This window comes from Peromyscus leucopus, chromosome 20 (genome assembly GCF_004664715.2).
Source record: "Peromyscus leucopus breed LL Stock chromosome 20, UCI_PerLeu_2.1, whole genome shotgun sequence".
Lineage (NCBI taxonomy): Eukaryota > Metazoa > Chordata > Mammalia > Rodentia > Cricetidae > Peromyscus > Peromyscus leucopus.
The window spans coordinates 22,247,162-22,535,519 of record NC_051080.1 but is presented as its reverse complement, the minus strand read 5'-3'; the positions used below and the strand labels follow the sequence as shown (position 1 = coordinate 22,535,519).

The window sequence follows — 288,358 nt, the reverse complement described above, 5'->3', positions numbered from 1 at the left end:
AGGTTTCTCTGTGTAGCTTTGGAGCCTGTCCTGGAACTCATACTGTAGTCCAGGCTGGCCTTGAACTCACAGAGATCCACCTGCCTCTGCCTCCTGAGTGTTGGGATTAAAGGCATGCGCCACCATCGCCCAGCTTATGAGAGTACTGTTGTAAAGACTGCTCTAAAGGACATTCTTTCTAGTTGTCATCTTTGACCTTTTAGAGTCTGAATTGGAAACATACTTTCTGAAACCAGTGCAAATTCCAAAGCAAGCTTCTCACAGTGTCACGGGTTAACCACTCATGATCTGCTTCCCCCTACTTCTGCTCTCTGTCAGCAAAAGCAGCAGACAAGCTTCTGAAAGCAGACCGCACACTTCAAACATCCTTGAATCTCAATCCAGGTGTCTCCCTCCATGCTGATTTTGCTGTGATGCAATCCTCCACATATTCCATTACCGGAAATCAGCAGAGGCCTCAGCAGCCACTGCCATCTGAGGCATCTCTGGCCACACAAAGGGTAGATAAACAGGTTTGGCATGAATCCCTCCCAATTATGAAGTTCTCATGAATTACTAACAAGAGTGAATTGATCATCCTCTGATACTTGATTTCCACTCACTGTTATTGTATACCTGCAACACTGAATGCAATTTTGTTCTGCCCTAAGAGAGATTTGGGAGCCTCTTTTATTATTGCCCAGAAACATGTGCCACTCATCATGCTATTAAATGACAAATGAGACATTTTTTGCTCTTAATTACTGCAAGAGCAGGCATCATGTAGCTCAAAAGCAATACAACAGTTGAAATTTTCCCTGTAACATATCACCTCACTCTTAAATTTAGAAGAACTTCCTGGCATGAGTCTCGGGTTAGAAATATTTTTTAAATGATTTCAGAAGCCATTTCAGAAATGTTGAAATGATGCTTATAATATAATAACACCTGGGTCATGAGTCATTATCCCAGGAAAGTTTGCTGACCAATTATTCTATGCCCCACACTGTGTTAGGTCTTGAAGATAAGAGACAAACTCTTGCATAGTAGAGTATATTCCTATAGTTTATCCATTCAATGTTGATAGAGGTGTGACTAGGAAGGATTTCCAACCCAAAACATTTCTCTACTCCAGTGCTCAGCACTTATCTCACATATTTGCATTCAAATACTATGAAGGGCACACATAGAAGCATCTATTTGAAATAAAAAGCTCTAAGAGATATAATATGTAGAAGGCAAACAAAAACTATATAACCATAAAATAAATATAAGATAATTTAAGTACAATGGAGTCCATCACTGTGGAGTAAGCAGCACATTGTTGGGGAACAACATTTGGATCGAAGGTTGTGCGTTTAAGTCTTATCTCAACATTAGACAAAGTCCATGAACTTGGGGGGCCTGAGATCTTTCTTTACAAAAAGGCAATGATACATACTATGCTATTTCCAGGAATTTTTTAAGATATTAATACCATAAAAATATAATTTTACATCATAATAAATGCTCTAAAAGAGAAAATTCACCTGATGGTATAACTGAAAGTGACTACTTCCATTAACATGCTCAGGAGGTGTAAGAGAGCCCTCAAGGAAAAGGAGATGGCACAGCCTAGTTTATGTGCCCTTCTCTTTACCATTCCTTTAAAAGGTCTGATTTTTGTGCTGTGAAAGACAGCATTCCATAGGTATAATTAATATATGGAACACAGAACTCCAGACTTTTGCTATGAGCTCTCAAGAAAGCCAGAGGATCAAACCTATTAGTTTACATTGTACAAGCCATATGAAGTTTAAAGATAAAGTTTAAATTATTTCAAATAAAAAATTGAAATACAGAAGGAGAAAAATCACACACGGGCGACTGTGCAGGTTATTCAACCATTGAAAACTAAAGGTGAGGCCTCAACATTTTTTTCTTCCTTCCAAAAATCTCACTGTTTCTCTATCTTAAGTAAATATAAATAGGAAATGTTAAGCAAGGTCATTTCAAATTCAGTGATAATTACTAAGCTACTTGACACACTATAACTTCTTGGTCAGAGTTGTGTACATGTGTGAAAACAATATACAAAATTAAGACTGAGGGGATAGTGTTTCCATATCTTATTATAAGTATTTAAGTAACTAATAATTTAGAACCCATCCAGTAACTCTTAAAGGAATGTCATCTGGTAGCTGATTGGCTCTGTTGCTAAAATCTTCTTGAAGAAAAGAGGCAATGGCCTGTCACTAATGTAACTCCCATTAGTTAGGCTAATGTAGTTTTTATCCTAACATTTCTCTATAGGTATGTAAAGGGAGAGGAACATGAAAAAGCCCAAGAGTTAAATTGCATGATCATCCCTGATGGATAAGAAAGGTGATAGTGGGAGAATGCAATCTAATTACCAAGAAGGGCCTGGGACTCAACCAATTGCAGCTAAACCAAGGAGAAAATCTACATTAAAGATCATTTTTTGCCCATGTAATTTTGAGCCAGATAAAAGAAGTGCTTAAAAATAGAGGCTTTCATTAAAAATTCCAAGGGATGCAAGATTCAGGGCAGATTAAAGTGATTTGTTATGTGGGAAATGAGCAAGAAGCTGTTGGTTTGTAGCTGATTCTGCACAGTGCCAACAGAGATGGAAATATCCTGGAAGAGACAGGGTCCCCAGAGCTTCTTGGGCCAATTAGCTCCTGTGCTTTCGTTAGAGGTCTTCTCTCTCCTCTAAGTCCATACACATCACAAACAGATGGTCCCCTATGGGTGTTTGGAGCTCTCCTGACCCCAGCATAGGCTTCCCTCTTAATGACTCTGACCCCTTTGTCTGGCCACTGCCTGCCACTTTCTATATAAGAAAGACAGCACCATCGACCTACGAGGAGCATAGAGCTAGAGGGTTATCAAGCAAGGAAGACACCAGTAGCTAACCAAAACTGATTGATTACTTGCATGGCAAACAGAGTCACCTACTTGAGACTGTAGTGTCTTTTTCCTACCACAAGGCCTCCTTTAACCGGAGTGATGCCATCAAACTTTCTGCCTCATCTCACAGCTTCTTCCGCTCTCTGTCTGCTGTTTATCTTCTAACAGTTAGAACTAGGTTGCTAGGGCATAGATAACATTCTAGTATGCCTTTACCTGAAAATCCAAATGGTCTCTGACTAAACACAGGGAAAAATCTTATTCTCAACCTACTGCATAAATTCCAGCCACACTGGATACCCTTGTTGAAAGTGCCAGGTTCTTCCCCAGGCTGGAGCAGTTGCTACAGTGGAAGGTGCTGTCCCTGAATCATCCAGTAGAGCTCTGTTTTTAACATGATCTTCAAATCAGGATGCCTTTCTGGTCACCCACTGTTGCCCCCATCTGTACACATTTTCCTTTCTTTCCATTTGCTTTTGCTAGAGCACTTGGAGTCATTTGAAACAGTCCTGTTCATCTGCATATTATTTGCTACTTCATTTGCTCTGCATCCTCCCTCTCCCTCTTCCAGAAGCAATAGTATTCTGTAGAGCAAGAGTTGACCTGAGTAGCAGTCCAGTCATCCTTATTCCACATCTAGTATCCTCCTATGAGTGAGTACATACCATGTTTGTTTTTCTGAGTCTGGGTTACTTCACTCAGGATGATTTTTTCTAGATCCATCCATTTGCCTGCAAACTTCAGGATGTCATTGTTTTTCTCTGCTGAGTAGTATTCCATTGTGTGTATGTACCACATTTTATTTATCCATTCTTCAGCCTCCAGCATGAGCCTCCTGAGTGCTGGGATTGCAAGTGTTTACCTCCATACCCATGTTGTATTTCTTTGGAGAAAGGTAGGTGGGAGTCCTTTACCCACTTTAAAATTAGATTGTTTGCTGTTTGTGTTGTTGAGTTTGGGGTGTTCTTTATATATGCTGGATATCAATCAATTCTTTATCAAATAGATGATATTCAAAGGAAAAAAAAAGAGTTGTCCTGAATCCCAGTGCCTGAATGCTGCCCAAAGCCCAAACTGAAAGCTTTCACTGTGGAGCCCACTTTGCCCTGCATCTTCACTGTAACCAGCTTTTTCTGGTCATCCTTATCTTCCCACAAAGCAGGTCTACATGCTACCCCGTGAAGATACCCTGACTGCCTGTGCTTCTGGAGAAGAGACTGCAAAAGTCTGGGTAGGCTTTTATCTCTGACATACTGCTTGGCGAACTAAAGGGAGAGAAGAGAAAAAGTGAGTGTTGGCCTTCTCCTCTGCACTCTGGTACCACTGAAACCCCATAACATGGGCCCCCAAAAAGCTTTGAGGATGCTATTGTTGTTCTCATCACTATCATTGTTGTTCTTATCACTATCATTGTTGTTTCTAATATTAACACTACTACTAATAATAATAAGGTTGAGTAGAATGATCCAATGGAGAAAGAAAGAAATATACAAGGCATATCCTCCTGGACCACAAATGCCTCTGCTGAGTTATTTAAAGCCTCTGTCCTAAAAGGTACAGTCTTTTACCATATGGGAGCCCAAGAGGTTTGTGGGCAAGATCACAAACACAACAGTCCCTAGCTACAGCCAGCTACTAAAATGTAACAAATGGTTCTCCAGTCTCAGTCCTTGCTGAACTCTCTGCAGCAGAGAGCCCATGCTTCTTCAACTCCCTTCTGAGGTAGAATTCACTTTCACATTCATTTCTTCTGATGATGGTCCAAGGGTTCATCAATGACCTCCCCCAGTTTCCTGGAGAATATTGCTCTCACAAGACCTGCTTTATAAGAATGACTCATGCTTTCTTGCTTATCTCTTCTGACACTGTAAGTTTAGATGTAATAATAATAATAATAATAATAATAATAACAATAACAACAACAACAACAAATATCTAAAATGTGACTCAGGAACCAATGACATTCACTTGGTGGTTCTCTAGGTAGGATGCTGCCTGGTCTCTGGACCTAAATCAGTAGAATTTTAAAATTGTAAAGAACACTGAAAATTCCCCCAAGCCCAGTATTTTCCAATGTGTACTGAACTGCAAGATGCTACTAAGTTGGACAAGATGAAGAAATGATGATACAATCGATGAGAAGGAGTTTGTGCTTTACAAAGTTGATCAGTTTCCCTTGGAGGACTTCCCATAGTATTCAAGCTATCTTAGCAGCTGCCTAAAACCAGTATTGAATGATAACTGATCAGGGTACCTAATATATCACATCTGCTCATCCAATTATCCAGGAAACACTTTTCTCTTGGACCTCCTCACTGGATTAGTTTTCCATGGGACACCAACCTTAGATATGCTTGTCTAGTAGGACTTGACACAAATTAAGTAACTGATAAGAACGGGGATTAAGCTGGATATGGTAAACTTTCTAGAGAATGCTCTAGCTGAAATTCTGTGGAATGTTAGATTATAATAGAAAAAAAATGCTAAAGTTAAGAGGCTGTGGTGATGGTTCATGTGGATTGTCAACTTCCCTGGATCTAGAGTCAGCTAGGAGATAAGCCTTTGAAAATGCATATAAGGGAGTTTCTAGATTGGGTTAACCTAGGTAGGAAGACCCACTACAAATATGGGAGACCTCATTCCCTGGGGTGGAGTCCTGGACTAAAAGGAAGTTATCTGGTTGACTGCCAACATCCTTCCTGCCCACTACTTCCTGACATTGGGTACAATGTGACCAGCAGCCTCAGATTCCTGCTGTCCTCCCTCTCCTGTCCTGATGGACTTCCCCCCTTGAACTGTGAGCTGGAGTAAGTGTCTGTAAGTTGCTTCTTGTTAGATATTTTTTCAGAGCAAGAGTCGAAGTAACTAACACACATGAGCATGGACGACAATAGCATGGAAGCCTTGGGAAGGGTTGTCAAATATCCCCAAGGAGACCCAATAACTGCCTAACTTAGTAGCTGCCTAAAACCAGCAGGGGACTGATAGTGAGGGGTAATACACACATCAAATTGTGGCAGGAAGGGGAGTAGGTCCAAAGCTGCTGCTTTTACTGCGCTTTGTATCGACTACCATGTGCTGTGCCTTTCCAGCGTCTCCTGGGAGAAAATGTTTCTGTTTCACTGTCTTCCATTAAGGTTTGCAAAAATAGACTGTTTTGTAAAAAAAAAAAAAATTAATTTTATCTTGTTCGCACACCAGAAACTGTGGGCTATAATTGATTTATTCATTTGTCTTACATTTATTGGACATCTCTTAGGTACAAGTATGCTAAAACTTGGCACCCCAAGTATAAACAGACTCAATAGACCCTCCTTAAGGATGTCATTATATGGGATTCTGACTATTGGCTCAGACTGGATCTGCCACCCTGATTGTGCCCACATCTCCTTTTTTAAAATTAAAGTTTTGTTTTTCCTTCTGTGTTCCATTGTATGTCTGAGTATGGATTTGCACGTGTGAGTGCAGTGACTTTCGAGCCCAGAAGGTGTCAGATTCTGTGGAGCTAGAATTACCTGTGCTTATGGGCAGTTGGATGTGAGTGCTGAGAACTGAACGCAGGTCCTGTGGCAGAGAAACACTCACTCTTAATCTCTGAGCCATTTCTCAGGTCCTCTGAGTTTTCTCCTCTAGCTGTCTTCTTGGGAAAGACAGAGATTGTTATATCAGTAGCTCAGAACTTTATTCTCTGGTACATTCACCCTGTCGGGGCAACATGTGTAGTATTTGTATACAGAGTAAATGTCTCAGAGTGTCCACAGCCCAGGCCCTGTCTCCATAGAATTCTTCTGAACAAAGAGTAATAGTTAACTTCCAGCTGCATAGAGGTACTTGCCATGGACAATACAGAAAAGGAAAAGAAGCAAGCATTTCAAACAGTAAAAATTCTCCTGCTATGTACCACTTGGAGCCAAATATCTCTGAACCTAGAGGCTACTGATCTACCTGATATTTCTCTCTAGGTTTTAATTAAACTGCTGACATTTACAGAACATTTGACATTATATGTTTTAACATGTGTGTTCAGTCATCATAATTGCTTAGTGATAGACACACTTATCAGTACAATTATTATCACTAGTGGCTGCTTTCCTAGTATTAGTGTTGACATTAGCTTTATAAATGATAGAAAAATCACCACGAAGTCGAGTAATCTGGTAGTCCCAGAATAGAGCTGTGTATGCTTAAACCTTGATATCCTTGATGTGCCTCAAGTTCAAATTCACTTATATGTGGATTTGGATGACACATTTTATGGTCACTCTGTTACCTTTTAAGATCATACTGTTATTAGACATGATTCAAATGATGCTAAAGGAGACTATGAAGGACATCTAAGGTCACATCTTGATAAATGTATAAGCTCAGAGAAGGACGCAGGGCTATTTCTAAATGTCATTGACGTTCAACCATTACAGCAATACCAGTCCCTCTGGGAGAATGAATAAGTCAACAAATAGCAAGGTGTTTTATAAAGTGTAACACAGTATGCATTGTTTGGGCAATGTACTGTTATTAATAGTTCACCTTGTCCTTTATGAGGTCTGGGTCAACCAGTAAGTCACATAGGCTGAGAAGCCACAGTGAAGCTAATTAGAAAAGTAGATATTTTTCTTGTTAATATACAAAAAGAAAATGAAAATCTTTCAAGAAAGAAGATCCATGAAACTCAAGGAGTCCGTGAAAATCCTGAATGTCATGGAGTCTGCCTTAGAAAGAGGAACCAGAAGGAAGTGTGTGTGTGTTCCAGTGAGAAGAACAATACTTCTGTTCATGAGATGTGATAGAAGGTGGCATATGGCACTTGGAGGAAGAGAGTTGTAGCCTCTGTCCTAATGAAAGATAATCCCCCGCCAGGGTCAACAAATCTCCCCAGGTAGATACTTTCATCACAGGAGCATTAATAATCTCCCAGACTGAACAAGGGTCAGAGAGTAGTAGAGCTGGTTGACATCTCCTCTTTCACAAACATTTTGCCATATTGTTGACTGAAGTTGAAATAGGAAAGAGGAAATGATGAGGACTACACCCTGACTGCTAGCCAGGTGCTTTCACCTGAAAAGCATTTGTGAAGCTTCTTTGTTTCTAGATAGATAGAGAGTTGGGCAAAAAGATATGCAAGATTGCTACATTCACTATGTAGAGGGGGTAGTTAGTTAGAAATATGCAACTAAAATTAAGCACACTAAATCAACACGCTTTCTATCTTGTTAAGAAAAAAGATTATTATGGGAAAGAAAGAAAAAAAAAAGAAAACCAGTGAGGAGAACACAGAATCCTGAGAAGGGAATGAATTATTAAATTCAATGTCACACTAGATTATTAAGAAGGTAACATCTGAGCAGAGACTGGGAAAAGGTGGGAAGATGATAAGAGGATACCAGGAAGGAGGAACAGCCAGTGGAAAGGGCCTACAGAGGATAAATAAGAAATAAGAAATAGATAATAAAGGCAAGGGAAAGAGCAGATGGATGAAATCAGAGAGGATATGGATGTCATTCCACACAGGGACACTGGTCTTTCTGAAGCTTTGGCATTTATCGAGAGTGAAATGGAGGGTGACTTACAACTGAGCAATGTTGTATCTAACCCAATGCTTTGAAGGGTCACATGTGGATGCACAGTATTGGAAGACTGCTGTAACCACAATGGTCATAGACTACAGTAGCTTGGAACAGGATGTCAAAGTGGAGCCCATAAGAATGCTTGGGTTGGGATTATATTTTGAATGACAACGCAAGGTTTCTACATGTTTTTAATGTCAAATATGAAAAGAAGAGAAAATACAGAAATGCCTCAAGAGGTATGGGTTTGAACAGCAGGAAGGATAGCATAACCATCCATTCACAAAAGTAGGGATCAGAAATTTCACATTACATCTGGTTTGAGATTGTTATCTGTTCAAGTAATGCATCACAAGGGTAACTGTACATGTAAGCCTAATGTCTGATGAAAGTGCCTGAGATGTATTTCACTTACATCTCCTCACAATCCAGCAAGGTAGGCAGTATTCCCTCTGGTTTATTCCAAAGTGGTTGAGACTTACTCATGATCACATAATTTATGAAAAGATCAGACAGAATTTTACATTTATGTCTGAAAGTAAATTCTTCAAGAGAAATTGGTTCCCACCCATTTTCTCTTCCCTTGTTTCTGTTAGAACTGTCTATCTGATTCAGTTTGTACCAGAGGTAGTTAGATTAGACTGCAAAGGCTGCAGACATCTTGGTTAGGCATGAAGATGGAAGATGTACTCCAAGTTGGTGGGATCCTAGAAAAATGGAATTAGAGAACCAGTTGAAAAGGTGGGGGAGTTGATAAAAGAAGATACTGAGAGTTGGTCATCAAAGACACAAGATAGTTCTCAACTTTAGCCTGCCCATGCTGCATTTTAATTTCAAGTAGATTTAGTAATATATGTTCTCCAAAGTGTGTGCATTGAGCAAAATATACCAGGCAGAAGAGAATTCCAATGATATATCAGAAAAAAATGCAAATCTTTCATAAACTGTTGCAGTTTGAGCTCTTAAGGACTAATATCTTCTGAATTTAATCTTTACAATTCCATCATCCTATAGATTATCTAGCACAAAGAACATAAAGATGGACATGTAGATGAACAGGTGGCTATATTGCAGGAATTTAGCTCTAAGGACCCCTGAGAGGGACATTCTGGAAACAGAAAAATAGTCTAAGTGAAATTAAGTACACTGCATTCTAACTTCAATACAAAGGGTAGCAGATTTCTATGGGCATCTATTTGCATATCTTGACAGGCCAATTTACATATATTTATATGTCCAATTCAAAGAGACTTAACTATCAGTATTCAAGTTACTATGCATATTGGGTTTTCCTTTTCTTCTTTCTCTATTTCTCCTCATGTTTTACTGTTTCTTCTTTATACTTAAGTATGCATATTTTATTCAAGTTTCCCATACTTTGGTAGTTTCTTTCAGGGAACTATTTATTTTGAATGAGATTTTATGGGTGTGTGTATATGTATAATAAAAGTTCTGAATTTTTTGTTAATCAAGGTAACTATGTCATTACATTTTTTAGCATAACAACATTTCTTAAGATATCCTACTTTTTAAGTCCAAAATTCTATATCTCATCAAGGACCCTGATCCAGGCTTTATGAATCAACTAAATAATGTGTCACGGGGCATCATGCCTTCATAAATCCCTGCTTATCCTTTAATATAATGAAAAGTTTTGTGTTCCAATATTATGCTCAAAGATTGATAGACATTCACTGCACATCTATCATCTCTAGCAAAATACTGGAAGACACAAGATGATAGAAGATGCGGTGTCCCTGCAGAAATGTTAAATGGGCTGACTGCAGAGGATTGGTGGAGATGCAGAAGTTGAAATCATTTCCAGAACAGAGTAGAGGAAGCAACTGGGAAATTGCACCAGAAAAATTCTAACAATTGTCCAAATCAATGGTCCCTAGAAACAGCTCCCAAAGAATAATAACAAATGATGGGTTGTTTTCTGTGTTCCTCTCCGGAGCTCATTTAATATCAAACTGCACTCCCTTTCTAGAGGATTTACAATGGTCAAATAAAAAACCATATCATTTCCCAAGCAAACACCACCTGCAAGAAGATTCCCTCATAGTAGAATGTGCCTTATCCTCTGGGAACAGAAATTGTATGCATTATCCCCAATCCCAGAAATCAGTGGTGTATAAATCCACTTAAAGAGATGCTATTCAAAAAGCACACAGTGTATGCCCACTATACACTTACAGTGTATAAAGGAGGAGGTAGGTAATAGATCTATCTACTCAGCAAGTAGCTTAACACTTACTGGTTGTGTACTATAAGCCAGTCAAAGTTAGAAAAACATTAAAGACTGGAGAAATATGTATATAAATATGTATATTAAAACAGTTTAACATTACTCTGTCCCAGGCTCTGTGCTAGGTATCTGGGAAGACAGTCATTTTAATATAATATTCACTTTGCCCTTTTGCACCAGTGTGATGGTTCGAATGTGAAATAACCCCCAAAGATTCACATTTTTTATTATTGATCACCACCTGATGGTGCTATTTATGGAGATTTTGAAACCTTTTGGACCTGGGTCCCAACTGGCAGATGTAAGTCATAGGGTATAGGTAACTCAGGTTCAGCCTCTTTTCTGTTTCCATCAATGAAATGAACCAGACACCACATGTTCTAGCTGCCACAGCCACAGGCTGCTTCTTCCTGATGCTATGCTTCCCCTGATGTGTTACATCCCTGGCCTGGAATCAAAATAAATTCTTCCTCCTTTGAGTTGCTTCTGTCTGTCATATGGATGAGAAAAGGTACCCAGTACAACTAGGAAAGAATGGAAGTTCTAGGTCTAGGCAAGTTGAGTCTCAAAGATAAGCTCTCTCCATGATCTCTAGCTGCACATTCTTGAAGGCTCTTGTGATGCACCCTGGTGCTTGGAGTAACATAAGGAATGAGGAGCCCACCTAGGAAGTCCTTAAAGGAGCTAGGCTAGAAGCAGTGGTGAGGTTCTCTCATTGCAAAACCCCAGGGGGAGCCATTTACCTGGCAGTGCAGAAGGTAGTGTTTTGTTTTTGTTTGTTTTTTTTTTTTTTTTTTTTTTTTTTTTTTTTTTTTTTTTTTGGTTTTTTTCAAGACAGGGTTTCTCTGTGTAGCTTTGTGCCTTTCCTGGAACTCACTTGGTAGCCCAGGCTGGCCTCTGTGAATTAAAAAACTGTCAACAATTTCCAGAATTTAAAATCCTGAATCATGACAGGACACTAGTGAATTCAGGTGTTTCTGTACGTGGCTGCTCTCACCCATGTGAGGTTGCTGTTGACTTGTGTACATCTACTTCACAAATGGTCTGTCAGATACACTAAGCCTATAGCTGAAGATGATGCCCCCACTGCGAGAACCTCAGGTGACTGCCCAGGCAGCTGCTGTTTCTGTCAACTCACAAATTTTTTGAAGTTGCTTGCATGCACTTCCTGTTTTATTTTTGTTAGCTAATATTATTCCCTTCTTGGGTCTCTGAGGGAGTTGAAGATTAGTTAGTTATGGTTGAAGATTAGTTAGTTACAGTTGAAAATTAATTAGGATAGAAAGTGCATTAGATACATCTTGGATTTACCAAAATAGGATAGATAATGGAATTATTTTCTCTGATTTGTCAAATACCTGTTTAGGTATTTATTACTTGTATATATTGTATATAGTTATTGTACTTTTGTATATAGTTTTTCTTTTGTTAGTTATAACCTTTTGCTTTTTTTCTTTTTATTAAAATAGAAAAGGGAAATGTGGTGGTAATCTAATTGTACTGAAATATTATTTTGATTGTATGTTAATAAATAAAGTTGTCTCAGGGTCAGAGCTATTAGAGCCATAGCAAGAGTGTGGCGGTGGTGGCACACGCCTTTAATCCCATAGATATCTGTGTGTTCAGGGTCAGAGCTATTAGAGCCATAGCAAGAGTGTGGCGATGGTGGCACACGCCTTTAATCCATAAGATCTCTGTGGTTCAGGGATACAGCAGCATTGGAGACATATGCCTTTAGACCTAGGCTGTACATTCAGACAGTGACGAGCAGTCATGGTTTGGTTTACAACCAATGAGAAGCAGAAAACATACTATAAAAAAACAAGCCGACAGGAAGTAGGTCTCTTTCGCGAAGCTGACAGCAGAAGGGTGAGATTTATCTGAGCTCTGCCTCTGACTTTCTCTTTTACATTGTTTCTGTGTTTCTTATTTAATAAGACGGTTGGTTACATCTACAACTCACAGAGATCTGCCTGCCTCTGCCTCTCGAGTGCTGGGATTAAAGGCACCCAGCCGCAGAAGGTAGTTTTTACTACCTGTCTTTATCTTTATCTTTTTTTTTCTCAGTTTCAATTAAAGAAATAGAGGATTTGGAAGGAGATGGACAGGGAAACAGACAAAAACACAGACAGATAGGGTGGTAGATAAATATATGAAGGCATGGTGCTCCCACATACAACTCTAAGACTTGGTAGAATGAAGCATGATTGTCATGCAATCATTACCAAGGTATGTCTACAGAGACTCTGTCTCAACAGCAGCCACAAAAATGTGTGTGTGTGTGTGTGTGTGTGTGTGTGTGTGTGTGTGTGTGTGTGTTCAAAGTTCCAATTTATGAAACAACTCATGCAACAAAACCAGGTCTTTAACAAAGGAATATGTGTCTCCAAAGCTCAAAACTACATTATTTTAGTGTGCATAGAGTAGGAATATTTGGGGCAGTATCATATACACCTATTACCTTGGTTTTAGTGTTGATATCATAGGTGTTTGCAAATGTCTAAACTCAGAAGCCGCATGCATTAAATATATAGTTCTTTGCATATGTATTATGCATTAATAAACCTATCACAAAAAACCCCACGAGGCTCACAATTAGTCCTCCCCTCAAGTAGAACCTCTACTATTCATTTAAGTACATTTTATTACAAATTTAGGAAAGTATTAACACCCATGTTTTCATTTAGGAAAAAATGAAGCCCAGGGAAATGTATACTCCATTTCTACTGATGCAATGAGTGAACTAGAGAGTAGGAAGGTAGCTCCACACTTTGCCGTCATCTGGCCAACAGCTGAGCTGACCATTATGGCTCCTGTATAACTCTGAAACACCCAGTAAGAACATCTATCAGGAGAATACGCACACATGCAGGGTATAGCCCTGAAAGCAAGAGAGGTATTGTGAAATTAGTATCAGTGTGTGAAGTCTTTACCCAAATGAGGCTAAATGTCCCTTTGGCTTTCATATACGGGCATCTAGGCTCCATTCTTGAAAATTAACTCTGCTATTCTTGTGCCCCTCTCAGTATTCAATCAGAAAATTTATTCATTGAGAGAGGTTGGATATTAGAGACAACAAGAGAAAGAGGAGGTTAGAACCAACAAAATCTGCATAACATGGGATGGTCAGATCCTCTCCTGGTCAGTTTCTTGGGAAGTTAGTTCATCCCTGAGGTGACTAAGTTTGCTGAATGATGTTGGGAAATTCAATTAACCATTTTGAGAATTACTGTCCTCACCTGTCAAATGGGATAATTACCTACATTTGAGTGTTAGCTGCTCAAAAATTGAATTACACAAAATAAATAAGATGGGATCATACAGGATTCACTGGAAATCCACTGTTTTCACTCTCTACATCCCTACTCACAAGACTTTGGATGGAAGAACAGGACATGATTAAGGAGAAAATGGTATTTCGGACTTAAAAAAAAAAGTTAGTGAAAAATCATAGGCAATGTCCTGTGTATTTCTGATCTGCATCTAAATAAGACATCAAATCCAGGAAGTGGAGAAGTTGATCTATGGGTATTCCTGTACCTTTGAGAATGTGGAATCTGGCCAGAAGCTCAACTGAGCCAAAAACCAGCCCCTTGCAGACTCTTAAATATTTTCCCAATCCCTGATTTATTGAGCATCTTGGACTCCCCTGCTCCCTTTCCTCCTCCTCCAACATCTCCCTGTCTAATACTAGTTTTTCTACTCAGTGGTCTCACCTGCTCCTCTGCTATCCTCTCAAATTTAAGGAGGCCTTTCAAAAGAAATTTTTACCAGTAATACTTTAGCAATGATTAAACATCATCAGTATTAGTAGAACTAGTATTAGTAGTTGTACCAATCATTACTACAATTGTTGCTGTTTGAGAACATAAGAAGTTATCTCCGGGACCAAACCAGGCCAAATCTGCCTTCAAATCCTGGCTCTTCGACATGGTTTGAGATGCAGATTTATCCACCTATATGCCCTTTTGTTACAACAGTTAAAAGCAAAACCTATGTCTCAGTGTCCCTGTGAGATTTAAGTGAACCAATCTATGTTAAATCCTTCAAAATACTTTCTAGAAAATTCTAATTCCTACGTTTCTTAATTCATGTAAATTAGAAGTATTGTTAAGAGTCAGAAACATAAGAGGTCCTTTTTTTTTTTGTGCTATCTTTAAGCTTCCCTTTATTAACTTTAAAACAGTGATATTTGATGACTACCTTGGAAGTTATATTAGCAATTTATGTGAAATATGCATAAAATGGGGTCTGATACTTAACAGGCTTTCAATAAATTGTCCTTTTTATTTAAAGTCTGAAGGTTTTGTACTTTGATAATCTTCTGAACCTACAGTGCCAATATCACATTCAAAATTAATCTCAGATTCTTGTTTCCTCTTTTTCCTTTCCTTTTCTTTTGTAACTCCTCACACTGAAATCAGTAATTTCATTCTACTGACTGCCCCTCATTTAAAAGTTATTGGACTCAAGGTGGCCAGAGTGATTTTAATCCTCACCTGTTATAGCAGAGAAAGTAGACTATTGTTGCAAATGTGGTTGGTATCCAGTTGATTTTGATTTTGCTTCTTCTAGTGAAAGTGAGTACATCAGGGCTGATATCTAAAGACCTGTGACAAGCTTTGTGGCCAGCTACATGTATTCCATCCCACTGTGACACACTGTACTCTACGAAATTTTCACAACTCCGAAATAGATGGTATTATTACTGAATATAGTTTAATGAGAATTAAATGAGATAACTCATTTAATACAACTTGTGTAGTGTTTGGCACAATAACATTGTGAATTATTATGATGACAATAAGAGAATAATGGTGGTGGTGGTGGTGGTGGTGGTGGTGGTGGTGGTGGTGGTGGAGGTAGTGGTGGTGGTGGTGGTGGTGGAGGTAGTGGTGGTGGTGGTGGTGATGGTAGTGGTGATGGGTTTTGCTTGGAGACTACAACCATCAAACAGTGAAGACTGGAGAGATCACTCAGGTGATCTCTCACAGAGGTCCTGTGTTCAATTGCCAACACCCTCATGGTGCCTCACAAGCATCTGGAACTCCAGCTCCAGGGGATTCAGTGCCTTTTTCTGGTCTCGTAGGCACCAGACACACATGATATGCACATATTTACATGTCAGCAAAACACTCACAGATATAAAAATAAAAAATGAATAAAAAAAATTTAAGTGAAGTCTACTTTACCCTTTAGACACCTGAGAAGACCTTTTGGCAATCTGCCATTTTTTTAAAATGCATATTGATGTATAAGTCTGATTCCTACTGAAAAATGAGAGAATTCCTCAATACAACTTTCACAAGGTACAGTTTAAAATAACCTTGCCAGTCAGGCACCAGAAAGGCTGCCTGGAGAATTCGGATCTTCCACTCACAAAACAGGGCCTTCATCTGGGGCCAGGATGGGTGCTACCAGCAGTGACAAGGACCACTTGGACAGTTTTTTATTTCCCAGGACCACCAAAGAAAACAATCACAACATGGATGCCTTAAGACCACAGAAATTATTTTTTTCTAGACCTAGAGACTGGAAACATTACCTCAAACTGTGGGCAGAGGTACCTGCTCTATTCTGGATCATCTAAACTAATATACGCAAAGACTTCCAAATAAAATCACAGCCTGAAAGTCTGTGAATTAGAGGAATACAATTGAATTCTGTCCAGCAGCTCAAAGTCCAGGCCCCAGAGTCACATAGCTTAGCTGGATATCACTTAGCAGTCTCAGACTTAGCTTTAGCTTCTGAAGAGAGAAAGCAGGCAAAACAAGGAACCTGCTGAATTATCTGACAAGCTCAGAAGTTAATGACAAGGTTCGAAGGTTGTCCAAGCCTTTTGCTTACTTAAACACTCATATTCAGAGCTGCTCTATGAGGTGACATAATTCTTCCCATTTCTGAAATAATCTGAGTGAGGAGGTAAGAAAAGCTTAAGTCATTCTAACAAAGGTCTTCTGTGAGATTCTAAGGTACTTGAACAGTCTTGTTTTTTATGAAAGAAAAAATCCTTAATAGACCTAGGAATTAGCCAATGATGTGAACCACTTTCGTTGTCATAGCTAGAGTACATTTCCCCATCTGATATCCCTCATATCTCAGAGTCAACCAAAGGGCTCCTGTCCATCTCTAGTGCACAGTGCTTAAGCACCCTCACTACTCTAACCCTTCTGTAGCCAGGCATTGAGAAAATACAATGTCAAAACAATTTTAGTGTTGGGGAGAGTCACTTTCAGTAGCAATCTCAGAACGGAGGCACTGAAACCAAATATCCTGATCTGATTTGTGAAGCCCATGTGATGGCAGATCTGAGCCACAGGGAGAAAGCTGTTGATTGCTAATTTGGATTCCAAAGCACTAACCAGATTGGTGTCCTAGATGATGGTCTTGTGCAGACACCCATAGCTGTTGAGTACTCATGGATATAGCAGCCCTGTCATGTACAGGGGACATTATTCATAGTAGTTCTCTCAGTCTTCTGGCATTTTTCATTGTTCTGTCCTTTCTTCCATAATATTTCAGGAGAGTTGAGTGTAGATGTGTAACAGATGTCCCAACTATGGACACTTGATAGTCGCTTATTCTTAACACTTTGGGCAATTGTGGTTATCTGAAGTAACCTCCCTCTGCTGCAAATAGAAACTTTTTTTGATGCCAGTTGAGAGCTACACTAGCCTATGGATATAAAGATAAGTACTTATAATGAAGCTGGATAGTCTATCCATTTAGCACAATGAGAGTAGTAAAGTCTCTTCCAGGGTCTATCACCTACTCAACCACTAGTTCTTAGCTAAGCGTAAAATACCAGCAATGAGTTCTCTCCTATTTAGTGGTCCTTACTACAATCAGACATCAGTTGGTTACCCCCAAGATACTAGTGTCACTATTGCATCATTGAGCATATATCACCAGAACAGTAGTTGTTTTAGTTGACAGAATTTACAGCTGGATAAGACTATTGATAACTTTTTTTTCCCATCAGGCAAATTTCAAGGCACCTGTCACGCTATGAGAACAAATCTTCAGCGATGGCTTCCAGGTCTGTGCCATCTTGATTCTTCCAAGTCCTGTGACTGAAGTGTATGATGTCTTCAGCAACAGAATCTTACCCTCAAGTACTTTAAGGTAACCAAGAGCAATGGCAAATACCTATATTAGTTAGCATTAATCTCTTGGATCACAGAGTATGCAAAATAAAATCTATATCAAGTTAAATGTAATTATAAAATTCTGTGTATGCTGTTTGCCCACAGGACTTCTCAATTTCAGTCCTACTGATATTTGAATTCAGAAACTTTTTAGTCAAGTGATTTCTTGTGCATGATAGGATGCTTATGTAATATCTCTGGACTCTACCTGGAGAACACTAATAGATAGTCCTCTCTTCTTCTGTGTGAAATCAGAAATCATACCACATATTGCCAAATGTTCCATGAGAAACACTAGAAGCAAGTTATTTAGGTTCTTGGTGTCACCATTAGCCAAAAAGCAGATAATAACAATATGTTTCCTCTACAATGACAATGCAGATTTATGAACTCATACATTCATGGTAGAAAAGATCCTGGCTGACAGCAAGTGGTCAAAGCATCGGAACAACTGGTGTCATATCAGTAGCAGTGGTGAGAAGAGTAAGATTAGACAAAGCATGCTTTATTTGTGTCTTCTAATAGTAGCACATTTGCAGCCTATGTCCAAAGCAGCAAATTGCATTTTGTCTGAAGGGCAAAATGAATTTATTTTGTTTTTTTTGTTTTTGTTTTTTGAGGCAGAGTTTCTTTGTGTAGTCCTGGCTGTCCAGGAACTCACTCTGTAGATCAAGCTGGCCTCAAACTTACAGAGATCCACCTGTCTCTGCCTCCTGAGTGCTGGTATTAAAGGCATGTGCTACCACCACCCATCATGAAAATGAATATCTTTATTCATCAGATATTAAATAAGTTCTCACTTTGTATCAAGAATGCCGTTCAATTCTGAAAATAAATTAACAAACTTTTCTAATAAGGGTGTGTCACTGGTAATAAATATTGAAACCAACAAAGTAAAATGCAAGGGCAGGTGAGGAGAGAGGAGAGTAGCAGAAAGATAATAAAACGCGGAAAGACAAAGAGGTATGTCATCAGACAGATCATCGAACAAAAGGGAAGAGGGAAAAATAAGCAAAAGACACAACAAAGGACTACATGAGGAAAAGGCAGACATCATTGTCCAGGCTATCGTAGAGGCCTCCAGGTCATGACACAGCAGGCCAGCTAACCCAACTGCCGGCTTCAAAATGTCCACATTTCCCAAAGAAAATAACACACCCTTTGAAGTGCACAGCTGAGTTTTCGTACGAAAACAATTCTATTGCTCAATTAGGAAATAATCATCTGGTAATCAGCACTCACTCTGAGCTTTGGGAAAGGGACAGGGAAGATGGGAGGGTGGAACTGAGACCTCTGCCAAGCAGACATTTGACCTATTATGCCACAGGCAAGTGTGTGAACTTGTAAAAACTGTCTAGTAACATAACTAACTCTGCACCACACCACATGCACATGACGGACACACATGCATGGGGACGTGCACGCGCGTGAGCACACGTACACACGTACACACACACACACACACACTGCCTGGCCTAGAATACAGATGAATTTTTAACAAGCCAATGGTAGAGAAAGCACATAATTGTGAAAGGAAACCTTTCCCTGGGCTTCTTGTTTCCATACAGAGGGACATCTTTCAGTGTTACTCTAGTCTCTGTTCCAGTTCCCTGATTCCTTCATGGCAACTAGGACAGCTTATATATGAGCTCAGGAAAGAACAGTGTGTGTCCAACTTTAGCAGCTTTCTTTCTTCTTTTTCACTATCTGCCCACCAATGAAAACATGTAAGTTAAGTGGAGACAAGTCCTGTGACATGCATCCCGGATGGCAAAATTCCTTAATTTATTTGCCATTCCTACTTACTGGGTCTTCTCAAATCCCAGTGTGAGCCTGCTGACCCTCAGCAGAAATTATACCCTCCTTTTTCTCAGCAAACAAAAATCATTACAAGTTAAAATAGAGCATGGTTTCATACTGGAAAATCTCTTGAAATTATTGAGTACAACCTCTATCAGCACACATTGGATAAAAAAAAATATGGAGACCTAATAAAAGTAAGTTCACAGAGGTGATGGTGATGATATTGATACTTAAAATCCTGGGACAATTACTGTATTTTAGATTCTAATTTATTTTAACTACAGTATTACTACATAATGTGTGAAAAGATGGGTTCTATTAATATGCTCAATATATAATGAAAGTGAAGCAAAGAGAGTCAATATAAAGATCATTCACTTTAAAATTGACTAGGTCAAGATTCAAATCCATGCATTCTGGACTCAAATTGTTCATGACCCTTTTCATAATCCCTTATCTGTATAACAAGCAAGCAGATTGTGGTCAATGTCAGAATAAAATCAAATTCTCTTAGAACATCAAGGATTCTAAATAATGGGAACATGAAATTAAGACCATATAAAAAGGTCTTGAATGAGTATAGCCATAAAAAAATAAATTGGGTACATAAGACAAGAATGATGTAAATAAAAGAATAGACACACAGAATTCCCACAAATAAAAAAAAATGAAAAGAGAAAATCCCAACAGGGGAGTAAAACATAAAATAGCTACAACTAATGCTTTAGAAAAGAAATGATGGAATAAGTTTGAGAAAAATATCTATGAAAACAGAGAGAACAAGAGAAGCAAGAACAAAAGGAATGTGAGGCTCCAACAGGGGTCAAGATGTGTCTATTCATAATTTCATAAGGAGAGAACACAAAGAATAGAGACACACAAGGTGGGGTGATGTCTAAGAATGGATGGTGAGGCTTCTTTTTGTTTTGTTTTGTTTTGTTTTTTCCGTTTTTTGTTTTGTTTTGTTTTGTTTTGTTTTCAAGACAGGGTTTCTCTGTGTAGCTTTGTGCCTTTCTTGGGACTCACTTGGTAGCCCAGGCTGACCTCGAACTCACAGAGATCCGCCTGCCTCTGCCTCCCGAGTGCTGGGATTAAAGGCATGCACCACCACCGCCCAGCAAGGCTTCTTAGTATAATCACCATTTTAATTTACTGCTACACTTATTCAATGTATGGAAATCCAAATATGAACCTCCTTACCAAAGGTTTCCAGGTTCAGTTTACAATAACCCTTAGTTCAAAACAAATCCTAAAGAAGAATGCATCTCATGTTACACACTGAAAAATGTCCTGAGATTGCTCAGAGAAAAATGAAAAATAACTGAAAAAGAGTGCCTCAACATATCATCCTAAAAAATATCCCATTAAAAGCATTGAACAAGAGCAAGGATGACTATATGCATAGCAATGAGTTTATAAGCAGGATAAATAAGAGCAGATCTGAATCTAGGCACCTTAGTGAAAAATGCAGAGAATTAAAGGAAAAAAGCAGTCATAGAGGGAGCGTAATGAATATATTTCAGACCAGTATTAAATTCTTGACAGAGATATTAAAAATTAATGTACCATAAAGTAGTGTTTCATCAGAACATAGATAAGAAAAAAGATGTCAATCTAGAATTTTATACCCACTTAAACTGTCAATGAAGAGATGATAAAATAGACATGATAAGTTAAAATTTGAGAGATTTAGCCCTTGAGAGATCTTCATCAACAAGTCAGTAAAGAATGTACCTCATGAATAAGTTTAGGTAACTCAGAAGGAAGATGCATGCCACAAAGAAGAATAGTCAATTTTTAAATGGATAAGCTTGATATAAACCCAAGCAGTTAAGTTAATCAGGCAACAGTGACTTTTATCAATTTATACTTAGCACAATGGAAAGACAATGTTCTAAATTATCTATCAACAATGGATTGATTAGTAAATGAGTGGGAGAATTAAATAATTATAAATTTATTGTCTCAATCCAAAAAGAGAGGGAAAGATGCTGATTATCAACAGCCATGCTGAAGTGTACTAAAAACATGGAAATAGTCAGGAAAAAAAAAAGCAATGTCATAAGGGTTGCACTTAAACTTTTCCAACAGAAATCAAAACATTTCCTGACCAGGAAAAGACTCAAAGCACAGAAAGCCATGTCTTAGCAAAGACCAACAGGCATCAAGATGTGTTTTTGTAAACCACAGAGGCTCCAAATGGGGTCACATAAAAAGTCAGAAAAGAGTGCTGTTGAGATTCAGTGTACAGCCCGCTGCACTCCTGATAACTCCTTAGAATTGTCTTTGTTTTGAAGCCTTGGGAAAAACTCTTAAAACCTAAGCATTCTGAAAAGTTATTTCCTCATTCATTCAGTGTTGGCTTACCTTTGGACGGCTCTTCAAGTTCCCCCCAACTCAATATGAGATCTTCTCCATGAATGTCCCTGAAAGAAACGACTAAGACCAACTGGAGAGATATGCAGAAGTTTCTCACCATCTCAACTGAGAAGCAGGCAAACACTATGTCCTCTTGTTTCATTGGCCAGAGTTGGTCACATGATTGCTTCTAAATGAAATGATACAGGGAAGTCTAGTCAGCTAATGATGGGAAAAGAAAAGGAATCAGAAAAATGGTAGGCACCAATAATAATGTGAACTTCACCTCATTCATTGTGAAGAGTTTAAGGTGTCACTTTTTAAAATATCAAGCTAAATTGATAGAAGATGTTTCATGTCAAAAGTAAACAATCTTAGGGACTTTATCCACACCTGCTCCATCCTTACATGGGGATCTGAAGGATTACTCCAACCCATAAAAATCCTTTACAATGTTCAAGACTTTGTTCACAAAGCATTGTAATACATTCTGTTACTTGACACCATGTACTTATTTATTGTGCACCTATCATATGAGAGATATAATAAACAAAGGGAGAGTTTAGAATAGAAGATACTGGTAATTCACAGATGTTTAATGAGCTCTTTGGGATTCCCCCAAATAAGAAACAAGTACAATAACTCTGGTTTCTTTTAACAACTTCAGAACTTTCATCAAGAGACAATATTTTCACTTTTATGGAGTCACTACTAAACACTATCCATGCAGATTAATAATCAGTGATGAAAGATATTGCATAACTGAAATCAACTTCAGGAGAAAGTCATGGGAGAAGAGGCAAGAGAAAGAACCAGATGAGATAGATCATTATAAAGCATTTTAAGGGCATTGACTGCTGCTGCTAGAGAAAGAGGTAATCATAGCTGTATTTTGAATGTGAGAGAGATGAGACCTTCTTAATTCTTTGAAGTTGGACTATCCCTAATGTGGGCAGGGAAAAGAATTGAGAAACTTGGCAAAGTTCTTAGAATTAGCAGTGGCGTGACCCAAAATACCTTAAGAGTAGATGGTGAGTATTATTCAACTTTGGATATGTTTGAAGGAAATTTTAAGAGATTTTTATGGGCAACTTGTGTAATGTAAGAGAGAGCAAGGATGTTGGGAAATTACATGGATATAGGTAGTGAAGAATATGAACAGAGCAGTTTAGAGTTAAAAAAAGAGATGTGAATGAGTGAGTGTCACAAAGATGGGTAACTATCAGTGTCTCAAGATCCATGTCAATTACTGTTCACTAGATGAGTAAACAGTAGCCTTTTCCAGTAAATACCTACCCCAAAAAAATAATAAAACTTGAGAGAATTCTGTCCTGGCTTTAGTGAGACTGAACTATAGAAAGCTGAAGCTTATTTGGGTCTATCCCGGATTTCTTGCTCTCCGGTAGAGATTTTTTTTTTTTTTTTTTTTTTTTTTTTTTTTTTGTCCTACATCCCACTTCCCCATGTGTTGGAGGGAAACAATGTTCATCATGAAAGATGCCTCTGTTTCTAGATCTGGAAAGAAACAATAAAAAAGCAAAACTTATAACACCCCTTGCTCAGAATCCATCTCTCTCCCTTTTTAACAAACCCTCATACAAACTTCCTGCTATAAGCTCTTTGCAAATGAAGATTAACTTACATTACTGCTACTACTGATGGTGATTTAAGAGGACAATGATTCAAATGAATTGCCTTGGAAATGGATCCAATAATGTGCCAAGTTTTAAGATCTGTCTTGAATCAGCATGGTTGATATGATTTATTTACATATAAGATCATGCTGGTGCGTACTTCAGGGGAAGAATAGTATCACAATAACAGTAATAGTCAACATTCTTAATGGTGCAATTTTGAATGCAGAATTTCACCAAACCACTTATTGATCCAATGAGACATCCATTTTATTTATTTCCCTTTTGACAAACAAGGAAACATGGGCATAAGAACAGAAGATGTTTGCTTGCCCAAGAGCACACAGCTAACACATGACACTAACCTGGCTCCAGAACACACAGAATGTTTGGCTCCTTTCTGACTTTCTGTACAATATTTATTATCTGAAGTTACCACAACAGTGTATTGTCATCCATGCAATCATGGATAGCAATAAAGCAACTTCATCCTGAAAAGGAAAAGTGTATGTGATCACTGGTGTTGAAGAAATATCTACAGGGTGGACACTAGGAAGTGGTTTTCATCTGTTGATGGCATAATGAAGATCTATTAGTTGAAAGCATCCTAATGTTGTTTTGCCCTCCACCCTCCACCACCAGTGCTGTTACCCAGAGAAACACAGTGTTCACTTCTCAAGTCTGCACAGGGTGCATTCACGTAGCTGTCAGGGTTGAGATATACACAGGAAATCTGGTTTTAAAATTCTTTGTGTGCCCAAAGTACACCCTACAGAGTGTCTGTACATGCCTGGAGTCAACAAGAGGCTACAAACAAAGGTCATGAGATCCTTTAGGTGCTTCAGAAGCAGTATCTCAAATAACAGAGCAAAACCAGTATTTGCAGCCATGAAGAATCTTCATTCTTCCTTAAATATAAAGTCAAAAGCTCTAAGCATTCTAAGGGCTTGACTTTTAAACAGAAAATATATTTTAAAATCATTTTTCTGCCACTAATGCTGTATAAGATTTCTTCGGTGGGCCATGAGTTTCTTTCACAGTATTTAAAACTCTTAGTCTGATAAAGGACACGAGTTTAGTCTGAATTCTTTGTGTCTCAACATCACAGAGACATCTACATAGAAAAGACAGCCCTGACACAGCCTGGACTCCTGGTCAGACTATGCCTATAAGCACATTTGCTTGTCTCCCACCTGGAATCATCTTAAAGTTTATATTTTATACTGAATTTCATTTCTTTTTTTTTCTTCCTCCCTTCCTTCCTCTATTCCTCCCTCCTTCCCTCCCTCCCTCTCCCCCATCTCTTTCTTTCTTTCTAAGTCATCAGATTTTGCTAAAGTCAGTCCTTTTCATTTCTGATAAACTAATGTCTCCTAAATTTCCCTTTACCCTAGGGGATGTGGACAATCACCAACTCTAACCAAATTAGAGTCATGAGCTAATGCTCACATACATAAGAGTGTTCTTCCTCATCCTCTTCTCTGTCATGAGAATTCCTGTCTAAACTTCAAGCTCCTGCTCAGATATCACTTCCTTATAGTGTATTTCATGATTGCCTTAGGCAGTCTCAGTGTGGATCTCACTTTCACTACAGATCTTGTGGATGTCTGATGCTTCATGTCTTTGTATCCCTCCATCAATACTATGAACTCATAGGAGAACTCTGGTTCAACTTGCTTAACATTTCCTAATACATAGAAAATTTTAGAAATAAATTTGGGTTCAGAGATACAAGAATATGCACCTATAGTAAGATGGCCCTCCCAACCACCACTTGCCTAGAATTTTCTATTTGAACATATTTAATACTACCATTCAAAATCAGGAAGATGATGGCAGGAGGGTATAAGACCTCAATCAGGAGGAACATGTTTTGTTTTGTCTTCATCTCTATTCAACAACACACTGGATAGCATTGATAATAGAGTGTTCACATTTCAAACTTGCAGAGAGTAAATTTTAAATATTCTCATGACAAAACATATTCATTATTTGAGGTAACTGACAGCTATGCTAACTAGCTTGGTTTCATTGTCCCACAGTGTATTTATAAATCATAACATCACTTTGTGTCCCAATATGCAAAATATAATTAATAATAGAATACATTTGAGACTTGCTAAGACAATAAATTCTAAATGACTTCATAGCAAAATATATCCAACATTAGAGGTGACAGATATGTTAACTAACTTCTTTCTTTATTATACATTAAATTCATAAATCATAATGTCATTTTTGTTCCATACACTTATACGATTAAAGATTGCCAACTTCAATAAAAATAAATAAAATGTTACAACCATCAGAATAAATAATAGCAATTACAAGGGAAGCAGGCTGAAATCAGATTGAGAATAATATGGAAACGAGAAAAATCAATGTAGACATGCAATAGGCTTGCCATTAAAAAGAGTAATTAAATTAGATTAATTTCATTACTTAAAATGCAAAGATTAATTGTGAAAGTAACTTTGAAAACAACTTAAGAGCTTGTTTGTGTGAGAAATAAAAATGTCATAACAATAGCTCTCAGAACACAACACAGGGCCCCAAAAGATTTGTGTGGAACTCAGTCCATGGGAACATCTTCAGAGGTTACTTTGTTTTGGTCTTTTAGTTTATACACTTCTTAACTCACCTGTCAACTGCTCTACCCAGTTGAGCATTACAAAACTCTAGTGGCTGTGTCTTCATTGGCTCCAGCCAGTGTTACAGCTGAAAGGCTGAAACAGGAAACATTTCTTTACTCACAGTTCTAAAAGTTGAGAACTTTGAGGTCAAGACAGATGCAATGTCTTTGGAGGTCCATTTTTCTGGTTCTGACAATAGAAGAGAATTAAACTCCTTGGGATCTGCTTTATAAGGGCACTAATCCCTCCCTTCAGGGCTCCACACTCCTATCTCATCATCTCCCAGAGAGTACTCCTCCAAATACTACCTATCACTCTGGGGCTTTCAACATATGGATTTAGAGAAGAAACAAAGACCGCATAGCACAGTGGGAAAATATTCGTTTCTTAAATTCTTTATAAAAATAAATGATCACAGAGGGCAATCACTATGGGATTCAAATGAAGAAACAAGGAAAAGGGTGAACATGGGATTGGACGATTCAGCTCCCTCCATCTGCGCAATGCAAGAAACAATGTTCCTCCTGTTTATGTCTGTTATTCTATCTCCCCTTTAAATTGACTAAATAAATAAATAAATAAATAAATAAATAAATAAATGACTACTTTTGAATAAGGTGAAAACAATTAGGTAAAGTAAAATGATATGTTGGTTCTGGGTCTTTTTTCTAAATGTTTTGTTTTAAAGTATAAAAAACGATTATTGGTTCTATTATCTAGTTTTAAATGAGTGCTTATGAAATTCCTAATATTATATCCTAGCGAACTTTAATTCTGATAAAACCCCAGCACAAAATTTTCAGTCTTTACTCCACTCTGTAAATGCCTTTACCCATAAGGGCTAGTCCTATACCTAGCCATCATACCAGCAGAAACCCTAAACTTATCACAATCCCACTGTGGTCTGAATGTTTACAGACTCTGGTCTGAGATCCAGGGTCTATTCCTCTACCCTTTTCATATCAAACACATTAAAGATCAAATGAAACTGATATCTTAGGGAGCCTTGCTCTGATTTTGTTCTTCTTCCAGTCTGTTGTAATTTCCTAGGTATGGATTGTTTCAAAGTGCTTGCCTCAAAGGTTATCTGGTGACACAAGAGAAGTAGACAATAGCCAGAGTGGTCCAAATATTAAAATGTGCATTCTACACACAGCTCTCTAAATGATGCCATTCAGTAAACAAGCACAGTAGCATATAGTAGTGTGAGAGGACCAATGAGTTGTGTGATAGAAGGGCCACCACACTGCATAGTTGGACCCGTCTGACTTTATTTTCACTGCACATTTTATACCATACATGAATTCTCATGCTATAGCCTCCCTCTAAATTGCCTGTCTCTGTCACCCACTGTCTAGTGACCATAGTTTTTTTCCCTTAATATTTATTTATTTTTAGTTTTAAAATATTTTTAATTTAAAAAAATAAAATATGATTACATCATTTCCCTTCTTCCATTTCTAGACAAGGACCACTATAGAAAAATGAAACCAATCAAAGTGCAGAATTGACAAACCCAGTTCCAATAGATACATCTACAAAGCACTTCTGCACCGAAGGGTCAGGGAACATCACAGAAGAGGGGGCAAAAAGATGGTAAGAGCCAGTGGATGAAAGAGTTTGCTATGTGATTTTGTTGCCCAGTAATATCAGAAGCTATACCCACAAAGTCTCATCAGCTTGAATGCTCAAATGTGAACTGAACAAGGACAATGCTATGGGAAAAGCTCACGAGGCCTCAACCCTATACAAAGAACTACAAGCAACTGAGAAAAGCTGAGAGTGGAAGAAGTAGTCTTCCCTGGGGAAGGTTACACCAATTGGTTTTCCAGGGCCAAATGGTGAGTCCTGAAAACATACGTATAAGTAAGATCATATGGACTAAGCAGGTTATATTTAGGAGTATGTCTATATAAACATATATCCATGAAAAAACAATTAGTGGGGAAAAAAAAGCCATAGATTTGAAGGAGACTAGGAAGGGGCATATCAGAGGGTTTGAGAAGAGAAAAGGTTGAGGAGAAATGGTATACTTAAATTATATATATATATATAATTATGTCATTTTCCCTCTTACCTTTCCTCCTTCCAACCTTCCTTATGTATCCCCCTTTGCTCTTTCTCTCAAAGTCATTGTCTCTATTTCTTTAACAACAGTTACACACACACACACACACACACACACACACATATATATATATATATATATATATATATATATATATATATATCCTAGTTTTAGTTGCAAATATATTCCTAACTGTATAAACACAACCTACTCAAGAGTTTCTACACTAAATGTCCTATGGTGCTAGGGTTGTAAACTGCCTCTTGAGTTCTTTGACTGAAGCCCAGAGACATTTGACTTATTTTGCTACTCGTTCTCAATGATTTGGAATTGACTTTTACACTCTTCAGTCACTAGTCATATTCTTGATATGAATGCATAGTAGCAAATATCATGAGCTTCCCTGCAAACATATGTTTGATGATTCAGGTACAGTACAAGTGTGGCTGAGAACTGTCCACCCATGGGGGTGCTAAGCCTGAATGTAATCACCTTCCTTTGTCCAGGCTGTCCACTCCACCAAATGCCCAGATAGGAGACAGAGTAAACATCCTCCAGAACTTCAGGATGTGGCTATCAAATGGTTACTTCAGACTCATTTTGCTAGAATGCCAACATACAATGGACTCATTGTGCTGTTGGAAATGACCAATGGATCATCTGGATGACTTGGGTAATGGCCCTGATGTTCACAAAAGATTCTCTTCCATTTCATATGAGTACAAATAAAAATTAATCTGATACACAAATAGGTATCACTCTTTGCCTAATCTTGACAGAAAGTGGTCATATATTAAAGTTGTGATCCAAGTCATAGTGGCCAAGAGATCTGGCCTTGTGATCTCCAACATTTACACTCCAAGCTCAGCTACAAAGGAAAGAGATAGCATTCATTGTTCTAATCTTTCCTTGTATTTGTTTGCTCCAAGGAGGTACCATACAGGATCCTGAGAAGTTGATCCCAGTGGGGGAAATTTTTAAATGGAAAGCAAGTAAATCTGAGTAAAGACAAGAATAAATTATAGAGCATGCTGTATTGAACAATACCTGCCTCTTAAGTCTCCTTCAATACTGATGCATCCCTCTTCCCAGTTCCTGGGGGTACTTCACAGTGGAAGCAGATATTGCCAGCTTGCCTTGCTCTCTAGAAATTGCCTTCAGCCAGACAGATGTACCATGACAAAGACTACATAACTTCATAGACAGCCTATATCCAATAACTAGTATATGCAGAAAACTCGGGCTTCTTGCTTCAGATAGAGACAACTCTAAAGAATCATCCTGTCTGTAGTGCTTGCACACTGTGGACTAAGTTCCCTGTATTTACTGGGTGAACTTCCTCATCTGTTGAATCCTGCCTTTCCTCACATTCTTACAATGTATTGTCACACAAACTCCAACACATATTATCAGATGTGTTTCTAGGAAACCAGGTAAGATCCATCTATCTATATTATGTCTGTTCATTTCTTCAGCAATTTCAGTATTGAAATTATATTTTTCTTTATTATCCAACTCTTCCTTACAATTATTTGCCCAGTATATGAATTCACTGTGAGCTGTGGGGTTATATCTATCTATTCACCACCATAAGCATTTTTCTCTACTTATTAGGTATATGACACTGTTTATTCCTTCATAACTCTTCAGAAATTCAAATATCCCCCTTAGAGAGAATAGAATTGATTTTTGCTTGGTTATACAACATAAGATATTCTTGCACTCTCTCTAGATCATTCTTTGGGAGTCAAATGACCCTATCACAGGGGTCACCTAAGACCATTGGAAAATGTAGATATTTATATTATGATTCCACAACAGTATCAAAATTGCAATAATGAAGTATAAATGAAAATAATCTTATGGTTGGGGGTCACCACAACGTGAAGACTCATATAAAAGGGTTGCAACATTAGGATGGTTGAGAACAACTGTCCTAGATGAAGGTTCTGGCTTAGGTGAGTGGTCTATGAAGTGTGTCTGCTACAACCTTTGGTAACTGTTGTTGTCCTCTGCTGGATCAAAATTGTGGCTGAGCAGAATCCTCCCACATACTGTTCTTGCTATTCTTCTGAAATATCTTAAGGCCTGGGACTCTGATGCTCACAGCAATTAGCAAATAAAAATATTAGGTACCTCACTAAATTTCAATTTTAGGTAAACAAATAAGATTTAAAGATGGATATTCATCTTATACTGCATAGAATTCCTTGCAATCTTTGGAAACATGAAGTGAAAATTACTCTTCATTTATACCAAATTCAAACTTAACTGGGTATTCTGCATTTTAATTAAATTCTTTTTTTTACTATTTTTGAAATTGTAATATAATTATATCATTTCTCCCTTAACATGAAATATGTATAAAATATTTTAGAACATTCACCATAATGTTCACATTTCTGGATTTGAAGACAAATCATTAAAAAACAGCACTCCTCTGCTTATCAGTTGTACAGATACAATCTAGTTGTTTAAATTTGCTCAGCTCTTAGGTCCTTAATGTATAAAATGGGAAGCATCTGGACATACCTAGATCCCTGGTCTTGAGAAGGATCAGACATGGTGACAGGACTGGAGAAGTAGGTGAGCGTTAAAGCACTCACATAGTATGCAGGAGATTTGATTTTATCCTGGTGTTCACTTTCCAGTACCATGGGAAGCACTTCATGCAATGTAAATACACAGAGTACCTAAGCTGACCAGGAAGAATCAGCTAGACACTATAGCTTTGGTCCGATGGCTACACACATTTTGAAAGCTTTTGATTTATGTCATCAAAATGCTCTTTAAAAGTCTACAGCCAATTTCCCTCTAGTGGATGTAAAAGTCTGCATACTCTCCAAAACCAATGCCAGATTTTATTAACTCTTTTCAGCAATTAACATGGTAGTGATTTTATCAAGTACGCTTGATAAAATCCAACATTCATGGTCTAAACTTCCAAGGGAGTGCTATCTTGAAAAAATAATGACTCTATTATTAAGAACTGAAAATCTAGACTGCTTCACAGAGTAAAATCATTCTGATCCAGCAAAGTTTACTCATCAAATGTGCTACTTCCTCCTCATACTCCAGCAAAGGTCAAGGTTAAATTACCCTACTTTTTGTCACCCTTTAAAGTGAGCTGACTCCTTGAAGATTAGCTCGTGAGAATTGTACTGAAATGGAGGTAGAAGTAGTTCATATGCTGAGAGGAAGGCTGTTCTGCAGAATCCCTTCCATCAACCATCTCAAAGCCTTTAAGAAAGTCAATAAACTTCTCTGAGGCTCCACCAACCATGAAATTCAGACTGGTCATCCCTCAGGCTGGCCGGTCTCAGACAATCTCTGAATCTACAGTTTGAGGTTTAATTACTCTTATAAGAATTCAACTAAGTCATGTGTCACATCGGCTTGTGTTTTATGCAGTCCAATGTTTTACCAGAAGTGAGTAGCAGGAGTGCCTTTTAGAATGTTTTGTTCCCTCATTCCTTCATGTATTATTTATCCTCCTCAAATTTTTAGTAGACAGTAAAAAATAACTGACAGAAGTCATTATGAAAAAATAATTGGGACAATAAAGCAGGTGCCAAGACTCATAAAGAAACCAACAGTGTTGCTAAACAAAATTATTACAGCATAATGGTCTATGTGACAGAAAAAATAGTGTGATGAACTGGGATAGTTGTTCATCTTAAAATGCAACCCCCCAAAAAACATAGCTATTTGTGGGGCGGGGGGGGGGGCAGAAATGGTATATTTCCATTTTTTCCTCAGTACAAAACTCAAAAGTGTACATTTAAAATGACACTGCGACATCATTGGATTGGCATACACCTATGTTATAGCAAATGTCAAGGTTCACAACATCTCTATGACATCCTGACTGTCTCAGGATGTTCACTCAACTGAACATGATATAAATGTAGCACGTGGCCCCACCAAAGAATGTTGAAGTTGCTTTACATTTTCAGTATATACCGCCTTTGGGGGCATCGATCTGGTGAGCCTATGCCTGTTGAGCAATTGTGACATGGTTACTTGAGATTGACCCCAGGGTACAATATGCAATAAATGCCAGAGAAAGTCATTTCTAATTATGACTCTGTGTGTGTGTGTGTGTGTGTGTGTGTGTGTGCGCGCGCGTGCGTGTTACTGAGGATTGAAGCAAATCCTTGAGCACAGTAGGCAAGCCCTCTACCACTGAGCTCTATGTCTTGTCCCCTTTATTCATTTTTTTTTATTCTAAGAAGTGTTCTTAATCAGTTTCCTAGGTCAGTTTTGAATTTGTACATCTCCAGTTTCACCTTTCAGAGTAGCTAGTATTTCAGACCTGCCCCACTAGGCATGATTTAAATTACAAATTTTATATTAATTATAGTGTTAATACTTTTTTACTGTTCTGTGCTAATATGTTACTAAAATTTATTTCACATAAATCATTTTCATTTTAAAATATGGCTACTATAAATTAAAATTACATTTGTGACTTCTTTTTACAGCTCATAGTCAATAAGAAGAGTAGAGAATGTTGTGGGTCATATTTTAATAGTATAACCATTGCACAAAACAATTTCACTAAGACACTGTGTTCAGACTTCAAGGTTCTGAGTCATCTGGCCTGTTAAAAACAGTCATTCCACTTGTCTTTATAATGATAATAATCCGTTATTTAGAGACCAGAAAAAGACTGCACTAATATAGGATAAGCCTGAACTCTATCCCTTTTATCTGCTACACTTCATTCTCTCATTGTGTTCCATTTCAACCTCTTAGACCTGATTATTGAAAAGCTGATGAAGAATTCACTTGAACACCATCCATACCAACTAATTCAGCCTCCACTATAATCTTACGATGAAGTTACTATTGTAACTATATTTTTTGAGTATAAATTGTAGAAGCAAAGAACTTGCCAAAGGTGGAGTAGTTATGAAAGCTAAAAGATGTGATTTGAACTTACTTGTTTAGCTCATGAATCCATGCACGAAGGTCTGTGGCAAATCGCCTTCCAAATATTTGTGTTTCTGCCCATAGACCTGGGCTTCTCTCAACCTTGATCAGAGAAATATCTTTTTGAGGTGGATGGCAGTCATTGCAGAGATGCATAACTCATCAGGTGCTGAGAATGAGAGACTGGGTGCTCAGCCTTAAACACAACATCTAAACAGAGCCACCACCAAGGTGCAGAGAAAAGCCTGGAAGTAGAGGCAGAAAGAATGAAAGAGCTGATAGATAGGGAGGAGTGTTATGAGGTGCTGTCTTCTGGACATGACAGTCTGTCACACTCAGGAACTGGCACCAGTCATGGTTGCATGCACAAGATCAAACCATCTAAAACTCTGGCATAGATAAGGTAGATGATCTGCAGGCCCCACCCTTGACTGAGGAGCTATTGGCAGTGGATAATCACAGAAAGAAGAAGAATCATTTTATTTTTAGGGAGTAGTCACTGAGTGGTTTCCCATGCTACAGTAATTGCTCCATATCTATGCACCAGGCATCATGAACTGAACTTAGTGAATTATATTTTAAAGATATGGATTTATGAGGGGGAGTGTGGGGAAGTATAAGGAGGAAGTTACAGAGGGAAATGAGGGGTATATAATGATCATATTGAGTTGTACATGCCAACAAATTTTTCAAAGAAAACATTTTTACATCTTGTGACACCTGGATCAGTACTGGTGAGCAATGCTAGAGCATTATTGGCATCCCTTGTTATGTGCTGTAGGGAAGCACATTGTCATGGAGAATTACAAAACAATAACACACATGGCCAAATGTCAGCCTGTATTTATTGTCAACATACACCAACAATTGTGAATTATGTCAATGAACTAATACATCATTCCCTAAATTTAGCACTTCAAGTTCTCAATAATTGATTTGACTATCATTGGATTTTATGAATGTGTACATGGGCTTCAAATTTGTGTATTCCTTTTGTCTATTAATAAAATAAGAAGTAATTTGGAGATATCTCAGTTCTAAAATAGATGCCTGTTGTAGGTAGATCTAGCTGCACAAAGCGATTCTGACAATAAGTTTATAATCACTGGGAACCATTCAAACTTATCTTGAATGCAGCTGGAGGTTTTTTTCCCACCCTCTGTGGTAGTACTCAGTCCTACATTCAACCAATGGATAAAAAATCCAAAAAACAATGATATCACATTTCTGGCAAAGATAGCACTTGAGGTACTTCAATATGTCCCCCTAGGTGACCAGGAAGTATGAGTGTTTACTTTTATTTAGTTGAATTATTTATTTTTATTATAATTTTCCTTTACTCTTGAGGACTTCATATACATATTTATTGAAATATGATCATACCCACCCTCCATTTCCCTCCTTTAACTCCCCCAACATGGATCCCTCCCAACTTTATGCCCTTCCTTTTATAACCCAATAAGTCCAACGTGCATAGATATCCTAAATGAGACATCATCATCATCATCAACACTAGCCTACCACCAAAGTTCAAGGAACATCAAGAAAAAGGATGTAAAAAGAGTATAAGAGCATGAGGATGGGGAGGAAGGTTGTGAAATGCTGTCTTCAGAACATCACCTAGCATTGTACTCATGAAATAACAGCAGCTGTGGTTACCTTACAAGACCAGCACAAGATCAAGCCAGGCAACACAGAGGAGGTGCTGTCCAGGTGCCATCCCTCACTGGGCATCTATTGGCAGCTGATAACCACAGTGGAGAGGGAGAATCATTCCTTTTTGAGGGTGTTCTTTCTGATAGATTTCCCTGCAGCAGTGTATATGACTATTTTTGTTCAGAGTTTCAAACAATGAACACTGTGGACTGTAAAGTGGAGTATTTTTATTTGGCGAGTTCACATTTCAGTTCACCCACGGAACATGCTATTCCGTTTCATGATTATTGCTCTAGATACTGCTCTACAGAGCAAAGGGGCACTGAGACCAGATCTGCTTTGGCTGATTCAAGTACCCACTGTGCTAGATTTGCCACTTGACTGATTTTCTAGGGACAAGCAGTCTCTCTCCCTGATCTAAAAACACTCCGTTTTATGACCAGATCAACTCTCTCATTCTATGTATTTATGAATCAGCTTGGAGAGCCTGTAATCCTTCTGCAAAATGAAACAGAGAGAAAGTGAAGAAATTCGTCTCTGCCAGGACCCCACAACTATGGTCTTCATTTTATTCTGATTGCGTCCCTGAGCCTTCCTGAACACATTTCTCAGAGTAAGGTCAGCAGGTCACTGTGACAGGTAAATTCTTCTTTCTGTCTGAAAGGAAGCCTAGCACCCTCCCAGCTTCATTTCTAAACAAACTCTTGTAGTTTCCCCCAAATGCACCATGGTCTTCAGTTCTGTGATGTGTGTCTGCTCTTCTTTCTGACCAAAGAAACAACCCACTTTCTCAGTCTTTGACATACTTCATCTTCTAGAAGAACCCCACCTCATTCCTTAGGTGCCACCTCACACACAAATGAGAGGTCTTTTAACTACTCTTACTCCAATCTCCACATGACCTGTCTGAACATCTGCTTCCCTTTATCCTGCCCTAAAAGCATCTTAGAAAAGCTCAAGAATTACTTTCTCTGCCTTGTTTATGTAACTAAGAGCCTAAGAATAAGGTCTATTTTTTCCAATATGATCTCAATAAACATTTAATAACAAATCTATTAATGACATCTATTCTCTGATGGTTTAAAGTGGAGCCTCCAAGAAAGCCATCCTTCAATTATAAAAGTAGACTAGGATTGTAATTGGCTATTGCAGTAGCTCTTTTATCCCAAGACTCACATGACCTGAAAATTATGGATGATGTATATGCTTCCTTGATTTTTCTTAATAATATATCAGCTCATGCTTTCTCAGGTCACATACTTTCTTGAGACTTAGTGAAGTGCTGTTCCTACCAGTCAAATGCCCCCACCCATGTAAGAATAATTCTCCCATTCCCTCTCCCACAATCTTAGTAATATATTATGTACTTACTGGGGTTTCCAGGATTATATAATTCAACAACTAATAAGTGTGGTCTTTGTAGCAGTTAATCTTCATTGTCAACTTGGAGACACACCTTTTGGCATGTCTGTGAGGGTATTTACAAGGATTTTTAACGGAGAGAGAAAAACCCATCCCTGATTGTACAGGAACTGGGATCCTAGGCTGAGTAATACAGGCAAAGGGGGAAAGGAACTGGGTACCCACATTCATCTTTCTCTGCTTCCTGACCGTGGACATAGTGTGGCCAGCTGCTTCCCATTCTCAATGCTGTGCCTTGCACATTCTTTAACTGTGAGCCAAAATAAATTCTTCCTTCCTCGGATTATTTTTAAAAGTATTTTGTCTTAAACAAGGAGAAAACTAATACAAGTGATATATTTATAGCAGCCAACATCATCTGAGTTTTCTCATTTGGATAAAAGGAGAATTATTGCTCTTTCTGAGTAATTGTGGCTATTGGGTAAAGTGCAAGTACAGAAAGCAAGAGATGGGTTATTTATATTTTCCATGAAGGCTGAAAAAACTCCACCTTGTGGTTCTCTCTTTCCCTCTTTACAGAGAAAGACAGCAACCCTCTTTACTCTCCAGATTGTTGTGTAAGTCGATAAGGCTTTTCTGTTAAAATAACCTGCAAATCACCTATTACAAGGGTCCTTATTATCCCCACAATAGAAAATGATAAAGAAATTATTTTGGCATTGTATAGTATTGTGTAAAAACGTTTTTATTGTGGTAGAAAAATAGATATAGTAGTTGCTTTAGTAACATTATTAGTAGAGAAAAGCTCACTAAATTTTCTTTGTAAAACTTAATTATGAGAAAAGATTAATTTTACTGTGGAAAACATTAAATGCTAAACCCATGGGAAACGTCTAAACAAAATCCCATTAAAAATTCTAATAGGCAACCTGAACTTGCTTCTGATAAAAAACTTTTCCTTGATGGTGAATTTTATGCTTGAATTGGCCACACACAATTCCTGATTGATAATTTTTAATTAAGTTTTTTTTTTAAGTTCTTGGAATAGCAACAACTAAAAATTGTCTTTCTATGGGTAGGTGATCCTAAAAAGCTAAAATAAAAAAATGCAATATCTGCAATGAAACTTAGAGAAGATCCAGCTGGAGATCCTTCACTGGAGAAAGTAGTGAAGAAATGAACACTTTCCTTGTGATGGTGTGAATGGTCTTCAAATGCCACCAGATGATTTCATACACAGTGCTTCAAGACCAGGAAGCTCTCCTCTGGACATACAAGGATTATTAAGATGATTAACCTCTGCAGTTAGTTCAGAGCCCATTAACTGCAAATACAACAGAAATAGCAAATACTTCTGACGATCGAACTCTAGGCTGCCCCTGGGGTATACCTTGCAGACCACACAGGAGCAGCCACCCTGTTCTCCATCACTCAGAGGGTTCTTAGAACAGTAACTTATATTTTTCATCTACTTGAGTCTGGTCCACAAAAGGCAGGACAGAGTTCCATGACTGCTCCTAGTTCACATTTCACAGTAGAACCCAAAGAGCCAGATGTGCTTGATTCTGACTATAGCCTGAGTTGCCTTATTTGACCTCAACCACCAGGTTCCATCCTTTGCCAAGACACCTAGGAGTCATCAAGCCAGTGGCCTTGGGATCCTGCTCTCTCCATAAAGCCCCGATGGATAACACAGATGTCTCAGTAATCCCCTCATTCAAAATATGTACCAGAGGATTTGAGCTCTGTTCCATAGATGGGAATACTGCCTGCTTCTATAAATTCATCCCTGTACTAGTCAAAAGCTTATGCCTCTGGAGATCACAGGCCCTAGTCTGGAATCTATTTTGTCATTTTGCTAGATGGTCTTGGTGTCAAACAGTTTTCTAAATAGTGATGCTTATTTCCATAGACCTAGAGTGCTCTCAGCTGTGGTCAGAGAAACACCTCTATAGAGTAGGCAGCAGTCAGTGCAGAGGTTCATAACTGGTCGAAGTGCTAAGACTAAATGACTACGAGTGTTCATCCCTAAATGACACATCATTCTGCACTCCTCACCAAGGCTCAAGGAACTTCAAACAAGAGGAAATAGAAAGTAAAAGCCAAGATAGGTAGGAGTGTTGTAAAATTCTGTCTTCTGGACAGGAAATGGATATTGCACTCATTAACTCACAATGGCTGTGGTTACCTGCAAAAAAAAAATCATGTTAGCCAAAACTCCAGCATGGATGGGGAGGAGCTCAGGGCCCCAGCCCAAACTGCGGAGCCATTAATAGATGATAGCTGCTGGGAGGGGAACCATTCTTTTCAGGACATGTGGCTGCTGGTAGGTGTCCCATGCTCCATGCTCCGGTGGGTGGCCCTGCAACCATGCACATATGAGTGGCACTAGCTGGACTTAATGGGTTCTTTTATTTTAAAAATGAGGAGCGTATGAAGTTGGGAGCAGAGATGGAGGGAGAAATGGGGGCATATATGATCATATTTTATTACATGCATACATGAAATCTTCAAAGAATAATTTTTTTAACTGTGGACTGTAAACGTATGACTTAGAAGACTTTCTTATGTACAGTACAGAGAAAAGCAAAGAGTATGTGTACATAAGAGATATACAACCCAGGATAAGCACATGGGGAAGTGGGTGGCATAATCACAATGCCCTTGAACCTGAGTTCCTTCTGCCTCAGGCCTTAGTGCTGAGATAACAGGTGACAGCCCTCTGCCTGTCTGGTAAACAGGTCCATCTACAGCAACCTTGTCTGCTGCACAATAGAATGTACCTCTGTCCTCTGAGAACTTGTCTAAGCAGGGTGGAGATTTTAACTAATATAGACAAATCTGAGCTTTAACTTTAAAAGTGAACATGAGTCAAAAGAGCACTCTATATGTAGGCTGAAAACAATGACTCAGGGTGCAATTTTATCCAAGTAACAGCCCATAGACAGGTTAACAGTAATAAAGCTGGTTCTCATTCCATAGCTCTCACCAGGTAATAAAGAGTTCTGCCTCATGCAGTCACTAGTTCTTGTTTGGTTGCATAATTATCAAATAAAAGTCATGATTCATTATAAATCCCATCAATAAGTGGTTAAATATTTATTTGAGTGGAAGAAACATCCTCTTTCTTCTATTTCCAGAAAAAAAAAAATGTTTGCTGACACATACACTAAATACATCTTCCCTAACCCTCTGTTAATTCCCAGTGCCCCTCAGGCTCAGTTAAGATTTATTTATATTATCTCTAATGTGAAAATGAACTCCAACCTTAGGTATTTCAATTAATCTACTCATCTTAAGTATTCTGTGAGTTCAGGGTATTCCAAAGAAGACTTAAGGTCATTTGCTAAGGACCTCAATTATTTTTACCATTATTCCTTCCAATCGTTTCCATGAACCTCCAAATGTATCTCTCCTTTAATGCACAGCTTGTTTAAAAATCTTAAAAACACCCAAGTGGTTAACACACACGGTAAATTGAGAATCATCAACATTGTTCATGACAGTCTTTTCTCAGAAATTCCAGTTGGCTTGTTGTTTCATTCGAACAATGAGATGAACAAGTAAAGGAACAACTGAATAATTTGAAGAGCCTCTACTTTCCCTGATGTCTCTATCCAGGCACTAGTCAAGAACTTCCTTTCTTTCCTACCAATGAACCTACAGACACACTTCAAGGGTCCCCTAGATAGCTCCACAACTGCCACACCCAAGGGCCCTACTGAGCTCTAAGAAGCCAGATTGCTTTATACCCACATTTCATAAATGACAGGTAGGATTACCTCTTCAGATGGGAGAATGATAAAAATCATGAGGTAGTCAGACTTAGGGAGGGGACCCAGAGGGCAACCATTGCAATAATTTTTCATAGTTCTGCAGTTCTACAGCCAGAAGGGAGTTCCTGTTTCTTATCCCCTTCTAAAAAAGCACCCTGTCTAGAGGCTATCCATGAGGATGGGGAGTTAAATTCCAGAAATGGATCCCCTTTGGTGAACAGACTTGAAACTGCATCTCTAGATGTTCATGATGAAAATGAATTATATCTGTTCCCCAGTTCTATCCCGTCACCTAAGTCTAAATCATTGAAGACCTAAAAAGGAAAAGCCATTTTCTTCTGATAAAGAAAGTTCTAGTCAGAGTGGAAAGAGAGCTAACATTCCATTTGGGTTCCTCAGTCACCTGTCCAAGGGACTACCCCTCTGGAAAGAAGGGGTATGCTAAAGAGAAAGAAGGAATAATTTTTCTCCCTTTAATAAAATAATGTGCTTTTCCTTTACAGAATTCCTGCCCCGGGTTCAGCAAGTTACAGAGCTGTATTGTGCAGTGTTATACATCTCCCTACCTTTCTCTATTGCTCAAACTAGCATAACTTTTCCTTTTCTTTTTTTTACCTCTTTTCTAAGCATATTTTTCTTAACACCTGGGGCTTCACTTTTCTCTAAAGTTTTGCTTCCTTCCATGTGACTGCTTGTCTGCCATGTGGCTGACCTCAGTGCTAGTTTAACTCGAACAGAATGGTTTGTTTTGTTTTGTTTTTTTCCTTCTCTTTTCTATTCTCCTCCTTTGGGCAACTGCCATGATTTACATATTGCCTACCCTGGGTTTTCTTTTCAACTCAAAAGTTGTCCTGGAGCTGAGAGAGAAAGAGAAAGAGAAAAAGAGAGACAGAGAGAGAGACAGAGCAAAGGAGGGAGGGAGGGAGGGAGAGAAGGAGAGAGAGAGGGAGGGAGGGAGAAAAGAAAAAGAAATACTGTAGAGCACTCCTGTAATCCCTGTACTTGGAAAGTAGATTTTGAGTTTGAGGCCAGTTTGGACTACATTATAAGATCCTAACTAAAGAAAAAAAACATAAAATAAATAAATATTATTAAAGAAACCTGTATGCTTTACCACACCCAGCAAAGCCCACTCTTGTCTATACAGTGAGGTTACCTGCTTTCTCAGGAGGTAACATCTGCACTGTGGACAGATTTGTGTACTCTTCTGGTGACTAAATAAACTTGGGGCACTGAGAATCTCCTTTGCTCAGTAATGGATGATATATCATGAGATTTAGGGCAGTTCAGCTTTAATTTGCAGGGTGTCTAAAATCTGTCAGTATTTTCCTTTCATGTGTCTGAGAGGATTTGGTTAAAGGATTCTCAGAGGCCCATTGTCTGACTGGACAGAAAATCTTCATCTTCTAATGCATCTGAGGAGAAAGCTCACTGGGGTTAAGAGCACAAAGGTCTGCACATGCAAATTCTTCCTCTTCTTACACACACACACACACACACACACACACACAGAGAGAGAGAGAGAAAGAGAGAGAGAGAGAGAGAGAGAGAGAGAGAGAGAGAGAGAGAGAGACTCATACACAGGCATGCACACACTTTTCTATAATAATTTCAGAAAATCTGACAGTGCTGAAAATCCTGTTAGACATCATTTTAACTCACCAGAAGCAGGGGTTGGTGGGGACAGCCTAGTGCTCTACCATCCAGTTATGTACAAAAGTTCTTGATGCCCACCTACAGTAAAATATAGGCTCTATCAATAGATAGGCAGAGGTATGAAACCTAGTTTCCACACCATAGTTAATGACATGATGTCTAAAACAATAGCAGTAACAACTTACAAATAGTGAGCAGTGATGTGCACACAGTATTCTCTCTCTCTCTCTCTCTCTCTCTCTCTCTCTCTCTCTCTCTCTCTCACACACACACACACACACACACACACACACACACACACACACACAATTTGCTGACAATTATGAATGAGCACTCTTACTCTGTCTGTAGATAAGGATGCAGAACAAGGACTTTAGTGACAAGTCAAGTCCCAGATGGACATCCTGAACATCATATGAAGAGTCATAAGCAGTAAGCAGTAGTTCTCAACCTTCCTAATGCTGCTACCCTTTAATAAAGTGCCTCATATTGTGGGGACCCCCAAGCATAAAATTATTTCATTGCTACTTCATAACTGTAATTTTGCTGCTGCTATGAATCGTAATGTAAATATCTGATATGCAGGATATCTGATAAGCAACACCCAAAGGGCCACAGCCCACAGGTTGAGAACTGTTACTCATAAGCAAAGTAAATGAGAACAGATCTGTGACGAATTGTCTAAACAGAAGAAAATTTCCCAGAAATACTATAAGCTTTCAGAGACAAGAACCATGTTGCAGTTTGCTGAGTGTTCTCTGATATACAGTAGTTAATAAACATTTTGTATATGAGGTAAATATCAAACCACACGATCCCTAGCTATGCCTCAGTGTCTGCATGGGGTACCCTGGAGCCATGCCACCAGAGCAAAGATGGCATTCACAGTCCTGATCCAGCATGCCAGTCAGTCCCTTTCTCTCTTGTGGAAATGGGACACCGGAATGGAAAGCCCAGTAGATTACAAAAGCCTTCAAGCTGAGTTCTATTAATGAGTGTGTTCTGGAGAGCAGTTGGTAACCCCAGCTGTTAGAATTCTTAGTCAACCTGGTTTTCTAGCCTTCTGTGATTCACTGTTCATCTCTTCCTTTTGCTTTATAAGTTACATGATTTTCTACCCTCCCTACTTCCTATTGCCTTGAATTTTGCAATCTTTTTCTACACTTTGCAGCCATATAAACTTACCTTCTTAAAAATCAGTCTCAGAAGATGTGAAGGACTGAGTGGTTGTACCCTGCTGAAACTCACAAGTGGAAGGCCTAATTAATATCATGGCCAAGGTGGTGGTAGTTGAATATGGTGCCTTGTGCAGACAAATAAGCCATGATAGTGAAACCCTCATGTACAGGATAAATGTCTTCATAAGAAGTATTTAAGAGGTCAAAGCAAGCCATCCACAATCAGGAAGAAGATTCCAACCAAAAGGCAAGCCATATTGCTACCCTGACATCCACAAATAGGAGAAATCCATGTTTGTTGTTTGACAAGTGTCTTGGAGAGCACAAAGTTTTTTTATTAGAATAGGTAGGGCAAAAGATGAGAAGAGTAATGACTTGCATGTAGCTGGTGGCTGGGTCCTCAAACTGAGAGAGTGTGAGCATCCTCTGAAGCTTGTCTCACCAAACTGCAGCCAGTAAATTGATGTAAACAAAGTTGAAACCAAGTACCCACTATTCATAGAGCAGCCATCTACTGTCTCTGTGTCATAACGCAATGGCAGAGATGTGAGAGGTGGCTGAGACCACATGGCTATCATTATCCATTCTTATAGAGGACTTTTTGACAAGCCCTATTTAAAGATTTGCTTTTTAACAAAGAAATACCCTTGATCCCCACAAAGATAAAAGTTATGCAGCTCTCCAGAACACCCTGGGGCTCCCAGAGAACAAGTACCCCACACCGTCGAAAGTGTCCTCTTCAAGATCATGGGGTCTGCAGTGCCTCCTGAAAGACAATGTGGCCAGATGTTCAAATGCAAACGTTATCAAGGCACCCAAAGCTCTGAGTGAACTAGATACCAGGTCCTTCCTGCCACTTGTTGTGCCCACTGTGTAGGTGATCCCTGGAGCCTTTGATCACATTGTTGCCTCTGTCTGGAAGTCTACCCCAACCTTCTCTACCTAGCTGGTATTTCCGTAAACCTCAATTCCACTCAGGCCTCACTTGCTCTGGGACACTCAACTGACAACCACGCCCTCGACTCAGCAGTTCTTATCACTTTGTTCATTTCCAGACATGACTCTTCTCCAGACACGTGATCTCTTTTTGTGACTAGCTTCTCATTCAGTGTTCTTTTTCTACACACACACACACACACACACACACACACACACGCGCGCACATAAACACACATGTGCGCACACACATGCACATGCATACAATTTTTCCCTTGATTGCTGCAAAGACCAATTAAGACAGGACCATGATGGTTGAAAAAAAGAACTATGCTGAGGATATAGTGGAACAGGAGAGAATTTAAATAAAGAAAAATAAATAAATAAATAAATAAATAAATGAAGAAAGTGTTGAAACTAAGTTCAACACACAGCTAGGCTAGAACAGGGCCCATGCCCCTAGACTCCTAAAGTCCTTTCTTCCACAACTTGCAGAATGTGTCCTGATCTAAATGTCCCACAGTAGGTCGTGATTTAAGACTGCCTTTTTCCAAAGAGGGAGAAGATCTTTCTGTTCCCCTGCTGGGGACACAAGTTGACATTATTATGCAAACTGCCCTGCAGAACTCTGCATCCCAGGACAAGCAGGAATTGGTTTCACCTTGGCAGAAACAAAGGATCTGTCTAAAGTGTTTAAATGATCTTTCTTAATAACAAGAGAGAAAGACAGACTAGTGGAAGTTAGGAAGGGTTGTGGAAGGCTGGAAAGGATGAAGGGAGCGGAGGGGAGGGGAGGGGGAGGGGAGGGGGGGGAGGGGAAGGGGAAGGAAGGGGAGGGGAGGGGAGGGAGGGGAGGGGAGGGGAGGGGAGGGGAAGAAGGGAAGGGAAGGGAAGGGAAGGGAAGGGAAGGGGAAGGGAAGGGAAGGAAGGGAAGGGAAGGGAAGGGAAGGGAGGGGGGGGAGGGAGGGGAAGGGAAGGGAAGGGAAGGGAAGGGACAAAAGGGATTATCCTTTTTTAAAAAATGGCATGGGAGAGAATCCAGCATAGTAGTCACACTGTGGCTCACTATTAATAAAAAGTGAATACCTACCTGTGCCAAGGACTTCACATTGTCTCATTTGTATCTCAGATGCATTTGGAGAGGTGTGACATTATCTCAATTTGCCAAAGATAACAGTGAAGTGGATAGAAGTCAGGCAACAAGGCCAATGCCACAAGGCTGTCAAACAGAACAGTCAGGATTCAAAATTGCTTCAGAACTGTGTTTTATAGTCGTTCGGTGAGACAGGGATCCAGGGCTGGCTTCTAGCTCATGGTGTGATTATGAAACATTTGTTGAACCACTCTGTGCCTCAATTTACCACACCTATGAAATGAAAGGGCATCAGTCCTTAAGATCCTTTCCTTTTATAGGTCAGTGGCTCCATTAGGGCCTCCACATACTGTATTTTTTAGAACAGGACTTTGTTAATTGTAACACAATCCATTATAGCATTTATCACTAAAGGCTAAAGAATGGTGCTAAGATACAGCATTTTTAAAAACCACCTTGATTTTTAATTTTATGCTATTCAAAAAAGCAATTTTTTTTCCTGAAAATAAATAGCTTATCACATGTTATGCTTGGAAATAGAAAAAGAAAACTCCAAGTGCTGTATGCTGAGAAACACACTCATGAAACATTCAAAGAGTAACTCCACTGAAGAGGTTTTCCACTGCGAGTAATTCATGTCTGTATGTTCTAGAAACTGTTATCTCTTGTACAACCAAAGGGCTTTCATTGTTTCATTTCATAGAACACTGCCGGCAACTGTCTCCAGCAGCTAACTTAATTCTTCCAGTTTTAATTTGAAAGTTTTCCTTAAATCCTTTCAGTTGATATCAGCACAGGGTTCTTTATACACCCCTTTGGCGATCACTAGGCACATTTGCGGTTTTTTTCCATTTGAGAAACTATGACAAAGAAGCTGCTTATATTAGAACCCACAGTGAAGGGGTCAACCCACCACAGGGATGCTAGATTTTTTGCTTGATTCTAAGGCTGTAAATGCACAGATGGCCTATCACCAAATTCTGTCTGGGAGCCCTCAGTTTCACCAGGAACCGAAGCCAAACGTGTCTGCTTTGTTTATGATAACCTCTTTCCGGGTGCCATGGCCATCATGTCTGAACACTATTTATTACAATCCTCTCTGAGTTTGTTAGGAGTACACTCAAATCTAATTAATCAGCCTGACTAATAGTGTGCACAGTTGTTAAAGAGTAACCATGGGCTTAACGAAGACAAAGGGCACCAGATGTCCCCTTTGATCCTTGACTCGGACTAGTTCTTCTCATCTCTCTGGGGATACTGACTGGCCTGACTCCTCCCCATTGCCAACTAGCTTCCTGGTATCCCTTTTCTTGGCAAACACACACGTAAACTTGAAATTCTTTTGCGGTTTGGGGTAGAATTTCTGATTCATTTCAGTGAACCACTGTGAGCTGGTAAGTCTTGGTCTCCTCATCTATAAGGCAGGGATAGAGACATCCACCTTGCAGGACTATTGGACTCATTATATAAAGGATTTTCGAGTGCCAGGCTCACACTGAGAAACTGCAGGTGATCTTCCTTTCCTGACTTTCACCTTTTTTAGTGTGTGTGTGTGTGTGTGTGTGTGTGTGTGTGTGTGTGTGTCTGTGTCTGTGTCTGTGTCTGTGTTCCCAGTTTTCCTGCTCCTTACCCTTCCCTTTGAAAACCCAGGTCTTATCAGACTTAGCAGATGGAAGGCTTTCTGGCTGTCTAGTGAGGTAGGCAATTAAAAAAAATATGCAGGACACAAGAATAGTTTGCAAAGTTACAAAGTGGTACAAGTTTTTCTTGTTCATTTTGCAACAAGATCATCTTTTTCTAAACATATTTACTAGGGATGAATACAGAATAAACTAGGATATATATAGGAGGCCAAGAGAAAAGCAAGCCCACAGCCTTTCTATTTTGATGGCTCCCTACTTTACAAGTTGTATTGACTACCAGCACTGGGAACTGGAAACAGCTCACTACAGTACTTGGGAAATGTATATTGAACAAGCACACTCTTAACTGAAATATAAATTAAGTCTAAAAGATGTTTTACTTTTCATGCAGTTTTGGGATTTTTATTCATTTTGTTTAATTTTTTAACACACATTAGCTGCTACCTGGAAATCAGTTTCCTGTTTCTGCCCCAAAGCATAGCCTCAAAAGGATTTCTCACATTGTGATGGTTGAGTGTGCAGGTGTAGAACAGTTACAGCAACCAGGTGTCCCACTCTCTCCAGCTTCCCTTGCAGTTTTCCATGGTCAAGTGATCTGATTGCAGCCAATGACATGGAAATGAAGTCTGCCAAGAGGGTGATGTGGAGCAAAGCCTTCGTTCTTCTAGCAAGCAAGAGCAGCTAACAAGCTGGGCAGTGGTAGTGCACACCTTTAATCCCAGTATTCGAGAGGCAGAGGCAGACAGATCTCTGTGAGTTCAAGGCCAGCCTTGTCTACAGAGGGAGTTCCAGGACAGCCAGGGATGTTACACAGAGAAACCCTGTCTCTGGGAGAGAGAGAGAGAAAAAAAAAAAAAAGAGCAGCTAACGAAGACTGAGGGCAGTCATCATAGCCACCAAGAGTTCAGAAGATTTTCTAACCAAGCACCTTTGAGATTCTGACTTACACAGCTTGAAATGGACTACTTTGAGAAACATAACCCATGATCTACTTAAGCTAGTTATTTGGATATATTCTAACTTGTAACCCAAAACTGTAGTGCCCTCCTGACCTTTGGAGAAAAGTTGAGAACAATTCTCCTACAAGTCAGACTTGAGTGGAGGAATTATTTTGGGTGCATGCAAATATATTCCAAGTAGCTTCCTGCGGATCCTACAAGGAGGAAATGAGTGTGCAAGAAAATGCTAGCACTAAGTCCAGTATAGTAAATGTTCCCAATGCATGATCTTTCTTTGGGAAAGTTCACTTAATGATAGAGGTAACCCAGTAAGGACCTAACAGAACAGCCCTGAGGTGCAGCTTTGATATTTCCTTCTTCCAAGGTTTGCTCTGCTCAAGTTCTTGATATGTAAACCTTTTTCTCTTACTGCTGTCATTTACCTACCTCAGAGTCAGCAGTCAGTTAGTTAGCACTTATCAGCCATCCCTGGTCCATACATTCATTCATTCCAAACTAAGCTTCTGTTACTGGTAAGCAATGTGGGGAGAGAAGCTAATAAAGAACAGTCCTTGCCTTCCCACCTCCCCTTCCATAGCCAAACAAGATGAAAATAAAGAAACCAACAGGACAATAGATCATTGCTGATGATGCAATATGATAAACAAGGAATAAACAAAGATTGTTTGAGGGGAAGTTTTGAGAGCAAGTGTCTGAAGGGAGATGGTCAAGGGTCAGTTCTCTGTTGGAGGTATGACTTCTTAGTGAGACCCAGTTGGGGCAGCTAAGGTACATGCAAGAAAACTCTCCAGTTAGAAGATGCAATGTATGGATGAAGAGCAGTTAAGTCCTCTTGTCCTTCACTTAATAGCCATTAATAGATATCATTGCCTATTCATCATTCAAAGTCTAGGGTAAATACCTTCTCCATAACTCCATGGTATGCCTCTATCTGTCATTCAGTTAATTAATGCATACCCATTTACTAATGAATTCATTGATTAGCTGCACGAAGTACAAAACAGGAATGACTTTAGAATTTAGAAGTGATCACATTTGCATACTATCCCTACTAGTCACTCATTACTATATTAAAATGAAAAATTTGCTGGGAGCACACAAGATTTCTTCTTCCTCTATAAAATGAGTAAAACCTAAAAAAGAAGTTTTCTTGACATTCTTATTACCACATAACTGAGAGTTGTTTTAGGTGCTGCCTATGGTTTTGTTTTTGCTTGAAGATTATAGCCCAATGAGGCAGTCAGTGTATTTGTTACCTATTAACTACATAACAAATGACCCCAAATTTAGGGGCTTAAACAATCCATACTTATGATCATACTGTGAAGATCAGTGCATGCAAACTCGGTTAAAATTTTCTTATGAGGCCAAAGTCAAAGTAATAGCTGTAGCCAGACTGATCCTGTTGCCTTAATGGGGCAGAAAAATTCACTTGTGGGATAATTTGATCAAATGCTCGAGGGAATACTAGTGTTTTTGGTTTGTTTTTGTTTATTTGTTTGTTTGTTTGTTTGTTGCTAGCTGTGGATATGAGGCCTCAGTTTCTCACCACATGAATTTCTCTGGAAGGCTGTGTGAGTATCCAACATGATGACTGGCTCACCCAAGTTTGAACACTTCAAGAAAGCAATGTTTTGTGACAACCTTGGAAGTAACACACTGTTGCTCTTTATTACCTTTGTAGACTAATTCTAATACATCATTGAGGGGGAATTGAAAGATCACACACAAAAGTGGGGAATCACTGGGATCGTCTTGGAATCAGACTGCCATAAACAGTCAAAGGCAGAGATAACTGAGGGTATAAAGATGTCTCTGGTGCTAGTTGAACCCCAGTTCCAATACTTTTCTTGTCCTAGCTCTCATGTTCACTAGGACGATCCTGGATTTGAGGAAAGCATATGACACAGTGTTGACCAATGAGCTGTTTATTAAAGTCTACTAGAGGTTTTTGAAAGTATTTTTTAAATAGTTTTGTTCCTAACCCTGATTTATATTTCTATATGATGAGAGGAAAGATGAATGCTTAAAAAATTGGACTCATTCTAAGAGGAGGGCCATCATTTCTGTCAGCACAAAATGCTTGATGCAATCGACTTCCTCAACCAAACTAGCTACTAGCCACTCCTTGTATCCATCCTCCTTTCTGTCTGTCTAAAAAAAAAATCTATTTGTTTAAGGCACTTTTATTAATGGCCTTTCCCATTATTTGTAGGCAAAGTGGCTATAATTTATAAAGGCATCTCATTCAGACATGGGAAGTCACGGAAAGTTTGTTGGAGAAAGGGATGTCTGTGCTAACAACAGAAGAGTATATACGAAGAGGGACAAGAGGAAACAAGATGAATCTATCTTGAGAACTGAATGAAGCTGAGGCCAAGAATAAAATGGGCAGTAATGAGAGATGGGGCTGGAAGGAAAAATCAATTCCCAGTTTTAAGATCTATCTTCCACTTTGACAACTAAACTAGGTCTTTGTCATGTCTTAAGCAAGAGAGTGGCATGAGAAGCTGTAGGGAGAAGGAGCCTTGAACTTTAAGATATATAAAATTTCAGTTTTGCAGACTGCGGGGTGAGAACTAGGAACTGCTCAACAATGTGCTTGTGGCTGGCAGCATCATACTGCATACTTAAAAACTGTCGGGAAGGTGAATTTTATGTTATGTGCTATTTTCCCACTGTTAAAAAAAAAGGTGGTGTGATCATATTTTTAATTTAGAATAATCACAAGCACTAGAGGAAGGAGGCAGACTACAGCTAGAAACATGTTAAAAGTCTCTTTGAAATTATCTAAGTGAGAGAGGACAGTAGCCAAAAATAAGAAACAGCAGGACAGCTAGAGGGAACAGAAGACACTTGAGAAACCATTCTGCTAGCAGCCAACAGGTCCCGTCTGGTAGATGCCTGGGAGAGGTTAGCTGGTCAGCTGAGCATTTTCTGGATAGACTCCCCATGCCAAAGCTTCCTTTGCATGTCCTTTGGTTTTCAAAAAGACCTGTAAAACTGTTATCTTTGCACCATATTCTCAGAGTTTGAAAACAGTTTAACAGCTTTCCCAGGGTCATAAAGATAAAGTTCCCACAGGACATTGGTCTTCTAGGGGACAAAGCTGACTCACTTCACCAAATAGTGGCTTTGGTTAAATTCAAATTCCAGTTAGGATCCCAGGGCTAAAGGCCTCCTAAACATTTCTTTTATAGTAACTCACCTTAGAAAATCTACTTTATTTTATGCCCAAGACACATAGCTATGTGCATTGGCCTGTACATGGTTCTTGCTATGCAAATCTGTTTCATTCATAATTGGGTAATGAAAGTCCAAACATTAAACAAATCTACTTTGTGTTAAATCAAACCTCATGGTGTATGGACTTGGAAAAATATAACATTGGGAGTTTGAGAAAATATTTTTTTTCTAGAATTTTGTCACATTATCTGGAAGTTATTCACTTCGGAGGAAGAATATGTACATTAAAAGTTGCCCACATACATCATAGAAGTCTAGACACCCTTATTTTTTCTATTTTACTTATAAATTCTATATCAGTTTGACCCAGGAAGTTGACTGAATAATCAACCCCTTAAGCGGTTTGAACCTTGCTCTGTGAAAAACAATTCTGATCTAGGAAGATTGCATACATTCTGTAAACATGAAAAGCATTCCGAGAACTCACCTCTGCAAGGCCTCTTCCTTTCTTTTATGGAAGCAACCTGTCAATCACTTCCAGAAAGGAGGAGCAAAAGTCAAAAGTAGTGTTTTCATCATTCTGCCTTCTGTTTCCCAAATCTTAATCTGAAAACAGAAAGGTTTTACAGGGGCATGAAGTAATGAGATACACAGAAGCATAGGACTTGCCAGGAATGAGATAATCTTGAAAAATAAGGACTATTCCTAGTCTGAAAGCAGGGATTCTTAAATTTACCAGGCAGGAGAAGACAGTGTGAGGGTCCTAAATAATGGCCTCTTTGGAAGGGCAATGTGCTATGTCAGCAGATGAGACCAAAGGTAAGTTTGCAAAAATGTCACAGGGTGGCATCCTTTGCCTAACAGTCATGTTGTCAAATTGCCTTCTGGATATTTGTTTCTATCTGTAGACCAGAGCTGCTTTCAACCTTGTTCAGAAGAGACTCTTTTTGCAGTGGGCAGCAGTAAATAGAGAGTGGCATGGCTATCACACTCATGATGTCACAGCAGCTGAGGTTACCGGTACAGGATTATTTAAGCCAGTCAGATTTCCAGCATGTGTTGGGGAAGAACTTGTACAGCTCTGCCTCCCACTGAGGAAATGATTGTAGTTGATAGCTGCTGGGGGAGGGGAAACCATCGTTCTTTGTGTGTTGGTGGGTATCCCATGCTTCAGTAGATGGCCTCACACCATGAACATGTGGGCAGCACTAATTCTTAGTGGGTTGGACTTACTTGATTTGTTGAGGGACCTGGAGGAGCTTGAGGGAGAAAGAGAGGTAGGAGACATGTTCATATCTCCTTGGATATGTGCATTTTTTATAGAAAGCAGTGCAAAGTGTTATTGCACCTACAGGGTAGGACTATGTAGGATGACAAAAGGTCCCAGTGGTGACCTTTATGAATAAATTGCCAATGACCCAGAGGGCAAGTACCACGTATGCCTATCACACACACACACACACACACACACACACACACACACACACACACACACACACACCATCACACACACACACCATCACACACACACACACCATCACACACACACACCATCACACACACACACACCATCACACACACACACACACACACACACACACACACACACACACACACACTCATACACACACACCTGAGAACTACCTGAAAGCATTTCCTTGGGAGTAAGAAACTATAGATGGGAAATCCATGAAAATCATGGAGTAAGTATCTGACCCACTCAGAAGAAATAGAAATAAAAAAATATGACATTTTTGAAAGGTAAAGCAGGATGTGTCCTACACACAAAATAAATCTGCACATAGGCAAAAAAAATGCCAATTCATATCAATATAGTTGCATTATTATATATAAAATGTGAGAGTAAATATTTTACATGAACCCAAAAGGTTCCGAGGGGGGAATTTCAAGAACTTTGCACAAGATCTGTATAATGACACCAGTCCACATGACAAAGTTGATGGCAGAAATTTCATAAGGCCTCACCCCTAGATGAAGAGTTACAGGCAATCGATGGTTGCTGAGAGAGGGAGAATTGTTTTTCTCTGAGAATAAAACCCCTGATAAGTTATCCAATCCCAAATGATGAACCCTAAACACACATATTTACATATAAGGAATACTAAATAGACTCAGTACATTGTACAAATGTGTGTGTGCAAGGTGTGCAGTGTGTTTTATGTATGTTATATACACACACACACACAAATATATAACAACATAAAAGTGATAATATAGTAATATATAACAATAATAACAAAAAGATCATGAATTTGAGGGATGAGGAAATGGGAGGAATTGGAGTAGGTAGAAATGATGTAAATAGAGTATTTATATATAAAATTCTCAGTATGTGTGTGTGTATATATATACATATATATGTATGTGTTCATATATATATATACATATGTATAACATAACAATTGGATTGATATTTCAAAAAAGGGAAAATAAACTTCTTTGTTCCCTCCCTGTGTCTGTATAGTTTGTCCCTAAGACTTCCTAAATGTGTCAAATTTTAAAGTTGTAGAGCATCAGCAAAGATTGGATTAACTATTATTTTTCTGTTTTCCACTATTACTTGACCTAGATTCTTTTTTATTTTGTTTAAATAGATATTTTTCATATAATATATTCTGATTATCATTCTCCCTCCCATTAAGCCTCCTAGTTTCTTTCTATCTCCATCTTCCAAGCTAGAACCATACCCTTTTTATCTTTTATTAGAAAACAAACAGAAATCTAAGAAACAATGATAAAAATAAAGATAAATCAAAAACAAATCATAATAGGACAAAACAACCAAACAAGAAAAAGAGCCAAAGAAAATCACAAGAAATACATATGGATATAGAAATAAACACACATGTTCACATACACAAGAATCCCAAAAACTCAAAACCAGAAGTCATAATATAATGAAAAGGACCTGTAAGGCAACAAAGAAAAAATAATGCCTTTTCTTAACATTATGAGACAAAGAAGCTCCAAAGATGCCATTGATTTTGTTTTCTGTTGGCCATCTACTGCGGGCATGGGGCCTATCCTTAAGAGTGGCTTGTTTGCCCAGTGAGACTCCCATGGAGAAAACTAATTTTTCATCTGCAAGTGGCTATCAATTAGAGATAGTTTCTGGGTTAGGGATGGGTGTATGTGTGAACTTTGTAGCTGAATTGCTTTGGTAGTGTATAGAGTAGCTTCCTTGTAGCTGGATTGCTTTGGTAGTGTATAGAGTACCTTCTTGTACCATGAATACTAGTCTATAGGGATGAAGGCTCTAGGTAGGCAGCAGCTCAACAACAATAGGACATTACTGTTGGTTTGTGAAGAGTCACCAATATCCTTGGCAAAAGCCTAGGTTGTTTGCCAGTTCCCGTAGGCCCCCTTTGGCCAAAAGCGTGCTTAGATGTAGCCCATTCCCAGTACTGGAGCTTCATTTGGTGATAAGAGTTGTCTAGCTGAGGCTCTGTCTCCCTCATTATTTCACAATTTCATTTAGACTACCTTCATATATGTATATATTATTGGAAGTTTTTACTGTATTAGGTTTCCATACAAATCCTCAAATGGCCCTTAGTTTTAGCTGTCCCTCCTGCATTCCCTCCCTTGACCCTGTCTTCCCTCCCCGTCTCTGTTTCTTAACTGTGTGTACACGTTCATGTAGAATGAAGTATTAAATGGTCTTATTAAAGGAAAAAAAACCTGGAGCCAAATATCAGGGTTAAAACCTGAGCAATTAGAGGAATAGGAAAAACCACAGCTAACCTCACCTCACCTCTCCAACTCCACAGCTTCCAAAGAGAGCTACTTCCTGTATACTTGCACCTACATGCTTTTCTCTTCTGCCAACTCATTTCCTCTTTCTGCCTAGCTACATCACTTCCTCTTCCTGCCCAGTTCTGTCACTTCCTGTCTGTTTGTACAGACCTTCAGACCCTTATGGTTAGTGCTGGGATTAAAGGTATGTACCACCACACCTGGCTCTGTTCCCAGTGTGGCCTTGAATTCACAGAGATCCAGAAGGATCTATGTCTCCCAAGTGATAGGATTAAAGGCATGTGCTACCACTGCCTGACTTCTATGTTTACTACCACGGCTGGCTTTTTCCTCTGATCCTCAGATAAACTTTACTGGGGGACACATATAAAATATCGCCACAGGTGCATGTGTGTGTTCTTGTAATCTCAGCAACAATGTCACCATGAAATGACAGTTACATCACCCTCTGGATAAACCACAGATCATCTTTCAGGAAGCAGAAAATGTTTAAGTCTGTCTCCCTTGGAGGCCCCTGTCTGATACTTACCTGACTATACTGTGAGCTCTGCCTTTCCTGTCTCAGAATAGTTTTCATACTGATGAGACACTTTTCTCCTTGCATGCACCAAAATCTAATTTAAAACTAATTCTTGTTAAGACCCGAAGTGTATACAGATACTTTATTTCCTCTTATGTCTTTTAAGACAGAGAAAACGCAGAAGGAAAGCTGATGCTTTATTCTTCTTCTGTATGCCATGCTACATTCCAGATGGAATGGGGGTGCAAATTTTGCAATGCAGACCTTTCCATGGTGAGCTCTTGACACTAGCTTCTCCTGGAGTTCTGTCAGAGTGGAGATATTGTTGGTGTCTCCTTACAGCAGCTTTCCAGGGGAGGCAGACATGTCATTTTCCTTCAGGGACTTCTGACTTGGGAAGCTGCCCTGTCACAAACACCATCCTTTAGAAACAGGATCTCTCTGGTTGAACTCAGTCCAACTTTTCTTTTACATGTAAATATTTAATGTCTTCAGTAAGGGCCAGGCTTTCTGTGGGCATTTGACACAGGGAATAGGTCTTCTAGAATCTAAACCTATATGTGAATATAAACAAGCTGAGAAGTCAGAGGTACTTCTGGAGGAGAAAGCCAATTTCCTTTCTTAAATATAGCTACTGTAAATGTAGTCAGTGGCAGGCATCAACATCACAAAACAAATGTTATTTTCCAAAGATGCAAAAGAATATTTTCTCACCATTAAACCACCCCAGTGAAATAAAATAGACTAAGTCGATTGTTTGGGCTAAATCCAATACATGAAAATCTGGTTTTTCACAATTACAACATTAGTGTGGATATATGCCTTGAAGTAAGCCAAAATTAATAAGCCTTTCATCTATCTAGACAAAACTATGTTCTGCTACATTGATTTGCCATTTGAACTTATCTAACTAATTTCTCCACATCTAAAAACCTGATGAATTCCTTAATTTGCCTTGGAAAAGCAACTTACATTTTATATTTTCGCTTTTATCAGTTCTGCTTAAATTAGTCATTATTGATTATCATATAATATCACTATGATTATAATAACAGAAGTTTCATTAATATGTGCATGTGAGGTTTAGACCATCCAAATGTAACCAACCATGACCTCCTGGGAAAGTTACTTGACCACAAGAAGTCTCAGTGTCTACTCAGTAAAATGGGAACTCTAAAAACAGACTCACAGAATTTTTGGGAATGGTTAAGTGAGTATTTACAAATGACTTGAGGAAACTGGAAAAATCGTTGCTGTCCTTGCTATTATCTCTAAGCCAATGAATATGGAGACAGGGAAGATCTAGCCACCTTTCAAGGCGATCGGCTGTCTCTCCAGGAGAAGCAATAGAAATGTAGATACAGGAATGAAATGGAGGATCTCTAGTTTCTCTAGGAGGAGCTATACCAGTGTTCCCAAAGCAGACTATCAGATGATGTAGGAGGACATCACTCATAGTCTCTAGGGCTATGTTATAAAAGGCCTTATGCAGAGATGCCACTGCTCAGGATTTGAAGAATGGGCTACATAGTTATTTTAGGGGAGAAAGGTGAGGGGGCAGTCCAAAAAAGGGAAATAGTCATTATATACAAAAATAAATTTAAAATCTCAAAACACTGTCCTGGCTCACAGTAGAGACTGCCCTAGTAAATATTTAGGGAATAAACGACAGCATACTCAAAGTCCCACAATGGCTTGGAATGTCTTGTTTCAAGAAATAAATCACTTGGTGGTTGGCATATTACAAAACAAGTATACTATTTGTGTGCAACCAAAGCTCTCATTCAAGAAAAGAATGCTTCGAGGGTTGAACAGCCCCATGTCATCCCAGCAAGAAAAGTCACATTTGGATCCTCTTGTGCTGTCTGCTTTCTCACCTGTGATAGCACCCTTACAAGAAGGAAAAGGTCAATTCCTGGGCAGTTGTGATGTTTTCTTGCAGTTGCCTTTGCTCCAACCTCTGACTTCATGAAATTCTTAGAGTTTCTCCCTGCAGCAAGCTATGCTCATTCATCAACCTGAGTCATATTATCTGATTGGGCCCAGTCTCCCCCTCTTCTGCCTGCCTCCTTTTGCTGCTGAATAAATCATCCTGGGAAATGTCCAGGTCGGAGGATGATTTTTACAGGAAAGTTCCATCTGCCTTCAACCCCTCATTGATCCAGGCTGAATTCTCAGGCTTCAAGGAGAAACTGAAGAGGAGTCCTTTTCAGTCTCTCCTGCTAAGATGCCCATTTGCACAAGTGACTTGGACCAATGCCCTCAAGAAGGGAAAGCAACAATCCCACCTCTAAGACCAGACCGAACTTTAATAAAATTCTTCACTTTTATTCCCTCTCCCTCCCCCTCCTTCAAATCAAAAGAGTTCCCACCTCAGAATTCCAGAAGGTCCAGGAAAGCCTGAGTCCAAGAATCTGAAAAGGAGAAGCAAACTGTTCGGACTGATTTCTAGGTTGGTTTCCTTAAGGTCTAGATAACAACAAGACCATTTTCTGAGATGCTTTACCCTTAACTTCTAGCTTCCCAGGGTCGGGGAGCCACTCTGGGAGATCCTTACAGTTAACAAATTAATAGACCCACAAGATGAAGTTAAAACAGAATCAGCTTTCCTTTCTGTTTAAAATTCAACATTAAATTGAGTTCTCTCTTGAGCAATTTTTTTTTTCCAGTTAGTGCACCGAATTCCAGAAATGTGGGACTTAGGAGCGGGGCTGCCTGAGAAGACTTTTCCCCTGTTCTTTCTGGATGCAAGGCAGGTGACCTGCAAGGCTTGGAAAGGAGAGTCAAACACACATACGTTTCTGGGGCACAGCCGCTACAAATAACCCTGAGAATGGTTAGGGGGGTTGGGAGGAGGGCGCTCTGACACCGCAGGGAAAGCTGTTTTTGCTTAGGACAGAAAGGAGCTGGGAGTTTGTCTCCGTTAGAGGAAGGCAAAACGCCATCTCCTGTGGGGAAACGGTGTCTAGGGGATAGCTTGGCCAGGTCATTTAGGCTTTCATGGGACGCCACAGGGGTTGGGGAGGTTGCGAAAGCTCCCAGAGCCTGACGTCATTAGCCATCAGCTGACTGTATTCAGGACCGGGGCTTTACTGGCTGCAGCCGCAGTCGCGGTGGAAGAGGTGATGGCCATCGAGACTTCCACCACCTGCAGCCGGGTTCCAGATTGGCACTGCTACTTGGCCCCTGCGCTGCCGGTACCCAAGGACCCCGCTGAACTGAGCGCTAGTGCAGGCAGGGACCAATGCGCGGCAACATGGGTTTTGCCTGCGACCCTCAGGGTGCCTGGGCAGGCGGGAATCCTGAGCTCTGGGTGGCCACATGAAAAGCCTTTCCAGGGGTTCTTCTTCGCACCTCTCCTGTAAGCCCTAACACTAACAAATTTAGTGTCCTAAACGTGTACACCACGCCCCCATCTTAATGCCCTATGCCTCTTCCCTCCAGACCAGTGGAGTAGAGAATAGTAGGAGGCGGCCCACCTCTATAATTGCAGCTTCTTCGGAGCATTTTGGTTTTAACCTGAAAGTTGACATTAAACACACAGAGAGACACACACACTCGCATGCACGCACGCACACACATACCACATCACTCTCGTGTGAGGAGGGCGGAAATGAGCCCCTCTACTGCGTGTCTCTGGTCTCTAGGAGTTTGTGGGCAAAGCGGCCTACGATCCTGGCTCTGCACCTGCCAAGGACAGGAGCCAGTGCTTAAAAAAGAACCGCGGAGGAACCAGCGGGCGCGGCCAGCTGGAGCGCTCCACCGCCAAGCGCAGCCAGGCCCGGGGCGGCCGCCTGCGCCCTCCCGACCCTCTAGTGCGGGCCTTCAAGACCTGGGGCATCCTGTGCGGATGTGGGTGCCGCCGTGTCCCAGCCCCCACACCTCTCATCCTCCTCCCCATTCCGGGGGCGTGGTTTGGCGCGGGGGCGGGTTTAAGTCGCCACGGGTGTCTGACCGCTCTGACAGGTCTCCTAATTCCTCCCAGGCTCAGGTCCCGCTACGTGGTTCAGAGCGCCTGAGTGGCATCGCGCTTCCCTGGATCCGAAGACGTTTCATGGACTTTCACTCTGCCTGGAGCCTCTCTTCTCGCCCAAATCTTTCGCCTGCCGCCTCAGCCGCCAAGGCTCGGTTCTCAGGTTCAGGAATCGGCGCCAGTGGCTTCTCTTCATACTCAGCTGTTGGCTTTGCAGCCCTCCCCACTTGTTCTTTCCCCACAGCTCCCCCCCTCCTCCCCAGGTCCGGGCAGGCCCAATGAACTCCAAAGAGCGAAGTGAAGGGGATGGGAATTGTGTGCTGCGACCCCTCAGAATCGCTGCTAGCAGCGGTGACCTTGTCCTGTAGCGGAGGCTGGGACCCTGGGGCTAGCGCCCCGCCACCATCCTCCTTGAGGAATGCATCGTTCCAGAACCCGCGCTGTCAGTATTCCCTCTGGAAGTGGAGACAACCAGGAAGGAACCGAAGAGAGAGCTTCAGCACACCTCCAAATTAACTGTTTGGTGACTTGTGAGCGCTGAGGCTACCACCTCTCTCCTGCCCTCCCGCGGGGCTGCCACCTCACCATCACCCACACCTCCTGCCTCATTGCGCCCGCCTCCAGCTCCGCCCCGGCTCCCCATGCCGGCGCAATGGAGTTATCCGAAGGGCGATGATTGCAGCCCACAACAGCTAACTTAGCACCCACCCTAGCTATCGGTCACCCTTGGCCAGCCCTTCTGCAGCCGCCGAGACGTGGGCGTCCAGAGCCCAGTGCCGCAGCCAGGACCCGCCCGACGCGCAGCAGAAGCGCGGCGGCGCCGAGGCGCCTCTTGGACAGCGAAGACTGCGCCAAGACGCTGAGCCTAAAACCAGCCAAGAAGCTGGAGCGCAGAAAGGGGACTGCTTGGCTCAGAGCGCTGAGAATTTCGCAGACAAATAGCCACCACTGTCACTGCGTACCCAAGCTGCGCTGATTGGCGGGAAGGTGGCTCGCCAGCACTGAAGGGTCTGCTGCCATCTACCAGGAGTCTCTTGCTCCCAGGAGCACTATGACCTGACCTGTGGGGGCCCTGCTCAGGGCTCCTGCAATCGAGCAGCCTAGGGAAGAAGGGATCGCTGCCCAGAGGGCCTTTGGGTCTTTAGGAACCCCCACCTCCAACTGCTACCACCAGTTTCTGCGCCTCCCTCCCTGCGGACCCGAGCCATGGAGCTCTCGGATGTACACTGCCTTAGCGGCAGCGAGGAACTCTACACCATCCACCCGACGCCCCCGGCCGGCGACGGCGGGAGCGGCTCCCGGCCGCAGCGGCTGCTGTGGCAGACGGCGGTGCGGCACATCACCGAGCAGCGCTTCATCCACGGGCACCGGGGCGGCGGCAGCGCGGGCTCCCGCAAAGCCTCGAACCCTGCGGGCAGCGGACCCAACAACCACGCGCCGCAGCTGTCTGGGGATTCGGCGCTGCCCCTCTATTCCCTGGGCCCCGGAGAACGAGCGCATAACACCGGCAGCACCAAAGTCTTCCCTGAACGCAGCGGGAGCGGCAGTGCCAGTGGCAGCGGGGGCGGGGGCGACCTGGGCTTCCTGCACCTTGACTGTGCCCCGAGTAACTCGGATTTCTTCCTCAATGGGGGCTACAGCTACCGAGGGGTCATTTTCCCTACCCTACGCAACTCCTTCAAGTCTCGGGATCTGGAGCGCCTCTACCAACGCTATTTCCTGGGCCAGAGGCGCAAATCCGAGGTAGTTATGAATGTGCTGGATGTATTAACCAAACTCACCCTCTTGGTCCTCCACTTGAGCCTGGCCTCGGCCCCCATGGACCCACTCAAGGGCATCCTTCTGGGCTTTTTCACCGGCATCGAGGTGGTGATCTGCGCCCTCGTGGTGGTCAGGAAGGACACCACCTCACACACCTACCTGCAATACAGCGGAGTGGTCACTTGGGTAGCTATGACCACCCAGATTCTGGCAGCGGGCCTGGGCTATGGGCTTCTGGGAGACGGCATAGGCTACGTGCTCTTTACACTCTTCGCCACCTACAGCATGCTTCCGCTGCCACTCACCTGGGCCATCCTGGCGGGCCTGAGCACATCGCTGCTGCAAGTCACCCTTCAAGTGCTCATACCCAGGCTAGCAGTCTTTTCCATCAACCAGGTAACTCCTGCTTGCCTTGCTCTTCCCGCTCCACCCCGCTGAGTTGTTTAGAAATAACTTCTAGAGAGCTAGGGTCGCCTCACTCTGTTGTGAGTCTGCTCCCCTAGCTAACTTAGGCTTTGGGCATCCTTCTGTTGCATAGGGGCGGCGGGGGGCGGGGGGGGGAGTGGCTCAAGCCTCAGGACAATTGGAACTACAAGGCGGCTAACTTCACTCTTCTACTAACTACTAACTTTACTCTTCCAGTCTGGTTCTCCTCTAACAGCAACTGGGAAAATCTTTTTGCCTCACACACCGACACCCAAAGTCCACAGGCGCTGGAGCAGGAGAGAGAAAGGGTGGAACACCTAGGTTTAAAAGGTAGCGCTTTGCTTGACTCACAGCAGGTTCCTTCAGAGACTCTTCAGGCTTGGGTTTCTGCGCATGGATTCAAGCTTTGTTAATCATGAAATTGCTGAGCTGGATGCCCTCCGATAGGTCCCCTCCCCCCATCCTTCACAATCCTATGACAGGGTTTTTATTTGGGAAATTTTAGTGGCCTTGGGGACTCTACTGTGGTTTCCATCTCTTATTACAGTGCCCAGACCCAGCCCTCGGAATAAATAAATAACTAGGTCTCAGAAATTGAAGGATGGCAGGCTACTGGCAAAGAATGGGAGTTTTTATTAATTGAAAGGGACGTTTGAACGTCGATGACTTTAATAAAATACTTAGATGGAGTCTCCAACTCTGTCACTCTCCTTTCTTCCCCGTGTGTCTTCCTCTTCCTCATTAAATATGGATGTGCTTAGGTGAACAAAGTTCGTGTTGTCTGTGCCTGGGAAGGTAGACAAAGAGCCTATTCTGTAAATCCACTAAAACCAATTGATAATTAATGACCTGACACTTTGTTTAACAAATATCTGGCTTTTAGCAGGGAAAGTGAGCATGGGGGCTTCTCCCTTGCTGAGGGAAACAGCAACAGACTCGATTTAGGAAGAAAGCAACTGGGAGGTGCTTGGCTAGGGGTCATTTTGTATGAATTTGTCCTGTCCTCAACATCTCTGCTTACTCTTGCCGTATTGGACACTAAAACTCCTCTGGCCAAGTATGAACAGATAGTTCTTACAATGGACATCCCTACTAGAAATGACTGGTGGTTTGTAGATCACTGGCACCATTGCCTTCTGGGGTTTGACTGGATTTAGGGTCTTTTCTCTTTCATGGACGATTCGTGTCTTGTTTGCTCAGGTTGCTTATCTGGTTAGCTGCTTTGACAGTGTTTTATGATGTGTGTCTTGCAGAAAAATCAAATATATATATATTTCATGTGGCTGCAGATATCAGGCATGAAACAAGGAGAGAAGAGCCTTGCTGAGAGTGGAGTAGCTGAACTTTGCTGCAATGTAGGCAGTGTTGAATATACTCTCAAAACATCCCAAATCTTTGCTATCCAATGCATAGTAAAGTTTCAGCTGTAGTCAGACACGGACATTGTACGCAGACATTGGAACCCCTTGCATTTAACCCCACTTTCTTCCAAACACTCCCGTTCTTCTCTTCATGTTATTTACTATGTTGAAATGTCAGCAAAGCATTTCTTTTTCTCTTTTGCCCCTCCCCACTGCATCCTCATCTTTCTCCGGCTTCTCTCCTCTTTTTGTGAAAACGTAACTCAGCCTGAGTTGTTTTCCCCACCAACCATAGATAGCTGATATATACAGAAAATCTCATTTACAACCCACTGCCTTTGCACAGTAGCCTTTCTTGGTGCACATTACTGAAAGACCTCATCAAATATGCCAGGGTAGTATTTAGAAAAACACACCCTAAGTGTCAAATTATGAATATCTTTGAAGTTCTAAGTATAGACATGTTTTTCTTGCCAAGTGAATCCAGCAAGCAAATTCTGGCTCCATATTTGTTTGATGCTCTACTCAAATACTACCAGATGGGGAAAGATTAAAAATAACCTCAATGTCTTCCCACTCCCATCCTATGATAAACAGTTCTCCACTGTGAAAATCAAGGCCAACTGTATGTAAATGAAATCCATTCACCTTTCTGTTTGGGGCAGGTTATCTGTTTAATAGGGTTTCATAGGCCGAGTAACCTTTCATCAGACTGAAGATACCTGGATCATAGTGTTCTTCAGCTGGGGGGTGGCGGGGGAGTTTACAAGTTCCTTTAAACGTTTGCCTTTGGCGCCCCCTAGGGGTACAAGCTTCCTAGATCATGCAGGTGAAGTGGAGGTTTTATCTCTTTTCCAAATCCTGATTCATTCATTCATTCATTCATTCATTCATTCATTCAATTATAAATACTGGTTGGTTTTATTTGTTTAGTACATACAGCACACTTAAAACTCTCTGGGCAACAATGGTGAGATCCTAAGTCCTCACCACAGCCTATCCCATCCCCCAGTGGCTGTGTCTCTTTCCAATCATAGTTCCTCTTCTGCTCTTCTCCAGATCCTAAATTCTCCATCCTTCTGTCTTCCTAATATCTCAAGAACTCCCATACTTCCGAGTCTTCACATATGTATTATGATTCAGTTTTCCCAAATCTTCATATAACTGGCACATTCTCTTTGTCCAAACTGTCACAGGTCACTCTTGCTGATGCAGGACTTTATCAATGCTTTGTCATAAATAACATTACCTTAGTTTCTGCACAACAATCACAATGTTTGAAATTATCTCATCATTTTGTTATGCTTGTTGTGTTTCTTCTTGAAATCCCAATGCTCTTGAGGACCCACACACACTGAAAGGGCAAGAGAGTGCCCTTTGTATTGACTATTTTATCCCTAGCACTCAAACAATTACCAGGCACAGAGTAGGCACCTAACAAATTCACCACACAAACAGGATTATTCATCACCTGATTATAAGATATTCAACTTCACAAATTCTCCGTTGATGAAAGAATCCTCCACTGATGCACATCTATACACACATGTATACACAATTAAGTTAAATAAGCATTTACCCCTGAATACAGGAGAAATCAAACCACAAACCATGGCATTTGCACAATATTCTACTTAGAACTAAGAGCCTTTATTGGTGTTATTATACCTGAAAATGGTATATAGGCAACAATGTCCTTTGTTTTTCTTTCAAAGAAGAAAGATCAGAGTTTTGGAAACAAAGGGGAACCTCCTGAGGCTGGGGAGTGGTAAGGGCAGACTTAAAATTTGTGTTCCAATGCTAACCATTCAGCAAGAGTAAGGTGGGCTCCTTTCGCTAGTCAAGAGAGTAATAGAATATATACTACCTCAATGAGCATTTAATGAAAAAGCCATAAGGGAATTAAGAGAGGGAAAATGCCAGAATGGCATATATTCTTTGAAATGAGTTTATCATTCTGCTCAGCTGGATACCAATCTGTCAACTGAAGGCCATAAACCCTTTGAATATCATCTCTACATTAATCTTAATTCCTTTTAAGAGGATGGCTCAGGTTCAACTTAATATTCTCAAGACTCATGGGATTAAAAGGAGAAAATAGTGTCAACAACACCTAGTCAGCTATTTCGCCTCACTGAAAATGCCATTTTCAAAAGTAATAAACAAGCCAGTGATTGCCTTCTTAATCCAAGCCATGAGTATCTGCTGCTACTTTTTCCACCCCTAAGGAATCAAATCTGTGTCTTAAAAGGGCATCTCCCTTACTTCTAATCCCACAGACCCTCTGTATGAGGTGAAAATGCCCCTTATGAATCTATCACAGCTCTTTTCCCACTGTGGATGTGAGATTTAACCTTAAAAGACCCACTCAAGAGAGGATTCTCCTCAGCATAGAAATGGTTTGTATTCTTTCTACTCAGTTAAACTAAATCACTACCTGCCCCAAACACCACACACACACACACACACACACACACACACACACACACACACCACAAGTGATTATTGTTGGGAAGGTATAAATAATTGCCTAAATTGCCTACATATTTTCACACACCACAAGTGATTATTGTTGGGAAGGTATAAATAATTGCCTAAATTGCCTACATATTTTCTGGGTCCAGTAACATTGAAAACAATAAGAAACCTTCTTAAGGTGCAAAGCCCAACTGGAACTGGTCTTTTTATTTCACCCCTACAAAGTTCATTTGCAGGGAGCCTGGGAGCTGCCCTTAAGCCACCAATTTAATTTATGTCAGCTTTACATATGGAAGACAAATCAGCAATACTAGGGGTCCCTTTCCCAAATTCTCTAGGAAGTTGATACTTTGCCCATCTTAAACCAATTTTTTATACTGTCAATTCAATTCATTAATCAGAAAATGCATTGCAAGATGACATTGTATGCATAAATATTAACAATAAGGCTCCATTTGGTAGATTTTTTTATAGGCCAGATACCTTCTAAGCACCATAGCTATGATTACCATTTTATTCTGTTTTAATTCCTAGTGACAATAAGAAGAGTTACCTCACATTTGAAATTCATCTTGTTCTCATTCTTCAGCTCATTAGAGACAGGATGATACAAATCATTTAGTTATTGGAAAACTGAGAGCAATATTATTAAACCAAAAGATGACTGCATTGTGCTTTTTTTAGGAGGGGAGACTCTAAAATGTTACAGTCAGTGAGTAATTAGTCACCTATGCCTCTTGGTGAAGCAGATAAGCAGACGTGTAGAGTGGAAGTGAGTTTTGCAAGATAACTCTGAGTAAATGCAGACAGGTATGCAAATCCGGGTTAATCCAGGTTCAAGGTCATGCTGTCAGATAGGAATTTCTTTCCTGTCGTAGACACAGCTCATCAAACAGCAGAGGCTACAGCCAGACAAATACTAATTAAGTCATGATCCTTGAGCTTGACAAATAATGAGGAGCAGCAGTTAGGCTGCTGCTTGCTCTATCAGTAATCCTGTAGGACAGAATGCTATTGTAGTAGGAAGATAGGGTGTGTGACCTAAGCAGCTGAGGTCTAGGACTGGGCTTTAAATATGCATTTCTGGTCACTTCAGTGAGGGATTGACCTCAGAGTAAAAACAAAGCAGGGATAATGGAGTTACAGCCTCTCCTCATTTATACAATTTAAACACAAGTGCATTTATACATCTCTGTCGAAGAAGAGGCCTTTTTGTATCTAACTCAAATCTAATAAAGGGATTCTGTGACTTCTTAATGTACAATAAATGGCAAGTGATTTCAATCAGCACTAACTTGGTGAACACCTCAGAACACAGAACTACCCATTAAAATGGTTAAGACAGGGCTCTGACTTAATTCACCTCCCTAGTTGCTGTGTGCAGTTTCTAAACCCTGAGTACCCCTACTTCTGTACATTGTTTCAAAATGTTCACACGGGCTTAAAATAAAAACTGCAATCTGAAGAGGAAAAAAAAAAACAATTTTCAAAAGCATATTTGAATGTCAGCCTTCCCAAGAGGTGCCTCTGGATGCTAGGGAATGGAGATATTACTCTTCCTGCTTGGAAAAAAAATGCATGTCTGCCCTTTATGTCCTTTCTTTTCTCTCTCTTCATTTCCACTTTACATTGTTGTTTTGCCTTTTATTTATTTGTTTGATTTGTATTTTTGCTTGTCTGCAATGTTGGAGAATGGTTTTTGTAAAGGATGTTTTTAGTGATACCCAAATGATCAATTACGTCTCGTTAGCCCTGGTCTGTGGGCATCTTTGCCTGCGACTCACAAATAGATTTTGGTGTCTGCCTATGAAGAGAGAACTGTAAACTGATTGTGTGGTGTGTGCTGTGCAAGATTACATGACGAAGTTGTTTCCCTTCATATCCCGTTGTATCACCTGACTGGCATGGGTGGGCCAGAACACGATGGAAATGAAACAGGGGGAAGGGAGAAACTTGGATTCTGAAGCAGGAGCTTCAGACTAAGTAGGACGGATGCATTAGTCATATTTACACTTTGATGACTGATGGCATTTAAAAGCTTACTAAAATGAAGTGAAACCAAGCATAAGAGGAAAAGATTAAGCAACACACACACACACACACACACACACACACACGTAATCAGAGGATACTACTACAATCATCTGTGACATTTCACTGTTGTCTAAATATTTCTTAGGATGCTAATTTATTCACATCACAAGTTGATCCGTTTGAGTCCATCCTGCATGTATTTGTTTCCAGGACACAGATGACAGTTGCAATATTCATCTCGAGCCTTTTCTCTCACCAACAAATGGGCACAATAATACTGTTTCTCTGAGAGACCAATAGGCCCAAAATATGCAGTTGGGCAATACATCAACACTTGACATATTGTTTCTGAAGTACATTCTTTTTTCAGAACTGAAGAACTTAAGAGTCTCGAGTCTAGCAACACTTTGGAAATTGGGGAACATCTGTGACACATAGGTTTTCACCTCAGTCAGCCAGATAATGGTTTATATAAATAATATCTTCCTCAGGATAAGTACAGGAACGCTGCTTTTGTCGGCCTCCCACAGCAGGGGAAGCCAGTGTAATTGGCCCTGAGCTTCCCTGGGAAATGTAATTGGATTTACACACTCAAATTATATCATGTGAGTTTTGTTTATGAAGGGTATTTTAGGAAGCCAGGTCACTTGAGCAGGCTTGAGAGGCCAGCTTTTCTCACTGCAAGGTTTTTCAGTCAGCTCTGTGGGGTAGTAGAAGAATGCAGAGTGGATTAATTAACCATGGGGATGCTGGGTGTTCTGTGGAAGGCTCCAGCCACATCCTAGTCAGAATAAAAGCCATTTTCCTAGCAAATGTTTCCATGGGACTATCTTTTCAACCAATGAGTTGAGTTTGTGACCTGCTGTCAAATAGACCTACGATGGCTTGTTTCATCAATATCTCTGTACTGGGCTTTAAATGAATGCTTGAAATGTGAATTTCTTTATCTGAATTATATATAATTTCAATATACACAAGACGTGAAATATCTATTAGATACTGGGTTATCACATTTGCTCTGTTTCCTGAAACATATGCATAAACTTCGGTGTTACAAATTGTAAAATGCCTATGAAACACAAGGCTCTCCCAGATCAGGAAATAATGTTAAGGTCTATGGTGAGGGCATAAACAAGATGTGAAAAGAAATTTAAATTACATTAATGGGGCTTCCTTCTAAGTGAGTGAATTTTTAAACTGCTGTTTATATTTAAAGTACATAACATGTAAAAATTTTATCTGAGAACAAAACCCATAACCACTTCATTTTGTAAAAATCACATCCTTGTCTTGTACCAGCTGATTTTCCAATTGACTGGAATAAACAATTTCAGAACCTTTTCTTCATTTGTGCGTGCGTGCGTGCATGCGTGTGTGTGTGTGTGTGTGTGTGTATGTGTGTGTGTGTGTGTGTGTGTGTGTGTATGTCCATGTGTTTGCCTATATGATAACATAACAAATGCATTGAAGTTGCTTATAAAATGGACTACTAAGGAATAGTCAGTACATAATCACAACATATGTATTTTCAACTTAGAACATAAAAAACATAGCTCCCAAATTTTAACAAAACAGGACCAGAAAAACATATAGGAAAAACACTGCTGGCATATTTGAGGACAGAAGGAATGTCAGAGGAATATGGTGATTGCCCTCAAATACCTGGGTTCTTCCATGGCAGTGAGGTTGGCTGTTCTGTGTATGTCTCATATCAGCTATTAAAGAGGTTGAGCCTCCTTAATCTAGGAATCTGTTTTTTTTTTTTTTTTTTTAAATGTTGAACTCTCTGACAGGAAGACTCATCAAGAGAAAGCTGTACCTACCGATGGGAGCTGTCCTTAAGGAAGTTCTATTATAGGAGGCCCTTTCCTCAAGGTCAATTGAAAGACACTTTATTTACACTTACAAGTAACCAAGGTTACTTTGCATTCAGGAAAAGGGGCAAAGCGGCCCTATCTGAATCTGCTTTCCTTTAGAGCACTCCTCTGGGACCCGTGCCTAACAAAGCATAAACTTGTTTATATTTTAGGGACCAAATTTGTGACACATGACTACTACATCAGCAAGAAATGATGAAAAATAGATTAGAGTTTGCTGCCTCTCAAAAAACAGCATTAGGTTTGAATCAAGAAGAATGGGAAATGGATATTTAGTAGGTAAATTGTGTATTAAGCATTTGTTTGCATCCTAATAGGTTCTAGGTCCTGGAGCTCTGCTGGGTACCAAACTGACGAGGTTATGTTTGCTTTAATGGATCTGATACTTGATTGGATTTGGACAGGGAGTTTGTGAATCCAAGGAAGAGGTGGGGGAGTTTGTCCCTGATGTTCAAAGCAAAGGGTTCGGCAATTTTTTTTAAGTTTTTAATCTTTTTTTATTAAAAAAAATATTCATTTTACATACCAACCACAGATCTCCATCTCAACCCTCCTCCTGCTCCCCTGCCATGGGAGGACAGCAAAGCCTGGTACATTCAGTTGAGGCAAGACCAAGCCCCTCCCCCAGCATCAAGGGTGAACAAGATGTCCAACCATAGGTAATGGAATACAGAAAACCAGCTCATGCACCTGAGATAGATCCTGATCACACTGCCAGGAGCCCCTCAAACAGACCCCAGGTTTTGGCTTCTTTTGACTCCAGCTCTCTCAATCATGAAACCTTTCTTACAGGAACTAGCAAAGGAAAGTTCAAACTCTAGAAAAAAAAGAGGTAGCTCTTCCTTTTTCTTTCTTCTTCTTCTTTTGTTTTTTGTTTGTTTGTTTGTTTTGTTTTGAGACACAGTTTCTCTGTGTAACTGCCCTGGCAGTCCTAGAGCTTGCTTTGTAGACCAGGCTGGCCTTGAACTCACCAAGATCCACCTGCCTCTGCCTCCCGAGTACTGGAATTAAAGGCATGTGCCACCATGCCCTGCATTAACTCTTCCTTCTTGCTGAAATCCATGCAAAAGGCCACAGGGAGGACTGAGGCTAGTTACATCAGAATCACCTTATCTATCACAAGCTAAAGTCCTCCTAAGTCTGGTAACCAGGAAGCAGGAGGAAGAATCTAGCCAGTGTCAGGTAGAATCAGGAAGGTCTGCAGTTCCGGAGGCTCTGGTTACTCTGTTCATTTGACCTCCCAGTGACAACTGAGGTACTCCTTGGAGAACCCAGATAATCTCCCCCACACAAAGGAGGACAGACAGTAGCTTCAACGAGGCTCAAGTTTCTCTCTTGGAACATTGCTATGCCCTGAATTTTCACCTATCACAACAAAGCCATCACCTGGAATGTGACCACCAGACTGCCACATCCTTGAGGACAACCAATGGGTCATATTATCTTTGTGTCGCTAGCCCCTGGCATAGCACATGACACAAAGACAGCTCTCAATGTCGTCCTTTTAAATTAATGGAATGAATGACTGTGGCCTATCTCCTTCCTTTTAATCATCTGCTCCCAGTTCTCACACAGACACCAACAGGGCATGAGAAGCCAGTGACAGAATCAGTTCCTCTATGCAGTGCATCAGAAATTGCCCTCTGATGTGCTCTGTCCAACAAGCCAAAGCTGTTTTCACTAGTCATATGCTAAATAAGTTATTATATAATGTAAGGAAAAATTCAAAGCATTATCCAGATCTTCTCATTAAAATAAAAGTTATAGAACTAAGTTACTTGTGGGCACTTGTCTATCTCTGAAAGTTTCTTTAACATCTTTTGCTTTTCCCTTCCCTTTCACCCCTCCAAGTCTTCCCACCTATACAGCTCCTTGTTCTCTACAATTACCTCATTACTAAACCAGCATAATCCTTAACCACATTCTAAATATTTGTCCTTCTACCTATAGATAAGTATCATCTACACCCTTCATCAAGGAAACTTCTCTTTGCAGCAGAGGGAGACCGCACAGAGAACCACAACCAGTCAAATGCAGCTGTGGAGCCTAGCTCCAATGGATGGTACAAAGCATGTCCACCCGTAAGACTCAGGGAACATGGTGGCAGAGGGGGCAGAAAGATTGTAAGAGGCAGAAGGACAAAGAGTTTGCTGTTAGATTGCATCTCATAGGAATGTCAGAAGTGACACCCATAAAGTCTCACCAACATGACTCCCTGAAAGTTGTGAATGGGCCACATCCATCCATTCAAAGTAGAGTCCAAATACTAAGTGAGAGGCTGCCCTCTCCTTTGTCTTCTGTTCTTTAGTATTCTGGCTCTGGGATCCACATCAGTTTGTTGGTTCATGGACATTCCCAATCTCTTCCTTGGATTGGCACCCCAACAGTAGTAGCCTTTCTGGCTCATGTTCACTATGTGTGCATACTGAGAAGCATTGTTCCCCTCTTTTACCCTGAGTTCTGGTATTCAACAAGCAAGGGGTGGGTGCTCTGCCTTACTCTTTTTTTTGTTTGTTTGTTTTGTTTGTTTTTCGAGACAGGGTTTCTTTGTGTAGCTTTGTGCCTTTCCTGGAACTCACTTAGTAGACCAGGCTGGCCTCGAACTCACAGAGATCTGCCTGCCTCTGCCTCCTGAGTGCTGGGATTAAAGGCGTGCGCCGCCGCCGCCGCCGCCGCCGCCGCCGCCGCCGCCGCCGCCACCACCACCACCACCACCCGGCCTGCCTTACTCTTAAGGGGAGGGCATTGAACAAAGCAAGCCCTTCCCTGAACATGAAAAGTACTCAGCTTCTTTTTTCCCCTTCCTTTAGCTTCAATTCTGTCATGTACAAATCAGGTCTCACATTCACTGAACCAGTTTGAGTGTAAACTGCCAACAGACAAACTAAAGCCATGTATCCAATGATATTAGTTAAAAAAAATCTTCAGAAAGTCCCCCCAAAATGTTTATAAGAAATTATTCTGTTTCATTCCATGAAGTACTATCTTATGTGGTTCACTTCTCTACTGCCCACTAGACACTAAGTCAATGAGAGCAAGCTCAAAGTTAAAATTCCCCATGTTCTTTGGTGAGCCTTCCTGGCCCAGTGGTGGGTACCCCATCCCTGAGGACAGGCTCATGTCTCCAAGTGGTGAGCAGTTAGTGAGTACAAAGCCTTCTTGCCCCTTCTATTTATGAGGTATAGACATTGTCCTTGTCTCCTACAAAGTACATAATGACATTACATAAGCTTTCAGGGTCTGCCCAAGTCATTTCAGCCAGAGAGGAACTGCACCAATGGACAGTTAGATATATCTTTGAAAGTATGTAAGTACATTTCTTTAAAAACACAGAAACCACAAATTCTCAACCTATTTTTGCTCTGGATTTTTCTCAGTGACTTTGGACAAAGAAAAGGCTTTGCCTTCTAGCAGCCAAAATTTCCATCATGCCTAAAAGGTTTTGTATAGAGTGGATATCAAGGGATCCTCAGAGCTAAGATCAGTGCTATATCATACCCTCTCTTCCCATATGCTCTGCCTCCTTTATGTCACTCCTGATCTCCACATCTGTCTTGACAGCTGGGCTGTAAGTGTCATAGAGTCAAGGTGGCACCTGAATCACTGACAAGTCTCTATGGCCTTTATCTAATGTTTTCTCTAGTGTCTTCAGAACTCAATCTTTATTTTACTTCTTTGGGAACAAGTGCTTGAGCTGTCGTATCAGCACTGATCTTCAGAGCAAGCTGGCTAAGAAAACTAGCCATATCAGTGAGCTCTGAGTTGAGTGATAGGACCTTTCTTGCCTCAAAGAATAAAGAATATTCTTGACATCTGTCTGGGGTCTCCACATAAACATGTATACATATCACACATACCTACACTGTGAAATAATTACCAAATTTTTACATAGTACACAAAATTTTTATTTCCCTGAGTTATAATGAGCATGAATAAGGGGATTTTTATGCCGTCTTGGTTTATTTGATTCCTTAAACCAGACAATGACAGTTCTTACAAAAGATACAACTCAATGTCTTTGACCTTGAGCTTCTAAGAAAGTCATTCATAAGAAATGGTTGAACAAACACTGAGAGAGAAAAAAAAAACTTACAATATGGTTTATAGTATTTAATTCTACCAGTGGTTGAGCTGCATTAACACTGCTTGTTGTAAGACCATGTGTCATTTCAGTCACTGAATTTCTTTTGAAGCGATGACTGTGATATTTAATTGGCAGAAAATTGTTTCTTTTGAATATCTAATTAATGACTCTGTGGCACTTGTCAGGATTGCCTAGCTGGCTTTTTTCAAAATGTGTGTTAGCTGTGATCAACAAGTCTTTTTATGTCAACATTACTCAACAATGATTGATCTGCCATTTACTGAGCCTGAATATCGATATCTTGGTAGTGTGGTTTCTGTAGAGTTTTATTTGTCTGTAGCCCCCAGGAAACAGACAAAGTAGCCTTAAGGAACCTACTTCATTTTGCGATAGCTTAGTCATTTCACCTATAACCAGATGAAAATTAGATTCCTCTTGCCAATGTCTCTTTTTATAAATGAATAAGAAAGGCTTGGAACCTAATAAACAAAAAGGGCCAAGAGCTGAGTGATGATATTACTCCTTTAACAAAACGAGTTTGGTGTGCCATATAGCAGCAGACTGCTTTGCTGAGGGGTTGGTATAAACTCTGCCAAACATGGAACAATAGTTCATAGGATAAATCCATCTGTTAATCACTTGAGTGGTGGATGAAAGAAACAGAATTGCTGTGCCATCCCTAACCACCAATGGCATGATTGGTGCACACTGGAAGCATGGGTTATATACCTCATGGTGGGAAGATCAACACTGAACATCAAGCAACATGTTCATCACTTCCTCTCATACACAAAAATATCATTCATGAGGACTTCTCCCTTGCCATGTATCTAGAACGTTCTTACTAAAAAAGGGAAATTATTTTGTTCTCAGTTAGTGCTGATGTGTCTTCCTAGGCATCCACACATAGACTCCCTTCCTTATGCAAAGCATTTCTGACTACAAATTTCTATTTAATATGCTTCACAAAAGATCTGGCTAGTCATCAGCTTAAGGTTGGGTTTAAAGCACAGTGAAAAAAAATCAGATAATAAAACTTGTTTCATCAGGCCTTTCTCATGTACATGGATATATGCCAAACTGCAGATCCATCCCAATATCAAACAAACCTACATACAGCAGAGTAATATATTCTCAATAAAACTAGAGGGAAGCCCATATGAAAGAAATAGTTACTACCAATAAATGGTATGAACAAAAGAAGATTTAGAATTGCAGCAGATTTCCTAGCAAACTAAATCAAACACTAAGCTGATTCAAGTGATACTACAATGCCGTATGAAGGAAGGAAGGTAGGTCCTGCCACCACATTCCTTGCCATCTGACATCTTCTGGTCCATGACCCACCAAGGCATCACCAAGTTCCTATTTTGTAACATTTGAGAACCATTTCTTAAGAACATTCCTTCCAGATATTTCCCATTAAAGACGTATCTTCATTGTTCTTAAAAGTGGAGGAAAGTAGAACACACTCACATTTGACAATCACTTCTCACTGCTGCTGTTGCTATTGGTTGGTATGCAGCAAAATGAAAAATGGTTCTTTTTGATTCTGAGTACCCATGAGATATTAGTTACTTTCGGTTGCTGCAATAAAACACCATGAGTAAAAGTGGCTTATAGAAGAAAGAGTGCATTTTGATTTGTGGTTCTAAAGGTAGAGTCCATACTAGAAAGGAAGGCATGACAGCAGGTAGCTGGAATAAGAAGCTAAAAGATCACATATCTATCTATACACAGAAAATATACGGAGAGAGGAAACTGGAAGTGGGGTGAGACTATAAACTGTGACCTGAAAGTTCCCTAAGGTCCCCCCCCCCCAAACAGCCAGTGACTATCATAGACAATGAAGAAAGATGGAGGTCATGCGGATGAAAACAGATGACAAAGAAACATGAGTCTTAGGAAACAAATTATACCTTTAGGCCATTATATGAATCATATACTAAAGATTCCTACTTTTTGTTTTGTTCAAGTACACATGAGTGTATACGTGAATGTTTGGGACAAAGTTATGCCTAACAACGGATTCACTATGTGACATAGGCTGCCCTGGAACTCATTATCCTTTGGCTTTAGTCTTCTAAATCCTGGGATTTCCAGTGTGTACCATCATGGTCAACTAGGAGTTTCTAACTGGTACAAATTATACTCACGCTTTATTTAGTTCATTTTAATTTAATTCTCCGTTACTAACATGTAAATATAATGTCTAATCGAAAATAGCTGCAATGTGTAATCACAGTGTATTCTCTGAATGATCATCAGCCAGTCCCTGAGATAAATTATGGCTTCTGTCATATTCTTGATTATCTGATGTCTAAGACAAATACAGTGAACAGCCATTTTCATGTTCCCAGTATTTAGGACTTTAAAAAAAAAAAAAACAGTGTATGTGAGATTTAGGAACCAGACAGAACCAGATCAGATGTTGCTTTATCTGATGTATAATTTATATCACTAGAAGAAGTGCAAGGCAACAGTAGTGGCTGGAGACAGGTGGGACTATTTCCCAGGGGAAGAAATGAATGCCTTCCTATTTATAAATCTTTGAACGCTCACCAGGCTTTGTGAGATTAAAAACTCATCCCTGGAGGTACTCAGCAGAAGCCAGATGCTCCTGGCCGGGGATTTGGTGCAAAGGAGGATGATTTGAACAAAATAATTTTAAAACAACCTTTACAATTTGAAGCTCAGGGTTCTGGGACTCTTATAGGATTTGCGAATAATTGGTTAGGTGTACAGTAATCAGAATGTAAAGAGAAGTCCAAGATACACCCTGCAACCCAGAGAGATGGTATATGTTATATCAGGCTGTTTCCTCAAACTTGTTACTCTGGGCTTGACTTCACGAGCCCAATATTTTCTGTTCTACTCATGCAGCATGCCAAGCCAGAGCTTCAAGAGTATCCCCAACACATCTCCTCTTCTGTCTCTGTGGTTAGTCTGCTGTACCTGCGGACTTCTTCTGTTTAACTTGATCTCTGTTCCTTCTGCTCTGGTGAAAAACAAACAAAAAACATTGAATCATAGTAAATTCCCTGTACCTACTCTTTCCCCCTTACAATTTACCATGCACAACACTGGATCTTTCCCTGTTACAATGTGTTAGGGTACATAGTAAACGCCACTGGCTTTCTCATTGTTCCTACACCCAAGAGCTTTCCTGGGTTTCACATCTCATGTCTGACTCTGGCTCAGATGGTGCCATCCTTCACCATGCTCTTATTCCTCAACCACAATGTTTCATTCAGATCATCAGAAACACTCATGCTTTCTTTTGCTCCTCAGCTGCCTGAGTTCCCAAGGAGAGAAGTTTCTCAGGGAGGTCTTCTCTTATGTCACAGCTTGATAGTACTTTTAAAACTTCTTTTTCCCCCTTAGAAACTCCTTCCTCCATGTCATCCTCTATTTCATTTCCCCCTCTCTTATCATTTTATTTCCTTTTCTTCTAACCCCTTACCTTTCTCCTCTTCTTCTTGCTGCTGTTGCTACTACTGCTTATTCATCCTGCTTCAGTGTCCTCATCCTACTTCTTTCTCCTTCTTCTCCTCTCATTTTCTCTCCTATTCTCCCTCCTTCCTGTCCCTTCTCCCTCACTCCCCGAATTCTCTCTTTCTCCTATTTCCTCCCTGTTATGTCTGATTTTGCTATCATATAGTAAGTACAATGAACACAGTGTGTGGGATTTATTTACTCATTAGAATATTATCAGTATTCCATGCTTGGTAATTATTTAGGAATAAATGAATAAGAACGCCAAAGGCTATTGTTCAGTAATGATTGTGTGTGTGTGTGTGTGTGTGTGTGTGTGTGTGTGTGTGTGTGTGTGTGTTTGTGTATGTGAAACTTTCATATGTATCTCAAGCTGGTCTTAAACTCTAATTGTTCTGCTGGGGATAAAAGTGTGGTCCATGACACAGGGCTGGCTGAAGAATTTCAATGTCCAGGAAATTAAAGTAAATCTAGGTTGGATCAGGGTTCAGGTAGTGCTTCTACCAAGTTTCTAGTGTTTCTTTTTGTTCAAATGCTAGGGAAGGTTAAAATTTGCAGATGAAACATTTTCAGTACCAACAGCTCATGAGAATTGCACCAAAATAGGATGACCTCATGAATCTGCCAAACTGTAACTCCAAGAATCCCACACAAAATTATTGTGCCAGGGTTATACACTTCTTTTAATAGCTCATGTCCTATAACAGTACTTGTGGTTTCCATCTTTAAATAGATGGCATCATTTAAGAAGTAAACAAGCATCTATCCTATCAAACATAATTACTCTTGTTTTATTGCTTTTATGTCTGATGCTGGTTCTCAGTAAGATTGATATAGAAAAATAAGAGTACAACATTTTGTGTCTTCACGAAGAAGAATTTGATGCTAATACAAGATTAGTCTTTGTAGACAGAAAAATGAGTCACCAGAGTTTCTGTAGTATTTGAGACAGAAGACATGTCAATTGAGGCTGAGACCCCTACAAAATACTTCACCTCAGAGTAGTTAGTAAAGATAGTATTTAGAACTACTTAAAAACTGCTACAAAGATAGATCTCCATTACTAGAGAAATAATACTCTTGTATTCATAATTTAATTATATTTTAATCTTCAGGAAATTGCCCTCCTACACTTCACCCCAAATAGAAAAAGAAGATTTGGCAAAATGAATGATAACACATAGTCTATTATCAGTTTGGTTGTGTTTGGATCATGACAAGAAAACACATTGACCTAGCAAGATATCCAGCCTCCATAAGCCTCAGTAAAATGGGGGAAAGTATAATGTGTGTTTTATTTTTTTTTAAAAAAAAATGTGAGAATAAACAGAGTTGATGCAGGAAATTCCCCCAAACAGTTTCTAACCCAGGAAGGCTACTCGACTTTATTCAACTTGCAATGGAAGCTTCTGATGGTATGAACTTTGGCTCTAATTTATTGACAGACTTCCAATTCTAAGAATAATTCCCAGCACACAGATACTCAGTGGATTTTTATTGAGTGAGTAAATAGAACCACTAGGGAGGTTAGAATGACTAGCCACTGAAAAGTTGACATTGGACTCTGGGCAAAGTACTAGCAAGGAGCCTAATTAGTGAAAATGTATGCATTTGATACCTTTAAATCATATGGCCAAGTCTTCAACTGAAAGCTGGAAGAGTGTGTTGACACATCAACCTTCTAAGAAGCTCAGGACATTTTACTAAAAGGGTTTTTTCACCTTTCTTTTAAGAAATACTTCTCTTTCTTTGCACGTTCTTTTTGACCTTTCAAAATATTAATAGCTGAAGGAGACAGTGCTGGAATTACATTGAGTCACTATTTTGATTAAACATTGAAGTAGAACATATATTTCAGAGCCCACTTCTCCCCCTAGGACCAACATTTACGCTGTATGAGCCACTCATTTAGAGCACTCAGGCCCACAAACCACATCTCTGACATTTATAATGCAACGGGCACTTTTCACATACAAGGTGCTATATATAAGGAAAGTTACTAGCCTTAATATTATTCACCAAACAAGGAAACAAAGTTCTGGAAAGAGGAGTGTGTGTGTGTGTGTGTGTGTGTGTGTGTGTGTGTGTGTGTGTGTGTGAGAGAGAGAGAGAGAGACAGAGACAGAGACAGAGACAGAGAGAGAGAGAGAGACAGAGAGAGAGAGACAGAGAGAGACAGAGAGACAGAGACAGAGACAGAGGACAAAATTGGGTGTCATTCCTTGGGTACTGATCATTTTTGTTGTTGGGACAGGTCTCTCACTGGCCTGAAACTCACTTACCAAGTAAGCTAGACTAGCTAACCATCAAGCCCCTGGGATCTGTCTGTCTCTACCTCCCCAGAACTGTGACTAAGGGAGCATACCATCATGCCTCACTTTTTCTAGATGTGAGATCTAGTGATTGAATCTGGGTCTTTGAACTTGTAAGACAAGCACTTTCCTAAATGAACTACCTTCTTCAGCTTGCTGGGAGGTTTCTAATGAACCCAGAAACAGTTTCCGGCTACAATTCTACATTCTTCATATCCTAGTATGGTTTCTATCTTCTTACACAGCAAACTTTATGTTCAGCATTTTATCAACTCTGAGGAACAAAGAATTTGCTATGGGGTTAAAACAGGAAAACTCATGGAGGTCCCTAGGATGACTGTGGCTTATAAATTTCAGTTTTACTCAATTATTGAAAAAAAATAGCCAAATGAATGGAAACACATGAACTATGAAGCAAAGGCTGAGGGGCCCCCAGCTGGATCAGGCCCTCTGCATAGGTGTGACAGTTGATTGGCTTGATCAGTTTGGGAGGCAACTAGGCAGTGGGACCAAGTCCTGAGCTCATTGCATGAATTGGCTGTTTGAAACCTGGAGCTTATGCAGGGACACTTGGCTCAGTCTGGGAAGAAGTGACTGGACCTGCCTGGACTGAGTCTACCAGGTTGATCGCAGTCCTCGGGGGAGGATAATCGCCCTGGAGGAGGTGGGAGTGGGAGGTGGGCTGGGGGTAAGGGAAGGGGGTGGGAGGGGGAAGAATAGGGGAACCCATGGCTGAATTCATGTAGAACTGAATGGTATTGTAAAATAAAATTTTTTTAAAAAAATGTAATAAAAAAAAGAAAAAGAAAAAAAAACAGGAAAACCACCAATGCACAAATGGCTGGCTCTCCTGGGCACATATATGGTAGCTTTGGTGTTACCCTTGCATACACCAGCATGTATAAGGGGAGTGCTCACCACTGGCTTTCCAGCTTTTCTTATATCCAGTAATAAAAAGCAGGCTATGAAAGCATTATTCCCTGTGCATAAATTCAAAAGTCGTGGCCTGGTGAGAGAGCTCCACAGGTGAAGGTACCTGCTGTTTAGCTTGATAGCCTGAGTTTGATTCCTGAATCCACATGATGGAAAGAAAAAACACAAGTTATACACACACACACTACAATAATAAATGAATGGATGAGTAAGCAGATGTCAAAATTTTAATTCAAAAGCCAAAGCATTTGTCTGGAGAAAAAGATCTCAGAGTGGGGGCCAGGAACCTCACTCGGAGTGGTTCTAATCACCTGGTGCAGATTCCTGCCTGTTCTGCCTTTAGAAGAACAGATGTTCCAAGCTGGAGAGAATTCTTAAGGTCACCCAAGCCTGTCTTAATCAAAGCAGGTGTCTTGGTCCTAATATCCTAGATGGGCCTGGAGTACTTGTCTTTTGTCCTTAGAGACTTTGGAAGGAAGTCTAGAGGAAGCCCACCTGCTACTCTGTATTTTGCCAGTCCTAGCACATGGACCAATGGCTTTCCGAGACACACCTCATAAACTGAATGAACTCCTCTGCTCTAATAGTACTGAGGTTCTCTGTTTTGTACAGACAGAAGTGAGTGTTTCCAAAGTGGTCCATGGAATCCTTCCCTATGCTGTATCCTCTTTGCCCAGCTCATCGTATTGTCTCCATCATTGATGTGCTCCAGCCTCCTCTCCAAGAAATCCTTAAACATTCCAGTTTGCTCTTACACAGGCTTACTTTCCCCTCTGCTCAAATCTCCCCCTACATAGATCCATGTGATTCCTTCAGCATCTTGAGAGTCATCCATCTGGTGGGTATGTCTACCTTTACATACTTATCTGTTACCTGTAACCTCTCCCCCATATGCATCCCTACCCAATCTTCTCTTTCTCTCCCTATTAACTTAGCCATTAACTTAGTCTGTTTTAAAATTAAGTATCTTCTACTTTTTTGGAAGGTAGGTACAGAACTCGGAAATTATGACCATGGTTCACTGTGCCTCCTACAGCAGTGCCTGGCACATAGCAGGTGAAGGGGAAATAGTGTTCTATTTATTGAGGGTTGAATAAAGACATGCATTTATGTGAACACTTGTCCTGACATTTTTTTCTCATAGTTAAATAGAAAAGCTTCCCAGCACATTTTCCCCAGTAAAGAGAAAGTGAAACCACTTTATTCTTTATTTTCTGTGTCCTCACAAGGAAGGGTGTAGTCTATTTCATTTGACTAGCATCCTTAGAGCCTAGAGTTCTGCCTACCCTCACTGAGTTTTACAGAGTACCATTTACAAATCCATTTCCCAAGTATGAAGATTTAAATGATGGTCCTGTTCCTTAATCAGTAGTGTGCGCCCACACGTGAGAGTGTGCCTAGGACATTGCAGATTTATGTCTGTCACTTTTTTTTTCTGATATAGTATTCTAATCTGTATAATGAATGCCACTGTCACAGTAGTTATGGGGTCCAGAAGAGTTATGGCACATAATCCCACATTGAAAGATCAGAGAGAAAGAAATGAACATGGAGAGCAGCAGCTAGCATGTCCTGAATGGTCATTATCTGTCAGGGTGCTAAGTAATTGCCTCACTTAATCACAAAAACCTGTGACTAAAGGACCAGTAGCATCTCTGTTAACATATGAAGAGCCTGAGCCTCAGAGAAGTGAAGTAGATTAAATCTTTCCACAGGAAAAAAAAGCCAGAGCTGGGATCCAAATCCCAGAAACAGACCTTTAACCAGCAGGTTAAGGTGGCAGGCACAGTGGGAGGACTTTTCCAGAGGTGGCTTTGTTTCACCCTGTGGCAATCCTGGAAGGCAGTCATTAATGACTCCACTATCTAAAAATTGGTAAAATAAGCATAGTTGTGTTAAGTGGCAAAATTTAGGTACAAATATAACATCAACATATTTATTTTAAATATTGTGAACAGGATGGTGTTTGGTATGAGTCATCATCAGCTGAAGACATTTTATGTTCCTAGCTTCCATTATATTTTTACTACTAAATGTGTCACAAGGTACATGGCTCAGCGTTATAGGCCAAGTCACTTTGCACTTACTCATAAGTGCTGTGCACTTAAATTTTGGAAGAACATTTTATTTGATTGGAACATTGAATGAGAATGACTAAACTTGAAAAGGCACAGATATGCTAAACCCTTGTTGCCAGACTTGCTAATGTTTAGTCCCTGCCATAAATGGGAGCCAGTGTTCATCCTTAGCTAGTATGTCCTTCTAAAGCCACTCTAATTTCTATATTCATCAGAAAGAGCTGGGAAATTACTCAGTCCCTCTCACCCTGTAAAACAAAACAGTTGAGGAATTTTGTAACATTCTTTCATATGATGTTAGCTTGTTTATAAGCCAAGATATTCAATATGAACCTAGGAAACTACCTTTTGACCTCTGTTAGGCAAATTTAATATTCCTTTGCAACAATAAGTACATTTCTTCTGTAAAGGAAAAGAGCAGATACTGTAGATGTCTACACAGAAGTCAAAATTTTCCTGACTTGTGAAATGTTCCAATCTTGGGTGCATAATGGAGTTTATCTGTTCTAGACAACAAATGCATTTTAAGTGAAAACAGAAACAAAAACGAACTTGAGTTTGGGATGGGTAAATCAGCATCTAAAGTGTTTGTGTATTGAGCATGAAGATTTGAGTTTGGTTCCCAGAACTCATGTGAAACTGATGGATGCAGTGGTGCATCCTTATAATCCCAATACTGATGATGTAGAGACAGGGGGGTGTCTGAGCATCACTCACTGCATAGCCAGGACAGCCTAATTTATGAGCTCCAGGCCAGTAAGAGACCCTGTATCAACAGAGGTGAACAGAATTCCTGGGGATGGTACCCAAGGTTGTCCTCTGACACACATGAACACACATGTGGACACACACATACACACACACACACACACACACACACACACACACCTATATTTTGAAAAGAAAGGAAAAACAATTGCTTGGTTAGTTGCTATTTTTAACTTAGTAGCTAATGATGAATCAAATGCTTCTTCAAAATCAATTACCCAATAAAAATTGCTATAGTAACCATTACATTACACCACAGACTCTTCATGCTAACACTAAAAACTTCCTCAGGAGCTGCTACCACCACCTCAGTGACAGGACCATCTGCTCCCCAGGGAGGAGGGAGAGACAAGGAAAAGGTACTTCTACCGTGCAAATCATTGTGAATGGGGTCCTGGGAAACAGATACCTCAAGAGGAAATTTCATTTCCTTTGGAACTCTGTTGTGGTTTTCTCCATGGTCTTGAGGTTCAGGACAAAATAATACATCACTCCCAAGGCCACAGATCTTTTCTCCTTCTTTTGCTTTTGTCCGTTCCTCTACCTGGAAGGACTGTTGTGTGGAGATTTTCTCCTTCTCCCTCTATGTCTTAGCTAAATGCTTCATCTACAGAGAGGTTTTCCCAAATATTTGACCTAAAAGTGGCACAAGACATTTCATGGAGAAGGGATCTTAGTTGTATTCTTTACCATTGGATTTTCTGCCTCAGTCTTACCCAGAAACTAACAAATACTTGTGAAATTAAGGAGGAAATAGAGAAAACTAGCTATGAGATAGCCATCATCATCCATAAGATGTTCTAAATGGAAAAACTAAATCTGTTCACTTAACAAGTCCTAGAGACTGACTAGATTAGAAAAAAATAAGAAACACATTTAGATTATACCAGGCTGTGTCTTCTGCGAATGAGATTCTGAAAGGAAAATGCACATACTTTAAATTTGTTAGGCTCAATACCTATGAAGGAGAAGAGAAAGCAGCAGGAAGAGATGTGTGGACATATCTAATTATAATACAATTTAAACAGACACCTGGATGCTGTAGGCAGTTTTGAGGCTAAGACAATCTTTTGGGATATTCTGAATTGGAGTTATGAACTTTTATATGTCAATTTTTTTCAATCCTGGAGCATGACTTTGGATGAGCTCTCTTCTTCTTCTTCTTCTTCTTCTTCTTCTTCTTCTTCTTCTTCTTCTTCTTCTTCTTCTTCTTCTTCTCCTCCTCTTCCTCCTCCTCCTCCTCCTCCTCTTCCTCTCTTTCTCCTCCTCCTTTTTCTTGCTTCTTTCTTCCTTCTCCCTCTGTGATCTTCAAAAGAAGTTGATATCTGAGAACTGTCTGACAGAAATAATCCTGATCATATATGCTTCGTTGCTGAAGGGAGATCTGTGGCTTATCACAGGATTCACCACAATCCACCCCTTTGCCACTATGATCCACTTCATATATATTCTATGAGTTTCTCCCCCACAGGATTAGTAGGCTGTTCTTCTCTGGTGAGGTTTACAAGAGGAAGATTAATGATACCAATTATTCTCATTACCACAACTGCTTCAGGAGCCAAATATTGTCTCTCTACTCCACTCTGACCTAACAACACCTCCCCGCCCTGTGAGCTCTTCTCAGTGGCTTACCTGGAAGTGTGATGGTGACTTAATCACAGTGGGGCAAACCTTCTGGTCACTGTGGCTTCTCATGCAAGCATCTTACACTTTCCAGGGCTATGACTTATTTTCCTATCACTTAGCTTGGAAGCATCCAACATGCTCAAGTAGTCATCATATTATGGTTAAGGGGAACTTTTGCTGTCTCAACTAGTAAAAATATTCTGTTTTGAGAACATGAAATTCTAAAGTTACAGAACCAATGTTTTCAGAAACTCCAAAGGAGTTAGGAAAAACCATGGCAAACAGAAGGTTTTCTTGCCCCTTTTTCTTGCTCCCCAAACTCACCCATTCCACCCACTGGGAAGATACAGAACCATGTAGAGGTCTTTGACGTAAAGTTTTTACTGTGTGTGGAGGAGGACCCCACTCTCAGAGAGTGATCACTGTGGCATGGCTTTCCTCTTGCACCTTTAGCAGAGTGCTCCTGAATCAGCATCTGGGCTGGAGTGAGTGACAGAACAGAGAAACCCTGAATCCATATGCTGTGCCTCCTTTCTGCTGTGTTTTATAAAGGTCTCTTAGTCTAACCCAACAATACTAAAGTTGCCTGTGGTTTTCTCCCAAACCATTCTCTTCTATACATTTTCCATACACTACACCAAAAAATATCCCAGACCTATACCACCACCTCCATGCTTAGATTAGTTACAATTAGCTTTAGATAAAGTACTCTCAGAGGGAGCCAACTCACATCCCCAGAAATCCCCTGTATGCCAGGAGCTATGAAGCCAGCAAATACAGGGGTTTCTTCAGTGCCCTGCCCATGACCTGTTCAGGATCCATCCAAGAGAGGAATAATACATACCAGTCTCAGTCTCATTGGGCCCTTTGCTCCCTCCTGCCCCATCCATAAAGCACTTTAGATGCAATGTCTGACAGCTCCTGGATAAAGAAGGAAGAGAATTGAATCAATGTCCACTTTGGTCTTCAAAACATATCCGATTTGCCTGACTACGAATATTTATAGACTTCATTTCCAAAGCAGGGTTGAAAATGTCCCTGTATCCACAAGACAAGGCTTCTCAGAAGAGGCGATCGATTGTTTTCTGACAGCAGCTACACAGGGGTCACTCATTCATTGTTTTATCCAACAAACACTTAATATGCACTGCTTATTGCTAAGTGCACTGCTAGGAGCTGTGTGCATCTATCAAAGGTTAGGGACACTAAAGGTGGTGGTTTTTCCAGTGGCTTCCTCTTCCCTCTCACTCCCACATTTTCTGTTAGTTACATGTATCATAATAGGACTTTCATACACACACACACACACACACACACACACACACACACACATACACACACACACTCACACACACACACCCTCTTTGAGTGAAACATACTCTACCTTGAAATTCATTGCTTCATTGGGGTTAGGTTTTAAAGTTATGAACTGAATCTAGTTTAAAGAAAATCTCTTAAATGCCCACAAAAATCAGTAAATGGTTGTATCCTGTTTCAACAAGTCCAGTATGCCCCCATAAAGCAGTTAGCTTATATTCAACTTTAAACAGAGTAGTGCACTGAGACAAGGGAGGTGAGCCCTCCATCCTTGGAGGCCACAGGCTGAGAAAGATTACTAGATCTTCATTTTCTCACTGTGATGAAAGCTTACAAGCAGGCAGCATTATTTGGGGTGCTTCATCTACATAACCCTTTTCTTTATTTCTCTTCCTGCCTCTCAATCCCAATTTTGTCATACATATTTATACATACATATATGTATATGTACATAAGTATACAAATATTCTTCAATATGTAGGTCAATTTTATATATAAATGCTAAATGCATATGTGTGGGAAAAAATCCACTGTGTTAAAATTTTCCACCTCATAGAACAAGGTCAAAGAAACAATCTTCTTTTGCATGTCCTATGCAAATATGACACAACTTGTCTGGACCTGAATCTTGGTTCTCCTTGAAAAATTATCTTCCTCTCCATGTTGCTGGTCTTTTATACCCTGCCAAAGTTCTTGCTTTTCCTTCCATTCTATATACTGCTCTTTGAAAACATTGTACCTCTATTTCTAGCTGTCCTAACTCATATTCACTATTCATGTTTGAGCTTAAACTCCACCCTATCCAGGAAGCCTTTCTGGACTCTGTAACCTCTGTGGACTCTACTGCTGTGCATTGTCTTTATAGAACTTCGTAGTTAGTACTTCCAGATCTAGAGTCTGAAACCTGAATGGATGATTTGCAATCCTGGCACTTCCACCTATATAGAGAGGTGTCCTGAGCTGGTGACTTAGTAAATTTTATCTTATTTTCCTTACCCACAAAAATGGGAATTATCATAACCAGACATTATATGCTTTGGACCATATAAGAATTATCACTGTCAAAACCATTCAGATTGAACAATATCTATGATGACTCTAACAACAACAATAGCACTCATTTCGTTGACTTCCTGTGAGAATTAAATGAGGAGATATGTATGCAATGGTTGTGGAAGATGTTCAGCAATATTAACTGTTCTCACAACATATATGGGTATCCGCCATGCATCTTTGCCATAATAGTCAACCTCTGTATGCTGATTTTATGTCCCATTGTCTGTCTTCCTCATAAGACTTGAGTTGCTAGAAGAGAGATATAAAATTTGTTCTGATGATGTTTGTGTAGCTAGGATGCAACTCAAGGAGTAGCTTTAAAGTCACATTTACACAAAGAAAATAACCCTGTATGGCAGGATCAGAATTATGGGAATGGGGACTGAGCTGATAGATTGTGGTATTGTATTCCTCCAAATATTGTGCATGCTAATAAACTTATCTGGGGTCAGAGACAGAGCAGCCACAATATTAAACATAAAGGATAGGCAGTGGTAGCACAGGCCTTTAATCCTAGCATTCCAGAGGCAGAAATCCATGTGTTCAAGGATACAGACAGGTATGGTGACTCATCACGCCTTTAATCACAGAAAGCAAGCCTTTACTCCCAGGGAGTGGTGGTAGAAAGCAGAAAGGTATATAAGGCGTGAGGACCAGAAACTAGAAGCATTTGGCCTAGTTAAGCATTTGGCTGGTTAAGCATTCAGGCTTTTGAGCAGCAATTCAGCTGAGACCCATTCTGGATGAGGACTCAGAGGCCTCCAGTCTGAGGAGATAAGACCAGCTGAGGATACGGCGAGGTGAGGTAGCTGTAGCTTGTTCTGTTTCTGATCTACCAGCATTGACCCCAATAACTGGCCTCAGGTTTGATTTTATTAATAAGAACTTTTAAGATTCATGCTACAATGCAACTCAAGGAGTAGCTTTAAAGTCACATTTACACAAAGGAAATAACCCTGTATGGCAGGATCAGAATTATGGGAATGGGAACTGAGCTGATAGATAGCTTAGTTGTAAAGTGCTTGTGCAGCAAACACTAGAATCTGAATTCAATTCTAAGGACCTACCTAAAAGGTCAGGCATCATAGCAACCTTGGTGCTGACTAGGTGAAGAGAGGCAGATCCCTGGATCTCAAAGGCCAGCCATTCTAGTTTAATCAGCTAACTCCAGGTGCGACTAAGAGACCCTCTTTCAAATAACAAGGTGGATGGCTCTTGAGAAATAATAGCTGAAATTGACCTCTGTCTCCTACATATAAACACATACACTCACACAAAACATACCACCAACACACATACAAAACACAACACACACTCCATGCACACACACACATACCAGACATCACAAGCCACACACATTACACCACACGGACATACAACTTACTACACACACACACAACACCCATCATAAACTATCCATGCACACATAGAAAACGCACATCACAACACACACACACACAGACACACACACACACACATACACCACACACTCCACATCATCACACCACACACATCACACCACATACTCCATACACACAACACTTATACACACCACACATCACAAACCATACACACATACATACACCGTACATCACAAATCACACACACACACACACATACATACACACACACACACACACACACACACACACCCCAAAATGAATGCTGAAATGTTTTAAATAGAATCACTATATTCTGGGTACAAAGTAATTTTGAAAACTGAGGTGTGTGCTGCCCATTGATCTGGTGATAACACACTGGGTATTGGTTATACTCTGCCAGTGGCTAGGCTGATGTGGAGGGTTTGCTAGTCTCCAGATATTGGTGTTTGGAGTCAACTGAATCTCTGTTGGAGGAAGGGAGGGCCATCTTGCACTATATAACATGTGTGGCAGTATTGCTGGCCTTCACCGCCACCAAATGCCAGCAGTACACCTCCCCCATCCCAGTTGTGATAACCAGAGCCATCTCCAGATACTACCCTGGTAGGAAAACAGCCCCTATTCTTCACCTTATAAATAGTGCTGAGCAGCTGAAAACCTGGCACTTGTGACAAAATCCATGCACACCATCCTGACATTGTTTATAAGGGCTCTGATTTCCTGTCTGAGTTGCTGTTATTCCTAATAGCCATTCAGGAACATGTGTTCTTTCTTAGCTGATACAGCCTAATCAATCAACCGAGTAAAGGTATTTCTGCAAGGAAAATGTCTTCTTTTCTGATGTGCACTTGTTATTATGTTCCTGCTGTTTCCTGGGCATGGCTTTTCATTTTAGATTTAATCTCTTTTAGACATGCTAAGTTTCTCTTCATCTTTTTGGTTTCATGCAAGGAATCTCATATATTTATTCTTTGTAAACAGGAGTCATGATATGTTCTAAATTATCAGTATAACAAGAAACTAAGATGCTATATTTAAGCAAAATGCCTCTGGAAAGATCCGTCATTTGGCCTTGGCATTTCTGGGGACATGATTGCAGTGTTTTGGGGGTGGTTAGTTCTGAAGTTTCACTATTTGACATCATGGGGACCTAAGCAGGGCTGATGAGAGAGAGACCCATTTGTTGTTATTACTTGTTTTGTCTTGAATTTTCTTCCTTATTTTCCAACACTGGCCCCAATACTTAGTGACGTAGAGAAATGATTTATCTATTACCAAGGGCTGTGGTAACATAAAAATGTGAACTTCTCAAAGAGCTCATGCTCCATAAGCAAATGGGAAAGCTGAAGGGCCATATTTATGAAACCCTTTTGGTTAACAAGGCCTTCTTTAGTAGGAGCAAATCTCTTGGTTGCCAGAGTGAAGGAACCTGGAAAACCTCCACTACCCAGAAATGTAATCTCTTGATAAGACATATGATTTGCCCTTAGGAAACAGCCTTTCTTACAGTGACGGGCATGCAGAGGTCACTTGTGCCTCTTCAGGGACCCTCTCACCAAATATCCCAGCTGCTCCTCCAGACAACTGTCAACACGAATTTTACTGACTGAACACTGCATGTCAAGTACAGGGACCCTGGCAGTGGCAGACAGCAGCCACTACCCTCAGAACCCACAGATGAGGCCCCCACACTGACAGAAACCCTGAGGCAATGTTAAGAGCATGCTATGCTCCAAAGCAGGCCAGCACAAGAATGGGGACTACCAGAGAAGAGTGTGTCAAGGTTTTGTTTTTTTTTTAACTACATATTGAGTCCTAGGAGGTGTGTGTGTGTGTGTGTGTGTGTGTGTGTGTGTGTGTGTGTGCGCGCGCGCGCGCGCGCGCGCGCGTACACATGCATGCTTGGTGAAAGTGCACAATTGAAGGAAAAAGAATCAAATGTCCAAAGGTCTGGAGATGTTAGAGAACTTGTAGTGTGTTGTCCAGGGTTCCATCAGGAAATAGACATTCAAAGGAGCAAATTGTGTGAGCTCAGGCAAAGATTAAGATAAGATTACAGGCACACAAGTCTTGATTACCCCTGAGCCATAAGGAAGCTGTTTCTGCTCTAGGAACTTGAAGAGGCAAGGGTGTGGGTGGTATTAGCAGATCTTGATGAGAATTGCAGCACTTTAGAAGAAGACAGTCATCACCCAAACTGTAAAATGAAATGCTTGCCTCCCTTCCCCTCCCCTTCCTTCTCCTTTCCCATCTTCCCTCCAACCCTACCTCTTGTCCAGATTTCCCTATCTCCCTCTTGGACTAGTCAGAACTCAGATGGAAGCTGAAGCTGAGGACACCTGACACATTCAACCCAGAGGCATCCGTTTGAGGATCATAGGATGGGACACAGAAAGGCAAATCATAGGAGAAGGTGAATAACCAGCAAACCGACCCAGCTACCTTCAGGCTACCCCAAGTAACTAGAAGCCAGAAAGTACACAAGGTAGGGAGAAAAGAATCAAAAAGAGGGGCTGGAAGCTGGAGAGGTGACTCAGTAGATAAAGAGGTTGCTGAGCAAAGATCTGAATTTGGATCCCCAGCAACCATGTACCAAAGCCAGGCTTGACAGCGAACACCTGGCTGAGGGGCAAAGACAGGGGGATGCAGGGGCCTCACAGCTAGTATCAATGAAATGGTGATCTCTAGGTACAGTAAGAAGCCTATATCAAAACATATAGTGGAAAGCAAAGGAGGAAGATGCCTAAAGTTGATCATTGGCCTCCACATGCACAGAAAAGCTCACCTGTCTACACACACACACACACACACACACACACACACAGAGAGAGAGAGAGAGAGAGAGAGAGAGAGAGAGAGAGACAGACAGACAGACACACAGACAGAGATAGAGAGCACAAATAAAGGATTGAGCTGGAGAGACAGTGTCATGTGCCCCAGCCCCAGAGCCCTTCCTAGTCTCCTCAGTGCCATGATGTGGAGGCAGCCTGTACTGCTTAGCGGCCCTAGTGGCTGCCTGTGGGATGTTAGCTATGTATCAAGCAAATGCTAAGCACTTTGTATGCAAGCTCTTCATTTCATCTTCATAGCCACTCATGAAGAATTAACACTTGCTGGCTGCTGGGTTCCAAACTAGAGTCATGTGCATTGTTTCATTTTATCCTCACAACAACTCATCTGTAAGTCACAGAGGTTCTCTCTCTCTCTCCCTCTCCCTCTCCCTCTCCCTCTCCCTCTCCCTCTCCCTCTCCCTCTCACTTGCTCACACTCTTGAAGAAACACCCCGATTCATAGGAATATAAGCTCCAGGAAAACTGAATCTTATTCTGTGTCCTCACATCAAGCCTGGTACATTGGTTATGGACAATTAGCCAGTGCTTGCATAGCTGAAATAGACTGTGATAATAAAATATAGATTAGATTCTGACACCCATCCTCTAAAAATTCTAAGCTATAGAACCACCCTGGCCAATGGAGAAAGAATAGCAAAGAGAACATGCATCTTCCTTCTTCCCTGTTCGTGTCCATCAGAATCTGTTTACCTCAGACCTTCTCTCAGAGAAACCACAAGCTTACCTTTAATTCCCTCAACCAAGGTAATTCATTCATTCATTCAATATACACATTTCAAAGTCTACAGCATTATTAGCCTTCAAGATGCAAGAGAGCACAATCTGGCTTTATTTTGTTCACTCACAGACAATCCTAGCATACTATCCACCCTGTAGCAGACACTCAATCAGTCCATGAGTAGGAATGAAAAGGAAGCCAGAGAAACACAAGCACAGTGCAAAGCCCTAGAGGCACAGAGGCTATCATACTTAGTGCAGAGCTAGTTACCAGCCTGTAGGACAGTGACATGGCTCTGTACAGATAGTGTCTAAGAGATGAGGAAGAAACAAAAGGTTGACCCAGTTGAATCTTGACATCCATGAAGTGAGTAGGTTCTTATGGAACAGAAAATGGCAGGAACTGTGAAGAGCTCATGCCAAGAAAATGGTGTGGTTTCAACAAGAATATGGGAGGGTGAGGGACAGGTGAGCTTGGTAGAAGTAAAAGGAGAAAGAATGAGATTTAATAGGTCACTAAAAGGAAGGTTCCAGATAACTTCTCTTCTATTCTTGCTCTAAATACATCATCTTTTATCTGACTACTTTGCTTAGCTGAACTGAACCTCATTTCTCCAAGGTGTACCAAATTAGATCCACTCTACCTCATTCCAGGAAACCTTCCCCTGATCTGTCCGTATTCAAGTTTCCTTCTTAACCATCGTATAGCCATCTTCATCAAACTGACCTTTGCCAGGCTAAGAAATATAGAAAATAATTAACTCTTAGTATCTTTAATTGCTTATTGCATCCCAGCTATTGGCCAGTTTCTTAGGAATTCCTACAGCAATACTCCTCAGAACCCAGGCAGACTCTGCTTCCTTTCCTCCCGTTCTTTTGCAACTCATTCCAAATAAGCTCTAGGGAATTTGAATCCAGCCACTCAGCTGAAGTAACAGTGTTACAGTTTCCAGTGACCTTGACATTGCTGAAGTCATAGTCAGCCTTTGGTTCTTACCACAGCTGGCCTGTTAGCAGCATTAAAAGTGGCCATCTATAGCCTTCCCCTCTTTGTGGCACTTTGGATCCCTGACCACTGAAAACTGATGGTTCAGTGAACTCTCAGTTCTTTACAAGCAGGCATTATAAATACCCTGTTCCCTCTCCCTGACCCATGAAACACACAAATGAACACACACACACACACACACACACACACACACACACACACACACCCTGACCCTTCAGCAAGAGAAAAGACCCAGACCCACCTTTTTCCTCTGCTGTCATTCCAGAGTGTTGGAGGTGCTGAGTGAGGGTCAGGGGTCAACACTTTTTTTTTTTTTTTTGCAAAGATCGCAGCAATAAATCAGTTATTATTTTAAGCTTTAACAAACACAGAATTACTTCCCCCTCTCCCTGGTATTTGTCTTTGGCTTCTCCTCCTCCCCTGCTTTTTCTTCCCCTTTCTCCTCAATTCTTTAAAAATATAAATGTCACTCTTAGGCTGCCAGCTTCACAGATCCTGATTTACTGTCCTGTGACAGTATGAGATTGGGATGTTGAGGCAAGCATAGGCAATTTGGTCATCCTAGTGCCACTTGCTAGGTCTGCTACCTTGAGCAATTATTTAACTTTCATGAGTCTTCCTTTTCTGTGACACAGATTGTCCATTAAAGTAGTATATGGAAATTTTAAAGTGCAATGTCTAGAACACATCTGGGTGTGTAGACAGTTTTCTTCGGACAGCCTGTCAAGAGGTTGGCAGGCATCTCTGAGATCTCAGCCTAGAGACACTCTTGGAACACTCAGCTGCTGCTAGGTTTACCTCTCTGAACAGATGACACAGATACTTATAACACACTAATGTTTTGATCTTGTAATTTGTACTATGGCTTATAAATATACTAAAAATTATTGGCTCCATTTTTCACCTGGTCTGTTTTTTAAAGGTTTATTCATTCCCTTTATTTCTTCTTTACCACTGGCCTTCCTATTTTTCAGCCTTTAACAATTTATTTCCCTTGACTATCATAGCTTTTCAAAATGTCATATTAAATAAAATCTACTATCCCCACTCTTTTAATCTATTCTTGAGTGTGTCTGTCTGTCTGCATTTATAGCTGTGTCTGTTTCTGTGATATCTTTGGAAAAGTCTACATCATTCCTCCTTTGTTATCTATCAGGATGTTATTCTTTGAACTCAAAATGTTGTTTTCTACGATCTTTCACTTCAGTCTCTTTCTTTATTGTTCTGGCACCTTTCAAACTTCATTATGTGCTATTTGTAATTCCTTATCCAAATCATAAAGTGCAGGTGGGAAGACTGGTCAGGTAGACAGCTGCATTGAGGGTCCACAACCCTAGCAGAGGATGCTGACAAGGACATTGTCCTCCCACCTGGGCTCTGCAGACTCCTGCAGATCCCCTTACACACTGACTCTCTCCTCTCTTTCTTCACAGACTCCTTAAAACATTTAGTCTTAGTCAAGACTGTTCCTCATGCTGTCTCCACTGATTTCCTCAAACATAAATGTGGCCATGCCAATTGCCTGCTCAAGGCCTATAGTGGGTCTCTATAATGGCATGAGAAACAAAGGGAACAATCATAAATGACTAGTGGTATCTCACTGGAAAAAGGCAATTCAAAACTACCAAGAGCATCTACCTCACTCCAGTAAGAGTGACTATGAACAAGAAGACAGATGGTGACAAATATGGGTGCAGATGTTGAGCATAGGGACCTCTTAAACACTGCTTGTGGCGATGTAAATTAGTCCAGCCACTATGGAAAACAGTGTGGAAACTTCTCAACAAATAAATGCAAGCAGAATTAGCAGGCAATCTAGAAATCCCAATAGTGCTTATCTATCAAGGGAGAGCAACTAAGCATGATAAAGAGGCATCTGTACTCGAATGTTTATTGCAGTGTTATTCACAATAGTCAAGATATAGAAACAAGCAAAGAGTCTCCTAATGGAACAATGGATACAGAAAAATGTAAACTATTTGCACAGTGTAAAGAAAGACTGAGGTCTTGTCATTTAGAGGGACATGAAATGAACTTGGAGGAAAGGTAGCTACCACATAATCTCACTCAAGCAGAATTTTTGAAAAACTTTATCTCAATAGTTCAGAGTAGAAGAGTAATATCACCAGAGGTTGGGAGCAAAGAAAAGAGAAAATATGGGGAGACAATAGCCCGTGGATGCAATGTTAGATAGAAGTAATTTCTGGCATTAAATTGCCTGGTAATGTAACCATAATTAATAATCATATATTATATGACTAAAAATATCTAGAAGGGAAAATTTTAAATATTCTTACCACAAAGAGATGATAAAGGTTCAAGGTAATAAATATGCTAATCACTCTAATTTGCTAATTGTGTATTTCGAAGCACGACATTGTGCATATAAATATATAATTATTCTGTATTTATAAAATATGACAATTTTAGGGCTAGAAAATGGCTCAGAGGGTTAAAGCTCTTGCTGTCAAGCATTACAACATAGATTTGAGTCCCAGCAGCCAACCGGTAGAAGGAGACAACTGATTCTTGCAAGTTGTCCTCTGACCACAAACACTCCATGGCATGCATTCACCTAGACACACACACACACACACACACACACACACATACACACACACATACACACACACACAAATATAATTTTTAAAAGAAAAAACTTACAATGATAATAATTATCTCCAACAGGAGTCAACATATGTTGAGCAATTACTGTGTTACAAGTTTTTTTGCTAATTGCTTTCTCCTGTTATCCAACAATATTCTAAAGAAAGTATTCCCATTATAGAGGCAAGAAAATGTGAAGGGCAGAAAAGTTAACTAACTATGCTAAATTCACATCATAAGTAAATAGCTTTATTGGGAACACAAATTCTTAAGCACTGGGCTAATGGGTTAAGCTATATGTTCACAGTATACAAATTACACTGTGTGTGTAGCATCTGCTCCGGTAGGAAGAGTAACCTTAAAATGGTGGCCATATGGTAACCAGTAGAGATAAATTTTTAAGACACACTGAATCCGATTCCAGAGTTGACTCTGTAGTCACCTTTCCACTCTTTTTCCTGGACAATAAGTACTGGACATAAACGTTCCTTGTAAAGTCACATAAATAGGGGAGAATTTAACAATTCTCAAGTTCAGAAGTAGTCTTACCCCATGGAAGAACATGTACAATGTATCATTTATCTAAAAATAAAATGGAAAAAAAAACTTCACAGACAATACTTTAGAAAAGCAAAGGACTTCATATTTCATTATATTTCAACATAGACATCTGTGTTGTGACAAGACTTCTCCTGAGGAGATTCACTACACAAGTATATTCACCCCAGATAGGAAGCTCATGACAGATAGAAGTATGGATACCACCAAAGCCCAACTTGGTGAACCGATGAGTTTTCTGGTGTTAGTGGGGAATGTGGGTGAGGGGTTACTTACAGGAATACAGGTAAGGAGTTACTTACAGGAACAGAAATAACTCAATGACAACTGTGTCACAAAAGCCCACCCCAACTGAGTGACAGACTACAAGCTGGGAGACTGGGACATGCTGCACAGCCTACAGGTGACTCAGTGGGTTGGAGAGTGTACTTTCTAAGTGACTCACTTGATCTAAACCTCTTATAGTCAGTTTAGCAGGTTTCTGCTTCATCCAAACAGCAGGTCTGGTCTCAGAGTCTTCTTTGCAGCCTAGCTCCTCTAAGAGAGACTCCCAGCAGCCTTTGCTATTTACTGTAGATGGAGTTTCTCTGTGTCTCATCAGCTGCTCCCAAATAACCACAAAAAGACTTAATGTAAATTATAAATACTCAGCCAATAGCTCAGGCTTGTTACTCGCTAACTCTTACATTTTAAATTAACCTACATTTCTTATCTATGCTCTGCCATGTGGCTTGATACCAATTCTCAGTACAACAAGTTTATCTCCTTCTCTCTGAGTCTACTCCCCATTCTGAGAGACTCCTCCTCTTCTTCCTCATGCACTCATTTTTCTGCCTAACCTCTACCTGTCTGGCTATTGGCCAGTCACCTTCTTTATTAACCCAATCACAGTGACACATATTCACACAGTGTAAAGAAATATTCCACAGTTTACTCTTGGGAGGGAAGGGGCCTAGTGAATCTGGCCAGTTTCAAGGACTTCCTGAAGGTATTGTAAGTTGTTTACCTTCTGGTTTAAGGAGCTTCCCAGCAGTATAGAATGTTTCAATCTTGAAAGAAACTGCTACACAACAATATGCAAAGTTATGGGTTGTATGGTATGGAGATGAAATGTTTCCTCCTGGCTCATGTGTTGAGGGCTTAGTGTCCAGATAATGTCATTACTTGAGATGCTATGGAAACTTTTGAGGGTGGAGCCTAGCCTTCGGAAGTCACTGGGAAATGAATTTGAAGATTATACCTTGCTTCCCAGTCCCTTCCAACCTCCTTGCTTCCCTCTGCCAAGTGAGCAGCCTCTAATTTTACACATTAGAGCCATAATGTTCTGTTTCACAATGGGTGAGAATCAATCGAGACAGACTGTGGGCTGGCATCTCCAAAATGATGAGCCCAAAGCAATCTGTCCTTCCTTTAAGTCATTTCCGTCAGCTATTTGCAACCAGAAAACTGACTGGCACACTGAGCATCTGCTCTCCACTAGGCATTTCTGCTTCTTAGAGGGAAATGTTCTCTCCTGTCATTCAAATGAGAAAGTTGAGGCTCAAAGGGACAAAGCAACTTGCCTAAGTTTACCTAGATGGCATATAGTAAAGCTTAAGGTTGTAAACCCAGATATGTATTCACAACACTTCAGCATCTGGCACAAACAGAGCTCTGAGTGGGAGCTGTTTCAATCACTTTGTCAGAATCCCTACCACAATCCACCCTAATCCCCATAGTCTGAACATCCCTGTGGAGTGTAGAGACTGTCCTTCATGCACCCCTACCCAGACTTCATGTTCCCCTTCTTCAGCACTGCCTCTGCCCGATGTATCTCTGGTAATCTTCCAGTGAGTGTCTCCATGAGGACCTGAGTCCATTAGCAGCAAGGCCTGGATGAGGGCATCTTTTCCCACAGTGATGTGTTGAAAGCAGGCTGTGGTTTACAAAGATTACAAGTCTAGGGCTGGAGAATCCAGGTGGTGACCATGGCTCCCAAATTTCCTGAGCTGTTTACCTACGAGGCAGTTGCTCTCGGAGCCTCGATTTACCTTTCAATGTAGATGATATGAGGCTCCTGGGGATGTTTTGGAGAGGAGGAGAAAAGATAAAAATGAAGCTTCTGGCAGGCACAGGGCTTAGTTCACCCTGAAATGCTGCAAGAACATCTGAAATGAAACATAGCTAATCCTCAGGCATGCTCACAGACCTTTCCCCCGCCTTCAATAGCTTATTTATAATTTCTTAGAGCCACTTGGATATCAGTTCTTTCTTCTGGACTGTACAGCATGAACCTCTCCCAGAGATCCTTCACATTTTTTTTTAACAGCCTTAAGAGTTGAGCCACAGGGCTAGTGTGGTAGTTCAGTTTGTATATGTTTGTATATGAGGAACTAAGTTTGATTTCCCCACACATGCCCATGAACACTCTCCCACACACACTTGCACACAAATACACACATGTACACATGCACACACACACAAGAATGGGTTATAAAAATGAGTACATGAATGGTCCAGTGTGACCTGAGGACACTGATCTCAGTGTGTTGATGGAGTGGACCTTGTCTATGTGAAGGCTGTAGGGGCCCTTGAGTGGGTGACAGAGCACCAGAGTGATAGGTTCAGGCTGTGTTCCTAATCACTAGGATTCAATCCTCACCTCTGCCACTCACTCCCTTCATTATCTCAGGTAAATGATTAAACCTTGAACCTCAACCCTGACATTTACCAAATGTTTGTCTTAGTGCTTGCCATATATGGGCTATAAGAAGAGCCACATACATTCTAACATACAGAGCATGTTGAATGGTTTCTAGCCTATAACTAGATCCAAAAAATGCTAGAGTGAGTGGTCCCACCTGGGTTCGCCTGAGTCTACACACCAATTATCTCTATTTCTCACTTAGCTATTTTGCAATGGTTAGTGGAGTATTGTCTAGTATTTATTTAGCTAAGAAATTGTCCCCTAGTCTCCTGACTGAACTCCAGCTCCACTGAATCTCCTTCAGGCCCTAGCCAGGTTTTTCTTGCATCCCTAAGTCAGGATTCCTGCAATGGCAAGACGGTTTAACTTTAGGCAAGCTACTTAGCCTTTCTGCACTTAAGTTCCTTCCTATGCCAAACAGAACCATTACTGAGATGAAACATATATGGAAAACACTTGGTAAAATGCTCTATATTTAACATGAACTTGAAGTGCGTTATATTAGCTATAATTAAGTCTTTTACTTACAGTTTGTGCAACATCCAGAATTTTAAGGAACATTTGTCCTAGTTTATCTCCTAAGGACAAATGATGGTACAAAATTCATAAAAGAAAATATTGGAAAACACCCCAAAGCAAGTTCATTAATACCAGTTTGCCACATGTCTTTCCATTACTCTATTTCTAAAGCTTTTAAGTAAAGCCAGCACTGGGGCCAAACTCAGCTATCACCTACTTTGAGCTATTCTTTTCACATACACAGAACACTTACATGGAATAGTTTCCAGTCTGCTGTGAATCAAGCAGGGCTCCAGCCTTAACAGCTCAGATGCAGACCCTGGAGATGTTCTGTGTACGGTGTCTATTGCAACGAAAATGCAGGGCACCAGCAAACACCACGTTTGAGGACAGCAGGCAGAGAAGCCTGAGAGACCCCTGGAGCTGTTCTTTCTCTTCCCCAACCCTAGAGGATGAGGTTGGAACGAGTACCCATTTAACACTGGACGTCAGTGGATCTTTCTGGAATGACAAATTTTTAAATCAAGTGGCGGAGATGATTCTGTGAGTGTCTTCTGAAAGGCCTACACTGTGGCTGCCACCCCAGGAAAGATGTGAGACACCCAGCTTCCTGGAGATTATTTCCAGTCCCTGTGGTTGGAAGAGTGAACTGGTCAAAGGGAGGAAGGGTTTCCATATTTGGATGAATTTATGGAGGGCTTTTTACATCAAAGTGACTGCTTTCCTATTTCCTATTTCCAACAAAACTAGACCCAAAAAGGTGGGCAACTGGTATCTTCTCATACAAGGGTATAAGATGTGATACATGCTTATAAAGCTTGGGTATGAGGGGCCCAGGGTTAAGACATGGAGCCTCAGTGGACACAGTCTCTACCCCCAGGGGATTCAGACTCTAGGAAGGCTGGTGAGCATATGAAAAGCAGACTAGAATTCTGTCAACCTAATTTTCAGTTAGTTCACAGGAAATAGATTCCAATTCTCTAACCTGCAAGGCCATGCCTGCAGATGGACACAGAAGCTTTCCAAATTAAGGGCCGAAACACCTATAGGAACTGCATCTTCAGTTCCCCAGGAGATTCCAAGCAGGGTAATTACCATGGTTGGTATCACCTTTTTCTCTTTCTGTTTTCTCATAATCCACAAAAAGACCTGTTTTTTTTTCTTTTGAAATATATAAAATATGTAGTCACATTTCAATAATCTGCAGTTATCCCCCATACTTACCCAATTCAAAGCCCCAAATCACTCCTCAATGAAGCTTTTGAAAGATACCTCTAGCTTGTCTCTCTGGCTCCATCATTCTACACAGCAATCTATTCCCAGGCATTGTGACCTTGAACATACAAAATAAGCCAAATCTCTCACTGGTCAGAACTCTCAGATGTTCCAACCCCTAGGAGAGAGAGGCCATTGGTATTAGCATGTCTATCCCCAGATGTTCTGTCATTTTATGATATTTCAGAGCTCACCTCAAAGAGTGTTCCCCAAGTTTCCCCTCTGATCCATCTACAGTGTACTAGATAATGGGATTCTGCTTCTCAGAGCCTTCAAAATTCTGTTCCTCCTTCTTAGAATGCTCTTCCCTAGCATCTCATCTTCATAATCAGCTTTTTACTTTTCCTTTGTTCAAATACCCCTTTATCTATCTATCTATCTATCTATCTATCTATCTATCTATCTATCTATTAACAGGGGGCAAATGCCTGCTATGATGTACATATGGAGGTCAGAGGACAACTTCTGGGAGATGGTTCTCTCCTTCCACCCTGTGATTCCTGGGGATCAAACTCAGGGTGTCAGGCTTGGATGCAAGTGCCTTTAACCCCTAAGCAATCTCACCAGCCCTCGAATGTTTCCTTATTGTAGAATGTTTCTAACTTCCTAGAAGTTAGCAACTCCATTATCCTCATCATGATGCTGTATTCTCTCTTTCTTTCTTTCTTTCTTTCTTTCTTTCTTTCTTTCTTTCTTTCTTTCTTTCTTTCTTCATTTCTTCCTTCCTTCCTTTCTTTCTTCCTTCCTTCCTTCCTTCCTTTCTTTATTTCTTCCTTTCTTTCTTTCTTTCTTTCTTTCTTTCTTTCTTTCTTTCTTTCTTTCTTTCTTCATTTCTTCCTTCCTTCCTTCCTTCCTTCCTTCCTTCCTTCCTTCCTTCCTTTCTTTCTTTCTTTCTTTCTTTCTTTCTTTCTTTCTTTCTTTCTTTCTTTCTTTCTTTCTTTCTTTCTTTTGTCATGACTAGCACTGTGACCACCATATGTTATTCTTTGGTTTTCTTGTTAACTGTGTCCTGCTTCTAGAATGGGCTGTATTCTCTTTGCACTAGTTTATAAAGCTATGTCAGACCTGAGCCATCACTGTGATTAAATTGAGGACCAGAGTTCAGATCCCCAGAGTCTACATAAATGTTAGGTAGATCTGGTAGCCCACCCCTGCAATTCCAGCACTTCAGAGACAGAGATAGAAGATGCCAGAAGCAGTTGGAGAGCAGAGCTAACCATATCCATATCAGCAAGCTCTTGGTTCGAGTGAGATACCCTGCTTCAATAAATAAGTGGAAAGATAACCCAAGTTCCCACACCTATACTAATGCAAGTGCATGTACCCACATGCATCCACACACATGCAAACAGGCATACATACACTAACCCATACCACACATTGATTCATGTGAGAAAAAGAAAAGGAAAACTTTTTCACTTTCATAGAACTTGCTCTGTAAATAATCTTGAATGGATACATTAATATAGGTTAGTAAAGTTTACAGATATCTAAGAATAAGATAAAATACTGATTCATGGTATTTCTTCAACATCTAATGCTTGGCATATTAGCTCTGAGTAAGAGGTGTTTTAAAGATACAGTAAGACAGAAGGGGCCCAGGTCAAACTGTGTAGGTGGACAGATCACAATACACAACAAACCCGGGAGAGTGCACAGAGACAGCACTAACATGGGCCACTCCTTGAAATCCCAAATGCTATTGCCACTATAAAGCAGCATTTACCTCATCATAGTAGCATAATAATAACTGAATGATTTAGATATTCTTAGATTCTTATTAGATAACATGAGATAGATTAGATTACTTGATAATAAAATTATTTATGAGATCAGTGATGTCCAGACACTGAGGGCCTGTGGAGGATGGCTTGCCTCTGGACTCTATTCTTCTCAGTGTGTGTTTTCCTTTACTAAACAATGTTTCTATCTATCTTATTTTCCCTGTCTAAAGTCTCATTTCACACTTAACCCAAACTTGTTGGCATTGATTTTGTCACATAAAAATACAGGACTATGTTGATCAATTTCCCCCCAGTCATTGACCATTTATTCTTCTAGAAATGTTTTTCCATTTTGACTTATGCACATAATATGCAAACCTGGCATAATTTTGCTCATGTATTTCTCTATCATGTACTTTAATTTTTCTATTAATTTTCATTTGAGTACCTCTTTTGGTACAATTTTAATTATTGTTACATAAAGGCATTTGTTACTGTTAGTCAATTCCCACTGCAGTCAGTCTTGTAGAAAAATGTATTTGATATTCATAAACTCTTTCATGAGAATTGCATATGCCATGTTTAGTGTAATATTTTTAAAACTGTAAAGCAAATTGAGTAGTATTTATATAGCTAGTGATAGCTTTCCTTTACTGAAATGGCTCATTCTGATCTTTCCTGCATTCACTCACTGTCTAACACATTTGCTATATTAACATTTGTTAGGAATATTGTTTGATGTCTTTACTTTATCACTGCAAGATCATCATCCACCCATATCTTGTAAATGATGATTAGTGGTACATAAGGAAGCTATTCATTAATTCATGGCCATTCATCAAATACTTAGCATATATGAAATGCAGAGCAATTTATAGACTCATTGTTGAACAGTTATCTACTGTGCAAGGCCATGGGTATCAGTCAAGCTGAGAAACGATCATGTCTGTATGTGTAGAAGTAAAAAATCCACTGTGGCTTATAAACATCAGACAAGCAAATAAGTATGTAACTATAATTAGTGATGAACACATAGGCTGCAAGAACCACAAATATCAGAGAAATCTGACTATGATAAAGTGGTTAGGGAACATCTCTGGGAAAACTACAATAAAAGTAGAAATGAGTGATAGAAGAAATCAGCAAGACAAGAAGTCTCATGAGAGGCACCCACAGGCAGAGGGAACAACTTTCAAAAGTCCCCCAAAGAAAAAAAACCTTAGGGAGTATCAGAATTCATGTAGATGCCAGGTAAGTATAGTGGCCTACCAATAAGCCCTTCACTGAGAACACAGACACGGTATCCAAGGCACAAGCTGGCCAGCCAGACTAGCCATATCAGGTAGCTGTGGCTTCAGGGGAAAGGCTATGCCTTGAAAGAATAATGTGGAGTGCGATCAAAGAAGATTCCTAATGTCAACTAGTGTCTCCCTGTGTATATGAATGCATGTGCATGCACACTCACATATTATGCATGCAAAAAGACATGTGTACATGTATACACATACCACATATATATGTATTTTAAAAAGGAAGAAAAATAATTGTCGAGTTTATATAAGTTGGTCCATACCTACTCTGGAATTGAGTATCACTATATAAGTATCAGTCTTGACTTTTAGATGCTCATCCAGTGCACTGAGGCTCTTTATTTTCCGTGTTATAGGTTCATGAGTAGATAGGCATGTAGGTGGAGGTTTTTTTGTCAGGACCACTGGCTCCCCAGTAAATGCACAGAGACTTAATATTAGTTATAAATGATCAACCTATAGCTTAGGTTTGTTACCAACTAGCTCTTACAATTTAAATTAGCCCATATTTCTTATCTATACTCTGCCATGTGGTGGTACCTTTTTTTCAGCATGGCATGTTCATCTTGCTTCTCTCCACCCTCCTTCTTCCCCATGTTCTCTTCTTGTCCATGAGTCCCACCTAACCTCTACCTGCCCAGCTATTGGCCAGCCAGCTCTTTATTAACCAATGAGAGTAATACTGTACAAAAAGATTGTCCCACAGCATAGGAATGCAATCAATTTTATTTTGACTTGGAATCCTTACTTAACTCTTCCTCATCTAACAATTTTACTGTAGAGACTTCAGGATTTTTCACACATATAGTCATCACATCTGAAAATAGTCATGCCATGATTCTTCTAATACTATCCCTTTGCAAATAACTCAGTAAACTTAAGGAATTCCTGTTCACTTGTTTGTTTCTTGTTGAAGTGGCCAGGACTTGGGAATAGTATTATAGTGACAACTATAGTTATAACATGCAGTTAAATGTAGTAGTAACTAATTTACAAATCTTTAAGCAAATGCTTTCAAGCTTTTACCATTGAGTGCCATATTGCTTCAAGTATTTGTGTTTCTGTTGACTCTAATATTCTACAATGTAGTTAGGAAAGTTGGTTTCTGTTCTGAGAATTTTGTTGATAAGAAAACTATTGAGTTTTACTCATGCTTTTTATATAATGGAATATTTTATGTATGTGTATATATGGTGAATCATATTAATTGATTTAAAAATATTAAATTACCCACAAATTCTTAGAAAAAAACTCAGCCTAATCAACCTATCTTTTCTATACATTTATGGCTTCAATTATTTGTTATTATTATGTCTAAAAAGTCAACTCCTTATGATTATAAACAAAATTTACCTGTAGTAACTTAACCAGACATACTGGTTTCAGCATATCAACATCATGCTAGTCCAAGGTAGACATTGTGACACACATCTACAATCTAAGCACTCAAGCAACTAAGACAGGAGAATTGCAAGTTCAAAGCCAGCTCTGTTGCAAATAAGACAGCCTCATAAACTGAGTTAGGGGACATTCCCTACTTTCTATTCTCTGGAAGAGATAGAATATTTAGATTATTTATCTCACAATTGTTTTATAGTTATCTGTTGAAGCTATCAGGGTTTGTTGTCTCCCTTGTGGAAAGATTTTTAATTATGGTTATACATATTTAAATTTTTTCCCTCTCTTTTTGAGTCAACTTCAGAAACAATGCACTTTCAGAAATATCTTAATTGTATTTGAGATCTTACTCACATTAAAATCCATAATTAGCAGTATTATTTATTAAATTCTTCAAAGCCTTTAATTTCCTGGTTTTCTAATCCTTAATACTGCTCTTTTGTACTTTTTCTCTTTACTCAGCTTGCAAAGAAATGTTTCTGTTTTACTGTCCTTGGCAGAAAAGAAACAAGTTTAGTGGCCTTTAACTTTATTTTTTATTTCATTGCTTGTTGTTCCTACTGTATTGCTTTTTCCTTATATATACTTTGAGTTTATCCTGGGGCTGGTTTTGTTTTATTTGGTTTAGTATGATTTTGATAATTCTATGTTTAGTGGCCAGCACATTCATCTTCAACCTTTTCTTTTTTAAAACTCCTAAGTTTTGTTCTGTGGTATTTTCATGGTTCTCCAGCCATCATTGTCCATTAGAAGATTATGATGTATTCTTAGATCAATGAGTTATTTGGATTTTAAAATTTTTATTAATTTCTAAGCACATAGTAATTTACGATGGTTCTTTTGTGCATTGCTTTGTAACTTGATGACATTATAGGGGTACTGGTTATTTTTCTGTTGCTGTGATAAAACACCAGGACTTATCTGGGTTTATGGTTCTAGAAGGTTAGGGTCCATAGTAGTGGAGATAGCATAGCAGCAGCAGGTGGCAGACATGGCCACTGGAGTTGAATGCTAAGAGGTGAGGGAACACATCTTTAGTCACAAGCAGGAAGCAGAGGGAGTGACCTAGGAATGGCACAAGGCTTTTGAAACCTCAAAGACCACCTCCAGTGACATATTTCCTCTAGAAAAGCCATACCTTTATACTCTACCCAAACAGTGCCACCAAATGGGAACAACGGACTCAAATATCTGAGCTTGTGGGAGTACATTCTCATTCAAACCACCACAGTAGTCATTCATTATGTTTGTTTGATGGAAGTTCTTTAAAATCTGAAGAGGCTAGCATCTGGTCTTGTCTTAAGATGTGTTTACATTTTTCAGTATTTAGCTATGACGAATTTCAACTATCTAATTGTTAGATGCTGTACTTCATTTAATGATCATTAATTGAAAGAAATATTCACTAATTGGAAGAATTATCTCTTGCTTTTTAATTATTTTGATATAATAACTACTAGAAATAGAGTCAGGTGGTGGCGGCACACATCTTTAATTCCAGCACTTGGAAGGCAGAGGCAGGCAGATCTCTGTGAGTTCAAGGCCAGCCTGGGCTACAAAGTGAGTTTCAGGAAAGGCACAAAGCTATAAATAGAAACCCTGTCTCAAAACATCCCCCCAAAATAATAATAATTGCTGGAAATACATCCCTCTGATATTGATCTATAAATAATTTCACAGATTTTATCTTATTTTGCATTATGTATTTTGAGACTATATTATTAAATGTGTTAAAATCTAGGAGTTTTTCCTTTTCCTGGTACATTGAACTCTTTCCTGTTATATAGTGATCCTATTTATCCCTTGTAATACTTACAAAAAACAAACAAACTATTATCTATGCAACACAACTAACTTTATTTTGTTGTAAATTTCAGGATTTTGGTGTAGGTATATTTAGAAACATCTCATCAATAACATGGATTACTTCTTCATATTTAATCTGGAAATTGGTCTGATACTGGAAAGTAGATCTCAAATGTCTAATTTTGTCCTATGACTGTTTACAAGATTGTTTTTGGCTTTTAGCATTTGGGCTTCCATGTGTACATGAAATTTTGTTCTATGTGGACCTTACTGAGTTTCTTGAATCTGAAACTGCTTTCATAAAAATCGGTAAAAACTTTGGTTCTTTAAACAACTTTTCTGCCATGTTCTCTTTCTCCTTCCCCTGTGACAATCTAAGTTATAGGTATGTTAGAATTTTTAATATTGTCACGCACATTATTAAAGCCATTAAAAATCTTTTTCCTCACAATGGGCATTTTCTACTGATGCTTATCTCATTAATGTACTGTCTTAACATCACTCAGTGAACGTTTTAATTTCAGGACTAGAATTTGTATGTGTGTATGCTGATGTGAGCCTGGGTTTTCTGTTTCTCTGCTTATTCCTTGTCTTTTCTTTGATTGGTAGCATACTCGCCCTTGTCTTTACCTGAGCAGTTAAAAGCACTGTATGATGAATTGTGACCGCTCATTCTGACATCTGGCTCAAGTCAGAATGGGTGTCTCTGTTGATCATCTTTTCTCTGGAGACGGATATACATCTCCTTCAATGCTATATAACTTTATATTATGTTTGGGAAATTGTGACTGCTAGGTAAGCTTATCACTTTCTGGAACTGGTGGTTTTCATTTGGTTTCATCCTCATAAATGTTTGACTTAGTTGAAATCAAATGAAAATCTTTGACTCTTGGTCTGCAGTTCCAATCTCAGTTCTGATCCTTAATCCTCAGTTCAATCACTTTTTATCTACCATGTGCATGTGTCATTCAGGGAAAAAGTTTATACAATAATTTTAGGGACTGAGAAGTAATTCAGTGGTAGAGTACTTACTTAGCATTCCCCAAACTCCAGATCCATTCTTTACCCACACTCCAAATTTTAGATTCTCTTCACTGGTTCTCTTCATTTAAGAATTTATTCATTTATTTTTATTTTGAGATATAGTCTCAAACAGTAGCCCAGGCTAGCCTCAAACTTGTAGCAATCTGTTGAAGGATATTTTTATACTATGTGAAAATGTATTGCTGTGACTGGTGCAATAAAAAGCTGAATGGACAATAGCTAAGCAGAAGGTAAATACAGGATTTCCTGGGAGAGAAAGGAAAAGGAGATGAATTGGATGTGGGGGGAGATGCCAATGAGGCACGGAGGGAGTTGAACATACAGATGAAGGAAAGGTATAATGTAGATTAATGGAAATGGGTTAATTTAAGTTATAAGAGCTGGTTAGGAACAAGCCTAAGCTGAGCTTTCATAATTAATAGTAAGTCTCCACGTCCTTATTTGTCCTTACAGCAATCCTTCAACCTTAACCCTTTGAGTGCTGGGATTACAGACATGAGCCACCATATCTGTCTCCTTTTAGGGATTCTTTCCTTGTGCTAGGCATTATGGATTGTGTTTGTTTTATCTTGAGTTGGTGACTAGTCATGATTCTATTATAGAGAACCTTAGAGCAGTATTAAAAATATGGCATATTTACTAATAGTAAATGCATGCTTTGCAGTAACATCAAAACATAGCACATTCATCATTAGTGAATGCACACTCTGATCCTTTTTGATTCCTTAACTCCATCTATCCCTAGCCTGTTAAAGACCCAACATTCCAGTTAATGATGGAGGAAGGTGAGGTGAAGTGAAGAACCTCACAGCCTTTCTTATCTCCAGTTTCTAAAGAAGGTTCAGGCTTAGACTTGAGGACAAAACCAGCAGTTTTTCTTTGGGGAGAGTTGACAAGAAATGTCTGTTTGAAAAGTGACTTTTGATTCCAGATCAGAATGAAAAGTTTCATTCGACCAACGTGACACAAGACATGTAGGTTATTGAAAGAGATTCCTGCTAAAATATTTACTTATCTTCATCTTTGCTGTTTGACTCATCTAACCAGGATGTTCGGAATTGTCTCACAGGTACTGGCCCAGGTGGTGCTATTCATGTGCATGAACACAGCTGGGATCTTCATCAGCTACCTGTCAGACCGCGCCCAGCGCCAGGCCTTCCTGGAGACACGGAGGTGTGTGGAGGCCAGGCTACGCCTGGAGACAGAGAACCAAAGACAGGTACCAAATGCAAGATTGTGTCTCAGATGTCACCAAGACAGTCTTTCTATCCTATCCCAGGAATCTGTCTTCCTTCCAAATACATCCTGCTTTGCAAGCGTTCTCTTCAAGTCTCAGTCATGGGATCCCGGAGTCTAAAATACTCATATTAGACTTTGAGTCAAAGTAGGTTGTTATCCTCCACATTAATTGTTCCCTACAATAAATAAATAAACTTACTAAATATTGCCCTAGTACCTGTAACTGACATGACTATTTGAGACCCAGGCCATCATTCTTAGAAATCACCAGCACCCTCATATCGACCTTCTTTCTTAAAACTATAAATTATTATTTCAGATAATTTTTCACTATTTGGAATTTAAACTCTAAACTCATAGCCATGCAGTGGTGGCTCATGCCTTTAATCCCAGCACTTGGGGGAGGGGGACAGAGACAGGCAGATCTCTGTGAGTTCCAGGCCAGCCTGGTCTGCAGCTCTGGTTCTAGGACACCCAGGGCAACATAGAGAAACCCTGTCTCAGCAAACAAACAAACAAATACTATAAACTCATAGAAGACCCTGATGTTTTTCAAATTGTTCATACTTCACCCTGGGTTTCGAGAGGGATATTACACAGAATAAAGTCAGTGAACCTGAAGCCAAACTTGGACCAAAGACATTTAGATGGGGTTAGAAGATTGCAGAAATAAGTTTCTGTTTGGAAAAAAATGTTGAAATAAAGAAGAATCTTAGACATGCTGATTGGGAAGATTTATGGAACTGAAAAAAAATAGCTTGTAGCAAATAATATGTTTTTCTAGGATGAGATATACTTTCAAAAGATGAAGATTTGCTCCTGTTACAGCTATTCAGATGTGAAAACTGCATACATTCCATTGCTTTTGAAAGCAATTGTTAGAGGAAAATATTAAGAGTGTACTGAAAACCAGCTCTAGAACCAACATACAGGCTCCTAAATACACATGTTACTGGGAGTTGTATGCATAGTGGACATATTAGCTGTACCAGAGAGTGGGCTCTTCTTCCTCTTCTTTTCTTCTTCTTCTTCTTCTTCTTCTTCTTCTTCTTCTTCTTCTTCTTCTTCTTCTTCTTCTTCTTCTTCTTCTTCTTCCAGATATGTGTACACTGTAACAAACACATCCTAAGTCTTCACTTAATGGGTTGAGACATTACACTGTAGCTATGAGGAGAAATAGAAGATTCTGCATTTTTTAGGCATGAGTTTGGTAAAATCATGAAGAAGTCAAGGAACCCAGGTCTGTGCTATAATGGATGTGGCAGACAAGTTGGGTCCAATCATCCAGGCCAATACTCCCAGCACAGAAGACACCACTGATCCCATAGATTCTGCATCAATGTTAGGGAATTCAAAAAAGGAAACTTCTAAGTTAATACCTAAAACAATCGCAAAACCTCCTTAATAGCTGTACTCTAGGTTCTCTGGATAACTCTTAGGATCAATTAGAGAGATTATTTCCCCAAAGGAAGGCACTTTGCACAATAGAGATCTCCAGGAGTGTGTATTATGTTCCTGTGTAAAGCAGAACTGTTGCCAGATTAACATGTCACTCTTTCTGTGGGACATGTGCCAACTAAATAAAAAAAAAAAAAGCCTCACCATGTTAATAATTTATTCAACTGTTCAGTTGGTCTATCACAACAAGAACTGTGTTGAGGTTCCACCATGAGTCATTCAGCATGCTCTTCACAATGTTTATGAAATACTGGAGACAATGACAGTTGTGCCTTCATATCCTTAAGGTTTTGTCTTTTCCTGTTCTTCAGTTCCAAGTGTCTTATTATCACTATAATACAGCTATCTAACTTGCTACAGAGATTCTTCTACTGCCACTCCTTATCATAATTAACTTTTTAATTTGTGTGTGTGTGTGTGTATGTGTGTGTGTGTGTGTGTGTGTGAATATATATGTGTATAGGGGGGAAGATGTTCTTATCTGTGTGTGTACATGGAGAATAGAAGGATGTCAGGTGTCCTCCTCTATTACTCTCCAATTACACCTTTTGAGGCAGAGTCTTTCTCTGAACCTAGGACTTGAAATTTTCTTGACTACTCTGGAAACCATCAAGTCCCAGAGATCAACCTGTCTCTGATCCTCAGAGTTTTTCTAGCTTCTTATATGAGGGCCAGAATCCAAACTCTAGTCTTAATGACTATGTAGCAAAATCTCTTTCAACTGCCAATCCATCTTTCCAGCTCCTTAGATTATATTTTTATTTGATAGAAGGAAGAAGAAATGTGTCAAGATGACAGTGCAAACTGTCCAAGTGCAAAGAGTCCTAAGACCAGTAGAGTTTGTGCCTCAGTCTACTGCTTCCTAGTGGAGCTACCTACACTACTAAGTTCTCATCCTTAGGGTACACATGCATTCATCAGTAGTATCTCTTCAGCATTGTATTTGCATCGCAATACAAAATTCTTGTTGGTTTCATGGACGAGAGGCAAGAAAAACTATCACTTAGTATATTATTTTTTTAAGAATTAAACAAAATATTCTGTAATCTTATAGACCCATGCTCACAGATACAATCAAATATTCTTTGCATGTTGCTACCCCCTTCTCCTAGGATCTAAGATAACTGGCACTGTATCATTCAATGCCAAAGTGACTTCTCACTGAGATTTGGTCTCTGCTGCAGGTTTCCATTATCCCTGAGAACATCCTTTGTGGTAGAGGGGCAAAGGAGTTCAGCAGAAAACACACGTGTTTTTGAATGAGAATGTCCTGGATTTGAAAACTTTCTCTGGTTACTATTTTAGTGAGCTGAGTATAATCTGAATCTTCTTTTCTTCATCCACAGCAAGGATATAATAATATCCTGCCTGAAAAGCCTCCTTAACAATTTGAAATATTGTGTGCAATGCCTTTGCAAGTCACTGAAGAGTTTCCATTAGTGTTATTTTGTATAATTATTTATGTGACTCAGCCAATTCAGCTTAGTCCCAAGAGAACTCATTTGGGAAAACATTATGAATTGGCCTGTCTCATTTGAAATAAGGTAGAGCTATTTAGCTGGAGGTTAGGGAGAATGGAGGCTCACCTTAAGTACACGGCAGCTAGACCTCACCATCATTACACTTCTTCTGTATTTTTCAAAATATTATGTGTCACTGACAAATATATCCTCATTTACCTCTTAGAGCTAATTATAATACTCTAATGGTTCATAATTTTCTACGATGCAAAGGAGGTACCAGAAGAGCCTAAGTAACAGATGGCGAATGCTATCTGGATAATATCTCAAAGGATCCTAACAGTATTTTTTTGCAACTAAAAGTCAAAGCTGAAGAAGCCAGGTTGAACATAAATGATTGCGTTTTGTAGGGCTGTTCAAGTATTGGCTTTATCTTGTGGTAGGGCACAAAGGGAGTATCTAGACTTATTTGTTCCAATCACAAGCAGACTTATTTGTTGTGGATGGGTTATAAGAGGGAGGGTTCGGCTGAGTATTAGGAACATAATAGCAGCCAGCCATCAGCCCCTGGACTTACCGTTTATCGGATAAGGAAGGAGACAGACATCTCCAAATATACTTGTAGCAATAGTGGTTGGGTCACAGATAAACTACAAGCATCCAAAGAGCTCCCTAAAAAGAAACACTGTCCAAAATGACCCATGAATGAGATTCAGCACAGTGAGGTACTCTACCCTGGTCAAAGCACACAAAATACCCTGAAAGAGAACACAATTTGTAGGTTTAACCTATAAATATTCTCACGATTCTTCATTCACCTTGTCGTCTTTATAGGCACTTATCCATAGTGTAGAGGGTCAAGAAAGACTTCTTTGTCACCCAGACAGGAACTCGAGAATGCTAGATCTTCAGTTACTTAAGTTACTGAGGATATTAATAGATAATCTCTTGAGTGTTTGGTCCTAGGTTTTTGTCTGATTTCCTCCAGGAAATTGTGTACTTCTTTGGTGGAACACTGCTGCTTTCCATTCACTGAAAATACAAGCCCAGAAGAATGACATTTTAATAGACATGCTAATGCAGAAGGGCCAAATTTCTTGGGATCCTACACTTAGACAAAGAACTATAGGTAACTAATGACTCCTGGGAGGGGGAGAATTATCCTCTCCCAGGAATGAACTCCTTATTGGTTACTTAATACCAAGTGGACAGTCCTGAAACCACATACACAAAAACACAACAACCAAAATAAAACAGATTCAGCAGATGGTATTAATATATTTGTGCATCCATATTGTCTTAGTTGGGGTTTCTATTGCTGTGATGAAACACCATGACCAAAAGCAAGTTGGGGAGGAAAGAGTTTATTTGGCTTATACTTCCACATTGTAGTCCATCACTAAAGAAAGCCAGGACAGGAACTCAAACAGGTCAGGAACCTGGAGGCAGGAGCTGATTCAGAGAACACAGAGAGGTGCTGTTTATGGGCTTGCTTCCTTGGCTTGCTCAACCTGCTTTCTTACAGAACCCAGGACCACCAGCTCAGGGATGGAACCACCCACAAAGGGCTAGGCCCTCCCCCATAAGTCAATAATTAAGAAACTGCCTTTCAGCCAGATCTTACGGAAACATTTTCTCAAGTGAAGTTTACTCTTTGCAGTGACTCCAGCTTGTGTCAAGTTAACATGAAACTAGCCAGCACATATATATGTACACATGTGATATTTATGTATAGCATATACATGTGCTATATATGTATATATTGTTAAGTAATCAATTTGAGATTGGGAGGACCTGGAGGGTTTGGAAAGAGGGTATGTGGGACAAGCTGGAGAGAGGGAATAAAAGAGAAAATTAATTAATTCTATTTTAATTAAAAATATAATTAAAAAGAGAAAAGAAATTAGAAAGTGTGCTTATCCTGGAATGCAGAGAACTTGATAAAAATAGTTACACATAGATGCCTTATATTTATTTTATATGTAAATGATAAGGGAAACTATACAGTATGCAGAGATAAATAAAATACTTTATTTCCAAATAAAGTGATTTCTGAAATGACAAAAAAATGAAAAAAAAACAATCTCCTGAGTGTTAACTATGAACTGATCATTTCTCAACATGCTTTATACACAGAATGCACAAGATTATTACATAGCGTGCTACATTGTATCTCAATCATACCTATTATTTATTAGGGAAAACTATGAGACCCTGAAGTAGTTTTCATGGCTCATTCTTTTATATATACCATGAAGAAGTGCCCTAAAATTGTTATGGAATATGACTATAAATATGAAATGCTCTCAATATTTAATGGTAGTTACTAATTGTTTTTCCAAATAAAACTTTTCAAACATGAAAAGTTTTGCTTGGTAATTTCCATCCCATAATAAGATGTCTGAAGTCCTGAGAAGCAGGTTTTATCATTGGAGAATCTGAAATTTCATGCACATTTCTGGAGGTCAAACACTAGATTTTAAACAAGCTTCTTGAAAGTGACAAATTTACAATATCTCATTTCCTCTCTCAGAGCAAATGGCAGAACATCAAGCAGAAACTATTGAGAGGTCTCAAATGCTAACAGCTGTAATTTATATAATAGGCAGCTAAAGTTGAAAAGATACTGGTCCCCCTTCTGTTGGAAAGACAAAACTTTGTCATCTTTTCCCACTTCCTTTTGTTCCTTTTTTACCTTCTCCCTCTTCCTCCTCCTCCTCCTCCTCCTCCTTCTCCTCTTTCTTTTTTAAAATTCTTATCATAAATCCTAAGTATCGTGGTGTATCCTGATCTCCTGATCTCTTGGTCTCCAATTTTTCTTCTTCAGTCTCTACTTGAACCCAGAATCCTACCCTGGTTCAGAACTAGTGAAGAGTAGATGTTAAGAAAAAGCTTTTTAGTGTCTAGAATATTTGAGTTCTGATCCCACTTATGACGCAACCTGACTATGAAAATTCAGGCAATCTTCTCCCATTTGGAAACCTTGGCATTGTGTATGATGAACATACAGATGAACACAGTTATTATTCCCTCCTCTGAGGGAGGAATAGCTTAGCCCAAGGCAAACTAAATGTTCTATGAATATTAGAGAGGACTCTATGGTGATAATGACATTGTTGTCACTTATCTCTATAGCATGACCCTCCAGTGACCATCTGCAATCTGTTATCTGCAAGATATTGAGCTAATCCCATACATAGCCCTTTCATGCCTTTTGGGTTTGGCCTCATCTTCTCTTCCAAGGTTCTTTCTCAGCCATTTCTTTCTCATAATTCTCCAAATACCCATGAGCAAGGAAGCTTGCCCTCCCTCCCCAACCCTCTCTCTCTCCCTCGAGACAAGATCTCAAGTGCCCTAGGCAGGCCTGGAACTCTTGATGTAGACAAACATACTTAATGAGCATCCTGTAACCACCTCCAAAATGCTGTGATTATAGGAATGCACCCATACATGCAGTTTAGATAGTACTAGGGTTTGGGCTCAAGGATTTGTACATGCTAGAAAAGAACTCTCCCAAATTAACTATATCTCCAGCTCTGGTGTGTAGTTCTATCAGCCTCCAAAGCCCACCTCCCTTGTAATACATTTCTACTCTTCTGTACTGAAATCCTTGCCTCCATGAGACTTGTTCTTACCTCCTAAGTAGGGCTGCAAAACTTTTCTCATAACCCTACGATGCTATGAATGTTAACTCCCTTACAGACTGCATCGTACTTTATGGCAATAACTCACTGTTCTAGTTACTTTTACTTTGCTGTGATAAAACCCCAACAGAAACAGCTTAGAGAATGTCTGTCTTAGGCAATGTTCTATTGCTATGTAAAGACATCATGACATATATATTTCCTTATAAAGGAAAACATTTAACTGGGGCTGGCTTACAATTTCTGAGGTTTAGTCCTCTATCATCATGGTGGGAAGCATGGCAGTGTGCAGTGCTGGAGAGGTAGCTGAGTGTTCTACATCTAGATCAGCAAGCAGCAGGGGGGAGGGCAGTTTGAGCATTTGAAACCCAAAGTCTATCCTAGTGTCACACTTCCTCCAACAAGGCCATATCTACCCAAACAAGGCCACATGTCTTAATCCTTTCAAATAGTTTCACTCCATATGATCCTATAAGGGACCATGTTTATTCAAACCACCACAGAAAAGTAAAGATCTTACAGTTCCAGAGGGAGAGAGTCCATCAGGATAGGGAAGGCAAGGTGGCAGGAGCAAGAAACTGGCTGATCACATTCTATCTACACACAGGAAGCAGAGAGATAGCACGAACAGGAAGTGGGGCAAAGACATAAATTCTCAAAACCCCAACCCAGTGTTGTAGTTCCTCCAGCAAGGCTTCCTCTCCTAAAGGAACGATAATCTTCCCAAACAGCACCACTTACTGGGGACCATGTGTTCAAATACCTGAGCCTATAGGGGGAACATTTCTTATTACTCCTTCATCTATATATCTCTTGTTTCATAACCACCACAGATTAGTGTAAAAGCAGTTTCTATAACTCATTCATCTGATATTCTGACACTTACCTAGCATTTTTTTATTAATATTTATTCAACTGGATAATACTGAACTTGAACTTTGGCTTTCTTCTTGCTCTTCTACGGGTGTGGGTTATAAAAAAAGGTCCTGTGTAAAAGAAAGGAAACCTGTGCCAATCATAAACAATCATCCCCACTGAAGCTAGCAATTGGGTAAGAAGCATTCTTATCCAATTTAGGAAAAGCTGGGACAGACTGAATCACCTCTTGAACAGACCAGCTAGGGGAATTTTCCATCTGAAAGTTACATCTTGGAACATCTCTCTTTGGGGAGTTAGATTCTAATTATTGTAGTTTTCATAATCCATTTCTCCTCCCAAATGATCCAAATGGCCCATATTTATTTTAAATATTAAAATGAATTAATTGTTTTCCTTTCAGCTTTGAGAATTGCATAAACCTCTTTATGGTAATCATGGCATTTCGAGGTGTCTCAGAAGCTCCAGGGGCACTGGAATAAAGTTTCTGATGATACCATATGTCACAGCAGCAGGAGATTATTTTTAAATGCAGCAGCTGTTTTTACTGTATTAAAACAGCTCTGTTTGCCTTTACCATCTTTGTTAGACAATAGTGGTGTGAACTAGAGGTTTGGACAATAGACTGAATAACAAAGTTGGGTTCCTCACTGAGTTCTGAGTAGCTTAGTTTGATCCAAGTCTCTGCCTCATAGCACCTAGAATATTTTTAAAGGTACAGATACTAGGTGAATAATAAGAAAGAATTAAGGCTGGCCTAAAAGTGGAAGAGTCTCAAAATATTTATTTCTTCTCCAGGTATAGAGATATTATTATAGTATAAAATCCACTTGATCTTCCTGCTATCCAGTCATTTTCTGCTGTTCTCAATCCTTTCCAATCCCCTCCTTAAACCACCCATCAAGTTCAGTCTCATCTGTTAGCATATCTCATATTCTTTATTCTCATTCACTGTTTCCTGCATATTCTCCACCTTTACTATACTTGCTATTTGTGATTTTTTTTTCTTACCTGGTGTGACTTTCTTTTCACCCTTAGCCTCATACATTCTTGAGTGCTCAGGTCAACTGTTATCCCTCTACAAAGACTCCCTCTGAACCCAGATTTGTGACCTTAATCGAAGTTCTATTTGTACATCTCCTTATGGGTTTAATTTCTTTCTACAGTCTTCTGGATCCCTCCTTATATTTTTCTATGGGATGGATTTATTGAAATGGAACAGTTTCAAAAGAGGGGAAAAGACAAACCAAGAAAAACAAGAGTCAATAGACATGTAGTGGCCTCTACTAATTGTTTCCCAAATATTGTTTCATCTATTAATAGATGAATGAGTAGACTTATGACATGCTTTCCTCTTGTAGTGTAATTACTCAAGTCCATGTCCTCTAAAAACAAGAGCCCAGTCTAACCTTGACCATTAAGAATGTCAGTCGGGCTGGTGGTGGTGGTGGTGGTAGTGGTGGTGGTGGTGGTGGTGGTGCACTCCTTTAATCTCAGCACTCGGGAGGAAGAGCCAGATGGATCTCTGTGAGTTCCAGGCCAGCCTGGTCTATAGAGCAAGATCCAGGACTAGGCCCTCTAGATACAGGAGACAGTTGTTTAGCTTGAACTGTTGGGGGGGCCCCAGGCAGGCAGATCAGGATCTGTCCCTGGTGCATGGGCGGGCTTTTTGGAGACCAGTGCCTAGAGTGTGACACCTTGCACAGCCTTGGTGCAGAGGGGAGGGGATTGGACCTGCCTCAACTGAGTGTGCCAGGCTCTGCTGACTCCCCCTAGGGAGATCTTGACTTGGGATGGAGGATGGGTTGTGGGAGAAGGCTGGGGGTGGGAAGAGGGAAGAGGGGGGATCTGTGGTAAACCGAATAGAAAATTTCTTAATAATAATTTTAAAAAAGAAGTAAACAACAACAAAAAAAAGAATGTCAGTCAAAAAGTGCAGGCCTCCCATGTACATCAGCTAGCCATGGTAATCAAGTTTCAGGAACATTAGGCACCTCTTCTCCTATTGAGACTGGACAAGGCAACCTAGTAGGAGGAAAGGGTCTCAAATGTAGGTAACAAAGTCAGAGACAGCCTCTGATCCCACTATTAGGAGTACTACAAAAAGATGAAGATACATACTGTCACATATGTACAGAGGGCCTAGGTCAGTCACATGTAAGCTCTCTGGTTGGAGGTTCAGTGCCTTTTTCTGAAGAGAAAGGAGAAGGAGTAGATGGGGAAGGAAGAGGAGAGGTTGGGGGAAGGGACCAGGAGGAGAAGAGGGAGGGGAAACTGTGACTGGGCTGGGAAAAATTAACTAATCAACTCACTAATAAAAATAAATTTAAAAAAATGTCGGTCAACTCTTGTTCTGTTGGTCCCCCTTCAGATTCTATATTCCTTTACAGAAATGGCATCAACATGCTGCCAGAAACATATTCATGACCATCCTACTCTAGCAACAATCTGCTCTGCATAGTTAAATTTTGTTCAACATCTCCATTGTTTGTACATTTTCAGAGACAAAAGTAAAAGAAGTAAAAGGTTATTTCAATCACCATCCTTTCCCAAATATGTTGCATTCTGCAATTTCCTGTGATGGCAGAAATAGTTGAAATCTATGCTATCTAAACTCCACCAACCATTTATGAGTATTGACAGCACATGAAACTGAGGCAAAAAGTGTGTGTGTGTGTGTGTGTATGCTGCTTTTCAAATTTTGTTTGTGTATGTGGTCTGTGTATGTGTGCACACATGTATGTGCGTGTGTGTGTGTGTGTGTGTGTGCGCGTGTGCGTGTGTGTGTGTGTGTGTGTGTGTGTGTGTGTGTGTGTGTGTGTGTGTGTAGGCACCAGGTCAATGCTGGGTGTCTTCCCCAATCACTCTCTGCCTTTATTTTATTTATTTGTTTGTTTATTTTGCGACAGTGTCTGTCACTGAACCAAAAGCTCACTGATTTGGTGAGCCTGGCTGGCCAATGAACTTCAGAAATCTGCCTAATGGTCAGCTTTTTTATGTGATCCCAACTCAATCCTCATGCTTGCGTGACAGACACTTTACCAACTGAGCCATCTTGTCAACCCCTGCCAAAATTCCATCCCTTCTCTTAGATCTCCCTTCAGAACTTTCACAATATTAACTCATGTATTGTTACTATCCAGTTAGATTAGTGCATCATAAAACACATACGGTTGTTTGTTTTAAAAAGATGATGTTTTAAGTAGAATTTTTAGAGTAAACTGGAGTTCTGTAAGATTGACACTTTCCAACTTAGTCTCAGAATTATATGTAGCATATCTTATATCTTCACTCTTAAATGGCAAGCTCCTTGATTCACAGAGAGCTTTGTATTTCTCCACCACAGCAACTTCTATAAATATGTGAATACTAGAGGGAGAAAGAATTAAGGGCCCAGAATCAGAAAATCTAGAGAGTTCCTTTTCCTCTGCACCTCCTTTATTCTCTTCTTCTTTCCAAATAAGTTTCTCTGCTATTCATGTCCCATTGTGGGAAAAGACAGTGCCTCACATTTATATCCACTTCAATCTAAAGAGTCTAAAACAATGTTCTTCAGTCAATCTGAAAGCCTTGGTACTGAAATATAATTGGCCAGACTTAGAATGAGTAACGACCACACGGTTTGCTGGGAGAACACAACACACACAGAATTGTGGCCACTGAGAACCTTTCCTGATTGTAGGGTGGGCAATGTCATTATGAGTCTTCAACATTCTACCAATGACAAGGGACTATGTTACTTTTCCTGCCAAAATATGAGCAAACATCTATTTACCATAGATAGCATATCAACAACAGAACAAAGAAATGATTCCATATAAGTCTAACTTGGAGTAATGAGTTTATTGGGGTTACTCACAAGGGCATGAGTAATTCAAAAGCAGTTGCATCACCTCTATGTGGGGGATAACTCATGAAGGCTGTATTCCTGGAGTTCCCTGCACAACCAATAATGCAGTCTTCTTCACTAGGGATTTTTTTCTTTACTATTTTACAACCTTGGGGAGTGATCTTGTGGATCTGGTAAGTTTTATGAGTTTCCTGAGTCTTGCAAGTTTTATTGTCTTTCTGAGTCCTAGGAGTCTCCTTCCCCCTCCAGGAGGGCATGTGTCAATTTGGAAGAAATGGCTTCACCATACTAGGTCAGCACCATGGTTCCTTCTAGCTGCCAGGAAAGTGCTGAGCCATGAGCAAAGGCTTTGAGTTAATGGTTAGTGATTTCCTCTTCACAACTGTTTTGCTCTAGAGAACAGTCTTTACTCCATGTGAGTGAGTAGTCCTCCACTCCTCATTCCATCTTTGCAGTCTTTCCATGCATCATTCGTATATGGGTGTGGGGGTTGAAGTAGGAGGTGGTTTTTAGAAAAGACAAACATAGATTTGAATCTAGCTTTAAGTCTTTTTCTAGGTGGCCCTGAGTTTAACATCTAATTTCTGAGAATCTTCATCTGTCAAAGATTAGACTCCATACATCTTAAGGTTGTGGCCAGAAAAATCAAACTACCTATGAAAGTACAGGGTCCACTGGTTGACTTAGTAGGGCATCAAAGGTGTTAGCTGAGGATGATGGTTGACTCTTGGACCATTTGTGCCACATCCTGAGTTTAACAGCAATAGATACTCTGAGTCTAATAGTACAGGTTTTCTTTCTTGTGATTTGTGTTCCTATTCATATTTCATCCTTGAGCAATATTTGCTTTAAATACTCCTCCTTATTCAAAGAGAGGCCACCACCCTGTGCTCATTTGCATACAATTAACATTTTCAGAGACATTCCAGAAAGAAGAAATCAATCACCATGACAGCACACCACACCTTTGATCCAGCCTTGAGATGTAGGGGAGCCACATGGGGATATTTATCTCATGAATCTAAACAGAGCTGGTACTGGATGCAACTGTAGTCATATTTTTAAAGCAGTAGTAAAATAGAGAAAAAGAAAAATGAATACATGTATTTTAAATGTCCCAGGGCTAACAGCCTAGTTAACTGGATTTAAGTGTTGGTCCATTGACCGGACTTCTACACCCATCATCTTGTATAAGACACATACTCAAGATAGATTGGTCATCAAGAAAGGGAAGCAATCTAAGAATACTTTCATGGAAATCTTGGTACAAAATCTTCTAGACTCTTGTTCCTTAATATTTTGCCAGTGCCTCATTTGAAGGAAATGTTATCAGAATAGTTTCTTTGGAAGAGGTTTTGTTTTGTTTTGTTTTTAGCTCTCCACAGAATATGACCCATTTTTTCCTTAGAAACAAAGCTTATTTTTTTTCACACTCCTTTTTTGTTGGTAACACCATACTTAGCTAAATCTGAGCATAGTGGTAGTGAATACAATGGTATAAACAAGTTCAGAAACAATAATTCCTGCTTCATGGTAAAGAGAGGACTTGGCTAATAGAGCAGATGTGATGGGTGGACTGAAAAGGACCAGAAAGCTATGAGCATTGAGCACACTGAAATCCTCCCTCAGAAGAGCATACCAGTGAATCAGTGCAGTGGGTGGTTACTCTAATGCAATATGTCATTTAATTCTGTAAATTATTTATGAAAGCCCCCAAATTACAAGTTGATCTTTAAACAAAAATAGAAATTATTCTTGATTAGTGATTAGAATCTCTGAAGTTGAGTCAGAGACTAAATGAAGACTCTGCTTCTAGACAAGAAGCTTGGTGTAAGGTGAAGTGACCATTTCATTTACTCCAGAACACTGAGCTCTCCTTCCCTGGACTATGTGTTTCTTGACTTAGCAAAGGGCAGCATTTCAGTGCTACCCCCATGTCATCATAATCTGAACCACTGGCCAATTTATCTCCATTTACCTAACTCTCCTCCTTTTCCTATGTCTCTTCCAGATCTCTGCAACAATCCCTTCACTCTCTGCCAAACTGAATCTCTAAAATAGAAACCGTCCTAGTTCATACCTATATGACTTATATATTTGGTTAAGGGATTGTCTCCCTTCAAATCTGTTTCCACTTAAACCTCAGCAGATGATCTTTTAAGGTCAGGTCTTTTCAGACGGTCTCAGATGAAGATGAATTCATACTGTAGCAGAGTGGACCCTCCTTTGACTGGTGCCCTTATTTCAGGAAGGACAAATAGATAGAAACCCAAAAGCAAAAGGGGGACTTCAACAAGGAAAGGGCCATGTAAAGACAAAAGCAGTGTTGGGAGAAAGGTGCCTACAGGGATGGCTGGCAGCCAGAGGAAGCCAGTGACATCAGCTTGCTCCCAGGGAGACCCATCCCCCCAAAGGTAGGGTTTGAATAGGATCTTTTCCCTTTGAATTGTATGGTGAAATTTAATCTATATTATAAGATTCTAAGAAGCAAAAATATTAACTATGACCTTTAACGTAAGGTTAAGGCTTTGTCCTCATTGATAGATTAATCATTTCATGCCATTACTACAGAATTTATTAGTAGATTATCTCAACAATGTTTCTGCTACTAAAACAGCTTGGCTAAGTCTCTTGCCCACTCTCATTCTTTTGCCATATGACAGTCTGTTGCCCTTTGGATTCTTTTATTATTATTATTATTATTATTATTATTATTATTATTATTGGTTTTTATTTTTAGGTTTTAGTTTTTTAAATTATATTATTTATTTTGCCTCCCTATTGCAGTTTCCCCTCCCCCTCTCCTCCCATTTCTTCCCTTCACCTCCCCTCTGCCCACCCCCCAGTTCACTCCCCCTCTCTGTTTCTGTTCAGAAAGGGGCAGGTCTCTCATGATAAACATGGCATATTAAGTTGCAGCAGGATTAAGCACCTCCCCTTGTATTAAGGCTGGGCAAGGCAACCCAGTATGAGGAATAGGGTCCCAAAAGTCAGCCATAGCATTATAGACATCCCCTGTTCCCACTATTAGAAATCTCAAAAGAAGACCAAGCTACACAACTGTCACATACAGGTAGAGGGCCTAGTACAGTCCCTTGCAGGCTCCCTAGTTGTTGGTTCAGACTCTGTGAGCTCCTGTGATCACAGCTTAGTTGATTCTGTGGGTTTTCTTGTGATGTCCTTGACCCCTCTGGTTCCTATAATCCTTCCTTCCTCTCTTCAGCAGGATTTCCTGAGATCTGCTTAATGTTTGGCTGCAGGTCTCTGCATCTGTTTCCATCAGTTGCTGGATGAAGCCTCTCTGATGATAACTGGGTTAGGCACCAGTCTAGTCACAGGAGATGCACCCCTTGGGACTCTTGACCTTAGACCTTAGTGTTTATTCTCTGAATTATATGTACCATACATCTCCACCATTTGGTGGAAAGCCACTTGATCTATGCAGGACTATGTATTTTTCCTCTTGTAATATCTACCCTGGTATTTGATCACTTAGTTACTCCATTGATGAGCACAGTCATGATTGAGTTAAAGACTATTTTCCACAAAGCTTCTTGCCAAATATCTTTGGTGAGTATAGAAGATTCATTTCCCTTCCCTCTTTCACCAAATGGATGCTTGATTTTTCAAAAGCCTGCATAGCCAGCAGAGCGTGTTCTTACAGGTCTCTCTACTTCATCAATTCATCTTCCTTCCTTCCTGTTGTTTAGCAGAGTTCGCAGTTCAGCTCAATAGAACCCACATCTATTGCACACTGTTAACATGTAAATATTTTGTCTTGATTCCTCAATACCTCAAAGTACTTTAATTATTGCATATATGATTTTGTAAAGCTTTGTAATATGCAAGAGACCTAATGCTGATTTCTGGTTTCATATCATTAATACATTCTTGCAGTCATCATTGTCCATTAGCCAACTAGACTGCAAGCAAGAAGGCAGCATGAAGATGATCTGCTGCCTGCCCCATATGCAACAGCAATGCCTGCCACAAAATCCTTCAATGATATACTAAACTCGAGAAGCAACAGTTTTTCAGATACATGCCTGAGTAATAGATGATAATGCATAACAGATTATATAGTAATAGGAAAAGATCATGAGAGTCTCAAGTGATCCATTACATATAAGAAAAGAATGTTTTCTAAAGTCCATTTCACAGAGTCCACAGATGTGTGTAGTCACTTGAGATCACCAATTACTCTGTCTGGGGACAATCACCTAACCTCTCTTTGCCTGGATCCCCATATCCAGGAAACAGTGACAATAAACACATCTACCTCACCAGTCCTGGAGATCTAATGAGATGGTTATGTACAGATCCTGACACATAGTAAGTGCCTTGCTTAGATCCATCTTGGGAGTGTTGAGCTCAGTGGTTTGGTTTGGTTTGGATTAGATTGGTTTGGAGTTGAGTTTTGGAGGCAAAGTCTTACTCTATAGCCTAAACTGACTTGGATCTCTGTCATCCAGGCTGGCCTTGAACTCATGATGATACTGTTACTTCTTCAGCTTCCTGAGTGCTGTGAGTACAGATGTGAGCCACTACACCCAGTTTACATGTTTTCTTGAAACAAGAAAACATGTTCCACAGAAAACAAAGTCATCAGCTTGTTATACACTGAACTGATTTTAAGTAAGCATAAAGAGATGCAAATTGAGATGTTCACCATTCAGAAAGATAGAAAGCTCAAAGAAAATTAGATTGTATCTTAGGCTCTGAAGGTTAACTCATGCTTGTGCCCTAAAACAATAGAAAAAAAAAAACTAATGAATGAGTGAGTATTGCATGCAATGTCTGGGTAAGCTTGATTGAGAATGATATTTCATGGTTTTCATGTGTAAATTAGAAAGGTGTTTTTATAATTGTTCTACATCTGAGCAGAAAATTGGACCCAAGTTGATAGTTAAACATCGAAGAGGAAAAGTGATGATTCAGCTCATTAACTAGTTGGTTTTCACATCCAGGTGCTCTAAATCCCAACCCATGGGAGGTAGAGGCAGGCAGATCTCTGTGAGTTTGAGGATGTCCTGGTCTACTATTCTTTCAACCTCTAAATTAGATACTCCAAATGCTACTAAAATATGACATTCTTGAATTAATGTGAAAAGTTCAACTCAACGTAAACATTCCTTTTTAATTTTAGTGAATGGGTATATAAGCTTTATATCAATGATTATAAATATACTATAATTATAAAATTGAATTGGAAATTAAGAGTTTACTCTGTCAGGGATGGTGTTGAGAAAGCCTCCTGAACTCTGTACCACAGCATAGTTCCAGGCACGTAGCTATGGAAACGACTACGTATTACTATTTGAAATAGGCGAGAGTTTTTCACATCTGACTACACACAGCCATACGTTAGGTTGTTTTCTAATGTAATGCAGCTTCTAACACTAACAAAATGAAATACAGTTTGTCTTCTCAGAGGTGGGCTCTCATGAAGGTAATGAAGGTCAGGCTGGAGGGCCCCTCACTCGAAAAGTTCCATATGAGGCCTCAGAAAGGCTGCTGGAAGTTAGTAACTACTGTTTTCAGTTTTTATTCCTACATCTCCTCCAATTTACTGAAGTCTCAGGAGCTACCCAGCCTGGAATGAGCTATTGTTTCCATAGAGTAGATGGCATCCTCTTTCCCAACACACCTTCAGTACCAAAGCCTTCACTCTGTAATGCATGAGGTTTTGTCTCTCCTAAGAAGCCTGGGGGTTTAAAAATCAATGCATTCTGAATGTCTCCCCTGATTTTCTTGGGAAACAAAAAACTGATGATATAGAGGTCATTTTTTGGTACAAGCATTTGCAGATATCCAAAAATATACATGGCCTTTCATCATATTAAAGCAATAGTTGGTGGCTTTTCATAACTCATCCCTGTCCCCTAACACCAAATACAGCATGCATATGTTATGCATAAAAAAAGCTTTTAGTTCTTTGTAAGGGCGAGGCCTTGTAGTTTCTTACCCCATTCTCTTTGGCGTGTTTGTTGATGATGTCCTTGTTCAGCTGATGGTTAAGTAGCCATGTTGGTGAGACTTTATGAGTGTAGCTTCTTGTGGATTCTAGTCCCAGTGGATAATTCTACAAAACACTTCCAAACCTAAGGCTTAGGGAACATGGCAGAAGACAGGGCAGAGCATCGTAAGAACCAGAGAATCCTGGAGTTTGCTGTATGAATGTGTCTCTTAATAATGTAGCACGTATTTTAAGGGTTTCTGACGTACTAAAGGAGTTTCTCATTATTGAAGGAAACATCCAATAGCTAATGTTAAGTTTGGTGAAATCTGTGAATCACAATCATCTATGTAAGAACTTCACAGGACATTTTTCTTTCTGAGTAAACTTACACCATGCACAAACAACTGAATTGATAAGTTGACAACAGGGTCCCATAAACCCAATTTTGATTCCCACAGCTGCACTCTGTATAGTCTTAGATAAAAGAGTACATACCATTATGCTCTTTACCTTCCTTACTTGTTGAGTTAGAATACCAATCCAACTTATTGAGTACTGTGAAACATATTGGAAATAAATGCTCATACTGGGACTATCTGAGAGATTATTGTCATTAGATACCCCTTCCCTGCTTTCAGGGGTGTCCTGGTGTCCCCACAATTCCCAGAATGGCAGGAATGTTTCTGTGCCCTCTTTCACAGAGGCCACATGCTGCTCAGGAGGCAGGGCTACAATGTTCACCTGGTAGCACAGTCAGAGCCTGGTGTATATCAGAGGTGATTACTATTTAGTGAGGGAAATTGAATTGAATAGTCAAATAGAGTCAAATATGCATGTTCTTTTGTGTGTATTGGAATGGTGAAAATATGTGTGGTGTGACATTTGCAAATACATAATCAGAAGGACTTCCAGGGCATGCATAATTTGTAAGGATGTGGTGAATTTTTGAGAGGATTTTTTGAGAGAACTGATGAAATTTTAAAATGCCTTTCTTTCTTCCCCTCTTACCTCTGCCACCATTAAAAAAGAAGACAGCACTATTCTTGTCCACTGGCCTTGGAGGTGAATGAAACCCTGTCTCAGGAGATCCGTTATCCTTCTCTAGACCTTGTGTTCTAGTTTCCTGGGTGGATTATGAAGGGCAGAGATTGGCAAGCCCGTACTACCACAATTAGTTACAGAGCTCTACTGCCTTTCACATCTACCCTAACAAAATGTGGACACTAGCCACTTTGTGGTAGCCATAGAGATTGTCAATGGATCCCATGGAGCTACTGACAAAAATCAGAAGTAGCTGAAACACAGTCTCCATTTAACGTCTTCTCAGTCTTGCAGGAGTACATCTAGTTGGCCAAAACACAAAGTCACACCCAGAGATGAGCAGATTAGGAACATGAAGTCATGATCCTTTCTCTCAAGGGAGCATCTCTTTTCCAATCATTTGTATCTCTTTGGTAAATGTCTTCAGTTTTGAACCAGTATAGTCATCTATAAAACAAGACAGTAATACCCACTTGCTTATATGTACCCATAAAGTACCACTCTCTCCAAATAGATAGAATCAAATATAGATACAGATATATTTATAAATATGTGTATACATATAATGTAAGTATGCATATATTTTCCATTATTTATCTGTTATACTTGCTAAAGCAAGAAGCATAACCCAAACACAAATACATGTTGTAAGGTATTTCTCAAGCAGAGTTGTTATGTAAATGTTTGCAAATAATCAACTCTATTTAGTTAAATTTCTATTGTCTGTGATCCCCTTCCCAACACTGATAATGAATGAAAAGCCTGGCTTGCCTCTCCACTAGCTGCAGATTCACAGGAAGAGAGACAATATTTGTTCTGATTCATTCACAAAGACAGAAATGAAACAGAATCCTCTAATACTAACCATTATTTTTCATTCATTTTTAAAGCTCAAAGTGTGAAGGCAAAGAAATGTGGGAAAGAAACAAAGAAAAAGAAGGAGTGAGCATTTATAGAGCCCTCAGTCTACGTCATGACTCAGATTTGTCCTCATTACATAGAACCCTCGATGGGAGGCCGGATATCATTCCCATTTTAGAGACAAAACTATATATGCCACTCCACTGTAAAATAAATTGAAACCAGTCTGTCTTAGTCCGGAACAAAATTGATTTCTTCTCTTAGGTAGCATGAAGATCAGGGTGGCAAATATATTGAGCCGCATTCCTGTGGTTTCCTAAATGCTCACAAGGAAAAAAAATCATTTTTCATTTAAAATGAACAAAGCTTTTTCACACTGACTAGAAAACAGGTCTATAAATATGAATTGGCCCCTGGGAAAATATCACCAGCTCCACTGGATGATTGAAACGTCATTTTTCAGGTTCATGAAGCTGTTCCTAAACAGATGTTGTGGGCCTTTTAAATGTTTTTTAATGTTGCCTTATTTCCGGTTTCATTAGTTATTACCTCACCCGTTTTTTTTTTTTTTCCTTTTGCCTGGCAAGCCAAATGAATTGCAGTCTGTGTTTGAGCTGTGTCCCTGTGCCTCTGTGAGTGTGTGTTTGTAGACGTTTATTGCGAATTGATCCCAGCTCTGTTGATAAGCGGAATACAAATGTATGGCAGAACACATGAGATAAGAGATAGCAAGAGACTGTGGACATTTATTCACCTGTATTACTTAAATACAGTGGAACCTCTGTACTCCTGAAATGGGAGGAAGCTTCTTTTCTTAACAACTGAACAGACCAGTAAACAGACACAGTGATCAGCTGTTCTCATGTTTGTTCACAGGGCCACAGGCAATGTTTCAGTACCGCATGAATCTACCAAAGTTTCCCAGTCTCTCTCCATAAACTGGGTCTTCTCAACTGATCCATGCCCATCTACCTTGCAAAGCCATCCACTAGTCTTATGCATGAGCATAATTCAAAGGAAATCATTCAGTTAGGAGCAGGAAGATCCATGTTTGAAGGATAGTATCCAAAAGCATAAGCTATAGAAAATGAGGCCGAAGTGGGCACTTTTGTCTTGTTAGCTTGGAATGATTGTTATTGATCTCATGGAGCTGTTGAGTGTGTGAGTTGAAATCCCAGAACAGAAACTAAATAAAAATACAACCTCTGGAACAGGTTGACTGTACTTGTTTATCTGGAAGCAATTAAGGAAGGAGGTACAGACAAAGGAGAAGGAAGGGCTTCTGCATCGAGCTCTGGTATTTCCCAACATTTAAGAGGTGATCAGAGGGAAAAGAATGAATGGGGGAAGGTACTAAAACTGTGAATTACAACAATAACAATAATCGAAAACAAGACACCTGGTGATAACATACCCAGAAGTCCAGGGCATCTAAAAAGTTGGAACCCTGGAGTCATGGTGGGAAGCTGTGAACAACTCTTCTAGTCTCTGCTGTTGAAAAGTGAAGAATCATCAAAAGCGACATGTGACCCATTTCTCCTTAATGTTCAGTAACGGAAAGAGACACATAAGAGAGTAGGCTGTGTGATAGCATCACATGACACTCCAAAACAGGAAAAGAAAATAATTTGTGGTGTTAGGAATCTTGGGTCCTTGACAATGTAAAACATTTCAGTTTTAATATCTATTATCGTTGTATCTCTTTGGAATGAACTCAGGATATGTGGCTCACTGTGCTAACTTTGATCCTAATGTCATTAGTATCTTATTACCGCCAATTTCAAGATAGAGTACAGTGTATAGTGTACCTACTGCACCCAGTGCAGAGCACAGTGCCGAAAAATCCTTCCTGATTGTACATTCACCAAATAGCAGTCTGTCAGATACATGAATGAGTGGTGTACAAGCCTGCACAAAGGATTATAGAATCATGAGAAATACTATGACAGGACCTGGTCCTCCATTATACCAAAGGGAAGGAGAACCACACAAAGGAATAGAAACCCGGCTCATATCAACACGTTGCCATTTACTTGTTCTGAGTTGTTAGAACAACCACCTAACCTCTAGGTGGCTTGATTTGCACATCTGAAAAACAATGACGTAATCTTATCTTCCATATCATTTGCTGAGGACGGAGATGATTCATGGTCAGAGCATAACAGACAGTAAGTGCCCGATAAAAATCTTATTGATGCTGATTTTGTATGATGGCAATACTGTCTTGAGTATTAGCTTTTTTAGTTAAACAGTGCACTTACTTGAGGTGATATTTTGTATATGCTCTAACAAATAAAGCTTGCCTGAAAATCAGAGGGCAAAGCCATCCACTGGTTAGCCATAGAGGCCAGGCAGTGGTGGCACACATCCTTAATCCCAGCACTTGGGATCTCATGCCTTTGCTCCCAGTACTTGGGAGGCACATACTCCTTTAATCCCAGCACTAGGTAGGTTGAGACAGGAAGTGATGCGACTGGGTGGAAAAAAGAATACAAGATGGGAGGAGACAGGAGCTCAGGCCTTTGGGCTGAGGAATTGGTGAGGTGAGAGGTGGCTGTGGCTTGTTCCTTTGTCTCTCTGACCTTTCAGCATTTACTCTGATATTTGGCTCTGGGTTTTTATTAAGACCAACTAGGATTTGTGCTACACTTACTCCTTCAGAGGTTCTGCTTAGCTTTCAGGATGAAAACTTTGCCTCTGACCAACTCTACATCGATGCTTAAATCACCATGGGTACATCATTTCTCAAACACTGCTTCACTCATATAACTCCACACATCTAAACCCCACTTACTCCCACAAACTCAACTCCAGGATTCCATTTTCCCGGAAGCATTTGCTTGCTAGGAAAGATATCCTTAGTGGGGTCTGTACTGTCTCAACCCTTCTCCTCATCAGTGCATTTCCAATCTCAGGTAACCATGCTCAAGTTCCTGGGACACAATAAGGGCAGCAATCTTCCATTTAATAAGTCTCATCATGCTGAAGACAGCTTTGAAAAAAAATATTTGATGAGTGGAATAATTAATGTAACACTCCCAATTAACATGGCAACTGTTAATCCCACCGGGAGAGAATAAGACTATTACTACATTTCTTGAGCCAAATTTGAAGCAAGCTTTATTAAATACTGGCCAGGACAGTAGACACTGGCCAGGTCCATACCCAGAATTCCCAGAGTCTGGAGGTGAATTACATTAGTCAGGAACTTATAAAAGCAAAACCCACAAGGCTATGTACTTCTCACCTTCATCCAATCAGGGGCAAGCTTACATCCTGACTTACTTCTTGCCTATGTATCTCCTGCCTATTCACGATCAAGCATATCCAAACAAGCTGAAGCAACCAAGCTTGTTTACAGAAGAGAAAACACAGGATTGTTATCTTTCATGAACAACAGCCCCTAGCATTCTAGGAAGTTGACTGTCCTTGGACAGGTGGGGCTTACAGGTTAGAGACATTTTTGCTTTATATTTCTCTTAAGCATAATAATTTAAACTTAAAACATAATGTTAGCCCTCACACAACCTGCCAGAGTCAGCAAGCAAATTTTCCTTGCTCTTCTGCTGCATACCTGACTCCTGCTAAGCCTATAGATACTTAAGAGCCACTGAACTTTAACCTCAAAGAACATAACAACTAAATGTTGTTGCATCCACACAAATTATTCAAAACATTCCTCTTTTTCCATCGCTTTTGTTTGGTTGGTTGGTTTTTCAAGACAGGATTTCTCTGTGTAGCTTTGCGCCTTTCCTGGATCATGCTCTGTAGACCAGGCTGGCCTCGAACTCACAAAGATCCGCCTGCCTCTGCCTCCCGAGTGCTGGGATTAAAGGTGTGCTCCACCACCCTGCTTCTTTTCATCTCTTACAACCAATCTGTCCTGACCAATCCATGCCTCAAGTCTCTGCCTCTCTTCCTTAATGTTCATAGTAACTTAGCCCCTACTCCCATTCTTTATTTCTCTGAAGGCAACAATTCTCCAAAGAGAAGGAAGAAGAGAGCAGCCTGAAAAAAGAAGTGAAGAAATAGCTTACATTTTCAATCTTCCAATGGCTTTCTACCATCATTGGTAATTCCAACTGGGGAAACCAAACCGAAACCATCGAAGGAGCGGACATCGAGCGAGATGCCTTGGAAAGCTGCATAAATTTTGAAGGATTAAACAAAAAGAACATAAGTCACCAAGCAAGGGACTGTTTTGAAATTCAGAGGTGTCATTTCATTGTCTCTGCTGTAGGGACCTTTTAATCATATTTAAGGAGCAAAACTCAAGATATTCAGATCCAAAATTAAGAGGAATACCTTGGTCTAGTCCTGCAATCTCAACTACTTTGGAGATTAATGTTCAGGATCACAGGTTCAAAGTCAGTCCAAGTTACTGAGTGAGCTCAAGGCTATGCTTTCTATAGGCTTATTGACTCTCCAAGATAAGTGTTCTCAACATCTGTGATCAAATGACCCTTTCACCAGGGTTGCCTAAAGCCATCAGAAAACAGATATTACAATTCATTCAGACATTACAATTCATAACAGTAGCAAAATTAAAGTTATGAAAATAATTTTATGGTTGAGAATCACATCTCTCTGAGAATGGGAGTGAGCTAGTGATCTAAGAGAAAGCTCTGTGCTTGATGATGATTGGGAGACAGGAAGAAGCCTGTGGAATTTGAGTGTGGTAGAGAATTTCTTGTCTCAGGTAAAGGTAACTTAAAGGCCTCAGTTGCTGAACAGTCAATGGCCACTAAAGCTACCCAAGGGCTTTGAGATCTCTGCCTCATGCACTCAAAGAATGACAGTCTTATAGAGTGAAGGTTGAGTTTTAGAGAGGAGTTAGACAATTTATGTGGTGATGTTATTGCAGAAAGGTGGCAAGCAGAGCTGTAGTCCAGGTAGTTGATACCTAGGAAGACTAATGAAGTATCTGATCACACAGGTAGCTGTGCTCAATTGATTGCTTTTTAAAGGGACAAGCAAGAGGACAAGAAACCAGAACATGGCTCCAGAACTCTACATGATTCTGACATTCTAGCCTCCTGTCAGGACGGAACTGCCAATAGAACCAGGACATTCCTGACTTCTGGCCAAGACACATCTGTCTGATTTCGGGTGTCTCCGCTCTAGCTACCTGGTTGTGTGGTCTTGAACAGCAGACGTACGCCATAAATGCAGCAGAGGGTAGGAAGTAGGCAGTACCAGGTGTGGTAAATGAGAGGGACTCCTTGTCTGTAGAAAATGTAAAGTAATAATAAAAAAGACTGAATGATGTCCTGTTTTTCTTGACACTGCGCTGGTAGTTTTGAACAGTGAAAAAACATTCCTCTTCATGTCCCAGAGCTATGCTCAGTAGAGGACCCGCATAGTACCCATCCCTTCCTGCTCCCCATCTGCTTGACATTAGCACTTCTCATATGCAATGATCCTGACACAAGCCCTACCATCTAAGGCTTAGGATACCCATAGAAACGGCAGTTAAAGTACTGCTGCCAAACAGTGACAACTCTAACAATAAAATGAAGGCAATGTCTTGGAGTGGTACGATAAAGCAAAGGCAATGTGATGCTTGAGCAAACTGCTGTGCTCTCCGGAAAGGAAATTAGCCCCCATGAGGAAGAAAGAGCATGTTCACTGACTCCCCAAAACACTAGACTCTGCTAAGCAGCTCCTCTGGGGAAAATCCTCCTTTTAAGCACTTCTCAGAGACTGAAGACTTCAAAGTCTTTTCAGCGATTGCTCAAAGGTCTTTTCATATAAGTGTAGCCACTTGGCTCAGTCATGGAAAGTGCTCTTGAGAATTATGCTACTAGGATCCAGGAGATGGACTGCTTTATGCCTGGTACACAGATGTTTAGTTAAATATTTGTCATGATGCTTCCGTGAAGGTGATTTTGGATAGGATTAAATTTTAAATGGATGGTGTTTAAGTAAAGCAGGCCGCTCCCCATAAATGTGTGTGGTCCTCACCTAACCAGGCCAGGATAGAACAAAAAGGCTGATTTCAGCAACAGAAGGGCTTTCATTCACAGCAGATGGACTTAGAGCTCCAACTGGAGCCTTGGCTCTTTTCTGAGTCTACACTCTGAATGTCTTAGGACATGAACTGCAGATTTTCAACGTGCCAAACTCTAGAGCCATGTAGCCAACTTCTTAGAATGAATTGTCAGAGTAAATTCTATATATATTTATAATTGAGGCCTGCACACACACACACACACACACACACACACACGCACACACGCACACACACACACACAATCTGCATTGTCTCCAATGAACCCTAATACACTTTGTATGATTACTGTTATTGCCACTGTTGTCACTATAAATACCATCCATATTAACTACATTTAAGCTCAAAGTGGTAAGAGCATGAGGAACATGCCCAGTTATTACCAGAAGCTCAGGTGATGAAGGACTTCCAGCCTTTCTCAGCCTGCTGGCTTCCTCTATTTTCCCTGAGGTAGCTCTCTCCAGTCTATTCTCCAGTCACAAGAAAGATTGAGGAAAGGCAGTACTTTCTCTAAGGTAACACAGCAAAGTTACAGGGTCTGCTCTAAGGTTGGTCAAGATGTGGCCTTGGTCTGCACGGCAGGTGGTGTCTCCTGTCTCACAGTGGGCATTCAACAATGGCCATACAACTGGTGCAATGGAAGAGAGCTTCATCTGCAGGTTTCCAACTTGCTGTACCTTGAAACTAATGAAAGGGACCAGGAAACGTCTTCACTTTGAAAAGACAAGATGAGGAAAAATTCCAAAACCTAATTTGTGTACCCCCGACCCTGAAGTTGCATTCCACATCCTGGAATATAGGGGTAGTGTATGCAGCCCATGGCCTATGATTTGGCTGCTGAGATGAATGAAAACACACCTTACAGCTACTGGTGCTGAGTATGGGAGCTTCACATAGGTGGGGGGATCCTTCGGCAGATGCATCCTAGATGAGACTTCAGATTTTCAAAGGATTGTATGATTTGCCTGAGTATTTTCATGGATTAAAACTCTAGATGGAAGCTGAACACCTGCTTGCTGCTGAGACTGAACACTCGGATTTCTGTAGACCTTCCTGGTGACCTCAGCTCTGGCTTGCCCTGGGTCCAGAAGACAATCCATTTTATATAGAAGTCCAGCTCCTCCACTACTATGTGGCAGAATCCATACATAAAGAGCTTTGTCCTTTAGTCTACACAACAATCCTGGGAGGCAAAGATGATTCTTCCGGTTCTACAGATTCAGAACGGAGGCTCTCAGATGCTGTGTAAATTACCAGTCACAGAAAAATTGAAGATTCAGCTCAAGCTTTCCTGACCCCCTAACCCTCCAGATTCTGAGTAGAACGGATAACGCCTGGGGTTTTAGACATCTCAAGTAGGCAGGAGTGTTTTCCAGAGTTTTGGCCACTTGTCAAATTACTCTGAGATGTACCTAGGAGCCAAGCCATCAGCAGCCTTGGGTATTGTGCTCATACTTACATTTCCCACCCTGGGTGAAAAGTTCTGTAACCTTATAAAATGTAAAATTAAATGCCAGAGTCAAGTTTTAATTTTGCTTTTTAAATTACTAAAAGAGCCACTGAATGGTTTTCCACTGGGCAGCATAATTGCCTCTCCACATGCTACATCTGCTCATTCCCCTGTGTTTCCCAGGTTCTATCTGTTCTCCAAACACACAACAGCTTTCACAACTGTGTGCAACTGGAGCTCTAAAGTGGCACTTAAAATAAAGCACACTTGCAAATATTTGGATTGTGGTTACAAAATGCTAGACACTGGTTCTTTTACCAATAGCACTCTTTGAGCACTGCACAGGCTCTACGAAATAGATGCTATGACCAGGTAGACCTGGGAAGGGAGAAAGCTTTCAAACCCAAATTTAGATCCAGGCCAGGCACATGACTCCTATAGTAGGCCAGCTAGGCCCCCCTCGTGCAAATGGTCATATTAACCTGCTTCACTTCCCTCCTGTCAGAGCTCAGTACTTACTAATAGTCAGCTCCCAGGACTTGTCCCACCTACAAACATGCATTGGCTTCCACTTACATTATGTATATACTCCAACTGACCTACACCCAAACTAGCTTCTCCATTTTCCCACAAGTATCGTCTTTTTTCCTACTTATGTGCTTTAGTCACTATTTAATTAAACCCAATAAGTACACTAACTGATAAAACTGTTGGCTGTTTCTTAATTAGCCTGAAGTTGCAGAAACAACCAAATTAGAGAGCTTCCTACCAGCTAAAGACCATTTGCCCTGTAGTAATCTGCTTGGTTATCACATGGGAGAGGCTAAAGTTCATCAGACTAGATCACTGGTCAAGTGGATTCAAATGGAAGAAGTTCTACCACATGAATGTGCAATAAGAGTGGTTGTATAGGTTTCAAAGAAGCAGAAACAGGAAGGTCTCCATAGCACAGGAAGAATCTGAAAGCTTCACATAGGTGTGTGGGGGGAATCCTTCAGCAGATGCATCTTAGATGACTCTTCTGATTTTCAAAGGATCATATGAGTCACTTGAGTATCTTCATGGATTAAAATTCTAGGTGGATGCTGAACACCTGCTTGCTGCTGAGACTGAACACTCGGATTTCTGTAGACCTTCCTGGTGACCTCAGCTCTGGCTTGACCTGGGTCCAGAAGACAATCCATTTTATATAGAAGCCCAGCTTTTCCACCTTACCTTTTTGACCAATCCACTGAAGAAGCCAGTAATTGCTCTTAGTCTTCCCTGTAGTCTGTTGGTGTTCTATTAGTTCTACACGTGGAACTGTTTTGCTTTCTGATAAGCTCCATGTCCAGGACTTGGCCACCAATTTTTTGACTCTGTAAATACATGACTAAATGGGCAGGTTGTAATCTAAGCTTCAGCTGGTAGAAGAAAATCTGCTTATGACTTTGTTGTACGTTTCCTACATGTATGATCTTTTATTGCTATTTGGGGGTTTGATTTTGTTTTTGTTTATATAGTAGCTCTGTAGCCTAAACTAGTCTTGAGCTCATTGCCTCTGCCTCCCAAATATTATATATATATACTGATATTATAGGCATGAGCCACCACATCTAGATCTAAATGCATGACTTTGGATGGCCTGATTGAAACCCTCTGGTCCTCGTTATTTTCATGTGTAAATGAGATGAAACCAGCAACCGGACAGTGGACAGGTTTCAATAGGCAGTGGATGGGAAGCAAGTGGCATGCTACATGGTGTGTGGTCAATATGGCCTGAAACCCCAGATCTCAGTGCCTGCATGTTGGCTGCAGTTTGTATTGCTCTGCCTGCAGTAGAGCAAAGGGAGTTAACACAGGGAGCCAGGGACTGTGAGAACACGAGAGGGGTGAGGACTCTTTCAAAACTGCTCTGGAACTCTGCAGCTGCATGTAAACTCAGAAATGCTGCCTGTGTCATGCTGCTGCCCCGTTCCCTCTCTCTTCCTGCTATGAGCATTTGCATGAAACAAAGATCTCCAATCCCTCAGTTTCCCCTTTGACTTCCCCTCCGAGGTACTGTAGCAGCTGATGGCCGTGAAACCATTTTGGTGACATGAATAGAGAAGGTTATGTGAACTGAGAGGGGAATCCAGAGGCAGCTGCTTCATAAATTTTGAATCCGACCAGGGTTTCTTTTCATGCAAATGGAAAAACCCAGGGAGGAAAATAGGTGCAGAATGTGAGCAGAGACTCCATCCAGGGCCACAGCGTGGCTCCAGGAAAGAGTCTTGTACTTAAAATCTCCAAAGTCAGAAAAGTGTATATTGGGCCTCAGCATGAGCTGAGAATTGTAATAAAGGGTAAACCTTCCTATTTTCTTTCAGTTTGTGTTTTCAGGGATCTGAATGATGTTTCTTAAGCAGTGAATGGATCCAAGGGAAACAAAAGGACTGAAAATGGGCTTTTATAAGCAGACTCCAGGCAAACTCCCATCGTCTTGCAGAAAATGCTTTACAGAGGGAAGACCTGGGACAGTTGCCAGTAGCACAAATGGCTGGAGCCTGGCAAGTCTGGGTGCTGGAGAATTTTTCTATGAAAATGTTATTTTCAAGATCTCCCATGAAAGCATTGATGGCATGATGTCAGCCGAGGATTCACTGAGTATTCTAACTGGAAGACTAGTTAACAAATAATTCCTGAACATTCTACACCAAGAGTGCATTCATGAGCCCCTTACTTCTAGAATACTTAGAGAAGTGTTATTTGTGAGTTCATTCAGGAGCTACTTATTTGTTCAGCACCTGCTACTGCCAAGCATTGAAGAGGTTGCTGAGGATCCCAAAGTGAACAACACAGACACTGTCGCCATCTTCAAAGCATGTGGAGTTGTGGGAGGGAAAGAGACAGCCTAGCACCTATAGTGAGCATTGCAAAGGGGAAGACAAGCAGCAGGAGTGTCTGGACTGCAGAGCAAAACTACCTAAATCTTCTGAAGGAAGGGAACTTAAATGATTTGCAGTAGTACCCTGAAAGACAGATGGGACTCAGTGGAGGCTGGCAGAGCCTTGGGATACCCATACTCAAGAATGCGATTTGATGGCAGGGAGCTGGTTTAGTCAGTAAAGCTCTTTCCTCGAAAGCAGGAAGCTGAATTTCAAACTTCTGAACCCAGACAGGGTGCCATGTAGCTGAAATCCCAAGCAGGGGTAGATGGGAGGTAAAGATGGTAGATGCTCATGGTCCAGATACCTAGAAGTGTATGTGGTGAAGTTCCAGACCAACAAGAAAATGTAGAAGGTATCTGATGACCAATATCTGAAGTTATCCTTTAACCTCCACATATGAACCATGTACCATATTTTCACCCAGACCCATTTGAGCGCGCGCGCGCACGCGCGCGCGCGCGCACACACACACACACACACACACACACACACACACACGAGGGAGGGAGTGGTTATGCATTTTCTTTTTGACAAGTGAAAAGCCCTCATTGTGCTCTTGGCCAAGAGCAAGAGAGAAGTGAAGGGTCATAAGAAGGGACTGGAATCTGAAACAGGGGTCAGCATGCTTATATGGGTTCTGGAACAGAACAACAAGCTTCAAATGTAAGAGGTCACATGATCAGAAGTAGGAACCCTATTAGTCCACAGTCAGGTCAGCAGTCTGTGAGCTAAGCTTTTTCATAGGTGCATAGCCTAGAGCCATCAAAAAAGCCTGTCTGGTAAACACACACAACTAAACATGACCTTCCTTAGTTCCCAGTCACTCACTGATGGGCCACCTTTCAACTTCAAGCCGCCCACAGCTACTCTCTCTTCTCTCCTGTTGTCTACATTCAAGTAGTTCCTTCTTGCTGCCTTGTCCTCTGACACTGGGCTCATCAACACGCAGCTTTTGTTCTCCAGAAAAGGCAACTGCCCCGCCCACCTCCACTGTGGCCAACAGCAGGCTTCTCCTAGTGTGACATGCCTACCTGTGCATAGATCGTCATGGAAACCCTTCCCCTTAGTAGATCATCAAATTAAACCAACAGAAGGGGAAAGGTCAGGGGAAGACCTTAATTTGTTTCAAGATGACAGAAAATAAGCTTAATTTTCATTATTAACTCCATCCAACAAAAAACCTACTGCACAGCTCTGCAAAGCTGTGGTGGTCACAGTGAGTCCATTAGTGACACCTGTCATTGACAAATCCTGGTACAGTAAGCCATGCATCCTAACAGTCATCCCCCACTGTCCCTTCATAGCAGCAGTGAATGCCTACCTCTGGGAAGCCAATTTAGTTAGACAAAAGGCACATCCTTGGCCAATCTAGAAATATAGTAGTTTCTGGCCTCCTCTTTCTTCCTCCATGCTTCTGTTCATACAAGTCTTCCAGATAAGCTTCTTGCGTGCCCATGTTTCTCCACCCTACTAAAGTGAATTTAATCTAACATACTCTCTTGTCTGGACTACTACACTGACCATTTCTTTTTCTTCCTGCCTGTCTCTCTCCAGAATAACCACTTCACAGAATTGACTGTTTGCCATCATAGCTGGAATGATATAGAGGCAGGGGAAGCCGAGTTAAATCCTATCTTTGATCCTCAGAGGAAAAACATCCACTGTTTCTTGTTACTATGAGATTAAGACCTAACTGGCCCCAGCACTTTGCCTTACATACTTCACTTTACTGGACTCTATCCATGGTCCTTCTTTTGGCATCTCACATATGCAGGGCATCCTTTTTCAGTCAGTCCTTATGCATGCTTTTATCTCCCCTTGGGATGATTTTCTACAACCACCAGCACACACATGAACACACTCTCAGGCACATATCTGAACTTCAATTAATTAACCACTCATCTAAGTTAATCACACCCTCTCATCCCCCATTACGGACTCCCAGTGTATTAAGCATGTCTCTTTAATTGCACTAGTAATAGATGTGGTTGTATAATTATTTCTACGATCTTTTCATTAATATCTACTTCTCCCATCAGACTGAGTAAGAGCATATTAGGCTCTATCTATGCCCCCACTGAATTCTGATTAGCTATCGCAGTTTGGGACACTAAAACTTGTTAAAGGAATTATGACTTACAATTTTACATCTGTTTTATGTTCTATTAGATTTCACGCAAAGATAAAATGGTAATAAGGAACATGTAAATTCTGAGTTTATGCCCACTCCTCACTTTGCCTTTATTTAAGAAACTATCTTGAACATTTCTGCAGACAACAGATCAACACTGTAATTGCTAATTCAAATAGAGATAAGATGAGAGCATCAATGAAAAGTTCTATCAATCTACTTGAATACAGAACAGCATGTTAATACATTTTGATTTGTTAAAGTTTAGTTAAATATTTTAATCATCATTAAATACTAATGCCTTTTCCAACACTAAAGCAGTAAATACTTTTATTTCACAGTTACTTCATACAGAGAGTGGGTCAGAAACGCAAGAATCAATCAAAGCCCTTCATTTAAAAAAAAATCATATAATGGATCAAAACTAGAGGCCTAATATTTTCTAGGTACCTTTCTATGTACTGGAATCATTGGTGTTGAATAGATGAAGCAAAAGATAAACCCTCATCAAACTCAATTCCAACTGACACAAACAGACACTTTCTTTTACAGGTAAATAACTATTGTTTGGGGAGAGCCTCTGCCCTCCCACCCCAAGATGAACAGTTTTTAGGAAGGCATCCTTAACAAGGGCTTTTGATATGACAATTAATGGCTCGTAGGAGGAGTAATATCCTCTGTGGAGAATAACTCCATTTAACTCTTTGTATACATGTATATGTTTTGGAAGACTATAAAATGGTCTGTTTCCATATGACTTTTTCAAATATCCTTAGTGCTAATTATCCCTCCCTACACCCTCTCATGCTCTCCCCTCCCTGCTTAACTCACTTCCACACATTTTTTCTCTTTTCACCTTTATGCCACATGTTTCTACTCTCCCACTTCCCTTAATGTATTTCTTCCCCTCACTCCTTGTATCCCTCCCCTTTCTAGTTTCCTGACTTCTACAGGTACTCCGAGCTAAGCACACAAACCCAAAGATTCTAAGCTAAGATCCACATACGAGAGAAAAAGAACACGCAGCCTTCATCTTCCTGGTATTAGGTTATCTCACTCCATATTCCTTTCATTTCTATCTGCTTGCCTGTAGATTCCACAGTATCATTTTTCTTGACAGCTGAATAGAACCATACTGTGCATGTGCACCACATGGTCATTATCTGTACATCAGTTGATGAGCATCCAAGTTCTTACCATTTCCTGGCTACTATGACTAGAGCTGCAGTGACTATGGATAAGAAAGTAGCCCTGGAGTAAATTATAGATTCCTTTGGGTAGATATTCAGACATTGACTGTCTGAACTTATAGTAGGTCTATTTATAGTTTTTGAAGACCTTCCACACTGATTTCAGTAGTGACAACACTTCCCCCAGCAGTGAGCGTTCCCCTTCCCCTACATCTTGTTGTCATTTGTCATCATTTGTTTTCTTGGCCTCAGGTATTCTGAATAACAAAGATTTTATTGAAGATAAAGATAAAAGCTATAGAAAATTAAATAATAATAAGTGTTAAGGGGAAAAAAGAGATCAACTAAATATGAAAAAAATTTAAAAAAAAAGAACCAATGTGAAGAGGGAGGCTGGAAGTGTATGGGCATCTCAGGATGAACCTAAGGAGATACCTCCATGAGAAAATGAACTTGGGTTAAAGAAATCACAAAAGTAAGCAGTCAACATTATCTTTCATTTATTCAGTTCACTGCAGTTATTTATAAGCTGAACCTTTAAACACTTGAAGTGGCTGTTTTCACCACCTATGTATCCATAAAGCTTTGCTCATGAATAAACAGATTTGTTCCCACATTTCTGGGACTGTGTGGACTGCCATGGTGCTCCCATGGGATGCTGGTGCTCCCTGAGGCCTTTCACTCGCTCACTGAATGCTATCTTCCAAAGGCATAATTCAGAACTCCCAATCCGCATTAGCTTTCAGGAAGAGAACACCCCACATCTCACCCTGGAAGCAGCTACAGCTTAGCTTCAGCAAAACGGGAAGAGGCTTCCAAGTTGCTTCTAACAACCATCCCAAGACTTAAAAGTTGAGGAATGAAAATCTTAGCCTGTCTCTGGTGAGATTCAAATTCTCCAGGCCATTAGAATATGATTGTTTGAGGTCAGTGTGGTTCTTTGCAGGCCTTTTTGATTTATCCCAATGTTCCATATTCAGACCCAGGTTTTACTTGCCCATTTATCATGTGTGCATTTACAGAAATCTCTTTAATGCATGGCCATCTGTGTGGACTTTCTCTACCAAAAAAAAAAAAAATGAACTCAAAGAGCTCAGTTTACTGGTTGACTTATACTACCTTGCGGTGTGACAAGTACTGTGAGAAAGAACAACACAGAAGGGCATGATATCAGAGTGGATTAAAAATCCCTTTCACAAAGGAAAGGAGATTTGACCTACAATGCAAAGAGGAGTGGGACTCCACATGCTAACCAGAAAACACGCAACGAGTGTTCTATGGCCACTCATTGAGAACACAACATAGAGGACACAAAACTGTCTCAGCTCACAGAGTCTGACAATGTGTGGAGCAGGTCAGGGGGACAGGATAGCACATGCATTCTTTGTTTAGGTAGACTGTGTGCTTCTAATTTCCAAAAGCATTACAATTTCTACTTTGGAGAACTAGGCTTTGGGGGAATTTTTTTTTTTTTTTTCAGAAATGAGTATCTCTGGCAAGGTGAAAGGAAGTTTCCAGAAGAGTCTCACAATCCAGATTACTGCCCTGTCTTTATCATGACTATAGAAAGTTTTTACTGTTCTTGTTTGTTTATTCACAATTAAATATTCTCTCTATACAGTGATGGTGAACTGTACTTGAGATGTGTGTGATGGTCCCTGTTAACTCAGTGTCTAGCCCACAGTGGTTGCAATTGGAGCTGCATAATTGATGGCTAGTAAGGGTACTTGCCATCCAGGGATCCTGTCTAGCTCTATGTAGAAAACCTTTCCAAAGGATCCAGTTTTTTTTCCTGGGTTTCTCCTGTGTCTGCAACTATGATGGCACATAGGATGCTTTCAATAATTATTTGCTGAGTGAATGATTACATTAATACCATAATTAATAAAGATATTTGAAATCTCACCTATCTATCAGGAACCCTGATTGAGCATATCACCTACATTCCTTAGTGCATGGAGGCTTTTAATCTCTGGGTCCTCACTGAAAGAAACACTCAGCCCCTATCACAGTGTATTGGGTGGTTTTGTGTGTCAACTTAACACAAGTTAGAGTCATCAGGGAGGACAGAGCCTCAGTTGAGGAAATACCTCAATGAGATCCAGCTGTAATCTATTTTCTCAATTGGTGATCAATACCCATGTTGGGTATTGCCATCCCTGGACTGCTGGTCCTGGGTTCTATAAGAAGTTGGGCTGAGCAAGCCAGAGGAAGCAAGCCAGAAAGCAGTTGCCCTCCATGGCCTCTGCATCAGCTTCTACTTCCAGCCCTGTTTTGAGTTCCTGTACTAACTTCCTTCAGTGATGAACAGCAATGCTGAAGTGTAAGCCAAATAAGCCCCTTTCTCCCCAACTTGCTCTTCAGTCATGGTGTTTCATCGCAGCAATAGAAACCTTAACTAGGACACAGGAGTACCTGGCTGCTGCCTCAATTAAGAGGGTTTGCAAATGTGTGTGAGTGATTCTCTGTATTTATATGCCTCTAAAAGGTGCCTGGTGTGCAAAGGGATCAGAACAGGACATTGGAGCCCCTGAACTGTAGGTCCAGATGACTATGAGCTGCCATGTTGGTACTGAGAATCAAACCTGGCTCCTTTGGAAGAGCAGCCAGTGCCATTAACTGCTGAACCATCTCTATATCTCTAAGAGTTATTTAAAAGACTCTGTGGAACTCAAAATATGACTGAACAATTAAGAACATTTGCTGCTCTTGCAGAGGCCCTGGGTTTGGTTCCCAGGGCCCATATGGTGGCCCAAAGCTGCCTTATAACTCTACTTCCAGGCAATTCAGTGCCCTCCTCTGGCTTCTATGGGCATCAGACACACATGAAGTGCATATACATACATGCAGAAATCCACACATATGCATAAAATGAAAACAAGTTAATATGTTTTAAAGAGCCTTGTGGAGTAGGTGAGAGGGGATTAGAACACATTTCATAGAAAATGGAGCTCTAAAAGGCATGTTGTTTTGAGTCCTCTGTTATTGATATCTTAGGTGATCAGTTTACTAATGCCATGTTTTTGGTCTTTTCTACAAATGTCAGCTATTATGAGCTACATAAAGTCTAAGGTGTCATCCAGCTCCTACCAGTGCTTGACTCAGAGTAGGCTAGCATCTGTCTGACCTGGATATCCTAGATAGCTTCAGAGCTTTAACCACTCGGCTTACCTGACTCTAGCCTTAGAATACAAATCAATGAGTCTGTGAGGGGCAGAGCATGTGACTTTACAGAGCTGCCAGCTACTCTGCTGAATGGTCAGAGCACAGAATCCATGAAAGAGTTTCATGAACATAGATTTGGGTTTCAGGGATAGAACTGCCTCTTAAGAGTGCGTTGGAAAGACTGAGTAAGTTTTCTCCACCTCTTTTCAGGTCTCACAAATCAGGGCCATTCTATGCATGCAGCCCATCACCTTCCCCCTGCTCTATGCTACTCTCCTTCTCACCCAAGCCCTTCCCCCTTCCTGTCACTTTGGTTCTTAGGCCTCACCCCTACTGCAACTACTAATGAAAGGGTTAAGTCTCAAACAGTTATGTAAACTAACCACACGGTGTGTGTGAACTGTGTGCTTTCTTTCCATTATTCCCTCTTACCCAGGCTGTGCCAAGTGTGCAAGTGGCATCATAATTAAACAGCACCCACCACCCTGAGCACCAGCGCTTGTCAATGCCCTGATTAGCCCCTACTCTTATTCAGCAGTAATTGTATGAACAGGGCCATAAGCACCTGAGAAACTGATAATTAACATTTGTGAACATGAAAAAGACATGATGTAGGGGCATTTGAAAAAAAAAAAAGAAAAGTACGCCTCTCAGTCCCATTGTGGGGCAGCTTTCGAGAGGGGGAATAGCATCATCACACAGTTCCCAGTGGGCACTTCATTAATAAAGTGCTTTGTATGAGGGGCAGGATTAAGTAGAGTAGAGAAAAGGGAGAGGAAATAATGACAGGTCCTTGCAAATTCCACTTCATCAATACTCAGAGCAACCCCACAAGATAGACGGTAATATTACCTCTGAACAAATTAGGGATCCAAGGCATAGAGATCACCTAGGTTATGTAATGCTAAATCTCTAGTACAGTTGGGGACAGGATTAAATCCCTCCTTGAGACCCGGAATGCAAAAACATCCCCGTCCCATAAGAATCCCAGCAGGGAGTAAAAGGAGAAGGATTGTATCCTGGATGCTCAGCTTGTGCAAAACATTAAACGACTTCCAGACTTAATTTGTACATTCGGTGAGGGTTTTCTGCAGACTTACATTCAGACTCTTGTGAGTATACATAAGATAATAAATGATAATGCTTAAAAGCCATATAGCAGCACTTAAAAACCATAGTGACTAGAATGCATCTGTCTGCATCCATTTATCAGTATCCAGGCCCTAGTCTGGGTTCTACCACACAAGGATTTCATTTGTGTTGTTAACCAGGGCTTTCTTTTCTCTGCAATAATAATGACTGTTATCATGACTTGTATCATATCAGATGCCAGGTCTCCATTTGCAAGCCGCATGTGTCTCACTTTTTATTTCAGTAAAGAGTCTCTGTGGTAGCCTGCACTGTATCTGCACAATCCTGAGCCTGTCAACAGTTAATCACAGATCTCCTGGCTACTGGTGGATTATAGGGGCGGGGAAGTCATTGTTTTGTTTCTGTATCCATGGGTGAGCCCACTAGGCTTCAATGAGTAGCTCCAAACCCATGTCTCTGGATAAACTCAGTGGGTCACAAAACAAAACAAAAGACTTGAATGTGGAAAAATGGATATGTAGGGAAGAGTGAGAGCTCATAGGAGTGAAGTGGGGGAGGGGTGGTCAAAGAGTAGCTGGGAAAGAGGAATCAAAGCATTATATAGATGTGCAAATATGTCAAGGAATGCATTAAATCAAAAGAACTATTTTAAGAAAAGAGTTGGTGCCTCATAAGCCTGGCTTCCTTCCTGCATCCCCTGGTTCCATAACTGTGGCAGATTTTCCCCATCAGCAGGCTCAGAATCCAGCCATCTCAGTGAGACCCTCTTTCCCTCGGCCAGCCTTGTGAGTCTTTTCTTAAGCACAACATCTCATCATTACAGGAGCTTCCTCGACTGACCCCGTTGCCTCTTTCCTTGGTCCCACACACAACCCATCCTCCAAACCAGTCAGAGAAGTATTTTTAGCTCTGAAGAAGTATTTTTTACTGAGCTCCTGGTTATCACTGGAATTAAATACAAGCATTTTGTGCTATAAGATCTGTCTATGTGTCTCTCCACATTGTCTATGGCAGCCCCCTCCCTCTGTTGACCCTCTTCACTCACATCTTCCCTCAATTATGCTGGAGAGCATTGCATTAACTGTTTATTCTTTCTGGATTTCTCTTTGTCCTAACATGAAAATGGCTCACTGCAAACACTCAGGTCTCACATCATTCCAAGAAAAGGTCATTCATCCTCCCTGCTTTGCATCACATCATCAACTATCTCATTCTTTTATGACCTTTTGTGTTCTTCCACGTCCCTCATCACGTTTTTTTTCAACGAGTATCAGTGTCTCCGGGTGTGTAATATGTGTCTCCCTTTTCCTTATTAGACTGTAAATACCACATCAGTAGGCCCTACACCCATCAGTACTCAACAAACACTTGTATGCTCATAGAATGACAGAAAATTAGCAACTCCTCCAGAAATATAAGAGGCCTGGAACTGCTACACCTCTACCCTCAACCTATGTATGACTCACTGGTCAGCCTAACAAGCTTGCCCATCTTGCTTCTTCTAGGAGCGGCTTGTGCTGTCTGTGCTTCCCAGGTTTGTCGTCCTGGAAATGATCAATGACATGACCAACGTGGAGGATGAGCACCTGCAGCATCAGTTCCACCGCATCTACATTCATCGCTATGAGAATGTCAGGTGAGGATGTGACATCCTACCCTGGTCTCCACGGGATCGATGATCCGTATGTGCCTGCCACTCTCATCACGCTGCTTTGAGTTCTTCATTTACCTGATTAATCTATTAAGTCGTGCTAATTCACCAGAGACGTCTACATTTCCATGTGGAGGCTGGAAACAAATGTCAGAAAATTTGATTAATTTTGCTGATTGATTTATTTCAATCCTAAAAAATTAGTTTGCTGTATTTTAAATTCAAAGTCCCTTTAGAAGATGATAAAAAGAAATCCCAAAATGCCACCTGGAAACATCACTTTTAATCACTTACATCTCCTCCATATATTCCTCGTGGCATTTTCAAATCATCCCAAAGAAGGATGCAGCTCCTTTTCCATTACAAACATATTGTTCTGTAAGCAACCATACATGCATATATTAATACATTCACCCACCTGTGAATCTGTTCACTCTTCCAACTACTCATCCATTCATCCACTTCCCCACCCACCTACCCATCCATCCACCTATCTATCAGTCCATCTGTTTGTTAGTACCCTCTCTGTGCTCAGCATAATAGTATGTGTAGCAGATACTGAAATCTAGAGAGTTGCCTCCATAGTAATGAAGATCTTAATTTAGATCTTAATTTTGACTTTTCCTTGTATGTGGCCTTGAATAATCCATTTATTTTGATTTCAGTGTCTATCTGTGAAATAGATGATTTATCATCTATCTTGCAGTGTTTTCTGTGGATGATGTGGATGAATATAGATATACAAAACATAGGTTTAGAAATCTAGTTGCATATCAGGTATATTGTAGATTATTTCAGAAATACTTCCTAGCTGCAAACAATCAGTCCCTGGATGATTTAAAATGTACTGGGAGGCTACACCACAACTCACAGAAAAACTGGAGAAGGGTAGAAAAGCTGACTGAGGAAATGGGCTGGAATGAAGAAAGTTCACAAAGCCAGACAAATAGCTCAAAATCACATCAGAACACTAGGCCACATAGGGTGCCACTGCAATGGTCTCTGATTAGACTACTTATGGGAAAAACCACTGTCCTGATACAGGGTGCCACCATTCCTCAGAAGTGGGCTGTTGCTTCTTCTTCTTCTTCTTCTTCTTCTTCTTCTTCTTCTTCTTCTTCTTCTTCTTCTTCTTCTTCTTCTTCTTCTTCTCCTTCTTCTTCTTTGCATCTTAAGTTAAAGCCTGAGGCAAACGTATACAAGTGGCTAAGCCTAGTGATTTTCTAGAAAAGCCAGGAAAGCTAGCATCTGACACTTTCGGCTTACACAATAGAATTGCATTTCCCTCCTACCCAATCTCGTAAAACAAGATTTCCCAGCATTGAATGAAAGTCCTTGTATTGATGAGCTCCTAAAATAAAACACACAGACACTTTCTTTTCCGCTTTGGTGGCAAGTAATAACAGTTCCTAGCACACCTGTGTGTATTCTCTGCCTGGTACTGATGACACACATTCAGTGCACTGTCCTACAGAAAACATGACTCTGAGAAGACCCTTAGCAGCCATAGCAACAACCCTGATTTGGTTGCTGGAGTTTGCCAAACAAGCTTTTGCAAAAAGCAACCCCAGTGAGAGGTACATACACATAGAACTTTGGCTCTGGAAAACAAAAAGGAGCTCATCAATACTGCTTCTAGATCATAGTATCTTACCCAACACAGTGGAGAGTTTTATTGTTAAGTGTGTGAAGGATGATAATTGATCATTTTTTAAGGGACAGATAAGGAGTAAAAAAGTAGAGGATGAGATGGGGTATAGAGAAGCTTTTCTGGAAGAGGTGGTCCTTCTGGTCCTAGCTGATATGGGTCAGCCAGATTTACAAAACAGAAACATGAACACTGGACAAGGGATCTGCTCTAGCTAAAGCTGAGCTTTGGGATGTACAGATGATAACTTGTTTTCTGCTATATTTCCCTCGTTACAAAGTAGCTTGACAATCAAGGCAGGCCTGGACAGAGCAGAAATTGGATGGCTTTTTGTGAAAGATAATAAGCAAATAAATAAATGTTTGATGGGTAAATGTGTTTATGTATATTATATATATATATCCATATATATAATAAAATATGTAACATATAAAAGTGCCTGTCACCATAGAGAAAGAAGTGAAAAACTATCTTTAATAGGACACACGTGCAGCATTTTACTCTGTCTCTTGAGTTTATTCAACACATCTTGGGATGGGGTCTTTTTTCCAGAAGTTCACACCACTCCAAATGAGCATGTGGCCTCCTGCCCTGCATTCTCCATGTCCCAGGGCTATAGAAGCAATTTCTAAGAGAGAATTCTGTAAGCATCATGGGCCCTAAGACTAGCTCCTTTCCAAGAGAGAGCAGCGAGATGCCTGCAGTCATAGACTCTTGGTGCTAGAAAGATGAAGTCTACCAGTGGCAGGAGGCTGCCTGCCTGTTTGGAGGCCACTGGATGCTAAAATAAGACCAGAAAGAAGGAAAGAAGAGGAGGCTCTTTCTTAGCTGGTGTCTGAGAACAAAGCCAGACCGGTTGCTACGCCCCCTCCCTAGCCCCCAGAGCCACCCGCACTGGCATTAGGAGCATTTTAAAAATTATTTCTAATCTTGCCGCCCTCTACATAGCAACCTGCCTTGTTTATTCTCTCTTCTCTACTGTTGTTTTAGTTTTCAGTGTTAATTTGATGAGTGTTGCCTAAAAATTATCTCCTGTACATTTTCTAAGTCTTGTTATATGTTGTCTGATTATTGCCTCCCACCAGTTACACCCAGTGGAAGATTCTAAGTTTACATATAGAATCAAGAGACCATTTGACCTTGAGTCCAGCACCTGGGTGAAACAGAATGACAAATGGAGTGAAAGCAATGCCCTGGGGGGTGCTTCTGTCAATCACCAACCCTTTTTTGCACCCTGTGAATGAAGCAGGTGCTATTCCATCTTTACAGTGCATAGCACTCTCTCAGGGCCCTTGCTGAAGCACATTGGCTTCTGTGGATCCACAGGGGTTGGAGGTTCTCCAGTTAAAACAGCCCACACTCTGGTAAAAGAAGGACTTAATATTGAGTAGTTCCGTTATTTGGACTCAGAAAACGTGTAATGAAGCTGGCTATGTTCTGGGTAGGTGGAACCCAGAGATGAATTTTGTCTTATTTTGTAACTAAATAGATGGAACCCACTGAGCCATGTGTCAATGGGTTGTTGTTAAGTGTCATGGAGAGAGGGGGCACACAATTGATAAGACACTAGAGGGTGGGTGTGGCAGGTACTATCAGTTGGAGATGTACCTACAAATGTTCATTCGTAGTATATGAGGGAGGTCATGAAGAGCATGTAAGATTTTAATAGAAAGGACCAAGTCAGACAGGGCATAGAACATACCTTGATGTTTTCCAGAGAGTGAAATACAAGCAATAATCAAATAAGATGTCCTGTTTTGCATCCATCCTTGCATTCTGAGGTCCTGAAATGACATGGCGAGATGCATGGGGCACTGACTTCTGATGAGAGTACCAGCTCTGTTACATGCCACTAGCATGGAAATAGCAGTGCTGGCTCTACCAGGTAGAGGAGCAGATTGACCAAGACAATGGTCATGCAGTTCCTCGCTTATAAAATGCTTGGGTGAACTCTACCCCTTCCCTGTCCAAATTCGTATGCATTGAGTAAGACGGCATCACTGAAATCCGTACGACTGTGAGTGTTTCAGCTAATCATTCTGCCAAGGTCTCCAGTGTTGCCACCTTAGCTCCTCATTGTGGGGGAAACCTACTTCTAGTTGTCTGGCAAGGAGGGTAGAGCACGTGCCAAGAAGGCTCAGGGGGTGAGGAGGTCCTGTGCTCTCTCCTCACGCCAGGTCTGTTTTAGTCTGTGTTTGCGACATCTACAGAGGTAAATCATAAAATGTCATCACAAATGGGTGTCCTCCTGCTAACCTCTTGGGGGAGGTTTACAATGCAGGACCAGGACCATGGGTTTCAGCTGTCCTTTTGTCCATCCTGATCTCTAAGTTGACCCTCTGTCATTGTGTAAATACTGGAGCATTCCTTTTAACATCCGAGGCAGAGAGCTAAGATCTCAGACCACAGATATGGTTGACTGATTTGAATAGAGTTTATTTGTCGCCCAGAATGGATGAAAATATTAATCTGCCTTTCCCCCACCTTTTCCTTCCCCATTGTTTAGTATTCTTTTCGCAGATGTCAAAGGATTTACCAACCTCTCTACGACCTTGTCTGCTCAGGAGCTGGTCAGGATGCTCAACGAGCTCTTTGCCAGATTTGACCGGCTGGCCCATGTGAGTTGCATTTAATTCCAACCTAGTCCTTGCAGATGTGAGGGCCTGCATGTGGAATTAGGGAGGAAAGGAGTCAGCCTTCATGTCCAATGCCATTACCATTCTGCATCCTGTCCCCAGGCACAGACCCCTGACCCTTTCACACCCTGGAGGCCAATGTTACTTGTTTATAAGTCTCAGGTGGGAGGTGTCTCCGAATGATTTTCCCATTGAAAGACAGACAGCTGGTTGAGTGATGATCAAACCGGTCTTTTCTGTCTGCTGTCCATGCTCCCTTCACAAGGCCAGGTGCCTTCCAGCTGCAGGCTCAGAGCTGGTATGCAGAGCTGGCTCCCTGCAGTTTCCTAGCCAGCTCTGGCCATCTGCAGTGAATTAGCCTGTTCTCAAGAACCAGTGATGTGCTGGGCCATCCCACCACTGTTGTGTTTGACCTAACTTAAGAGCTATGTTTTAGCTAAGAAGACACTACCTTTGTATTCCAGCTGCCTTAATCATAGCTAAGCAAGGAAATAGAGGAGAGGAGATGGGCATCTATGATCAAAACACAGACTGTGTTCCTGGATTCACTCACATGACAGGGGAATAACACTGTCACACTGCACTTAAGACTGGGCTTTGGGTTCAAATAAGAATAACTCAAGTTCCTGCTTTGTGATATATACACAACAGTTCCAACTTCTGGAGCCATAGTGAGAATTGAATTAAATAATATTGTGTCAAGAAGAAATCCACTTGTAGAATTCCAAATTTGAGGCTGCCACATTTCAAGAGAGATCCTGTCATAGCTGCATATGAGCAGCCACTAGGTACTGTCAGGCCACTACATAAGAATGATGAATGTCCATTTTCTTTCTTAAAGTTAAGTCTGGTTGAAAATACAAGGGTTAGTAGTCAGTACACTAAGTGTATTACCCTACGCTTGTTAACCCTGGAATACTCTGGAACCTCAGAGGCAGAGAGTAACCTTTCTATCAGAGAATATTTCCCCAGAGAAAATGACTCTGAAGTTTGATTCTCAAAAGTGAAATAAACAAATATAATTTGATGCAATACTGTTTAGCAGTGAAGAGAAAGATAACACATAGCAGTAATGAAGTTCAGATACAGTATGCCAAGAGAAATTAGATACACGAAGTGGAGATTTTATAGCTCTACTTATAAGATTCTATAAAAGACAACATGGCAGAGACAAAAGAAACAGACACATAGATACAAGGAGAGCTAGAATGGGAGTGGACAGGCTGTTAGCAAAGGGGCCTGTAGCAGGGTAGGTCTGGGAGTGACACGGCAGCTTTGTATCTTGATTATGATGGTCGCATGACTGCACACATGTGTCAAAAGGGAAAGTCTTATACATACCTGAGAGAGCAATTAGCAAAGTGAAGAGTATTTCATGCAGTGAGGAGATCAAGAGCAGAGATGTATCTCCATAGACAGAGAGAAACCAGAAGCAACCTTGTGGGAAGGGAAAGTGCAAGATAGGACATGGAAGAAGTGAGAAAAGAGGTGGACAGGGGTCTGCCCAATTACCTAAACTCTTAGTTGATGTTAATGGACAACCAGTAGATAGGAAATTTGCAGGAACTGAAGTCTCTTCCCAGGAAGAGTGTTGAATTTACCTGGTACCCAGCATTTAGGGGGAAATATACATATGGCATTTCCTTTAATCATTGACTCACTGATGGTGGTGTAAGTTACACATCCTTATTCTCTTTTTAATAGGGTTCCAAGTATTTTTTTCTGTGAAGACAAAAAGAGCAAAGATAATTCCCAGTACGAATTAAAAATTGATCGAAGTCAATTTCTTGTGTCATAGAAACTGCCCCCCTCATCACCATTAAACACACACACACACACACACACACACACACTGATCCAAAGAAAAGTTACAAAGTTTAATTTAATCCAAGTTATTCCACCATTTATTATTTGTTATGTCTGGGCACAAGACACTGGAAAGAGAAAGCCAGTGCCTTCTCCCAGGAATCTCCTACCTTGTAAAACCAAAGGGGTTAATCCATAACATTGTAGCAGTGTAGTACAATGATCAACACAGTATCCTGGTGAGAAGTAAAAAGAACATCAAGATTGGGAATGGAGTAGCCACCTGGCAGCATCCAGGGATGAGGGCTCTATCTCCAGACTAGGTCAGTGCTTTTAGTATAAGATACACTGAAAAGTCAAGAAGTGTGAAAGCACCCTGCTTCCTCAGGGAGTTCTGAGAAATTCAAGACTGCTAGAGCATAAATGACATAGGAGAGGCTAGTCACAGGTGAGCTTCAAGAACAAAGGAAAAGCAAGTATTCAATGGAAAAGTACAGCATTTTAAGAAGTATGAACTTTGTTTCATAGCCTCGGCTTCTCACCCTAGTGATGTTATATGCAGTGGGGGAAGAGGGGGCAAAAAGGGAATACATAGCTGGCCAATTACCCAAGGGTGCAGGAAGCCATGGACTATTATCTAAGGTATGCATCTGATTAAAAGATTCTAAAGAAATGAGGCTGGGGAGGTGGCTCAGTTGATAACGTGCTCACCATTCAAGTGTGGGGACCTGAGTTTGGTCCCCAGCATTCACATTTGAAGCCAGGAATAGCAGTGTGCACTTATAATCTTGGCACTGATGAAATCGAGTCAGGTGGCTCTTTGGAGCTTGCTAGTCAACTGCCCTAACTGAGGTGGTGAATTCTGGGCTCAGTGAGAGGCCCTGTCTCAATATATGCATGAATAAACTAAGGAAGACTCAAGACTGACCTCTGGCCTCCACATGCATGCACACACATGTTCACACACTCAGACTTCAACACATACACACACCAAAAATGAGTACCATGGAATGAACTTACCAATTTTTGTAAGAATATTAACCATTCATAAACCACCAGTGCCGAGTGATTGCTTTCTCTGGTGGAAAGAATGTTTTTCCTCGGATTAGGTTATAGTGTTCTCACAACCAGCCCGAAAAGAAAAAAAGTCCTTATTGTCCCTGCCTTATACACAAAGAGACCAAGAGTCAAAGAAGTAAATTATTCAGAGCTATTCATAGTTATGATTTACAACTCAAACGTAGACCAGGAGAGGCTCCTTACTGCCAACCTCAGGCATATTAGGGAAAAGAGGATGAAACACTAAGATATTTCTACTCATACAGGATGCCTTAAAAGATGAGATGCAGGTATAGGCTTGGTTTGGATATTCCCTGGTAGGCAATCTCTTTTGAGTCTCCATTTCCTACCAAAATCAAAATGAAGGATAAATTAAATAACACATGTGGTGTCTCAGCTGAGTTCCATTAACAAAAAACACTCACATTCATGGTCTGTAACTTCCAGTCAGCCATCTTTCCCCTTCCCACACCTTGAGGGCCTTGGCACCTTGCCTGAAGAGTTTGACAAACTCTGCCAGTGAAAATGATTCTACTTGCTTTGAAATAAGGAAACTTCCCTTCGACTATTTCTGTCCTCTGCCTTAGGCAAGTCCCTGCCTCGCTGGGTTCCAGGTTCTGCTGTTACATAAAAAGGAATTGAGCTTGCATTTATCTTATGTCTTCTGGAGTTCTATAAGACTCAGGTTGCCGTCTGTTGGTATTTTCCTGTGGATTTGAGTCACAGAGATGTCCAAGAGAACCTACCTCACCAAGCACCTTACACTGCCCCATTGTTTCACTGCATTATTGAAATGTAGGGATTCCTTTCAAGTTGGCCATGAAAGTTCCATTTAGTGTGTATTCTACAGTGCCCTTGAGGTTCAAGCTGCTAGGCTTAGAGTGGTTGAACTGTTGATATTGCAATCGACAAAGTTTGGTAATTCTAGTATCTGATCTTTTAAAATAACAAACCCCTTACCTAACTTTTCCTCATTCAAAGTAGGAACAGAGGAAAAGTACATATGAGTATACCACACTACTATGAAGAAAGGATGTTATATTCTAATACCAACAGCATCATTAGGATCTTAAAACTTTTTTAAACTTCTGCCAAAATGGGAAGCAACATCAGTCTTTCAACAATAAGGAAAAATACTGTGGAGAGCTGATCAATTTCTAATGAGATGGCATCTCTATGATCTGACATAACATTATATAGGGAAAAATCAAGTTTACACCTCCAAACATGGTGTGATAAATTCATGACAAAGATCATGAAACACAGAGCATATGTGTACCTATGCACCTGCCCTCTAAAGATTGCTAGAAATCGGGCTCCCAGGGCACTGGGTGTGTGACAGAAAATGGGTATCCAAAGGGACTTTAGCTTTTTCTATAGCTGAAGTTTTACTGGGACAATATATTCACACATCACTCTCTGATTCCAATAAGATGAAATTAGACAAAATATTATTAGTTTGTCATGATTTTTATGTCTATTTTTAAAGTACATTAGTTTTGAGAATTTTTTCATTTTGCACTGTTTTTTTCTGTAACTCAAATAAACACTTGTTTTTAATATAACTAACACATCAAATAGCACTGTATATACTTCTAAAATTTTAATTCCTTCCAAAAATGTATAACTATCTTTGATATGTATTCCCCAATTTTCATCTACTATCTACATACGTAATTTAATCAACTCTTTGGATTTCGAGCTCTTTATGATATTAAGCCAATCGAGATGGGAAGGAAAGATTATAATAAGACTGAGTTTAAATGGAAGATGGACCTTATCCTACTTTACTTTTTAAACATCATTTTCCAAAGTGGCCTGTCTTCTCTAGTGTGAGCTTTTAAAGCAGTTTCTGATAGAATTTATTTGGACATTTGATGAAGTCATCTGACAGCTCATCAAACATGTTAAGAAAAATGTGTCTGAAAACTGACAGAACTTGGCAGATAAGGAGTCAGTCATTTTTCATATATATATATATATACACATATAGATGTGTGCACATTAGCATATTTCCTTGTATATACATATGTATGAAATATATACCATGTGCTATATATTTTATTTTGTATATAAAATATGCATATATACACACAAATAGATGATAGATAATGAATGGATACATAAATAGATGATAGATAGATAGATAGATAGATAGATAGATAGATAGATAGATAGATAGACAGATAGATAGATAGATGATAGATAGATAGATAATAGATAGATAGATAAATGAGATATTCCCATTTACTTAGAGCCTATAGATTTTGAAGAAAGCTGACGGCTTTACCTCTTGTTTACAAAAAGTGGACCCCAGAAGTGAATATTGTTCAGTGTCTTCCCCAAAGGGGTAGTAAGTCATTTTCTGCGATCTTTTCTCAAAATATATTTTTGTCAGGGGATCTGCCATTCTGTACTGTCCTATAATTCTTGAAATTTACTGGAGAACATTCACTGAGCTCCAGAGTCAGACAGTCATAGGCTTGAATTCCCTGCCTATCTCTCAATAGTGGCATGGGCTTTGCCTCCTGAAGCCTGAAGATCATCCATATTAGTCACAGCTCAGAAGGTAGTTGTAAAGATGATGTGAAATGAACAGGATGAGTGTAACACACCTTTGGCATGCTTTGTGCTTACTATTCCATCCTTTCCTCGCTTAGATTTTCCAAAACATCGTCACTTCAGTATACATGGGGATATCACTGACTAGGAGTTGTTGAGCAGCACACCTGCTGTGGGGAAGACTGAGCCAGTTCATCTCTGATCTGGGGGATTTTCTATATGTTTCATCCTATGACTTTCCTACAAAGAGCAGAGGTGACAGCTACCTGTCCTTTGTATGTGAGGCTCAAAGTGAAAGATACAAAGCAGTGTGTTGAACACAGAGAAAGCTCCTCCCAGGCATCAGCTGTCATTGACACTGCTAAGAGCCATGTTTCCTCTCTTACGCATTAAAGACAAGGTGCATTCTTTTGTCCTTGTTATATATATAGAACTAAAACTCACTTATCAGTGTTTTCAGGATGTTATCCAAGGTGATGAGGCTAGCAAGCCTGCCAATAATACAGACAATACAGATTCTTAGACCAAAGCATATCCTGCCCAATCTCTTTCCTTCATTCCTCACCATAGCCAACAAGGAGGCTGGCTCTATACCTCAGGTTGGTGGCAGTAGATTCTCACCAGCCTGAGTCACACACACCATGCCCTCCCTCAAGTGATTGTTCCTGCCTGAAATCACAGCCCTTTCCTTCTGGCCTCAGTCTTCTGCAAATCAAAGTAAGGGATGCCTTCACAGGCAAAAATGGAATATATATATATATATATATATATATATATATATATATATATATATATGTATACACACACACACACACACACACACACACACACGACTAAAGTAATGGGTCTCTCCCTTCCCTTATCTCCTCATTAAATTTATGTCCTATAAATAAACATTCAGAGACAAAGAGGGAGGGATGGAGCAGAGAGAGAGAGAGAGAGAGAGAGAGAGAGAGAGAGAGAGAGAGAGAGAGAGAATGAGGCACAAACACAGTGGAAGTTTAAGTTTATTCGGCTGTAAACAATAATGAAACCATGACATTTGGAGGAAAATGGATGAAACTGGAGTTCATTATGTTAAACAAAACAAGGCAGACTCATAAAAAAACAAATACTGTGTTTCCTCTCTCATATGCAGAATCTAGATTTCCAAACTGAGAAATTTTAGCTTATGGGCATGAGCTTGGAAAAAGAGTGGCAATAAAGATAAGAGCAAAATTGTGACTTTTATCATGCTTAATTTATTTAGGTATTCTCTTTAGAATTAAATCTTTCTAGTTTAAGATATGGAAAATCCTTGTTTGTTTTTTAAATGAGGCTATTAGATAATATCCTCTCTTCTTCCTTTTCTTCCTCTTTCTCTTCTTCCTCTTCCTCCTCATCTTGTTTTTTGTTTTTTTGTTTTTTTTTTTTTTTTTGGCTTTTTGAGATGCAGTTCAAATTATGCCCTACTATCCCTCAGTTCAGCATGCAGACAAGCATGACCTTGAAATCCTGATTCTCCTGTCTCCATCTTCTGAGTGCTAAAATTACAGGTGTTCAACTCCAAGTCTGTCTGATAGTATTTCCATTGTTTTTTGGGTGTTTGTTAATGGATTTTACTTTTTTAGTTCTTGGGCAAATTTTTATAAGTTTTCTATTATGACAAGGCTGCCAGCTGAAAGAATTCTCATTATTGTTTTTGGTAGCTGTTGACAAATTTTTATAGTTTCTTGACAAATTGTGTTGGGAAAATGTGCCCTACAACACTTTGATGTCTTTGAATAATGGTCCTGTGGGTTCACAGGCCTAGATACCAGCATCAGTGGGCAAGGTAATCTCCAAGTTCATTCTCGATACTCTAGAGATTTAAGAAGAAATTGAAGACATAGCTCTCTAATGAAAAAGTAACTACACTGAACAACCAATAGACAGGATCCACAAACTCCTAAAATAACCTGGGAGCAGGGAGTGTGCATGGCACTAAATCCTACAGGATGCCTCTGTGCCTACTTGGCAGGTTAGAAAGGTTCTGGAAATCTGACTCAGTCACATAAGCATCAGAGGTGGTTCGAGTTCTTATTCTACCTGATGGTATTTAAATAGTATTCAATAGTTAGCAAAATGCTTAGATTAGGAAATCAGCATGCTTCCTCTTGATATTTTAAGTGTCTACTGAGCTTCCAGCTCAGTGGGGCCCTTTCTGTTTATACCGCCTCTCTTTAGCCCTGAGACCCTGCTTTCAAAGGTGATCCTCCTACCCATGAAGTCATAGGTCCCTAGGACTCAGCTCTAGAAGGTCTGTAAGAGGTTACTCAACTCCAACCATTCATCCAAAGAAATAGTGTCAGTCAGTGTTCCCTTACTGTAACACAATACCTGTGGTGATTGATTAATTCATAAGGAAAATATTTATTTTGCCACAGTTTTGAGTTTCAAACAATAATTGCTTGTCCTACTGCTTTGGTTGGTGGTGACATAGCAAACCACTAACCTCATGGTGGCTGGGAAGCAGAAAGAGGTCATGGTAGTGTGGTCCCACATCAAGAGTACTCCCACCTAGGGACTAGAAGACCATTCCACTAGCCTGTAGCTCTTCAAGTTCCCACCACCTCCCAAAAGCACCAAGCTGTGGCCTAAGCCCAGGGCTTTGGAGACCATTTCAGATATAAACTATAGGAACATCAGAAGGATGTTCCAAAGGTGGGGGATTCCTGACTCTGAAGTACAGATACTTGCATCTTTCCTTGAGCTTTCTGAAGAACTGGTCCTCCTGATGACACAGCCCTTTCCCTACCACTCTGTTTCTTTTAGGAGCATCACTGTCTTCGCATTAAAATCCTGGGGGACTGCTACTACTGTGTGTCTGGACTGCCTGAACCCCGCCAGGACCATGCCCATTGCTGTGTTGAAATGGGCCTCAGCATGATCAAAACCATCAGGTAACTTGTAATCTCCTCTGTGGTGCTTGAGGCCTCATTGTGCATGAGAAGACATGTGCCCCCATTTATCTTTTGCTGGAAATTTTTGAGTGTAGTTAAAAGCTTACCTTATTTCACAAAAGCTGAATATCTGCTGATTCTCTCATAGAAGCTAATGGATCTGCTGGTCTCCTTAAGTTATGGTAACATTTCACTTTCAGTCAGTTATGGAGGAACTCTGATCACAGAGGTTCTCATGGGGATACAGTGAGGTTGAAAAGATAAGTAAATCCTCTTCAGAGAGCAGAGCAGGAGAGATAGGCAATGCACACACGATTTTACTGCAGTACAATAATCTTTGAATAAAACACAGGATTTGGGGAGGTTAAAAGGAAGACCAGTTAATTCATCTGCTATCATGGAGATGCCCAGGGTGGAGATGTATGAGCTGTTGCTTGAAATATATTCTGCATAGACATCAGCAGGATGCTGGAGGTAGAGTGGGGAGCTCTGAAAAGGAGATAGATGTATATGCAAATCAGGATTGCTGCAACTACTGAGGCCTGGAGTAAAAAGAGTGGTGATGGTCTATCAATGGGTACATGCCAGAGCCCACAGGACCTTGATACAAATGTATCTTCAGGTCAACAAACATTGGCTTCTTGTGTGTGCTGCAAGTACTTTTATCTTTTGTCCACACACTTGTCCAGAGTTCTAGTTAAGGGAAGGAGTTTGGGGATTTGAGCATTGTAGAATTAAACTGTATGGCTGTGGGACAAAAGTTCATCATTGTAAAAATTCCCTCTGAGATTCTAAGATGGTTACTGAGCCTCTAGATACTACATTCTTGCACAACATTGGAAAGAAACAGAGAGGGTGTGTGTGTGTGTGTGTGTGTGTGTGTGTGTGTGTGTGTGTGTGTTTGAATGACACCCAAATGCTCCAATGAAATGTAGTATAGCAAGTCTGGAAAAAACACTGCATTTGGGGATATAGGGTTTTCAGGGTAGAATTAGAGTACACCAAGCAAAACCAGTATAAAGAGAGTTTGTCAAAATGTAACTCCAAAGCTTGGAACTTCTCAATGGGAAGACCCACCTGGATTAATATAAGAGATTCCATAGACAACTCTACCTTCCCAAAGGAAGGGGATAACAAATCCATATTCTTCCAAAAGCTGGCAAGAAATTTCCCTGGGAAGAAAAGGCATTTTTTTTAAACACATGCCTTGATAAGCTCCTGGTGATGAGGGCATTACTTTTGAAAGTCAGTTAAATGACAAAGATGGCCTCTGTGCTCTTTGTAGGCTGCAGGCCTTTCTGCTGGACTTTGCAAATCAGGGACTAGCACATGCAACTGGTGGAACACATCTTCCAACAAGGACTTAAAGGAGCCTACAAGACCAGGTGCTGGGGCACAAGGCGGTTGACCATTAGGGGAGACAGACACAGAAGTCTTGGGTCTAAGTGACTTCAGGCCAAATATGCGATTCCTTTTTTTTCTGGGCAGTGTTATATTTTCACTCTTTTGTTTTAAAGGGAAGGAGTTTGAGGATCAGGAATCAAGAAATTCTAGATACCTTGGATCTCTTTTGGTGCCACATCCAATATCATTCTAATATCTGGCCATGCTTACTGGCCAGGCCATAGTTCACTGCCCTGTCTCCTAGGATGGCCAGCTCAGTGGTAGAGGTAGATTCATAAAAATTCTGCAGAAGAATCCTATATACACCCAGGACTCCATGAAAGCTACCGTATCACCATGCCAGTGAGAAGTAAAGAAACTAGAATCCTTCTAAATCTCTTCAATATTTTTCCATCAGCAGAAACCACATGGTCATCATGGCATGTATCACACTGTAAGAAAATTGTATGAAGGGCTGGAGAGCTGGCTCCATGGTTATGAATGCAAACTATTTTTGCAGAGGACCAGAGGTCAGTTCCCATGGCACTCACATTGGGCTTCTCACAACCACCTGTAGCTCCAACTCCAGAGGACAACCTCTTCTGGCCTCTGCAGCCACTTGCATGACACCCACCCCCAACACATGAGCACACATGTGAACACAGACATGGCCACAGACATACACACATATACACATAATTAAGAATAAAAGAAGATTTTTGTTCAAATAAAGAAAAATATACAATTGCCCCTTGATTTTAATCCCATCTAACCTTCCCTCCAAACAGTCTTTGATATCAACTCAAAAGTTTAACAATGATTATGATCAATTTTAAGGAACGTTTTAAGTTTGCCCATAACGTTGATTGAGAATAGGGATCGAGGGGTCATGAGGTAAAATAACAGTGTATAGTATTTTGCTATGAGATTCATGACAGAAACTGGAGTCTTCACTCTTCCAAGTAGGCAGAGAGGCTACAGTTGCCAACTTTGTTTGTTCCTTGTCTTCTGTTCTGCAAAAGTTCCCACCCTTAAAGACGGAAAGATGAGCCTATAGGCTTCAACCCAAAGTTTCCTTTAAGTCAGACTAACTGTTCATTTGGAGACTTGAGATTTTGGCCTGAAAACAAAGACTAATTCTGATGTTTTAATAGGTCTTAAGAGAGACAATGGGACAGACACCCATGGAAGCAGAGATCTCTACAACTAAGCAGATATATGATGCTTATTCTGTCAGCCAGCCAATAACTCTGTAAGCAAAGGTTTATTGAGCACTTCTGTATGTCAGACTTGTGCCAACCCCTGGAAACCCATGTATTTTCTTTAAGCCTTTGCTCTGCATGACTATACAAAGACAACTTGAGTTTATTGACTGTAAAGTGAAGAAGCCAGACCAGACACCCCTGAAGTCTCTCTCTATTGGTTTTGAAAATCTGTGACTTATACCTCCATAAGCCTCACTACCAACAAGTAAAAAATACTGCTGACGTTCCATACGACTTTCTATTTTGATCTTAAGCTGAAGACATGCTGTAGAGATGGCATTGCAAAAGAACTGAGCAGCCTCAGGTCATACTCATTTCTCTGTCTTCAGAGAACCTTGTCCCTGGCCCTTTTAATGGCAATTTAAGGTTTTTCTGGAGCTTTGGAGTTGGACAATGAGAAGCAAAAGCTTAGATAAGTTCAAATGATTCAAGGGCATTTTCTTTCGTTCATTTATTAAGTACCACTTCTACTTCCTCAGGATAAGACACATTGGTTGCATATTTTTTAACTGTATGACTCAGAGCCTATTAATACCCAAAGAACTCCTTGATTATAATGTAGGAGACTTGAGGTCCAGCATTAATTCTTCAGTTAACAAGAAACCATGGAACAGAGGATGGAACAGGAATGCTGGATTTAGGCAAGCCTTTGTTGTAATTGGCTCAGGCTTCTAGAATCCCACTCCCACCGACAAATATTTCAGTCTGGGAGATGGCTGCTGAAAATACACTTCAGTGTGTGTAAAAGAGAATCCAAGTTACTAGCTTTATGATGAGATGATTACTCTTTACCAACCACCACTTGCACATGATGTGTTTGCTTTATTCTACCTCAAAATACTCATCCCAATAGAGATTGACTATTCAGCTATTTAAAAAAAAGGACCTTCTGTAATTTTTAACAACATGCATAAGTCTGGAAGACATTATATTGGGTGCAAATAACCCAGGAATCAAAATAAAAATGATGTAGGATTTCATTAATGCGTTATCTGATCAAGCTGATTTCCCAGAAGCAGAGAAGAGAGCAGCCATTAGAAAGTTGTAGTTCAAGGATGGAAATTTTCAGTTTTAGGAATAACCCTAAAAGGCCTTGTGCATCACTATGACTGCAGCCAATTATACATTGTATTCTGGAAAAATGCTTATAGAAGTTTCCTTATGACAAAGATGAAAACTACATAAGAAAATAACATGCCAATTAGCTGGGTTTAATCATTCCATGATGTGTACATAAAAGCAATGTTGTGTATAGTAAGTAAGTACATACAATGTTGTCTGTTAATGAAAACAAGAAATAACATATAGTAAAACTGATTTTAAGCATTCACAATAGGCACGAGCCAAAACAAAAGAAACTGGGGGAGAACTGACTAAATATCTCAGTGGCTAAAAGTGCTATCTTGAAAGACTGGTGATCTGAGTTCAATTCCCAGAACCCACATAAAGATGAATGAGAGACACAGCTCCATGAAGCTGTAATCTAACCTCCAAACATGCACTGTGGCACTATGTGTCTACACTCACACATAACACACAAACAATATTATAGTAATTATAATAACAACAACAAAAACAAGTACTCAGAAGGCAAGAGCTCCACAGTTCCAATTCCCCTTGTTAGAAGAGAGAACTATGACTTTGTACCCTTGATCTAAACCACCTTGCTGCCTGTTCTCTCCATCTACCCAAGGTAAGGCTGTCATCCTGTGTCCCACAGTGTCTCTAGAAGGTGGGACAGTGGTGGTGAGAGATGTGTGCACATGTGGTTAGAAGTGTCTTCTTGGGTTCTCAGTATCCCCAGACTATATCCCTAATGCAGGATTATTTTGGAGGAGTATCATTCAGAAGTAGTTCTCTTCTCTGAAACATTCTCCAATAAATGGGTTTCCAGAGTTGGTACATATAAAACAACCTCCAATCCAACTTTCTGTTGACCCTATCCATTCAGTGTATGGCTGATTTTTGTCCCTAAACTCATGTTTAGAAGAAAATTGGTCCTGTATTTTTTTTTGGTCCTGTATTTTTATTGGCAAATAATACTCACTTTTTTTTCTTACACATGTAATCAAAATGTGTCACTATAAATTTTGGCTGGTGAAAAAAAAATAAGAAAAACAATTTCTCCTTTCATCTGTCTTTACTGGGGTATCTGCATAGTAGATCTTTTAACAAAACAAACAAACAAATCAAAAAGGTTTTCTCTTCTTTGGAGACAGAGGCATGAAGAATAAGCCATTATAACCATCAAGAATGGTAAAAACTGTAGGTTTGTATATATGTGTATGCATGTGTATGTATATAGACATATGCATACATGTGGCATGTTCACATGAGAGAGTGTATATGCATATATGTCCTATGTGGTTATGTATATATTGATGAGCCTGTCAAGCAATGAAGAGGACCCTAGTGGTCACCAGCATTCTAAACTCAACAATGGAGTTACTACGAAAGACATTAGGTTGTATCCTGAAAGCAATGGGAAGTCACAGGCACTGTGGAAAAATGACAGAGCCAGAACAGACATCAAAAAGTGTCTGTGGATATGAATAACTTTCTCACTAGTTGAGTCTTGGTAAAGGAAACCATTGAGAGATGCTTTTCTTTTTTTTTTTTTTTTTTTTTTTTTTTTGGTTTTTTGAGACAGGGTTTCTCTGTGTAGCTTTGCGCCTTTCCTGGAACTCGCTTTGGAGACCAGGCTGGCCTCAAACTCACAGAGATCCACCTGGCTCTGCCTCCCGAGTGCTGGAATTAAAGGCGTGTGCCACCACCGCCCGGCTCGGGAGATGCTTTTCTAACAGTTTAGGAGCAAGAAGAACCTGACATAGGAAATTGCTGTGAAAAAATAGAAAAGATTGGAAATAGTAGAAGCTGGAACCTCAGATGTTAACTAAGGGACAATATTTAAATGTCTATCATGATATTATAATTATATTTTAATTGACATTATTCTGGGAATTTTGGTTGGGATTCCACTGCATTAAAGGTACAGTTTGTTGCTAGATGTGATTGTGATGAATATCCCTTAAAAGCAAAGTGATTTACAGGGTATATGTTTCATGAAGTGGATAGTTCTGGATTTGCAGCAGCAGACCCCATCTGTCCCCATTTCTGCCTCTTACTAGACATGTGGCCATAGATGGTGGCTTAACTTAGAACCCCATGCCTGCCATGCAAAATAGAGATCAATGGATTCCAATAGGAGTGTTTCTTTAAAACCCCAAATAGGTAAATAGGTGACATGCATGTTGTCATAACAGAAACACTTTTAACATTTGTTCTATTTTAAATTATATGTATGAGGGATATGCACCTTTGAGTAAAGGTACTCAAGACATCTAGAAGTAGCCAGGTGTTCAGTATTTGGAATTATAGGCAGTTCTAATATGAGGGCTGGGAACTGATCTTGAGTCTTCTATGTATGCACTCTTAACTGCTGAGCCATTTGTCCAGTACCATAGAAATACTTCTAATAGACCCTTGCAGATGGGCCTGAGTTGGGTGGTAGAAAATATCCCTTAACACAGTTACAAAAGCTCTTCCTTTATCATGCCTTCTAGCCAATGCCCTGAAAATAATGACAGTTAATTGAGTTTATTGAACACTTAGGGTATGTTGGGCACTGAGGAAAAGGTTTTGTGTATATTAGTCCCTTACATCTTCATGAAATCCCTAGGAGTTAAGTGGGGATGGCAGGTAAACTATTGACACACTCTATGTGGCTACACTGGTAGTCAGAGCTATTGTCAGAATCAGTGTCAGCCACAGACAGCTAGATATACTGAATGGCCTCATACCAACCAACAGATGCCCCAGAAAGAAGTTACCGTTGGCAAGTGAGGGAAATGGTACACACATTGATCAGATAATGACTCAGAGTCACATAGCTCGTCAGTGGCAGCACAAGACTGCCAATCTGGAGCCATCCATAGTCATAACCAATATGCATTCTGCCTCTCAGCCCTACATATATTGCTCCCAACACACAGACTCTGCCATCAATACATAAAGGATCAATGAATATCTTAGGAGACCTCATACCCATTCCTGAAAAAAATAGCAGAGCTGATATTAATGGAAAAATTCAGCAAATATCCAAGAATAACTTGAGAATAAGCCCCAGGCAAAATAACCTCATAGCAAGCATATTCCATTGAAAACACTTGACTTAGAAACAAGCACTTAGGTAGTTAATGGTGGGGGATAGGGGCTGAATGCAACTTTATTTCTAATGAAGCATTCAGTGCCATCTTATGCACGTCTGTTCATAAAAGTCAATTAATTAAAATAGGTTTAGATAATAGTTTCTATTACATAGATTTAAAAGTGGCTCCAGATGGACCCTTCTGACATACCCTGGGTCTATTCTTGGGATCCTTAATAGCTGAGGAGATGCCAGAGTTGACACTGGGCTCTGCTCTCTACAATGCTTTCATTAATGATCTATAAAAGGTGTCCTTGATGAATCTTAATGAAATTTGCAGAGCAGAGTCTTTTCAGTGCAATTGCTAAAAAGCTGCAAGAATGACTCCAGAATGCCAAGCAGGAACAGCGTTTCCCAGCAGCTTATTTAGAGCAGAGGTCCCAATCCTTGTGGCAGGGTTGCTCTGCCAAGCAATACGGTAGGACAAGGACTGAAAAGCAGGAATCATCCTATTTCTTGTCACTTAAGGAAGAATGCCAAAGCGCGCGTCTCTCAGCTCCGTTTCCTTTCCCTTTCTCTCCACTTCTGCTTCCTTCCTCTTCTCTTTCTGCTGCTGCTCCTTCTCCCGCTCTTTGCTTCCTCTTTGAGTTCTTCTCTCCCTCTCTACATCCCTCTATTTCTCGTCTGTCTCTCTCACACACATGCTTTTTCTCTGTATCTCTCCCTTCTCCCCCGAGCCACCATCATTCTAATGCCTCTTCCTCATCCTCTTTGAAAACATCACAAGAAATGGCTGCATTGTTGATTTTCTCGTTGCTGTTATGAAACACCTGGCAGGATGTAGCTGAAGGGAAGAAAGGTGTGTTTGCCTGCAGTCCATCACGCCTGGCCAAGCATGGTGCCGGGAACATGAGGCTGTTTGCTCAGCTCTCTGGGCAGATTGAGAAGCAGAGAGATGAATTCTGGTACTTATCTAGCTTTCTCTTTGTTATTCAGTTTGAGATCCCAGCACATAGGATGATGCCACCCACATTCAGGACATATCCCTTCGGTTAATCCTCACTGGAAATGCCTAAGCATGTGCCTCATTAATTCCCTGGGCTAGGGTTACCAAAACTAATTAAATCAATGATTGAGATTAGCCATCTGAATAGCAGTCATAAACCTGTACTCCTGTTAAGATGCAGTCATTTGAAGGGCTTTCAGCACCTATCTCGCACTTATAGTCAACAAAACTAATGTTGGGGACTGTTCATCTGTGGGCAATTTCACTGAATCAGTTCCACACCTTACTTCAGTTAATAATACAGAAGCCCTATGAGAAACTATTACTTTCTTCAGATCAGATAAAAAAACAAGCAAGTGATCTGTAGACAAATGACACACAACATGTCAGTGGCAGAAGCAAGGGCATGAGCCCAAAGGCAGGAAAGTTGTTAGAACAATTCTGTTATAGCTGCAGGGTAGAAAAATGGGAACCCACTAGACAACATAGTTTACATTAGTAGTGCATAGCACAGGAGAGTACTGAGCCTTTGTAGAAGTATACATGGAATAGTAGACATAAATGCTATTGGGCAGTTTCATTTTTAGAGTGACTATAGCTCTCCAAATCACCAGAAGCAGGCAAAGCACAAGGAACCAAGACTATAAGTCGCACAAGTAGACAGGGTCTACAATGTCCACTCCAAGCTTCAAGTGGATTGCAGTCATTACAATTCCCCACACAGAGGTGAAGGAGGACACCACCAAATCCTGACAGTGATAGGTTGGGCCAGCCTCTACCTGTTTACAGAAACCAGTTTTTTTTTAACTTGCAGGAATTTTATGTGCCAGATGATACCAAGATGGACATTTTCAAATCAGACATGAGAAGAATGTTTACATCACAGTGACTGGAAAACTTTACAAATAGCATTCTGTTCCCCAGAGATGTTTGTGAGACATTTCTAAGCAGAAATCTGGGTCTGACTCTCAAATTCAGTGCTCTATGGAATGTGAGGGAGGCCACATCAGTCCTCACAGACAGATCCAATTACATATCAGGAAATTCTCATCCACAATTGGAGACTTATTCCATCTCCTAAAATTGGGCTATGTTGCCCATCACAGCATATATATATATTGTGTGTGTGTGTGTGTGCACATGTGTATGTGTATTTATCACCAGGTTGGTAGACACATGTGAGTTAGAATAAATAATGTATTCATGAATCTCTGATCCTTGCTTAATACTTTCCACATTCTTTGTATTAGGATTGTTGAGTGTCTGGCATTTTAAAAATCAGCAAAAGGGCAAGACTGGAGTTTAGGTTAGATCACCTTACCAGTTTAGATATGAAGTACTGGCAGGTCCTTCAAATTCATATTAACCTGGTAACTGTTTTTGTGAGACACTTCTTGAGCCTTATGATGTGTGGAATGAATGTTCTGTGGATTGGATCAGAGGTGTCTGACAGAAGGGTTTGATTCTGCTTCTTGGAACACAAATGTCTAAGCTGTTTGCTCCATTTGCCCTAATTTTGACAGCTACGCCTCACCTCTCCTACAGCTGCAAATTACTATCTATATTTGTCAAAGTTTTGTTACAGTCATTTTTATTGCTCTTAAGTAAAAACTATTAAGAAATTTGTAAGATGGGTATAAAGGATGGTTCAGAGTAGAAGGCAGTGTCCGGCTGGTGCCATGGCTACCGTGATGATCGGCCCACACCTCACTGTGACTCTGAAGCACCCCAGCAAACTCAGCAGCTTTGTCAAAGGGCACTTTCATTAGCCCTGTTGGCTCTGGGGGTTTATTAGTAGAAGACACATTGTCTGGGTATTGGATTGGGTCAGCTCAGAACCTAGTCTAGATACTTCTTTTCACGCTTATCTTGAAATGAAACCATGGAGGATAGTAGGAGAGTACTGTAACCAGACTTGCAGATAATACATGAAATTCAACCTTAAACAATATACTTCTTTTTTAATTTTATTTTGTTTAATTAATATTTTTTTCATTTATTTTACATACCGACCACAGTTTCCCCTCCCTCTTCTCCTCCTATTCGCTTCTCCCTAACTCTCATTTACCATCCTCCCCATCTACTCCTCCCTCTCCATTCAGAAAGGGACAAGCCTCCCATGAGCTTGAACACATCACGTTAAAATAGCACATCAAGTTAAAATAGAACCAAGATCCTCCCCTTTGCATAAAGGCTGGGCAAGGTAATCCAGCACGGGGAACAGGTTCCCAAAAGCCAGCTAAGCACCAGGGACAGGCACTGATCTCACTGCTAGGAACCTTACAAACAGACCAGGCTACACAACTGTCACACACATACACAGGGCCTAGGTCGGTCCCATGTAGGCTCCCTAACTATTGGTCCAGGGTCCATGAACTCCCATGAGCTCAGGTTAGCTGTCTCTGTGGGTTCCCCAACTATGACCTTGACACCCCTGGCCCTTACAATCTCTCCTCCTGCTCCCAAGAGAGCAGGAATCCCAGAGCTCAGCCCAGTGCTGATCTTACTAGATAAAGGCTCTCTGATGACAATCAGGGTAGTCACCAGTCTGATTACAGTAGATGGCCAGTTCAGGCACCCTCTCCTCTATTGCTAGGAGTCTTAACTGGGGCTAGCCTTGTGGATTCCTGAAAGTTTTCCTGGCATCAGTTTTCTCCCTAGCCCTGAAATGCCCACCCCCCATCAACATTTCTCTTTAGTTACTCTCCCCCTCCTCTGTACTACCCCCAACCTGCCTCCCATGCCCAGCCCATCCAACCTGCTCCCTCAAGTTCCCATCTCCCATCTCTCCATCCCCACCCCAGTTTACCCAAGAGATCTCTTCTATTTCCCCTTTCCAGGGAAATCCATGCATCACTCTTTGGGATCTCTTTGTTATCTATCCTCTCTGGGAATGTTGATTGTAGGTTAATTATCATGTACTTTACTCCTAATATCCACTTATGAGTAAGTACATACCATGTTTGTCTTTCTGGGTCTGGGTTACTCAATCAGAATGGTTTTTTCTAGTTCCATCCATTTGCCTGCAAATTTCATGAGGTCATTGTTTTTTACAGAGGAGTAATACTCCATTATGTAAATGTACCACATTTTCCTTATCTGTTCTTCACTTGAGGGGTATGTAGATTGTTTCCACATTCTGGCTATTATGAATAATGCTGCTATGAACATAGTTGAGCAAGTATCCTTGTGGTATGATTGAGCATCCTTTGGATATATGCCCAGGAATGGTATAGATTGATCCCTATTTTTCTGAGAAACCACCATATTGATTTCCAAAGTAGCTGTACAAGTTTGCACTCCCACCAAGAGTGGAGGAGTGTTCCCCTTGATCCACATCCTCTCCATCATAAGCTGTTGTCAGTGTTTTTGATCTTAGCCATTCTGACAGGTGTAAGATGTTATCTTGGAGTCGTTTTGATTTGCATTTCTCTGATAACTAAAGATGTTGAGCAATTCCTTAACTGTCTTTCAGCCATTTAAGATGGTTCTGTTGAGAATTCTCTCTTTAGATCGGTACCTCACTTTTTAATTGGATTATTTGGTATTGTGGTGTTTAGTTTCTTGAATTCTTTATATATTTTGGAGATCAGCCCTCTGTCAGATGTGGGGTTGATGAAGGTCTTTTACCACTCTGTAGGCTGATGTTTTGTCTTATTGACCATGTACTTAGCCTTATAGAAACTTTTCAGTTCAAGAGGTCGCATTTATTGTCTATTTTAGTGTCTTGCTACTGGTGTTATATTCAGGAAGTGGTCTCCTATGCTTATGCCTTCAAGGCTATTTCCCACTTTCTCTTCTGTCAGGTTCAGTGTAACTGGATTTATGCCAAGGTCTTTGATCCACTTGGACTTCAGTTTTCTATATGATGATAGATATGGATGTATTTGCAATCTTCTACATGTTGACATCTAGTTATGCCAGCACCATTTGTTGAAGATGCTTTCTTTTTTTCCATTGTGCAGTTTTGGCTTCTTTGTTGAAAATCAGGTGTTGATAGGTGTGTGAATTTATGTCAAGGTCTTCAATTCGATTCCATTGATCTATGTGTTGGTTTTTATGCCAATACCAAGCTGTTTTTATTACTGTAGTTCTATAGAAGAGCTTGAGGTCAGGGATGGGGATGCCTCTAGAAGTTGCTTTATTATACAGGATTGTTTTAGCTATCTTGGATGTTTTTGTTTTTTCCATATGAATTTGAGTATTGTTCTTACAAGGTCTGTGAAGAATTATGTTGGGATTTGTTGGGAATTGTGTTGAATCTGTAGATTGATTTTGGTAAGGTTGCCATTTTTACTATATTAATCCTACTTATCTATGAACATGGGAGATCTTTCCATTTTCTCATATGTTCTTCAATTTTTTTCTTCAAAGACTTAAAGTTCTTGACATACAGGTCTTTCACTCGTTTGGTTAGATTTACTCCAACATATTTTATATTATTTGAGGTTTTTGTGAAGGGTGTTGTTTCTCTGATTTCTTTCTCAGCCTTCTATCATTTGTATACAAGAGGACTACTAAGTTTTTTAGTTAATTGTATTCTGCCACATTATTGAAGATGTTTATCAGCTGTAGGAGTAACCTGGTAGAATTTCTGGGATCACTTATATATAGAATCATATCATCCACAAATAGCGAAAGTTTTACTTCTTCCTTTCCAATTTGTATTCCCTTGATCTCCTTTTGCTGTCTTATTGCTCTTGCTAGACCTTGAAGTACTATATTGAATAGATATAGAGAGAGTGGACAGCTTTGTCTTGTTCCTTATTTTAGTGGAACTACTTTGAGTTTCTCTCCATTTAATTTGATGTTGGCTGTTGGTTTGCTATATATTGCTTTTATTATGTTTAGCTATGTTCTTTATATCCTTGATCTCTCCAAGATCATTATTATGAAGATGTATTAGATTTTCTCAAAGGTTTTTTTCAGCATCTGAGATGATCTTTTTTTTCCTTTCAGGTTGTTTGTATGGTGGATTACATTGACAGATTTTTATATGTTGAACCAACCTGCATCTATGGGATAAAGACTACTTTATAATGGTGGATGATTTTTTAAATGTGTTCTTGGATACAGCTTGCCAGGGTTTTATCGAGTATTTTTGCATCTATGTTCATGAGGGAAATTGGTCTATAATTTTCTTTCTTTGTTACATCTTTGTGTGGTTTGGTTATCTGGGTAACTGTAGCCTCACAGAAAGAGTTTGGCATTGTTCCTTCTGTTTCTATTGTGTGGAACAATTTGAGGAGTGTTGGTATTAGCTCTTTTTTGAAATTCAGGTAGAAATCTGCACTGAAACCATCTGGCCCTGGGCTTTTTTTGGTTGGGAAACTTTTAATGATTACTATCTCCTTAGAGTTTATAGGTTTATTTAAATAGTTTATATGGTCTTGATTTAATTTTGGTATGTTGTACCTATCCAGAAAATTGTTCATTTCTTTTAGATTTTCCAATTTTGTGGAGTACAGGTATTTGAAGTATGATCTAATGATTCTCTGGTGTTCCTCCATGTCTGTTGTTATGTCTCCCTTTTCATTTCTGCTTTTGTTAATTTGGATGTTCTCTCTCTGCCTTTTGGTTAGTTTTGATAAAGGCTTGTCTATCTTGTTGATTTTCTCAAAGAACCAACTCTTTGTTTCATTGATTCTTTGTATTATTCTCTTTGTTTCTATTTTCCTGAGTTTGATTATTTCCTGTCATCACTCCTCCTGGATGAGTTTGCTTCTTTTTGTTCTAGAGCTTTCATGAGTGGTGTTAAGTCCCTAGTGTGAGATTTCTTCAAATTCTTTAAGTAGGCATTTAGTACAATGAACTTTCCATTAGCACTGCTTTCAATGTGCCCCCTAAGTTTGGGTATATTGTACATTCCTTTTTATTGAAATCTAGAAAGTCTTTCTTTATTTCTTCCTCAACCCAATGGTAATTCAGTTAAGAGTTGTTCCATTTCCATGAGTTTGTAGGCTATCTGTAGTTTGCGTTGTTGTTGAATTATAACCTTTATCCATTGTGATCCAATAAGATACAAGGGGTTATTCAATTTTTTGTATTAGTTGAGATTTGCTTTGTGACCAAGTATGTGGTCAATTTTGGAGAAGGTTTCACGAGGTGCTGAGAAGAAGACAGATTCTTTTGTGTTTCGGTGAAATGTTCTGTAGATATATGTTAAGTCTGTTTGAGTCAACACCTGCTAGTTCCCTTGTTTCTCTGTTAAGTTTCTGTCTGACCGACCTGTCATTGATGAGAATGGGGTGCTGAAGTCCCACACTATCAATGTGTGGGGTTTGATGTGTGATTTAAGTTTTAGTAATGTTTCTTTTACAAATGTGGGTGCCCTTGTATTTGGGGCATAATTGTTCAGAACTGAGACTTTACCTTGATGGATTTTTCCTGTGATGAAATGTCCTTCCTCGTCTCTTTTGATTAATTTTAGTTTGAAGTCTATTTTGTTAGAGATTAGGATAGGTACACAAGCTTCATTTTTAGGTTCATTTGATTGGAAAATTTTTCACAACCCTTTACTCTAAGGTAATGCCTGTCTTTGAAGTTAAGATGTGTTTCTTGTATGCAGCAGAAGGATGGATCTTGTTTTTGTATCTGTTCTGTTAGCCTGTGTCCTTTTATAGGTGAATTGAGACCATTGATATTAATGGATAGTTATGATCTGTGATTATTAATTCCTGTTATATTTTGGTTTTGTTGGTGATAGTGGTGGTTTGTGTGTTTTTCCCTTCTTTGGGTTTTGCTGGTGTGAGATTATCTATTACCCGTGTTTCATGGATACATCTAACTTTCCTAGGTTGGATTTTTCCTTCTAGTACTTTCTGTAGGGCTGGATTTGTGGATAGGTATTGTTTAAATCTGGTTTTGTCAGGAACTATATTGTTTTCTCTGTCTATGGTGATTGAAAGTTTTACTGGGCATAGTAGTCTGGACTGGCATCCATGATCTCTTAGTGTCTGGAAAACTTCTGTTCAGGACCTTTTAGCTTTTACAGTCCCCATTGAGAAGTCGAATGTAATTCTGATAGGTCTACCTTTATATGTTACTTGTTCTTTTTCCTTTGCAGCTCTTAATATTATTTTTTATTCTATATGTTCAGTGTTTTGATTATTATGTGGTGAGGGAACTTTTTTCTGGTCCAGTCTATTTGGTATTTGGCAAGCTTCTTGTACCTTCATAGGCATGTCCTTCTTTAGGTTGGGAAAGTTTTCTTCTATGATTTTGTTGAAAATACTTTCTGTGCCCTTGAGCTGGAATTCTTCTCCTTCTTCTACCCCTATTATTCTTAGGTTTGGTCTTCTCATGGTGTCCCAGATCTCCTGGATGTTCTGTGTTAATCATTTTTCAGAAAATTTAACATTTTCTTTGACCAATGAATCTATTTCCTCTATTATATCTTCAATGCCTGAGATTCTCTTTTCTATCTCTTGTATTATGCTGGAGATGCTTGAATCAGTAGTTCCTGTTTGCTTACCAGATTTTCCATTTCGAGAATTCCCTAGGCTTGTGTTTTCTTTATTGCCTCTATTTCACTTTTCAAGTTTTGAACTGTTTCCTTCACCTGTTTAATTATTTTTCTTGGCTTTCTTTAAGGGATTTATTGATTCCTTCCAATTTTTTTGTTTGTCTTTTCCTTGATTTCTTTAAGGGAATGTTTCATTTTCTCTTTAAAGGCCTCTGTCATCTTCATAACATTTTCTTTAAGGTTGTTTTATTCTGCTTCATCTCCGTTGAGATGTTCAGGTCTTGCTGTTGTAGGACCACTGTGTTCTGGTGGTGCCATATTGCCCTTTATGTTGTTAAATGTATTATTACACTGGCATTTACCTATCTGTTCTTCCAGTTGGTGTAGGTGGTGCTTGTTCCTGTGTTGGCTACTGATGTTGCCTGAAATAGTTGACCAAGGGCAGGAAGATCTGGTCAATGGGGGTGAGTGGTGCAATGGGTCTTGTGGGAACCAAATCCAGTGGGTGGTAGCAGTGGTGTTGCTGCCTGCCCACAAGTCTCTCACCTACTGGCCCCACGGTATACTTCTTGAGGTTCATTTTCATCATTTGCAGAATGCTGCTGATAATGACATGAGATCACTTTTAAGATTCCACATCTGGACAAAGCCCTCAGCAAATGCAACTCTCCTCCATAATGAGCTTCTTTCTCTTTATCTGGAGAATTAAAGGCACTCTTTCTCCTGAGCACCTGGACTCTAGTCAGATCTTAGTACTATATGTAGCTCTGTCCAGTTGACAGTTTAGCTAAGTTGATTGAAGCTCTTCTGACATGAGTAGAGGGAAAGCAGACATCATTTTAGCAGGAAGGAGTGACTAGAGTCATGAATTCATAACTTCGTATTGGTCTGACCATAAGCATCCTTTAGAGAACTGGTATCCTTTAGATTAATTAGTAGCTAATACTGAGTGTTCAGCATGAACCAGGCTAAACGTTCCCTCCACACGGATTATGAACCATTTTTACAGCTCATCCTCCTTTCTATTACATTTGTAAAAACAAACTCAAAGATTAGCAGCACTATCCTAAGACCCACGGCTAGTAGGTAGAAAAGCGTGACTTCAGCTACAGTGTGTAGTCCATGCCTCTCAGTAGGACTGAAGAAGCACTTGGGCTGATGGAAGTTCAATGTCTATCGCAAACCCAAGGAAGTGATGTTCTTCATCCCAGAGGAATAAGGGATGCTTTGCCCAAGTTAGTGTCTTCATGCAACCATTTGTTTAGTAGTAGAGAGAGTTCAATTTACTAATCAATAACTGCCACACCATTCTTGTCATACTGCCAGCAACTTCTACAGATGGACTAATCTCTTTGAAAGGGAATCATTGGAAGTACTTCAATAGAAAGGAACATTCTGAGGCCTTATCTGTTACCATACAACTGTACCGTTTTCTCTGGATAGTTCAATCACAAGGAATGTCCTCAGTAGTCTGCTTGTTGATTGTCACATTATTTGTCCATGGAACTGTCAAATAGTAATAATAGCTATTATTAAAAGGGTTCTTATTTAAAATAAGTCTTAAGGGCTGGAGAGATGGCTCAGAGGTTAAGAGCACTGACTGTTCTTCCAGAGGCCCTGAGTTCAATTCCCAGCAGTCACATGGTGGCTCACAACCATCTATAATGAGATCTGGTGTTCTCTTCTGACCTGCAAGCATACATGCAGATAGAGCACTGTATACATAATAAATAAATAAATCTTCTAAGAAGAATGTAAGTCTTAAATGGAAGCCTAACATGAGGAATAGACTCCATCATGCTCTAACAGAAGGGAGCAGATTTGCAGCACCACACCCTCTCCTAGCTAGTCAGGCCTAAGATACCTCAGCAGTTCCTCTGGACTCTTAGATTCCTCTTGAGACGGCCACAGGGTTGGGAAGCAAGAAAGCCAGTAAGTTGTGTCCATGAGGCAATAATCACTTCTGAGCATGGATGATTCGTATGTGCTAAGTACTATACTAACTAAACCTGAAAAGTGCCTGCCTTCAGGAGCCTCAAGTCATTGGAGAAGGCATAGGATGATGGTGTTGATGATGCAGGAGATCTGTGGTCATTGTCTCTTCATTATGGCTTACTGCACACAGCACAACACCCCTGGATTCCTCTATGAAAGAGCTGAGCAAGTGCTGTCCCCAATTTCCTTTTTAACTCTGAGAAGACCCACAGACCTCCATCAAGAGCTGGTCTTGAAACTCTGTATTGATGGATCTTTGTAAAAAGGATCTATGCTGTGCATTATTCATTACTTCTACATAGTTTTATTCTCAGCTTTATTTAAATCAAATCCCAGACAGAACAAAATAGAAGGAATGCAGTAAGGAAATATTAAGTGTCCTTATGACTTTCATCTTGTAGAAGAAAATGAAAAATCTCTCTTTTCATTAAGACACTTCAGTGCATTCCTGCATAGTGATAATTACCTAATGACATTAGCACAGTGTGCTGTATAATACTCCCTCATATTCATTGGCAAATCATTTTAACATCTGTTATCCCCCTTGGGGATCACAACAATGCAGACACAGCCTCATTTTACAATCACTGAGCCTCTAGGTCAGCCTAGGTTATCTTCCTAGGTGGTCATACCAGGAAGGCATTGTACTTTCTTGCAGAGTCTCTACAGTGCTAGTTCGGTGCTGGAATCCTGCTTATCAGCTCTGTGGCTACATGAAAATCCACTTACTTTCCTTCATCTGCAATTAAAAACCAAGTTGTCCTTAGTATTCCAAGTACACAGTTTCTCTCTCTCTCCCTCCCTCTCTAATTTAATCTTGAAAATACTGTTATTATTCGCATCTTAGAGATGCAGGACAAAGGAGTAACATTTCTCAAGGAATGTAGCCAGTGATGGGCAGAGTAAGATGCCAACTCAATAGATTGGCATTAGAGTACATGATACTAACCCTTAAGCCATAGTGATAATATGTAATTAGAAAGATGTAAATATGGACAGATGGTTGATCAGCCAGGATAGTATAATTTATGCTGAAATAAGTATGATATATATTATGTTGGTTAAATGGTTGTGCAATGTTTGTTTGTACTTGTTGAGATCTTACTCCAAGAACAAGAGGCAGAACCTGTTGTCTCAGACCTCAGTATGTTTATCAAAAATGTCCACTGAGACCTCTTGTCCAGGAGCAGGCTGGGTGCCTGACCCTGTTACAAGGAAGAAGGAGGACAACCAACAGCGGAGGGTATTCAAACAACATTGCAACCTTAAGAATAGGAATGTCTGAGAGGTATATCTGCTGTGGGAGCATAATGTGGGAAGCTCAGATGTGGAGAGAATTCTCTGTTTTGCTCAGAAATCCTCTATTGGAAACTGTAGCTTGGCAGTTTCAACAGGAATTCCCCAGTCATTTTTGCTAGATGTTATAAGCACCCAGTTTAATGATATTTTGCTGCCTATGTGCTGATTGTTATTTGTTCTTTTACTCCAAAGCCTTATCTGGAGGGAACTCTCCCTGTTCTGCCCAGCATTATCAACTGGGAGCTGCAGCTGACTGCCTTAAAGGGATTTATTTCTCTGGGTATTGCAAGCACCCAATATGATGGTTTTATCTAACTGCTACTTGCTATTTCGTCTTTTACTTATGCTTGCTACATGCTTAATAAACTCACTCTTCCAAAACCAAAATCCTGGCTATGGTAGATTTTTCTCCAGACGGAACAATAACAAATATCTCCCAACAGCTCTGTGGTTTGAATAGCAGATTCTTTTTTTCACTCACAATTCATATTTGTTATGGGACAGTGGAAAAAGGAAAGGAACCATTCCTTGTCCTGATTCAAGGATCACGGTTAAGAAACTCTATTTCACGACAGACTTTCCATCCTTGTCCCTGCCTCTTACTATCTGACTACCCCCCCCCGCCCCCGTTACGCAATGTTCCATAGCCTTGGGTATACAAGTGATGTTGTAGATGTATCAATTTAAATGAAGAGTGACAGACATTTAACACTTGTTGAGAGAGAGAGAAAAGTGTTCTCATTAGAGACAAAACCCTTCTGATAGGCTAACCAGCTCTAAACACATACGAGCAACACTAAAGGAATAATACTTTTAAACATGTTTACAACTCAAAAAATTTTGTTTTCCCAATTTTTAGTGAGAGCAGTGAATTTGAACATAAAATGTTCAAGTTTTTAATCCAATTCCACTCAGACTAGAATAGGGTTACATCTTAAGAAACCCTGAAAATATAATAAATTGAAAATGCATTTCAGGGAGGCTACTTAGTAAAGAGGACCCTAAGAAAGACACAGGGATTGCCCAACGACAGAGAAATGGATGAGATCTACATGAGAAAACTGGTCGTGAGGTGGGGAGGGGTTGATGAAGGGCAAGGATCAGGGGAAAGAGAGCTTAGCGGAGCAGAAGATCCCAGCTGGATCAAGAACTGAGAGGGAGAACAAGGAAAGAGAGACCATGATAAATGAAGACCCCATGGGTGTAGGAAGAAGCAAAGTGCTAGAGAGGTCCCCAGAAATCCACAAAGATGCCTCCAAAATAGACCACTGGCAGTGGTCGAGAGAAAGCCCGAACTGACCTACTCTGATGATCGGATAGCCAAACACCCTAACTGTCATGGTAGAACTCTCATCCAATGACTGATGGAAGCAGATGCAGAGATCCACCACCAGGCCCCAGGTGGAGCTCCGGGAGTCCAATTGGTGAGAAAGAAGAGGGATTGTATGAGCAAGAGATGTTGAGACCATGATTGGAAAAAGCACAGGGACAAATAAGCAAACTAGTGGGAACACATGAACTATGAACCAATAGCTTGAGGAGCCCCCAACTGGATCAGGCCCTCTGGATAAGTAAGATAGAAGATTAGCTTGAACTGTTTGGGGGGCCCCCAGGCAGTGGGGCGGGGACCTGTCCTTAGTGCATGAGCTGGCTTTTTGGAGCCTGGGGCCTATGCTGGGACACTTTGCTCAGCCTGGGTGAAGGGAGGAGGGAACTGGACCTGCCTCTACTGAATATACCAGGCTGAACTGAATCCCCATGGGAGTCCTTGCCCTGGAGGAGATGGGAATGGGGGTAGATTAGGAAGAGGGCAGGGAGGGGGGCGGGAGGAGGGAGGACAGGGGAATACATGGCTGATATGTAAAATTAAATTAAATTATAAAATTAAAAAATAAACACACAAAATGCATTTCAAACTCCTCATCTGCCAGATTCCATGGTTGTTTTACACCATTGAGGATTAACTGGTTACTGTTGTAAGCACATGGTTGAGTTCAGTCTGCTTCTTGTTGCCTGTGCCTAGCATAGAAGGGATTGTGCTAGTACATGTCCCTGACCCAGAAGTAAATATTGAAACTCAGAACTCAAAGTGAGGCTTCTAATGAACAAAAAGAAATGTGTATTACCATTAAGTAAATAATAATTAAAAAAAAAAACCTGTTAAGCCAAACCATCATCATTCAGATCCCATATAATCTGTAGCACCCTAAGGCCAAAGTCAGGTTCCAAGTTTAATTATTTTTACACCCAGCTTTAAAGGCTATCAGAGCTACATCTGTATCTCACAGAGGTAGACAGGTCTCACAGACTCATACCCTTGGCTGTCATGGCATTAATAAGTTATAACAAAGCACTGCATAAGTCTGTCTGGTAAATTTTCTTCTACCTTGATATCCGTCAGTTATTCCTACAACCTCCTTAGAAGACAATGCATCATTTTTATGTCATTAGTAAATGGGCTCACATTTTACCACCAAAGCTCCTTATTTTGAATATCATTTCAAGCCAAGTTGCAGATATTCAGAGCAAAGATTTTGATAAATTATATAGCTTGAGTTTGGCCAGAAGATTCCTGAAAACATGGAAACATTTTCAAACTTCTACTGTCAAATGTTCTCTTCAGAGCAATGGATTCATTTAAAAAGTTAGTTTCTCTCTCTCTCTCTCTCTCTCTCTCTCTCTCTCTCTCTCTCTCTCTCTCTCTCTCTCATTCCTAAGCCATCAGCTTTAGTTTGAAGTAGCAAATAAAGATGGCCTTTCTCAAATATTTCCAAGAGGGATTATTAACAGCAATATCTTAACCACAGAAAAATAAGAAAGCTTGAAGCATTTGTCTTTTAACCAAAGAAAAATAAAAAACCCTCACCTTTGACAACTATTATATTTTTATAGCAATGAAAATTTTCAAGTTATATTCTTTTGAAATATCATATGCTACCATTTGAAAATCTACAGAAATATCTTTTATCCATAAACTAGAATTGCCTGGAATGCTCTGAGAATAAAAAAGAGATGAACACTTGTACCTAGAGAAAGTCCTATCCTGGCAGCATCATCCTCTTTGCTCAGGATGATTCTTCAATATCCACAAAAGACAACTGTTCAGTGCTAAAATTGAATCTTAGTAAGCCCTTTCAAGGTTAAGACCTACAAGCATTGTATGGAAGTCCAACATCTTTCCTGACTCTCTGTAAGTGCACTAGATGGGTCTTGGATTGTGAATCCTGTATTTCAGAGGCTATTGCTTTAAGGAGTAAAAGGGAAAGAAAGGGTTTTGATCAAGAAATAATGGGGTGATTAAATCATCTTTGTATTTGTAAGGAATAGTTGGAAGCTATATCCAACAGCAGAAATGGGGATCCCAGAATCTGTATGAGACTTGATTGAAGGACAATGTTCACAGAGACCTAATGAGAAGAAAGCCATAAAGCTTTTTTTTTTTTTTTCTGAAATAGAACATGCACTGAAGTACAGTGCTAACAATCTACTCCAAGTTTATTCACAGTTGGGTACAAAAATTGTTGGTGTCATTTCCAGAAACAAAGGTGACAAGATAAGTTTTGGGAGTAGGTTTAAAAAAAGAATTAAGATGGCTCAAAAATCTAAGGACTTTCAGAAAAGAACAGCGTCCTTCCAGTTATTGGGGAACCAAGAAAGTTTCATGGAAGAAGTGGCATTTGAATAAGTAAGAGATAAATTTATGGAGTAGACAGTTATGGTTCTGTCCTCTCAGCCCAGTGATGGTCATTTTGGCCTAATTAGTCTTGTCTCTCCATTCATCTGTCAACAGGTATGTGAGATCCAGAACAAAGCATGATGTTGACATGCGAATTGGAATCCATTCAGGCTCCGTGCTATGTGGTGTGTTGGGCCTGAGAAAATGGCAGTTTGATGTCTGGTCTTGGGATGTGGACATTGCAAATAAACTCGAATCTGGAGGGATCCCTGGGTAAGCAAAGCAAAGCCTTTTCTTGCCTAACTTTTTCATTGTCTAACTTTGTGATGCTAGATTTTCTGTGTACATAGTTGAAGATAGAACTCTAGGAAGCGGTTATTCAGGAGGAGGTCAACTATTAACGCCACATACAGTACTAGCCTGAAAATTCTAAGGAAACACCCCAGAAATGACAAAAATGATGAGCCAATGAGGCTGATGAGGTGCTCACGTCTCTGTCCTGCAAAGTATTGGTTCTTTGACTTGGCCACATATTCGAATCACGTCACTATAAAATACTCATGACCAGAACTTACGTTGGTTCATCTAAAGTGAAGTCTTTACAGTATCAATTTTAAGTTTTTAAATCAATTGTAATGAGCAGCCAAGATTAAAACCTGTTGACCGCCAATGTCTACATGACTGGGCTCTATTCCAAAAATTCATTGCTTTCTTTGAAAACTCATCTGCATTCCAACTCTGGTTGGCAAGACTGGTTGATACTGAACTTCCAGATACAGTAGTGTCCTGGAAAGCAGAACTAAAGTGGTACCCAGATATTGGAGTTTCACACTCAGAATTTTTAAATCAGTGTGTCTGGGGAGGAGCCTGAGCAATACACCTTTCTAGCAAGTGTCTTGGTGACAGTGATATAGCTGGTTTCCACATTATACAAAGACTACTGTTCTTGAGCTTTTTGTCAAGTGAAACAACATATATTAAATCTTTCTTCCATGTTCAGGAGACTCTAATTATGGCTGTGCTTATAGTAGCTAAATTTTCAGATGTCCCATCTCTATCTAACACTGCTATCATAATAGGGCAGTGTACCTGTCTCTGCCTAACACATAACACATGAAGGAGCAGTGTACATCCATTGTCCTGGGCCATTCTTAACACCTGCAGGAGGAGAAATAAAAACCAAAGGGGAGATGAAAGAAAAGAGGAGGAGACAAAAGAGATAAGAGGAAAGAGAGAAAGGGAGGGGTAGGGGGGAATGTGTGTTACCTAAGGCTATGGGAGGAATCAAATCACGTGATTAAATTCATGATGGCAAACAAATCTTTGGCTGCAAAAGATAGTATTTAGGTAAGGAAAATGCTACACGACTGTTAGATTTTATTTACTATCATAACTATCATGATTATATTACAAGAAAATGTCAGGTTTAGCTGACAGGCAACACATGAGAATAATATTCCCTGAGCACAGATTCAAGTCCTTAGAGGGAAAAGAAGTCACTGGACCATCATCTCTGAAAAAGCTTCACTTCAAAACTCAGATTAGGGGCAAAGACTTCCTAAAGTAAACATCAGAATCCTAGCTTTATCAAAAAGCATCCCAATGTATCCTGATCAGAACTTTGATAGAATAATTGGTATTAAACGAAGGCGAAGATCCCTTTATCTACTAAAAACATAGTACTCACTTAATGTAGGCAAGCATCAGTTCCCCTGAACACAGAGCAGATTGATACAATGTAGCATCCAGATGAAATGCCCAGGGAAGTAGGTATTTAGTATGGTTATTTTAAAAAGGAAATCAGCCATCAGACTTTGCAAAATCCTCATAGTTACATCATTTTTCCTAAGAGAAAAAGGCAGTATCCTCTACTGTTTAAATCTTAACTTGATTTTAAAGAGCAGCTCAGGGCTCCTGCCTTGTGGAATATGAGTTTCTGTGCTTCAAGGTAAAATACCATGGAAACATTTTGGATTTATCTAGCAGGTGTCTCAAGAGAACCCAGGCTGCTTTCATACATTTGCTTGATTATCTCGGTCTTGAAATCGATACATTTGGAAGATGTGGAGAATGTGCCCTAAATGGGCAGAAATGCACCATCTGAGGTTTTGTTTCTGCAATGAACCATTCTTCCCAGAAAGCAGGAATTTGACAGATAGGTTAAATGGTCAGAGGAGGCAGTAGAGGACATACCGAAAGCACAATGCATTCTTAAAAACCCCTAAACTTAAAAGTGAAAGAACTGTTCATTGTTTATTTGAATATATTGCTTCCGGAATCACAAAACCCAGGCAGAGAATTATGCATCCACTTTATTCCTCCATTTACTCAGAGGAGCACAGAGTCAGCTTTAACAAACTGTTAAGTTAAATCTGGAAGTAGGACACATTTAGCAAAGCATGCAATCACATGGTGAATTGAGAGAAATGACAGTGGCTTGAATGGCTGCAGACAGCATGGGGGCCAATACTGAAGGCACGTCTGACAGTGTGCTCTGAATGGCAGAATCAGGGACAGAGGCCACATTCAGATGTCAAACTGTCTCCTGTGAGCCTTGAGGAAGCCTGGGATATACCACAGAGAGATCACAGTGGCATTTTTAAGAATATTCTGAACAATTTAAAGTGTGTGTTTTCATTGCTGCAGTTTTGTTCTGTATAGTGTTTTGACTACTTTACACAAATCAGCTCTTGCATACCCACAATGACATTATGAGGTTGGGTCTATTACCTTTGCCATGTTTGTAGGTGACAAAGAGACTCAGAAAAGTTAAGTCATTTTCCTCCGAGTCTTCTAGCTAGCAAACAGAAGAGTTAGAGTAGAAACCCAGCCATCAAGAAAAAATGCCCTCCATCATAATTCCTTTGCTATTCTTCCCATACCACAGTACAACACAGTAGTTATCCGACTCAAACAGTTGCGAGAAGAGAAAGTATCTCCCTTCCAAACAAGGAATTACAGCCTGAGGCTTCCATAAATCAAGTTTGATCCTAATCAAGCCACATATTATTTAATTTAAAAAAAAAAAAAAGAAAAAAAGAAACTTGGATTGTGAGCTACATGAGTTACTTAGTTTGTGAATGAGCCTTGACCGTTGCCAGCTTGAGGGTTCCATGTTACTCTATGCTCCTTTGGATATACGTTAGAGGGGAAATCACATCTTCCAGTACTTTTCTAAAAAATGATGATCCATGTAACCCTGTGCACATACAGAACTGCACCTTGTAAACAAGTTGGAGAAACAAGGTGCTGATATATAAAATGTAAAGTGTTGGGGCAATCTCTGAGACATAAAGGGAGCCATGCTGTAAGAAAATATAGTTATAACTGGAATTCAAAAGCATCCCCATCATTTGTGTTTCCAGGATAGCCAACACCGTTGAAAGAAATCACTGGCTCATAGGGAGTGCTGAAAGTAACAGAAAAAGCCAAAGGATGTTCTTCATAGGGATCACACAGAGCCATCTGTGTGAGGCTATAGTGCCCTAAGATGAAGGGTTTCTGGCTTCATCTTTGTTTTTCCCTACACTTCTGGGGGGCCAAATTTGTCCTCAAGAATGTGTTGTTGCAGTGTCCTATGTACAGCCCTAATTGGGCAGCATGATAAATTATAATGATCCCTTCTCTCTACACACAGGAGAATTCACATTTCCAAAGCCACACTGGATTGCCTCAACGGTGACTATAATGTGGAAGAGGGCCACGGTAAAGAGAGGAATGAATTCTTGAGGAAGCATAATATAGAGACCTATTTGATTAAGCAGCCTGAAGAGAGTTTGCTATCCTTGCCTGAAGACATAGTCAAGGAGTCAGTGAGCTCCTCGGACAGGAGAAACAGTGGGGCAACATTCACAGAAGGATCCTGGAGCCCAGAACTGCCTTTCGACAACATAGTGGGCAAACAGAATGTAAGTCCTTTCTTCCTTCTTCCAGTTAGCAACAAGTGCATGCCTGAGTGAATCTCCAACCAACAGCCTCAGAGGAAGGCAATTCATCTTTAACCTTTTCTCTACTGAGCACCATAATTGAAAATGATCAAACAAATTTCCTCAGGACAGAATTAACCTATGTGCACAATTTCAGGAAAGGGCAGAAATACCACGTTCCTGACACCCTCTTATGTTTTTGATGCTAAAGATAAATGCCCTGTGAAGCAGAATTGTATCTATCCAAAAAAAAAAAAAAAAAAAAAAAAAAGCTCATATAGAAAAAGTTCAATGTCATTAAAAATGCTTATGTATTCGAGAATGGCCCCCTCTAGCCTGTGGTCCTCAGTCTTCCTCGAAAATTCAAAGTCAGGAAGGCAGCCTTGATGGGGAAATAGGAGGGTAGCATTGGATGGTGCTGGGGTGCGTGCTCTAGAGAAACATGCAGTTTCAGAAGCACTCACTCCTATGATTCTAGTTTTCTACCCTGTGGATTTGCTTCTGATATGACAGAATGGCTACAAAATCAGTACATAAGGAACAAATCACTAATAATCAAAATTAATTTTTAAAATTATTTATTCAGATATCAGTATCACATTAACCCTGATGAGACACTCCAGCTCTGAGAGGCACTGCAGAGATGAGGTTTAACCAGGCTCAGAACCCAGGTGGAGAAAACAAGTCATCCTGGAGCTCCCATTCAGAACACCAGCCAAGTACCAGCTCTAATGAGCGTTTTCCCTTTATCCATCGAGACAGAGCGCATGCAGTTAAAGTTATGTAAAATGGTCTAATTCTACCACAGTTTTTAAAAGAAACAAATAGGAAAACCCTATGTCCAGGATCTATCTGTTTCGGACATGTTCCCAAGCCAAACAGAAGCTGAGAGTGCTGTGGAGTACATAGACCAAATCAAACAGTATTCAGATTTTTTTTTTTTTTTTTTTGGTTTTTCGAGACAGGGTTTCTCTGCATAGTTTTGCGCCTTTCCTGGAGCTCACTTGGTAGCCCAGGCTGGCCTCGAACTCACAGAGATCCGCCTGCCTCTGCCTCCCGAGTGCTGGGATTAAAGGCGTGCGCCACCACCGCCCGGCCCAGTATTCAGATTTTATGAAGACATTAAAGGATGGGTTTTTGTTATTGTTTTGTTTTGTTTTGTGACAGAATCTCACTATGTAGCCTCTGTTGGCTGTGTAGACAAGGCCAACCTCAAACTCACAGAGATCTGCCTATCTCTACCTCCTGAGGGCTGGGATTAATGTCAGGCACCACCATGTCCCATGGTGATTTATCTTTTTATACCTGAAGACCTAAACATTTCTCATTAGTTCTTAGATTGGAGACATGCGTCTGTTAAAAAGCCATTTAAAGTAGAACAGGTTAAATGCTGAAAGTCTTCACTTTTTTTCTTCTTTTGCACTTGACAATTTGATGAAGGGTGGGGCACTGTAAGGCCAGGTTAACTTCAATTCCCTTCCAGTTTTGTGGGAAGGAGCTGTGAAGCAATGCATGTGCCAGATTCTACCAAGAAAAACTGCAGACTGAACTGTCCCAGCATTCCTTGCAATGTTTATCCTTAGACCTTCACTATTCTCTTGTGAGTATTTAATTTACACACAAAATAGCGTTATGCCTACATAGGTCATCAGGATTCCAGTGCTGATTTCTTTCCACCCCTGAATTGACATGCATGTTACAATCTCCAATAAACTAAAGAATGGGATGTGTACTTTTGGGAGTAGATGCATGGACAACTGAAAGTGTCCCCTCTGTTTCCTCTGCCTAGTACAAGCTGGAGCCCAGATGCTGGTTTTTATAGAGAAGGCCATATGTGCATCCTTACCTTGACATGCCTTAATAACTTCATGTTAAATTCTCTTTCCTAGCTGTTTTGATTTTATCTTTCTTTTTTTGAAAACTCCATTCAAGCTAGTTGTAGGGAACTAGAATAATTCCGTGTTGTTCTAATCTCAGTTGCTCCTGCCCTTGCTGCCAATAACTGAGAACCAAGAAAGGAGAAATGGAGATGTGTAGTTTCATTTCATGGCTGGTTGACCTGGTAGAATTTTTAGGAAAAATGAAAACATTTCTTTGTGAATTTCCTAATTTTGATGACATAAAATAGTTACTATAGAGGATATCAAAATAATCAATGTATTTGTACTGCAGATTTTGTACAATGCCTGAGGTTTGCTTAGATGAAACCTATCTGTACCATCTTCTGTGTGAATAATTGCAATTTATGTTGATGTCTTAATACTAAAGAGCCAGGAAATGTGTGATGATCTCTGGGAATAAGCACGTGTCACTAATAACATCTTCGAAATGATTGAGCTGATTAAAATTATCATAACCATTCAGAGTTTATATTTATGCTTAACTCTAGAAATCAGTGAGCCATATGCTCAATTCAGAGACTTAATATGTCCCTGGAAGAGATCAAAACTGGTCTGGCTGAGCCTACACTGTGCCAAAATACCCAATCAGTTCCACCAAGCCCAGACAAACTAGTGTTTGCAGAATATAGATAAACCACACTTACGCTTTGTTGGGAATTTTCCAGCCAAATTGGCCAGATGTTTTGGCTTCCATTGATTCACAATATGTGCTTAGAATTATTTTTAATGACATTATATAGCTATGTCATATTCTGTGTTTGTCCTTTGCAGATGTTCATGTAGCTAAATCCTCACATATTCAGTCAAGGGGGATTAATTGAGCATCTATTGTAATGCCAACTCTAAGGGGAAAAGGAGAAAGAAAGAATTAAAGAAAAACATTTTAGAGAAAAACTCAGTCAGTGTTTTGTATGTTTCATAAAAATAGAAATTACATCTGTTTTTCTCAACATTATTTGGTCCAAAAGTAAGATACTATCTGATAAATCACATGATGTGATTAGTTTGTTTAGCGGGCAAATGAAATGGTATCCATAGATAGTAAAGGAGGCAACGTTGGGAAATGAGAAAAGCAGACCTTGAAGAATACTCTACAGAAGGCAAACACGCTTCCTTTAAGGAGGCAGCGAAGAAGCAAATCAGTCAGGAGCCACCTGGGGGCATGCTGTCATGGAAACCCAGAAAGTTCAGCATTTTCAAGTGAGGAACCATCCACAAAACAAAGGTAGCCAACTGTTCCAATAACATGGAAAGTCAAAACCACCCATTGGAACCAGATTAAAGAATGTCACTGGCAAGATACAGAGTTGGTGAGAAGGTAAAATCAGAAGCCTGATTGTCATAGTTGATGAGACAGGAACACGAGACTCTCAGAACTCCAACTATCACCCTCCTCCCTCCTTCCTTTTAATTTTTGTCATTTACCAGTGGCTTAGAGGAACAAGTGAAATTGCTAAGAGCAATCCCTGACTCTGGTGAGTTTCCCAGTCCCCGTGTGCTTCATGTTGATGTTGGGCATATTCTCTGCTCCTATATGTCCATCCACGGATTCACTAAAGTTGATTGCTTGGGCCTGGCTGGGTGCTAACACACATGTTAGTTTTAAGCATCCTGAGGACCAGTGCTCTGCCACTCTGAATCCAGATATGTGAAAATGTTCTGCCCAGAGTCTTCATGCCTAGTCTTCCTGGGCATTGAATAAGTCACTGCTGGATCTTCCCATGCTCTAAATGTAAAAAAGTAATAAGACCAGAAGACAACTGGACTCCAGTACTTAAGACTATAGAAGTAGAAGTCAGTTGACCAAAAGAGACATACTGAGTATTTTTAGAGAATATACACCAATTTGAAGGCAAAGTTATTGGAGTCTCAGAAAAAAAACAAAGCTGAGTTTGAAATAATATTTTAGTTTCATACTAAGTATTACATTTGCTCTTCTGGTACAGTGCCTAAAATCTCTGTCTAGGTTTAAGTTCCTATGACTACCATGACTTATCAGGTCAATAGTCTAGATTCACTACTAGAAAGCATAGGCCTGGTCCTTGTCAGGAATGTAGACATCAGGGGCCTGGGGGATGCAGGGATTTACCAAAAAAAAAAATGTGAGTGGTACTTAAAAAATAAGGATATGTAACAACTAGGGAGTAAACACACTCTCTGCAGGGCTGATTTACAGTGACAGCCTTCCTGAGGATTCCATCTGAGTGCTACAAGGACCTTCAATACAATTTGCCAGGACAGAAGTATTTTACAGAAGAAACAGCACAAAATCTCTGAGGAAAGCCTTCAGGGCTAGAGAGAGCGTGATGGATAGGGGAGAGATAGACTCCAGGAGGAAACAGTTGAAAGCTTAGTCTCTCAAGCTTGTACAGTCTGTATTTTATTCCCAGGGGAGTGATGTGGAAGTGTAAGCAGGGCAGTGGTGTGATCTGATTTAGACTTTCAAGAGAATGCTTAACTTGCCTTCTGGTTAACAGATAGAAAGGGTTGGACTTAGACAAAATGGATCTTAAGCTCCAAATTTACAAGATGACAAAGGTGAAGCTTTTACATTGCTGTTAAATTTTTTGTTAAGAACAATAATAACTTTAATTGGATTTTTATGGCAAGTAAAATGCCAGGAGACACAGAGTTATGCTTTTAGGAGAGAGGATCCTTTTTGGAGTCTGGGAACTTTCTCCATGAGTGTAGGATGGTCACCTTCATCCCACCCATCCATTTACATGCAGGATGGCCTGAGATTCCACATATTAGTCTATTACTCCTCATGCCTCCTAAAAGGCTTACTTAGAAAAAAAGAAAAAACAACAACAAAAATTCAACTATTGGTACTACCAAAAGTACACATTAGTCATTCCTACTTAACAGATAGATATTGTTAACTTGAAGCTAATGTGTACATCATGGTGACTCTAAATATAAATGGGATTTTTATAATCCATGCAACAGACAGAAAGAGTATGGCTTCACTGTTTAGAATGTAGGTAAATGGGCAGTGGTGCTGTATGCTTTTTATCCCAGCACTTGGGAGGTAGATGCAACTGGATCTCTGAGTTGGAAGCCAGCCTGGTCTACAGAGTGAGTTCCAGGACAGCTAGGGCTATCATAGTAAGACCCTACCTACCTTCCCAAAACAGTTAAGGTAAATATTCACAGGTCACTAGCACAGTGAAATCTCATAGCAGCCCTACATAATCACTGCTTTGACACTAGACTTACACATAAGAAAAGTGTTTGTGGTTCTGAGACTCCAATTAACTTCCTAAAGGATATGTACCAAAAAAGAAAAAAGAAATGAAATTAGAATCAAGCTAGGTGTGACCTCCAAAACCATGTATTCTCCATCATACCACAACTCTTTCTCCTTAGTATCCTAAGTCTATTCAGAGTTTCCACTGTCTACTTTGATTTTCAAGTCAGTCAATCCTAGAAGCTGTGTGTGTGTGTGTGTGTGTGTGTGTGTGTGTGTGTGTGTGTGTGTGTGTGTTCTGAGACACACGGGACACTGGCTCTCAAAGGCTATTTAGAATATTCTGCTATAACGCTAGGAACTAACCAGATGTAATCTTCTACCTTACCTAAGTAGCTAGCTGTTCATCACTTGAGTATCCACCTAGTGACAAAATATTCAAGCAAGCATTCAATTTAGTTCCAGTTGGCCTGGATAATATTGAGACCAAAAGAAAATGAAATGCTGAGAGAGGTGCTGGCTGGGCTGGCAGGGATGAGACAGGAACATCCAAAGGGTGCTGTGATTTCTGTGTACACCACTGGGAGTTTTCTTAAAACCAGTTCTCTAAATCTTTTGGAAGAATAGCAAGAATTCTCACCTAATAGCTTTCCTGATTTAAATCTTCTATAGGTCTGTGGCTGATCATACAGTTCCTCATAGCAAACTGGTCCGACCATCAAAGAGTTTTGAGATCTTCAGATAAATCTCTGCAGGTCCCAAAATGTGTCCAGAAAAGGACCCTTGATGAAAAGAGCTTAAATGGAAACTCAGTAGAATGAAAGGACTGCCCTGGTTTCGCAACTTACTAAATTAATAACACACTTTGGGTAGCCACACTTCCTTTCCACACCTCAGCATATGCATGCGTATAATGACAGAGATGAAATGATTAAGCCAATAGTCGTTCCCTCTGATCAACACAGACAAATGCCAGGATCTGTGACTGTATTGTGTGAATTATGGCTGCTTCAGAATCCTCCCTTCCAAATCCAAGGAGTCTATGACTCACTAGCAAGTGACAAGGACACCTACTATTCACAGTCATCCTGGGATAACGTAAATGTTGTGTTGAAACTGTAACCTTAAAACAATGTAAAACATTTGCAGTGAAAATCTTTCACAACTAGGGAGTGAAACACTGCTCTCTTAGCATTCTGTATAGCTTAAGTTTTGATTGCATGAACATAAATACCCGATTAGTATCTGAAACACCTTTACACTTTGCCTCCTTTCAACATTCTTCTTTGACATGATCATTGTATTCTTATCAAGTCTCATCCCTAGGATTTGATTCCTTTCCTTGTTTCTACTCCTAAAGATAAACCTACAAACTAAACAACAGGCCCTTTTCTGTGCAGATAATTGCCCACAAGACAGGAACACGCTATGTTCAAACTCATTTTAGTTGTCACATTCAAGAGGAGCAAGTCTCACCCACCAAGATGCTCACTTATCCATTCATTCATTAGCTATTTGTTGAGTAACTGCACTTGGCTAGGGGAGGTGCTAGTGTGAGCACAAAGAAATGGAGAAGGCTGCCTGAATGGTCAGGAGCTTTTGGTTAAGGGCTGATTCTTATGTATTACCAGGCTCAGTGTGAGCATTGCTATGATTATCTCACAGTGTCATGAAGAAGGGGAGACTGACCTGAGGGAATCAGGGAAGACCTTCCAAGGAAGTGATGTTTAATGTGACATCTACGGGAGGAAGTATGCCAGGAATGAGAAAGCATGGCAGCAAGGAAGGGACAAACCTCTTAGCCCAGCTTTCCATTGCCTCAAACCAAAGCATGTCATTATCTTTCCCTACACAGAAATTAACTTCAAATCATTTCCACCGAAAACACTCAAAATGTTGGACACTGGTATTAAAAAGGAAGATACTTTCCCAGGGTCTACTATTTCTATTCATCATCAAACTGTTCATCTTTAATCTCATTATAGAAAATTAGAGGCAAATTTTTCTCCATAGGCAATTGGTTTTGAATGGTTTTAATGTTAGATTGGGTTTTGGTGTTCACTGGATGAGACATCTATTGTGTTGGTGCTGAGAATGTGGAAGACTTCAGGAAATTCCCTGTAGTTAAATCTATACTCTTTCAATAACATGGCTTTTCCTGGTGGTACAACCCCAGATTGCCTTGAGCTCAACTCTGAAGACAGCTGCTGAGTTCAGCTGGGAAGTCATTAGAGGGTCTGGTTTTTCACTCTGTTCAGAAAGGCAACTTGGTTTTGAAGGCTTTTGTGGAGTGTTTAGTGGATTAAACAGACAATTGGATCTCATTAACTTTGACTACTTACCCTTCCTTTCCCTGAAGTTCTGGGGTAGATGCAAGTGAAAGAGATAAAGTTAGATATATTGACATGGCTTGAACAGAATTACAGGTCTAGAAACCTTTATTTAAGCTGGCAGATGGACAACATATAGCCTGTGGTTACTTTACAGACATTACTGATGGGAACTTTTAAAAAGCAAGTCCAATGGCCTCTTCTTTCATCAGGGATCAACTTGGTATTGGCAAGTCGCCAGCTGTGGCCTGACAAACTGGAATCAATGAGTGGTCACACGGTGGAGTTGTTTGCTTTTGTTTGTTTCACAGTAGCAGTGATGGAAACCAGAGCCTACAACATGCCAGGCAAACACTCAACCACTGAGTTACATCCTCAACTCCCTGTTGCTTTTTTTTTTTTTTTTTTTTTTTTTGAGATAGGCCACACTAAGTTGGTCCAGTTAGCCTTAAAGACACTCTATCATCCAGACTGGTCTTGAAGTTGTGATCTTCTTGCTTCAGCCTCCTGAGTAGATGGGGTTACAGGCCTGTACCATCAGGCCTGGACAGAGTGTAATGTTTTAAACATAGGGAAAAAGATCTGAAGATAAACAGCAAATGCCTGAATTTTGCACTGCCTAAATTTCCTAATTTGGGAAAGAAAAGTGAGATTTACTTTATATTGATCCCAGAACCCACTTTCCAATGCCTGGATTAATCCTATCCATTATAAAATTTCATTAACCTACATTCAATTGTTCCCAAACTTACTTCATAAAGGATAGCTTCTATTGTTTTGACACAGTGAAATTTGTATCTACGAGATTTTTTTTTTCTTTCCAAACAAACTTGCACTGGTTGCTAATGTTCTTTTCTCCAGTTCTTCAGTGGTGTGTCTCAACTGCCATCTCTTACCAATATCACTGTTCTAAAACATCAAAAAACATCTCATTGCCCTGGGGTGCCAGCCAAGCAGAGATACTAGATATTTTTGTCGGCATGGACAGCCTCTTAGTGGCTATTCAATAACTGCTTAGTTTGAGTTGACTTGGCCTCAATATGAAACTTCAGTGGCATATCCCAGGAAAATACACAGGACTGGTGGAGCTTTTTAATAGTTCCCCCACTTCTAAAGGATCCCCAAACTCCTCTTGTGAATTCCAGGTTGTGAAGTGTTAGATCCAACACTCTCCCTTACTCTGTGATTGTGATGTCACTTATAATACCGTAAAGCAGTAACAACTCAAATACAGTAACATTCCCCATATGAGTGACACAATCCTGAATCGAGGCAAGCCTCTCAGACAGGAAAGGGTCAATGTAAAAAGACATTTGTCCAAAATCATGATTGCTGGAGTCATTGGATAAGGGATTAGAAACTAGGTCTCAGATGATGAAGGTTTGCTCTTGGGGCTCTATCTTCTGTTGTGAGACCTCTCCTCAGTCACCTGGAATTGTGGTTTACCTGAAGGCTCAGCCACAGCTGACCACCTGTGCATATCCCATCAAAAGAAAAAGAACGCCAGTATCCTGTTCCCCAGGCCATGACCCAGTAATATGAGCTGAACAGCAAGGGTGAGGCTTTGGACAACACACAGAGCATGCAAAAAGAGAGAGGAGAGAGAGAGAGAGAGAGAGAGAGAGAGAGAGAGAGAGAGAGAGAGAGAGAGAGAGAATGTGACTTTGTATTTAAATATTCCTGAGTTTAAGTCCCCAAACACAAAAGCAAAAGAGTGTGACTTTGTGTTCAAATATTCCTAGTTTTAAATCCCCAAATATAAAAACTATTTTAATGATGCCATTCACTCTTACTAGCTAAAGGTCAAAGGTAAACTCATAAGATGCAAATCAATACCGAATTAGTAAATATAGCCTGCATGATGAACCAGCACTGGGAGTGCTTTGCTGTATGTGTTCTTATCGTCATCTCAGAGAGTCTGAAATTGCAGGACATAAGGTGACAAAGGACAACCAAAGAATGGCACAGAACTTTTTGACCCCATCATATTTACCATGCAGACAATATTTGGAAACTCTGAGTTCTGCCCTAAGATGGGATTTACCAGGGGCCCCGATAGCCTGGGCCCTGAACTGACACCATTTGCACCTATCTGGACACTGGAAAACTGGCTACAAAGGGTAATAGAATCCTCTGATAGGCTTCTTAGAAATTTCTGGACTGTTAATTCAGAAAACAGAGAGGGCATTCTGACCCTTGTTATTTCATTTCCTGTATAAGCAATAAAACCATATGAATTACTTAAAAGCTCTTCTGGGGGCAGAATACTGAGACTTCCTCCCACAGCAAGACCTCATTAGAGAATGCTTTAGCTTTGTATACAGAGCAGATCTCACTGTCATAAGTAGTATGAATCCAATTCTTACATTAAAAAGTGCATAAGCACATCATTTGGATGTGATACTTCATTTTCTCTTCATTCAAAACAAGGAAAACTGTGTCATTGACTATCACGCCTTGCTTGTATGGACTGGTCCAAAATAATACAGATCTCATTCCCACAAAAGGAGGAAATGCTGCATTCACGGTTTTGGAGACTTTATGTGGATATTTTCAGAAATGTAACCCAAGTTGATAGCAATCTAAATGCTACTCTGTGCATTCTTAAAAAAAAAAAAAAAATGTTAACTCACATTCAAAGAAATCTGTGCTCCTCATCCCTAGATTTGGGAAAAACATAATTCTATCTTTTCCAAACAGGACAAAATTCTTCCTGAACTCTCAAATCCAGAGTGCTGAAACTATCCCAAGAGCTTTCTTAAAAAGAAAAAATGGTAATTATTTAAGGTGGTGAATATGCAAATGAATGTGATTCACTTATCCTACCATATGTAATGCACTATAACACCACTGTATGCCCTTTAACTATATGATTATAACTTATCACAAAACACAAACTAAACTTTTTGTAAAGGAGGAGTCTCCTCTTAGGGTGATTGGATTCATATTTTAACAAACAGTAGTGGAAACAAACTGTTACTGTATGTACATGGGGTGTTTCTATCTGGTCCAATTATTATTCTTGCATCCTTTAGGACCAAGGATGGTACATAAGAACTTGAAAGGCTGTCTCTTTTCTACAGTCCAACCCCTGCAGACAGCAGGCAAGTGGAGTAACAGATGCTCAAGGCCAGGTGTAAGATATGTCCCAGAGGTGATGGAAGAGTGGTCCAAAATTCTGTTAAACCAGTCTTTGATAATCCAAATTCTCAGTGCAGACTCAGGTTTGAAACTGGAAATAAGCAGTCTTTGAGAACTGACAGGCCTACTCAGTGTAAGTAGGGGAAGCCCTTGTGAAGCCCTGGGTTTGCTGAACCTGTCATCCTCTGTAGGTCCTTCTAAATCAGCAGTGAGCTGGCCCTAAACCATAACTTTATACTTTAAAGTTTAAAGGTTCTTGCTAGACACTGGAATGTCAATTGTCATGGTAGTGTATTTAATTGTGTGATGACCTGATGACCAAAAACTAGAATAAAGCTCAGAAAATATTTTTTATTTAACAATATTTGGTACAGAGAATCTTTCTAAATTTAGAGTTATGTACGGAGAAATGGGAAATAATAACATGACACTTAGTAACAAAGACCAGCAAAACTTCCCTGAGGATAATCTTGATATAGACAATCTTATACCCATCCACTCTGTTATTCATTCAATGCATATTTATTAAAAACCTAGCAAACTCATCAGGTGCTAGGAACTTGGTCATACAAGAGGTACTGTGCCTCATTTCAAGGAGATCAGAGTCTAATGAACAAGCATACATATGCTCAAGAAACAATTACTCTGCTAAGGACAATGTAGGCTCAGAGTATGCTCCCTGAAGGAGACTATGTCTGATTTCATTTTGAAAAGAGATATAGGATATGTATGTGCTCAGGAGCTATGTGTTCTGATGCATCAGACAAAATGAACTGGGTAATTGTTTTACGTATCAAGTTTTGTCAAGTGTCTAAACTCCAGTATGGGATCACATTCCATTTACATGGTATCTGAGATCCATACAAGAGTTTACACATGGCATGAACAGACTATAAGACATCATGTATGAAAACCAGATGAACCAAGGAGCACCTGAGGAGATAAAGTAAAATGGAAGCCAGTCTCCTGAAAAAGATAACTGGGCATTCTGGAAAGAGTCATATGAAGGGAGACAAATAGGACATATGAGAAACTGGTCCAGACAAGTAGAAGATGGGAATAAAAGCAAATAAGGAACTCTGAGCACTGTTTCCAAATTAGCATCCCATGGAATATATAGAAAGAATTCAAGAAGAGGGAGTTTGAGGTCAACATCTTTGGACAGTGCAGAGGCTAAAAAGTCTTGTATCTACACGTCTTATCCATACCTTTACCTCAGTTATATATATTGGGAGATCTCAGTACATGGATATAAGAATGTGTTTATTCAACAAGCATGTACTGAGCAACTACAAAATTTGAGGCACTGTCACAGATAACTGTCAATAAAAAAAGACCAAGTCTCTGGTCTCAATGCAACTAGTGAGAGAGGTAACAGGAAACATATATTAGATTCATGTTTCCTGGCTGACTGGTTCACAGAACCGCAGTATCATTCAGAACCCTTTTGTTGTTGTTGTTGTTGTTGTTGTTGTTGTTGTTGTTGTTTTGTGTGTGTGTGTGTGTGTGTGTGTGTGTGTGTGTGCTTCTTGGAACATATTGGGAAAGAGTGAATGGGAAGGATTTAGCCGTGAGACTGTGTGAGCTGACTCGAAGAAACTGCAGGGATGCTGTGAAGGATGTGCTTAAATTTACGCTCTCACCTCATCACTCTTGTGTCTCCTTTACATTTCTGTCAATTCCCCTCCCCCCTGCCAGTCTCTGTCCCCGATTTCTAATTTTGGGTTTTGTTGTGAGACCTGTTTAGTTTACCTTGTATTAATGTGTGTAACTGTAGGATTATAACTACACATTAGGGTCTGTTTGGGCCACCAGAGGGCACACCTGAAGACAATGATGACTTCTCCTTTCCTAAATCAATAGTAAATAATCCCACATGAGGGGTTGGGGTTCCCTTGAACCCCTCTTCCATCCACAACTTGATGGACACTGCACATATATCCCAAGCTGCTGTGAATTTGAGTGACAAATGGCTATGACATTTCACAGCTCTTCACACCATCTTCCAGCTCTTACATCCTTTCCTACTCCTTTCCCTCCCCACCCCCCCCCCCCCGTGGAAAACTGGATGGGTCTCGCAGGTGTAATTTCTGCCTTAAATCTAGTTAGTACTGGGAACCAAAGCCGTCCAGGAAATGACAGGACCTGAAAGAAATCAGGACTTCAGTGGGTTCAGAAGAAAAGAAAGAGTCTCACAGAAAAGTTTTCATGTCATAAACCAAATAATGACCTCCCTACCCCAACTCAAATACAGCTAACAAAGGGCTCCCTAGATCCTGTGATGGTAACTTCCACAATTCCCATGCTCTCAAGCAAGGCCCTGTCTTCAAAAATCTGTAGCGCACATCTGGACTTTGGTATGTCCTAAGCACTGTGGGGAGAGAGAATCACTTCAGAAATATCTGAAGAGAGTATAAACCCCAAGAAGGACAATTCTGGGAACTACAACATCTGTTTTTGTGATGGAAGGTTGATATGAGAGTTTAACCCAAGCCATTACTGACATTTCTACTGCTGTTCTTGCCTCTCTGATATCTAAAGCACCAGATAAGATGAACAGCATGATTTATTAAAAGCATCATCTATTTATAATGGTACAATAATATCTGATTAGCATAAAATATATTCCTACTTCATTCTGAATTCACAAGTATCTAGAAACACCAGCTAACACTAAGAATACACAGTATAATTGAATGTTAAATAATATATTTGTAGCAATCCCTTATTAAAATGTGTATTTGAATAGACATTTAACTATGTATGTACATGTCATATTATAATCAAATATGCTGATCATGTTTCCCATTTCCTTTCATTTCCTCCACTTGTGTTTCTTATCTTAAAATTCACAGTTTGGAGTTGCAATTTAAAACTGGAATCATTCGAAAATTCCAGCTCTGTCTTGACCTGATCTCAGTCTAGCTTTTATATGTTAGGTGACTTAGAAAGAACAGAAAGTAATCATGCTATTAAAATAGTTCATTCTTGCCTGACTCTATATACACAAATGACTCATGTCACACCTTTCCCAGTTATTCCTTCCAAACAAATCACTGTAAATATACATTTATCTGGACTTCCAGCATGGGCAGCATCAGCCCACTAAGATGAACACAGGACAAAATCCAATTATTTTTCTATGTAAAGTATCAAAAAAAAATCCCAAACTGTAGTCACCCCAAGAGTCACACATCCATTGCAGTGCATTGGGAATTACACAAAGATAAATGATTGGCTGGTGTCTGTTCCTTATTTCAATTTGTTTAACCTCTTGAGACAATTTTGTTCTCTTTATTACATGTAGCCTAAATACAGTTGTGAGTCTCCACCACAACATTCTGATGCAAATGTCTCTTTCCCAACCGGTAACTACATCCAGGTGGTACTGATAAATAAAAAGAGGTTTGAGAACGAATTCACTCTCACTGGATACAAGCACACTGATACCCAGGACCATGTAGGGGAGCTCTGAGCAGGAAAGATTTCGTTGGTCTCTCTGCCTTACAAAAGTGATCAGTGACACAGAATCCTCTGGTCAGCAGCCAACGAAATTCATTCCCAAGCCCTCATACAGACTGGCATCAGTTCCTGATGATACTTTCCATCGGCATGAGAAGAAATAAAGGCAGAATAGACAACTTATTCAATCACTTGTGCTCGTATGGAACATAGCTCAATGACAGAGCATTTACCTGATGTATGCAAGGCCCTGGGTTTGATCCTCAGCCTTGCCAGAAAGCAATTAACAGCTAATTAATTAATTCAATGTGATTCAAGGGTTGTCTTTTATTCCAAGACTATGTCATTTTTGTTGGGGAAAATGCCCAAGCCCTTCCTTTTATGAAATAATGGTGCTTGGCCTCTTGAGTTGATTTAATGTTGATTTTCCCTTAAGCACATGTATCCTAAAGCTGCACTTGGGGTAAACACTGCTACTGTAACAAATCTGTCTATCCCAAGACATGTTTTGAAACTTGCCTGCTCATAAAACTTGCAAGTCTCAGAGCTGCAGGTGTGATGGACTCTAGTGGAGTGGATATGCTTGATTTAATTCAAAGAAGGAAATCTGTAAGAGCATTAAAGGTATAAAGAGCAAGTGAGATGTCTCACTTCAAATGCATGTATATACTGTGGCTGTTGAACTCCAACTATTAACACTTCCAGGAAGCATTCGGGCATCCCTCAGCCACAATGAATGCCCAGACAGGGGCAACCTAAGCATCCTTCCCACCTCCTCTCCAAGACAGAAAAACATAAGTTATGTCCAAGCTGCATGGGAGGAATTGCTGCCTGTGGAACCAAATGAGAGATCCGATGGGGGGCTACCAGTTCAGCTTCCTCGGCTGCACAACCTCAATAATTCTTAGAGAATCAAGCCCTCTGGCCCGATGTGGACCCTGCTGTTCAATTTTCTGCAACATTGGTCCCTGCTTCCTTCTTTCCATTCCAGACCTCCTATTTCCCTTGCCTTTTCCTGCCTTACCTCCCCTGAACATCTATCCTTTTCTCTATAATAATCTCCTAGGTACTCAGCGCTGAAATCGACTGTGTTAGTGGAGTGAGTGTATATTTAGCTTGGTCATATTGGAACATTTTACTCTGTTCATTATCCTGGGGCTAAAGAAATGGGGTTTTGTCAATTCTACCTCTGATGAAGCTTTACCATAGAGTTCTTTAGAGATCTCAAATTTATATTACATTGGCTATTCCTAACAGTGCTATAGGAAAAATCATTATCACATGGACTAGATGACTTCCAAGAGGTCAGAGCCCATGACTCCGCTTTGGACTCTTAAGTCAGTGGGTTTATTTCAGTTTCGAGAAAGTTGTAGCTCTTGAGCAAGTCTCTCCAAGGCTATAGATGCATGAAAGATTGGGGCCAAAGAATCTTAAAGTGCTCCATCACCCTTCATGTGCTTTCCTGTGATGATTCTAGAATCTATGTCAGTCTAGCCTGTGGTCCAAGCATCACTAAACTAAGAGGCTGGTAGAGCAAAACAGATGCTGTGAGTATGTATCAAAGTGGAGAGTGTGTTCTCCCTCACAGATGCACCACAGCCTCTACCTCTACTCAGTGAAATCCCTGATGGCGGACTGGGCTCCTCTACTCCTCTATCCCTTTAGGCCAATTTATAGTTTGTTTGGTTTAATTTTTAGTTTTCTGTAATAAGCCATCTTAAATTGGAGTTGTGAGTGAGTATTGCATTTGGCTTGAGCCAGGCAGTTGATTTTTATCAGTGACTGTTGAATCACCAGGAGACAAGGTCTCTGATATGTCCTCACAAGCCAATGCAATCTCTGCATCCATGTCCCCACATCCAGTTACCAGCCATGGCGGTGCACCTTCCTCTACCTCATGCTGTGTAATCCTGGGAAACAGTGAGATGCTGGAATTGCTTGCATTTCTTGCCTAAAGAATATTATACATATATCTATATGGAAAATATAGATATATAATGGTTTGTGTTGGAAGAAAAAAGTTTATATGTTTTTTTAAAAAAACCTTATTAATATTTGTTAAGTTTGAGAAGCAGAGCCTGGCACATCTGAATGTCTGTGTTTGAGGAATGCTCAAACAGAAAATGTGAACCACAAGACACCTGAAACTTCTCATCACCATTAAGTGAAAGACCTTACCAAAACGTAGAATCTACTCAGTGGGAGGAGATCATATTGATGGGCTTTTTGGACACACAGACTTCCTGTTATTTCTTTGGTTCTCTTTCTCTCATAACTGGGAAGTGCCTGGTCAGAGAAAGAGTAGTAACTCACATTTCTCAGGCAACAGCTCCCTATAAATGCCTCAACCAAAGGAATTCAGTGTAGCTACACAGAGGCTTGAGAGTGTGCCTCTCCGCATGATTATTTTGCCAGGTTATGTTTCTCTGAACTAAATGCTAACTGATCGATTGTTGTAGACCCCCCACTGAATACAACTGCATGGAATGCTGTGACTATGTGCAATGCAACATGATCTAAAAACATTGCCTTTCTTTCGGATCCGAAGGGGACTAGCAGGTTTATGGTGTTTGCATGTGCTTTCCTCTAGACTCTGGCTGCCCTAACAAGAAATTCAATAAATCTGCTTCCAAACCATCTCGCACAAGCTTTGCATGTCCAGTCTGGGCCTGAGGAAATTAACAAGAGAATAGAGCATACCATCGACTTGCGGAGTGGCGATAAGCTGAGAAGAGAGCATATCAAGCCATTCTCACTGATGTTTAAAGACTCCAGCCTGGAGCACAAGGTAGAGCTGAGTCTCCACGGCGGCTTTTTCTGAAGTAAATTCTTGTCAATGTTGGTGGGGTTAGAGAGTGCAAGGGCTGTCGTTTCGCTTTCTGTCTGTTGCTTGGTTGGTTTGGTCCAGTACTGTTTTCTCTTACTTTCTTTGGAAATAATGAGTAGACGGAAGGCCATGAAAGGAGATGATCATTAGACAAAGTGACCCTCATCTCTGAGCTTTAAGAGAAAGATGCCTGAAGAACAAAGAAGCCTTGACTCATTAAGCATCAAAAGAGAGCTTCTTCCACTTTGAGACTATGAAGCTAAGTGGTGTTGCTAAGCCCTTGTGTCCACTCTCGGACACATTCATTTCACTGTAACCCTGATAGCCTGATGTATGTGGACTCTCGGAACCTGATGTAAATAGAAGCAGTGAACCTGGTATCTCTTAGCTTTTTCAGACATTCTCCAGTTTTCCAGTTGTCGGCTGGATCAGAATCCATCCCCAATTCTGAGTCAGGCTGCATTGCTACTTCCTTTCTACATGACCTTTGACAAGTAGAGTGACTTCTCTGAGCATGCATTCCTTTCTGCAGAAGAAGGATACCACGCATGTCTCAATCAGGGGTTGTCTTGGTTACTTTTTGTTACTATGATTAAAAAAAAACACTGACAGAGCACTAAAGGAAGAAAAGATTTCTTTCGACTCACAGTTCAAAGGACAGTCCATCATGGCAAGGAAATCAGAGTACTTGAAGCAGCCAGTCACGTTGCCTTCACAGGATGAAAATAACAATAAATGCTGGAGCCAGTGCCCTTCCCCCTTCATATTCAGTTCAGGAAACCAGTCCATGGAATAGTGCCACCTACCGTTAGGTTGAATAGTCCTACTCAATTAACCTAGTCAATAAAACCCCATGTGTGCCCAGAAGCTAACTCTTCTAGATAAGCCCTCACTGGCAAGTGCAGAAGTTCCTTTACTGCATGATTCTGGATCCTGTCAATTTGACAATCATAAACCATCCCACAGATTATTATGAAAGTCTCCCAGACAATGCTTAGGCAAGTTCATCCAATAGGACAGGACATCACTGTGTGGATAATGTTTTCCATTTCCTTCTGCTCCAGCTCTGTACAAAGGAAGATGCATGGAGTGTCCTGCTTAAATGAACTATGCATATAATCTCACTGTTAAAAGCGGACAGACCTTCCCTGGCTGAGCACAGGATGTGTTTGGCACCTGCAGGAGCCTCCAGCAAGAACAGCAGGGCATTTGCAAGCAAATTTCAGGAGTTTGATCCAATACTTCTTGAAGCTCCAGTGAACAATTCTTTTGTGAGTTTGCTCAGCTGCCTGGGAGACTGTGCTTTCCCCAGTTAGGAGAACTCTATGCACATGCTCTGCTCCCAGTGAGTGTCTCTGATTATTACCTACAGACTCCGAACTCTAAACTGAATGCCTTCTACCTTCAATTCCCAATTTAAATTCCATTGAGTCTACATACTAAGCAAACGGAAAAGAAAGAAACATTTTGCCTCTCTTAACACCTCCCAAAAATAGCAGGTGTGATTTTCTTATTCATAATATAATGAAGGGCTTACAGACCAAAATTAAAATCATTTTGTTTCCTGAGTACTCTATGAAAGGAAGTAGGACAATAAGGAGAGTGGCTTTTCAGAGAATCTTCTCAATTAGCCTGTGTAGACACTATAGTTCCTCCCAGAAGTGAACAAAGCCCTTTTACTCATTCTTGCTGAAAGTGTGCTTGCAGACTACAGTATCTAGTGTGTTTTAGCTCATAGTGTCTGCATCTTATTTGCAACTCCCTGGTACTAGAACAAAAATGGGTCTATGTTAGGCAACACATGCCTGGGGTTGAGTTTGCTGACCAGGGAAGGTTCTTGCAGAACAGTTAGAGGGTGATACTCTGGTAGACATGAGATCTGCCCACTGATGGACCAGTCATGTGGCAACCTAGCATGTGCTCTATGGTTCTCAGTGATGAGGGTACTATAGCACACTTAAGGAGATGTTCAGTTCCCTCTGTGATGTTCTAAAGACTTTCCTCAGTATCTCTCACCCTGAGATCCTCTCTGTAGACTAGGTTAGTGCTAAGCAGGGAATATGTAATGAGTGGTTTCAATTAAGTATCTACAGCTGACATAAAATAACAAAAAAAAACATCAGAATAAATTAGATGCTATCATACAATTCAGCTTGTACTTGATCAAAAGAGACAGAGAGAAACAGTTGTGAAGCCCCGGGGACATGGAGTGAAAGTAACTGTGATACATAGGCCAGTGTTCTTGCTCATAACACAGCCTCTGCTCAGGTTCCCAGGGCTTACTTCTATGGGTGCTTTCATGAAGAAGAAAAGCTTGTCCATCCTCATCCTTTGGGAACTTGAGACAGATAGATGAGGCAGAGAAAAGGGTTGAGGTAGGAAAGTGCCTTAGCAAAGTGAAAAGACAATTCTCAGAGCACAGGATGCTAGATTCAGAGAACAGGATCAGTGTGGTACATCACCTTCTTGCATCCTTAGAGAAAAGTCTACTCTCACAATTACAAAGAGAACATCGACCATTCCAAAGCCAAGAATCATATTATATTGACTCTAGGGATCATCAACTCAGAAACAAAAATTATACAGTATTAGAAATCTACAAAAAGCACACAACACACACACACACACACACACACACACTCATGCATGCTCACACACACATGCACACACATGCACACACATGCACGTGTGCACAAGCAGACACCATACACACAGAGCCAAGTTAACACAGTCAGGTTAAAGATGAGAAGAAAAAAAATCTGCCCAAAACATAGCAGCAGTGAGGAACCCATATGCCTAATCCTGTCAGTGAGTAGGTAAATAAAAAGAATGCCCCAAGATCTAAATTTCAAAATGAAATCTACACAGGTTTGCCCCCAAATTCACAGTCTAGGTGTGATTTAAAGAAAAGCCTCAGGCAGAAACTTTAAAGTGGTACTGGTTGATACTGCCACCTGGTGGCTAGAAGAAACAATCACACACCTCCCAGGGAAGAATTGCGGGGTTTTAAGATTCCTGTGATATCAACAGGCACCCTGATTTCAGAGGTGTCTAAATGTACGTGCTATCAAAAATTCACATTTTAAGTAAAACTGTGCAATTGTAGCATTTTAAACACATAGATTATTTAAAATTGCAAAACCCCTATTTTCCCCACTGCCCTACTCTAGTTTTTAAAAACAAGTTTGGATCATAAAAGCAGTTCTCTAAAAGAAAAAACAGAAATGGAAACATTGAATGTACCCTTGCAGTTTTGTATGGAGTAAAATGCTTCATTCTGTTTAGGCAACATGAATAAAAAGGAATGGAAATTCGGTCATCTCTACCTTTATGAATGAATCACAGAGCATAAAGCTCCATTGGAATGTATTGAGATGCCATTGCTTCATCATAGCTTTTAAGAACTGATATGTTTATTAACAGTATCATGTGCAACAAGGCTTTTATATATCTCTTAGTGTTGCACAAGCAGCTGCTGAAAGAATAAAAAAATGAAGAGAGGACTAGAAAGGTGGTTCTGTGGGCAAAGTGCTTGCCACACAAATGTGAAGGCTTGAATTCATATTCCAAGAATCTACAGAAAGCTAAACATGATAACAAGCACCTGTAATTCCAGTGTTTATGGGCAAGATGGGAGGTGTAGACAAGAGCATCCACAGAAACTTCCAAGCCAACAGCACAGCGTATGCAGTAGCAAACAGAAAAGACACTTGTCTCAAACAAAGGGAAAAGTGAGGACCTACATCCAATGTTGCCCATTCACACACACACACACACACACACACACACCATAGAAACATATAAACACATACACAAGGAAAATGAGGAAAGACCTGGGGTGCAGAGATTGAGGAGGATGGTCCCACTTTCCATGACTTACCTCAGTATCTGACCTTGTTTAGTAAATTTTCAAGAGGAAAAGCTAAAGTTCTCCCTGATTCCCACTTTGGAATTCACTGTGGGGAGCTCCTCTCCTGCTCCCACCTCCACCAATGTTTTAGACTAGGTCCTAGAAGCCTGTGCCATGAACCTGTGGCTTAGCTACATTTGGACTACACATTTACCTTCTCTGTTCCTTGGTTTCCTCCTCTGTTAAATCAGAACCTTGGACAGATCTTCCACTGTTCCAATATGTTCCTAGGCACCATTCACATTTGGCCCCTCATCCCAAAGCCGTTATTTTCACTCTCATCATTTACTCATGATGCATTCATTTCCTGTGACAAGCCATAGAACACAAAAGTTGGTCTTGGCCAGTTCACAATCTGTGCTCAACAGTCTCACTTACCAGCAAATTCACGAGGACTTTTTGGGTAGAGCTCTGGAAGGCAGAAAGGAACTCAGTTATCAAAGATCCCATATTTCATAGAGAAAATTTGTGTTTCTTTAGTAAAGCTAAGTATTTTCCAATGGGATTTACACATCCTGGGGACCACCAAAGATTAGGACAGCAGAAAAGAGGTGTAGGATTGAAACATGTTTATTAAATGCCATTGGTGATATTAGGTTTTTTTCTCACATAAAATGATACATCCGCACAGGAGAGAAGGCTCAGTGGGCAGTGCACTTGCTGTAAAAGAATAGTGATCTGAGTTCAGATTTACAGAACCCGTGCAAAGCTAAGCACATAGCTCATTGCTGAAGTGATATGAAAGGCAGAGATGCCTAGAAGCTCTTGGCATGGTGTACAAAACAAGGTAGAGGGTGGGGACTACCAGCAAAGTTTGTTCTCTCACCTCCACACATGTGCCATGGCACATGCATGCCCACCCTCGCATGCTCAAGCATATGTTTACATTTCATACATATGCACACAAACAGAGAAAGAGAAAGAGAAGAATGGTAATGATGCATTTTTAGTAATAGTATTTTACACTAAGTACGTGAGGAAATAAACAGATCTTCCTTGATCTTTTAACATATTTACATTTTAGCATCAGCCCCACCCCCACCCCCGAGGCCTTAAAGGGATGTGTGCCTATGTGGTTATTTGTGCATTTTTATAAAGCAGACTATTCTGTGCATAAGCGCCAGAAGCAGTTTTAATTATTCTGTGCTTGAGTCTTTTTCCATATTGCTATTTAATTAGACTATAATTTTAGTAACTGTATGCTGTCCCATTGTATGTGTAGACCGGTTTTTTTTGTTTGTTTGTTTTTGGTTTTTTTTTTTTTTTTTTTTTTTTTGCATTTTCAGTTTTTCACTACTGTGAGTTTCCTGCTATGTCTCCTTCATGGCCATTCTCATGGTTAAACACATTCATGCTCACTCTTTACTTAAGGTGATATCCTAAAGACACAAATAGAAGATGTACCTCTAAAGTATTTCATAAACATTCTGAAATTTCTCTGAGGACTGGTGCCTCTATTTTCTTTAAAATATCAATTTGATAAAAAGTAAACAGTATCTCCTTGTTGATTTTTGTTACTAATCGTGATTGGGGTTGTAGACCTTTTTGTATGCCTTCTGGTCTTCAGATTTCTCCTTTGGGTGACATCCCTTTTTCTTAACTCCCTATCTTTTATTGCAACATCCACCTTCGTCTTGGGAGTTGTGAGCCTTCATCATCCAATAAGGAACTTAGCCTTTGTGGGATCACCCATCTTGCTTCCTTCTGTTTTTTTATAGTTCTTACAGGAAGGTAGTACATCTCCACTTCTGGTTCTCATTCACTTCTGGAACAAGACTTTCTCTGAATGAAGTTTAGGATGGAAATGATAGCTAATTACAATTACAGATGGATGTCCCTGTCTAGAGAAACCTGCATAAAATCTTTCAGCCTAGGGGGAGAACTTACTAAATACAGTGTTCCATAAGCCATGTACTGCCCCAGAATGGGACAAGTCTTTCATGTAGAATAAAAATCAGGATATGTTAAATATATATTCTGTAATGAGTTGGGGATTTTGACTTTTGATGTTGGCATGTTAGTAGGTTAGGTATTAAAATCAAATCATATCAATGAAAATGAGATTTCCTTCCTTTTTCCAATTCTGACATCATCTATTTATTCTGAAACATCTCCCTTTGAGAAAGCCTCTTTCTGTATCTATGCTAATTCTCCTCATCCTGGCGGATAGTTTATAGACTGCAGAGTTGCCTGGTGATCTGGTCCAAAATGCAAGTGCGTGCTGGTCAACTGCCCTTATAATTCTGATGTGCAAGAGGATATGCATTTCAAGACACATTCTTGGAGGATTCTGATTTTCTGAATTTTCAGCCACATTCTTTTGTCCTTTGGCTATGTGGGCATGATGGGAACTGGCTCATATGAAAAGATCCCTAGGTCAACACTTGAGCCAATATTAACTCTGACATCTTTTGAGAAAAAAGACCTTGATTCAAATTCCCCTTTAGAAATAAAATCAGGCATAAAAAGTTGCTTATTATTTGATAGTAGCAGAGACAGACAGGTTGATAGCCTTCTGTCACTCCAATGGATTTTTGTACTCAAGCAAAAATCCTCATTTTTTTCAAAATATTTAATCTTTTGTTTAAAAAGAAAGGAAGAAAGAGCACAGACCTGATCACCTAGTAAATATGACTTGAGCTCAGTACCTGTTAGTACAAGCAAGGAAACAAAACAAAGAATTTGACCTCATTGGCATGCTTATAATCATCTGCCCATATGGGTTAGTATGATAAATTAAGGGCTGGCAAGATGACCCAGCAAGATGACTTGCTGTGAAAGCTTTCAAACCTTAGCTTGGGTCCCCAGAGTCTGAATAAAAGCTGGACATTTAGTGGTAGCATCTGTAATTCCACCACTCTTTCAGGGAGATGTAAAGCAGAGACAGGAGAATCCTCAGAGCTTCTGGACCAATGATTGGACCAGCTAGCCTGGCATACAGAGCTGGAGGATATGAAATCATACACTATATATTTGAATAAATCAAATATTTTATAGCAATCTAAACCTGGATGATGGTAAATGCTCAGAATAAATTTTACAATTCTCAAGCTATTTAAAGAAACTATTTAATGAAAATCAATAAAAGGTTCACTCTTAATGTCCTTTATCCTGAAGTATCAGGATTCCAATCTTTATACACTTAACTGAGCACATATTTGTCATTCATTAAGAGAGGTATTCCCATCACTGCCTCTAGATCACTGGAGCAGACACATTGGATACCTTGGCTTCTAGGATGTGTGCTAAGAATGAGAAAGAATATTTATTTAAGGGCATCCAGTGCTTAAGTAGCTCTAAATGCTGTGTCTCTTCTTATGAGAACAAGCCATCCAAGTGTTTTCATATCTTTCACAAATGAGTTTCTTCATGTTCTTTCATGAACTTCTTTAATTTTATAATTTAATTTAACTTTACATATCAGCCACAGATTCCCTTGTTCTCCCCCCTCCCCACCTTCCCCCTAGCCCACCCCCTATTCCCATCTCCTCCAGGACAAAGACTCCCCTGGGAATTGAGTTCAACCTGGTAGATTCAGTCCAGGCATGTCCAGTCCCCTCCTCCCAGGCTGAGCCAAATGTCTCTGTATAAGCCCCAGGTTCCAAACAGCCAGCTCATGCACTGAGGACAGGTCCCAGTCCCAGTGCCTGGGTGCCTCCCAAACAGATCAAACTAGTCACCTGTCTCACTTATCCACAGGGCTTGATCCAGTTGGGGGCTCCCCAGCTATTGGTTCATAATTCATGTGTTTCCATTCGTTTGGCTAATTGTCCCTGTGCTTTTTCCAATCTTGGTCTCAACAATTCTCGCTCATACAAACCCTCCTCTTTCTTGCCAATTGGACTCCTGGAGCTCTACCTGGGGCCTGGCCATGGATCTCTGCATCCAGTTTCCTTAGTCATTGGATGAGGTTTCTAACACGACAGTTAGGGTGTTTGGCCATCCGATCACCAGAGTAGGTCAGTTTGGGCCTTCTCTTGACCATTGCCAGTAGTCTATTGTGGAGGTATCTTTATAGACTTCTGTGGACCTCTCTAGCACTTTGCTTCTTCCTATTCTCATGTGGTCTTCATTTATCATGGTCTCTTATTCCTTGTTCTCCCTCTCTGTTCTTGATCCAGCTGGGATCTCCCACTCCCCTAAGCTCTCTTTCCCTCGACCCTTGCCCTTCATTACCCCCACTCACGTCCAGATTGTTTATGTAGATCGATACGAAAGCAAGAACTGTCTTTCTAGCCACCCTTCTTATTTCTAGCAACTCCATCTGGCATAGCTCAGAGTGTTTGATCAGTTCAGTTCATGCTCTGCTTGCCTGGGTTCCACTAGCCATCATGTTCTGGGCTCTGGAGAAAGACAGAAAGCCACAACTTCTGTTCTCATGAAATTTACTCTCCTTTTTGTAATCTTGGGCCAGTCACTGACCCTCCCATCCCAAAAATGGGTATCAAAGTGCCCATCAGTGGTGACGTTGATGTGCAGAAGAAATGCAGTGAATGCTTGTGTGCCTGCAATAAACTGCTTCTGAGGTAGCAGCATTACAAGGAAACATATTCATCTAGCCCTTGCCATTATGTCAGGCTCTATCATAAGCATTTTATACTTGACACCTCATGCATTGTTATAACACCTCTTGTGTAGGTGTTAGTTTTACCATTTGACAGGTGTAGAAGCCTCAGAGAATTTGAATACATTTCCCAAGGCAGCAGATATGGAATTCAAATCTATTTCAATATGTCTCCTAAGCCCAGACTATCAGGTATATAGCATTAAAATCCCACATTTTTCATAGTGCCTGCTTTTCATGCAGTTTAAAATAATTTTGTGATACAGACAGTAAATGATACAATACACAAAAGTGACCATATAGCAATTCATGTGACAAAGACCTTGAAGGAAAGAAAAAAGTAGAATGCAAACTCATGAGCATGTGTTTTATCCTCTACCCACCCCCTACATAGACACATATGTATACACATATACAAATGATTCACCACTTGTTTTTGATAGCGTGGAAAACACTGAGAAACACTGGCTATCACTAGGGCAACTCACCCTAGTTCTGTGCATACATGAGTCAATCAAATAAATGAATAAATAAATGCATGAAATATCTTTCCTCTTAGGACAGTGAGAATAGGAACAATGCTGAGCTATGTGCTTAGAAGAAGGCAAAAGGGTTAACAGTCAAGAATTTAGTCATATAATGAGATGGTTTTGAAAGAGCAGAAAAAGAAGAGATAGCTCTTAAAAATACTTAAGGTGTATGAAGTTAAATTGAGAGAAGCTTCACACTTTATGCCCAAATCAGCTATTAGATCTTACTCATTCTTATTTAACAAAAACCATTATAATTTTCATGACATGAACCAAGTTCTGTGCTGGATGCTTGCAAACATTTGTTTAATGTCACCATTTCCTACCACATAAATGCTACTATTTGTCAACCAAGAACATCTTTAGATAATGCTTTGGCTGAGTAAAATTGATATCTTATGTGTTCAGAATTTCTTTCAGTTGTCCGTACACTTTATAAAGAAAATCAAAGTTATGAGGAGGAATAACTGGTTTCAGTGAAGATGTATCAGACACATCAGAGCACTCCCTCTTACTGTAGACTCTTGAGTTGCTATGACTGAAAAAGAATGGAAAGGGAGGAATTTGACCAAAAAGGCTTGGGAAAGGAATGAACTTTCTGGTGGGTTCTGATGTTGGCCTCTACAACACAGTAATAAGCAAGCATACACATCTTTTCTTAGAGATAATCAGAATTTTTTTCACATCACTTCATTCCTTGTTCAGATAGTACAAGTTGGAACACAGAGTATCAACCAAATGCTATCAGATGTTGTTGTTTTCATTTTTCTAAATCAGACGCTGCCTCATCATCCTCATGATCTCATTTTGAAGGCTATTTTGAAGGAATGATTCTCTTGTAACATCTGGTTTATCTTAGTTCCTTCTTGCTGTTCTTGTGAGTCTTAAAACAGCAGAAGTATTTAGGTCTCCTTTTCAAGTAGGAAGGACAATTTTCAAAGGGGCTCAGAGAATAAATCTACCCTTATTCAGACAGCAGCTTTATAGGACCCCTCATCCTCTTTACACCTTGTAAAATACTGCCATTTGTACCAGCCTCTAGGCAGTCAAATGATTTCAAGGGCCATTTCACTTGTGTATTTTTATTAGACCAATTAGCCATCTCTTGTCCCACAAAATCAGTGGCTTTTAGAGCGAGAAATACCATTTCAGCCTCCAGTGATTGAATGTAGAATGGTAGAATTGAAAAGATTTCATCCCGAAGGTCATTGACCCGTTCCATTCCTTCTTGTTAAAGCATCATTGTCAGCAACCAGGGCCTTCCAAACAAAGAACATAGAGGAGAGATACTATTCTTTTGGTTTCACCGTGGCTTGTGCAATGGTCAGTCCAACACCCTAACCAAGGATACTACGACTTACAGTTGTATAGTTTGGAAGCAGTGTGTCTTTCTGTCTTACACATCTGACATAGCTCATCTCAGACATGTGTTACCATGTTTCTTTGTGAGTCATCTAAACATGAAAATATGTACCTTCACTCTAGCATCAGGTTACTTGGAAGAAATGAGGTGGTACAAGATTGAGAAAATGATCACTTGTAGAATTGTTGTTGCTACCGATGATTTTATTGGACTAGAAATGGAAAAAAGAGAAGACATTACTTAAAAACTTGCATTTCATGGCAGATTAGATGTGTGTTTTGTTGTGGCTATTCCCTTTGTCTAAATAATATAATGTAAGGGTGCTCTGGGCCATCACCATGGAAGATAGTTCACAAACTTAACTGGAATAGGGGTCAAATTACTCAATTCTCTACACAGAATCAACAGTTTCTCCCAACTGAGACTCTCCTTTAATTCAACAATCATATTAATTTAGACTAATGAAAGATGTGTGAAAAAATCCCCTTTCTTAAAGCTAGTTTTATCCAAAGATGGGATGAAATTTTAAAAAAGAGTTTATTTATTCTATAACCAGAAATATCTAGAACTGAGCCAACACTTATTTCTGAGTGGTATTACTGAGAAATATTGGTGGTGGTAACAGTTGAACAAGGACATGAGAAATATTGGTGGTGGCAACAGTTGAACAAGGGCATAAATGAACATAACCCACTTCATTGATGAGATTCATTGATCACAATGAGACACAAAGTGCACACGGTTCAACTTTGGAGAGCTATCTCCCCCATTACTTTCACTGGAAGAGCCATCCACACCATGTGGGGAGGTCAGAATATAGTTAGCACTTTTATTTTGTGTTAGAGATGGAGAATCCTGATAAGTAGGATATTTTCCTTCCTCCTCACTAAGAAATATTTTTGGGACTGTCTCAAGAACAGAGACAGAGAGAGCAAGAGGCACTGTCCATCACATCTCCAACTACCTTCACTGACCATCCCTCTGTGGATGAAGAATCCAGAATGGATTTTTCTTCCACTTAACCATGTAAATACTTGTATTTCTCAGTTTCCTTATGATGAATCTAGAACCCATTGACCCTTATGATTCTGACTAATTCTAGAGTTAACATTTCAATAGATTTCAGGGTCAACATCTCCAGACATGAACAAAATGTGGCACAACTCCTTGATTCATGCCTTCACAAGACACTGTTTTGAGCACTTTGTGCATTTAAACTCAGGTTGGTTTTCCAACAACCCTTGTGAGTGGCTCCCCTCGCACCCATTTACTAGGTGACAAAAATGAGATATAGAAAGCCTAGTAGATATACTCTCAAGTTCCATAGCTAATAAGTGTTGAAGCTAAGGTTCAAAAGCAGGTAGTTGTGCTCTGATTTACTCCATAGTCATAACTGAAATATGGAAAGATAAATGTGGTCAGATGAGGACAGAATAGATGAGACAAAGAATGTCTAATTTGGGAAAGCATGTAACAAACCCAATATAGCTAAGCACCCAAGAGGTATAGACATTCACAAGTCAAAATAAAGTTCAGTGAATCAGCACTCAGTCTTGATACTCTAACATTCTGAGCCAATTAGGAATTTTCTTTTCATAAGCCTTCTCTCCTTGTATTTCAAAGTCACAATGCATTCCACTCTGAAACCCAGTATTCTATGTTTGATTGACATCAATGGCACAGATTTTTCTTTTTGTGGCTGTGCAAGGAACTAAAATTCAAACATGAAAATAATAGAATGTTTTAGCATTGCAAACCTTATATGTCCCCATTTTGCAGAAAAGAGAAGTGATCTTCAAAGAAATTAGCTTTGTTCATAGAGAAATATGGGCAGGGCTGGAGACAAAGTAAGTCTCCCTACTTGATTCCACCAGCTTGCCATCTGAAAAAAGAAATGAAAAGCACAAAACTTCCTTCAACTTTAGTGGGGACCAATGATGAGTATGCAATTGTTTAAATGTCATCAGTAAGAAACTTTCAGGAAAGGAGTCACAGGGACAATTTGGTATCTACTGGGAATGCTATTCTCCCAATGAGAAAGGCCAGTGAATGGGAAGGAACTCTAGATAAGAGTGAAATTTCAGACTTAGGCACTGGAGAATTTAAGCAGAGTGTGTTTATAATCTAGAATGGCCTGCCCAGGCTTACAGACAGAAAACCTGCTTCCCTGAAAAAGCAGAGGTGGTCACCTGATGGTAATTAGCAGAAATTTGAGTAAATGTAAATAAAGTATGTTACAGAATGGAGTCTAGAATTAGGAAGATGATGGTCTATGAAAACTTCAAGAGGCTGGTATGCTGATGATAATAAGGGTGATGATGGTAATAATGATAAAAATGAAGGATTATATATACTAAGGATTGTGGATTATGTTTGTAAAATCCCAATATCAAATCTATATAATCAAATTAGTTATCAGTCAACCAATAAAAAATTAAATTGTGTGTAGCCAGATATCATAAGGAAGTCAGACATTTATCTCCCTTCAAATTATGTTTTATAACTAATTCATTTTGGCCCATTGGGTAACTATGATTGTCCCCGGCGCTAGGCAGCACTATTGGTAATTATTAATAACATGGATTTTTTTCTCAAGTTTTATTAGGACACAGAGTTTCTTATGGAGATTTTTTCAGGGTTCCTGGACCACCTCCAGATACTTAGCAGATTGTCAGCAGCTTAACAGAAGCCTCAGTGCTTGAGAATGAAAAAGGCAATTCTCTGCAAAAGCAATAGATGTGCATTCACTGAGCAACATCACCTCACCAGCTACTGGTCATTCCCAAAACCTTTGCCATGACTCTGACCCATAAGTTGCAGTCTATAACCTAGACCACAACCAGAAGTCAACCCAGTTTCAAAATCCTGTAACTGTTATTTCAATTATTAGTCCAATAAAATGGACTGGTATTGTCATTTCACTGACCTGACTTAAACCTTATTATCAGTTGTGAGCAAAGAGCCTAGAAGTTATGAGAGAGACATTGACTAGCTACCAAAAATTCAAACCAAGGATTACAAAGTTGTAGTGCCAGGTTTAGCTTTGTGCCTCTTCCCTCATCCCAAACGAAGAGTCTGCATTCTGTGTGATCCACAGCAATTCACTAGACTTTTGTGTCACTAAGGCAAAATGAGGGACTTGGCTAAACCTGATTGTAATGCCTTTCACAGTTTTTAAGACCTCTCTCCCTCTTTCTAAAATATTATTACACTATTTAGTGACTCTACAAAAGTTCAGAAAATGAAGAAAGAGTGAGGCAAATACAAATATCCAACATTTGATGAGCTTTTAAAGCCAACAATGAAATTACTGAGTATTCTGGGTAATCTAATAATGTTACCACCACTTGCCACAGCTGCCTAGAATGGACAACAGACAGGCATCAGTCTAGTAGCCTATCAGCCTTGACTTACCTTCAGTGAGACAGGAGGCTACACCACTGGAGGTCCTGTGAGCTGCTTTAAACTCGAGATTCTATGAAGTTGTTCTCAATGGTTCTTATTTAAAGGAAGGTAGAAAGATTCCCTGGTAACACATTTGTCTATGTCCCCTCACCCCACAAGAAATAGAGCACCATCCTTAAATAATTTTATTTTGCTTAGGAAGAAAGTCCCCAGGAGTTTGATCTGCAATGTACATGGCAAGGACTCTTCTCTTCTGTTAAATGATAGAAGCTCATGAAGCAAGAGCTGGAGAAGCTCATAAACCCTTATAGGCCCTTTACTATGGAAGGGGTATATTAAGTCCTGGAGTTTCAGAGGAAAATTAGTGGGAGGGATGGAACTATTGCCCTGTGGTGATTTCAGAAGATACAGTTTCCTACTAAACATTTTCAAGAAGCTATTGCATTGTTGCTTCCTGCTGCTTTTCCTTAACCTCAAACTGATGACACTTATCTCCTCCAAAACCTTAACTCTGCTACAAAATCATTGATTCTACTTTTTTTTTAATTACAGTATTCTCAAATGAGGGATGAAGTATTCAAGTCAAACCTGGTCTGTGCGTTTATAGTTCTTCTGTTTATCACTGCAATTCAAAGTTTGCTTCCTTCTTCAAGGTAAGTAAGAAAGAGCTAAGATAGCAGCTGAAATGCCTCTGTGAGGTGCTGGGCCCTGAGCTGGAACAATCAAAGGTTCAGAGTTTAACATGACTGGGTCCAGGCCCTAAACCTAAGTGCTCAACAGTTCTGGGTCTATTCTGCATAATATTCTCTTAACTCTGCCCAGGCAAAAATCTTTCCTAATATTAATGAAATAACAGCACAAACTAGAATAGTTTGCATCCCTACTGAACATTGTCTTTTCATTCATTGTCAAATCATCACTTCTAGGTCAGCAAATTTGAAAGTCAACACTACAAACACTTAGATGTAGATCAGTCACTGACAAAACACTTTACATACAATAACTCAAAAAAATCTCTGTGACAAGCTTACTGGGTAGCTACTATCAATGTTGTCTTTATAAAGAGAGGGGACTTGAGGCTCAGAATGCTAAAACAGTTTTCCCATTTGAAGCATTATAAACTTAATTCAAGCACAGTAGATGTAGTTCCAGATCGAGGGTTCCTTACAAAGGCTGGGGCAGGAATTGTATAAGACAAACCTCATGATGGTGATCTTGTTTGTCTACTTGATTGGGTTGAGAGACATCTAGAAAATTGGGAAAACACATTTTTAGGTGTGTCTGTGAAAGTGTTTTCTGAGATGACTGACATGTGGACTGGTGGACTGAATCAAAAAAGTCACTCTGAATGCAGCAGTACCATCTAATAGACTGCAACCCATATCAAACAAAAATCAGATAGAGCCAGCTCATATTACCATACATTTGACTCTTGTCAAGTGATGTGTTTGCTGCTGCTGCTGCTGCTGCTGTGGACATCAGACCCCATATTCTCTAATATTTGAACATGAACTTGAACTTTTCAGGGTATCTCAGGCTAACCTCTGCCAGGGCTGCACCATTGATTCTTATTGTTCTGAGCAGTTCATTGACTGAGCAGTTAATGTTTCCCCTGGTTTTCCACCCCACAAACAGTCACTGTGGGACTATTCACCCTCTCATACTGTAAGCCAATCTAATATATCTCCTATTACACTCATATATTTTATCCTTTACATTCTTCTGAAGACACCTGATGGATAAACAATACTGGAATAATTTATTCTATAAAAAAGGGCCTTCAAACATTGTTAGAGTCATGTTAGAAGACATCAAAGATCACAGAAAGAGCTATAATTGTCATAAGATGGGTGAGTGTTAGCCTTGGAATGAATAACTAATAAGACATTCAGTAAAAACCTAGAAAATACATTGAGTTTCAATAAGTTCACAATGTGCTTTAAAGGCAGAAGCAGATAAAAAATTAAAAACATTTTCTATCTCTTCTATATGAACTGAACCACAAGATGACCAAACAATCAAAGAGAAGAAACATCATACAAAGTATTCCAACCAAAAATAATAACAAAAAGGAAATGGTAGAACTAAGGTAGCACCATTTTCCCGCTCTAGTGAGTTAAAGGATGTAGGCACTGAACTTGAAAGAATGGGATCCACACAAACAGGAGACATGGCCACATCTTCCGATGAAAAGACCTAGAAAGACCAGGAGAGAGGAAGCCAGGCTTGATATCCTGACTCCTTGGAGAAAAGACTTGGAACCTTTCTTGGCTACTAGATGGACGGAAGTCCCTGATCTTAGCTTCCAAATGCAGTTTATAACTTCTCTACAGCCACCATTCCCACCCCACTTTCTTAGGGACCAGGAAAACGTGACCATGGAAGAGATTGCCAAGCTGAAGTCTGAGCAGGCAGTCTCCATATTATGGGACCTGAATGGCATATTCGCCTTCAGGACAGCAAAGCTTTTTTTTTTTTTTAGCATGTGCTCATTTCCTCCAACAGAATTTGCTACTGATTGGTGCTTTGTGATGACACAGAGTAGGTGCCATTCCCTTGTACTCTTGTAATGAATATTTTAAGGAAGTAATCTTTACTCCAATGACCACAGCTAATTTCCTTCCTGTCCTTGAAGAAAAAAAACATTAATGAACCCTGGCAAACGTAGGCAGTGCTATCCCAGTTTTTCGCTTTACTGTTGCATGTTCACAGATGTTCCTTTCCTAGAGGGGTAAACTGAAGAAAGACTAGAAAATGCCTTTAAATACCTTTTGAGAATATGGAAACTAATTATCTATATCTGCATGTATCCTACTAATTAGAAAGAGAGAGAAAGGAAGGAAGGAAAGGAGGGGGGAGAGAGAGAACTACTGAGGGAACTAGAGGAAAGGAAGGAGAATGCTGAGCAAGAGAGGGAGGGTAGGAAGAACAGAAAGAAGGACTGATCTGACCACTTTCAGTGCAACTTACAAATTGTATGGTATTGCACGTTTAACTTCTTTGACCCCTAGTTTCCTTGTCTATAGAATGGAGATTGTGAGTGGCTAGAGAGACTGCTTAATGAGTTAAAACACATACTGCTTTTACAAAGGACTTAAAGTTGACTCCTAGCACCTACATCAGGCAGCTCACAATCACCTGTGACTCCAGCTCCAAGGGATCTAAAACTCTCTTCTGGACTCCAGGGGTATCTGCACCCATGGGCACACATCTACACACCAACACACACATATGTACATAATTAAAAACAGAATAGATATTTTCAAGAATGGAAATAAAAATGTCCTCTTCTCAGGACTGCCACAAGTGAATCAACCATGTCTATTTGGGGGCAATTCTGGCTCTCCTTTCTCATTCCCAAGCCACATGTCATGTGTCTGTTGAACAAGCTAAGAATACCAACCTCTCAGAGTTGCTCCAGGATCAAATGTGAGATTGCACTCACAGGCTATTTGCAGATTCTGAAGTTTCATACAAATGTCGTCTTTGGGTACAATCTGAGGTTCTGAATTCTATTGAACCACAAGCTGCTGTGGACTGACCACGCCTCTCCACTGATCTCTGCCTCTCCAGCAAATGTCACATTGTACTACCAACTAGATCTGGATTTTAAACACAGACTTCAGAGAGTAATTAGAACTTTATGTCCAGAGAGGACCCAGACAGGGCTGTTTGAAAATTCCTTGTCATTCTTTTGGAGACTCGAGTTCAGAAATGAAAGGTTTCCTTGGCTCTCCTATGCAGCAACAACACAAAAGCAATGTCAGAACCCTTGGATGCCTGGATGGCTCTATAATTAGATGAAATCTGCAATGTGATGCTATAATGTTTGTGTGTGCAGAAATAAATGAGCACTGAGGGGATGCTGGAAAAAAAAAACTTTCAGAGGAATCTTACATGTAGTACCAGAACCCAGTAGAGAAAGCCTGTCTTAGAGTCAATGTTCTTCTCACATATCTTTAAATACCTTTAATATTCTGAACTTCACCATCAAGAGAGACTCTTTTATTTTATTTGAATAGAGTAAATAGGTTGCTCTATTTAACCTCAGAGACTTCTTTAAAATATAAAGCTAAAAGTTGCAGTTTTGTAGGTTTTTTAAAATGATGCTCAGAGGAATTAGTTAATTTCTTCGAGCCTGAGAGCTATAGGGTCCCTTTGGAACTACAGGTTCAAACATAGAAGGCTCTTGTCTTATCCCTGGGTAACTCTGCCAACCTTTCACATCATTTCCCCTTTCCCAGTAAATCCAAAAGAATGTCAGTTAGGATTGTGGCACATTTAGGTGGTTTTCTGTGAAAACCCTTCCCTGTAATCTTCAGTGTGCCCTCATGACCTCCTGCTCCCTGAAAACATTATGCAAAAGCCCAAGAGTGAAATGTACCACAAAGCGTTTGTTTTATAGATTTCTAAACAAAAGACCACGCAAACCTGCAGCAGCAGCTGGGATAGACTAAGCCAAGAAACCATGTGGTCTCCGTGTTTGTTCCTTGAATCTCCACGTGCCCAGAGAACTGTCCTCAAACTCCATTGTGAGACCTCTGCTCTGATGCTGGGGAACCCCAGTGTAAGACATATCCACAAGTGTGAAAGGGGAGCATTAGCATGCCCCTTGTTTGGGGAGAAGGTAGAAAACATGCCTTGCTTGGGGCCATGGGCAGGAGTCTTTCTCCAGTAGAGGCTATTGAGGATAAAGAGGGCATCGCTCTCTACACAGAAAACCCAAGTCAATAACTTCACTGACCACCTGCACACTTCTCTGTATCTCTTTGGTCATGGAAGAACCTGAAGTACAACTGAATTCTACAGGATGAACAAGGCATGCCCCCATTAAACTCCTCACAGAAGCAGTAGCATAGGATGGCAACCTTCAGCCCAGGACTATAAAGCCCAGATTACAAAGCCAAGAGCCATCCTTTTGGTCCCTATATACCCTAAAGTGGTGGCCACTTAAGCCTTTGCAGATCGCCTGGGCATTTTTCAGACTTGCTCTTCCCAGTTTACTTCTGCCTCACCCTTGGACAAGGGCCATGCTTAATCTCAGTGGCTGCTGCACATCATGGGGACATGCCAGCTGAGTAATTGGCTTCTTCTTCTCTGGTGGAGCTGTCTGACAAAGTGATCCACCTGCGTTCTTCGTATGGCCTTGTTGAGTGCCAGTGAGTAACGCAGCCTTTTTAGGGAGTGTTTCTTCATTCCAATGGTGTCGGGGGGAGTCCCATCTGCCTCGAGCTCTCCAGGAACACAGGGCTGCACAAACTTGCTCTTCCTATCCAGAATTCCCACAGAAATTCCTTGTGAAGATGATCCATAAAATCCAAAATGTCATTTTTAAAATTCTAAAAATAACAGCTAAGGCTGTGGAAGTATCATTTTCTAGCCTTCCCATTACTTAACTGTGTAAAAGTATAACTGTCTGGCAGGCTAATAATAATAATAATAATAATAATAATAATAATAATATTCCACAGAGACTTTTGGATCCCCTTCCTGGTGATCAGGAAGGATATTGAAATATTGGACCCTAAGAAAGTGGAATTTCCCCAGGAATCTTATGCTGGAAGAGAGACAGCATAGAGTCTGGGCCATGGAGGAAGCCTCCCAGACAACCCTACCGGAGAGAGAATGCTGGTCCATTTAGATATACTTAACTCTGACTCTCACTTTTAAGTACCTCAACCCTTCTTTAAGACTCTGAAGACAGGCTTGGATGAGGAACGAGTCACCAGATCTCTTGGCAACGCGACCACATTGAATAAACTTTCTTTTTCTGCCTGTCATTGTTAACGTAGTTGTTTTGATTGACTTATGGAAAAAACGGTGGCTTGTTAGAACATGGGAGATGACCCCAAGTCCAGGGACAGAAGGAGCTGATGTGTCTGGCTACTTCCTCTTTGTCAGTTTCTCCTCCTCTCACCCTCAGATACCATGAATGGTGCTGGTGTGTCTTACCACATTTCTTCACATCGGTTTGATTCTTTCACTTTTTTCAAGCCCACCAGCTTCTGGATAGATTCATCTTCAACCTTACTATTCTCCGCTGTGCACAGTCTTCCTCAGACAATTCTCTCACCACCAGGTCTTCAACCATCACTGCAGGCCCAGGAAACCACAACTAACTGTCCTTACAGTGCCTAATGGTACTGTACAACATATTTGCAAACAAATGTCAGCTATTTAACTTTCCCCTAATCACTTCATTTGCTAAGTATTCCCAGTTAAGATGATAAACACATTACTGACATCCTTATTTTCAAGAACACCCCTATATGCACCCACATAGCACTAACTAGACTGTCCCCACAGCTTTCTCTGAACCTTTGTTCCCTGCATTCCTCCATTGCTGAGTCCTGTCTCAACTATCCAAATCTCCTTCTAAACAGCTGTCTTTCCACTATCTGACTATGACCTTCCCTGGTTTGAAATCTTGAGCCTGTAGGGCAAAGCTTCCTAACACACAGCAACTTCTGTCTGCCTTCGCAGCTTTGCAATTTGAGTTGTGTGCTGGCTGGTTGTATATCAACTTGACACAGGCTAGACTCATTAGAGAGATGGGAACCACATTTGAGAAGTATCTGACTGTAGGCAAGTCTGTAGGGCATTTTTCTTAATTAGTGATTGATGGGCAAGGGCCCAGCCCATTGTGGATGTTGCCATCCCTGGCGTGGTGGTCCCCGAGCAAGCCAGGGGAAGAAAATTAGTAAGCAGCACTCCTCCATGGTCTCTGCATCAGCTCCTGCCTCCAGGTTCCTACCCTGCTTGAGCTCCTGCCCTGACTTCCTTCAGTGATGAATTATGATGTGGAAGTATAAGCCAAATAACCCCTTTTCTCCCCAACTTGCTTTTTTGGTCATGGTGTTTTATAACAGCAATAGTGACATTAGTTAACACAGGTCATTAGCAAACTCCAAGCACACTGGCAGTGCTTGTTTTGCTGCCTTGATCATGTTCTCCCTTATCTCTACATTATAAAATAAAATTCTCTTCATTCTGCAAGGTCTGCCCCAAATGTCATCTCCTTGTTAGAGCCTCCCTGGATTCCCTTTCTTGCTTTCCAAATAATAGCTCTTTGTGACTTGTTATGGATCACCACAAATCATACTATTTTGTCATTTGTATGTCCATATTCTCTTCTAGGTTACGATCCCATAGATGATATGAAAGATACGGTTTTAGTCCTAGTATCTTGATGCCTGCTCTATGCATGAGAAGAAAGCTTATTTAACAAATATATAGCATTATAAACCACAGAAGCAAAAATAATTACTGGAAACATGAGCATATCATTCCCTAGAGATTAGAATGGGAGTAAAGTGATATAGCATTGAGGACTTTAAATTCCAGCATCAACACTCATCAACTGAATTACCCATGAAAAGCTACCTTCCTATGAGCTTTAAACCCTCATCTGGAGGAAGAAAATTCCTGTTGGTTTCTTTTTAGGAATGGAGATTAGATATCATATAAAAGGGCCCTATGGTGCTGGCACATAGAGCTCAATCATCATTCAGGCAGAAGGAGAGTAAGTGTGAGTGTTAGTAAATATAGTTGTATAAAGAACTAGCATATGGAAGATCTTAAAGCAGATAATTTTAGGAGAAGACAGAAACTCTCTGGCCTCTTCTACAAAGGCACCCTTTAATAACTTGCAACAGTTTGCTGGCTGAGGAGTAAGAAGATAAGAGATGATAGCGTAGGTCACAAACAGCCACGGAATAGAGGACAAGGGATCAAGGATCAAGTCCCAAGGAGAGGAATAAACATGCTTTGTGATGAAGTGATTGATAGGAGAGAAAATGGTCAAAGACAGAATATTACTAATAGATTCCTACATTGATGGAGACACCCCGACACCATGTAGAGGTTTGCAATAGACACTGGCTTCCAAGAGACAGAGGTCTCATGAAACCTTGAAGCATGGGATGTAATCTCAGAAGGAATGTTGAGGACTTGGGAAGGAATCCTTACTCTTGCCCTAAGCTACACCTCTTACTTATAGATCCATTGACATAAATACATTTCATAAAACCATAGTAATCATTAACCCGACTGAATACTGAGTTGATTTGTGGGCAGGAGAGTAGATGGAGAAAGGAAGAGTCATAAAACCTTCCATGAAAGTGAAAAGGATGTGGTGGGCTTCTCCCATAGCCAGAGTAATGACATTGATGGAATGCCATGGTGGAATGTCTTAGCAGCAGACACCATATAAAAGGGGCTGAGGCGCGTTGGGTAAAGTAATGGTCATCCAAGTGTGACTGAGGGCTTGATTTTCAGATCTCCTGGTAAATGCCAGAGGGGAGTGGCAGGACACTGTAATTCTAGCACCCAGGAAGCAAGGGCAGGGCATTACCAGAGCAATGTGGCTACCTAGAATAGGTGAATAGGCAAGGTACAAGATCTAGTGATTTTTCTGTATAGGGCAGAAAGTTATCAAGGAAGGCATCTGATGCCAGCCTCACCTTCCATGCACATATGTGTGTATGTACAACCACACCATACATTTGCACCTACATACATGTGAACATGCATACAAAGTGTATGCACACCACACACACATATTCATGCCCCTCCCCCCCAAAAAAAAGAAGAAAGAGAGAGAAAGAAAGGGAGAGAAGGAGAGAGGGAGGGAAAGAGGGAGTGAGGGAAGGAGGAAGGAAGGTAGGAAGAAAGGAAAGGAGGGAGGGAGGGAGGGAAGGAGGGAGGGAGGGAGGAAGGAAGGAAGGAAGGAAGGAAGGAAGGAAGGAAGGAAGGAAGGAAGGAAAGAAAGAACAGAGGGAGAGGTGAGAGACAAGGGGAGAAAGAAGAGAAGAGATAAATCAACTGCACACACGATGGGGACGGAAAAACATGAACAAGGTTGCTAGGGCTGTTTCGGTGGGGATGAGGTGACCTGTGCCCACATGACCTGCATTCTGTGCTTCCAACAGGTTGATGCCGATGACCATCCAGTTCTCCATTCTGATCATGCTGCACTCTGCCCTGGTCCTCATCACCACAGCAGAAGACTATAAGTGTCTGCCTCTCGTGCTCCGCAAAACCTGCTGCTGGATTAATGAGACCTATCTGGCTCGGAATGTCATCATCTTTGCTTCCATCTTGATTAACTTCCTGGGAGCCATCCTAAATATCGTAAGCATCCTCCAACCCCCTCAGCCCTGCAGGATCTAGGGTAGAGTCAGGAATTAAGAGCTGATGGAACCAACAGCTTCTTGCATGGCCCTTCCTTATATTTATGTGCCTGTTCAGCCCCAAGCTTGGGGATGGAGGGCAAAATAACAGCCCCTGTCATAACTGTGTATCTTTCTGTGGGAAAGTTTTCTTTGACCCACCAGGGGAGCTTAGTCACACCAAAGGACCTTCACAGGCCTTCAGTTTCTATACTGTCAGTGCCCCATAAATTACAATGGTAAATGAAAGTTGTGATTTATTTCTTAAGTATCAGAACCTACCTACTATGTGCCATGCACTGAAGGAAGACCATCACATATTTTTCCTACTTAATCCCCATATAAACCCTATGAGGTAAGTCTCATTTATCCCCGCTTTATGGCAGAGGCAACTGAGGCTCAGAGATATGAAATAACTTACTAATAAGGTCTGTCTGACTCCATGATCTGTGCTCATCCTAATATGCTAAAATGCATCTCTGGGAGTTGGGCAGGACGGGGAAATGAAAACCAAATAGCTGACACTGATTGAGTACCTACTATGTACAACAGGTGGGTATTATTCTCCATATTTGATGGATGAGGAAACTGCACTTCAGAAAGGTTGAGTACCTTGTCTATGACTTTCTAAGGGCTCATATTTGATGGGGCACATAGAAATCAGATGAAACCCCAACTGCCATAATTTGATGATTCACATTTCAATGGTTTTGTTTTCTCTATATAGTCAGAGCATGAGAGCAACCGGTGTCTTCTTCATATATACAGTCTGTGTTATCTCTGGCCCAGGCTAGATTTTAGAGGTGCTTGTCTTAACCTTGGCATGTGGAGTCAGTCTGCTTGAGGCATCATCTTGTGGATAAAAGTATCATTGTACTCTTTGGGCCATGAGATAATGTCCCTGAGCATTCGGTGACCCAAGCTATAGACTCTTCAAGTTGTTTGAAATCTGACTTAGAGGCTTAGACTGCCTCTAGTTCACTGGTTTAAGCTCTGTAGTTGACCTTGTTGTAAAAGACTCAAAGGGACAAAGAAAGGGGAAGACATCATCTCATGATGTGGTCATCCAATGATGGTTGTATAGAGCAAGGCAATTGAAATTGATGCATATGGAGTCGCTGATCCACATAAAGTGGTAGCTAGGATCTCCATTCTTGATGAAGTAGATTTTCTGGGGTGCAGGATTTGGAAAAGACCCCCAAAGGCTCTAGGTTGTGATCACTGCATCCCTAGTGTGGCAGGAAGCTAGGAGGCTTTGGAGTCAGATAGACCTGTGTTTGATTCTCAGCTCTATCAGTCACAGGCATGGTGGCCCTGGACAAGTTACTTTACCTCTCAGAGTTTCATATTTCTCAGTTGTAAACTGGGGATAAAAACAGCAGCTACCTCACAAGATGGTTGTGGGGCTTTTTAAACAAAGTGTCTGGCACAGAGGAGGTATTCACCCAATGGATGTGACCCTGGAATGCCAAAAAGCCTTCAACAGTAACACCTACCCTAGTGGATGCCCATCACGCCAATGTTAATAATCTTTCTAGAAAACGTGCCCCTTCGGATCCCTTAAATTCTCCCAGCTTTGTATCTGGAGACAGGCTATGAATTCACCACAGACCTCTTCCCCCATTCTCCAGCTCTCTTCTGTGCCCCACAAACACACTCCAGTGTCCCAAAGTGACAAGACAAACAGCCATCTTAACCCAGTTTCGTGACTAGCTTACAAAAGCTTTTTCTGAGCCAGTGCTTATTTTTTAAATAAAAGAGGTGAAAGGAACTGGTGCCTCCCTCCTGGCAGGCGAGCCCCTCTAGGCCCTCCTACCCCTGGCTTTGACTGAAGGCCAGCAGCTGCTAGCACACTGCTCCGCTCCCAACACTCACACTGACTGTTGTTCCTGTGTCTTTTTTGTTTTTTGTTGTTGTTCTTTTATTTTTTTTTTAAATCCGCAGCTGTGGTGTGATTTTGACAAGTCGATACCCTTGAAGAACCTGACTTTCAATTCCTCAGCTGTGTTTACAGATATCTGCTCCTACCCAGAGGTATTTATTTGCAAGCTCCCAGTGGTGAGAGGTAGACATGAATACCTCCACCAGCACAGGGCCACAGGACTGGGCAAAGGGTCTTAGAGATTGCTCCAGAACCCATGTTCCTTCTGCCTCTTCCTCCTTCCTTCTTCTCCTCTTTCCACCTTTCCCTTTCCCCATGCCATCTATTTCTCCATCCTCTTTCCTGCTCCCTCCTCTGCATCTTTCCCTTAACCATCCTTCCCTCCTTCTCTCTCTATTCTTTTTCCTTTCTTCCTTTTCCACCTTTCTGACTATCCATTGGTCTATTTCTTTAATCTCTTTCTCTGCTAATCATTTCATCCAAGCTCACCTAAAAACCCTGCAGGAAAATATGTCAGGGTCTCTGTGGTCAAGTAAATGTACTGCTCCAACACCGTTAAAGGGGAGGGAAAGGAGGAAGAAGGAGAGGAAGGAAGGAAGGAAGGAAGGAAGGAAGGAAGGAAGGAAGGAAGGAAGGGAAGAGAAGAAGGGAGGAAGGGGATAAATAAAATAGAATAAAAGAAAGGCAGAAAACTACAGCTAGACTTAATTCAAAGTGGTAGGGAGAGTTTCCAGAGTGCCACTTGGTCTGAAGACATCCTGTCAGGATGCCTGTCCTTATCATGCATGTTTAGCCCTCTCTCTCAACCACAGAGCCATTTTTCAATCCATGGGCCATATGGTCAGTCTACAGAATCTGTTAGTCTGGACCTGTGTATATTAGAGTAGAAATTCTAGGCCAAGAAAGATAATAGCTGGTAGCTCTGGAAGACCCCCAACTAATCCTGTATTATGAAGACCAGGGATAGACATGTTCCTCTGAGAGGTGGCAGACTTGGAGAGCTCTCCAGCATGTGAGAAGAGAAAAGGCCTAAGTAGTCTCTCTGGGTCTAAGAATTGGACTGGAAACCATTGAATCCTCCATGTATACCTATGAAGGAGAGGCTGCTGCCGCCACCATATTATAATAATAAAGCTAGTGTTCGGAGAGTAGCCTGCTCAGTCATGCTCCTACCTTACTGCTTTGCTTCTTTCTCACTCCTTCCTGTCCTTTCTTTCTCTTTTATACAGTCATAATGGCTTGGTAAGGGCACTTGTACTCTAGGTTCCTTATTCTTTATCCTAGTCTGAGAAGGCAAAACCAGACTCTTCCTGGGGATGTGCAAGAATGGATGGGGGAGACCACACAGCCTGGTTCCTCCTCAATATCTAAGATTCTGTGTGATACCAGCTTCCTAAGAACTTCTTGGTTTGGAGACCATAAGGGGTACCCCAACAATGAGGGGAAAGGAAAGCTAAGATGCAGATAGTCAGAGCTAGCTAAGCTGGATTTCACTTCTGATCGAGCTGGCCATTACTTTTCCTGGTCTGTTTCCTCATCTATGAAGTGGGAAAATGACGACTTGCTGTCTACTTACTTGGCAAATACATAGCTCCTAGCATGTGTCTGGCATGAAGCAGGTGTTCATAGTGTGCTAATCTGTGTTCCGGTCACTCTAAGTCAACACTCTGTACTTAGATACATATCTGAGCTTCACATCTCAGGACCAACGCATTCACAGGTTTGTTTTTGTTTGTTTTTGTTTTTTAGCTCCAAGGACAGGGTGGGCATGCTTTATGATCACACAGCTTTGTCTCTATGCCTCGCTTTCCATAACTATAAAATAAAAATAAAAGTAATTCTCACTGAGAAGTTATGAAAATAAAGTAAGTATATCCACAAAATGAACTTAGAGAACACCTGGCACAAAAACAGGATCTACTTATTAAATGTCTGGCATTACTTACTATTTCCTGTTGAAAGATCTTGTGTGTACTATCAATATATATTATAAATAAGCATACTCAAAAGTGGAAATGTGTTCATAAATATACTCTAAAATAGAAATACAATTAAAAAGATTAAATGAGCATAAAGTGGAGATTTAGAGCCTTCCTGTACAACCGATGAGTCATCTTACTCCAGGGTCAGCACACTTCAGTCAAAGAGCTAATTCGTCAGCTGTAACAACCACTTGACTTGATCTATAGTTCGCCACTTCAGTCTGCACGTCTGTGTTTCTCTCTAGGCTCCTGTCTGCCAAACTAGAAGAAATTAGACATTCAGAAATTCCAAAGGCTTAATCTAGCTCCCAGCACTCACAAGGGTCTGTCTCCAAGCCAAACGTGCCACTTCTCTGGGCCTTGGTTTCCTCTGCTATCAACATATTTGCACATCATCCTTTGAGAAACCATGCCTGGTTGAAAGCACGCTACCAAATTGGATGATCTGCTACAAACACAAAGCTGTTATATGATGCAAAAAATAACTTAGTTCTAAATTGGAAGCCTGTCACTTACTGGAAAAGAGTGCAGATAAAGGAAATGGGTGAAAAGAAGCCATGTCCCAACTGAGGAAGGAAAAGACACTAGTCTATAAAATGAATGCAGATCACATGTGTAAACCCAGAGTGTTATCATCTTCAATCCTGAGAACTTACTCATAGTTCTCAGGAGACTCATTTCAGAAACAAACCTCTTTACTTTGTTTCCTATCTGCCCAAGAAGATCATTGTTTGTAAGAGCAGCCAGGGTTTGCTATGGTCCAAGAGAGCTGGTTTTCCAGTAGAGGTTTGGGTGTCTGTGTCCTGCATCATGGACTCACATCTTTGAGTCCATCCAATCTTCAAGCCTTTCCTTTCAACCACATCATGCATACTGATGGCATCATCTTAGTACACACACACACCATTCTTTGTACCTTAATTTTTCCAGTTACGATATGTTTCAAACCACTTCACATCTATAAATTTGTTAAGAGTAGAAGATAAATATTGTAATGTTACTGTAAAATTACCCAAAGACTGACCTCAGGGCAGAACATACTGTCTATTTAACAACATGTAAGAGAAAGAAGGCATCCTTCTGATAAATAACAGGCAAGATCTCCCTCTCCACTTGGGACAAACAGAAACAAACAAACATAACACATGAAACAGTAGTTTTCAAGATACTGAAGCCCAATCGATGAAGACAGCAATTCCCAAGAGGTAGGAAGCAAATGATGTGAGTCCTGGGAGGCGAACCCAGTTGAAACATGGTGACTTCTTGCCTTGAGAATAGACAAAGGAAGAGTCAGCAGAGAGCAAGGTGGCTTAGAGGTTGCAGAACGTAACACATAGAGAAGAGAACAGCATAGAGAAGGACTCGGAGAGCTGCAGTGTCCAATCAGCACATGCACATGAGAAACTAGTGATGGGAAAAACCATCAGAATTAATCAGTATCTACAACTCACATGGGCCTAAAATAGTGTGTGACCCCTTGCTGACTAAAACACATCACAGTCCACTGGCTACTCGGCAGAGCAGGGGCTAATGGTTTCAGTAGTGTTAAATGTCTATTCCTAGATTACATTCTGCTCTGATTCTTCCTTCAAAAAGTTATAAATGCATATTCAAAAAAGAAGCTTTTTTCCTGTAGCTTTAGTATATTTCAGAATGAATGCAGAAAATACTCACAGGAATTTAAAAACACCCAGGATTTAACAAAATTAAATTCACTGTGGCTAGCATTCCATCAATGATGACCAGACATTAAAAGGAAGGAACTATGGTTGATAATGAAGGAGGGAATCAATGAATGGAAATCAAGCCAGAACTGGATGTTTATGTATAATTATCAAACAGGCAATAAAATAATTTTCATTATTTTATTCCATATGTTTAAAAAACCTGAAGGATATACATAAAGTCCAAATTGAACATTTAGAAGTAAAAATACTAAATGTGAGCTGAAAACCACACTGGAAGGAAGTTAGTAATATTAGGCATTATAGGCAAAAATAAAAGAGGAAAACTGGTGAAATAGTAATAGATGTGTCCAAAATAATTTACAAAACAAAACAGAGCTTAAAACCAACATTAAGTCCAATCTTAAGCAATGAAACACCTGCATAATTGGAGTCCCCTCCCACAAGAAGAAAAAAGACAAATAATTAATGAGCCTTTCTGCCCAAATTTGATGAAAACTATAAATCAAAAGTCCCCTAAACAAACGCCAGGCACAAGAGACATTAAATACACACACACACACACACACACACACACACACACACACACACACACACACCATAATCAGATTGTTCAAAAATAGTAATAAAGAAAAAAATAAATAGTACGCAAGCAAATCCTGGGTAGATATGTTATACACCATAAATGGTTAAAAACAGATTTTATGAAAAGGCAAACATGACAGTTTGAATTTAGAGTAAATCAAATTAACATTGCACCACAGCATGAAACACAGACAGACAGACAGACAGACAGACAGACACACACACACACACACACACACACACACACACACACACACACACAAAACTTCTTTTCTAAGAAAATTTGACCCACTAACCAGCTCAGAATATCAGCCCAGGAATTCCACAAGCACCAGTGGTGACCCCTGGATTATGACATCTTCAATTCTGAACATGCAAGGAGCTCAGGCTGAGGTTCAGTGAGAGCAACTTCATCTTTTGCCTATACACCCTTACTTTAGCACTTGCTGCATGATCTGGAGTTACTGTAGACCAAGTTGTGTGTGAATCAATCAATGTTTGAATTATTCCTTTAAACCATGGTGACTTTTGGAAACTGACAGCTTGATTCCTCTCCTTCTTGCAGTGTGAGTTAAGAATGACATGGGGTTGAGCAGTACCCAAATAGGTACAGAGAATTCAGTCTGTCTGGCTTGTGTGTGTAAATACTCAATTCCTTCTCCAGTTGTGATGGTGTAAAGTTCTTCTTGCTCCTCTTATAAGAGGAAAATATGTGTTGCCAAGGTAACTTATGATATGCTATGATGGTGTCCTAACATGAATACGATGCCATCCAAGCTGTGGCATAGTAGGTCCTTAGTTAACATACTAGGTCATTAATTAATGGTTATGTATTACTGGATGCATGCTTTTGTGTCTAAGGAGTTTGTTTTATGTTAACAAAATCCTTCATGCTTTATCAAGTCATGTGAGTTCAAGATTTTCAGAGTTAGAGGAATTTGATTTATTCACGATTTCCCAGCTTAGTGTATCATTTGAGAAGAGAAATCCAGAAATAGAAAACGTCTCCATGGGCATTCCTAATCCTTAGGACTGATGAAAAAAAGGTGTCTGTGAGTCACATTAACTATTGGATAACACGGGGAATTTAAAGCCATTTTTAGAATGTTTTTGCGTACAGTGTGTGCACAATAAGTGTTTGACTGTAATCATTATGTCTTCCTCCCCCCATCTCACCCCTGAGAGAATATAGATTCCCCCCTCAAGCTGGTCCCCGTGTTATCCTGAGTTTATTTAACATTGAACCTCACACTGCCAATTTTTGTGATTGTACAATGTAGCCATAGTTCATTCTCTGGCCTGAATTGCCTACTTTTTCCTCACATGTCAACTTATACTCAAACATCCAAGAATTGTAAAGGTCAAATTATTTTATTATTGAGTCTCTTCTTTTTTTCATGCATAGATTGTCTCATTCCTTTTACCTAAGACAACTGTGGATTTTTTCCCCTAGGACAACTCTATTTTTCTCCATACTTCATAGTATGTGTGGTTATATAATTCATGTATTAATAAATACTATAATAGAATGACTTGATATAGTTTTAAATGAATTTTTTTAAAACCACTGTTTTCCAAGAAGACCTATGCTATTCGGTGAGTGGGTTGTGCCTCATTGCTCTTGTACTAATGGGCAACAAAATTTAAATGGAAGCCTAACTTTCACAATCACCTCCACAAAAAAGTGACACACTTTGGATTTTTCTGGAATGGAAAAAAAATTTATACTACTCCAATACACAGAAACTTGAATTTATAGACATTACAAGGAAAAAAATTATGCTGGTGTTGAAACTAGAAAAATACTAAGTTTATAACTTCATGACTCATGTCATTAAAAGATGGAGAAGAAACTTAGAAATTCATGGTTTTACAGGACATAGATTGCATGGGATGTAAGAACTCAATGCAAAACAACTAACTTCATAGTGCAGGCTAAAATAACAGTAGCATATACTACAAGAGGAAATAATTCACCAAAGAGATGGATTGTAACTGTGTGCATACACGGGGTGTTGTAATTACAGTATATATGCAACTTTAGCTCCAGCCTTCTAGTTTCATTTTGAAACCCTTCTCTGTTGTCATTCAAATATTCTTCCGTCACAGAGCATCTTGTCCTTTGCTCTCTTGGTTTTTAACTATTATCTTCTCTCTTCTCTATATCATCCCCTCAAATCCCTCATCCATATTCTTATTTTTCTTCTTCTATGGCTCCTTAAAAATGGAAGTCTATACATTTTAATCCCTGGGTCTTTGTTTTTTTAAATATTCTCCTGTGGTCACTTGCACACCTGTAGGTGGAGCTGATTACTGGCAAACACATGACTCTAAGCACAGTTGTCTTCCTGGGGCAACATAACAAGAGCACAAGATGAATCTTTTGCCAGATGGAAACCCAGTAACAAGTGATATTGGGTCCACAATCTACCAGGTTATAGAAAACACAGAATTGATGGATCCAGACCCAAAGAGAGAGGTCTTTGCAATGCTTCACAAAACCATGATACTTCTGTAGCCCCTGTTTTATTTCCTAGTTTCACCTCTCACCATTCACTCGAGGTAGAAAAGGGACAGAGGATATACTCCTGCTGTTGTACAGAACCTTGTCTTTTATGCTTCTTGTATTAAGCAATTTGAAAAGTCTCAACTTTGAAGCAGAAGTTCGACTAAACCATGGAAGTCAGTGAGTTGATTCCTTTCCCTGGAATAGAAATAGGAAGGACCTGATAACACAATTTGTTGAGACCATAAAAACAGAAAACCACTAATATACCATGAAAATAATATGACTCTAGATACCTAGTGTATCTTCAAGGCTGGGTAGAGAAAGTGAGAAAACAATATATATTCTCTTGGCCTGTGTTACCAGCTCTCCTTATGATTAGTTACATGGGTATTTTATTTAATCCAAGGACTTAATTCTCCTGATGTCCTGCTCCATATACACTGTCATTTAGACTATTTTGTCTTCCTATTTACTGTCCATTCCTCAAGACCCAAAACAAACTCACCTCTTCTGTCCCTCTATAGACATACTTTCTCTCCATGAAATATGCTCACTCCTGCCTCTATGTTCCTGTCATGGTTGGTCACATCGCTACCCAAGTACATTTCTATTGACATTTTCATGTCAGCCTCATATATATATATATATATATATATATATATATATATATATATATATATATATTACTGTGATTCCCTTTAGGTCTAAGCCAATTCTTATTTCTTTCTTCAACCTCCCATGCCTACCTATCACTTACTCTAACTACAATGGATATTCACTAAATGTGCACTATGCTTTTTTTTTTAATTTAATTGTGTCCCCCTTGAATTTTTGCTCCAAGGGTGCAATCATTTCAATAGATTTGGATATAGTACACTATTCATAATTTAAATTGACACAACCAGGCAGAACTCTGTGCTGTGCTGAGGGCAACAATGAACCAAGACCCCTTGAATCTGTTTTTCCTACCCTATAGCCTGTATTAAAATGGAGCATCTTGGAAGTTTCTTTGGATGGAGAAAAACTGTGCAGACTGAACTCTTACATCTGGTCTCTTCACACATGGCTTTCTTGACAAGGGCATCAAGATGAGCTATATATAAATATTACCCAAGAAAAGACCTTAGAGGAAAGTTGAAGACAGCTTATCCTTCCATTAGGTACAAGGATTGGTAACTGGGTTTATTGGGAGAAACAGATGAGGTAAAGGAAACAACAAACAAAGGTCTTTAAGGGTGGTGACAATGCCTGATTCTCTTCTTAGCCAATATACAGGGTTTTTTTTTCCTCAATGAGAAATCATTTGGGACACTGCCTACATTTTTTAATCAATATTTGTGAAATAAATGAGTTGGTGTCACTTAAGGAATTCATAGCACATCTTCAATACTCAGAGATTTTTAAAAATTCTTACCTACCAGCTCATCCATATAAAAGCTGCCTCTCTGTATAATAGAAGATAGAAGGCAATGTAAACATGAAAGAGCTATAGTGTTATCAAGCCCCACATTCCCACTAGAATCATGCTCATGCAAACTGACCATATTTAGATGACCAAGACACCTCTTTCCAGATTCAAGATCATGAAGTTTATTTAGCTCTATGACCATTGGTTTCTTAACCTATATAACTGAGAACTGTGAGCCCCATCCTGAACAGTTTCATTGAATACTTCAAGAGAAAATATATGTACAGATTTTGAGACCAAAATGGGCTTTTGAGATATGAATGTTACTAATCACATTTTAAACCAACACCCAGAATATGCCAGGATAGTTCTATAAAGAAAATAGGCCGAGGTGTTTTCCATAGAATTCGGAAAGCTTTCTGTGTAGTCGCTGGGAGACTGCTCCACTGTTCAAGTTCTCGGGTGATTCCAAATTTTCAATTAGAGCAGTAGTGCATGACACAGAGGGGGAGATGACATTCTAGTCTCTGTGGGGTACAATGTAGGTCGGGCAGAAGCTTCCCAGAGGAAAGGACACCTGACATGTGAACAGAAGAAAGGCTTAGTCACCTGGATGAGATTTGAGCCACAGGCCACGGAGGTGTGAGAGAAGGATTTAGAGAGTGAAAAGTAGCCTGTGAACTCAGCTGTGTGGGAGAATTTGAGGACTTGGAGGGCAAAGAAGATTTCCAGTGAGGAATAACATGCTCAGGCTGGTGTCCCAGAAATTCTAGCTTGAGAAAGAAGGCAAGTGTGTATGTTTAGAAATTCTAAAGACCAGCAACAGGTTGAGATGGAAACAAAAGGAGGGTGGGGGACAGGATGGTTCAGTGGATAAAGGCACTTGCTTACAAGCCTAGTGGTCTGAGATCAAATCCCAGAACCCACATGGTGGAAGGAGAGCCCCAACTCCCACAAGTTGTCCTCTGACTTCCCCATGTATGGTGTGCCTTTCACATACATACACATAAATAAATGACAAATAAATGTGGGGGGGGGTATTTAAAAAAACTGTTCCAAGGTGCTCCTGAGAACTAAAGCAAGTAAAGGAGATGGCGAAAGCTGGGTGCATGTGAGATCTGTTAAGGAAGTAACGGAGGGCCTAAAAACTGAAACTACCTCACTGTGGGACATGGGGGGAGAAGGAGGCATCAGGGGTGAGCCTGAGAAGCTGGGGAGATGGTTCGGTGGTTAAGAATCCCAGCTGCTCTACCAGAGGACTGGAATTCGATTCCCAGTACCCACATGAAGTTCATGACCATCTTTAACTCTACTATCATGAAATCTGACACCATCTACAGGCTTCCATGGGCACTGGGGCATGGATATGGTGCCTAGACATACATGCAGACAGAACACATAAAATACTAAAAGGATAAAAAGCGTTTTTACAATGATGAGACTGAAGAGGAATAATGTGAAAGATGTTGCCACTCATGGAAACAGGGAGTAGAGGCTGGAGGCAGGAGAAGGAAGAGTTCAATTTAAATTTCAGGAGGCTCCAGACCTCCCAGGGGAAGCGTTCAAACAAAAATCTGCCTGATGAGACTAGTGGGCAGCATGGCTGAGAGGGGGACCCTCAGAGATTCCTGTGAGTCCGACCACCTTTGTTCTCTGTTTGCAGTACTTCGTCTTCACGGGGGTGCTGGCCATGGTGACCTGTGCAGTTTTTCTCCGGCTTAACTCTGTCCTGAAGTTGGCTGTGCTGCTGATTATGATCGCCATCTATGCCCTGCTGACGGAGACCATCTATGCAGGTCTCTTTCTGAGTTATGACAACCTGAACCACAGTGGAGAGTAAGTGCCCACCAAGGTGTTTATGAACCCAGGCGCCACGAAAATGAAACCACTGGACAAGGGATTGCAACTGTGACTGAAACTGAAATGAAGGATTGGCTTGTTATGAACTTACCCCACTCAGACATCGTCCACCTTACAAGTCTAGGGAAAAAATCTCTACTTTTCAGCATATGCACTATAGACTATTTATAATAATTATTTAAAATTTGAACTAAATTGGGTATGGTAGCTCAGATTTCTACCATGCCTAATAGTTAATTTGCTCAACATTAGCAGTTGTAAGGCCTGTAGGAGGTAATTTTAATTTAGCTATAGCAATACTGATAACATCAGTCACTATGAATTGAGCAATAATGATCCTTCATTGTTATTTCTGAAATATAGAAAAATACAAGAAATAACGTATAAGTCCAGATTCCTTAGAGCACAGAGCCTGGGGTAATGCTTAGATTCTGATATAACTTCAGGACAATGAAAGAGAGTGGGGGGAGAAGAAGTGAGCAGAGAAGGGGGTAGAAGCAAATGCAAGCTGAGGTCCAGTGATGCAGGCAGTGTATGTTGTCATGAGATTTAACCCCCGGGTTCTGGAAGATCCATTCGCTCAGCTATTAGAAGTATCAGCAGCAATGGAGAAACATGCCTCAGAGCAGAGTAAGGCAAAAGAATGTGTCTTCTGGTTCCTTCACCCTTCTTCCCCCACTGACCACACTTCAATCTCTGGATATGCTTCTGGGGGTTTCACTTGACCCACTCACAGCCAGTGTATCAGACCGGACTTTGTCCAGGAAATAGTAGGAGAAACAAGGCACTGAATACCAGACTGACTAGGATCAAGTAGAGGAAGCACATGTGTCTAGCTGAGGCCAGAATAAATTTCTAGTAGCCTTAGAGGGTAAAGCCAAAACAATCCAAGAAACCTCCAAAAGTGTCTACACTTCAAGTCCATGAGTCAGCCCTGAAAGTAAACAATGACAATTGGCCACGTTTGTTTCTGTATTAAAGAAGAAAGTATGTCAGACATCTCCTCTTTCTCTCAAGAATAATCACCTAATCCACTAAATACAGGAAATTTGCTGTTGTTGATTTTTTCCATTTTCATTCATGTGTTCACATGTGTGTAAGTGCACATGTATGTCGCACATGCACGTAAAGTACCGAGGTTAATGTCAGGAATCGTCTTTAGTGATTTTTCCACCTTATTCATTGAGGTAGGGTCTCAATAAAACCTAGGGCTCACTTAACTGGCTGTTATCACTAGTCAGCTTGCTGTAGGATCCCTTTTCTTTACCTTCTGAGGCTGGAATTGCAGCAGGATGCCATTCCTACCCGGTAATTTCTTTCACGGGTTCTGAGGGTCCAAACTCCAGTCCTCACACATATACAGCAAACGACTTAAACACTGAGCAATCTCCTCAGTTCAAAACACTGAATTTGTATCTGTTCCAGTTGTGACCTCTTCTCAAATGTGTTTAACATCTGCATCTAAGAAATATAATGCTGTTTTATGTTGGTTTTGTTGGTGGTGATGGTTATTGTTATCATACAATGTCCTCTTTTTAAGATCCACATCAGTTAATATCCATAGATCTAGTTCATTTTCCCTGAAATATGTCCATACTATATAATGTCAACATATCAAAATATATGTTATCTTTGGCCTATTAACAGAAACCCAGGCTCATCCTAGTTTTGTGTACAGGTGTCTCCTGGAGCTTCGTGTGAAAACACACTTGCTGAATTGTAGGTTAACTGAATTCACTACTTGAAAACAGTGTCATATTGCCAAATCGCTCTCCAACATGAGTCTAACAATTTTCCTCTTATAGGTAATTCTCCTATTGCTCTCCATTCTTGCCTTTGATGTTGTTAGACCTTTGAAATTTTGCTGCGTTTATGAAAGCTCTTTTTCAGCACACACTGTATGCATGCATGTGTACATACATATGTGGGTAGTATACACGTGTGTTTAGGTATAGTGTGTGTATGTGTGTGTGTTCAGGTATAGTGTGTGTGTGTGTGTGTGTGTGTGTGTGTGTGTGTGTGTGTGGTCCTCATGCCTCCGTGGAAAACACTTTACCCACTAAGCCATCTTCCGAGCCTGGCATTGTGCTTTATACCACTTTACAGTTTTCTTGCTGAATTTACAAGCAAAGAGTTCATATTGTCTTTAATGGATGAGAAGAAGGCTGAGACCTCTTTGTTTATATAAGTATATCAGGCCTATTGAGTCAAAACATCTATTATTATAACTTCATTTACCCTTAGCTATCTCCTTGTAGACCCTTTCTCCACATAGAGTTATGCTGCAGGTTGTGGCTTTAACTAATGAAAGGGAGACACAGTTTGTTCCATAGTGTTGTCCCAGGGCTACTGTGAGCTTCAAATGTGCTTATCACATAGAAAGGTCATTTTTAGTATCTTCTCCTTCTGAGGAGAAATGTTTATTATTATTATTATTATTGTTGTTGTTGTTATTATTATTATTATTATTATTATTATTATTGGTTTTAAGGAAAAGTTAGTAACTTCTAAGTAAGAATTGTGAGAGCAAATATAATCCCAAACTCATGGCTGATAGTCAAGTATTTCTCTCAACTACGTCTTCTCTAAAGGTCAGCTATTGGTTAATCTTGTGTTGCCTCATTCTTTGCTACCAACAGAATTAAGTTAGAAATAAATAAAAAGCACAGTTGGCCTCAGTCTCTGCTGACGTATGTAGGTCAGAAGACACTACCAATAGGACTCACTTAGTGCTTTAGAAGTCCATGGTCATTCGGGAGCATTTTTACAGGTTATTCCTGATTTCTCTGGAGAATGGCAGACTAATTATACAATATAGCAATCAAACAAACAGAACCTGGGTGGGACATTCTGGCCGCATCTCAATTGGGATGGTCCAAATCCTGAGACTGTTTTCTCCCACACTGCTCATCAGCCCCACTGCATGACAATCCCCTGATTGATACTGAGCTCAAAATAGAAGTGGCTTCATCCCTAGTGTCATGTTAGTCACTGGACACCAATCTTCCTCTGGATATCTTGCCAGGAAGCACTAGAGTGAATTGCTTGAGAGTATCAATTTGAGAGTTAAACCACCCAGATTCAAATCTCAGTTCTTCCACCAGCCACATGTGTGAACTTGATCAAATTAATTTAAGATGATTCAACTTCTCCAACTCTTGCTGTTCTTAACAACGAAGTGGGAATATAACACTGATTCCTTTTCTACAGGAATGTTTTAAGGGTCAAATACGATAAGCATTTGCACTACATTGATGTTTGTTATTAAACATGACTCCTCCCTTCCATAAATGCTAGGATTCTACAAAGTTCCTCATTTTCATTTCAAGGTTTTGGTTCCCTAATTGGTCTCCCAGCTTCTATTCATAATTATCCCATCTCAAACCCATCTTATCAATGCCCATTCTTTCTTCAAATCCTTCGATGGCTCTCTGTTACCTTTGAGAAGCTTAAAGTTCACCAGTTTGCTGGATATTCAAAACTCTCCTTCCTTAGACCTGTGCTAAACTCTTGAGTCTCACCTCACCTCCTGAAGCTCTACAGGTTGCTATTTATAACTTGTACATTGGCAGAGAGAATTCATATACTTTTCCCAAATGACCTTCTACACGTACATCCTCCTTTGTTGATGTGTCCATTTCTGGAAGTCCGACCCACAATTCTTAATGTCATAATTCAAGGATAATCTCCTTGGTGACAGACTTAGTTATTATTCCTCACTTTCTATCCCAACATTAACCTCTTTATGTTGTAGTCATTAATTTCCATGTTTTCTTCTTCCATTACAATGGGAGTTTAGAGGACAAGGACTATCACTAAGATTCATATTTCTGTCATTTAATAGTATCTGGCAATAGGTTTCCAATTAAATGTTTGCAGAATGGAATGTTCAATGGAAATGAATGTGTGCCTAAAAGCAGAATTAGCTCATTTGGAATCACTTAACAATATTGATTCACAGTAAAAGTCTACACTCACTTGCAATGCCTACAGTTTCGTGTTACTGTTATCCTTAAATTGTGTGTGCTCATTCTGTAAGCCCGGCTTGCTTTTGCACTGCTTCACAGATAATGCTATTCCTCCTGGCTATACTTTTTAACCTTGTTTGTAGTCATTTACCATCCTTATCCTTTCATAATTTATATATATATATATATATATATATATATATATATATATAAATGCATTCTACCTGATGATTAAATAATCTATTTTTGTACCACTGGTGTCTTGTTGACATCTTGAAATATAGGGAAAACACTGGAATCCACTCATGCATTATAATAGATTCAGAAGGTCTAAAATTAATTGCTGGCTCTTGCTTCAATTCACCATATTGATAGTTGAGGACAGCAGCACTCTCTGTTCACTGTGAGCATCATCTTCTCCAGTTCTAGCAATAACTACCCACTTAAATAATGATGGTACTTGGAAAGGTCTCCCTCTAATGTCTACTTTGGGTCCTAGAAATAACAATGATGGTGTCTGTCCTATCCTCTACTTCCAGAAGAATATAAAAGCTATTTTTACTTCACCTCAATAAAATCTCCTAAGATTTACCCTACACGTGTTGCTACAAAATAGGTACTTCCAAACAGAAAAAGTTTCACCTCTGCCTTTCATTTCTACATTCATCTGCCCTCCTCGCCTCATGCCCCATGTACACACGCACACAGGCTGTATTTTCTAACTCTGTTGATTCTCAGCTTTGTCATTTAGAACTAAATATGAGTAAGAAGTTTCTTGGAGCTTTCCAGGCTGCAAAGAAACCATGGCTAATAAAACCATCCTTGCAAGACCACATCAATAGTGTTAAACAGTGAAGACGTTTCAGACACACACAAAAAAAATCATAGTGTTCACAGGAGAAAATAAGTTGGAATAGATGAAGTCAAGAAAAATGACACATAAAAAGTGTTTGGAAAGAACCAAAGAAAGTTGAAAGTGGCAGAAACTTGTGTCGCTGGAGCAGATCCCTCCTGACCTAAGTAACAATCTACTTGATGTCTGCTTGCAATCAGAAGGTCCAGTACTTTAATGCTTTTCTGTCACCATTTTTAAAATCTTAGCAAATTTTATAAAGAGCTTCCTTCATTTCTATTTTACACTCAGACACACACACACACACACACACACACACACACACACACACACAAGTGAAGCCAGTTCATCTATTTGAACAACCATTATTGAGGTTCCTTTTAGAGCTTAGCACTGAATGAATGCTTATTCTCAGCACTTTACCAGTTACAAGTCTCTGCATTAACCATGACCCAGTAAAAGCAGAAGCTTCTCTAAGGCCGAGAGCAGCCATAACCTATGGGTACAAACATAAATGTTTAGAAAGCAGTTTGACACCATGTCCTTTTAGCAAAACAACAATGGTAGGTTCCCCTTAAGGCTGATGACCTCCTAGCCATTTGACTATTAATCAAATTTACAGGATCAGTCAGGAATTTCTCCTCTGGAGAAGACTTAAAAAAATCTAATCAGAAGTGGTTGGTTACCCCTGTAAAAGTCATAACTCTATGGCACCCACTGGATACATAGTGTCTGACAGCTGGTACTATGGTTCATGTGACTCATGGCTGTGTAGACTGTTAATGACTTTTCTCCCCCTAGCTGTCTATATAGCATCTTCTGGTACTTTGAAAGCTACCCAGAAGAAGGGAAGCTTCCAGCTCAGTTCCAGCTTGATGGGTCTATATACTGCAACCAAAGTCTTCATCAATAGAGTCTTGTCATCCACATCTGCTGGGAAACTAAAGAATGGCAACAACCTATATTACTTTGGGGACTTCCCTAACCAACAACTCATATGGTAGTGGTATCCCACACCTGGCACTAAGACTTTTGTTTAATAACCTGTGACTTCTGAAAGCTACTTTATCTACCCATACAGACTACCTCCCTTCAAATTATTTTTAATTACATATTTTAATTAGCTTACAAAATAATGGGATTCCTTATGGCTTTTTCAGACATCCTTAATTTTGTTTAACCCACTGAAATCCTTCACCTCTGCCATCCGTTCACCCACATCACCTGTTAAGCCTTTCTACTGCTCATATTTTTCCTCGGCACTTTCATATTCCAGGAATTCTACTGTCTTCCTCCAGGAATGGCCTTCCACAACACTGCCCCTGCTAGGTTCCTGGTCTCAACAGGCACTCCAAATTAAACACAGACATCAAAAAAATGAAAGTGAAGTTTCTCATATGAGCAATAACATGAAGTGTTTGTCTTTCTAACTCTGGCTTACCACTCTTAGTGTATTTTCAAGTTCCATCCATTTTCCTGAAAATTTCATTTTTATTTGGTGTTGAACAAAATTCCATTATGTGTATGTACCATATTTTTATTACCCATTTATCAAATGATGAATATCTAGGTTAACTCCATTTTCTAGCTATTTTGAGTAGAGCATCAATGAACATAGGATGTATAGGTATCTCTGTAGTAAGTTAATATCAACATCATCATGAATTGTTGACATGAAAGAGAAAGAGCAAGAAGTGTATGTAAAGTAGCTTCTTCACATATAATGCAAGTTTTCAAAAATGCATACCAGTAGTAAGTGAGAATAAAAATAAATTTAAATGGGATGGTTTATTAGGAGTTTTGTGGGAAAAAAATGGAGACCAATAAATAAAATTTTGGAGGTGAATAGTCAATATTGAAAACTCAGAACTTTGCACCTGAAATCTGGCTCTTGTCTTGGAAGTGACACAAATGAATATGTGACCTTGAGCCATTGACCTCTTCCCTCTGGGCCCCAGTCTCTTATAAAATAAAAGCCTTGAAGGGGTATTATATTACACATAACACAGAATAAAATGGATTTGCCAAATGCATTGTAATATAGCCAATTATGTAAACTTAGTATCATTCTCTACATTAAGTGAAAAGTAGCTTATAAAACAATATGAGCCATCGAGCCTTAATTTATAGATATATTTTTGCAAAGAGGAAATAGAAATGACATTTAATGGATTCCAAAATAATCATAGTTTCCTCTGGATAGTTAGCTGTCTTTTTTAGTTTCTAGATACACTACAATTAGCATAAATGCCTCATTAGTGAGTCATACTCACATTAAATATTAATTTTTATGATGCATCAGATTAAATGATCTCTAAAGATTATAGTGGCCCTGAGGATTTCATTACTCTACGTGTGTTTTCAGTTAACAATGTCCCTTTTCCAAGGAGATGGCAGTATAACTTTAGCTATTTTATTAATACAAATCGATATCTCAAAATTTACCTTTGTATTAATGCTGTAAAACCCAGTATTAGGCAAAGCTCAGTAATATGGAGTGTATTTGAGCCAGTTGACTCTCTGTATAATTTTCCAAAAATCATGGGAGGTACAAGAAAAACTTGTGAATTCAAATGAAAATTCTTTTGGCTGTTTCTCGGCATGATTCGGTTACTATTCATATACTTTGGTCCCTACACAAGATTTTTTTTCATATAAATACATCTAAACCCTCAAAAATTGTTCATAATTTTCTTTCATTTTTTTCTTCTGAGTCTGGTCTAGTCGTGTCTCTATTTTTGGCCAATCACTGCTTTCAAAATTATTCAAGAAGTATTCGTATTGTCTCCTGAAAATGTGTTTCAAATGATAAATTGCTGGGCTGAAAATAAGTTTTGTGCATCACAGAGAAGAGGATATCTTAAGTGCCAGGCAGTGTAAGAGTCTGGAACAGAATGACAGATTCCTGGGGAGTTCTAAACATAGGACATCTCTCATTCAAACAAGTAATGTGCGCAAATGGTTCTTTAAAGCAACACAGACATAAACAAGATTATGTGTCAGAGGCTTCACAGAGCAGTAAGAGGAAGGCATGAGCCAGGAACCATGCCAAACACATCAGCACCATTGTTCATTTCATTCTCGCAGTTAAGGAGGTAAAACATTGTTGAATCATTCTTCACATATGAATGAAGCAAGGCTCAGAGATAGCAAGTGGCTGGTTCAAGGCCAAACAACTGGTCAAAAACAGAGCTGCACCAGTAATCGGGATCACCTGCAAAGTTCATGTCCTTAATCACTTTCCTCAGCAGCCCATAAACATTAAAGACCAGAGAAGTAAGTGACAGTAAAGAAAGAGAATTACAAAAATATGCCTCTCTCCTCAAAATAAGCATAATAGTATAGAATGGGTGGGTGGGTGGGTGGGTGGATGGATGGATGGATGGATGGATAGATCTCTACCCCAATACATGAGTTACAGTCCAGCTTTCCTCACCTTAGCACTCTTGTTGGATGGTCCTGACAAATTCAAGCAGTCTCCCTTACTGAGTTTCCATATGTCCTCAAACATGACATGATATTTGCCTATTATCCTGAGGCTAGAGGTGTGTAAATACCAAGCTAAGTGATATATAGCTTAGATCCACACCCTGGCCTTCTTACATATTTCTTAAACATCCTGTCTCTGTTAGTTACTCTCTCTTCTCAAGTGTCAGAGCAACAATAATATATTTACCCTAATTACAACATCATCTATATATTTAATTCTTGCCTCTGATGAATTGTTTTGAGAGCATAACACTGTGTCTTCTTCACTTCTTGATCCAAGCATATGTTAGGACACAGTAGATGCTCAGTCATGATGTGCTTCTCTGGGACCATAGCTAAGCATCAACAATAAAGCGCACTGCTAGCATCTTGGCATAACACAACCAAAGCCTTCATTAAAAGATATAAGAAAAATGAGGGCCAGCTGACCCCAGATATAAAACTGACTTGACAATTAAAATAATTGATAGAGGAATTAAGAGTATCCAACTCATAGACTTAATACAGTAATCTGAACATGAAGGTACTTAGGATAAAGATCATCACATAGAAAGCACTGAATACTGGCTTCTTAAGTAGGTCAAAGCCTTTAAAAATGAATGAAGGATGTCCCTTGGTTATAGAAATTGGGTGAGTTGTGGGGGAGAAGGCTGGCAGGGGTGGAAGGAGGGAAGAGAGAGAGGTTTGTGGTTAGAATGTAAAATGAATTAAAAAAATTCTTAATTAAAAAATAAATGAATACTTATCTTCACAAGATATTTTTATCAGAGTATTCAATCTCTTTGAAATGTAGAAAATTACAAGTAGTGACATTATTACTAATATTGATGAGATCATATTGTCTAGATGCTAAACTCTAGAGTCTCTTTTATCAGCTATACCCTATGTGGCCTCATAGGGTTGGCGGTCTCTTGTCCTCTGAATGAGATCACATCAAATCCTTATCTATATCACATGTTGAATATTTGGAAAATACTCATTTCATCTCCTCATACTCCATTTTGAACCTGATTCTTCATGCTTATCTTGAAACCTCTCCACGGTTCTTAGTCAACATACCATTCTGCCTTTGTTTTTCTCACAGAGATTTTCTGGGGACCAAGGAGGCGTCACTGCTGCTGATGGCCATGTTCCTCCTTGCTGTGTTCTACCATGGACAGCAGGTAATGCCATGTTTTTCTCCAGCTACCCGTGGTTAGCTGGCATTTCCTTTTGCCATAAAGGCCACCTTCCTAGACTTCTCTGCTCCTTGTAGCAAATGACTCTTATGAGTCTTAATAAATCGGTTCCTAATAAAACCACCTAATGAAGAGCTAAGCTGGAGAAGATAATTTGATAGAGTGTGTTTTTAATGACCTCTGAGCCCCTCTATTTCAAAAACATCATTATCCTTAAAAATAAAAAGTAAAAAAAAGAATTAAAGCTTTTAATTTCTGGCTGAGACAAATTGGTGTCTTTTCCAAGTCCATGGCCTGGATATGAGTTTTACTAGAGAAGGTGTATACTGCTGCAGGGAAACACGCATGTTCGAGGGTCAGTTGACTCATAGTTCCAGGCAGCTCTTCTCAGCAGAGTGCAGACTTGGACAAGTTCTGATCTCTCTGAAGCTCAGTCTCCTCAACTCTAGAATAAAATATTAATATATGAATAGATTGTTTTGAGGAAACAATTGATATTAGTTTAAACGGCTTTTTTGTTCTGTCATATATGTAAACAGGCTAATAAATACATATTAGTCACTTTTCTCAGAGTTGTAACCAAGTTCCTGAAAAGAAGCAGATGAAAGAAGGAAAGATTTATCTTGGATCACAGGTTAAGAAGGGACTTGATGCATCACAGGAAGAAAGGTGTTATAACTAGTCACATTGTGTTCCCATAATGGAAGCAGGGAGCAGACAGGAAGTCATATCAAGATGTCAAAATTCCAGGCCTACTCCCAGGGGCCTACTTAATCCGACAAGCCTCCATCAACCTCCCAAGCACCATCACAGGCTGGAGACTCAGTGTTCAAATTCATGGGCCTATCATGGAAATTCACATCCACATAAATCACATCCAAACCACCACAGTACAGGAATAACTTAATTGCTGATTTGTTCTCATTAAACAGCATAACTGTTGTGCGATTCTACTTACTCTGAGCCCCTATTATTTATTAGGATCTGGAATATAAAATTTAATGCCTGCATCTCTTGGAAGATGGTAGGCCATAAACCATGCAAAGGTGTTGTATGTAGAACATGCTTACTTAGGGTCAAAAATCATGCAAAAGTGTTACATGTAGAACATGCTTACCCTGGATCTTCAGGAAAGGAAATTGTTCTGCCTAGGAGTTCTATCTGACCTTGCCTGGTGTGCTCTTCCAAGGGAAGGCTATTTCTCTGGCTTCTAGCACTCCTTAGTTGCCTGCAGTTCTTTGCGTAGGGTTGAGGCCTCATGGACTTTCCTCATCCACTTCAGCATGTCTACTATGAGGAAAGAAAGAAAAGAAAGCAATATTATAATCTCAAAAAATAAAATAAATAATAAAAATATTAAAAAGCATATAGAACTTTTCTACGTATCCTGCTACCCATGAACACTACTCTGCTGGTGAGATCTTCAGTCCCCTGTGGGAACCTTGCTGCTATGCTCTGGATCCTGGTTCATCTTTTTGTTCATGTTTACTTCAAACAAACAAGAACAGAAAGAGTAAATCAAGAAAAGTGTCAGCCAGAGCATGTAACAGAGACATAGCCCTGGGAAATCACCATGGAAACAGGCGGTCAACAAACCCCAGGAAACCAAGGATGAAACAATTAAAAAGTCTCAAGAATTCAGAGATACATACATGAAGCTATTTTTAACAAGTTGGGTGGGATATAAAAATGTAGTCAAGAAAAGGATGGTTAGTATAACAACTTGTTAAGTAAAGGAAAAGGGGAATTAACTGCTAAGTTCCTATTGGACACCTCACTCACTTTATTTAATCCTATCAACAACCTGGAATGGGAGTTTTGCCTTTCCCAGGTTACAGATGAAGCTACTCTAGCCACAGAACTGAGCAGTAGAACTAGAATTCCAATCTAGTCTCTCACCAAAGCTCATCTTCCTCCTTCACGAGCCTGGAACAGAACAAAGGCTTTTTTCCCATACTGATTCTGACCAGGGGCACTCAGTGTGGTTTGACTTGTTTTTATGTCTCTGCTGAACTTATGATGAAACAGTAAGGTAAATGTGGAAGTCCAGCCATTTCCAAAATTCCTGTACTTAGGTCCCTCTGGCTGTCTCTGAGCACAGAGTCCTGCTCTCTAGGTCTCCACGGTTTCCTTTAATAGAGAACCTTAGTCTGATACACAAGTTATAACAGATCATCACTCTTTCCCTTTTAAGAACTCTCAAGACAGAACCAACTGAGTCTATCCTACAGGAAGACTATATGTGCACTCCATCTTGAGGTCTTAATCTGAGTTGGGAGAAATCCCCCATATATAAATGAGGGAAACACTGAGAGAGCAAGAGTCCCCATTTCATAACAATAAGTATGTTTCCTTCTCTTCCTTCACCACAATGCATTCCCCTGTTCCCTTTCTGTGCTTCCTTCCTCACATGGTAGCTTTCTAACATACTGATTGAACATATCCTGTTCTGCATTTGTCCTGCAAGAGCAGAAAGCCTAATCATGTTTAGATGATATGTAAGATATGGTAGTGTTTCCCATTGGCCTGGTAATTTGTGACATTTGATAATTTTCCATTTTATTTCTAATTTTTAAAGATCTTTGAAATTGCTAAACTGCCCCATAACCATAGCAGCTATAAGGTATAGTCTGGTACTCAGACCTCAACTCCACCATTAAAGATATCTGACCTTCAGTAATTTACTTTAAAAATAGATATGACAATAACAGGTTCTGTTTCACAGAGTTGTTGTAGCTTTATATGGGATGTAATCACAATATGTTTCTCTCAGTGGTTTACACATATAACGCTTAATGTTATTAGCTGTTTGGAAATAAATCTTTCACACAGACAGGGAAGTTGTTGCTGTCCATCTGATTCCGAGACAGGGGCAGAGATGCAAGTCCTCAGAGATCACAAAGCTAAGAAAAAGAGCCAAAATGGAATTGGAATGCAAATGCTCCATAGTTTCTGCTTCCAGTCAGTCTCTGCAATATGCCCTGCCTCCCATTATAGAGACAGCTTCCCTCAGAATTGCATCATTTGGTGTCTATCTATAGCATCAAGTGGGGTCCTGTTCATCCTGGTTACAGCTTGCCCACTCCTGGACTTGCTTCCTGTTTCCCTTTGTGACTCAGAGGCCCTCTATTTTTAATAAAGACTGAAAAATGCCCATTGATGCCTGGTGTCTGGGGGTTGAGGGGTGTTGAATGTGTAATTATAATCTCCAGAATGACAAAGGTGGTTACGCAACTGAATAATTAGGAAATTTCATTTTGCATGAATGTGGAGATGATATGCCAAACACTTCCTCCCCCTCTGACTGAGGCAGGTGAGTGTTCAGGATGGTGGACAGGCGGCAGAGCGAGTAAATTGGATGCCTCCCACCTTGTGCCTGATTCACTGGCAGCCCTGGGAGTTTGAGCTTTGCCTGGGCATCTCCTTTTATAGCAGAGGAAGCTACAATTGTGCACAGAAAAAGAGATTAATGAGGTCATCTTTCTACTCACCTACTTTTGAGTCTGGTTCCAGAATCTATCTGAAAGAGCCAAGCCTCGAAACCTAATGTTCTTGCATGAATCACAGCAATGCCAGTCAAAGATTAAGTGGCCTTGAGATATTCAACTTCTCAGAGCTTTCATTTTTTTAATCTGTAAAGAGAAACTGAATGAACACCCTCCCCTCCCCTCCCCTCCCCCCCCCGACACACACACACACACAAACACACACACACACACACAAACACACACACACACACACACACACACACACACACACACACACACACACACACCATGTGTAAGCTAAGTGCCACAAGTTAGAGTTATGTTCTGGGTTCAAAGCCAGCTTCTGTCTTTGAGACCTTCACAGACTGTCTTCACCTAATGTCCACTCCCTCATCTGTTAAAATGTTGCATGACTGAATGAGGTTGAACGCATATAAAGTGCCTGGAACAACTCCTGATCCACGACAAGTTTCCATCAATATTCGCTGTCATGTGACTAGCCTGGCACAAAGACAACAACTTTGTGTACTGCCAGGTTTGATGAAAATCATGGGGGTGCAAGCTACTTCAATTGATACTTTGGAGCCAATGCTTAAGAATCTTCACCTTTAATCACCATGCCTATGCCTTACATCTGCTCTGCTTTCCCTCCATGTCTGGAGGAACCAGAGATACTAAGCAGAGCTTTTCCCTTTTGGTGCCCTCCAACAACTACTCATTTATGGGTAAATAAATGTGGAGACTGTTTCACTCATTTTTGGAATCAAGCATGTACTAGTTGCAATAGATCTTCTGTAATCTAAGGAGAATTGTTAGCCTGTGAAGATAGTATGTATGACACCTGCCTTCTGGGATGTGCTTTGTTAGAAGACAAGGTTATACTGCACCAGCACATAGACCTGCTTTAGGCACAGCTACCTGCTATCACCAGGCTGAAAACTAAGCTATTCTTAGGAAAATCTTGACTTAGGTCTGGCCTTCTGGATTTCCCTACTCATATTTCTGATTCAAACTCAGTTAAATGAAAACTCTTCAACAGGAGAGCTGAAGAAATTATTCTGGACTCCAGCCTAGTGTGCATTTTTTAAGAGGCGGAGCTGTGTTTAGAAATAAGGATAAGAAAATTCTGTTCATTTGGCAAATCAAAACCTGCTGCTTTTGAGCATGAAAGAAAAAGAAAACTCAAAGCAAAGTTTTCATCTGACTTCATCCACAGATGCCTTACATGATAGGAACATCTGATGGATCTCTGTTTTCCATGTGTCAGAATGCTTTTGTGTGCACTGTATCTATTGATATATATAATAAATCCATGCCCTAATTCATATCTCTTAAAGCAGATATATCAGGGCAATTATCCTAGTTGTTATAAGGAAACCCTATGAGCTGGATGACTCAGAGATTTGGAAGAGCAATCAAGAACAGCATTGTTCTTTACACCCTGCTGCCTCCACATGAAGATTTGTTTTATTGTGTAGAAAACTCAAATATACTCAGAAGTAAATAAAATAGTATAATGAACTTATGAAGTCCAACCAACACATGTCCAGCCTGTTTTCTCAGCATCCTCATGTATGTTGCCCACTGTCCCTTTCTCCAGTTATTTTGAAACTAATTCTACACATCTTCCCATTTAATCTGCAAATATTTCAGTCTATCTAAAAACAGAAAGCTTCTAAATTAATCCCAAAGTCATTACCACACTTTTTAAAAGAAAACAGAAGTTGACTAATTCTGTCAAGCTACTAGGCCATGTTTCCATCTATTAATGAGTAGTTATTCTTATATTTTAGGTTGTGAGCCTAGCCTTTAATGGCTGAGCCATCTCTCCAGCCCGAGTAGTTATTCTTAAAGCCTGCTTATTTGAATTGAGACCCAAAGTCTGTGTCTTGCCGTTACCTGATAAATCGCTTAAGGCATTTTTAAATCTTTACCATCTCTCTCCATCTTCTTTTTTCTTGAAATATTTTGTGAAAGCCATCTGAGTGTTGAAAATGTCTCTCTGTCTTGTTTGTCAACTCATCCTCTAAGGTTATTGAACGTATTTCTCAGTTCTTTGTGTTTTTCATTGATTGTTCTGTGTAGAACCTTGGTAAGATCCAGTTCCAGTGTTTTATGAAATATTTAATTGGTTTCTTTACAAATTACCTTTAAGAGGTTATCATATCTTTTCATCTCTGTTTTGACAATGTTAGCAGCTACCCATAATAGGCTATATTCATTTATTTTATAGTGTGACACACTAATCTCACCAGCAGCCCATAATTTGTCAGCTGGAATATAACAGTGAACTATCTTGTCATCAATTATATGTCACCTACAAGTGTAGCTCATAAAGCAAAGTTAATGTAGAACTCTTTCCCTTTAAATCTACCCAGGCAAAGTCTGCCAATGGGTTTTATCCCTCAGCATCATTCCAAGATGATGGATGAGTTTGGTTCCTTAAGTCACTGTGAATTTATGTATTTTTAACTTGTTTCCTGTGTTTCCATCCACTGCAGTTTTTGTTCTTATGGGATCTCAAATTTGCCACATATTTGACCACTGAAATGGGTTTTTGAGTCTTTCTGACATACCCCAATAGTCTCGGGTAGACTTGTTTATGGTGTGAATATATGTTTTAAGCTTATGAATTTTCTGTCCTAAATTTCACCTGTTTCTGGCAAGAGTATTGATTATGTTTATGGGAACTTGTATTTTGAGTAGTTTATAGGAACTCTAACCTATGAGTTGGAAGTGCATATTGGCAGGAGACTTTCACTGTTTCCGGGCCTTAAGAGTAGGGAGCTAGAAACACATGGCCTGATTTCACAGTGATATTTCTGTTTCTTTTTGAAAACCAGAGGCATTTTTGGACAGTCTCTCGTGATACACAAGCTGACTTCCAACTCACTGGGTAGCAGATGGACTTGAACTCATTATCCTCCTGGCCCTGTCTGCCAAGTGCTGAGGTTACAGGTGTATACCACCAAGCCTCGCATGACCAGAGGCTTTTATAACCACACCAGTCCTGTGTCTGTTTTATGCTTCCCTCCTCCCCCAAAATTCTGTTTTCAACGACAAAACCACAATGTCCCATTTGCTTCACTGTGCAGTTCACATGTAATAGTCGAGATTAATAATGCAAATATTATCACCTATGGTATGATTATCCTATGTGGGTTGTGAGTGTTGGGGTGGAGGCATGTGTAAAGGAAGAGGGGGTACTCTTAGGTTTTTAGGTAGGTAATTGATATATGATGTGCAGCATATATTTCCTTCCCTTGGAGACCAAGCCATCAGAGCATAAAGAAACATTGTTCATTTCTTTCCATAACTGCAATTAGTTCCATTGTGTATATTGCTACAGTTTGTTCAGCCAACAGAATGAACACTTGGATCATTTCCAGCTTTTACTATTACAAATGCAGCTGAATGACTGACCTTGTGCCTCCTCTGAGACTTGAAAATAAAACACAGACACTAGCTAATTTTTTTTAAGTCTTTGAATTCAGGACATCGACCATGTATCCAACAGTGCAGCATGTTGTTCATGCTTATTGCTAAAGACTTGGAAATAACAAGAGCCCCAATGTTAAGATAAAGATGCCTTATGAGTTGCCCTTGAAGAGAAGCTTTCCACCTCCAATATGAAAGGAAATCAGGACAAGAGGAAACTAATGTGCAATAAGTCAGACCTCCGATGTAATTTTCCCCTCACTGTTTGGTGGTCAATGGTAGTTACCTCTAATTCAGGGACAAGGAAACTTAGATTAAGTCCTTTTTGGCCCAGGTGACTGAATATGATTATGACCAAAAGCTCTAAACCTTAGCTGTCTGACATGAAGCCCAAGATCTTCCCAATATTCCTCTGTTCATTTGTTCCTTATTGCCTAACCAGGGAGTTTGCAGTCTCTTGAGTTGACTTTAGAATACAAGGTCAAAACCTAACTTCACCCCTAAGTGGGGTATAACCATCATGGTCAGGTGACTTAACAGTGTTTGTCTTGACTTCCTCCGGTGTGAAATAAAACTAAAAGTATTGCCTTCTGATTAGATCTACTGTCTGGATCGAAAGATTTAATATTTATATAGTGCACCAAGCAGAGCAGGGCACACAGGCTGCCACCTGAGTGTTGTGTGTTTTTAATACTCTCATTGTTGGGGTAACAAATGCTGACAAGCTTCTGCCCTGTGAGGGATACAACTCCTCATGGTGTCACACAGTTCAGGCTGCTTTCACAAATTTCCTTAGACTTGGTGGCTTACACACAGAAATTATTCACTCACAATTCTAGAGGCTGGAGCATTAAATACTGAGATCTGACAGGGTTTGGTAGCTGATGGAGGCATAATTCTGGCTTGCAGAGAACCATCTTGCTGCCCTGCACATGACCTTTAATCAGTGTGTCCACATAATAAAGGAAGAGCAAAGCTGATCCTGTCTCCTCTAATAAGGTCAGGAATCACATCCCACCCTCAAGGTCTCATTGAACCTTAACTTCTTTCCAAAGATCCCATTGCTAAAGACATGCCACCAAGAATTAAGAAGTAGGGTTTCAAAATAGGAACTGCTGAGAGCAGGGTACACATTCAGTTTAAGATAGAAAGAATGTAATATCAAACAGATGGAAAACTTCCTGGACATGTGCCACCTCCAGTCAATAGAGGACGGTATTGTCACATAATCCCACACCGGAGGAGATGATCTATGTGCAGATAGCACCTGGGAGGACAGATGCACATCCCTGCAAGCTCTGAGCATCCTCCGATAGCTTGGCTTCAGGCATGTGCCTTCCGATGAGAAAATCAGACTCTCTTTCACCTGTGAGGAGTCCCAGGGAAACCTTCCCCACCACCTTCCAGACATGTGTACCTGAACCTACTGCTTCTCTGTGTCTCTTGTCAATTATAGCTGGAATACACAGCCCGCCTGGATTTCCTGTGGCGAGTACAGGCCAAAGAGGAAATCAACGAGATGAAGGAGCTGAGGGAACACAATGAGAACATGCTGCGAAATATCTTACCCAGCCATGTGGCCCGCCACTTCCTGGAGAAAGACAGAGACAATGAGGTGAGCCCAGGTCTGACTAGCTAATGGGAAATGGGATGGTATACAACTGATCACACTGATCCCAAGATCTAAAAAATACTCCGTTACACTTGGGAGATGTAAGAAAAAAAGACCATGCCTACCATATGGTGCCTAGCAATCCAGCATGTCTGATGCTATGAAATTTACACACTGTCTCCCTTGGCATCTAGCACTTTGCCTGTTAGATGGATATAAGACAGACTGGATTGGAATTTCAAGGTTTTATATGTGTGTGTGTGTGTGTGTGTGTGTGTGTGTATATATATATATATATATAATATATATATATATATATATATATCATATGTATACCATTGGGAGGAGGAGAGAGAGAAAGAGAGCTCCAACAATTCTAAGTGTATACTCAAAATAATTGAAAGCAAGGTCTCAAAGAGATGAGAAATTTATGCCTTATGTATAGTAGTCAATAGCCAAAAGGTGGAAGCAACCCAAGTCTTCATTAATAGATGAATGGATTAGAACATAAAGCTACATATTATAAGCTCAATGCCTGGTCAAAGACCCTAAAGTAGCTAAGATGAGACCCTAATGGGAGGCCTAGAAGGTGATGGAGATAGAAAGAAGATGAGCTCCATCTGTGGGAAGTAGAACTAAAGAACTCAAAAATGGTGCTGATGTGAGCAATGAGAAATGAAAACACAGAAACTATTGTGTTTACCATGTAAATTTGAAGGGAAAGTTACTCAAGAGCGAACAGAATTCTGTTTCGAATACCAGAGGTTAAGTGTGTCAGAGTGCTTGACTATGCTCTGTGAGACATGTGAGTAGGCCCTAGCAACATGGACAGATCCCCAGGGGCCACCTGGAGACTCTGCCTCAAGAAGACACCGCACAAAGATGAAATGATCTGACTGCTTCATTTTCACAAGATGGTGAGCTCAAGGATGCAGATTAAGCCAGTCTTGATCACCACTGAGCCTCATGCCTGATCCTTGATCTCTTGCTGAAGCACTCAAACAAGGCCAGCTGACCCTTAGAAAGGTGGTACAAAGGCCATGTGTGCTGACATGGAGGTCGGGATGACACTGCCTTTCATTACAAGGTTTGCAATCAGCTCAACAGAGACTGATGACCCTTAGAATAAGGTTACAACTATCTAAGGTTACAGGCTGTCTCTTAGAAAAGCCTGAACCAGCTGACTAAGACATCGACCACTGGTTACAGATTTGCTAGCTTGTTTTAATTTGTGGGTATGATGCCTTCCAGAACATAATGGTGTCTCCATTTGGCCCAACTACACACTATCATTCATATTACCTCTAAGATCCTCAAAGATGTTAAATGTGTGACCCTTGCCCTGGGACCTTTGATAACAGAACTGACATAGTCCCACCCAGGCCACAGAAGAACAAAACAGTAAAAGATAAGGCATGATTGGAATATCAAATTGCAGAAGCACTTGGCTCCAGGAGGGCCTCCCCAGTACAGATCAAAGCTACTCACTCTTCTCAACAGGTGAATTTTTCTGGAGTTGTCTTTGGGCCTGGTTTTCTTTTTCTTCCATTTCTTTAAGGGAGTTTTTTATTTTCTCTTTAATGGAGTTTTTCATTTCCTCTTTAAGGGAAGTTTTTATTTCCTCTTTAAGAGAGTTTTTCATTTCCTCTTTAAGGAAAGTTTTTATTTCCTCTTTAAGGTAGTTTTTCATTTCCTCTTTAAGGAAAGTTTTTATTTCCTCATTGAGGGAATGTTTTATTTCTTCTTTAAGGGCCTCTATCATCTTTTTAAAGTCATTTTTAGGGTTGATCTCTTCTGTTTCTTCTGTCGTGGTATGTTTAGGTCTTGCAGGTGTAGAATCACTAGGTTCTGATGTTGCCATATAGGTCTTTATGTTGTTGCCTGTATTTTTGCACTGGCGTCTACTCATCTTTTCCTCTGTGCAGTGCAGGTGGTGTCTGTGTCTGAGAGTGCCTCTCTTGTTCTAATTTTTAGTCTTGGTTTAGTAGGGGTTCTTGGTTAAATTGGTGCTATTGGGCTGTTTCTTCAGGGACAGCTGATTTCAGTCGGTGAATTATATACTTATGATTCTGGTGATCTGGTTTGGTGACTGGGTAGCACCTTCTTCTGTGTTCCCAGGTCACGTTTTGTTCATTTGTCAACTCCTCAGCTGATCTTGTTTCTTCAGACTTCAAACTGTAGGCATCTGAATCCTCTCCCAGATGGGTTTCAGCTGAGCGGGGTAGTCTCACCAACACCTCCAAGTTGTTGGGTTTCACAGGATCAGCAGTTGGGCCCTGGGTTGTCCCCAGACAGAGTGTCCAAACCCGCCCCAGCTCCAACCCACGGAGATAGCCCCCTCCCCAGGCATTGGGGCCAGGGGCGTCCGCCCCTCTCCGTCCCCGGGCCTGTCCACCCCTGTGGCCCGCCGCCACAGGCCCACCTGCGTCCACCCGTCTCCGCCGCTGGGCCTGTATGTCCCTGTCAGCTGCCGCTGGGTCTGTCCGCCTCTGCGGGCGGCCAACGGGCCTGTATGTCTCTGCTGGCTGCCTCCGCGGGCCTACCTACCTCTGCTTGTCACTGCTGCCGGGCTCATCCACCTCTGTGAACTGCCACCAGGCCTGTATGTCTCTGCTGGCTGGGCCTGTATGTCCCTGTCGGCAGCTGCCACCGGGCCCGTCCACCTCCGCGGGTCGCCGACCCGCGTCCACCTGTCTCAACCGCGTGGCCTGTCTACCTCTGTGGGCCGCCGCCGGGCCTGAATGTCTCTGTTGGCCGCCGCCGCCGGTTCTGTCCACCTCCGTCTGCTTATCTCTGCCTCAGGGCCTGTCCACCTCTGTGGGCCAACGCTGGGCCTGAATGTCTCCGCCAGCTGCCGCCGGGCCTAAATGTCCCTGTCAGCCACCGCCGCCGGACCCGTCCACCTCCGCGGGCCGCTGCCACAGGCCTACCTGCGTCTGCTTGTCTCCGCCATCTTCGGGCCTGGTTTTCTTGAGACATTGCTACAAGAGTTTTTTTTTTTTTTTTTTTTTTTGACAGCTGCTAGAGCAGAGAGAATGTGGATGTTCATCAGTCATGACCACCAGATGGATAGGCAGAAACACAGGAGCCTCAAAGAGGAATCCCAAGCCAATACAGAGAGCTGCTTTTCAGTCATAACATCATAGTAGTGAGGTACCCGAGTAAGAGAGAAGAGAAAATGATACCATCCTGAAAGGAAAGAACCCACCTGGAGATGTGCAAGACTCCAGGTACTCAGCTGGGCTGTGGACCAACCCCACTGAGCAGGATCATAGAAAGTCTCTAAGAGAGGGTGACATCTGAGCAGAGATTATGATTACTGACAGAGAATGTCCTCAGGTCTCAGATATTCTTTCTCCCCTGGCTTTCACTCAGTATAAGAAGCATAGGACTTACTTACCAGCAGCCTGGGCACAGAAAGGCTCAGACAACACAGTTCCCTGAGAAAAGAGAAGAGCAGTTTCCCTGTATCGGCAGGCGGAATGGAGGAAGGGCGAGTGTGAGTGTTCAGAATCCTCTACACAGTCTGAACCTGTACTCCCAACCCACAGAGAAAGATGACAATATAACAATTATAGCCTTTCTATATTCATCTACCCTTCTACAGTTTACAACATGTTTTTAGCTTCTTCCAACCCAGAATAGAAAGAAACAGATGGCACACTGAAAACAGTTAATTAGAGTGAGTTAAATAAAACCACCATCTCTAAAGGTGGTGGGTAGGTTGCATGATTCTCTTCCACATGACTCTCCAAGCTCCTTCACTCTCTTTTCTAATTTGCCTGGGTAGGGTTAGGGATAAACTGGGTGCATAACATCAATAATCACCGATGGGCTTTGGCACCCAGATGGGGATTGCCAATGGGGGACGGTGCAAGGAGAGGTGAGTGAGAAGAAGCAGTGAGGCCAGGATGGACCCGTATTTCCTGGGAATCACATAAGGCTGCCTGTATTCCTCCACAGACCTCCTCTAGCTGCTGTGCTGCTCCCATGTGAGAGCAACGTTAGGTTGTTCTCATTTCTTCCAATCCAAAGAGATGCTAGCTCTGTGTCTTAGTTCCGGGAGGCTTACTAGGGGCCCCTAATCCTCCCTTTATCTTTTTAGTTGAGTCCATTGTATAGTAACCTGAATTATCTTGCCTTGTTTGTACCACCTTGCTTTGTCTGTGTCACTGACTGAAACAGTGGGGATCAGGAAACAGATAACAAGACCTCTTGGGTCAAAGCATCATTTTTTGTTTTTGTTTCCACTACTGTGGTAGAATGCCTGAGCAAGCAAGCATCTTAAGGAAGGACATGCTTGCTTGCCTATGGTTTTCAGGATTCTCAGTCCATTCTGATTGTGTCCATAATTTCCATGCCCGTGGTGACACAGAGGATCATGGTAGAGGCACATGGAAGAGCAGAGCTCTTTACTTCACTGCAGCTAGGAAAAAGCAAGAAGTGGGTAGCAGAGGATACATTCCCCAGTGGTCCACTCCCTACTTTCTGCGATGCAAATCCATAAAAGTATCCATCAGTTATATTAGGGCCCTCTGCACTCACCCAGTCACTTCCCCAAACCCCATTGGCTGGCAGCAAAGTCCCCAGACCACGAGCCCATTACGGACAGTTCATATTTAAACCACAAGAGGCAGCAATTGTGCAGAGTTGTTTCCACCTGATCCCCAAAGCGACAAGGGTGAAAGCAGTTACTGGGAACAGTGACAAAGTCCCAGCCAGCAGCAATGCATGGGACAAATAGCCAACCGGAGCGGAGCATTTCATTGTGACCAGGTGCAAAGCAGAGAAATAGTCAGCACCCTTTCACACTTGAAGGGATGAAGGTCAGAGAGTCTGCCTTGCTGCCTAAAGTCATGTGACCACATCTGCAGGGATCATCATCTCTCTTTCCACATTCATTGCTCTGACCTCCTGGGGGAAAACTCCTCATTGATCTTTTACCTAATCTAACTGGGGAGGATATAGTGAGAAGAACCTCAGTGACTATGACATGCATCACTGACGTTATCTCCTCAAAAATTGGTTTGTGTCCAAAATAAAGAAGTTTCTCCTCCCATGTGGCAGGTCCAATAGTATGAGTTCCCTTATGTGCCCCTCATGAAGATGGAGGCACAGCACTCTCCATGTTCTGTGTCATCCAGTGAGTAGGTAAACTGAGCCATTCTGGTTCCATTTCCTGAAAAGAAATAAAGGATCCCATTTTGCTCCTGTGTGTATCTAACCCATCATCGCCTGAGAACCTGTGCTTGTGGATTTGTCTTTATGTATATTAGTGTCTTCTGGACATTCTCTCCACCAGTGAGCATCTGGCCAACCAAGAGAAGTGGCTCCACCCTTTCCCATTCTTCTCACTTCCAATCAATGCAACAGTCAAGAGCTGAACTGAATCCATATTTTCAAGCTCAGTGTTTTATCTAACATTGATTCCCCCAATGTTAAATCAACTTTCCATTCAAATAATGAGCTAAAGCTGTTCCCGTTGTAATGTTTCTTCCTGTTTATCATGGCTAGTACTGCCATCATTCCTAAATGAATACATTATTATTATTGCCACCGTTAGTAGTAGCTTGGGCTCTGGAGTCAGTCTATCTAGTTATAAATTCCTACTCTACCCCTTAATAACTGTGAGTTTTAAGCAAAATACTTAACCTCAACCTCTCTCATCCTCCCATAGATAAAATAAAGACCTTAGTTATAACTGCCTCAAGCAGTTATTGTGAGCATTAAATAAGATGATCCATGCAGTATTCTGTGATGTGCCTGGCATATAAGTGCTCAGTGAAAATAGCTGGTGTTGTCATAATTTTACTTTTTAAGAAATCAGAGCAGTGGCTGGAGGGATGGCTTCGTAGGTAAAATGCCTGCCATGCAAGTGTGAGGAACAGACATTGGACACCTAGCACCCATATAAATGCCAGATAAGCATGATGGTAACTACAGCACTTGGAACGCAGAGAGAGGGGATCCCTGGAGCAACCTGGCTAGTTAGACTAGACACATTGTTGGTCTCTCAGTTCAATTGAGAGAACCAAGCCCAGTGGAAAGGGTAGAAACTCCAAACATCAGTCTCATGCCTCCACACACATGTGCACACCCATGTACACAGCATGCAAACATGTATGCTTACATACAAATGCACATGCATGCAAACATCCATGTACAACACATACACACAAACACATGCAAAATGAAACAGGAAATCAGAGCATTCTGAATGTTGGCAAGACTGAGAAATGAAAAGAAAGAGAAGGGTGTGGGAGGAGCTAGGATTCATTGGATCTTCAGGGGACAAATACTGTTTAGGAAGCCCTCTGGTGACTGACCCTATTGGACTTGCCTGAGAACATGAGCACAGGAGATCTGGCTTGGCCCCTCATCTTCCATATGGTAGTGTGGGCAGGGGAGAAATGCCCTCCACCCACCCTCACTACCTGTGGCAGATCAGAGTGCTGACTCTGTGGTCATAAGAGTGGGAGAGCTGTCCCTGCCCCTCACCAGCTGCAACACTCAGGAAAGTAGCCCCTGTACCTTGCCTGAGCAACATAGTAGAGCTGGCCCTGATGGTGCAGGTGTGGGAGACCCAACCCTGAGGGCATGAAAACAGAGGAACTGGCTCCGCCCCTTGCTCTCCACTGGAAGGAGTTAACTAGCTAGGGCAATGCTGGAAAGCTCACCCTGGTGGTAAGACTGGGTAGAAATGGTGGGCTGACCAGCCCTGCAACTATCTAGGCCCAGAACCAGGGTTATGAGTTGGCCCATCCCAGCATCTACCCCATCTATGATCTGTAGAGCAAGAGGGCAGTCAAGTAGACCCAAAGCTGCAGGATCTCCATTACCCAGGGAAACAACAGGATATCCAAGAGGAGTCCCAATGAGGACCCAGCATCAATAATATAGCAGAAACCAGAGGCCTTGAACCAGACCAATGACTCTCTGCGATGAACATTTGCAAATAAAGATATGTAGATATACAGGTTTACTTCATGACTCACTGAGTCACACTACAGCTTTCATGACATAATTTTTTCCCTTTTTTCCTATGTTTTCTATTTTCTCTTAAATTTTATTTTGTTTTTGGAGGAGTTGCAAGGGCAGAGGATGGATATGAAAGGACAGGGAAATGAATGGGATAGAGATGCATGATGTGAAAGACACAAAGAATAAATAAAAAGGAAATTTAAGAAAATAACAGATGAAGAAAAAGCCCTGGTGGGCAGATATTTCACACAGTGGAGGCATTTATACTGCAGGGAATGAAAAGAAGTTGACTATGGAGTAGATTTCGGAGGATAATATTTTCTCTTTTCTAATTTTAAATAGAAGTAGAGGCTGTGTGGGCTGAATTGTGCTTCCTCAAAATTTGTGTCTGAAATTCTAACCCCAAGGACATCAAGCTGTAGCTGTCATAGGGGAGATAGTTGTGTTAAAATGAAGTCATGCAGGTAATCCTGGTACAGTCTCACTGGCATCCTTGTAAAAAGAGAAGATTAGAACTCAGGGTAAAGAACACAGTAAGATGCAGGGAGAGATGGGCATGTACCATGTGAGTAGAAGAGCCTCTGAAATGCCTTGATCTCAGATTCTCAACCTCCAGAATGATGAAAAAACACATTTCTCTTGTTTAAGTCACTCTGTGATAGCAGCCCGCACAAAATAATATTATAGGTAATTGAGTAGTAGAGACTTTTACCCAAAAACAAACAAACAAAAAGCTCAGCCATCTGGAGGATATGATTCTTTGAGCTTACTTACACAAGTTCTCTGATTCATGAAGCAGAATTAGCTTTCTTCCATGCATCCATACCTGCCCAAGGCCAAGGTGAGCAGAGTCTGCCCTCCCTTTGGAAGCCATTTGCTGCTGCTCTTCTCTCCTCTATCACTCTGCCCAGCCAGTCACCAGCTGCCTGTGTTTCTTTGGAGGAAAACTACATTGATTCACACTTCAGACTCAGACATAGGGCATGATAGAAGAACACGTGGACTAAAGAAACCCTAGAAGCTTCTACCCTGCCTCCTCTACTGTTAGCAACATGATCCAAAACAACAATGGACCTCCTCTGTCTCATTTGACTTATCTGTAAAATGAGGATAATAATGAGAAATGTTTGCTGGATTGTTATAATTCATCAGGTTCATGTGAAAGTACTATTTAGGTTTTACTGTTTCTGGATAATACCAAAAAGTCATTAACTCAGCAACTAGTTGTGAGTGTTTGTGAAAGGCATGTATCACATTTCAGGACTGCAGTAAACACACCAAGATGAATGGCATGTATATTTTTGCCATCATGGGATTTGTGTTGAAAGGAAGAGGTGGATGTTAGGGCAATGATGCTGGGGCAAGGAGTGTATTACAGAGCTGCTTGTGGCACTTTGAGAGCATTGAGCTCAGCCTCGTGCCCCCATTCAAGAGCCTAGAAAGTTTCTGCAAAACACATCTCTACATGATTAGTGAAGACCGGAAACCAGATGTTACCTGGTTACAGAGCTAACCTCAGACTGGAAGAAAATTTCTCATCACTGGACAGGTGGCAGAAATGAATTTATTTACATGGTGACATGAAAACTGTTTGTTTCTTCTGGAAGAAAACCTTGAAAACTAGAACGTAAGAGGCAGCAACTTCCCTGTCGGAGATCCTAGGAAATACAGAATGGAAGGAAGAGAAAGACACTGGTATACGATGCGTTATTGGGTAGATCAGCTACCTATGTGGGCAATGGAAGCTGAGTCTTACAGTTCAAAGTTACATGACTCTAGGAGTGAAGGAGGAAGGTACAAAACACCACTTCCTATCAATTGTTTGTGGAGACCTGTGATTTAGGGATGTTAATTCTCTGCCTCGGCAAAGCTACTGGTCACATGAGCAGAGTGCCCTCTTGTGGCCAAAGAAAAAAACTCACAAGACCCGCAAGTGTTGACAGTTGAGGAGGGTGAGACAATCTCAGGTAGGGTGTCTGGAGCAGTTGCTACAACAGGATTTGGAAGCAGAGAAGCCAACTGATAGTATAGCTCAATGGAAGAGCACAAATAGGCAGGGCTCTGAGTTCAATGTCAATACAAAAGTAAAAAGTAGAAATGCTTTAGTGTTTTACGAGTCCAAAGAATTGGGGACTTGTAGGCCTTATGTTAAAGAGATAGGCAATAGTGAGGCCATAAATATGTGCCATGATGTGGTGTTAGAACTTTATGTTGAGGGCAACTGTGAGCCATTGGAAGGCTTTAAGAATGGAGGAGTGTGGTCAGTATCCAGCATCATACATATCCTTTAAAAGGGTCACTCTAGGTGGCATATGAAGAATGCTTTGGAGTAGAACAAGGCTGGAGGCCCTCAAGTAGGAAGCTTTTCTATTATTGGTTAAGCAAAGCACTGGAAAGAGGTTTACTTTTAGAAATAGCAACAACACTAAGATAAGGTCAACAGGATGGGATCAAGAAAGAGCCTGAGATAACTGATATGCCTTCTGTTGTTTTTGTAGCTCTGGTGTTTTTAATAGTAGGGAATGAAGAAACAGATGAAGTCTTAGCTATAAAGAGAAACACACTAAGTGTGTAGCATCATAGTTTAAAGAGTGTGAGAAGGTGGTGCACGCCTTTAATACTAGCACTTGGGAGGCAGAGCCATGCGGATCTCTGTGAGTTCAAGGCCAGCTTGGTCTACAGAGCGAGATCCAAGACAGGCACCAAAACTACACAGAGAAACCCTGTCTTGAAAAACCAAAAAAAAAAAAGAGTGTGAGAACAATCCAGGGTGATCACACCCCAAGAACTAATCTAGAAACATGAATTTGGAAACTGCTATGCAGAGGTTGAGCATCATTGAGATCTGCCAAGTGAGATTGTACAAGGTGAACAAACAAAACACTTAAAAAAGATGAAAGGCTTTTCCAAAATAAGTCCCTAAAGGGGGCAGGCATAAGAAAATGAAGTATTTCACGGAAAGTCAAGAGACACAAGGTCCTGAGTGGCCAGTGTGCTGAGCTACGTGGATGCTCAGTGAGATGGGAACTGGCATGTGTACACTGATATTTCCCAATTTGGATGACTTTCTCTCCATTTATTTCATTCCAGCCTGAGATGTGAATAGCAATAGACAGAGGAGAAAGACAGCTTAAGAAGGATGGAAGCCAGGATGAGGAGGGACTGGTTGACAGACACAAGTGTCTGCAAGATCATTTCCTCTTAAAAAAGACAGAGAGTGGGGACCAGCATGGAGAAAGCAGGAGTAAGACAAAAGAAAAGAGAGGGTTAACCGTGATGGCAAAGTTGCCAGAGTTGAATGAAAAAGGATGAAATAATTACATACACACACACACACACACACACACACACACACACACATATGCATAAGGAAACCAGGGTAAGTTACTGCCCAGTCTCAGCTTTCTTGGTAAGGCTGGAGAAAGATCATCTATGGAGAAGGACAATGTGGTAGATTAAGTTAAGGAGAATCCTGAAACTCTGGACCAGTCATTGAGAAGAACAGAAGATTTAGCCAAGGACAAAGGCGTGACATTCAAAAGTGCTGGCTCAGCTGAGGTTGAAGACCACATGATTCTGTGATTTTGATCCAAGGGTGGAACATTTGTGTCCCTCCAAATCTTCTAAGGTATATTTTTCTGGGCATACCCTAGTAACTTACTTCCTCCAAATAGATTAAAACTTCTATTCTCCCTCACCTCCCAATAATATCATCTTATCAATCCATCAAGGATTAATGCATGAGGACAGAGGCCTCATGACCCAGGGTACCTCTCAATAACTAGATCTACCAGCCAGGGACCAAGGATTTAACAATGCATCTGTTGGAAGATTCTTTGTGTCCAAACCATGACAACTGGAATAGTGTGCTTATTAAAGAGTTCCAAGAAAGCTTCCTTGCTCCTTCTGGCATGTGTGGACACAGCTAGAGAGTGTCATCTTTGAACCGGAAAGTGGCTCCTCATTATACACTAAATCTTACAGATACTTACAAGCATCCAGAATTCCAGAAATAAATTTGTAGTTTATGATCAATCCAGACTGATATATTTGGTTATAGCAGCTTGGGAATACTGAGACATACAGTGCTAACATATCATGCCTGAACTCTCATTTTTTTGTCCTGCCACTGGATTCCTGTCTGCCAGGTCCTTATGTACAGGTAGCATCATTGCAGAACTTGGGCTCTGATGATTGTTTCTACCTCCTCTCTACCCCAGGAGCTATATTCGCAATCCTATGATGCTGTTGGGGTGATGTTTGCCTCCATCCCTGGATTTGCAGACTTTTACTCTCAGACAGAAATGAACAACCAGGGAGTGGAATGTCTGCGCTTGCTGAATGAGATCATCGCTGACTTTGATGAGGTAAATCTTAGTATCAGAACTCTAGGATGTATTTCAAACATAAATATGTATTAAATTATTTTATTTTTGCAATTAATTCCATCTGAATAAATGGATGTTTTGATGTATGTATAAAATATAGACTAGTTAAGTCAATCAACATATTCATCACCCCACATTATGGGAAAAAACACTTAAAATGTAACCTCTTAAAGATGAAATAATACATCATTTACTTTAATTACTGTCTTAGGGTTTCTGTTGTGTGAAGAGACACCATGACTATGCAACTTTTTTTTTTTTTTTTTTTTTTTTTTTTTTAATTTCTTTTAGCTTGCGTTTTCTGATCACTTGTAGCCATCTCGAACTCACAAGATCCCTGCCTGAAGCTATTAATGGCAACGTGACTATGGCAACTCTTATAAAAGAAAACATTTAATTGGGATTGCTAGCTTACAGTTCAGAGGTTCTGTCCATTATCATCATGGTAGGGCATGTTAGCATGCAGGCAGACATGGTGCTGGAGAAGTAGCTGAGAGTCTTACATCTTGCAGACAACAGGAAGTGGTCTGAGTGTTACACTGAATGAAGCTTGAGCAAAGGAAACCTCAAAGCCCACTCCCACAGTGACACACTTCCTCTATGAAGGCCTCACCTACTTCTGTAGTTGGAGTTTTCTCTCTGGGTCCCGCCAAGCCCTGGCAGTACCTTAGCCCACATATAAAATAAACACACACATATAATATAAACTGCTTGGCCATCAGCTCAGGCCTAGCATTGTCTAGCTCTTACTCTTATACTAAGCCCATTTTTGTTAATCTACATGTTGCCACATGTTCCATGGCTTTACCTGTTGCCTCTACATGATGCTCCCTGAACAGCAACTCGTGTCTCCTCCCCTCTGTCTTCCTCTCCTCTTTTTCTCTCCTCTCTGCTAGTCCTACCTATACTTCCTGTCTGGCTACTGTCCAATCAGTGTTTTATTTATACAGAGCGATATCCACAGCACTTCCCCTTTTCTTTTTTAAAAAGGAAGGTTTCAACTTTAACATAGTAAAATTACATATAACAAAACAATTATCAAGCAAGAATTACAGTTACAATGGCCCCTTTGGGGGCCATTTTCTTTCAAACCACCACAGTCGCCATAGTGTGCAGTGGTCTCCAGGACTTCTCCTTCTGTCTACCTGAAACATTCTGCCCTATAACAAATATCTCCATATCCCCACCTCACTTTGGCTCCCTAATGGCTGTTATTAATAACCATTCTACTCTATGCTTCTGAGTTTTGCATATTATGATCCCACATGTATATGTGAAATCACAGAGTAGGGTCAACATAAATCAGACACAATCCCTTATTGCCTCTCATGGCTTTGCCATGCAAACTATAAGTCACTTTCATAGAAAGAGGCATGGCTAGTGCATTGGTTAGGAGGTATGGTTAGGGCCTTGTAAGATGTGAGGGGGAACTCCATGGTGACAGCATGTCTTCTAAAATAGGCTACACATTCATGATAGAAACCTTCCTTTGTACCCTGTTGAGTCTCTGGGACCTGCAACATTTAGAGACACTATCTCATGCTGGGAGAACAACCAACCTAACACAGGCAAAGCTCTGGGTTCAATCCCCACCATCATGAAGAGAGTGATAGGAAAATGCATTAGACACTGTTTATGTGAAAGAAGCATCTTTAGTTTATAGTTCTGGAAGATGGAAGTCCAGGACCAGGCAGCCTCATGTTTTGAGGACCCCTACTGCCTTGTAACTTGGCTCTTAGCTAAGTAGTTCTAGAGAAAAGACAGAAGGACAACATCCAACCAGCCACAGACAGGAGGAAGCCAGGAAAATTCAGTTGTATGGAGGTAGAAGGGTTGGGCAACTGAAGACCCCCGCAAGACCTTCAAGCTAAACTACTCACAACTGAATGACAGCTAAAAGATCAGACATGTTTAGTTTGTGTCTTTGAGAAAACATCAGACATCCAAGTATGCAGACCTTCATATCTGACTCATGTCTATTCCATCTATCTCATCTGCCTATGCATGCCCAGCACTTGAGACTCTGAATTTTACAGTCTTAAAGGGAGACAAAGAGTTGGAGAACTAAAAGGTGCTGACATCAAGGTCTTGGCAGAACTGCGTTCCCTCTAGAGCAGTGGTTCTCAACCTGTGGGTTATGGCCCCTTTGGGTCTCATATCAGATATCCTGAATATCAGATATTTACATTATGATTTGTAACAGTAGCAAAAATGCAGTTATAAAATAGCAATGAAAATAATTTTATAATTGGGGATCACCACACCATGAGGAACTGTATTAAAGGACTGCAGCATTAGGAATGTTGAGAACCACTACTCTAGAGGCTCCACGAAAGAATCTATTTCTTGGCTTTTTTTTTTTAACTTTCAGAGGCATATGAGTTTTTTGGCTGATAGCTTCTTCCCATCTATAAAGCTATCAATCACATAAATCTGACTTTTGCTTCCACTCCTGTATCCCCAATCTCTCGTTCTCCTACTTTTACTTATAAGGGCACTTATCATGTGACATATCCCCAGGTTAGTTTCCATCCCAATATCCTAATACTAATCTCACCTTCAAAGTCCCTCTGGCCATGGAAGGTAACATATGTGGATTCCAGGGATTGGAAACTTGGCATAGTTGGGGCCTGACCCAGGAGCACGGTTCTGCTTATTGAAGTTACTAAAGACCAAAGTATCCCTTCCTTAACACTGGTATCTAAATTCCATGTAACATTGTAGGAAATTTAAAGGCTTTCATTCAATCAGCCATTCATTCAGCACCACTGTGCTCAAGGTTCTGTCTAGGTTCTGAGCAGTGAACAGAATTGGCGATGACACCTGCCGCCAACGTCGTCTACCCCAAGAAAGCTGACAGTCAGTAAACAAAATCAGGACTATGTCTAAGGAAGGCAGGTGACACAGGACAGCAGACTAACAAGGTCTGTGTGAGAATGGAAGCTGTGTTCCATTTAAATGCCGTCACGGAGGTAATGTAGAGTAGACAGTCATCAGGCAAGATAAGAAAGAAGAAGGGGAGTGGCCATGGCATTGGCTGAAGGAAGAGTAGCCCCAGAGGTGTTAGTAAAACAAGCATCCCAAGAAAGAAGCAGGCCTGTCTTGTTCAAAAGTAAGCAAAGAGGTCCAGGGCTAGAGCAGAGCATAGAAACAATAAGGGCTGGGTGCGGGGTGGGGTTTAGTGGTCATGGCAAGTTTTGCTGGACTTAGTGAAGACTGACTTTGATCCTGAGTAGAACTAAAAGCCACTGAAGAGTTTTGCACTAAATAGGGGTATGTTCTGACTCATTCATAAATGATATCACCTGGTCACTGTGCTAGGCTAGAGGAGGCAAGGACAGGAGTGGATACAGCTGAATACCAACAGTGGTTTAGACCAGTGGTTTAGAGTGGGGTACTGCCTGGGCAAAGTGGGAGTGGTAACATTCTAAGTACATGTTGGACATAATCCCCAAAACATGTGTTGACTGGTTGGGGAACATTTTTTATTTCTTATTGAAGCTTATCAAATGCCCTTGGTTATTCCAGGATTCACTGAAACAGTTAAGAGTATTTAGACACACCCATCTGACACTTAGCAAGTCCTTATCAACGTGGATTGACTGATTGAGTGCATGACCCTTAGAGAGAAAAGAAGCCACATCAAGATGTTCAACCATTTTAGTTAGATCTTTCTCCATAGTGAATGGAGGAGGCACATTTTCAGGAGCCCCAGGCTACTAGAGACCCACATAGCAGCTGTGTAAACACAAGGACTAATGTCATGACCTGAATCTTTTGCAGCTGCTTGGAGAAGACCGCTTTCAAGATATAGAGAAGATTAAGACCATTGGTAGCACGTACATGGCCGTCTCAGGACTGTCACCAGAGAAACAGGTAAGGTCTCCTTGGACTCAGTCACACCGGTGCATGTGCCTGACTGTTGTCATGTGCTGAGGAGGGCTTGAAGAACAGTGGGGATGAAATCTAAACTGGACTCTCATGGTTGCAGGATGTACATTCACTCTTGACAAAGGAGATTTGTTGGATGAGGTGCTGTTATTCTATTAAAATATTCCAGGCTTCATTCTGAATCTCTCTGTTCACTTGAACAAAAATCTGTGCTAAGGAATACCTTGACTCTGACAGAGCTGTGGGTATCACAAAAATCCCTAATACTCATCCATTTCCTTATTCTTGCTTTCATTTAATCCCTCAGAAGCTGTTATGGCATGATGATTGTGGCGGTGGTGGTGGTGATAATAGTATTAGCTTTGTAAAATATTTGACTATGTGGTAGGCACCAGTGTTAATGGAGATACTAATTTGTACCTTCCAGGGCTGGTGGGTGAGTAATCTGAGATAATTTTCATGTTCCCCATATGAAGCCTATAACCTGGCAAGTACACAACAGATGTTATATGAGTTTGAGTCGAAGTCACCAGAGAAGATGAAATTCTCATTAAGTCACTATTGCACTTATCCTTCTTCTACACATTTTTATTAAAGAAGATACTCTAAGCATAGCTATATGAGATGAAACCCATGCTGGTATTACAAGTGTGGCCCTCAATAGCAGGAGTTAGAAGACGAGTGCCTCCAGGCCACATCTAACCCGCCACCCATGTTTGTAAATAAAGTTTTGTTGTACACAGCATTCCCATTTATTTCTATTGTATCTTTTGTGCCTTTACAACCAAAATGACAACATTGAAGAGTTACAACAAGGACAGTATGGTCTGCAAGACCAGAAATATCTGATGCTTGGCCTTTGATTGAACTACCAAGCTCTGTAGGGCCCCAAATTTTCTCTCACACAAAATCTCATTCAACTGTGAAGAGGTGGACAGAGCCAACAAGTTTCACTTCACTTTACAGATTTGGAAACAGAGGTAAAGAGGCTCTCTCTCTGCACTTCTCTCAGGGTTTCACAAATATGCATGTGAACATCCCTTAGTCAGATGCTGTGAACATTTCAGAGGAAACAGACACAGATTCTGGACTAGAAAACCTACATGTACAAGGATAGGAAAATGTACAGATGGGCATTGATACAAATACATGCACACCAGTGCATATACTCGGGAATCCATAATGGGGCAACCTTCCTAGATACATGTATATGTGAAGGAAAGATGTGATGACAACCACGGACTATAGTGTTAATTGAATCTCCTGTGACCTCACGCCTCTTGGATACTGATGGCTTGAATGTGTAGGGGCTTGACTTGCATGGCTATTTCCTCCTAAGGAATGTGCACTTGGGGTTAGACTGCAAACCCCTGCTGAAGACATCAAATGTTTGTAACCCTGAGAGAACCCTTCTCTTGTTTTCTCCAGCAATGTGAAGATAAGTGGGGGCATTTGTGTGCCCTGGCTGACTTCTCTCTTGCCCTGACCGAAAGCATACAGGAGATCAACAAGCATTCGTTCAACAACTTTGAACTCCGAATTGGTGAGTTGCAGCTAGAGGTGGAGAACTCACTGAGCCAAGTGTCTTTGTTCCATCAGCCCCTCCCATGTCCTGGGCATCAAGCCAGGAAAGCTTTTTCTTGCAAAATGCATGAGGTTCTGTATGACCCTGACAAGGACAGGCACACAGTCAACTCCAGCCTTTCTGGGCTTCCTCATCCAAGATGCTGGCAGCAAGGCAGGATCCTGACCCAGGCAGAAGTGCAAAGTAGACACTAGGCTGGCCTCTCCTCCAGCACATCTGTCTAGTTCCCTCACCACTTGTGCAAAGGCATGCTTAGAAAGGCAGCTAATGACCCAAGAATCACGTAGTTCTGACTTTTTCATGTTGTTCAAAGCTGGTAGCCAATGCATTGCTCTCTACTTCTTCTGGATAATACCTCAGACAACAGCAGGATTCTGTCTCTGAAGCAGGCTATCATATACTGTGTTGAGGCAGAGACGGGCAGAAAGCAACAGTTTCTCAGCCACGCAGTCTCCTTCCCATTGCAGGACAGACACTCCTTGTACAAAGTGGCCACACAGTAATCGTTGCAACTGACTAATAATCCTCCATGTTTGCATAATTTGTGCATCCCTCCTTCATCTCCCCTGGGCTTTCAGGAGCCTCCAGAGGTCCAGCCTGAAAGGCCCCACCTCTAGCTCACATTTACGTTTTGTAGATGAAGAAACTGGGTCCCAAAACAGAGGCATCATTAACCTAACATCACATCACACAGCCAAATAGCTATACCAGCAGCAACTTTAGGGAGCCTGACTCTGAGATGAATTGACATTCTGGCTACCAAGAGGAGGTTTAAGACAACTTGTGCTGTGATCCTCCTGCTGTAAACATCCTGTGACTGACAGGCCATTTTACTCCATTAGACTCTCCCTTAACAGCTTGCAAGAAAAGAACGGAGGTTAAAGAAATATCAATATCTGTTCCTCGGATCAGAGGAATATCACATGCTTTTGTTCTTTGAAGCAAGGGTTTTTATTTATGGTTTTGATCTATGGATGGGATGTTGAAGTCTCGATCCCACATTTCTCATCAATCTCCTGTCCTTCCTGAAATCATTGACTTCACAACTAATCCAAAAATCAAAAAAAAAAATAATATTAGCCCTGAAAAGAGAAATGGTCTAAGTAAATTCCAAAGATATTGGTAAGATCAGGGATGCCGCTTGATGTGATATATTAAACTGCTGCTGTCGTTTCATTGATCTCCAGGGTGAGAAACTTTAAATCCCCGCTGGACTGAGCATCTCAGTCTGTGTTTCATGTCTGTTATAACCAACTCTGTGACTTGGAACAAGACACTGAGACTTTCTTAACCTCAGGTCAGATGTGCTGATCACCTCCACTGCCTGTGACCTCATAGAAATCATATGAGAGTCAAATGACACAAAGTCTTTCAAGGTTTTAAAGAACTAATCATCATTGTGATTCCTGTGTATTCTACAGCCTGTGTGTGTGTGTTTGTGTGTGTGTGTGTGTTGTGTATAGTATGTAATGTCTATACATATGTATAAATGTGTTGGGTATAATGTATAGTATATCGTGTCTGTGTATGTAGTATAATGGATAGTGGATTGTGTGTGTGCAGTGTAGTGTACTAGATAGTGTGTAGTGTGTGTATGTATAATGTAGTATATAGTGTATATGTGTATATGTATATTATAATGCATGGTGTCTAGTGTGTATGTATAGTGTGGTATATAGTGTGTAATATATGTGCATATGTGGAGTATAGTATGTAGTGTCTGTGTGCACATGTGTTCTATTCTTGCTTCTGCCTAGAATTATCTTACCCAGTTCTCTATGAGACTAGTTCTATTCCTTTCCTCGGGTCTCTGGTTAGGTCTTTCCTAACTACTCTACTCAACAACATAATGTCTCTGGTCTCCTATTTCTACACACTGATAGTTTTTGTTTTCATTATCTGTGAATATTATACTACCTGCTTTTAAAGTTATTTTCTGCCTCTCCAGTAGGAGACAAATCTATGTCTTCTTGCCTCCCCTACTCTACCAGTATCTCACATATCAAATGCCTAGTCAATATTTAGAGAATTATTAAATTCTTTCTTAGAAGAGACAGATGTGCACAGTACACATTTAGTGAAATGTGGTCATTTCTAGAAGAGTTATCTAGACTTCCTGAAGGAGTAAGCATTGAGACTATTGAGACTATCATTAAAAGCATTTCCAAATGAAGAATGGGATTGGAGCAGGGCACAAAGAGTTCAAACAAAACAAAACAAAGAAGAGAAAAAACAAGACTACAGCACCAAGGTGAATATGGTTACCCAGTGAGGGAATTAGAAGTTCAGTTTGGCGTGGTAGAGAGGGAAGAATGGGGGCAGTGAATTAGGCTGGCAAGCCAGGCAAAAGCTAGGAAGCTATGAGTTACAATCCTAAAGACCATTGGCTTTATCCTTAGAAACAAAGAAGTCCTGGCAGATGTTTAAATGGGTTCTCACTGGATAGCTGTAGCAATGGGGAAAGCGGAGTTCAAGAGGACAAGGGGGTATACATGAGACATTGCCATGGGCTAAGAGAATAGTGGTGGAGACCTAGATGAAAACAGAGAAGGAAATGGTCTGCCCAAGCTCTCAGAGCACTGTGCAAGCAACAAAAGACCCCAGGGCCCTGAGTCCTGGTCAGCACTTTGATCATTCCACATCCAAGATAAGTCTATGTGCGCGTGGAATTGAGGATTCTCTTATGTTGATCACTCTCTGGCAGTGGCTTTGCTCATATTACTTTATATTATAAACTTCATTTTATATTCCAATTCATAGATGGGTAAAGTGAGGTCCATATAAGTTAAATAACTGATTCATGTGACTCATCTAGTTTGAGGTAGGACCTGGACTATGCTGTTCCAGAGACAACACACATGCCTATCACTTCCCTGACATGTCCAGATGCCTAACTGCACTTCCTCTACCTTACTTCTTGCTCTTTTGCATTCTTTTGTAGGTATCAGCCATGGCTCAGTGGTAGCAGGTGTAATTGGCGCTAAGAAACCACAGTATGACATTTGGGGTAAAACTGTGAACTTGGCAAGTCGAATGGACAGCACGGGGGTGAGTGGCCGGATCCAAGTTCCAGAGGAGACCTATCTTATCCTGAAGGACCAGGGCTTTGCCTTTGACTACCGAGGAGAGATCTATGTGAAGGGCATCAGTGAGCAAGAAGGAAAAATCAAAACGTACTTTCTCCTGGGAAGAGTCCAACCCAACCCATTCATCTTGCCCCCAAGGAGACTGCCTGGGCAATATTCTCTGGCTGCAGTTGTCCTTGGCCTTGTTCAGTCTCTCAACAGGCAAAGGCAGAAGCAACTCCTCAATGAGAACAGCAACTCGGGCATCATCAAGGGCCATTACAACCGGCGGACTTTATTAACACCCAGTGGGCCGGAGCCTGGAGCACAAGCTGAAGGCACCGACAAATCTGATTTGCCATAAAAGCATTTTCTTTGTGTTTCTTCCTCTTTTTTTGTATTTCTTTTATATATAAAATAAATATACTAATAAAAAGGTTTAATTTTTTTTAGAACAAGGATGGTTTCATTGGTCTTTGAATATACCAGATCAAGGACACAATTTGAGGTTCTCCTCATTCACCACCCTTTTATGGATCCATCTTATGTGCAAAAGGCCAAAGTTCTTCTCATATAAATTAGAAATGGGAGTTTGTAAATGGAGCCTTGATGTTATCGGGTGCCTAATAACAACTCACATTTTTTTGAAATCTAACCATATGCCAGGCCAAGTATTATGTTAAGTACTGACCCAAGAACCTCATGGTCCATACAGTACCTGCACGTTCATTCAGCTGATATTTGCTGAGCATCTGGAATGCACCTAAGTTGTTCCACACCCCAGGAAAGTCTGGCAAAAGCGTTTTCCTCATGGAGCTAACATTCTACTTAGGAACAACAGACATATTGTTAAAGCAACACATAATCTGCTTTCAGACAGGGACAGAAGCAATGAAAAGGTTAAATGTAGGGACTGGAAGAAAGGCTCTGTGGTTAAGAGGGTTTATTTTCTTCCAGAGGACCTGAGTTCTATTCCTAGCACCATGTCAGGTAGTTCACAACGGCCTGTAATTCCAGTTCCAGGGACTATCACCCCTCTTCTGACTTTCCATGGGCACCTGTGCACACGTGCCACACACTCACACAGACACGACACAAACACCTAAATGAAAGTAAACGTTTTAAGTTATTGGAGGTCAGGGATTGAACTGAGTACCAGGGATAGCTTTTTCAGGCTGTGATGCTGGAGAGGAACCCTCCATAATGTGAAAGTGGAAAACCCAGGGAGGAAAGTGATGTGAACAAATGGGCCATCGAGCGCAAACCCCCTGGGGTGGGTTTGCATTGGAGGAACAATTAGAAAGTCGGTTGGTGGGGTTAGAAGCTAGTTTCCTGGGAAGATGGCATCACATCCTCTTCTCTCATAAACACGGGCTGCGAGGAAAGTGTCATACAAATGAGAAAGCTGAAAAATGCCAAAGGCTTTGACAGTTCACCTAGTTAGCTATAGAAAGAGCTTCAGAACCGTATGAATCAATAAACGCTCACTGCTATAACTAATGACCACCAAGTTTAGAACTAAAACACAATGAAAGATTGATTTGCTGTAGCTGGAAAATTTTATCCAGAACATGCTCGTGACTCAGTGATGTCAAGCCCAAAACTAAAACAGATAGAGAAACAGACACTCCAACCTGGATCTGGGAGGTTTGGCTTCATTCAGGACTCCATCAAACACAGCAGCAAGAGACTGAGTCTCCAAAAGCCCCATCAGGTAGACTTCTGGTCTGGGATCCAACATCCAATCCAAAGCTCTGAGTGCCCCCCATAGGGGACCCAGACAGCTTCATCCTCTCCCCTATGGGGTCAAAATAACTGCTACCATGTGCTTTGTTTATTGTGATATTGGAGGACATATGGAAGGAATTTGCTGAGTCAAGAGATTATTCCATGATCTGAATCTTGTCTCTCTCAACAAGTATGGTACCAAGCACGTGGTGTGAACTCTGTATACCTATGACCACAAAGGAAGCTGTGGTGATTTAGTACTCTGAAGCGTTTAGATGTGAGGAAGTTGATAGCTACATCAAAGAGCCAGACATGATGCTGTGGCCGTGTTCCATAACTATCCTATTTGACTTTTGTCAACTAGATGCAGTGTGTGGTCCTCTAGGAAAAGAATCTCCATCCAGAGATTGCCCAGATCAGATATCGGTATGTCTGTGTGTGTGTGCTGGGGGAAGGGGTCTTAATTGTTAATTGATGTAGGAAAGCTAGGTCATTGTGGGCGGCACCATCCCCTAGACAGATGAATCTGGGCTGTATAAGGAAGGCATCTAAGCTTGAGCCTATGATTGAGCCTCAGAGCAGTGATCCTCTATGGTTTCTGCTGAACTTCCTTCTCTGTGAGTTCCCTGGTGAAAGACAGTGCTGCATGTAGAGCAAGCAGGTCTTCCCCAAGTTCCTGCCCTGACTTCCTTCAATAGTGGGCTCTAACCAGTAACCTGAAATAAAAGAAAAGATTTATAGGTTAGAGTAAAATAATAAACCTTTTCCTCCCTTACGCTGCTTCTGGTCAGAGTGTTTTGCCACAGCAACAGGGCCGAACCTGGAAGAGTCACTAACCGCATTCAAAACAACCAGACGCAAATAGTCATAATAATTGGTGTGAAAAACCTCTACGTACACTCAGCTCTTTTCCGATCACGTTTTGATCCCAAGTTAATGTATGACAGAGTTGGACAGAGAATGCTTTGAGTTTGAGACTTCTGGATGCAAGCCTGGAAACCCACAGAACCATCCAAGGCTGCAGTGAGGGTGACAGGGACCCCACACGGCACTCCACAGAGGTTCACTCTTCCTGCCATCTGGAAGCATAGTGTCTCTATTGGAATGGTGAGCCTGGCATCTTTCCCTGTTGGAGTCTTCCTTTTTTTTTTTTTTTACTTGTCTGTATTTGCACCCTTTACTACGCCTGAGTTACTTCAGCCATGAAAAATTGATACCATAAAAGTTGTGAGTTCCTTGAAAAGGCTTCAAAAGTTTCACTTGACCCTTAGCTAATCAACTCTGAGTCCTCCGAGATCTGGATTGCTTCTGGGATGAAGTAGACACAGCAGGGGGTCTGGCCCACAAAACACAACGTGGGGCTTTGTGGTGGGTGGAAAAGGAGAGTTCCCCTGTCGACTAGTTGCCACTGCTGACCCAGGTTCCAGGACCAGAACCTGTCTTCTGTGGACAGCCAGAGCTGGGTGTTGAAGTTCATTCCCTTGCCTGGAATTTTAATTCCAGACCACAGACATTTCTGCTGCTCTGGAGCCTGTGTCAGCCAGCATTTCCAAGTGAGAATGCTGCTCTCAGATCAGCTGTGGGCTCCGACTGTACCCAATATTTTATTGATGAGTTACCAGGGAGCAGAGTGCCCAGAAGGTAACACCATGTGCCTATTTGAATTATTGATTGCACAGCAGCCACACGTTTCCATCTACCAACCTGGAAGATCGGGTCATTGTTCCTTGGTGGGCATCAAGCTTTCCAAGACAACTCAGTGAAGCTCCTTTGCCTGTTATAGAGAACCAGCCGGGCTCAAAGGCAATCTGTTTCGTTTGGAAACGATTGTCCCACTCACAGTCTCCTCATTATACACCAGCCGGGCCCCTCTGGTGACACTGTCATTATCAGGGTAGCTAGAACAAATGTTTTTAGAGTGTTTTACTAAGTGTCCATTTTCAAAGTACAGTTTCCACTGATCTTCATAATAACACCGTATTGTGCCAATTTTCCAGACAACATGGATTTTTTTGGGGGGGGGTTTTGTTTTTTTTTTTGTTTTTTTTTTTTTTTTTTTTTTTTTTTCGAGACAGGATTTCTCTGTGTCATTTTGGTGCCTGTCCTGGATCTCGCTCTGTAGACCAGGCTGTCCTCGAACTCACAGAGATCCACCTGGCTCTGCCTCCCCAGTGCTGGGATTAAAGGCGTCCGCCACCACCGCCCAGCTACACAAGGATTCTTAAAGCTGAGAAGAGCTTAAGGGTCATGCATGGTCCTAAGGCTTGGTTCTACAAGACTCTGTTGGAGTTAGAGTACAGATAAAGCGATCCCTTGTTGTGCTTGGACTCTGCTCTCCCTGTTCTGAGGTCTTTTCTTCTGTGGCCTCAGTGAGCATTGTGACAGACCTGCCAGCTCTGGCCTCTTGATAGGCTCCTGCTCATGCTCACAGTTCTATAAACACTTCGGCCATGCCTCAGCACCCAAAATTCAGCCCCACTCATTGAATAACCACAGGGGCTTGCATCCATATATGCTCACATCTACACCTCACACACATATTCCTGAAGGCTTGCTCTCTTTGTTTCTTTGCTGTCGCTGTGATAAAATTCTCTGTCCAAAGCAACTTACAAGAGAAGGGTTCATTTAGGCCAAAGTTCTGTGCTACAGCCCATCGTGGTGGGAGAGTCAGAGCAACAGGAACTTAAAGCATCTAACACAGTCAGAAGACAGCAATGGATTCGTAAGTGCTGGTTCCCAGATCTGTTTATTTTTTATAGAGCCCTGTATCCCCTGCCTAAGAAATGATGTCACCCACAGTAGACAGTTCTCTTCATTCAATTAACATAATCAAGAAAATCCTCATGTCCAGAGGCCCATCTCCGAGGTGATTCTAAATTTTATCAAGTTCACAATCGACAATAACCAACACATTTGCTTATTTACACTCATACACACTTCTACTCACTCATGTGCATTTCTTATTCATGCACACCACCTCTCTCCCACTCCCATACACACACATACAGCCACATACTTGTAGACATCTGCTCATATGCTTACACAACCACATGACTGTACATACATAGCACTTGCACAAGGCATTCATGCATCATAATTAGCATTCATGCTACAAATTTACTAACAATTATGTTTGCCTATCCTCTGAATCAAGCAACTGCCATCTTGGGGAATTCAGCTTTACCTACTTGCAAAAGGATTATCCCAGCTGGGCTGGTTGACTGCGTACACACACCCCTTCCATGGAGACATGAAGATGGTCACAAGGTCCTCTCCAGAGTATCCAGCTGATCCCTACCACCCATTGTATACGACCTTTCTTAATTGCACATGGCTTCAGAGAGGGACTATAATATATTTGGGGAGAACTAGGGGAGGGACTCCTTCTATACAACCATAGGAAGCCCTCATCCCTGGTGAGTCAAGGCTTTCCAAGTGTGGCCTGTTGAGGGGATGAGCACCCACAAGTGTAAGTACCCCTCACCTATGTTCTGAAAGGAAGCAATAAACTCTTTGGTTCCCCAGGGTGAACTTCACAGAATAGTGCCTCAGTTTGTTGTTGGGACCTTAGGAGAAGGGAAAAACATTACTTACATCTTCCCCTGGGATAGAACTTTTAGCAACCAGGGGGCAGAAGAGGCATAAATAGTAGAGTAACACAAAAAGTAGTTGTATTACTGGAGTAATCTGTATTACTGGAGTAATACAAAAGCAACATCTTCCAATTAAATGTGCATCCCCTTCATCCAAGGCCTTCACCATCCTGTTTGATTCGGTCTTCCCTCCTCTCTTCCTTTTCATTCTCCTATGCTTTGCAAGAGAAAAAGAAAATTCTTCTCATTTTCTCATGCAAATCAGATTTAACTTTCTTGTATTCATTCAATAATTAGTGAGCACTTATTCTACTCCAGATACTACTTATCTGCCAGTGATTCACAATCTTAACAATTTAGCAACAGAAGAAAAATAGAGATCAGTCGATCTCTGGGAAAAAAAAAAATGTCGCTAGATGTTCTCCACCCTTCTCTCCAACACCCATTTCTGAGGTCAATAGTGACTCCCACCCACACACAACAGCAGACCTCAGCCCATTCCTAACTACTGTAGTCTCAAAGTTATCTTCCTGCACCACCACCCATGAGCCCTGGTTTCATCAATGAAAGGGCGGTTGGGTTACAAGCCCTGACCTACCAGAACAGGGATGGGTCAACAGTACTTTTATGTGACAGCTCACCACCTGGCAAAAATGACCAAAGAAACCTTCATAGCTGCCAACTTATGGGCCCTTGAGAGACCATCTCTGGACACTAACTGTAAGGGAAGTCCCTTCCCTTGATGACACTCAGAGGCTGACCGGGTCAGATGACCTCCAGCGAATGTACAGATAGCAAAGGTAAGTTAATTAGTTTTGTGTTGCTATGATAAAATACCTGAGAGTCAGCACTGATTCCTGAACTTTCCACCACCTCAACCAGCACCACCTGTTGAAGAAGAAGCACTAAAGAGGTGACACTTTGGGGGCTTCAGATTCGATCCGTAACATCCCTGTCTCCTAAAGCTCACTGCCATCTCATAACACAAAACAGACCCAGTCAATTTTTAAAGCCCCATGGTCTCCACTGTCCAAACACTGTCCAAAACCCCAAAGTTCAATAAACCGTTTAAAACCCAAGGCAGCGTGTAACCAAGTGCTTCTGTAAAATCAAAAGCAGAGTTAAAAACTCCAGCCTACAACAGCATGAAGTAAACATTCCTATTCCAAAACAGAGGAATGGGGGGATAGCAAGGAAAAAGGAGGGCAAAGCAAGATCTAAACCCACCGAGTGACACATGAAAGAAAGCCTACAACTATATGCAGGACATCCCAGACACACGGTGTGAGTTCCAACAGACCCTGGCAGCGCTGCCCTCTTGACCTGTCATCTGCAACATACAACATATGTGTCTCTTCCCAGTGTCTCCAACATGTTTCTGTAGTCACTCTCTCTCTCTCTAGTTTTAAGACCTTGTTTCTCCTCCCCCCCCCCGCCCCCCCCCCGCATCCACTGTCTGACTTTAAGTCCACCTGTCTGAAATCCCACAAGACTCCACCATCTATGGTTAACTGCATGAGTCTGGATTGGAGTGTACTTATGCGCTTTCTCATCTTGGGCAGTTTGTCTATTTTTGGAAATAGTTTCTAAGTTGTAGTCAGGCTAACCTCAAACTCAAAATCCTCCTGCCTCAGCCGCCCAAGTTCTGGAATCACAAGCATGTGCAATCATGCACGGTTGCCAGACTTTTCTGCACAGACACATTTTTGTCTCTATGTCTGTAGTTAGGGTACATCCGTTTTGTGTATCCATGTAGTGTGAGTCTTAAGATTTGATTGATTAAGAAACAGAGATAGGTAAGCACAGAATCTTCCAATTGTGGCTGGCACAGGGAGACTCTTTGTCTCAAATCCCCACAGCAGATAAATCCATATAAGTACATTATCTCTCTCCAATTTTACCCTGCAGACACCTTTTTCTTGTTTCAAGTGTGTGTGTGTGTGTGTGTGTGTGTGTGTGTGTGTGTGTGTGTGCGTGCGCGCGCGCTCTCGCATGCATACTGGTGTTCTTGAAGGCCAGAAGATATCTTTAGTTAACTGGGACTGGAGCTGGAGACACAGCAGTTGTGAGCCACCCACCATGGGCACTGAGAACTGCCCTTGGGTCCTCTTCATGGGCAGTAATCACCCTTAGCCACTGAGCCATCCTCCTGCCCTAGAAGCCTCTATTCTATAGTAAAATGGGGGATGATGAGCAGCAGGGGTGTGACCTGGCCCATCTCAGGGAAACTATCCCAGTCAGTGATGGGAGTTTTGCATTCGAAACCAACCCAAGGCTTTGTCAGGAAGCTAACCAAATGATTTTTTTTTCCCACTACCAACCTCTGAAAGGAAAATGCATTTCTTTCCTTGAAATAAAGACAAGAACTTTTCATTTTAAAGTTCCAATCTTCTTGGGAGGAAACGGACCAATCCATCCATGAACAAATGGTAGAGAGGAGCTTTGTATCAACAAAAGCCTCAGTTTAAGGAAACACCAAGCACAGCCAAGTTGTGGTGGAGTCCGCCCCTTGTTCCCAGGTCCCCATTTCCCCACCTTCAAGATGACAAAAGCCACAGGAACAGAAGATGATATCCAACTCCGCTCCTGCTGCCTAAGGAGCTGCATCTCAAGCCCTGCACAATAGAAGTTGGGAGGAAATGTCAAGCTGTACCTTGCAGAAACTCATCTTTCCCTCTCTGCATCCTGCATCATAGAAGTGGATACTTCAGTAATGGACCCTGCACGTTATGCGTTCCTGTGCAACTGATCCTCAGAATTGAGTGACTGGAAATTTAGAGACCTTTATTGCTTTGCAGTTTCCGTGAGTCAGAAACTCAGGAAGGTTTCAGATGAGCTGTTCTAGCTCAGGGTCTATCGGGAGGTCATGGTCAAGACCTCAGCCAAAGTGAGCATCCAGTCAGGCTTGAATGGACTGGGAGATCCACCTTTAAGTTAACTCTCTCACTCGTGAGAAAAGCTGGTTTATTTTTTTGTCAGCTATGAGCAGAGTCTCCGTTCCCTGCCACGTGGACCCATCCCTGCGCCCACCTCACGGCTTGACAACTGATTTCTCCCAGAGCAAATAATCCAGTGAGGAAACCGTGGTGCCTTTACATAACTTAGACACACACCTTTACTTCCACCTCACTGTAGTCTTTATGGACAAAATGAGCAAATCCCACCCCAAGGGAAGAGGCTCCGTCTGCCTTTAAGAGACCATGTCAGGTAGCTGAGTGCAATCCAAACTCCTCCCTTTCCTGGGTGAGAGGCCTGAGGCAAGGGGACTAAATGACAGTCTCCAGTTCCTCACCTGTGATCTTATTTACACAGAAACATGTCACCACACTAAGAACTGAGAGATGTGCAAAAACAGTCAGCTCAGCCGTGTCCTTGTACAGGACAAAGGCTCAGTAAACGAGAGCTAATACACTCATCATTCACTGTTCCTCACTTCTGGGGGACGAACTCTTCTCGGTCCATAATGAGGGTGAGGGACCTTCAGCAGAGTTCAGCAAAGGTTGGGGTTGGAGGAGAGGTCTCTGCAGCAGGGACTGTTGATTAATTGCATTAATATCTTTCACACATGAGCACTTCCCTCTCACGTTTATAATAAATACAAAAACACAGCTCACGGACCACCAGGCAGCATTTGAGACACACTGCTGCTGCTCACTGATGCACTCCAGTGGTTCTGACCTTTTCCATCTCAGGATCTTTGCAGCAATAATTGAACATGCTGTGGGCGCTCACTCGGTCTGGCATCTGCCAAGGTCTCTGGCAGGCTAAGTAGCCTGGGTTAGTTAGAGATTATGGAGTTCCCTTCTCTGTTCGTTGTATCTCACAATAGCAGCAAAGAGGCATACAAATACAACCACCTACTTCCTTACATCCTTGTCCAGTAACACCTGCCTCCTTTAATCCACCCCTCTCTTTCCTGGGCAGAGGACCTGCCTTGGCCTCTTGTCAAATGAAAGGCAGCCTCATTAGCCACTGAAGAATCTGCTCCATGTTGTTCAGTCCCCCCATTCATTCACTTGCCCACCAGACACTGCCAAAGCCCAGAAGAAGAAAGAAAGATTTATGACTGATTACGTCTGACGTTTGCCAAACACAGTGATGGTCCTTTGTATGCCTATGTCCCATGATTCCTACAAAACACCCATGAGTAGAATATTATTCCTGTTGAACAAAGGAAGATGTGAAAGGTAAAAATGCTGGCCCCAGCACATCCTGGAGCTGGAATATAGAAACTGTTCCTATACCATGAGGACCTCTGGGCACCTCAGTGTGGAGTCCAGGGAACACCTTCTAGACGTGCATCTGGAAACTGCTGTGAATGCCAAGTGTGTTCACCCAAGAGGAATGTAGCTGCCTCCAAGCAAGGGTTGCCTCTCCTCTCCAGCCAAAGACAGCCTCTGCACACTGGTCTCTGGTGGCTTATTTCTTCTTATTTCATGGAGGCTGAGATCCATGAGCTTAAAAGCTCACACGTGCCAGAACTTCAATTTTCATACCCCCAATCAGCTTTAAAATAGCTCACACAAAGCAGATTGCAAATACTTAGAGCCTGCTTGACTAGGATTCTCCACAAACCATATCTAGCACCTGATGATCCTCATGAGGCTGAGCCTGTGGCAATGAGATCCCAAACCAGTATTGCCCTTCAGAATGCTGTGACCCCCAGACACCTCCCTAGGCTATTGAACAGGGTCACCTAGACATGGATGTCCTTCTAACTCTCTGCTCTCTCCATCAAATCCCCGTGTGTGCTTCTACTACCTCGCAGTCACCGTTTTGTTTTTGTTTTTTTGTTTTTGTTTTTGTTTTTGTTTTTTTCTTAATCAGACTGAAAATTCACACACCCTCTGGAGTCCTCCGTCGGCTCCCTGCAAGAGCTCACAGACACCAGACTCCTTTAGATAAAATTGTGGGTTTCCAAAATGGCCGAACGGACCCCCAAATGAAGGTGTGATCTGTGCCACGTAACCTTCAGTGCCTCATGATGAGGATGCTTAACCAGAAAGTAGAGGCAAGCCAGCAGGCAGGGAGGTTACAGTGAAACATCCCCACTTCCTGGTACAAGAGCTCTGCCACTCTGAACCCATCCACGAGTTAGAATTGGCTTTATGGGCACATGCTTTCCTTTGCTGCCATCTTGTGGTTACACAGGCAAACAACAGGCTGGATGCCCCAGCAGTAGATCTCATAGGAAAAAGTCCTGGCCTCCTGAAGTTTGCACAAGCTCTACAAAGAAGGAATCATTCCCACCTGACAGAGTGGGAGATCCGGTTTAAACAGGTAAAGTGTTTCCTAGACGACACCTCTTAGAAGTGGAAATGCCAAACGTGAACTAAGACCTCCCTTTTCACGGTACCCTCTTGCCTTGCCATAAGTCTCTCAGGTCTCTGAATGAGGGAGCACAGATGGCAAAAATCTAAGAAAGCATCAAAACACTAATAGACATGAGCCCTGGACCAGGACCATGGGGGCACCATGTCAGATCTTATCACTCTGACTTCATAGCCCAAAGAAAAACACTGCCTCTGCTCAGCTGCAAAGTGAGTAAAAGATGTCTACTACCTGTGGTCTACTTATTCACAAGCACATATTGAGCACATAGCAAGTGTGGTCATTGTACTAGGAGATGTGGTCACAACCTGCTTGATCATTCCACTCCAGTCACCCTGCCCATGACAAGACAGCCCCAGACCGTCTGGCTCTCGGATGTTTGCATGCTCTCTCTTCTGCTTGTTAGTGTTGCAGGTACTTCTGGATCCTACACCCCCCGCCACCCCAGCCCCCACCGGGCTGCCTCCTCCTGTTCTCATGTCCTTCAGCACTTTAAATTGTCCCCATGGTTAGCTCATATAGACAACTACCCTTCCCATCCTCTGCCCAAGTCAGCAGTCCTAGAAGAACACCAACAAAGGCATGCTAACGAGGTGTCCTATTAGCAGCTCCCAGACCCTTCTCTAACTCTCCTTCTTTGTCCTTATTGCTATTGCCCTACACCACCAGCCCCTGCTACACACACACACACACACACACACACACACACACACACACACACACACTCACACACACACCCTGCAGGCGCTCGCGCACACACACATACATGCACACACACCCTGCAGGTACACACGCACACACACACACACACACACACACACACACACACACACACACACACAGGCACACATGCGTCCTGCAGGCACACAAACACACACACATACATACATAGGCACACATGCACACTGCAGGTGCATGCACACACACACACACCCCAGGTGCACATACACACACACATACACACACACACACACCGCAGGCATACACACACACACACACACACACACACACACCGCAGGCATACACACACACACACACACACCGCAAGTACACACACACACACACATGCACCCTGCAAGCACACACACACACACCACACACACACCTTCTGTGGTTTCCACAGCCTTGTGGCATACTCTTTGCAACTGACTTCTGTCCTCAGCTCCTCCAGACTACAGAGTATTAGAAACGCTGCAGTCATGATGCTTAGAATGGATACCAGAGAAATGGTGTCTCCTGAGGAATTCTCTCCTATTCTCTTCTGGGCTTAAACCTCTCCCTTAACATCAACATCCCTCTTTCCCACACGTAAGTCGAAGTTGACCTTTTCTCTCCACTAGGTGTGTTCTTTTTATTTAGACTATTAACTCCAATTAATAATAAGTGTTTATTTTGAAAATATGCAAGTTAGTGTGCACATTAATGCCAGCAAGTATTAATAATAAGATTTAGATATTTTCATTGTATATGTTAATAATTCTTTGAGAATTTCCTGCATGCATGCATAGAATGTGTTTTAGTCATATTCACCCCTACCCTTTCCCCTAACTCCTCCCAGATCTCACCCTTACCTCCTGCCGACTTCATGTGTTCTGTTTTGGTTTTTTATTTGTTTGTTTGTTTTTTTGGTAGCCCACTGATTCCAGTCTGTGCTGCTCATATCTCTCTAAGTGTGGACCCATCCACAGTAATGTGGTCAACCCTCTAGGAGTCACACCCTTTAAGAAAGACAGCTATCCTTTCCCGAGCAGCCATCAACTGTCCATAGCTCTACAGCTTGTGGAGTGGGGTGGAGAGT

The 288,358-nt window shown here is 40.7% G+C and overlaps 1 protein-coding gene and 1 long non-coding RNA gene across 4 annotated transcripts; one reads left to right on the top strand and one right to left on the bottom strand.

Annotated features, from left to right (window-relative positions):
* Nucleotides 1–54,863: 54,863 nt before the first annotated feature.
* Nucleotides 54,864–61,864, bottom strand: LOC114697726. Its single transcript, XR_005089626.1, has 4 exons — nucleotides 61,062–61,864; nucleotides 60,777–60,915; nucleotides 57,395–57,436; nucleotides 54,864–55,427 (listed from the first exon to the last, which is right to left on the bottom strand). It is a non-coding gene; the product is annotated as an uncharacterized LOC114697726 (long non-coding RNA).
* On the top strand, nucleotides 59,002–276,366 carry Adcy8 (adenylate cyclase 8). Of its 3 annotated transcripts, XM_028876025.1 has the most exons (18): nucleotides 59,002–61,152; nucleotides 108,558–108,707; nucleotides 147,329–147,459; nucleotides 151,629–151,740; nucleotides 159,979–160,106; nucleotides 182,457–182,615; nucleotides 185,980–186,250; nucleotides 202,883–203,080; nucleotides 217,444–217,544; nucleotides 225,822–226,023; nucleotides 228,006–228,095; nucleotides 237,776–237,948; nucleotides 247,367–247,445; nucleotides 255,843–256,001; nucleotides 267,200–267,346; nucleotides 271,151–271,243; nucleotides 272,687–272,801; nucleotides 275,785–276,366. In XM_028876025.1, the coding sequence occupies exons 1-18, from the start codon at nucleotides 60,202–60,204 to the stop codon at nucleotides 276,270–276,272; spliced, it is 3,747 nt and encodes a 1,248-aa protein (XP_028731858.1). In that variant the 5' UTR covers nucleotides 59,002–60,201; the 3' UTR covers nucleotides 276,273–276,366. The 3 variants fall into 3 exon arrangements, with proteins under 3 accessions (XP_028731858.1, XP_028731860.1, XP_028731859.1); XM_028876027.1 differs by lacking the exon at nucleotides 202,883–203,080; XM_028876026.1 differs by lacking the exon at nucleotides 228,006–228,095.
* The last annotated feature ends 11,992 nt before the right edge of the window (nucleotides 276,367–288,358 follow it).

Coding starts and splice junctions, on each gene's coding strand:
- Adcy8 (XM_028876025.1), top strand. CDS start 60,202: ATGGAGCTCTCGGATGTACACTGCCTTAGCGGCAGCGAGGAACTCTAC. Junction 186,251..202,882: donor ACATAGTGGGCAAACAGAAT/GTAAGTCCTTTC, acceptor GCTTTCCTCTAG/ACTCTGGCTGCCCTAACAAG. Junction 237,949..247,366: donor AACCTGAACCACAGTGGAGA/GTAAGTGCCCAC, acceptor TTTTTCTCACAG/AGATTTTCTGGGGACCAAGG.